This window comes from Haliotis rubra, unplaced genomic scaffold (genome assembly GCF_003918875.1).
Source record: "Haliotis rubra isolate DU_JTF1 unplaced genomic scaffold, ASM391887v1 Scf13, whole genome shotgun sequence".
Classification (NCBI taxonomy): domain Eukaryota; kingdom Metazoa; phylum Mollusca; class Gastropoda; order Lepetellida; family Haliotidae; genus Haliotis; species Haliotis rubra.
Genome location: NW_025765225.1, coordinates 1,371,357 through 1,633,367, shown reverse-complemented (window position 1 = coordinate 1,633,367; position 262,011 = coordinate 1,371,357). Strand labels below are relative to the sequence as shown.

The 262,011-nt window shown below is 38.9% G+C and overlaps 2 protein-coding genes and 2 long non-coding RNA genes across 15 annotated transcripts; 3 read left to right on the top strand and 1 right to left on the bottom strand.

Annotated features, from left to right (window-relative positions):
• The first annotated feature begins 28,031 nt into the window (after positions 1-28,031).
• On the top strand, positions 28,032-62,485 carry LOC124267240. Its single transcript, XR_006895984.1, has 2 exons — positions 28,032-28,392; positions 61,389-62,485. It is a non-coding gene; the product is annotated as an uncharacterized LOC124267240 (long non-coding RNA).
• A 23,927-nt stretch (positions 62,486-86,412) lies between these two features.
• On the top strand, positions 86,413-121,416 carry LOC124267103 (FERM domain-containing protein 8-like). Of its 11 annotated transcripts, none has more exons than XM_046701948.1 (14): positions 86,413-86,854; positions 88,703-88,802; positions 91,654-91,713; positions 99,634-99,654; positions 103,415-103,582; positions 104,331-104,432; positions 107,048-107,106; positions 107,934-108,100; positions 112,334-112,546; positions 113,144-113,276; positions 114,220-114,378; positions 116,055-116,163; positions 116,941-117,009; positions 117,808-121,416. In XM_046701948.1, exons 1-14 carry the CDS (start codon positions 86,813-86,815, stop codon positions 117,822-117,824), a joined length of 1,419 nt encoding a protein of 472 aa, XP_046557904.1. In that variant the 5' UTR covers positions 86,413-86,812; the 3' UTR covers positions 117,825-121,416. The 11 variants fall into 11 exon arrangements, with proteins under 11 accessions (XP_046557904.1, XP_046557907.1, XP_046557906.1 ...); XM_046701953.1 differs by lacking the exon at positions 86,413-86,854 and adding an exon at positions 87,006-87,344; XM_046701951.1 differs by lacking the exon at positions 91,654-91,713 and having other exon boundaries at positions 86,415-86,854.
• A 12,240-nt stretch (positions 121,417-133,656) lies between these two features.
• On the bottom strand, positions 133,657-243,869 carry LOC124267101 (sprouty-related, EVH1 domain-containing protein 2-like). Of its 2 annotated transcripts, none has more exons than XM_046701945.1 (5): positions 243,771-243,869; positions 150,328-150,514; positions 138,525-138,693; positions 137,578-137,630; positions 133,657-136,937 (listed from the first exon to the last, which is right to left on the bottom strand). In XM_046701945.1, the coding sequence occupies exons 1-5, from the start codon at positions 243,833-243,835 to the stop codon at positions 136,005-136,007; spliced, it is 1,407 nt and encodes a 468-aa protein (XP_046557901.1). In that variant the 5' UTR covers positions 243,836-243,869; the 3' UTR covers positions 133,657-136,004. The 2 variants fall into 2 exon arrangements, with proteins under 2 accessions (XP_046557901.1, XP_046557902.1); XM_046701946.1 differs by lacking the exon at positions 243,771-243,869 and adding an exon at positions 168,128-168,257.
• Positions 174,528-257,132, top strand: LOC124267102. The gene is made up of 2 exons (XR_006895949.1): positions 174,528-174,936; positions 256,957-257,132. It is a non-coding gene; the product is annotated as an uncharacterized LOC124267102 (long non-coding RNA).
• Positions 257,133-262,011: the final 4,879 nt, after the last annotated feature.

Below are 262,011 nucleotides of genomic sequence, written 5' to 3'. Positions count from 1 at the left end.
TGAGGTGGTTTTGAGGCATTTCAGAGTTTCTCTCCCCTAACCATATATGACTTGTAGAATACCAAGAACTGGTACCAAGCTCCCCGGCCACGCTGCTCCATCTTGATAGTATAGTAGTTTTCCCCTTACCTAAGCTATGAGTCACCTCACCTTGCCCCCATCAGCTCCAACGACCTACTTTCATGTTTATTACCTCCGCTACTGACTTCCTACCTTACAACATTATTAATCACTTCATATCTTAAATATATTATTAAATCCTATCATAATTTGTATCTTATTACCTCTTAATCACCTGTTATTAATAATGTCAATTGTATATCTATTATTGTAGCAATTATTGTAATCTCATGCCTATAACACATCAATCAACTTCAAAATGCAACGGATTCGTTCAGACATCCACAAACACGCAATGAAGCTCTTTCCAGTTGATACTCTCCGATACATGGGGATCTTATGTAATTGACAGTATGTTGCTGAACAATGATTTTTGCATAAAACACTTTTGGAAATTGTTTATATTTTTGCGGTGGATAAAATTCCGTCTGTGTTCACTCTATGATTTTCAGTATATCAAAGGCACTTGTATAAAACAAATCTTTTGGAAAATGTTGATACTTGTGCGGTGGATTAAAATCCATCTTTGTTTACTCTATGATTTTCAGCATATTAAAGACACTTGTATAAAAAATGGACAATTTTTCTGGATGAAAATCTGTTACTATTTACTCTATGATTTTCAGCAAGTTAAAGACACTTGTATAACAAAATGGGAAAATGTTTACATCTGTGCGGTGGATAACAGTCTGTCTTTGTTTACTCTATCATTTTCAGCATATTAAAGGCACTTGGATAAATAAATCGGAATATATTATATCTGTGCGGTGGATGAAAATCCGTCTTTGTTTACTCTATGATTAACACATTAATGACACCTGTATATTCCTGCAGTTTTGGCTGTATCTGTGCATGTTCACAGCAATTTAATTACATTGAATCCTATAGCAATGTCTGATGACCATAGTGCTTGCGCCTGCACAATACTGGATCATACACATATTTGTACGTTTAGTTTGACCTCTGTTAATAATAACCTGTACATTGTTTACCGGACTGTCTGTGATAAACTTAATCCCCGTTACAGGCAACACATTGTCTTATTCATATCGTATGTATGTATATACATGTGAGTTATTGTTTTGTTAAATGAAAGCAAAATTATACTTCTTTTATTATAATTTTACTTATGACTAACGACTTAAACTAATTGTTGAATATGAACTGTTTTAGACATACATTTTGTGAAATTCACCCGCGATATATTTCTATGGCGAGTTTCAAACAAACCTTTCAGTCATGTTTTCCGATATTTCAGCTTATGAAAATGTCTACAGATATGTCTTTAAAGACCGTTGCAGACATCCATTTTATATAGCAGGAGTCAAACGTGGCGGTATACACACAAAGAATCTGCAGGAAAGCACACGTCGTATTCTTCAGAAGACTTATGAATCTGCGAAAAGGAGCACTTACAAGTGCCGTTTGCCGCAATGTTATAACCTATGTATAAACTATTTAGTAGATGTTTAACATTCTGGTGTGGGCATATTCGTGTGCGTTACCTCAACACTTGTCATGAAACAGTAATATCCCATCATGTGATTCGGGATTTAGATTGTGTTCCACATGTCAAACAGGTTTAGATTAGTTCTGGATGACACAATATTTTGGAAACACTAACGGTTTCATAGCAATGTTTAACCAGAGATGTGTAGATGATGATATATAGATGGATTACAGTACACTACCAGCTCAGTTTTCCTGTCATATTATATTTTGTAGGAGCTGTATGTAAAATGTAGTTTTGATTAGAGTGTATATTTTTGCTTATTGGCATTTTTCTCCCTCATGATTAAAAATACAAAAATATGAGTCAAAACAATGCGAAAGCTGATGTTGACTATTTCGATCAAGTAGTTTTTCAGGGGTAACATTTTGGTACTTGTCTCTTTTTGTCTGTTTTCTTGAGCAAAGTAGAAATATGTTCATCACACAAACATCCTTCTGGCCAGACGTTCATTAAAATAACCTCCTTCAAATCACTTTCAATAATCTTATTTCTTACTTTGCATCCAAAGGGGAATGTTGGTAAATTGAATTAAAATTGTATTACGTATTATGTATTACATTAAATATCTTTGAATGAGTGTACATCGATAGGGCGAGATCCACAAACGCAACGATGCATACAGCTATTGCGCTCTAGACCATGGAACACCTATTCCATAATAGAGACTCTGGAATCTTGAACACAGCATTTTCCTTTTACAGCGGTGTCCAACTGAGCATATTTATTGGAGAGAGTAGACATTGCGTATTGTACATGTTTCATGCACGTATGTCATTATAACTTACTACAACACTATGTTTGAAAACTTGCTAACAGGAAATACCTTGTTTTTGTTATTTTTTCAATACACAATTAGACTCTCTCACAACAACACACACATGTGCACATTTCCTGATCTACCAGAGTGCTACTTACAGTCCAGGGTACACTTATTACAATTGTGCCCTGATTACAATTGTTTGACCAATTCCAATTCCAATTCCAATTTCTACTGCAGGTGGTCGATTGTTTGCAGACAGCGTCGCACAGCTGTAATACTGCTGAATGCAGCGTCAAACCAACACGTATTCATGTTAAAGTCACCATTTTGCAAAAGACTCTGCTGTTAGCAGAGATTTGTTAAGAAAGTGGAAAGGTTTTTGTCGTTTCTATTTATCAATCCAATAATGATCCTATTGATGTTTTAATAGTTTGTAAACATTATTCATCTCGAGGTCATCTCTAAATACATGATAATTAATAGCTTTTCCATTTTCTAAAATTATACTTACATACTTATACTTATATAACTTTTTGTTAGCGTACGATGCTGATTATAAGTAAACATTTGATTTAGTTATCCAATAAAACTGAGAAATCATACTGATCTTGTTTGTGTTGAAAAGGCTGCTAGGTGACTGCATAATGGAACGTTGACATTTTACACATTCACTGTCATTGTTGTCTAGAAATAGACAAGGTCTGGTGTCAGGAATAGACGCAAACTGTGTTGAGTATTGGTTTACTCACTGCCAGTTCGTGTTTAAAAGGAGGGAGACGTCGCTAAAATGAACGCTTTTCAACTGTTCCTTTAAAGATTGTGAACAATGAGTCTTAACATGATATACATTACAATGTATGTATCAGGCTAAAACAGTTCACATCTAAGAACTACAACTACCACAAAAATAACGAGACCGTTTAATGCTATTAATATTAATGTTGACCAAGACATATTTGGGCTTTGAACACCAAGAATTTCTCCCCTTACTGACGATGTTTAGTATGCAGACCTAGATTTTCGAAGCTCTCTTTGAGCTAAGATAGTCGTAAGTTAATGTTAATGTATGGGACTTACGACTATCTTAACACTAGAAGAGCTTCGAAAATCTAGGTCCTGATTTCTAAACTATAGAGCAATAGAAACTATACTTGTATACACAGTGTCATGTAGAAAGTAGTTAGTTGTAGCATATGTTATATATGAGCTTACACTGAGACTCTGAGAGTGTGGGTTAGAACCCCGAATGGGACTCAACCTACAAAAATAGTACTTACTGTCTGTACTTTACTACGAAAGTGTAATCCGGAACATGACAAATGTTACAAAATATACATTTGAAAATGTGATTACATGATATCAAAACGTTACTCGGCGGAGAAAAGTCACCAAAACAACTGCAAGCTAAAAGCCGAAAACACAACCATGATGACCGAATAACATTCATTCAGCATAGGAAACTATTTCATGTTTGTATTATTTCCAACAAGAATAGAACATCGGTGTGTACTTTCGTTTGCCTGGTAAACTGCAAAAAAATAGTAAATTGTGTGCCCTTATCAAATGTACAAAGACTCTCTGTTGAAGACGGTATAATGGGATAACTGCATCATATTTGCAGTGAAGGTAAAATCCAACAATACAACCAATTGCAACAACGTATCAGCAGAATCATATTTAGCGGTAATGTGACTTCGATCAGGGGGCGTTGGTGTGACCTTTTACAGACGCTTCAAGTTTGAGATGAACTGAGGTTGGGCGTCGCGTTCAAGATTGTTTTGCTGATACCTGTGCCAGTTTTATGTTACTAGCTAATGTGGATACTTCACACAGACAATTTGTACGTGCTTCAAGTTGATCTGTTCTTGTTTCATCTCACTAATACAGATCGCGTTCTTAAAATTCTGTTGCTATGGCGCATATTGTATGGGCGGCTTCCCACTCTCCTAGCAGAGATGATCAAGAAAGGTTTTATTGTCAGTTTTTTTTTTGCTTGTTATTTAACGCCACAACTCAGCAATATTCCAGCTATACACTCAGTAATATTCCAGCTATATACTCAGCAATATTCCAGCTATACACTCAGTAATATTCCAGCTATATACTCAGCAATATTCCAGCTATACACTCAGTAATATTCAAGCTATACACTCAGTAATATTCCAGCTATACACTCAGCAATATTCCAGCTATACACTCAGCAATATTCCAGCTATACACTCAGCAATATTCCAGCTATACACTCAGCAATATTCCAGCTATGCACTCAGTAATATTCCAGCTATACACTCAGTAATATTCCAGCTATACACTCAGTAATATTCCAGTTATACACTCAGTAATATTCCAGCTATACACTATACACGGCGGTCTGTGAAATAATCGAATCTGGACCAGACAATCCAGTGATCAACAGCGTGATTAGCAATCTAGGCTATTGGGATACGATGACATGTGACCACCAGATCCCGTTAGATCCTTGGAACAAGCATGGGTTGCTGAAGACCAATTCTAACCCGGATCTTCACTGTCAGACAAAAGTAATTATATTTTAATTCGGGCTCAGTGATTGCGCAAATGATATAAAAAACGGTAAAGTAACAGACTATCAGACCTATATGTCATCATATAACCTTAGAGCTCCTTGAAATTCATGAAAGATAATTAAGGATAGCGTTAGAATCTAATTTGACTTTCCCCTAACTCCAAAATCGCCTGTATTCAAGATCGGCCCCTTTTTCCTGAAGGAACAAAAGGCAAACAAATAAGATAAAAACACAGTTTTATTATTAACTCACCTAAAGTCAGTGCTCATTTGGTGATTGTACCTATACAATAAGAATTGATACCAAATAGTGACGATACTGTGATAGGTGGGGGTTTCCGCCCCACCAGTAACACCCGTCACAGTAACATACAAAGGCTCGTCCATTGTTCACCTGAAAATAGCTTGAACAGATGGTAACGGAATGGTCGGTGTTTCGGGCGATTAAGGTCTAGGCTAAGAGAGTCCTGTAAGGTGAGCTAAGGTTGTCTTGTAAGACAATATGGCAGATCACTAAGTTGTCGGTAAAACAAAATGTCAGACTATGAGAGATGTCTGTTTATACAATTCAATATAATTGAAAATAAAATATCGATTTAGACAGACCAGTGAAGATGTCTGTTCAGACAAACTCGTTGAAATTCTGATTGATATCTGAATGTAAAGTCGCGAAAAAGTATGTTGGAGCTATGATATAGTTCTATATTGTCCAACAAAGGTGAGATGTCAGCAGACAAATTATGGGACTAATGAGATGTCGTTTTACAGTCCTATATGGTGGTGATGCTGGGATGTTCTTGGCGTATATACTAAATTCTCATCTGGGAAATATATAAGTTGTGCCTAAAGTCAATACTGCCCTTAGAACAGTACGTATTTTAAAGATGTGACCCCGTCTCTAAAAGGATAACGCAGTTACGATTCATTACATACATCTTGATTGCAAGAAAATAGTGAGTGAGTTTGGTTTTACGCCGATTTTAGCAATATTCAAGCAATATTCCACCACCGGGAACACCAGAAATGGACTTCACACATTGAACCCAGGTGGGGAATCGAACCCGGGTCTTCGGCGTGACGAGCGAACGTTTTAATCACTAGACTACCCCTGCGAGAAAATAAGTCTTCATCGCTGATGCATCGTTTCATATATGAAGTATAATAAATGAACTTCGGAACACACTGCTCTTTTCTGTTTCCGTTTATGTTGTCATGAGCGAGTGCGTCACGCCAATGCACACCGAATCTTAAGAAAATGTAAACTTTGTCATTCAAAAAAGCGTTGAAACTGTCATCAATTGTGTGTCCAGCGTATGTACAATTAAGACAACTATACATCACACGTTACGTTTTATCTGCATATCTACAGCCCAGCGTCCATACATATGATATTTTGATGTTATCTCCAAATTCTAACATTTTTACTATTATTGCACACAGTTGTACTACCTTTCTGCAGGTACATCAGGTTTGTACATAAAGGTCTGGGCCCAAACGTACTGAACATTACGCTTTATTAAAGTGAACACATTAGCCTACTTTATGGATATCACTGTTTATCATGTTGTTGTTTTTTCTCACAATTCTTTCTAAATTTTGTTTATAATACAGTCATCAATCCAGACAAAACCGCAATACAGTAGAAATCAGTCCACTGCTAGAACTAGTTTTATGCAGGAAGTCGTTCGTATTATAATTCATATATGGCTAAAAATGTATCCCAAATGGTATGTGCCCTTTTTATCACGCCCAACCACCGGTTCTATCCATTACAATTAGGAAGCCCATTCTTGCTGACTCGCAGGTAATTTGTTTTGCTTAAAGCGTCGTTCTGGATCCCCATAAACTCACTTCCAAACATGGGCAACCGGCGACAGTTCATGGTTCTCTGCTCCCATACGTACTTACCTCGCAGACTTCCTATTATCTAGCATCCACTGAGAACCACCAGGGCACTGGGCCAATGGAAGGGAAGTGTTAGAATATTTATAGGTTCTCCTTTACTAATTACTTCCTTCTTAAGAGTCTCATGCAATAAAGGGAAGTGGACACCGCTTGATCATGTTGTGTTTACTTATTAATGCTCGTAGAAAAATAGCCTGAATATGTGAACTCGTTGGTGAACAGTCCATGTGTGACTCAAGTCTTTATGAACCTAGATTTGAGTTTGAGTCATCCGTGGATGCTTGAGTGACGTATTTAGATGACTTTGATTTGAAGGCCTAGGAGTTGCACTCAGTGGGTTGGAGAGCTGGTAAATGACAACCAAGTACAGGCACAGTGCAAAGAAAATGAAATAAAAGATACACAACCTTTTCCACAAGAAATCTATTTTACGATTCTTAAACTTGTGGTTACAACCCGTGAAAATCGCTTGCACCTTTTCTATAAAATATTTGTTGTCATAGTTTAGTAACGAATAAATATGCAGTTCATTGGCTGTCTCAGCTCAATGGTGAGTATGCAACTCAAGAATGATTGCATTCACATGTTCGTCCTACCAGGTACCCCATTCGCTGCCGTGTGAATAGAGTAAACACACACTATAGAATGAGGACTTCTGTCGAATTGGGTTTGTTTCGAAATCAGTTGACTTGCATAACGAGTTCACAATGATATTCGCATATCCTAGCTAAGTGGATTATACACGTTCACTGAATTGTTTAAAGTTACATCGCACATTCAAACTGTCAACATTGGCGATGGGGAATGCCCATGATACACGAAGCTGTTCAAATATATTCTTAAAATACATTTGAAGCTGCTTACTAATATACTGCAAGGAAAAAGAAAGTGTACACCCATGTTTGATGGAATCTTGGTAGAATGGCGTAAAGCCCAACTCACTCACTCACTCACTCACTCACTCACTCACTCACTCACTCACTCACTCACTCACTCACTCACTCACTCACTCACTCACTCACTCACTCACTCACTCACTCACTCACTCACAACACGTGGACTGACAATTGCCATACCAAAAAGTTTACAAGAGTAGTGTTAAATATTTTCGGATTGCCATACCAAAAGCCACGCACATGAATGCTCTTGGATGGTACTTATTTATTTTAAGAACTTATTTGCAAAAAATATACAACCGTCTCTAACGTTGCCTTTAAAACCCAGGGCCAATAAACGTGTCAGTAACCTCCTCACAGCATTTCATCTGAGCTACAAAACTTTGCTTCTGTTACTGTCTTTCACTTTAAATGTGGACCGATATGCAAGAAAACCTCTGAAACTGTCTGACAGACAATACAAGTCAGCTTGTGATGAGACAAGCAGACGGAGGAATACATGGTTGATGTAATTGTACATACTGCTTGGATAAAAAAGTAATTTGGAAAGATACAGTTAGACACACAGGGCCTAGATTTTCGAAGTTCTCTTAGCGCTAAGATAATCGTAAGTACCATACATTAATATTAACTTACGGCTATCTTAGCGCTAAGAGAGCTTCGAAAATGAAGGCCCAGGCATTTAGAAAGAGGTACATGTAGTTCATAATGGGTGAACATATATTTAATCTAGTAACCAAAACAACTTTAGATATCACTCTATAACCGATTAAAGTTAGTGAAGCAAAACTGCGAAGGCTACTATTCTCTGCTCTCTACATCAAATATAATGACAATGAATTTTTTTTTTAAAGTTTTTAAATAAGAATGTTATTTGTTAAATGAACGGACGTACAGAACAAAGGGGATTATTATAAAAAACATAACACGATGTTAATATTTTAAAACATTGTGTACGTGTTGCCAAAACACCAGATGCAAATGTTGCCAGCGTCTTATGGTCTTTGTCCAACGTAGACGATTCACTCAAACTTTGGTTTTCTTTCTAAATACTCCCAAAGCACCATATGTGTACTTTCTTTTGTATATTTAACAATAACTTTGGGAATCACATAGTTCAGTATGAAATATCTAAGACAAAAGGCTAAACAATATGAAATGCTCTTCTTTAATGCAATAATATTTCACGTTACTATGTTATATTTATGTCAAAACTACTGTGTCAATGATGCATTTATATGTGTTCAGAGCTCCAAGCTAACTTTGGAACAAACAAGGAAAGACTTCATGTGTATTGTTTTAGCAATGCCGTCAGTCTTAGAAGAGAACAAAATTAAAAGAAATGACGTTATATTTAACGCTTGACGACAATAACGTTACTAATGGGTGACGTTTTGGCCTTCAACTGTGATTGCTTGGTAACTTCGTCCAATTTATGAATTGGACTGTTTTAAAATAGGCTATAAATTAAACATTCTCAAATGTAGAATCACTTCTGACGGATGTAAAAAGTTGAACTCAAGTTTGGCTTAGATCCATCGCTAAGAACGAGTAAATAACTCCACCAAAACGTCGTGTTCCCCATATTACAGAAGTTGACATCGATGAATGCCCTCCTTTTATGTTTAATACTTCTAAATGTCATTGAAAGACTTTATACTTTGGTTTCCATCCCGCCAGATAAGGTTTCATTGGTTTCTTTTATTTCTAGTTTGGTGAGAAATTAATCCCAAAGGCCATGGCTATGTGACCGTTACTGACTTGTTATATCATCGATTTTAAAGTGAAATATGTGGGCAAAATACCTTGTTTATCTTTTGCCAATCCCAGCAGAAATCCGATTTATTTACATAAAGAAGGTTGACGTCATCCCTTTTGTCACACAGTCATCTAAATAGCAATAACACATCATTTACATGACACCGACTCTCGCATGAATGCCTCCACATTGACATTGCTCTCTGTTGTTTACATACACACGTACAAAAAACGGCTTCAAATTAATACCGAGGTTTAACGTCAGCGTGTCAACTACAGTGGGTGAACAGCTGGCATTAATACAGATCGCATACTTTAACCGCTTCAGTTAAACCCATTCCATTCGTATGGTCTCCAGTCACAGTCAGAGCAAATCGGGGATTATAACCAACGATCACATAACTATGCATGTCCTAATCCACTAGGCCACCTGTGTCTCCTGCATCGAACCATCAGCAATTGCCTATCTGAACTACGCCCAACGTGGGAACAAAGGGTACAGTAAACACTACCTGAGATTGAATAGATAAATGCTAAGTAGACAGTTGTGGATGGATCACTAGGTAGATGACAGTCAAAGGAAAACGTCCTTGGTCACATCTGCTATTTCACAATAACAAACTTCTAAAGTTTGTCGTCAAGCACCATACATACATAGCTGGTTATGTTGCGCAATAATTTCACAATGTTTCAAGCTGTCTTTAATGCAGTTCAAAACAGCGTATTAATTCACTTCTTACAAATATCGGAATATATAATGTCTATCATAAAGAAACTCGCCTTTGTGCTGGCCATTGAGTTACCATGGTAAAATCGTTCTCTCTCGAACAACAGATGCGTCTCCTGTGATTTAAAGACCAATTCCACTTACCATAATGTCCAGCAAAGATCTCTGAAACGTTTCAACATGTATAAAGATGCAGAATAAATGACTATTCGGAACCTTCTTCATCCATTAGATTTTGCTTTTGACATCGTAAATCGAATAACGGATATCTAATCGAGGCTAATACCAGATAGTATGGTCTTAACCATTTGTTATTCTGCAATATGTAATTTCTTATTAAGATCATGTTTCAACCATGTAAAACTTATAAGAACCATGGAACAATTCTCTTGGAGGAGTTATGTGAAGCAATTATACTTAACTATTAACTAGATTTAGATTTCAAAATGCATAATCGACACTGCCTGCACCAAAAGTAACATTATTTGAATATTTAATTATCATAGTCGACTTTCCTTATTGAAACATGTGTTAGAATTATGGAAGAACCCCTCCATATGATGCAGATATGAGACGGCAGAAACAAATTATCTTTTTTTTATACGCAGTGTGAATGGAGATATGTGATTTCCGATTGGTAGGTGTGGTTGAACAGTCGTTAATATTTGAAACCTCCGACTTAATTCGTGTGCTCGAAATGAAATCTCCTTGCACTGTAAATACCCATACATCTCTATCTCCTAAAGGATCTCCGATTAATGTTCTCCCACGTGAAATGTACGTCAAAGTTGCAACATCTAACTTATTCTTGTCTGAGTAAACATATGCATAACTGGTGACTCATGATTAATTCATATGGTAGTCTTTTACATTCGGGCATATGGCTTAACAATGGAACTGAAGCAATATCTGGAAAGTTTTGAAATTACGAAAAACACTGCAGGACGTCCAATGTTGTAACTTTCTGAAGAATCATTATCATCAGTATTTTCCCCAAAACTGTAGTTATACGTATGTATATTTCATATAATTAAATAGACGCTCATTGGAGATGTGTGAAAAACGTAATCCGAATAGAGAACGTCCAGTACATAATAAACTGATTATTTGATCAACAATATTGTAGTCAGGAACCCAGAAATTGTAGTCAGGAACAAGTCTGGATCACACACTTTTATTTGATGAAAACTGGTCGCAGAAATATCCGGACAAATAACAGTATCCGCTTTGATTTGTTCCCGAAATGGTCAGATCTTGGTGTACACTGCAATGTGCTAGTATTCTTCAGCGATGTCTTTGTAAACAACAGCTTCCGTTGATATGTTTTAAGGAATGGACGCAAAGGTATTCTGTGCATTCTTTGGAGAGAATAATATTGGGCATTGAGAAACTATTACATACATGTATGTTTGTGCTAAAACGAGTACAGCAGACTGTATTGAATGACTAATATTGAATGATGTCCCCTTTTCTCCAAGGCGTTATGCTTATATGCTCGCATTTTGTAAATAAATGCGACAAAACCCTTTCCATAAAAACAAGTAATATCTTACAATATACATAGTGCGATTTCGATTACAGCATTTGCATGTGACTCACGAAAATGTGATCGTATCCCAACCCATCGGTGTCGCCCATCATAAACACGGGCAAACATTCTGGCAGCAATCACGGGAATATATGGTAAGTCAAAATTGGGAATTTGATCAGACGAGTCAGTAGTGGTAATCTCAAAGCATCTTCGTGTGAACAAACCCGGCAACAGCTTGAAAATAATATTTGCAAACGTTTAGTGCTGGTTAGGCTAAAGGTAATCTCAGAACTTTTGCCCTGGAAAGTGACTGGTACTGCGCAACAAACAGAATGCCTTCTGGTTCACTTTTCAGACCATCAGACTTCATCCAAGTAAATGAATCGAGGCAGCGGGCGTTCAGAGAGCCCTCCCTTGAAAACCAAGGCAGTGCGGATTTAATATGGCACTTCGCTTTGTGAATACTCATTCTGTACCGTTCAGGAATTCAGAACCATCAACAGCTTTGAAACTGATATCTTGCCCTACATCATTGGGGGCGGTGGGGTAGCCTAGTGGTTAAAGCGTTCGCTCGTCACGCCGAAGACCAGGGTTCGATTCCTCACACGGGTACAATGTGTCCCCGCCGTGATATTGCTGAATATCGCTAAAAGCGACGTAAAATCATACTCAATCAATACATCTTTGCCTTATTGAAGAATACAGTGGAATGACTTGTTTTCATTGTGAGCCTTGACGAGTTTCAGAAGAGAATCATCTGACAAATAAATGTGTCAAACTGCAGAATAACATTCCCATTATAACTGATATACATGTGAGCAACTGAGAGATGGTGGTTGGATCTACTGCCTGCCATGATTCTCCTATGTAAACACGAGGACAACATAACTATTTGTGGTTTGGACCTTATCGCGAGCGTTTAGCTCTGAACTTCAGATTAACTGAAGTCTTCAGCCCAAAGTCTGACCTTAAAATGGACATTCTATAGTTTGTCTCCAACCTGCATCCCACAGAAAGTATAGAAACTTCGAATTGCCAAGATGTCTGAATTGCGTCCCTAATGTGATCCGGAATTTGAAGATTAACCTGGATTAGTCATGAGCGTTTGGTTTTCAGTCGCAAACGCAAAATGGTACACATCTACAATCTACATCACTTCGGACTTTCTCTGAAAGTAAAAGGCAATGCTGTGTCTGAAAGTATGCTCAAAGAGTTACTAAACACTATTAATTCATTGTCTCTCAACATCACAGTCAACTTCTCTCGCTCTCGTTGAAGAACAAAACTGCTAGTAAATCCAGCTCTGCCTGAACGTTTTCTTTTTGAAGCCCACTATATTTTAGATTCGGTGGTCTGATACTTCGTTTCTGACAATGTTCATTGTCATGTACAGGTAAGCCCTTCCGTTAGCCCAGACTCGATTATTTACAGACCGCCGCCATATAGCTGGAATATTGCCGAGTGCGGTGTAAAACTAAACTCGCTCACTCACTCACATTCCGTTAGCTTACTTCAAATTGCGAATAACCTCTGATATAATTTTTAACCATCAGGCTTGTTATATGAAGACAACCCTTCAACAGTTCCCGCGTTGTTCAACTTGCTGCTGAAACCATCCTTGCTCCATGTGTTCATCACTATTAAAGAACACATTGCGTTTTGACGTAACGATTTCCAAAGTGCAATTACTTATGGAAGAATGAACCATGTATCATACATAGAAAGGCGCGTGTGTAAACATTGATTCCTTCTGAAGTAGCGTAGGAACAATTTAAGCCTAATTTGAAAGAGGTCAGTATTGCAATATATAACAGTTACTAGGTAATTCATTTAAATAATTTCACCACTGTTTGCCGTTTACGACCAATGGTAGCTGTTTCGGGAGGATAATCAAAACTGGCCATTTTTAGTCGTTGCATCTTCTATCACAAACTGTGTTATAAAGAGTACCGTGGTCAAAGTGGCGACAACCGAACGGTCTTGCCACAACGGACATGAGTCGCCTCGTTAAACCATAAACAAAATGTTCAAAGTAATCATAGATCGGATAATATATTATCCCAAAGGTGAAACACATAGGCGTTTTGTATTTTTAAAAATCTATTAATTACCTATTGTGTTCAAAGAATCGTCAAAATATGTAACAAAAGTGTTGATAACATGAGTGAAAAATCGGCTTTACCTAAAAATGTTGATTTAGATGAGATTTCTTACAAGGATTAAAAAGGCATCAAATCACCTTCCACTTGAAATTGAGCAGCAAAGAGCATGCACTGTCTGGCTTTAAACTTCCAGATTACTTTCGGAAATCGGCATTCGTATTGAAGGAGTTTCAAGGTGAGATCACGACGCCACGTCTTGACGTTGCGACACGAAACATCGCCATTGAAAGAATGCACACTGGAGATTATCAACTTTCTGTTGGCAGGCGTCTGAATGTTAGCCTGAAAAACGGTACACTATAGTATTCCGAAACTGGCGATCCTACTCTGCCAGCGTACACATCATAGTAGAAGGATGAGGCAACGGAATTGTTGGCCTTGTATGCAGAATATAACTCTCCCTGAAAGGATCATGATTGATTGAAAGTGTTCTCAGTGATATAACAAGGTGTGTTAAACAACCTTCATGTGTACGAAAAATAGTAAATCCTATAAAATAATATTGGAATAGCATAAATCCATTTGTCACTGTCTATCGATTTCGAAAAGGGCAAAGACTCCATCATCGCCTTCGATAACAACACATTATCAGCACAAAAAACGAATTAGTTATGTTCTTGAGGTACACAAACCATCTTAAAGCTATACTTTGACAACTCAATTAGTCATGTGTCAGATGTCACCAGTGGCAGATCACTACACACTGAAGACGCAAGTCATTACCAGAGTGAAGAACCTATTCATGTGTAAAGATTTTATCTTCTATTAGAGAATCAAAATAATTATCCAGATGTGAATAAATCAGGTGAGACAACCTGACAGTTTAATAAACCTTGCTTATTGTCAGGTTGTTGATAAACAACGCTATAACTAGAAGTGATCTCAACAAAAACAAGTCTCACACTATACACCAGACAAAAATGCAAATACCAAAGTGCAACACGAACTATCAGCCCAGAATATCCTTAGCGATGGTCAACAAGACTCCTGCAAAACACATGTATACACGCACGCGCGCGCACAGAAACACACACACGCACGCACACACACACACACACACACACACACACACACACACACACACACACACACACACTGGACTTCAACCTATCATCCAGCTTTATCCTGTATTGAGAATGCCTACGGTGTCTGAGAGACGAGATTGAAATATGACCTAAAGTGTTTTAAAAAATACAGCGATACAACTGAACGACTGACATTTCCCTTCCATTCCACAAATAACGCCCTACCCTTTTAAGCGTGAAAATTCATCCATTCTGTAGACTGTAATACGATAGTAATCACCGTAGATTTAGAAATTAAACGTTTCTTCAGCTAGTTCTGCATCTTTAAACGCATCTTGAACGTGGTTGATAATGTCCACTGTTACAACTACGAGTTATGCAACGACAACGCCGTAGTTACTAATGTGGATGTCGCCAGTAAAATTCAATCAATTCCAACTTGGGTGTAATTAGTGTCAGCATATTTTACACATAAACATTTTAGTTTCGTGTTTACTCAATTAGGACCTGACAAGAATAATTGCAAGTGACATAATTAACAATTTTATGTCAAATAATTCCAATAACATCCAACGAGCTGCGGAATTCAAAAGCATCTAAAAACATCTACTAGAGGCAACTTGCTCGAGGTCATCACTTCTGTGGAGCGTCGGTGTTTATTTCTTGTTCCCGTGTTCGTGAAATTAGCAGTTTAACTTAATTAAAGGCTTCACAGCTAGACGAGGGTCTGGGTCTATTTACCACTAATAAAGGGTATATTGCACGCTGCTATGACTAAGTAAGTGAACGTAAGTACCCTGTCAGATGCTTGATGGGCATTTATGAGGTGGTAGGTAACATAACAACGTATGGTATGGATTTACAACTTTATTATTTTCAACGCTACGTTACTGGGCTGCGTCTTGCCCCTTCATCAGGTGAAGGACAGAATATGATTTACAAGCAAAATATATAGTACGTAAGGAGGCCAGTGAGATGGACTCTCTGTGTTGAGAGTCGGAGAGTAGCTTGGACATGTCTGTTACTTTAGTCCACCTTCCAATGCTAGTATCGAGGTTATAGACTGTGCGGTGTTGTTACTGTAATGCACCTTTCATTACTGGGAGTAAGATTAAGATTGCACAGCGCCGATCCTGCAGTGCACCTTTTAGTGCTGAGGGTCACATGTTGATGGCACAGTGTTGATAACAATGTGTGGTGCACCTTTCATTACTGGGAGTAAGGTTTAGATTGCACAGAGCCGATTCTACAGTGCACGTTTTAGTGATAACAGTCGAAATGTAGATTGCACAGTGATGAAACTTAAGTACAGATCACCTGTCACTACTATGAGTGACGATGTAGCATGTGGCCTAGAAACTGTTCCCTTATAACTTGTCCCAGCAAGCCGTCCCAGATTACTAGCCCCTGAGAACGTGCCCCCCAAAAAGTGGCACTTGAAAACTACCAAACGCAGGTGCTCGCGGATAAGTGACAGAAACTGTCATAGATAACTAGCCCCAGAAAACTGTCATAGATAACTAGCCCCAGAAAACTGTCATAGATAACTAGCCCCAGAAAACTGTCATAGATAACTAGCCCCAGAAAACTGTCATACATAACTAGCCCAAAAAAACTGTCATACATAACTAGCCCCAGAAAACTGTCATACATAACTAGCCCCAGAAAACTGTCATAGATAACTAGCCCCAGAAAACTGTCATAGATAACTAGCCCCAGAAAACTGTCATAGATAACTAGCCCCAGAAAACTGTCATAGATAACTAGCCCCAGAAAACTGTCATACATAACTAGCCCCAGAAAACTGTCATAGATAACTAGCCCCAGAAAACTGTCATACATAACTAGCCCCAGAAAACTGTCATACATAACTAGCCCCAGAAAACTGTCATAGATAACTAGCCCCAGAAAACTGTCATAGATAACTAGCCCCAGAAAACTGTCATACATAACTAGCCCCAGAAAACTGTCATACATAACTAGAAACTGTCCCACTAGCCCCTGAAAACTGTACATAACTAGCCCCAGAAACTGTCATACATAACCCCAGAAAACTGTCATACATAACTAGCCCCAGAAAACTGTCATACATAACTAGCCCCAGAAAAACTCATCATAGATAACTAGCCCCAGAAAACTGTCATACATAACTAGCCCCAGAAAACTGTCATACATAACTAGCCCCAGAAAACTGTCATAGATAACTAGCCCCAGAAAACTGTAGCCCCAGAAAACTGTCATAGATAACTAGCCCCAGAAAACTGTCATAGATAACTAGCCCCAGAAAACTGTCATACATAACTAGCCCCAGAAAACTGTCATACATAACTAGCCCCAGAAAACTGTCATACATAACTAGCCCCAGAAAACTGTCATATAGAAAACTGTCATAGATAACTAGCCCCAGAAAACTGTCATAGATAACTAGCCCCAGAAAACTGTCATAGATAACTAGCCCCAGAAAACTGTCATAGATAACTAGCCCCAGAAAACTGTCATAGATAACTAGCCCCAGAAAACTGTCATACATAACTAGCCCCAGAAAACTGTCATAGCCCCAAACTGTCATAGATAACTAGCCCCAGAAAACTGTCATACATAACTAGCCCCAGAAAACTGTCATACATAACTAGCCCCAGAAAACTGTCATAGATAACTAGCCCCAGAAAACTGTCATAGATAACTAGCCCCAGAAAACTGTCATACATAACTAGCCCCAGAAAACTGTCATAGATAACTAGCCCCAGAAAACTGTCATAGATAACTAGCCCCAGAAAACTGTCATAAATAACTGTCTTGAAAACTGTCATAACTAGCCCCAGAAAACTGTCATACATAACTAGCCCCAGAAAACTGTCATAGATAACTAGCCCCAGAAAACTGTCATAGATAACTAGCCCCACAAAACTGTCATAGATAACTAGCCCCAGAAAACTGCCCCCAGAAAACAGGCTCCGGAAACCGCCACGAAATTTAGGGATATAGACAAATAACAGTTGAAACATTGAAAAAACATGTTCAAAACCTTCCCCTGGTAACATGGTGTTTTGGGGTGGCGGGGATAGTGCGGGTGGTCTGTTCTTAAATACAAAAAACATGAAAACAAGTATGTGACATGACATTGTAATATTTGTCCGAGGGAATGTGAAAGGGGAGGTAATTAACCGGGGCAGTTGAAAGAGAGCTCCTTTTCACATATATATGTACCATCCGTGCAGGGACAAAAATAGACGGTATACGTAATCGCTACCGCCAAACTTGCATCATATATATTAATCAGTGCGTGACTCTGTGAAAAACTACACCATAATTACTGTAGTAATGATTTCCCATCAGACGTAATTACATGCGGAAGGATGTGGAGAAGTCACATCCTTGCAGGTCTTTGAAGACCTCCGTCTGACAGGTTAAGTGTGCCATCACTTAGGTCTCGCTCATGTAATACTCTCTGAACACATTACACAAGCTCCAGGTATTGACACACACTGAGGTCACATGCAGCGGCTACTGTGAGACAAACGCGCTGTGTGAATAACAACAGCGAAGAGGGGATTGCTTTTCTGTGTTAACAGCTGAACTACAATCATCTCCGGGTAAAACATTGGTCAAGGGGTAATTGTATCCACTTCGGTATATGCGAGGGCCGGAGTTATTTTGATTAGTTTGTTACTCTTCAAACCAAGACCAGGGATTCATGTAGAACGCTTCATACATATTCTAATAATTGCAAATGGTTGTGAGAATAATGAACACGATACAATGTATCGATACTGTTTGACGTCAGTTCCGATGAAAATGTTACTCATCATATGCAGCTGGCATCCACCAATTAGTTATATTAAGATATTGCTTGTGTCAATCTTCCTCTTACCGAACTGTTTGGTTGGCATCAAAGACGTTAAGGAGTAAATATGAAAAAACTAAATCACGTTATAACGATTGATTGATTTAAGGTTATTGTTTGTTTTTTGTTGTTTATGTTTTGTTTTGTTTTTTGTTTGTTGACTTTATTGTTTTGTTTGATTTTTGTTTTGTTTTGTTTTGTTTTTGTTTTTTTGTGTGTTTTTTTTCTTGTTCTATTCTCCTTGTTTGGTTTGTTTGTTGTTTTTTGGGGGAGGGGGGAGGATTGGGCGGCCACTTGCTGTATATTCAAAATGCTTATAACGAACTTCAGATATTTAGTACTACAGTTATAGTCTGTTTGCAGTGAAAACGTACCGATGAATTTCGCTTTAAACAAAAAAGTAAATCAAATAAAGTGAAATTAAGATTGCGAATCCTCTTAATTTTACCTTGCCAATTGAACATTTAAATCTCAGAATTTTATTCATCTTTTCACTGCAAACAGACTATAGTGGTGCCTCTGAGTTTGTTATAACCGTAGTTATTCGTAATGGATAACAACTTCTGTATCAATCCAGATTCTGACACCGTTTTCACCCTCGCTCCCGCTTCATAACAGCGTGAGAATCTCCATCGAGTACGTTGCTAAGTGCAAGAAAGCCGAATGTGTGATCCATAAAGTTGTATGTTTTCGCATTCTCGACCTGAATTGATTGAATAAACTACTCAGTCGTCCACAGTCGATCCCTTTACCTGTCGTCCATCATCTGTAGACACCATTTACCAATACTTACATTCATATAATTCACCACTATTTTGCCTTGTGTGCCAAATGTAATCTGCTTCGAAGATAATCGAGGCCGATTTATCTCAATGCTGACGTTTGATATTTATCCATTATCCGACACCTGTAGACGGCACTGTCAGTTGTATGTGGAAGTGTCCAACAAGCCGTTCCCATTGCTCCCAACATTTATCATGTGTGGACGAATTTGGCCAATGATTTGTCACTTGTAAACTGAACTCACTGATCAGCAGTCCCACGGTGATAACTTTCTCCTATCATTCGTCATATTTGCCAATCATTTGTCACCTGTGGATAGTATGAAAATAAACGTTTATTGCACGTTGCTAGTACTTGTTCGTACGCACCTGTTGGCATCACTGGATCTTCAAGAGCATTGAAGAGAGGTGTGGTAGTCTCGTGGTTAAGGCGATCGCTTGGCACGGCAAAGGCACCTGTTCGATTCCCACATAGGTGGCGAAGCTCATTTCTGGTGTTCCCCCTCGTAAGTTTGCGGGAATATTCAATTTGATAAAAGCGGGGTAAAATCCGACTCATTCAGTATTAAACTGGACTCCGTCCGTCTGCCCGTGCAAATTCCTCTTTTCCGGACAATAACATAATAAACGTTTATTATTTCTTCACCAGACTTGGCACGTACAAAGGTCTGGTGGTGAACTGGTGCCTTTTAGTAGTTTTGGATTTCCGAATAAAATTCTTTTTGCGTTTCCATGGCAACAAGTTTGACTTCGACTGAAATTGGTGTTGGTGCTCTTTTTCGGTGCAGAACTTTAAACCCGTTCAATGTTTCTTCACCAAACTTGGCACATAGATAGGTTTTGTGGTGAACTGTTTTTTTGATGGTTTGGGATTTCTATATACATGCCAAAACATTTGACATGATAATAACAAGTTGACATGAAGAGTATTTTGCCATTGCGGGGGATGTTGATGACTTTGTCTTCTTGTTCATTCAAGGACGTTGACGTAGCATAGTACTATAGTGTTGACATAGTTTCTCGTCACGCCGAAAGATCGTGTTCCATTTAGCATATAGGGTACTATGTGTGAAATCCATTTTGTTAATTGGAGTATTTGTACATTTGCGTGAGCAAAAACGACAAAATCATATCTATGATAATGAAACCTTGAGTCTATTTTAAGATTCCGACAAACCAGCTTTTAAGAAGGGGTTGTTATCGCCGTTTGAGAGGATTGAAGAGTTTCTCAGTGATTGATGCAGATTTTTACGAGAGAAAGATGCTCATATGTTTCGCCGAGCACATACTTCTGTCTCTCAGCTTGATTTTGACCTGACCACGAACATCAAAACTGTTTGTACGACCAAAACATTCGGAATCTTTCGTACTGAAAACTCCCTTATTAAAGGAAGCATTGTACGTGTGAAAGAGTATGTAGGAAATGTGAGTAAGTGAGTATGGTTTTATGTCTCTTTTAGCAATATTCCAGCAACATCACGACCAAAAATGGGATTCATTCATTGTACCCATGTTGGGAATAGAACCCGGGTCTTCGGCGTAACGAGCGAACTCTTTAACCTCGAGACTACCCCAACGCCCCTATAAGAAATGTGAGTGTAATCATTGCATGTGTGGATGTGCAAATGATTTGACTTTGAAGTCTAATTTCACTTCTTAGACAATAATCTATTTATTGTAACAACGCATACACTGTTAATAAAGTGAATGCGAAAGTTCCTACTAACCAAATAATTACATGCCACTATCCTAAATTGATGTCATCAGATTCAAGAGTATTCTCAACAAGCACAAAAATGCAAACACAGAAAACGTGGCAAGATCAATATAAGTCCCATTACTGGAACTGTAACCATGGTGATACAGCTTACACACGTATTCCATGTTGACCGATGTTTTAGTCATGATGTAGATATATTATCTGACATTTGGAACGAGACGTTTGCAAGATATTTTGTAGTTTCTTCAAATGAAAGAAACTTTAACTGAAGGGCAAAATATACGAAACAATTGGAATGAAACAAGAAATGAGACGAACAGCAGTTCTGTTGCTGACAATATCTGTGCCACGAAAAGGGCACAACTTGTTTAAGGATGGACAGTAAATGAATCCAAGGGACAGTGGGGTAGCCTGGTGGGTAAAGCGTTCGCTCGTCACGCAGAAGGCCTGGGTTCGATTCCCCACATGAGTACAATGTGTGAAGCCCATTTCTGGTGTCCCCCGCCATCATATTGCTGGAATATTGCTAACAGCAGCGTAGAACCAAACTAACTCACTCACTGAATGAATCCCAATCAGTAGTAAATGTTTTTGCCTGTTCCCGAACCAACGACAATACGTAATAGCGTTGCATTCCAAATTACTGAATAAGATCGGCTGTTATAAGCTGAAGTGTGTGTTATTTTGTTAAAATGTCAGTAGAGAATATCAGGATGGATTTGTATGTCATGAATGTGTGTGTTGTCGCACACAATCAAAGCTTTCATGTTCTACTTTGTATTTTCAAGTATGCTTACAAATAGTCATCTACCGTTTTTTTGCATTACACATGGTTGCACCAAACATTTGTTTGAAGTCAGTCCATATACTGGCCCAAATCAGATTAATATGCTGATGGTGACAGGCTCTAGGTCAGTGACAGAACTCTACTAGTCTCAGACTAGTTGAGCGAAGGAATCATATTAAACAAAATACCTCAAACTATTATTTAGAAACTACTATGTTTTAAATAAGATTCATACACTTTTTCGCCTATTGAAACTGTGTACTTTTAAATATGAGGAAATAAATCGACGTGGTCGTTGGTATCATGCTAGAAATTGTTTATGTACTTCACTGTTTGTGTTTAATCTAATTCTCTGACATGATCTTCCTGTCATGCAGATAGTCATGATCAGCGCACATATATCCTTCATCACGGCCCTTGTCAAAGGCAGAGGTCGCGATATTATATTACGGATTTTTCAGTTTAAAAATTGTAACTCATTTATATATTCGATGAAGGATAGGCATGTGTTGCAAAATGTGTAAAAAGTAAATATTGCAGGATATTTCATCACATCAAAAATTGAAAGCAGCACCAATACCACAGGGATTTGCATAGTTATCAGACAAGAACAATATCATAGAGTGTAGTTCCAGGAGGAACAAGGCAAAGTTTGACGAAGAACTCTGCTGTCTCGACATTGTCTGTGAGGAATGGTGATTGCCTCAGATTCAGAACAATAGGTTTTTGAGTGAGTGAGTGAGTGATTTCAGTTTAACACCGCTTTTAGCAATATTCCAGCAATATCACAGCGGGGACACAAGAAATTGGCTTCACACATTGCACCCATGTGGGGAATCGAACCCGGGTCTTCGTCGTGACGAGCAAACGCTTTAACCACTAGACTACCCCACGCCCCAATATCCTGTTTTAACACATATTTTGTCGAGAAGTCTTGATAGTTGTCACTGTACAGTGACTGCAGTCATGCTCAGCTCAAATGATACATGATCATACCTGCAGAAGTCTGCTGCTATGCTCAGCTCAACCTGGACCCAACCGCAACAGATTTATTACATGAATTATCTAAGCTTATGTTAAGTCCATGTACATCAGCAGAATTACCACTGCAACTTACGATCATGATCAATGAAAAGGTAGGAATTAAAAACGCTTTACAAAGACAAGTTGACAACTAAATATATCAAATATCAGGGATACTTCTCGACAGATATGTCGCAAATGTATATGATTCTAAGATCTCAAGTCTCGGCTGATGTCTCTGAATGTCTCAGACTGTTCGGAAAGTCAGAAATCATAACAATCAATTAATGTCAATGAACATTTCCATAATGATATTCTACTAGCAGAGTCCATAATGCATGTACGAGACGTTTTATGAGCATCTGTTAATGAATCAGTTTCTCGTGATGATACCAGCTGTTCGCGAGATGGTTTCTATGTTATGATGTTGCTAAACCGAGCAGAAACTCTTACTCTTTTGGATAAAACCAGACAAACAAGGAAGAGTTTACAGCTGGTGCCCAGGGGATGCCCGCTTATTCCCTGCCTAAATGTCTTATCACTAGTCATATACAATCTGTATATAGATGTTGTCTATTGGGAAGGCCAACCATTGACGCATTGTTTTCTTCTTTGACTTCAGATGGCATTTACGTCTACATTTCTCAATTCAATACCTTGAATGTATTTAGGGTTATGGTTAATCTTGAAGACAGGGATTTGGTGGAATATTTGCTGGAAGAATCAATATTCTCCCTGTGTACCGAAAACAAGACGGGATGGTCTACACCAGGCATTGCATCGGGAATTTAGTCTCTATCATAATTGAAAATGTCCTTTACTCTCTCACTCCATCGCTAGATGTTCAGTTCGCATTTGCCTATAAGCATAAACTAGCTCTTGATTCAGAGGTGGTTGATAATGTTCCACTTCCATTCCTTCAAGGAATTTTTGTGTCAATTATGTTTTTCTTTCACTATTTTTATACCTAACGTCGTGCTGCGTAAGAGTCAAGAGGCTTTTCAGTTAAACATCTACAGTAACTCAACCTGTTCATTTCATGACAACACGTGTTCTCTTTGACTGTCAGGAAAACCATTCCTTCAGTCACAAACTATTGAGAAAACCAATACAACGTGGCCCTCCTGATCTTGGTGCCAGTAGACATCTGTACAGTGAGATTGATTAATTTGTGAATAAGTACATGTGTTTAGCTGGTGGCATTAGCTTTACTATCGGACATTTGATCATCTTTGTGTTAATTTGACGGGGTATATTTGTTATCCATAATGGTCTTTGATAATGTTCCAACAACACATTCGTAGGATTAATATAGGATGTCAGCGCCAGGCAATGATCGGTCATTATACGACAGACCCGTGAAGAACCGGGTTAGAATTGGTCTACAGTAACCCATGCTTGTCGTAAGAGGCGCCTAATTGCGTAGATCGATGCTCATGCTGTTGATCACTGGATTCCATTATTAACAGATCGCCGTCATATAGCTGGAATATTGTTGAGTGCGGTGTTAAACAACAAACCAACTAACCAACCTGTATCCTACAGATTCCATCGGGCGTAAATGGTAAAATAGAGGTTAAAAGTACATGAATGGATCAGTGAAAAAAGGATAAGCACCGCCAGCACCCGCCACTCACATAATGTACATAAAATGTGTGTGTTCGTTCCCTAGCACTACACAGCAGCACCGTCGTGCCTTGCGACGGCGGCAACTTATTCAGTCCAGCTTAAATGTCATGTCTGATTTCAAATGTTTTGAGTTGTTTGATTATGAGACTAAGAATACCTCATCTCTGGCTGGAATGAATATTATTCTAATGTCAAAGTAATAAAATACAACATGGCGTGGCATTAAAACTTAATGGATGCAGTTTATCCCCCAAAAAATACTTTTCGTGCACCTGCGTATATTTTAATTACTATTAAATTGTGTTTTTCCTCATAACTGTGTCAGTGCAGATGCATCACAACGAACGTATAACACAGTTATTTCAACATCTGAAAAGCCCGTTCTTACAATCTCAAAAGACTTGTTTAAAACAACATCGAATAAGATATAGTTCTACCTAAGCAGGGACGATAGCAACATCTCCAAATCCTCTGTTTTCAAAGGCACAAACTGTATTGCTTATAGAGATAAAGAAACTGAGAGATAGAATGACAGGAATGGTCCACGTATCAGAAAGACGGTTATATACGTATGGAAAATGTATTCCTGCACCCCAGATTTTTCCAAAGTATCAATATGTTACCATTTACCATTGCAAATGAACGTGTCCAAACCTCGATTTAATTTACAATCTGGTTAACTGATCCTCAAGGATAAATTAAATGGCAAATATCAACGCAAATTGAACGAAAACTGTATTATATGCATAGAAGAAAACATGGCAAACATTAAAATTGTAGTGCTGTTAATTATGGACGTATGACGTTAACAAGTGCGGCCATTTTGGTATACAATCCTTTGAAATCAAGTATCCAGAACAGTTTCAATATCCGGTGTAACCAATGACATCCTTGACCTTCCTCCACATTGACAATGACCACTATTTAGCTAGAATATTGCTGAGTGTGGCGTAAAATTCAACTCACTCACATATTGACAATGAATTGCGTTCCATTCTAATTGAAGGGCTTGTTCCAATGCATCAAGATATTGTTCTGGGAGATCTCTCTGGCGTATACTGTGGCCCATAATGTCCCAAACATGCTCGATGGGATATGGATACTTGGCGGGCGAAGGTAGAGATACTACCTCGTCTTGACGTAAGAAATCACCAACGAACGGCACGTGCACGATGTGGTCCAGCATTGTCGTCAATGAAGACTGGCTTTGTGTTCACAGGACGGTCATCGAAATGTGGTACAACAACCCTGTCTGTGATGTCAGTGATTTACCGTTACCCATTCAAATTTGTCTGCACGTCACAAGGCCAGGTTTACAGTCATGTGAGAGGCGCCCCTACACCAAACAGTATGTGCAGTATATTCCGTTGTGCATCTGTGGCGCCAAACACCAGCTCGGCCATCAGTCATGAACAAAATAAATCGAAATTCCTCCGTCCAATGGACCCTTCTCCATCATACCTTTCCAGTGTCGTCGATCTTGACACCAGGCCAGTTGTGCTGCTTAGTGTTGTGCGGATAACAACCGGCGTCAGATACATTGTCTGGTTCCATACACGACAATATATCAGACAAACCAAGATGTCTGTGGCTTTGGAACATCAGTCTTGTTTTTTTTCGTTTTCTACCTGAACGCTGACGGCCCGCGATAACATTAATTAGCTGATGTTGAACGGTTAGTTGGCTGATAGCCGATGGATGACAACCGACATCTTATGCAAGGGTCCTCAGCATCTCTTGCAAGCAGCTGTCAGCTGAGGAGGCCTATTATATCAACACTGAAATCAATTGATTTTCGATGTTACAAAGCTGTAAGAACAGTTTATTGAAACTAGATATTTGCTTACTGACGGGTACACGTATTGCACGCGATGCTCGCCTTTGATCACAACTCTTGCCTATCTAAAATCAATGTGTGGTACGCATGAAGGGTGATCATAATGATCAAAATCATAATTGTTGCAATACTTTTTTCCATATGTATATCACTATTTACCGAAAGTCGGTCATATAAAACAGTGCAGCAAGGGTGTGAATGACAAAGACACTGTCATTATAATATGAAGATTCCATGTACAGAGAGAGAGAAGAGAGAGAGAGAGAGAGAGAGAGAGAGAGAGAGAGAGAGAGAGTCAAATATATTATTACATAATGGGGACAATTCAAAGAGAAAGGACTCTTAATCAATTATGCATTTGACGGAATGAGTGCCATAGACATAACTACATTAAGGACGCGCCTGACAGAAAGACGGTCATCAATAACGCTACACCAAGATCAAAGGGCTAAAAGAGTCACATCATAGTATACCATTACACACATATAACATGATTCAAGGGTCTACATGGCAGAAAGGCGGTCACATATACCACTACTACAAGGCTGAAATGTTGTCAGTAAGATGAATAAATGTTAACAGATAGACTGAAATATATACCGCTACGTGAACGGCTCATGCCAATGGTGAAAGACTACATCAATCCTGACAGAAAGACGGTCATATATAACATTAGATCAAGGGTGTAAATAATTCTAAATCAAATGGTACGTGGCGGGGTTTTTTTTAAAGAATTACGTGAATGTTGACAGAAAGATGGTCACATTTTATAATCCGTTGATCGTGATCAATACTTGCACTCCAGACATTTTAAAGAATTCTTTATCAATTATCAAGAGTGCGACAATGTATCCTGTTCTCTGTACATAAAATTGGGTATTTTCAGGGATTCTGTTCCACCGTCATGATCACATAATCATGAGTGAGTGAGTTAAATTTAACATCACCTCGGCAATATTTCAGCCATATAGTGACGAGAAAGGCTTTGCATACACAATAAATATAAGTTGTTAAATAATCAGTCATCGAGGGACTGTAAAAAACTAGACTATCACAGATGGTCCACATCAGCATGACCATCTTGACCAGATAACGACAACTTCTTTCTCTAACGACAGCTGCCCACTACCCTTACTGCCACATGCTCACACCTCCTCTCTCTCTCACATACACACACACACTTCTCCACCCTGTTCCGTGGTTGGCGAGGATGTACATAGTGCACTCATAATACTTTGTATCGACCAACAGTGAAAACATTTGTGTCTGGCAACACGGGGCTTACGACATTATTAGATGAACTGAAAGGCCTTCCCACTCAACACTACTCATTAGCAGCATGGACAGCTTTGCATATCCGTAATTTATCCCGGTCTGAGCTATTAGCATTTCACCACTTCCCTTCCCCCACAACCAATCCCTCGTAAATAGTTAAACTTTAATCTCGCTATATATATTGACGTTCTTAATAGCAGTTGTAACACTCGACAGAGGCTTCAATACAACCATCCATTACCATTGTGCAGTGTGAAGGTAGAATCGCCAAGCTTGTAGCAGAGCTTACTATTCTGACTAGACCAATCACAGAGCTCTAAGGGCCCTTGGTATTCAACACCCAGTTGTTCATCTCTCTCGCTGACTGGCTGGAACCATTAGCACCACCACGGCCGGGGCGATCTCAAACAGCGTGGGCCTAATGTCAATTTAATGGACGCTTAGTAATTTTGAGTTGTAAACCTACATTAACGAAAGCCTTTGCTTCAAGGACCAGTATACACAGAGGCTACAGCTGGGAACCGTGCAGATAAATCCACTCCGAAGTCTTCAGGTAAGGTAATTTATACATGATTTATTTTTCGTTCTTTAAAGGCACATATATAATATTATAGATCTAAACCGGATTTGTTTTTGTTTTTCATTCTTATACTTTTCAACCTTATATTGCATTGTAAACTGTTATGGCAAATATTAATAAGAAATTACCATTCTGGCAGGGTCCCTCCATATATGCATGAAAATACAATATATTCATGTTTTACATAATAAAAGGAATGAAAAAAACAACTCTTCAATACTGGAGACACTTTCCCCTTCTGTTTTTATATATAGAATCAGTTTCGACAATTTTTCTGATTTTCGCTGGTGTTCACGTTTTATGTTCATGTTTATTTTCCATTACATTGTTTTCGGTTTTATCCTTATGTTAAAATCTGTTCAAGCAATATCTTTCCCGGTGGCAGCTACGTTTGTGGCGTGACTGGTCTTATAACATGAATCATGTCACTCGGACAGCCTTAACACAAAAAACTACATTTTTTCCTTCTGTCATGAAACCTACGTTCCTTTTTTCTCAAATGTAATCAAAAGGTAATAAAAATGTTTTTCATATTGAATCCCTACTTAGATATTTAAGATTTAACCGGTTTGAAAAGAAAGTTCTTTGAATGCCTGAATCCTTACATTCTGTGTTATGTTTTTCCTCGGAATGTAACGTATGACGAAATGACGTAACGTCATTATTTGTATGTAAAAACTAATGCCCTCGTGAATGTAACATATATCATATTTGTGATTACACTTTCTTAACAAAGTACAGATTCTTGTACTTTTGTTGGGTTGAGTCCAATCAAAAACATTTGACCACTTTCTAAATGGCATTGTGTAATCATAGCAGTCGTGAATGTTACGTTTCCCGCTAGTCCCCTTCACTAACAGCTATGCTCTTCTCGGTTTTACCCAAATGCCAATGACAGTCTTTGGGTTTGATTCCAAGAACAGCAATAAAACTCTTTCAATAATCATGGCGAATATTCATTCTCAAACCTGTTAACGACCCATTTCCCAAATCCATATCCTCACAACCTTTCCAGAACCCTCACCTCTTTCTGACACCAATACTCTCATCCATGTCCTCCACCTTCATACCAGCCACATCTACAAACCTAAACTACACTTTCTGTAACTAAGAGAAACGCATGCGTATTTCTTGTATCGGCTACTTTCTCATTGGCTATGTCACCAACAGAAGAAAACAGAATATCCTAACGCATCTTTGGTTCCCTCAAAATTTAAACACTGGTTTTAATTTGAACCATAAATTCTTTGATATCTCAGGCTTCTTCAAAAACATTAGTTTAAAGTAACATTTATTTAGACCGAGATGGAGACATCCTTCTGTGCTAATTCGTGAGGGATTATTGAGACTGTAAAACAGAGGGAAGTTGAGCTGTTAGCTGGAAACCCATGACAGTTTGCTGACTCAGCTTCAAAAGAAAGATAGAAGTATTTCATTCGTAATTAAAGGCATATTTCACACATAACCTCTTTCAAAAGGGTATTTCTATAACAGGAATAATAGCTAAACTTGATGTTCGATCGATTATAATTTTGTGATGAAGGTATGTAGGTTTGGCTTAATTTGGTTTAGATATGGAAGGACCTATGTGGTAGTGATCATTTTGTAGATGATGTCCATGTCAGTGCATTGTAGATGATGATTTGATAACGTGTTGTTCTGTTGTTCTTTTTTGTTGTGGAGTGATTATGCAGTTGATATTCATGGGAGTATGTGGTAGATGTTGACGTGATTATGATGCTGAAGGTGACGGAATTATGTGGTAGATGGCAAAGTGATTATGTTGGTGCAGGTAATATGATGACGGGATTATGTAGTAGATGTTCATGGGAGTATGTAGTAGAGGGTGAAGTGATTATGTTGGTGAAGGTGACGGGATTATGTAGTTGATGGTCATGGGAGTATGTGGTAGATGGTGAAGTGATTATGTTGGTTAAGGTGACGGGATTATGTAGTTGATGGTCATGGGAGTATGTAGGAGGGTGAATGATTATGTTAGTGAAGAGGGATTATGAAGTGGGATTATGTTGGTGAAGGTGACGGGATTATGTAGTTGATGGTCATGGGAGTATGTGGTAGATGGTGAAGTGATTATGTTGGTGAAGGTGACGGGATTATGTAGTTGATGGTCATGGGAGTATGTAGTAGAGGGTGAAGTGATTATGTTGGTGAAGGTGACGGGATTATGTAGTTGATGGTCATGGGAGTATGTAGTAGAGGGTGAAGGGATTATGTTGGTTAAGGTGACGGGATTATGTAGTTGATGGTCATGGGAGTATGTGGTAGATGGTGAAGTGTTTATGTTGGTGAAGAGTGACGGGATTATGTAGTTGATGGTCATGGGAGTATGTAGTAGAGGGTGAAGTGATTATGTTGGTGAAGATGACGGGATTATGTAGTTGATGGTCATGGGAGTATGTGGTAGATGGTGAAGTGATTATGTTGGTTAAGGTGACGGGATTATGTAGTTGATGGTCATGGGAGTATGTAGTAGAGGGTGAAGTGATTATGTTGGTGAAGGTGACGGGATTATGTAGTTGATGGTCATGGGAGTATGTGGTAGATGGTGAAGTGATTATGTTGGTCAAGCTTTAAGGTGACGTGATGATGGGATTATGTAGTTGATGGTCATGGGAGTATGTGGTAGAGGGTGACATGATGACGGGATGATACGGAAGATGATGATGCCCTTGGTACGTGGTAACATTACGACTTGATGCTATCGCATTACTACTTTGCGTGTTGTTCACGTGCTAACGGGATCATCTGGTAAGTGACAATCGCCGTGATTAGGTGACAGATGGTGACTGTTTAATATAATGACGTGATGGCGGATTTGCGTGCTGCATGTGAAATCACTGCGGCACTATACAGCAGATGATTACTTGATGACGTTATAAAAGGGCAAATAGATGTGTGGTAGATAGTGAGGCGAAAAAGTTGATTATATGATGGATTATAACGTGAAAAAGCGATTATTAGCTCGTTAAAGTGAGTGAGTGAGTTTAGTTTTACGCCGCGCTCAGCAATATTCCAGCTATATGGCGCTGGTCTGTTAATAATCGAGTCTAGACAAGACAATCCAGTGATCAACAGCATGAGCATCGACCTACACAATTGGGATACGATAACATGTGTCAACCAAGTCAGCGAACCTGACCGATCCAGTTAGTCTCCTTTAACGACAACCATGGGTTACTGAAGATCAATTCTAACCCGGATCTTCACGGGTCTGTTCTGATAAAGTGATTGTGTGAGACATGTAAACCCCATAAAATAGGGAATACGGAAACACTAGTTTCATTGAAGACATATGACTTAAAACCAGCAACATGAAAACCGAAACCCATGTGACATGAGGAATAGGGGAAGTAATCCTGTTGCCCTTCACTGCTGTATAAAACAAGGCGGAAAACGATGGTATTTCGTTACGTGTTACAGAACCACGGAAAGATTTCCGCCAAACAATATCAGACGTTGTGAGCAAGAAGAAAATATTAAATTTGGTACAGGTTATCGTCGTGATCAGTTAGAGTTCCGGCTTTACAAAATACAGGGTGGTTAATTTACCATCTAAAAGCTTGTTCTTCTTCCTTTATACCACTGAGATAAGTGATACACGTAGGATGAAAGCACTTCCTACGAGGAAACCGTGTTAACAAACGAATATTTAGCGTCATCTCCTTCTACCTGTCACGTCTCCCAGTGTGTTACGATAGTTTGTCGACACAGGCTTCTTTGCAGAAGGGATCATTATTATCAAATGTGATTATAGATTTTATAATACTGTATATACATGCATTTATGCAATGTCCAGACACTGTTTCGTTTTTTTTAAGTTAAATTAATTCGTAAAATACATTTTATTTTGTTTATTGATTGTTGCCGAGGCTTATTTTCTAAGGGGAAGAAATTACTCATTTTAATTTCTTGGCGGTTCTCGCCTACATAGTTCTTACACTTTGTACTTCTGGGCAGCATGCATGTGTCCAGCGTTAAAGGTTGTGGGGTAGCATTGTGGTTAAAGCGTTCGCTCGTCACGCTGAAGACCCGGGTTCGATTCCCCTACATGGGTACAATGTGAGAAGCCCATTTCTTGTGTCCCCTGCTGTGATATTACTGGAATGTTGCTAAAAGCGGCGTAAAGCCATACTCACTCACTCACTGTTACAGTTTTACCGAAATGACAAGAGATAATTCAATAATGGACACAATCTGTTTAGAATATACATATTTAGCACGGTACACTCTTAGTGTAAACAAACTAAATCCTTAACTACACGGCGTGATCGATGGTTAATAGCAAAGGGAACAGTTTGCAGATAGTCTTGTGAATGTGTCAGTGAGAACTATGACAGGTTCAGGGCAAAATAGAAGATATATTCAACATCAAACGAACAATGTCTAGTTCGATTTCTCACATTTGATGCCGAGTGAAATAATCTGAACTATCTTGAGACATTGCCAGATGACACAACTACGATATCGCTAACTCGAAATAAACTGCTTTATAAATTATATCTTTCTCATATCCTCAAACTACAGAACGTATAGATCTTCGTCACCAAGCTGGTTCATTGGTAAATAATGTACAAGATTTCCAATACTAATGTCCTTAATCTTCAGTCTACAAACACAGTGTGCGAAAAATGTTCTCAGACAACTCCCAACCATCGGGAATTCTTTTGAATGTTGTTCTTTTTTCTTCAAATGGCAGGTTTGCCCTGAGGGACAAGGAAAGACAATTTGGACAAGTTGGTTGTATTCAATCATTCATCATTCAAAACTGGCTTTAACGGGAGATCGCTTATTTGATATCAGGCGATAATCCCAAAGTGATATCGCTGCAATAAATTCCAATGTTTAATTTCCAGACCATTGTGACATAATCGGTTGCCTTGGCGTCGCAATCAAATAGCAACACAAGGTTACTCTGGAACAGCCTCCCTATCACTATAGGAGAAATCAACTGTTTAGACTCTTTCAAAAAAAACTAAAACCCCATCTGTTTACAGCATACCTCTCATAGTCTTTCTTCTTCAGCGCCGTTGAGCAAATACTTTTTGGAAACAGGCGCTATATAAATTCATTATCATTATCATCATTATCCTTTATCTTTCCATCACTGAAACTGCTTTGTTGTACTTCACTCAAGGTAACTATATTCAGACTGAATGTGTGAAAGAATGAACCTCACGCTCGTGTCAAACATACCAACACGCGTCGATAAAACCCTCAACAATCTTGAGATATTGATCTGATATAAGAATAGACAAAGATAGAAATTATATATAACTAATAACAAAAACATATTCAGCATAACTTGTTTCATATATAATGTTGTTCAAGTTGCCTAATGATTCATGTTGATATTTGTGTGTTTGTTTATTCACATTTCATACCAGGCAAGTTCTTTTCAAAACTTTTGAGCAAATATTGGAAACAGGTTAAAGACAATCATGAACAAAATGATAGTTCCGTGTTCTTCTTTTGTTAACTACAAGAGTGGAATGGCGCCATTACCATCTCCATGGGGGACGCTGAGGTAGCCTAGTGGTTAAACCGTTCGCTCGTCACGCAGCAGCCCCGGGTTCGATTCCCCACATGGGTACAATGTGTGAAACCCATTTCTGGTGTCCCCCACCGTGATGTTGCTGGAATATTGCTAAATGTGGCGTAAAACCATACTCACTCGTCTCCATGAGCCAGTGAAACTGTTTGAATCTCACTGCAACATCTTTATCTTCAAAAACATTGAGAGAAAAAAACGTTAAAACCGTTAAATTAAATACCTTTGTAGCCTACAATCTTCCAAGAAAAAGAAATCTGAATTGTGTACTTTAAAACAACCTCAATTCAATAAAATGCTCACAAGGAAAGTTATATATGATTTTCAGTATATTTTGTCTTTTTCAATCAAGTGAGAGTTGTTTGAATGATCATACTTTTTTGGGAAGTGACATAAATGTTGAAACTCACGAGCAGCAAATACTAGTTTGTTAATTTGATGGCATGCGTTATGTGGCTAGTTTGTGGTTGCGTTTAACATATCATACGACAATCCCCACTGCTGAAGGCTGTTTCTGTCTTCAACGAAGGTAAATGCATACTGATGATGAAACCCCAGTATTAGTAGTCACCAGTCAATTATTTACTTCAGTCTACCTGCAGTTTAATCAAGATTTTTAATCATGTCAGTGAAGCTTCAGAGCACGCTTGTATATTGATCATGATTTTGATGTATTCAATTTCGCGGCGAACACCTGATGTATTAGATAGTGATTGTTAACCACATGCTTAAGCATTAGGAATGGATTCTGCTTTCAGCAGAGATTTCTTGCTGTCTTGTTGTCTTGGATACGTATGTTCGTCTTAATAACTTGCTACTGACATTGCTGCTAACGATGTCTACATATCGCTATGGCTAAAACCTACTGACCATGTATAGACATTGCTATGGATCAGCCCTGCTGACAATATCTCCATAGCAATGGTTCAATGCTACCGACGATTTATTGTTCACAGTGGCTAATTCAAATAGTGATGATACAAGCTCTCGTAAAAAGGTTAGCGTATCCTGCTACACCGATGACAATAGTCTGAAATACATGCACAGACAAGTCATTTGTTCATGGTTACAATATTATAGTACAAGCAAAATACCATTATGTTTGTCACGAATGCATAAATTTGAAAATGTCATCCACACAGTTACTATGATGAAGTATGTCATATGGGTATTTACTATGATGAAGTATGTAATATGGGTATTTACTATGATGAAGTATGTAATATGGGTATTTACTATGATGAAGTATGTCATATGGGCATTTACTATGATGAAGTATGTCATATGGGTATTTACTATGATGAAGTATGTCATATGGGTATTTACTATGATGAAGTATGTCATATGGGTATTTACTATGATGAAGTATGTCATATGGGCATTTACTATGATGAAGTATGTCATATGGGTATTTACTATAATGAAGTATATCATATGGGTATTTACTATAATGAAGTATGTCATATGGGTATTTACTATAATGAAGTATGTCATATGGGTATTTACTATGATGAAGTATGTCATATGGGCATTTACTATGATGAAGTATGTCATATGGGTATTTACTATAATGAAGTATATCATATGGGTATTTACTATAATGAAGTATGTCATATGGGTATTTACTATGATGAGGTATGTCATATGGGTATTTACTATGATGAAGTATGTCATATGGCCATTTACTATGATGAGAAATGTCATTGGATTGGCCGGTTATCCTTGGTCTTCAGCAAACCATGCTTGTCGTAAGAAGTGACTAACGGGATCGGGTGGTCAGACTCGCTGACTCGCTCATGCTGTTGATCACTGGATTGTCTGGTCCAGACTCGATTATTTACCGACGACCGCCATATAGCTGGAATATTGCCGAGTGCGGCTTAAAACTAAACTCACTCAGTTCCGCACTAAACGGCTAACAAACGTTTATCACATGTCCAGTTCATTTTTTTATAAAAACATAGAAAAGTGGCATTATCAAAGTGTAAACTTCTCCTTTTAACGTTTATCCGATTCTTCACTGGAACTACATTTCACGTCTGACAATAAATTAACTTTTCTTTTTCAAACAAGGTTTCATTACAACACATATTTACACATTGGCATTACATGAAATAGTTATACTGAACGATATACATGTATAAAAAATAAACTAACCTTCTGAGACCGTTTCTAGTTCAAACTATACTAAAACGTCTAGTGACTTAAAGCCTTTTCTGATGTTGCATTACAAATTAACACTCGTTGATAAATAATGAGTTGTGTATGTTTATGGAATGGAAACAACGTAAGAAGTGGAACTCGCCTAAGCGTGTAGAACATACTCGCCAATGTCAGTGGTAAAGTTAATCGTTTGGAATGTGCGTCACAGTCAAATTGGTGTCTCTTAAACTTGAAAATACGTATTTAAAGGAAGTAAATTTCACATCGTTCGACAGGGTGAACTTTATTTTTAAATGAACCGCTTAATATTGAATATAATTTTGTTTCGGTATAGTTCTGACAGTTATTAGATCAGAAAGTGGATATATCAACAGCAGAGTGAGTGAGTTTTAGTTTTACGCCGCTTTTATAATATTACAGCAATATCGCGGTGGGGGACACCAGAAATGGGCTTCACACATTGTACAAATGTGGTCAGTCGAACCTGGGTCTTAGGCGTGACGAGCAAACGCTTTAACCACAAGGTTACTCGACCGCCCTTCCGTAACAGAATTCCAAGGGATGTGTTGAGGTTATGAAGAACAATCTACGGCCTATCCGTGAATAGTGTTGTGTCCCTGCAAGGTAAACTTTTTTGCCTTTCAAATAAGGGCTTACATGAGTACCTGAAACGTTACATTAACTGAAATTAAAGTAAAAGTTTAATTCAAAACTTTGAAGCTCAAACAAAGAAAAGCATGATAAATATAATAGGGTTTAATTAGGCCATCTATAAAATATGTGAAAATCCACACGGTACATTAACGAAATTATCAATTTATTTATAATGTCAACAGGGTTCCTGAAATATTTCAAAATTCTTCCAAGTAGCAAGTTCCAGGCAGTACATTGTTCTGTGTGCGCAGTATATGATAAAGTCAAATCAATCCTGTAGCAATACCATAGACAGGAACATCAATAAAGGTACTTGGTAAGCTGTACACAATCATACACACCCTCTTATAGTAGCTCAGTGCATTTATACACTGCATCATTCAATGGGTACGGAAAGTATATGCCCCTTGAATGACCCCACCTTTAGGGTGTGATGAGTGTAGTGAATCCCTCCAACGTATTAGATTAATAGCAATAGATTACCGTAGGTCATCACGCCATGCTAATTAACTGTTGGAGTGTAGTGCATGTCGTTGAACTTCAGTTCTGGCTTGATGAAGTCAACCAATGTCCCTTTGTTGTTCGTGAGCTGTAATGGTTTCTCCAATCTCATGGGACTTTAGTGTTTTGTACAACGTATCAAAGATAACTTGAACGGATTAATTGTTCAAAAGTGGCAATATTACTTAATCTAATTTCTTGTCGAAAACAGAATATAAAGTAACAAGTATAGCTTCCCTCCAATCTGAAAATAAATATACTTTATTACCAATTAAGAGATAACGGCGAGGTTTCGTAACACACTGTGATGTTTGTATTTGCTGAATATTTTATTCCAATGCAGATAAATATATACTCTCCCAAAAAAGAAACGCATCACGAAAATAGCAATGTCATGTAGCAATGAAATAAAACGTGATTCATTTTACAAAAGGTTTTGCTCTGTTTATGAGTCCTATGGTGTTTATGTTTTGAAACAAAACGCACCATCCGTAAAATACCCGTATTTAACAACATGATTTTCACTTTCGGCGTGTAGTGTCACAGAACACACAATTCACATGCAATGCACGTGAAAGTTGGGGATCAGATAGTCTCAATGATGGGTATAAAAGGTTGATCGCTGTCTGTCGATTATTCACTATATTTGGAATATTGTTGACGAACGCAAAATGCCACGTCTAAGGGAAGCCAACCGACATATCGCCATTGGTTTGCTTGAAGCTGGCCAGTCTCAACGTGCACTTGCCGGACGCATGAATGCTACGGCGACCAGTACCGCTCGACAAATACCCGGATTAAGGAGGCTGTCTGCACAGACCGTCAGGAAAAGGTTGAGAGAGGCTGGTTAACGTGCCAGAAGACCTTATTTTGGCCCTGTGCTTCGACAACGACATCGTCGACATCGAGTTCAATGGTGCACCAACGTTCAGGCCTGGAACCTACCGAATTGGCGTAGAATCTGGTTCAGTGATGAATCACGATTTCTACTGGAACGACGCGATGGAAGAATGCGGGTGTACAGACGTCGACGTGAACATTTCGCCGACGCTTGCGTTCCCCAGGTGGACAGATTCGGCTGGGGCAGTGTTATGATGTGGGGAGCGATCACCTGCGGTAGGAGAAGTGATTTGGTGATGATCCAGGGCAACCTGATAGCTCAACGGTACTGTGACGAAATCCTACGCCCACACCTCCGTCCAATCATTGATCGCCAGAGGGAGTTGTTTCAACAGGACAATGCCAGGCCCCACACAGCACGTCACACTAGAGACTTCCTCCAGAACCACAACATCAATGTGCTCCCCTGGCCCTCAAGATCACCGGACTTAAACCCGATCGAACATCTGTTGGATGCCCTGGACAGACGGGTGCGACGCCGTAACCCTCAGCCCCAGACACTTCAGCAACTCGCACAGGCACTACAGGCAGAGTGGGCTGCGATTGGGCAACACGAGATTCTGAGACTTATTCGTTCGATGCCAAGGCGATGCCATGCAGTTCTGGATGCCCACGGTGGTCACACGAGGTATTGACTTCAGCGCCACCACACGTCTCCATGTGACACTCAAACTGACTTTCATCGGTCGAGTTGATATAGCGAAATTGCATTCCCAGTGTGCAATTTCGCTATATTTCATTGATTCATAAAGCCTACAAGATGTTTCAAAATAATCATAAAAATACACTTGAAATTCCTATATGTGTTTCCTTTTTGGGAGAGTATATTTCCTTATGTGATCTTACCTTACTACTTTCAGATTGTAGCTGATCTCGCGTTGGTACATGTGTGTGTAGACTCCAGTGTATATTTATAGCTGACACATACTAAACTGGTTGAGTAGGCATATTAAATATGCACTGCAGTGGTTAAAGCGTTCACTCGTCACACCGAAGATCCGGGTTCGATTCCCCACATGGGTACAATGTGTGAAGCTGGTGTCCCCCGTCGTGATATTGCTGGAATATTGCTAAAAGTGGCGTAAAACTCAACTCACCTAATCACAGATGTCTCTTCTTGACTTTGGACCATGTACATCTTTTCAGACTGACATCACGTTTTGATTATTACCAAACCGTGGAATATCGGAAAGATTTTAGTACATATATCTTCCTAATATTAACCTTTGTACCAATATCTTAGTGGGTCATATGTTTCTGATATAATTTGGGACGTTGGGATAGCCTAATTGTTAAAGCGCCCGCTCGACACGCTGAAGACCCGGGTTCGATTCCCAACATGCTTAGAACTTAGAATGTGTGAAACCCACCTAGTGTTCATCACTATGATATTGCTGGGATATTGCTCAAAAGTGGCATAAAACCATACTCACTCATCCACTCTCTGATATATTTCACTGTAACTAAAGGTTATTAATTTGTGATCAAACAGTAGAAGTCTGTTCCTTATTTTTATATGTATGTGGTGATTTGAGTGTCATATAGGCCATTTGACCGGGCAGTATATTTTATTACAGAATATTTTAACTGTAACTATGCCAAGAGTAGACCGTGATTCGTGAAAAGGAAGATCAGCGTTTTGGGAAAATCCTATATTAAAAGAAATTATGTTTACTACCGCATGGACCTGTGAAGATCCCTGTTAAAAATTATCCTCAGCAGCCCGTGTTTGTTGTAAGAGCCGACTAACGGGATCGGTTCAAAACACTTGGTAACGCCTTATCCACCCATTCACTCTAGGGTTTGGGGGAACACGACCAGTCGATTATTTTTACAACGCGCTTGTAGGCTATTCCAGTACCTATGAACATATGAGAGTTCTCAATCAGTCCGTATATTCCAATATTCCTCGTATGTTACCAGTTACAATGTCAAAACTAAAATATTAATTATACACATCCATATAAAATGACACACCTTATAAAATTAAGAATATCAAAACGGTAATGTTGACATTTTCAACAATATGAAGTTTTGTGTGACATTTAGTGACTCCACTTAACAGGTGGGTACCATATACCTAACTGAGACTTAAAAGCCATGGTCAAGGGTGATGGACATACAACATATGTCTCACATTTGATGACATTTAATGACTGCACTTAAAAGGTGGGTAACCTTTTCTTATACATATACCTAACTGAGACTTAAAGGTCATGGTCACGGGTGATGGACATACAATATATGTCTCACATCGTGCTGATGCTGCCACAGTAAAACCTACTTGGTACTAATTCATCAGACAGTTTTCAGATATGTATATAAAACCTTAACAGTTCTAGCGTTACTTTTAATCCCCGCGTTTAGCTACTGTTCATCAACAACGCAATCAAACTCACTGTAAGCTACAAGTAATGCACAATGTTCATCCGTTATCACATTTGCGACCACTGAGGAGGTCACATGTGTGTTTCATACTTTAATGACGGACATGTTCTTGACAAAGGTGCTTTATTAACAATAGTATGCTGTTTCCAGTGAACGACTAATGGCCAATTATGTATCACTGATGTTGGATGGTGGTGTTTGGGAAAAATATTTCAGGTGAAGTGAGGACGAATGCTCTTGAGACTCGAGGGTGACCAGTATGTGATGGGAATCGTGATTTGATTACGTTAAGTCTCTCAGCTTACCGGATTCACAAATAAGTCAATAAAACTTGACTATATATCAAACAAGGTCGTTTCTCCAGATTTTTCTATACATCTACAATGGGTTTAATAGTTTCCGCAATGCAGGATGTATGGGAAATCGAGGTATACTATGAAATAACCTTTTAGCGTCGAAGTTTTGACAAGTCTAGTTTTGTTTTCCAGGGGTTCAGTGATCTCCCAGCAGAGTCTTTGTTTATACACTGTTCCAATGTTGGGAACCGTCCAACTGAATATTGTAAATCACGACTCTATTGCAATTGAGACAGACACTTATGGCGACTTCATCGCTACCAGATTGTGCGGTCCGGTAGTCATAATAACACTCGAAGGTCCAGCTGATTTACAGACTGCCGTCATATGGCTGGAACATTGCTGAGAGTGGTTTTAAACAAGAAATAGATATGGCAGTAGGATAATATACATCACTCGACGTTCCTTTGTTATTTGAGGGAACTCAACGATTCTATAATTTGTCGCTTTCATTTACATTTTTCGATAGGAGGGATACGGAAACAAACCGAGAAATATGCAAACAGTAAACGTCAGCACCATAGAACAACCAGACTCTATCTTCTTTCAAACAGGACACTTGGAAACAGCTTCCTTGGTCATAAACGGCAAATTAGTGGTGAAAATTGTATGAATGGATTACTAAAAATCAATGACAGTCTCTTGTTTGAAAATTCTGCTTAAACACAAATATTTCTAATAACCATTATTAGAATATGTTCTGTTATTTTGGACGATTTGATTTTGAACTTCACCTGCTAGAGTTTAGTACAAGCATTTGAATTCAGGAAATAGTTCTTAAGATAACTAGATTCTCAAAGTGCCTAATGCCTCGCGAGCAAAGTGGCAGGTGTAACTAGAACAAACGATGTTAGAAAGTGGTTGGAAGAGGTCACAAATACCATTGGCACATTGAAAGTCACTAAGCAGGTCACAGATCGTCAGATGTGTCTGAGGCTGAGTCAATATCCGTGGGAGTGTGGGTCTAATCACGATAAATATAAATATACACACTGAGAAGGAAAATAAGTTTTAGAATGTAAATTTAGAAGATTTAAAATATTGACTCCAGTCCGTTGGCGTAAAGGTTAGAGCATATTTAAGTATCTATTTAAGTATCTAGTGCTGTTTTGACCTTGCTGTATTCAATCAAATGTAAAATGTAAGAATCTGCTAGGATGGTACGGTACAAATTTAAATTGAAACAATTTCCATTTCCTCTTAAGTATGAAGACATTAACGAATTTTCATAGCAATTAAATTCAGGAGTGTTGTCAATATGCTAAGATCGTGTTTACTTTAGTTTTCGTGGATCTTCATCCTTCTTTCATTCCCTGTGCAATATGTTTCAGAAATACTGCATTATGACACATTTGCATAGACTCACTCACTCATTCACTCCACTCCATCTACGTCATCCACCTGCTGGAGCTATCGTGTTGACCATCGTTTCCTGTCTCGTTCCCTCATCCTCTTGATGAAGTTGATAAAGTGTAATTACCGAGTGATCAAAGAGTGATTACATTCCTGCTGTCCCAACATACAACACTACGCCACCGGCAACACAGATCTATTCCTGTGCTATACAACAGGACCAGCATGGTAAACATGTGCCTTATACCGTTGTACATATGACTGCTGTGCCTGTTTGTAGTAGTAAAGGATTAGCTGAAAATGTATGTCCTATTGAATAATATTCAGCAATTAGACAATTTTAATCAAATGGAAACGAAGTTTGAACACATGACACACATTTGTATGGATAACAACTTCTTTTATTCTTTATACGACGTTTCAGAGCTAATTCTTGTTTCTTCATCAACTGAATGATCAGAAGGAGCAAGAATTAGCTTTGGAACGTCGTATAAAGAATAAAAATAAGTTGTTATCCATACAAATGTGTCATGTATTCATGTTTGTCCAGGACGGTGGGGTAGAATAGTGGTTAAAGCGTTTGCTCATCACGCAGATTCCCCACATGGGTACAATGTGTGAAGCCCATTTCTGGTGTCCCCCGCCGTGATATTGCTGGATTATTGCTTAAAGCGGCGTAAAACTAAGACTCACTCACTGTTACATGTTTACAAGACAAACTCACTCACTCACTCAACTTATAAATGCCTTTCAAGAACTTGGAAACGAAGTAGCAAAAATGTCAGATGCCAACTAGGTATGCTGGGGAATACTATTAGTATGATAGTTTCAGTTCCTACCTTCAGAAGACATGAACCGAATATTCTTAGTTTTGCCAAAGTACAAAAGCTGTCTCCCACTCACAGTATGCGGCTTTTTGCTTGCACTCAACAATAGCGCAACTGTGACTCCGGCCTATTTATAATCGAGTCTGGGTCAGACAACTCTGTGCTTGACAGTATCAGCAAAACATATGTCACCAAGCCAGACCACGTATGTTGGTCAGTAACGTATGTTGGTCATTATCATACGACCAACATACGTTACTGGTGGGAGATGAGTTCCATGGTGTTCAATTATATTTATTCAGGATCCGCTTGTATGAGCATATATAAAGAAATATTACAATGCACTGAATAATCATTATCTAGAGATGACTCTGTTGGTTTTTGTGTGAAACGAGTGTTTTTCTCCAAAATAGAAACAAAAATCATACCATGGTTTTCATTATGCTGCTTAAGACACAAAACATGCAGAATATTTGAGTTCAAAACATGAATTTATGACTTTGCTCATAGGAAAAAACAAGTAATATCAATATACACCAGATAGTTTTCGAGTATTTTCTTTCGCGACTGCACTCAAGGGACAGGAAACTGCATAACAGTAATTAAAATATCAGATATTCAAGAGAAGAGGTATTACAGTCAGAAATATTAAACGTCAAGGCCAGAAATAATCAGTACCGAGCATCTCCCGAAACAGATTCAATGTAAATTGTAAATAGATCACTGAAAATAATTGAGCTTGGCAAAAAGGATAAGCATGTCCTACTCTACAGCTGTCAACACAATTTACATGAAAAGGTAGCCGCGGTGGCGGAGCAGGTTAGGCGGCTGACTCTGTGTGCTGGCGATTAGGTGCCTGACTCTGAGGGTGTAGGGTCGAATCCCGGATGAGACTCAAACCAACAAAAGTACTAGAATCTGTACTTTACTGAGAAAGTGTAATCTCAAATATAACATATGTTACAACTGACCACTTTCTAAATGGCATTGTGTATTCATAGGTAAATGGTTGTCTCGCATTACCTTCAACCGATAAAGCTAAAAAGGCTAAGAAATATGACATATGCCGTGACTTCAGTTAAACCTTCCAGGGACAAGGACTGATTAAAGGCTAAATTGATGTTTACATACTCTTAAAGTCACTTTGTTAGGTATATACTAATACGTGAATGTATGTGAATTTGAGAACCTATTATTCCTCAGTTACTTTTTTCACGATACCGGAACGATGAGGTGTTTTCTCTAGGCGTACTTTTTAATGGAAGCTATTTAAGTATTCCTTCTAAAATACTTTATTGCGAAACACACTCAGCAATCATCATAAATTTGGTCTTTTCCTCCTCTGTGGTTCGATGTAGACATTAACGATTTATAGAATTGAATTTCTCGCTCTGAAACCAATCTGCGTTAGATTTTTATTCCTGCAACATATACATTCTATTACGTGTCATTGCACAATCCCGACATCTCGAGATTAATACTCCTTACTGAAACAATATTTTGTATCCCAAATGGCAGTTATGTTGGCCATTAGCCAGTTTTATATGCTCTATTCGTATATATTAGGAAGATTCTCATGTTCTAATCAACGAGCATTGCAACAAGACCAATGTGGTTTCTTTCATTTTTGCAAAAACAAGTATGGATTTTAATCAACAGTATTTACTAAAAAGATAGAATTGGTTTGTATCTTCCATGAAGCAAAGGGCTAGAGTAGCATGACTTAGTTATATTCCCATCTAGACGTCTTCTTATTTTGAGGAGTCTTGATTAAATATGTTCACCAACTTGACATTTTATGTGTTATGTACGTGCACTTGACGGGAGTATACTGTCACAACAAATGTCGTCATTAATATCGTTCCTTATCCTAAAGCATTAAGACTAAGAACGTGCAGGCATGTATGTTTGTATGTATGTATGTCCGCACGCATGAACGCCTGCACACATGCATACATACCTACGTGAAGATATGGGTTAGAATTGGTCTTCAGCAACCCACATGCTCTTTGTAGGACTAAAGGGATCGGGTGGTGAGGCTCGCTTACTTGGTTGACACATGTCATCGTATCCTAATTGAGCAGAACGATACTCGTGATGTTGATCACTGGATCGTCTGATCGAGACTCGATTATGTACAACCGCCGCCATGTAGCTAAATGTTAAGTGCGGCGTTAAACAACGAACAAAACATACATACATACATACATACATACATACATACATACATACATACATACATACATACATACATACATACATACATACATACATACATACATACATACATACATACATACATACATACATACATACATACATACATACATACATACATACATACATACATACATGTATAATAGACATAACAATAACAAAAGCAGTAAAATCAGTCTCTCCTAACCTCATACGTACATACATGCATACATACATGAGGTTAAGAGACATTGATTTTATTGCTTTCGTTATTGTGATGTCGATTATTGAAAGGATCTTGTCATGCGTAGGTTATTAACGACAATTATTAACCATCAACAAATCTTTAAGGCAACTTTCCTCAGCCCATCCAGCAAACACATTCATAATATCTGATGACCAGTTTCCTGTCTCTATATTGATCTTTCGGGTCTATTTTCATAGACTCAAGAAAAGATACCCTCTTGCCCACATCCCATCATACCGGTGTATGTTTGGCTTAACAAGATAACGTGATAATGTAAGTTCTAAACCGACTCTGATTTCCCCTGTAGAACAAACCTGATTCACCGACATGTATCCCACGATCAACATGTGATCACGTCCTGAAAGCGACTTAGCGTTTGACCTAACGAACACTAAAAGGTTTTAAGTACTCTTTTGTGCCTAAAGTTAGGACAGCGTGTGATTAAAGATCAATACCTCTCCACAGGGCAGCTCTATGTTGACTGCTTTGTAATTCAATCTGGGTAATGATATTACCACGCAAATGATTCAAACCGATGCTCAGGGACCAATATAATGGTCTGGCATGGGTATAAATAAACTTTGATCACCTAGCCTTGTTTGTGTAGTATTAGCGGTTTAGGGTTATCCTGTACCGTAGATAAAACACAGTGAAGCATTACAAAATATTCTCAGCACGAATGCATTACCATCGCCCGTGATAATTGCATCAACCTTATCCTTAAGACATTCATGTTATAATACGCTTTTTAAGAATTTGATTCCTGGCTGTAATTAACAGATACTTTCTAAGTTGATGTGAAACAAAGCATTCCTAATATTAATGATTTGCATGACAGGGTCCACTTGCCCAAAGCGGCCTTAGCACTACGACAATCGTAAGCCTTTGGTAACGGATGGGAGTTGCGATAGTCGCAGTGCTAGGATCCACTTCGTGCAAGTGGACACAGAACGTTAATTATACACTGTTTTCGTGTTCAATATATTTAGTTTTGTCTCTTTATATTTCAGAATATTTAGGATACATGTGACACGACAAAACATACCGAAATACTCAAATGATTGAGTTATATTGAAATCAATCATAATGCTGCAAATAAAACTTCGTGTTACAAAGCGTCGTAAACAGTTTTTCACATTTTAATTTACCTACGGTCAGGCAGCAATTATATCGTTTGTTTTAGACAAGTGCAACACAACAAACATCCATCAATGAAGATTTTAGGTCTTTAGAGTCATATCCCATGTAAACGACCAAGATCAAAGTTTCTCTTGTTTGAAACCAAACACTTTTTAAAGATTAAGTATTGTTTTCTGCCATAAATTAAAATTAACTGGTACATCTTGTTGTGTTTATTTATTTGATGAAATGTTGGAACAGGTGCAAGAGTAGATCCAGCCTCTATTTTCTTTCCAGTCCCTTTGTCAATTCATGTACATTCTCTGACACTAATTATTAGTACTTCATACTCAGTCAGAGAGAACAGCTCACGAACAAGCCATTGATTTATAACCCGTGTGGGTAAAACTAATAATTCACCACGAATCATAACTCCACAGCAAGGAATAATAACGCCATACCGGTGACATTTGTGTCACGTATAAGTGAACATTTACGTTAAACAGATTAGGATTTTAACATCTGTTCTCACAAAGTAGAGTATTTTAGTTTCAAGTATAATTCATGTAATTGAAATCGTTTTTAAAATTTCATTCAAAGCTTTCTAAATCTTGCAAATAAAGCAATACAGATTTTCAAGTTAACGATATAAGGATACAAGTGGAGTCAAAATATTTGAAATATTTTCCACCTGAACGATCCATTAAGCGCTTTACCACAGAAGATGTTGGTATGGTTACGGTTGATCAACGACTCACCACATGTCACATAGCCACGAGAGTGGTTTCTGACTCCTGATCAGCACCGCTTCAGCTTCTTTATCTCTCGTGAGAATTCACGTCATTTTTATGTGGATACAAGTTATGTTGTTGAATGGTTTGCAATCATGAAAAGGTCTTTGCTTCACCGCCAACAGCCAGAGATTAAACAGCAGCTTTTGAAAATCGTCTCCGAAGAAGAAAAAAAAGTCTGTTCAATTAACTTCGGTTTTCTGGGATTCCAAATTAAACCCTGTTGTTGGCAGGGCCCAGGTCAGACCATCAATGACTGTTATCGTACTAATTTGCCTAGAAAACTACGTAAGAATTGCAACGTAGTGAACACTTATTGAAGCAATTTTGTTCCACAAGTATAATTCACCAGTGCCTGAGTCATCGTGCCCTGATAGGATACATCGATGCTCGTGATATCAGTCACCGGACGTATCTGTCAAACTTTTTGCAAATGATGACAACGTCATTCCTGATGTGGAGGGGGCGGTCGGGTAGCGTAGTGGTTAAAGCGTTTGCTCGTCACGCCGAAGACCCTGGTTTGATTCCCCACATGGGTACAAAGTGTGAAACCCATTTCTGGTATCCCCCGCCGTGATATTGCTGGAAAATTGCTAAAAGCGGCGTAAAAATACATTCACTCTCTCCTGGTGTGGAGGACGTTTACATCAGTAGAAGGAAGCCTTCTACACCAGAATGATCCAGCACTAGGTCACAGTTGTGGGGATTCTATGTGTCTGAGGGAATGTTGTTGAAGAATATTTATCAGCCATCTCCATCAACACTGTCTAGTATAATTTGGCTCAGAGTGTTTCAGCCACCCATAATATGTCAGGTAATTACTTTACGTCTCTGTCTGGTCAGCTCATATTAATCTCAAGTGAACTTCGAACTCCAATTTCCATAACTGGCTGAGAGCTGATTAAGTGATAATCTTGATAATATTCTTGAAAGTGTAGTCAATCCTTACCTGTGTAATTACTCTTCTAAACTTGTGTTAGCAGGGTATAGTTCATGCATCGGTAGTCACGATATATACTCAAGGTAACGGTGCTCATGACTGGACGATCGTGAGTATATGGACTTAGATATCGATCACTCTGTGTATAACAGACCAGTTCGAACACAGAATTGGGGAGCTTGGCGTCGTTGGTCCGCGTATTGGTACAAAGCAGGTGGCTAAACTAAATTGGCGTTGTATCATAATCGGTGGCAAGGCAAAACAAAAGGGACTTAGAAATGATTCATTATCGATTCATTACGAGTCTATCTTTTGAGGCACACATGATCCACCATAACCACTCAGCAACAGTTACCTTTAAATCTAAAAGGAAAAGGAGGAGTCATAGCACATATACATCTTGTTACTGGAAGATAACAGATTCCCTACAACCCATTTTGATCTTCATCAGTACATTGTAGCTAAACATGTTGGTCTTAACCGGTAAACTACAGACAACTGATGAACATTTGCGCTGGAACATCACCTACAATCAGTATAGATCTGCAGCGGTACATCACCTACAACCCATATAGACCGACAATGCATGTAGACCTGAAGCGGTGTATTACCTACAACCCATGTAGATCTGAAGCGGTACATTACCCACAATCCATGTAGATCTACAGCGGTACATTACCCACAATCCATGTAGACCTACAGCGGTACATTACCCACAATCCATGTAGACCTGAAGCGGTACATAACCTACAATCCATGTAGACCTGAAGCGGTACATTACCTACAATCAGAATAGATCTGAAGCGGTACATTACCCACAATCCATGTAGATCTACAGCGGTACATTACCGACAACCCATGTAGATCTCCAGCGGTACATTGCCTACAATCCATGTAGATCTCCAGCGGTACATTACACACAATCCATGTAGATCTCCAGCGGTACATTACCTACAACCCATTTAGATCTCCAGCGGTACATTGCCTACAATCCATGTAGATCTCCAGCGGTACATTACCTACAATCCATGTAGATCTACAGCGGTACATTACCCACAATCGTTGTAGCTATACAGCGGTACATTACATACAACCCATTTAGATCTCCAGCGGTACATTTCCTATGATCCGTGTAGATCTGCGGAGCTGTGATGATAACCGAGATCACCTGAACTGACCTTTATTTCACTCGTGGTTACATGATATAACATGTTGAGAGTTAACAGAGGTCAACATATACTCATGCATGGCTGTGTTGTGTTCAACAGTCACTTAAAAACATTTACAGAAAATCAACCACTCCTCCTGGTAAATATATCTCAAACAGTTCAGACGCCCTTGTACAATAAAAAAGATATATTTGGAGCAACAGGTAACACACTATTCACAAATTTAGATATAATGATACTTCATACGACCATCCCCTCCAGAAGCATCAAAGGGTTGTCACGAACGTAATGTAACAGGTGCTTGCAATGACTGACTGATGACTGCTGATGGATCTATTGTCGGATATTCATTGTTCGATGAGCATTTAATACGTTATCACTTAGCGTCGACTTTGATCACAGGCATCTATGGCAGTACGGCTGCACATATTTACTACGGTAATGCCACAGACCATGACTCTTTCTGGTTATACAGTAGGATTTCTCATGTTTCGCTTTCCCGTATGTGTAATATGTGTGAATAGAAGCAACAAAGGCCTTTCCATACTCATAAGAAATCCATTAGAGTCTTTTGTACGTTTCCGAATCACATGATCATGTGTTTATGAACCACTTTCACCAAACTATTGGTACCAGGTCAGTGCATCCTTGCCCATCGATGGTAAACGTCACAAACACATGCACAGGCAAGTCGATTATTTACTCAAAGAAACACGGACACTTTCAGGTACGTGTCATATTTGGTTTTCTCCTGCATTGAGATAATGCTACAAAGCAGCAATCCAAATTCAGACACACATATCTATATTGTATATACATTCACTTGCATTGCATATACATCGTCATTTACTGTTCTTTGTGAGGGTGTATTTAGTTATAGCATAATGAAATAATATGTAAATATAATATAGACTGTATATGCCTGCAGATGTTTGTTGCCTGCTTTATGGTGTCAGAACGGCCGATATGTTAAAGTGTTCAATCGTCAAATGGTTTAGGTTTAGTTCGATTCCAAAGGTTTTATGTTTGCGTCCTTGTTGAAGATATTATTGGAATAGGGTTTATAACTGATAACTCTACCGATTTACAGAAGCAGCGTCTTCGAAATAAGTAGACATATTGCTAATAAGTATCGTATTTCATGTCTAATATAACATATTCATAAAAACTTTTATTTGAGGTGACTTTACATTTGATTGCTTTTAACTGAAAATTTAATGTTGATCAAACGAATTTCTGTTGTCTTCGCAAAATCTTTTCTTTTCTGATGTCTCCTAGATCCAGATCGACAATAAATCCTCCAACTCTTTATACATAACAGCAATTAAGGATGTTAGGAATGAGATTATCTTAATTTTGGACGACCTTTCTTGCTCAAAGCATTACCTAAAAACAAAGTTATGAAATGCCAAACGTCACTGTCAGAGAATAATCAGTCACGATTATGATCCGAAACCGATTCCATTGGACGTAAAAAGCAAATTACTGAAAATCTGTTTTATAGAAAACGATAAATAGTCATTCATTTAGATGAGAGAACTGTAAATCAAAACTGAACAGATTCTAGTATTCAGATTAAGATTCTGTTTGTCCATTGAGACACACATTTACTAACACACTGAACTGTACAGATACCGTATTATATGTAGTTCGTACAAGTTTCATGCCGTGATACACATTGAATATATTCACAGTACACGAATGTGTGTGTCATTAAAAAATAATGGCATTTTATACATTATGCTGATGAGTTGTCTCTATTTTGTTTACTTTGGTTCTTATTTACAACAAAGTCACTGATTGCATTATGGTATCCATGGACTGTCTGGTCCATCATATGATTGGTCAAGACCAGATTGGTTGCAGGGCAACACACAGTCGTATGACAGACGTATTGTTGTCAGGGCTCCGGTAAACACCTACATTTTGTGTGGGCGGCTTTCTAACCATTTTCGGGAACACCCTCACAATCATTTTCAGTTATCCGTTTATATACATGTCATCTTCTCACGCCCTTGGAATTTGCCTCTTGCACGCCACTGGATATGTTTCAGGAGGGAAACACCAAATAAATGTATTATTCTCTTATACATCTAAGAAACATAATATAACAACATGGATTAATAAATTTACTGAAACTAAAATAAATGTAAACATCTCACAAAGAAAATATGTCTAACCTCTTCCTCAAAGGCCCATTATTCATCTGTAAGTAGTTTGTAACCAACGAGAGAGGAACAAACGTTTGTACAACCCAATCATTAGAGTATGGCTGTGGGTTGTGTAAACGAGTGTGGCGAGCACAGTTAATGGCGGAGCACGCTCTGGACTAAGTGGCCGGGCACAAAGTGGTCATTGGAGATTCTAACTAATGGGACTACTTCAGTACTAACTGCACTTGACGACTGTCGAAGTTGCATTGATATGGTATGATCAACGATTACTTAACAGCTGCAATGTGTAGGAAGTCCAACTCTTCCCACCAGCTATACTTGTTCACGATTTGATTGGATTTCTATCATATATATGTGCTTTCAATGGGTTTGTATATTTGCGTTCAGCGTCAGAAGCTATTTACTAATGTCAGGAATGCAAACAATAGCAGGTGTTGTTGTTTATCATGGACAAAATGACTGTTTTGAATGTCAACAGTGTTGTGTGTTTCTATTTAGAAATACACAACTGTACCAAGATACGTGTCACATGCGTGGAATATAGGGCTGGGACGGGTAACCCGGATACCCGGGACGGGTGGGTAATGAGTTAGACTCGGGTACCCGTCTCAATACCCGGACCCGATTTGATCATGTGACTAATAGATTAAACAAATGTAATATGTTATTCTTTCATGATTAAAATGTTGTGTGTCGTCTGAAGATTTAGACAGACAGTTCTTTCTGTTCTTTTGAATATAATACATAGTTAAGGTATTGAACAACACGAAATATTAGCCTCCGAGCTCAAGGATATATTGCCATTTCTTGCAAATTTAATGTCAGGAATTAGCATAACGGATATCCGGGTAGGGTAAGGTAGGGTAATTGGGCGTTGGATACCCGAGTAAAAAATTTGGCCCCGTGCCAGCCCTTGTGTAATAAACACAACGTTGTGTTGAATACACTGTTACCTTTAGAAAGTGGTCAAATGCAACTTGGGATTATACTTTCTCAGTAAGGTACGGATTCGCAAATTCGTTTTAGGTTGAGTCTCGTTCGGGATTCGAACCATAAGTCTCCGAGTAAGGTACCTCATTCGCCAGCTAAACCCAAAACAAGCACTAGAATCTGTACTTTCCTGAGGAAGTGTAATCCAAAATATAGCATGTAACAGTGCAGAAAAAAAATGTACTGTTGAAGTACATCTCCTCAGCAGGATGAAGGAACAGCTGGTAATTAGACAACACTGAACCCAAATCTGAAACTTCAAACGACAAAGTCTGACATTCATACAGCAACACAGAATTACTACGCATGTCCTTTTACTGCTATAAAGGTATGAGCATAAGCATGCCTTCGGCGATGATCCTTTGTTTCATCTATCACTTAGTGGTACGTACATGCTGCAACATCTAATTTGTGTGTTATTCTATCAGTAATGGCGACGAGATCAAAGCGAAAGACCATCAACTAATATGCGACTCGTAGTACCGCCTTTTGTCTACGTTCAACGCGCAAAGGCTATGCGGCAAATGAAAGCGGAAATATTCTAGTTAGTGTGAAATCTTAATGACAGTAGCAGTATTTACCAGTTCATCAAAGATGACAACATTTTTCGCCAGTCCCTTTCTTTGAAGAAAATGCCAAAATGTGTGTAATTCTTATTCTGAACGTTGCCGTGAATTTAGTAGCGTCAGATTAATATATTGTTCGTGCAATAGGTACATACAACTTACACCTCCATACTCTAGAAAATTCTACATCCGGGCGATCTTGCTGGGAATCTTTTGATACAAAGCCACATCATTATAATAAACAGTGACAATCCCGTTTTCTATAAATCATAAATAGGAAGCGTCAATGCGTCTTGATTACCTCACGAGATTCCATTCGGTGTAAAAGGATTTGATTGGTTGTTGGAAAATCAAGTTCTATGGACAGTCAACATCTTAATTGCAATGAGTGCGACGTTTCGGTGTAGGTACTAACACCGTTATTAAGCAAGTGATACAAAATGGTGTAACAAGGACAATACATACATAGCTGCGCAGTGAGTATATACAACTGACAAGGTTGATATACACTGGGTGCTAATTAATGATTTGGGCAGAATAGTAGTGATTAAAACAATATGCAGAATGAGTTTATACAATAGATGAGTTGATGTACACTGAGATTGTAATCGTGAGTTGAAGAGAGTAGGTTGATGTACACATTGATTGGTTGTGATTACAATGCACAAAAGGGAGCATGGAAGCCAATTGGACAAGGTATGGGTGGATTACTGGTGATCTTTAATTAGGTGGTGATAGGCCGAGGAGATAAAATAACCTTGATCACGGTTCATGGTGGGGTTGAGGGGTTGAAATTTTATGGCTTCAAGAAGTTTCCTAATCTTGTAGTCTGCTCGGTTGGTTTCCAGGATGTGGATGTTGTCCCAAAGGATGGCATGGTCAGGGTTGGCTTGGGTGTGGTGCTGTGGCGGATTTGGAGTCTTTTTTTCTGGACTGAAGTTTTGTTGCTCTTAATTCGTAGTGGGAGATGGCGAGACGTTTCACCTGTATAAGAGTCTCCACATTTGCAATGGATCTGATAGACTACTCCTGTGGAGTCTTCTTTTGTTGTTGATGGGGGTTTGTCTGTGGCTTGGAGGGGGTTTTGGATGTACTTGCCTTTCTGGAACAGAAAGTCTATACCTGCTTGCTGCTGAGGGAGTCGTCTTATCTGGTGGACCGCCTCCGTGGTGTAGTGGTTAGAGCGTCCGCCCGGAGAGCGGAAGGTCACGGGTTCGATCACCGACCCCGTCATACCAAAAGACGTTAAAATATGGTACTTGTTGGTCCCTGCCTGGCGCTCGGCATTAATGGGTACAGCAAGGACTGGTCGGCTCGGAGTCAGTATAATGTGTCTGAGTGGGGTATTCATGCTTCACTGCGGCATGGTATCTCAGTGGGCTAGCACTATAAAACCAGCTTAAGTCTGGGCTAGTACAAGCAGCCGCACATACACATACACATACACACGCATGCACGTCGTCATATGAGGAAATATTCTCAAGCACGACGTAAAACCCAATTTCACCTCACCTCATCTTATCTGGTGGCTGACTGCTTGGACATACGGGATACGTAATACGAAGGGTGCTGATTGCCGACGGGGAGATTTATCTCTTGGGTTGAGGGTTGTTGTTTAACGCCGCACTCAACAATATTCCAGCTATAAGGCGGCGATCTGTAAATAATCAAGTCTGGACCAGACAGGTGTAAAAAGAAAAGAGTGGTGAAACATTTGTGAATTATAAACCGAAACTCAGGGTATTCGCGTAATCTCTGCTAAAAGCGTACAGTTTCGACTTCATTTGATCTAGACAATCCAGTGATCAACAGAGGATCGATCTACGCAATTGGAATACGAGGACACGTTTCAACCAAGTCAGCGAGCCTGACCACCCGATTCCATTTGTCGCCTCTTACGACAAGCATGGGCCACTGAAGATCAATTCTAACCCGGATCTTCTCGGGTCCACTTCTTCAGACCAGTAACAAGTGATAACTGTGTTCTGGTAGTTGAGGTCACGGTACAAAGCACGTACGGTGTTGGAGTTACGTATACCCACGGAAGGATATTGAGTGACAAGTACCTCATCCCGTATAGCTGTGAATAATATCTCTTCACACTGGATGAATCACCAGAATGTGTTAATCCATATGATGTATGAAAAGCGACAACATGTAATTGTGAGGACAAGTACAAACATTTCTTGAATACGAGGATGTGCAGGTCTCATTTTCCAACGTCATCGTTACAGGAGAAGATTGCTTGCTACATCTAAAGGCTCGTACATCCTGTAATTCATGTGGGTTTCGACTATGCTTGTCGTAAGAGGCGACTAACGGGATCGGGTGGTCAGGCTCGCTGACTTGGTTGACACAAGTCATCGGTTCCCTATTGTGCAGATCGATGTTCATGCTGTTGATCACTGGATTGTCTGGTCCAGACTCGATTATTTGCAGACCGCCGCCATATAGCTGGAATATTGTTGAGTGCGGCTGAAAACTAAACTCACTCACTCACTCTGACAGACAGTAGTATATTTACGTCTCACTTCTGTACGTTCAATTGATATTTACAAACATTCAAAAGAGTAAAATGTACAGAAAAATTCAAAAGAGAATTATGAGACAAAAATCATTCTAAAAACATAAAACATATCAGAACATTATTAAGCATAAAAAAGTGGTTTCCTTCTGTTGAGGATTAAAACTCAAATTTTGGCTAAAACATAACAAAGATTAGGATTGTTGAATATAATACATAATTTATCGATATCAGGTTTATCTAAACAATCTGGACATACATTAACACAATCATTTAAAAGTAACACCCTGATATCGTCACATAATACACAGTGAAACAATACATGTGCTTCATCTTCAATATCATTAAGACATTTAAAACATATCCTATTTTCTGAAACAATATTTTCATAACGACCAGTTTCAATTCTAAAGGGGGCTACACCACATTTTACTTGATCCGGGTTAGAGTGGGTCTTCAGTAACCCATGTTTGTCGTAAGATCAGGGATCGGGTGGTCAGGCTCGCTGACTTGGTTGATCGTGTCATCATATCCCAATTGCGCAGATTAGATGCTCACATTGCTGATCACTGGATTGTCTGGTCCAGACTCGATTATTTACAGACCGCCGCCATATAGCTGGAGTATTGCTGAATGAAACCGGCGTAAAACTAAACTCGCTCACTCATTCACTCACTCAATTTTGCTACTGCAGATATGTAGAGTCTTGGCAAATGCATTAAAATATAACTTATGCTTCAGATGTGTGTAGCACGTTCGAACCTCGACTTGAATAAAGTCTATCAAAAACTTTAACGTGCTCGCCTTAAATACGGGAGAGGTAAATTACTGTTCTTGTCTGAAGAGCCCACTTCAAACAATTAAGAATAGTTTATTCCAAAGACACATTACCTTGAGCAAGACGCAAAGTGGGTAGAAACAGTGTTGTGGGAGAAACTGAACAGTAAAAACACATAAAAATATACCAACGAAAGAAAAATCGCCTGTAAAAGGATTTGGTTTTCGGTTAAGTATTTAATGGTAACAAGACCAATTCCTCTGGCATCTGCATCTAAAGCAAATGGAATTGAGCCTAGGATGTAACATTCCCTTTTGCCCAACACGGCAGTTCTGAATAAGAGCGCGATAACCCAATGTCATCGTGGGAGGGCCATGTTCATAAGAACCTATAGTGATAGAGCTAACGTAAGAAGGCTATTGCCTGACACGTATTTCAGCCAGAGAACTGTGAGGGCGTATTAGTTTGTCATAAGGCAGTGCTTCTACAAGTCCGGCTTCAGTCACGTCCACATATCCCACTGTTAGGACCGTTGTGACTTATTGTCCGCTTCAAGGTAAGGTTATCTATTTTTGTGAGATGACCATGAGATATATTTAAATGTTCGGGTTGCTGTATAGCTTACATATTTACAAAAGGTTATCATCTTAAGTTAGCTTATTGCTTCCATGTTGTTTCCATTTTTTTTAAATTACAATTTTTCATATTCTACTATTGATCAGTAACGCCTAATATCATTGTTTAAATCATTAAACAAGTTTCATGTATATTTAGCTGACAATCTCTTCAGCATGGAATCATTAAATATATAGTTCTTCTGTTATGTTCGACTAAGATTGCACCAGAGCAGGGTGGATGTCGAATAGATTTGTTGCCTAGCGGTACTCAGTTCATATTGTTTCGAAACATATGTGTTATAAATTATTCTTTTCTGCTGGCGTTGGGGCTAGCTATGCTATTGTGAGTTGGAACATTTTGTTTCTTAGTTTAACGCTGCACTCAGGAACATTGCAGCTGTATGACGATGGTCTGTACATAATCGAGTCTGGACCAGACAATCCAGTGATTGTTTATCCTTATGTAACTGCACTTGTTGAGTCCATCATATACAGTCATGCAGCTGGAGGGGCGGTGGGGTAACCTAGTGGTCAAAGGATCCGCTCGTAATGCCCGAAAACCCGGGTTTGATTCCCCACATGAGGTACAATGAGTGAAGCCCATTTCTTGTCCCCCCCCCCCCCCTTCCCCGACGTTATATTGCTGGAATATTCCTAAAAGCGGTGTTAAACCATACTCACTCTCTCATAAAGCTGGTATATTGCTCAGTGTAGTGTTAAGCAACAACACAAACTTATAATAAGAATCAATAACAACCTGCTTGAAGGGGCTATACAGTAAAAATATGAAATGATATCATTTATAAGAATATGAAAACGTATCGTAAAATAGATTTTTTCTATAGTCAGACCTGTAGGCAAAACCGTTAAAAAAACGTCGGAAACTAACGTCATAGTTGAGACTTGACTTGCGGTCGGTCGCTGCTGAGGATAGTGTTTAGTAGCTAACTAGCTTTCGCCATAGCATCATTGGACAATAGTAAGTGAGTATGGTTTTACGCTGCTCTAGCAATATTCCAGCAATATCACGGCGGGGAAGACCAGAAATGGGCTTCACACATTGTACCAGTGGGGAATCGAACCCGGGTCTTTAGCGTGACGAGCGAACGTTTTAACCACTAGGCTACCCCACCGCCCTCATCGAACAATAACACCGATGTTGAATTTTCGCTCAGTGACCTTAAACATATTCGTTCGTATCAAAATCAGCACGTGGTTAGTCTACATATTATTGAGTGAGTGAGTGAGTGAGTTTAGGTTTACGCCGCTTTTAGCAATATTCCACCAATATCACGACGGGGGACACCAAATATGGGCTTTACACATTGTATCCATGAGGGGAACCGAACCCGGGCTTTCGGTGTGACGAGCGAACGCTTTAACGACTAGGCTACCCCCACCGCCCCTAAATAGTCTTAACAGCAGAATGGTAGATCTACGGAGTGAAGACGATTAATCAGATGTCAGTACGGAAAGAGCTTTATGCGTGTCTGTGAGGTGTCTGTACCTATGCCTGCATAGACAGTAACTAATGCTGCCAGGAAACACAACCAATAGAGCATATGTTTATATATAAAAATACACCCACATACCGATAAATAGTAGATCAAGGAAAGCATAAAACGCTACCCTCGCGTTTCTAAATATTATGACTACATATCTAGTATGCCTGTGATGTTCTTACGCCAAACAATTAGCTTAGACCTAAATTTCTTTTTTTTCTATGTTAATTAATGTTATGTAGTAATTGTGTGTTGTTTGGGGTGTCTTTTTATATATAAATCAATGTTATGTAGTAATTGTGTATTGGTTGGTGTGTCTAGTTATTGTTGGTTTAATTGTTACTGCCGTTTCAACAGTAATCATAGTGGTTGGCATTTAGCTTATAATAAGCCCTCTATTAGTCTCGACCCAAACAATCATTATATAATGGACTACAATATGTTAGAGAGAAACACATAAATACTGGTGCGATCTGACCGATCCGGGTTGTTTTAAGCTGTTCGCTGTGGAGAGTATGGGTCGTGAGTCTGAATATAAGATGCTTCCTGTTCCTTATAAATCTGTTAGCACTTACTCGTGTAAAAACACGTAAGACTTGCAAAACGTCGTTAAATCTCACTCACTCACTCACTTACTCACTCACTCACGCACTCACGCACTCACGCACTCCCAGTTGTATGTGTTTTGGTATGGTATATTATCCCCAAAAGGAGCAGTTGAAGGTGAGCCTAAGTCTGTCTTAAAGGAAAAGTGAATTCAGTTTTCTTTTTTATGGACCTCAGATTAAATCATTGAATACGATGGAAACTAATTGAAAACAGATTCGAATAATATACGAGCCATGATAGGTAACACTACGTCTTGGAAAACAAGACTTAATATAATTGATAGGATTTTAACTGCTCCTAACTCTACCATTACATCAAGAAAAGTACATGTTTGCTAATGGCTAGCCAGCTGATGACTACCATAAAATGCCCGCGTCCCACAGATGGATCAGTTGGGCAGGCATTGACTCAGTTGTGTACCAGATTATATACATTCCACGTACATATTGAAAATAGGTATATGTACCTCCAATCACCATCGTTAGGTAGCAAGTGAATGCCAAAACAATACCCGTAATCAAGTTCTCGATGTGACGCCTATGAAATGATGACATTCTGTGTCAGACGAGCATGTAGAACACACGAAGGTGCAGATATAAAAATCTTTGAACGTCTCCGATTGCAGTCAACAATTGCATAGACCGGAGGAAAATCGATAATCCGTTTTCTTAAGGAGGGATCGTGATTCAAAGCGGAACGATGTTGACAGTGAGAGAGTATTATAATCATGAGACTTCACAGCCATCAGTTTGTATTGAATTAACCTAGTAATGTGACACTGGGCGCCCTTAGCCAATACTCTGTACATGACAACACTAATGTCTGGACGAGGGAATTATCAAACCTTCTTTAGTAAGTTAACTGCACTAAACAAAATATGGGATAATCTTGAACATTTATGTAGTGAAGAATGAACGCTTAATTTCATAGAAGTATGCCAATAGATATCCCAGTTTATATAGTCAGAACCTTTAGACGTTTTGGGCATACCTTTAGCATTAGCGTATGATTAACAGTTGTATTACAAAACAATATTTCAGCATTATCACAGCGGGGGACACCAGAAATGGGCTTCACACATTGTACCCATGTGGGGAATCTCACCCTAGTTTGTGGCATTACGCTTTAACCAATAGGCTACCCCACCCAATTACTAAACAAGATGAAAAAGTGAAATCTGTTTTCTTATATGGACCTGAGAATATATCAATGAATACGAGGGAAACTAATTGAAATTAGATTATATGATACGAGCCATGATGGGTAACACAACGTCTTAGAAAACAAGACTTAAGATAATTAATAGGGATTTAATCGCTGCTAACTGTACCATTATATCAGGAAAAGTACATCTTTGCTGATGGCTAGCCAGCTGATGACTACCATAAAAGGTACCCAATAAAAAGCCCGTGTCCCACAGATGTTAATTACTAAACAAGATGCATCGTTTATTCAGATGACCTAACACGTATGTACTGTATGGCTGAAATATTTGCGTAATAAGTGTTCCTAAGGGTTGAGATGCAGTCACGCGGTCTTGCATTGCCATACGTGTAACACATTTGATTAAAAAAAAATGTAGTTCCGCTGATCGTGATTCCGCAAACTAGTGTTACAGATGGGTTGTTTGATCTGATTACATTTACTCGGACTTAATAAAGAAGATAATCACGGGTCAGATTCCGTGATGGTTTGTTGTTGGGGACTCTACAATTGCACATTAGTGCAAGTAAATGGACGTAAAAGCAAGTATTCTGATAGAAATGGGTCTTAATGTCATCGATGCCACCACTTTCAGTCCCCGGATTCTTCAGTAATGTACCCGATGTGCCTGATGTATAAAACATTAAGAAAATGACAGTGATTTGTTGATGTTTTTTTAAAAAAAGATTAACCTAGAAACAAGGACTCACAATGCAATGACCTTACAAAGTTCAAGTCAACCACTTTAAACGTCAGTACATCTCTAGACGTCTACAGAATTGTCTGTTCGATTAAGATATATTTTACATATACTTTAAAATTTGATGTTTCAGATATGAAACCGATACTTTCCGTCGCACTACTTTTCCTCATTCCCTTGCTGGTGAAAGGATTCACGCTGTACGACGGCTGTTTGTTTGAGTGTGTCAATTGCGTGGAGTCATGGGGAAAGAAAATGTATGACGGCAAGGCCTGTGCCCAAGCCTGCATAGATTCAAAAGGGAGGACCATCGACCCTGAATGTACAAGAGGAAGCGCACCGTCAAACAAACGTACAGAATTTCGGGTAACGTCAGAAGATTGTGAAGAACGTTGCGAAAAGTGTGTACATGACGAAAGTGGGCTACAATTGAATCGTCTTTCGTGCATATTCACGTGCCTTGTGAAGAAGGAGTTGCCCAAGAATTGTTGAAAAAGGACACTTTGAGACTGTAGTATGTGAATATTATTTATACCTCCAAACGTATTTATTTTGTAAGCATTCATCCCCTTTTCCCAAGCGTATTTATTTCATTCAATTTTGACATTCTGTTATATTGGGGGTGTTTGAAATAATGGGCGTTATTTTTCTTAATTGTCCGTTTAAGATGGCCTCGAAAATAGTCAATGTCCACTTGTCCTTTCACATGGCACAACTATACGTGGACGCGAAAAAACCTGAACAGTTTGTCATTGCCCAATCTGGATCGTAAGTTACTGTACAAATGTCGGAATATTGAAATCAATAATGTGAGGTAGAGAAATCTTATTTACCATCGGGAATGATTGAATATCTCGATAAATGGAAAGAACATGTTGGGGTGTTGTCCACTCTGATGGATGCCGATGAAAGTGTGTGTTAAAAGAAAGTTTGATTATCTTGGATTACCCCTGTACACTGGGATGTTTAATTGTTTAGAAGATAGAACCTTCTAGTATCGGCACAAGCTTATGTCAACAATCGGATCATTCACGGCATGCTTATATACATAACAAAGCGCGATCAGGTTCAGTGTTTACTCTGTTTACGACGATTATTTTCATATCATCTGCAATGATACATTTCTTTATATGTCACATGTGATGTTAGTACATTCCATAAATTATTTATTTATTTATTTCAAACAAAAAATATTTCCAACAGTTGGAATAAAGAGTTCGTGCTTTGGAATATCATGTTGGTGTTTTATTGGCTGGTTTCACGGCATTGCTTGTCTGCCTAGATACGGAATTTAGGTTTGCTTTTTACACACTGGACACATTAAGTAGATGAATGGGGGAGGCATATACAAACAATTTTCCGTTTTTGTCAATAAAGGGTCTTTAAAAGGGCCATGGTCTGCTGAGGCCGGATATCTCACGGTCAGGTTGACCGGTTATCTCGTGGCCCTGTCGATTGGCCACTACATTGTCATATGGGGCAGACATCACATGGTCGTATTGGTCGGACATTACAATACCATGTGATCCTGTTAGCCGGATATGACGTCACGCTGTCTGTCAGATACCTCGTCATGGTCATATTCAACCGGATACCTAGTGTTCCGACGGACCTGCCATCTCGTGACCCTGTGGATCGGTCATCACCTAGCCACGAAGGCCGGACATGAAACGGGTTTTTATGTTCTAATTCTCTTCGATCAAACGAACATAAATTATTTATTTATGTACAACATAACACTTCGCATGGGTAATGCCTACCGCAGCTCGAAATTAAAAGATAGGTCAAAGAAACGATAATCATTTATTACAGCCCAGGAAACGTACAAGCCTAACATACAAGTGACACCCAACAACTCTTTTATGTCATCTTTAACATATCCGTCTTTTCCCGTGTCGGAAACCCGGCGGCCATGTCTCTTAAACAACGGATCGGGTACACCTGCACTCGCAGCGGCTGTTGCTCCCCCAGAACGAAAGCTATGCAAACCAAAACTGTTCACATCTATTCCTATTTCATTACATTTTTCCCTGAAAATTTCTCTTGTTCTCGTGTAAGACATTGGCTTATTGCCTCTGAGAACATACTTCTTTTGTTTTCTACAATAATTCACTTGTCTGAACAAGAACTCATGGGAGTCTTCTTTGATATTTGCTAATAACATATAACGGCGAAGCATATTCACTGGGCAGAGTTGGGAATCAGACGCCGCAATCACAACAAATCTGCCGTCTCTATACACGTCTGTCTTACTCTTTTCTATGAAATTACGAACATATCCTTCATGAAAAGAAATATCAGAACGCCTAATTACGGAAACTTCAGAAAATCTGAAAAAGCCAGCATATGAAAAAATGGACATTGTCAGAAGTCTTAAATCTATAAGAGAAGAATTCTCTTTGCCAAATCTATCAACTAACCGTTCCAAAATACCAACATCTACACGGTCTTTCTTCTTGACAGGGTCACTGTGACATCTCCTAGCTGCCTCTTTAATGTTCTTAATTAGGTCATGTTGACATGGATCTGGTAGACCCGCCACTCTGTGCGCCCATCTTATACCGTACACAGATTCCATAATAACAGGAGACCTTTTACCCGACTGAATCAATGACGTAAGGTATAATGTTTTCCAACATGTAAGAGCTCTTCTATATTTTATAACTGTAGTATCTGCTTTAGATTTTAAAACTATATCAGGCATTTTCGTAGATAAGTCAACTAAATCTTGGTGCACCAGAGCCTCTTTCTCTCTCCATATACCAACGGAAAACATACCTGACAAGATATATAATCAACTGTCAAATCTGAGAGCTAACACGAACCCCTTGAAATTATTGAATATAGACTGCTTGCTCCCACCTGAGACAAGGTCTTGCTTTGTGACCTTCCAGGAACAACAAAGGCCAGTATGGAGCGGATGGCCACATAGGCACCACTAAAGTAGTTGGAGCAGTGCACGCTAAGATAAAATGTACAGTTTTGAACACCAAATGTACAGGAGGAACTGCCCAGTTGTTTTCCCCATGCCACTGCTGTGTAAATGCATCAACTGCCTTCGTATCCGGTACCCACGATCTGGAATTAAACCTTTCTAACTTGGTATTCAAATTGTTACAACCTTATGTTGTACTGATTGGCTATCACAAAGATGGAGGTGGCAACTTGTTGTAGATGCTGTTTAGAACTACCACATGAAGCTACACGACAACATGGCTTACTATCTGTAAACCACTTTACAGTTTTGCCACTTAGAACCCTGGTAAACGGAATGAGAACTAATTCTATGGCCTTCACTTCTCTCCACGTCGAACTACCACGTTTCTCTTGAAAGTCCCACACATTTGGAAACACATGATAAGAATCTGCAACATAACCTCCACAACCTATGTCACTTGCATCTGTGAACACAGACAGCATAGGTTGAATAACAGTAGACAACACTCTTGGTTTTAGACTACGCAGGCTGTCTCTCCAAAACAGCAATTCATACACACAATGACAATTTTCTAACCTAAGACATCTATCCCAGGAAGAAGCCTTATATACCTCCGAATACATATGCCTTGTGAAAAGTCTACAAACATCGCCAAAAACTGGAGTAAGAGCTATAACCTTTTTAGAAAAAGATGGAGGAGGACTATCAACGAATGGAATGACATAACCATCAGTAATAGTATCGATTACAAACTGAGGAGCTCCAATATTTACCCAAAAGGAAACACGCTTCTTTTAACTGCCTTTCACGATGCACGAAGTGTTGGATTCAAACTCGTAAAACCTTAGTTGGATGAATTCAGAATCTAACTCAGTATCTCCTAAACATGCAGAATTATCAATGTCAAAATCTGAAGCACAGGTAGCATCCCTCTGTCGTATCTTGGTTTTATGGACTGCTGGCACCGGAACATCGGAACTGCAGAAACTCGACCTAAAACAATTTTAAAGAATACTCTCAGGAAAGATACACACTGTTCAATTGACTAAAGGAACAACTTCAGATATTACAGAAACACAATTACCTGAAGTGAATTATCTACTTCTTGACAACTTGGTTGGACTGTATTGAATCGGAGCTGGCTGACTGGGCTGCACGTAGTGAAGCTGCCGCAGGACAGGAGATCCTCCAGTGGCCGAAACCTCCACAGACGTAGCACTGCTCGTTGGGAGATGGACCTCGTTTGACCATGGGACGAAAAGGCTGGTTCTGACCGGCTGTAGATTCCCTAGAAGCATCAACCATGCTAGCAGAAGACACAGTAGCGCTTGGTGAAACATAGCTAGGTTTTCCTCTGGAACGGAACGAGGACGCACGTCGTTTACGCAGGGCTTTATTCTCAGCTTCTCGAATCTACGTTCTTCCTCGGACCCAGAAGCAATATCGTCTCCCTCTAGTTCAGCTACAACGGCCCATCCAGATGGTGAACAATCCGCTAAGCGGATATACTTGTTCCTCCTCGAGATTTCTGAAGAGAGATCTTCAATGGGTCCCTTCTGCTTATTCTTGTTAGGTGTATCAGAATCCACCGAATGGTGTGAAGGGGAAACCGAATGCCGACTCATAGCAGAATGAAACTGAAAAAAGCTGCTCGCTGTGTAGTGCGAAGACCTCGAATGGCTAAACTCATATTCAATCTCACCACGTCACCTTCGTCACGTGGCTTCTGCACAACTCGCACGTGCAAAACACGCTCACTTCAGTAGGCAAGCTCTACCGTGTTTAACCCAAAATAAATTCATTTGTTTCTGGATTAACATATTGGTATTTTTGAATGACGGAACAGAATATGTAATTTTAGAAGGAGATATATCTAGTGTGTTGAAAAACTTTGTTGTTCCACTCCAGGTTAAATACCGTTATCTATACATCTGAAACCTCATGTTAAAGTGCTCGGTTCAAAATGTAATGTACTTGAGTGTGAGACTTCATTTAATTTCAGAACACAGTAGTTCATCTCCATTCCACCCTGACGACAAGAAAAATTGTGAAACGATGTTGTACGCACTATGACAACTTGGTACAAAAGCCTGTTGTCTCAGAACATTCGAAAAATGGGTCACAGATAGTCAGAATTGAAATATATCACTTAACCTCAAGATTACAATACTCGCAGGCTTGACTGGTTACAAATAACGGTTCACAACACATAGTGTTGCCAAACAAAGTTATCAAACAACTTTCCAAAGATATTTGTTCTCATCTAACCGCAGCCTATTGCATATTTGCTCTTCGAGGGGCGTCCCAAAAGTAGTCGGCCTCACCTAGAAAATTATACAAATGCAGCTGTTTTTATGTTTTATTTTTCTACAAATTATCTGTCAAGCTCAAGCAAATTGCTTTTGCCATGTTCCAGCCTCACAATCCCCATTTTGGTTGACCTTTTATCTTGGTACCCTCAAAAAACGCAAAATCTGCAATAAATGCATCACAAACTTCAGGAAACAAAATATGCAAGACACATTTTGTGTGTTTGAGATAGTCAGAAGTACTCTAGAATCAAACGTAGATATTAAAGTGCATAAAAATGCAATTTCAAACTACAATCGCTTGTTAAGGTGACTCCCCCATGATGTTTACTGAAAGAGCTTGTTTTGGAAACACTACCCAACCCCTTTCAGATGATGTAATCATCAGGACATAATATATTCTAATATTTTCACTTATTCATACATGACGCCAAGGGTTCAAACTAAAGACTGAATGGTCACACAAGTGTCAGCACTCAATATATTGTAAACAGTGTCAGCTTGAATATCTGGACATAATGTGTTTGAAAGATTAAAATGGGAGTGTCCTTTAAAAACAGCCCCGTCTAAATATAAATCAAGCAATTCAAATCTTTGAATGTTGATTATGGCGGAAAGTCATCCAATACTATACTGAACATATTTTGCATGATATTACCTGAGGGCATACCATTATCCAAGAGGTATAAAATGACAGATCGTTTTTCACTTTCTGCAATCTTTAAATAAATATTATACCCCAATGTGTTGTGGTGAATCTCGTTAACCACGTTACCCACATATGTGAAATTTTTTATATTGTTTTGCTAACGATTCCTTCAAAATAAAATGGAAGCTTTTCTAACATTGGACATCGAGAATATAGTTAGGAGGACTCCTTTTGGGACGCCCCTTGTATTTGGACCAAGCCTTTTCTTGAAAGTCAACGCGACAAGTCATTTTGGGGCAAATCAAGATACATTCTCACTTTGTATGGATGGCAGGTTGCAGAAATATCCGGATTTCTTAGTTATTTCGAGTGACTGGGTGACTGAGTGGTATATGTTACATTACCAATGATCATTGTATCAATTTAACCCAAAGGATGAAGAAACAATGATGAAAAGATGAAGTGTCAGCCCGACAAGAAATGCAAAACTAGCATCTCTGTAGTTCACCTGTTGCTTTGACGACTCTGTCAACACCATAAACAATAGGATGGCGTAATGGTATCAGTTTTCTCCCGGTTTGATGAAGAATCGAACTACAGAGGAATCTGACATAAGGGATGCAACTTTCTATTGCATAATTACCTATAACAAGACGGCCATCCATTATCTATCAACTATTAAACAGATACGTGTATACATACATGAGCTATACCCGGCAATATTATACATTTAATGCTAAATGAAACTGGGATATATCAAGGTTGGCTCGATGCAATACGCATTAATAAACTACCCATCAAACGTTTAGACGCACTAGTGTAAATGTAGCCACTTACTTCAGTCAACCTGTTCTAAACTAGATTTTGCAAAATGTTCCATATTGTTTGAAGGTACTGTTTACACACGAACTGATGTATTGTAAAACAAATTCGTAATGTTGAAAAGATTGTTGTCATGAGTTGAAACTCAATGAAAATTGGCGAATTCTTAACAAAACAATACAGAAAGTCGGAGCTGTGCATATGCACGATATTTTCACATGCTTTCTAGCAATTTGATGCATGATCCTCGTGCAATTCATCTGCATAAGGTTAGCAGTTTGTGCCGTCGAGTTAGTGAAGACATTCAACATCGATGTAACATGTATATATATATATATAATATATATATATATATATATAAGAAGAAGTTTCTGAAATAATCACACAACACGGATCTTCTCCAACATGTTTCACTTTTATCTTCAGGGAGAAGTGATTACAGTTAAACTGATTATGTTATGACGTCAATTTGTCATGACGTCACAATGCAACTGTATACAAATGTTGTGACGCGGCGTTGCCATGACGTCACATTGGCGGCTTTATATTGACAGTGCTAGTAGCACAATGAAAACAAGTATAATTCAGACACATTGCGTTACCTATTTAACGATGGACACAATTCTTTGATGAAAAAGTTTTCTTTAGCTTTACGCTGCATGGCGTCAGCAGTATTCATTTTATAGAAAGGGAATATTTTAAATTTTATTTCCTTTCCTGCTGCGCATTTGTCAATGTGAGCGCTTAAGGGGATGCACCTTGTTTTGGGGTCCTTAATCTGTTGTTTATGGACGCGCATTCTGTCCCTCAAGCACTCCTTTTGTCCAATGTATTCTTCATGACACCCTTGGCATATAATAACATAAATAATATGTTTTGCGGAGCAGTCCATGTTAGAGCGTACATGAAATAATTGTTTCCTGTTTTTGAACTTTATACATGAAGTTTCAAGTATATATTCACAAGTTCCACAATTTCCCCGTTTACATTTTGAGACACTGAATTCTGTAGGTTTAATACATGAGTCGAATGTGGCACGTGTCAATATGTGTTTTAAGTTACGGCTTTGGCGTTTACTCTTTATCATTGTTACATTAGCCATAATTCGATTCATTTTCATATCAGCATTTAAAATTGGAACATTTTGTCTTATGATATGAAAAAGTTCCGGATTCTTGGGGTTGTGCGTTGAAACATAGGCCAGATTGACAGTGTTATACACACTCATAACGTACTAGTGCTAGTGAGTGCTTTAAACCTCTCATGGTTAGTATGTAACATGCAAACTCAAACATGAAATACAACAGAGGCTTAACATTCTTAAATTTTGATTGACTTGATTCATTTCTTGATAATATTCGTCCATTTGGCATGCCAGATCGCGGATTAGAAACCCGGTTTATTTCTTTATTTGGACCATTCCGTGTTTTACCAAAGTGTTAAATGTCTGAGAACTGCATTACCTTCGGCTCTTCTCCCACATTAAGCCGACTCGTCCTGATATGTCTGGAATATAGTTCAAAGCGGCGCTAAACCTAACTCACTTACTTACTCAATCAGACTTCATAATATCACCGACACTAAAACACTTTGTGACACACTGTTATAATAATGTCTATGAAAAAATGGCAACAAAGCCCTATCTATTTTTATCAGTAATCCCTGCCAAAAGGCCTTCTTGCTAGTTTCGCGTTTTAGAGAAAAAGTGAGCGTATCCAGCCCTACAGGTGGCACCCATCAGAAACACACGCAAAACCTTGTCAAGTTTTCAAATGAACAAACACGGAAACATAATTTATCAAAAGTGAAAATAGGATAACATACAACTTTTCTTATCCAGGAGGAAATCCTTTTTGCATCAAAACGGTCTCAAAATGAATATAAACACAATTTACGAAAAATATACACAATGATTACATGCACATTATGAATGCTGTAGCTGGTTATACACATATACACAATGAAACTGACGTGATTCAATACAAGTAACCACATAGGTAAAGAGGCAGAATAATTTTAGTGGTTATCACATGATGATGATTCAAAACATGTGTTGCATTCACGAATATTGGTTGGTATGAAAGACTGTCGAGCTCTGTTTGTTTTGAGGGAAGGTAATCGAAAGCGGCGTCCAGAAGTAAGTAGTTCAAAATGGTGAGATAAAATATGGGAACTATCAATTCTAAGTTTGCCTTTTTGACAATCTGGCGCTCATAGATAAAGAGAATATACTCGAACGACACTCCAGCAATTTTGCTGGCAGTATTAACAATTTTGAAAGGTTTGTTTTTTGTAACGAGCAGACAGACCCCCATACCAACAAAGAAAACTGTAGGTCAAGACACTTTGAATAATGGTTTGATAAAAAACGGTCATTATGGTTTTGTCAATAGAAAAGTTTCTTAAGCGGCGAAGAAAATAAGTTGGCCTTTATTTATAAATGTGATCGATAAATAAGGGGTTATGTGGTATATAACCTTCACGTGTACACTATTAAATGTTTTTGACATCTTTAAATATCAAGTTTTGTTTTAAGATAAATGTCACGTACTAATTTATGACATTATCACACAATATCAGTCTGGTATTGTTGTTTACGAGGGCAGTAAGGTGTGACAAGAATAGGAAATGATGATCCGCTGACAAGATACCAATGTAGAATCTTCCGATTGCAACAGGAGTGTCATGTTTTGAATGTCTCTCCGATGAAAGATCCAGATGTCATCTAAAGAACGCGCTTCTGTGAAATATATATCTTTCAGTTACAGGCCGTATTCCTCGAAAGTTGCGCCCAAACGTAGCAAAAAAGGATCAATGCAATAAACCGCTGACAAGATACCAATGTAGAAGCTTCAGACTACAACACTAGTGTCATATTTTGAATGTCTCCCCGATGAAGGATGCAGATGTCATCTAAAGAACTCGCATATGATAACGGTACCTGTGAAATATATACCTTTCAGTTCCAGGCCGTATTCCTCGAAAGTTGACCACAAATGTAACAAAAAAGAATCAATGCAATAAATGGATGGTGTGTGGATGTGTTTCAGTAATTGCTACACTGGAGTGTTTTTCTAATATGAGCGGTTCTAGGAGGAAATTGGAGTAAATTGAGTCCCCCTACACACACAGAAGGGGTCAGTGAAATAATGGGAAACACAAATACTAATTACCATCTGAAACATCTGTCTCCACAACGCTGTGGGCAAACCTACACAACAAGAGCTGTCGTTATAACGGGGCACCAAGTACACACGAACATGAAAGCCTGCATAACAATGGAGCCCAGGAGATTATTAGAGGATAGAGTGAATGGCAATATTTACTTACGTGATAAATATTTGCTCGAATATCAGATCGGTGGTAAATGGGCTGTGATGTTACTCTAGGAAGGAAGGTGTGGGATATACAGATGTAATCAAATGTTCAGGTTTTCAGTTTGCTACTCTTGAACAGAACGTTGATTTGTTCAAGAAGGGGATTACCATTACGGGTTAAAGCAATTAAAGAATTCAGCTGTGTCATGGTTTGCCAGTCCCTGGTTTGCCAGACCGTATGATGAAGTCATGATGATTTATTGTGACGTCAATTGCATGTTTGTTACAATTTATTAAAATCGATTCGGTGGCGATCGCACATGTTGCGACTCATGTTGGTATATTCCACCCAAACAAAATCTTCGTAGTTTGTGGATGTTTAGTTACAAGTTACTTTTCAAGGTATACGTTAATGTACATTTCCTGTTACGCTGTAAAGAACTTGAACAGAGATCAAATGGAGACGGTCAAGATGTCTTTGCAATAACGGCGGGTTCATTTTATGCCAGCAGTGCAACGTTGAATCAATGAAATTTGTCAAAACGTCCAAAACCAAAACAATTCAAGCATTTTAGACATAACTTGTAATAACTGCTTATAACAGGTCTACAAATGAAAACATCAAAGACAAATTCTAAAAGATTGACATGTGTGTATAGTTTATCGACTTATCAGTTATTTCCCTCTCAATAACTGTTGTCGTGGTCCGTTATAGGAGGACCAAGAATAAATGTTTTTCCGTAAAAGAACGGGCTAGGTTGTCGTTTTGGCTGGTTGATTTGCACAGTGGTTTAAACATATTAATTTCATGAAAAAACAACAAAATTCATGAACTGGATCGGTCAACAAGCTCAAAAGAACTTGCATACTAACGTTCCTACACGTTGATAAATATATCTCTTTAAGGGCACTGCGTAAACCCATTGCAATACACTTTAAACATTTCTGGGGCGGTGGGGTAGCCTAGTGGTTAAAACGTCTGCTCGTCACGCCGAAGACCAGGGTTCGATTCCCCACATGGGTACATGTGAAAGGCGACTATGCTCCACTTTCTGCTTGCCAAATGTTACACTAGAATTCTTTCCATATAACATTGATGCTCAAGGGCAGACTGTTTATCCACTACAGCAGGGAGACGGTAAGTCACATGCAACTATACATGATACCGTGTACGTTAACGGACAATTTCAGAGTAGAGATTAATGGTATGAAAAGCTATATACCCACATGGAGACATGACTGGACAGTGTCGGTGCTCCTTAAACAATGTAAACCAACATAATCAGAAAGAGATTTTCCCATGAAAAATGTTATGGAGTTTACTCGAAGACGATACATTTAGCCTTCTACTAAATCCATTTACAATTCACTGGAATGACAAAGAAGGCTCCAGGGTTTTGCGAGACAGATGGAATGTCCCATGCAATTATCTTCGACCGAAGCCACTATTTCCATATAAGCTGTGATAACAGTCACATTAGCGTATACAGTTCATTTTCTTGTTATTCATTTATCTAAATGATGTTTTTAAGGCCATATGATAAACGACATTTTATACAAGTTGTGAACAGTCAGAATCGCTTGTAAACCAGAGTTCCTCTGTAGCATTGTTTATCCTTTAGATTATGTGATACCACCACGTACTTTGGGAAAAGATAAATTACATTTAAAAAAAGAGAAAATACATCTTAAACATTTGTTAAGTTTAATGGTTTATAAACTACAATCCGGTGTCCATGCTTGACTTGAGAATTAGGCACCCATTCAATATGACATTGTCCACGCACATTTCGAGTACCACAAACTTCAAGGTTCATGTTCACTTTAAATCTGAGGTTAAAGACAAACGAAAACCGGGTTTTGAATAATTTGCATCAATATACCGGGGCTGAACCACGTCTCCCTATATAGAACCCGTGAAGATCCGGGTTAGAATTGGTGTTCAGTAACCCATGCTTGTCGTAAGAGGCAACTAACGGGATCGGGTTGTCAGGCTCGCAGACTTGGTTGACACATGTCATCGTGTCCCAATTGCTTATATTGATGCTCATGCTGCAGATCTCTTTATTGGCTGGTCCAGATTGACTACTCACAGACGCAGCGTTAAGCAACAAACCAACCAACCCTATAAAAAACTCAAACCTTTTTCACATCGGTTGTTTTTGTGTGTGTGTGTCCTTCGGTGATGGTAGTTTTCATATAGGCTAGAACATTCAGTTTCCCTTGCTATCCCCATTAAAAACTCCAGAGAGACTGCACGCAAAAACTGTCCATTACAAGGAAATACTTTATACAATTGCGTCTACATACAACAAGATTATGCGGTGAAATTGTCATCGCTTTGAAGATTAAAAGACGGGATAAAAAGTAGCTTGTTTTATCATCTTTTGGTATTGATCAGTCTTCTGCTCTCTGGACAGACGCGCCTTCCACTAGAGCATCGAGACTGCTGATTGTATCCAGAGTTAATGACATTGTTCATTCATTGGCACATTTAAAGTAAAGGCTTATGGTGAGTAAACGAAACGTCTTCGTATAAGAACCTGAAACTTAATCAGCGGTCTTACGATCAAGATCTCCTTACTTTCGCTATATCGGTGGCAAGACGTAAAGAGCCAGCCCGATTTGTGTTTTATTGAAGAAATACACCACCGTAGATGTTTTAACGACCATTGATCTCCTATTACATAGCTAATCAGTGTCAGAACGCTTCTTAATTACATTAATTCACGTACTATTGGCTATTAGAATACGACGGAATAAAAAAAAATTTCAAGTTATCTTCTTCCCTATTAACGCTACGCAAAGAAACACACACGCACACAAAACACACACACACATATATAAATATTATATATATATATATGTATACAACACACTAACTAACACAAGGACACACAGACCGCCACACCACACCACACCACACACACCTCACCACACACCACACACCACACACCACACACCACACACCACACCCTCCTCCCCTATCCAATCCCTCCTTAATCCAGCCGTTGCCGTTCCCACAAAAACAATCCGAAATAACAAACATTCAAATTATCAAATCGCGTTTATGTATTAATTTTGTCGGGACAGAATAAATTAGACTTCGATTCATGATACATGAAGTGTTAACACTTTACCCCCATTTGCAGCAGTTTATTGGGCCATCCGTACCTTTTCACATTTTCTTATCTCAAACCTCAACAAGTGAAAGAGCGGCGAGCGAATGACATATTGAAAAGACAAACCTGAATACCAGTTTGCACTAATTCACTTATGCTATAACATTTTTAAAGTTAGATCACATGGTAAAAGTCAGAAATGAATTTACGATGTAGATCGAGTAGCTTTGCTTCAGAAGAAACAAATTCAATAAACGTAGACGAAAAGAGATCAAATTGACCTGGATTTTTATGGATTTGAAAGATTAAGATAATGTTTTTATCAGGTTATGACATTTCCAGAGCGGCGGGGGGGAAATGAAAATAGGAAAACTTTTTTATTATTTTGCTTCGAAATGAAAATTCACCGCGGGTGGGAGATCAGAAACACAGATTACGACAGAATACTTAATGTTCTTCTTCTTGAAAGCGTCTTGTACTTGTGTTGCCTAGAATTGTGTCTGAGCATAGAGACTCCAAGCTCTTATATTTAATCAGCAATAGTTCGTCAGTCCGTAAGAAGACCCCAATAATGTCAATTTGGAAAAGAAACCCGTGAAACAAAATTCCGAACTGTCGTTGAAAATGACAAAAAAATGTACTGGTGCTACTTTAACATCTAAACCAAAGACAACATGATATAGTATTACAGCAACAATATTCTGTAGCTCACTTAAAACTATCAATGTATTGTAATTGTCCACGCTCTGATCGGAATGGTAAGTGTAACCTTATAGCGGATATCGACTGACTGACTGAGTTTGGTTTTACGCCGCTTTTAGCAATATTCCAGCAACATCACGGCGGGGGACACCAGAAATGGGCATCACACATTGTACCCATGTGGGGATTCGAACCCGGGTCTTCGGCGTGACGAGCCGACGCTTTAACCACTAGGCTACCCCACCGCCCCTAGCGGATATCGAAGCTTAATAGACTATTCAAAGGTTGAATGCACTTCATACGGAAAAAAACACATGATGACATCCAACCTCTTATAAATACGTTTCCATTTATTTTTTTACATATACAGTTTATATTTAATTTATTTTATATTAGATAAAAGTCAGATCTACTGTTATCAGATTCCGTTTGTATCTACAGACAGTAGTCTACAACATTAATTAGTTTTGGAATAATGTACCACCTTTAAAACCCTACAACATTTCAGTTTATAGTTGTATAATTTGAGATTTCCAACGTTCGATGATTAAATATTGAATCCAAAAAGCGTCATGATGTCTGGACTGAGTGAACATCAAGGTTCTAACTTTACCATCGCACTGTTACTGCAATACTGTCTTAACTTAATTAATGTTTCAACATTTTTTGCCACACTATGTTTGTTTGTTTGTTAATACTAGCACTCCCGCTGCAATGTTCCCGCAATATGACGGCGGTCTGTAAATGATCTTGACCATAAAACCCACTGTTTAACATCATGAGCATCGATCTACGCGACTGAACCAAGCCAGCCAGCCTGACCACCCCATCCCTTAAACGCTTCTTACAAGGATGGGTTGCTGCAGTTCTACCCCGGATCTTCATGGGTATTTAGCCGTAGCATCAATACCACGCCTTTGTTAGTTGATCCTACAAAAGAAAATCGTGAAACATTAGTCACTCACTACAAAAGAGCTACGTTAAGTTTCCTTTTAACTTTACCTGTGATATTGAACACACAGCTTCCTATGTGGTCCTCTGATTCCAATAGTGTAATGTGTTTAGGCACACCAGTCACTTTCTGTATACCTCATTACCTCCAATTCTACGCCACATCTTACACTTTTGTGACTGAACAACGCTGAGTGATCATCAGAGGAAATATATCAACCAAACGAAATCCAACAATAATGAATGTTGACGAAGGGCACACACTTCGCAAGGTGAGCTTGAATCAGAATTCACAGAAGGTATCAAATACGTGGGTTAAATGAGCATGTGCAGATCTGACATTTTGATTCAATTCAAGTTCAACATACTCAACCAAATTAAAACTTGACACGTGTTAAATTCAATCTCACAGTGGAAGAAGTGTGATTATGAAAATAGATGCGTAGTACTTTGCTATCATCCAGGTAACAATACAGACGAATAAGAGTGATTTGCGGCCTCATTTTATTGCTAAAATAATGCATGACGTGCCATGGTCCCCTTAATGCTGGGAAGCGGTGTGGTAGTCTAGTGGTTAAAGCATTCGTTCGTCACGTTGAAGACCCGGGTTCGATACCCCACATGGGTACAATGTGCGAAGCCCATTTCTGTTGTCCGCCGATATTGCTGGAATATTGCTAAAAGTGGCGTAAAACTAAACTAACACACTCACTCTTCTAAACGCGAACTTCATACTGATAAAACTTGAGGAAGAGAAGAAGTCAATGACGTCTGTGATATCCTAGGACGACAAGATGTCTCCTTGTGGACAATAGCACCTGCCGGAACTCGCTAACAAGTTCTTGCAAGGTCAGAGGTTGATTCATCTGCTACCGCAACCGTCTTCCAAGATCATCCCAAATGTGTTCGATCGGGTTCAAGTCTTGGGAACAGGAAGGTCAGTCAATGACAGTAGCGGTACCTAATACGTACCATATACGAACTGCAGTATGGGGCTTGATGTTGTCATGTTGAAAGTTCAATCCAGGACCATGTAGCTGCATGAATGATAGAAGGACTTGGGGTCAAAACCTGGTTCTGATAAGTTGGGCAGTCAAATTCCTCTCTACGACAATCAACTGAGATCCACCTCTTGCACAAAATCCCCCCCCCCTCTCCGGACCATTACGCTGGCCCCTCCAAATTGATCAACCAAGACGTCCACACCCTGCCATCGGCAAAGCGCATTTTGAAGCGGGCCTCGCCACTGAAGACAGCGCTGTCCCACTACCTCTGTTTGAATCTGGCATATCTGTGTAAACTTTGAAGGTAGGTCAAGCAAAGTTATATGCGGTAAAATGTCTATTCCAGGTGGGTCTGCTCACACTCTACCTCTGAAGAACCTTTCTTGAGGTTACAATCACAAGTTTCCTGTGAAGGTGACGTAACCTGACATGTACGTCACGAGGCGTAACCGGTCCCCGTCTGTTATATGCGGATCTGCAGACTGTGTATCATCTGACGCCTGTACAAGCATTCGTGCAACTACTGAAACGAATGGTCCAGTGTTAAACCTACCCATGGTACGCTCATGATGCTGGCTTGTTGAGTTGCGACATACTGGCTTCTGTATTTTATTGCTGCGTTTTCCTGTTTAGTGATGTCTGTTTGCTTACATTCCAATGTATGTGCGATCGCGAAGGTTATCACGTGAAATGTTGCACGTTGCGGACCGTGTTCAAACAGCCGTTATGTCATTGCCGTGTGTGTGGCACAACGAAAAACTGAATAGAATAGTCAGTGAGTGAGTTGGGTTTTACGCCGCTTTTAACAATATTCCAGCAATATCACTGCGGGGGACACCAGAAATGGGCATCACACATTGTACCTATGTGGGGAATCAACCCAGGGTGTTCGGCGTGACGAGCGAACGTTTCAACCAATGGGCTTTCCTACCGCCCCTGAAAAGAATAACCAATAATATTGGTGTCAAATTTCTGATTTTGTTGCACAAACTTCACAATAATTTTATGTAATCTTATGTTACGTGATCTTATGTTCAAAAATATTCTCGAAATTTAGATTTAAGTTTCCTCAAGTAACCCACTGACCCTGTGTGGAGCAAACATAACGAATGCCAATTTAATTACACGCTAAATGTAGTGATGCCTAGTTAACATATTATAACTATGTTATCTGAGGCCTTGTCAGTTGGAACAATTACAAACTGATTAGGTAGGCATTCTGAGTGATTTTGCGATGTTGGAATTACGCTTATGTACATGTCCGATATCAGCAATTAAGACAATAATTGGGATTTACATGCCATGATCTGGAAATCATTCTTAAACCAGACATCATGACCTACAAGTTCAGACCATGGACTTCGAGAAGTCGGATCTTGTGCAGGTATCTACTGCTCCTTCTTAAAGTCGCGGCAAAGGTAATACTTGGGTAAATACTGTTGGTGTATACAGAGGTTTCGAAACATATTGCCTTGATCAGATTTGTTCGAAAATGTGTTATTCACCTTAAATGATTGAGCACACGGGTCCACACCTTCCAATAGATTTACCATTATACATCTACAATTGATGTTCTAAATGACATTATATTATGGAGAAACCAGAAATCCCAGATCTTGGCAAAACGTATTTACTATACGGTATTAACAAAGGTCATTGCATCGGAGGGCAAGCAAGCTATTCAGTTTCGTTTACGTCGAGATCGCAATATCCCTAAATTACCCGAAGACATCCATGTACTTGATTGCTACGGAAATTCAGTCTCGAATTATTGTTATTCCCCGCGTTTCTGCAGTCTGCAATATCCGTATAAGATATGAAATTTCTCAAAGACTCAGAGCAGTAATCGTTATCTGTGGCGATGTCGATGGAACAGTAATGCTTGTTAGTTTTCGGCGCTGTATCAGTTTTGTAGCGAAGCTTATTAGTAAACAATTGCAGTTAATACTCCCTGCCCGAAGACATCGTGATGAAACGACATATATGTATATAATGACACTTCTGTTTAAAATGACCCGCAAATGGACTCTATAGTGCCTTCATTATGATAGTTTCTTGAACAAAGAATGAAATAGGTTTTGGCGTTCGTGACAGGTGTAATTTGGTCAAATTGGCAGGTTTTTCTGTTTGAAAACCTCATTTTGTTTAGTTATATATTAGATAGAATTTGGTGGAAAACAAATAACAGGTACATTATTAAGATATTTTTAGATTGTGTTTCAACAATATGTGTATTCCTTACAATGATCAGTCTTCAGTGCCGCTGATGATTTCATCAGCTTAGTTACCAAGTTTTCCATCTTTCAATCTTATGTATATTTGTACCTTTTCTCCCAGTCTACCGGTCATATAGTATAAACAGGTTCCATCCATATAGCCCATTTGATGCAATGATTGGAATGTATTGTAACTGACATCATTTATTTCATGAACAATATATTTTAACTACGTGTTATTTTAGTTAAATATTTTACTGTATATATTTAGAATAACGAAAACCATAAGTGTATACTTTAGGTACAACTAATCGCTATTTCTTCGTATTGAACAGTCATATTTGTCACTGTTAAGATTTCCCGAAGCCTTGTTATGCCTATCGCGAAACCATTATGTCGGCATATGATTGTAAGGAAAAGATAAATGTGTCAAAGTATAGCATGTCTGATATAAGCCAGGGAGGGACAACTTCGGAATGGCCAGCAGTGAGAACTTGACCACACAGTCAAGAACAAACGTTATATCATTTGAAAGCTCTCGCAATATTCCAGCAATATCATGGCGGGGGACACCAGAAATGGGCTTCACACGTTGTACCCATATTGGGAAACCCGGGTCTTCGGCGTGACGAGCGAACGCTTTGACCACTAGGCTTCCACCCCTCAGGTGTGTCAGGCTGAGCTCCGCCACGACTCGGAATATGTGAAATGTCGGACCAAGTATCACATGAAATAAGGGGAATATGTCAAACTGATATCTCCTGGAAATAGGGAATGTCAAAGTAGGCGAGGAATATAGGGAATATCAGTATTTTTTTTAAAGCGGGAATGTCAGACTGAGTGTACTGGAATAAGGGAAATGTCACAGTATTCTTGGAATAAAGGGAAGTATTGCATAGAATAAGTAATGCTGAATACGATAATATAAGCAGGCAACATAACCTTTACCCGGCTAAAATGCCACTAGAGCCGTTTATATAAGCATTCAAAAACCCAGTAGGATTCCCTCTTTCTTTCATTCAGTGGTGATATTCCGAATGATAAGTTTGCATATCCTCACGTGTTGTTGATGGCCGAGTACGTTTTGGAGATCCATTGTTCACTCGCTCTGTTTTACCTTATAAAAAGGCTCTGTGATTATGGAGTGTCGTGTCAAATTGCTTAGCACATCCTACACTGCACTTTCGTTGCCACCATGCATGTGATCCAATTTGGCATCGCTGGCTACACACACCACGTGACCTACACATACAGCAGACGATATCCGGTAAAAGGTGCAATCCACAACTCAGCCAATTTCGAATCGACTCTGACTAAATTAAACCCAGGAAACAAATGTTAGTCGGTGACAGAAAAACGATCAATCTCAACCGTCGTTCTCTGAAAAATTAACCAAATTTAGAACTGGCACGCATGAAATCGGCATGCGGGCTTCATGCCAAACACGAAAAATGATTCAGACTGATATCACTTTAACCTTCAAGTTGTCGTGCAAGAACTGTACTGTATCATGACAGATGGTCGTTACCTTTTGAATAGGGTAATTCATTAGGATTGAAATAGCTTACTACTTACCAGACCTGACAGTGTTGGGGTCATTTGTCTAGTCTGCTCCATCACCTGATCGTCTGGTTTGTTTACTTGCCGCTATCGCGGCACAGGAGTGCACCGTGTGGTGTTGGTAAATAAACACACAGATTTTCACGCATACTATCAATGTGTGTAGCGGGTGCTATTGTGTCGGTTGGACATAGTTACCCTTTGAAACATTATATACACTCTTTAAAAAAGAACGCATAGGCGTTTTCAGCAGTTCATTTTGATATATTTTGACAACAATCGCCGTACAGACAATTCCTATGTTTGAATCCCGTTAATCATGTCGTGGTTGTTGTGTTTTGCACGCACGCATTCCAAAATGTGTTTGTAAACGTTTGTCATAAAAAAAGAAACTGAAGCATGAAAACTGTATACAGAAAGGGTTTTCCACGTAATGCACGTTTAAGGCAGTCTTACAGCAATCGCTACATCGACCAAATCCTGCGACTTCACCTCCTCCCACTTTTTAACCGCCAGAGGGAGCTGTTTAAACACGACAAAGCTCGACCCACATAGCTCGTGTAACAGGTGCCTATCTCGCCAATGCAAAAGTCAATGGCCTTCCAAATCGTCTGATCTGAACCCGATCGAGCATCTATGGGACGAACTTGATCGACGCGTTCGTAAACGTCACCATCCTCCAACGCGTTGCAGGGGGAATGGCGATGGATCCCCCAAGTAAAGATCCGATGCAATCCCTTCCAAGGCGGTGTCGAGCAGTGACGGCTGAAAGGGGTGGTGTCACCACGTGACCTGAACGCCCTCTTGTGTCCAGACATGTGCAGTGAGTGAACTGAATCAATGCTGACACTGACAACAATACATAAGTTCATCCGTGTGTCGAATTTCATTCGTCTGTGTTCAAGCTTAATCGACTTATGTACACTTAAATAAGTCTTAATATATTTCGTTATTTTTGGCTCATGCGTTTCCTTTTTTTTGTGAAGAGTGTGTGTATGTATGTACACATGATTATGAATAGCACCATATAAAACATTATGCTTTAATTTAGGAATTGTATTACTGTCAGTTTTCTTAAGTTTCTTCGCTGATGCAGACAAACAATGGCTTAAACATTTATTTAAAGAATGGCATCAGATGACAAAATGGTTATTTAGCTCGTAAAATGTCATACATTAACTAAATTAAACATGTTTTATTATGTTTCATCGTTGTCAAAGACTCCCTTTTTTAATTTAGGCCAGCCAATTTTATTTCTTGTTTTACGGATCCGCCTGTCATATTTTTTCAAGAATAAGAAAAAAAATAAAAGTTAATTTTCCCCGCTCTAAAAATATAATCCTAATGTTTTGGGGGTTTTATTGGTCAAAAATGTAAATTTACAAGAAAAGTTTTTTTAGATTGTGTTTTGTCCCATATACACTTTATAAATTGCCAAAAGTAAAATACTTTTAACATTTATTTATGTTTATTTTTATTTTTTTCCCTCCTGCCTTTAGGTTTTTTGAGTACAAAAATCCGTAAAACAAGAAATAAAGTTGGTCTGGCCTTGTGTAAGATGAAAACATATTCGAATAATAATCTTTATTGGTAGACCGAGGTCCATAATTGGGGTGAATCTTGGGTTCGAATCCAAAGTCACTTGATTCTGGGGAACTTAGTAACCGGGGAACTCAGTTTTCACATCTAATACCACTTGACAATCCATCACCCCGACATCTTAGAAGTAACTGTCGTCGAGCAAGATCGTGTCTACATTCCACAACATTAGTGAAAAACGGCCTCCTACACGGCGAACGTATCACTTCAAGCGTGCTGTAATGCTATTCTCAGCTATATTCATACACACAAGCTATGATAATGATCTATGATTGACATAAAAAGGAATAAATCTGAGATTTATTTTGTGTTAAAGAGTATTTTGCGTTCAACGCATGAGATAGCACGGAGAATCTGGTGTCATGTCTCAGTTTAATACAGATGAAAACATGAAAGTGAAGTGATACATGAGAACACCAACAAACACGGGTAGGGCGCAACCACACCAAGGATCATATACTAGTATTGGAAACCAACCAACGGTAGACAGACAAACGTACGATCACATGGGAAATTTCTCACCATATGTATTGTGCAGACAAACCAAGGACCATATGGGAAACCCACCAACAGTAGACAAACTAAGAGTCGTATATGGGAAACCCACAAACACGGGTCTGATACAGACAAAGCAAGGATCACATAGGAAACCCACAAACACGGGTATGGTGCAGACAAACTAAGGATCATATGGGAAACCAACAGACGCGGGTAGTGTGTGGACAAAGCAAGATTCATATGGGAAACCCACAAACACGGGTATGATGCAGAAAAACCAAAGATCACATATGGGAAACCAGAAACGCGGGAGGGGTGCAGACAAACCAAGGATCACATATGAGAAACCCACAGACACGGGTATGATGCAGACAAACCAAGGATCATATAAGAAACCCACAGACACGGGTATGATACAGACAAACCAAGGATCATATGGGAAACCCGCAAACACGGGTATGATGTAGACAAACCAAGGATCACATATGGGAAACCCACAAGCACAGGTATTGTGTGAACAAACCAAGGATCAAATGGGAAACCCACAAACGCGGGTCTGGTGCAGATAAACCAAGGATCACATGGGAAACCCACAAACACGGGTATTGTGTAGACAAAGCAAGGATCACATGGGAAACCCACAAACACCGGTATTGTGTAGACAAAACAAGGATCATATCTGAAACCCGCAAACACGGGTCTGGTGCAGATAAACCAAGGATCACATGGGAAACCCACAAACACGGGTATTGTGTAGACAAAGCAAGGATCACATGGGAAACCCACAAACACGGGTCTGGTGCAGACAAACCAAGGATCACATATGGGAAACCCACAAGCACCGGTATTGTGCAGACAAACCAAGGATCATATGGGAAACCCACAAACACCGGTCTGGTGCAGATACATCAAGGATCGTATGGGAAACTCACCAACGGTAGACAAACTAAGAATTACAGTCGTCGATTCGAACCACAACGATTGTTGGTGAAAAGAAAGTCATTTCATACCAAAGGCGTCACCATCACCAATCACCATTGCGAAATGAACTTGGCATCTTCTTTTTTGTTTCTTTTTATTCATGATTTTCTCCAAATATGCAGATAGCTTTAATCAAAGGTAATGTCGTGTATCTATAATTAATTTAATCCCAAATGCAATTTCAAAACATCTCTCATGCACATAAAATAACTATAAACTTCGAACTCGGACCAGTTGCTTCGCCATGGTGGCCAGTTGCAGTTCCCACTGGACCACCTCGGCATTCACACCTACATGTCAGAACTGATATTTAGCAGTCAGTGCCTGTCATAAGAGGCGGCTATTGGGATCGTGTTGGCAGACTGGCTTACATGGTCGACACTCATGCCGACAACCACAGTATTGCCTGATCCAGATTCGATTGTAGAGACCGCCTTCATACAACTGGAATATTGATGAGTGGGGCGTTAAACAGCTGAGAAGCAAACAAATCTCGTCACTATTAAACAGCAGGGGCGGTGGGGCGGCCAAGTGATTAAAGCGTTCACTTCCCCAACATGGGTGCAAAGTGTGAAGCCCATTTCTGATGTTCTCGCCTTGATATTCCTGGAATATTGCTAAAAGGGCGTAAACCCAAACTCACTCACTTAAACAGTAAGGACAGAAACAAATCTCGGCACTCTCTCTTGTGTGGTGACATTTCGTTGTTATTATCTATATGATACAGATTACCATTTTTGTTTTGCCAGTGTGTTATGTTTCCATCACGAGGGAGAATCAATCTCTTTCATGCCAGACGGCGATCATTTTTTTCACTTCATCCCTCTGCAATCTGACGAGCCTCCAAATTCGTCAACTTCAATATATTTTACATGCGCTTCATAAAATCAACCTCGGCGTTAAATACATGCTCTTCGGGTTGTGTCTTTGTTGCTACATTCGTGGTACCTTTGAATGAATGCTTAAATTTCAAATATTACATAGCAAACTAGAACACAACATACGTTTTTCATATCAAATGCCATTCCGATACTTACGAAAATGGCTGAGTAACAGACAAACATGGTATCATAGTTTTATATGACTGCCATACTCGCCGCCAGTAAGGGCGGCTGTAACTAATCTTGCTGGGCCCAGATTAACCAGTGGTTAATATTATGAGCAAGGACCTAAGGGGGTCAATGACGCACATTCAACCAAATCAGCGTGCTTTCTACCTGCTGATCCATTTACCCGCTTTTCACAATAAAGACACATTAATCGGGACGAATTCGAACCCCGAAATCCACGCGGATCCGCCAGCGTTATCGTATATAGATCGGTTTGTCCTTTAGGATATTCGGGCCTGGAATCTGGTTGATAACGCAAGCATGTACCAGCAGATGACGTGCATTCATGATACTGCAGGGCGATGGGGTAGCCTTGTGGGTGAAGTGTTCGAATCCCCACATGGGTACAATGTTCGAAGCCTATGTCAGGTATCCCCCGACGTGAAATTGCTGGAATTGTCCTCACAGCGACTTAAACAATACTCACTTACACATAACGATCAAGGACTGGCATGTATGTCCGATATAAAGTTGTCCAAACGAAGCCAATCAAATTACTAATCACTGACATAATGAAAACCTGGGTCAAGATTTTCGAAGCTCTCTTAGCGCTAAGATAGTCGTAAGTGTCATACATTAACATTAGCTTACGACTATCTTAGAGCTAAGAGAGCTTCGAAACTCTAGGCCCAGGTATATCTAAACTTGAGGGTCCACACTCATTATATTTGAATTTATGGCAGAACATCGGTGACCTTGCCCTTGTTTAATTGGCACGTGACGCATGGGGGCACACACATGTGAGCAAGACACGTATCTATCAAGTGGAATACCGATGTCATTAGTATGTCATTGTTAACTTAATTAGTTTGCAATTTGTTCGAGGGGTACACAACCCTCATAAGAAGGTGTGGTCAAGCAGATATAGCAATACGAACCTGTTAATTATCGGACATGTATTTTTGTAAAAGAAAAAGTAAACGAGTAAATACGTGAAGTGAAACAGTAATGTACTGTTACTAAATGAAATTGTGAGATACCATTGACAATAAAAATCATTGCCTCTGCTGAAAGTGGATGAGCTGGATTTAACGTGGCACTGACGCCGTGTCAACTTGACGTATGAAGAAAGTCCGAAGTGATACACTTTTTTACGTTTAGCGTTTTGATGGAACCTATTTTTGCTTAATAACTGACAAACGCAATCTCTAGAAAAATGTATTTTTAGCAGCAATGATGATTTCGGGAATGTTTTGAAAAACATGGTAGATAATTGAGAGTTAATTAAGATAGCTGTAAAGTTAGCTAAGATACATAGCCTTCACTGACATGTCAGTGAACGCTATGTATCATAGCTACTATAAAGTGTACTGCACTGAATCGTGAACACAAACTCTATCACGAATATGGGTATGAGCTCGAGTGTGTGTGTGTGTGCGCGCGCAAATGTCATACCGATCACATGAAGGTGGTCGAATCGAAATGGATCCGGTGATATGTGTAAACTGTCTGTGTGCAGTCCGTTCTGAAAACAATAGCTGCGGCTGAAGTTGGATACTTAGGTTCTTAGCAGTCACGACATTTCATCGACCCCCCACTAGTCACGTCATGCAAGGGAGGTAACTCCGTCTCGCCGTATATGTTTGTTTTGATCATTGGTTCGTTGACTGGCAACTAGTCCGTTGGAAGAAGATCCACGCAATGTGGGCTGATTGCCTTGAATAATTCACATCACAGCTTCGACTTTAATCATCCAACAGCATATATTGGCCTATCTGCCCTTGAAATACATCGAATAACCTTAGCTGTATGGCGTTTGGAAAAAAGAACCTGATTCAAGATGGCCACACCCCCACATCATGCAGACCTACCTTTGGAACCGGTGAGACTAGATTATTCTGACCCAGCTTCATGAATGATTGATGAAGCGTAGCTAACAACTCGAAATTGTATTTATCGTGAATAATTTAGTAAGTTTTGAAGATATGAAATCTTAGAGGAGGTGACGCATTCTGAATCACTGGTGACAGCAAGAAACAGCCGTGAACACATGTAAGCCAGTAGAAAGCCGTCCGTCTTAGCTCGTCAACTTCGTATATTGTTTTCCTAGCAAATAAGAACGGCGGGTGTGTGTGACGACAGGCTTTGTTCATTTGTTGTGATAGACGAACAACCAGGCAGTCCAGATCACGGCGACCTGTTTGCGTTCCATATTCTATTTTTGATGGTGACAGGAAAAATTAAATCGATAAAGGAAGTAGCAACAGAACTGGGTTTTCCTGCATACAGGTGCCCGGTTTGGGGTTTGCTTTGTTACATCACAGCCTACCTTTGTCAGAAATAACTGATATCGTGGTAGTACAATAAGTGAGGTAAGTTATTATCTGCAGACTAGTCATATATCTGCTACTGTCATGCACTTAAAGATATATTGTAATGGGCAAATAATATTGGTATTATTTGCAGTACTATTATGTAACAATCCATGCACAAGATGGTTGCTATGTTCGCAGTAAAACTATGTGTTTGTTGTAAATGTTTGTTAAACACCAAGTTATCATTCAGCTACACATGATCTAGCAGTGTCATCGCATCAAAATGTATATAGCATGGGCATTGTGAATAGTTATCTAATGTATAATTATGTAGTAAATGTTTGCTCCAGAAGGGATGGGGCTGCTGACATTATAGTTATTTATCATCATTATGTAAGGTTATTTTATCTGTCATCAAATATATATTTTACATTGTATTTGATTTCCATTGGTGTTTACGTTGAGACATGTTAAAAATCATGATAATAGTGGAACAGTTTAGATACTTTATATTTGTATTTACTGGCAAGTAGAGAGTCAGGAGGTATAATAGCTGTGTACATTTTCTGGTGTTCAAAGAGTTATTAATTTTGTTGATAATATTTTGTAACATGATCCATATGGCTGGCTGTTGATCTAGATCATAGAGATCTATAATCTTTAACTAAATATTGATCGATTATTGATGAATATTGGAGAAGTAACTTTGAGTAAATTAACACACTATTCTATCACAATAGTTTCTTTACAATATTATTGATGTCACAGTTTTCATATCGATAATCATAAATAAATGTTTACATGAACAATATTTCCGATTATCAATCTTTAGTGATAAGTCAGTCAGCATTAGCACTCTCTGATTAGTGTTTGTTGTGTTTAAGCATTCTCACAGTTGTATACCTATACAAGCATATGATGAGATGTTAAAGAGGGACTATAGGCTTGATCATTTCCAATCCCAGGTAGTTTGACTGCAAATGTTCAAATGTTCATATGTTCAATAAATCTGTTTTATGTTTATCAGTTATGCAGGGATGTACCTAGGATTCCAAACCAAGTGTTCCTGGCACTACCCGTGAAGATCCGGGCTAGCACTGATCTTCAGTAACCCATGCTTGTCGTAAGAGACCACTAACGGGACTGACTTGGTTGACACATGTCATCATATCCCAATTGCGTAGATCGATGCTCATGATGTTGATCACTGGATGGTCCAGACTCGATTATTTACAGATCGTTGTCATATAGTTGAAATATTGCCGAGGGCTGCATTAAACAACAAACAAAAAAGCCCTTGGCCGGCAAATTTTGAAAAATGTCTTCACTTACAGTGGGATTTTCTTGAGTTAACATGCTGGAATTTTGTCATGATTTAATGTATTGGATTAACAAGATTATTTTACATGTTACAGGGCACTCACAGACTCAGTGCCAAGTACATTGGTTCAGAGGATCAAGAGGAGAGCAAGCACTTGTTAGAAGAACCTAACGGGGTAGCTGTCATGGATGAACGTAAGCATCACAACCTCGTCATCTAGCATATATCATGATCACTTCATTGAGCTTTCCTGAAAACACATTTAATTTTGTATTTGCATGGTTCATTTGTGGCCACCACTATAATTGTGTAGGTAGTTTATTTCTTGTAAGTTCACTAGTTCCAATGTTAAAGTTATGTTCTTAGCAAAAAGAAGTAGATGTGTCGATGTAGGTGATCTGTTTTGTCAGCTAATTGCATTGATTTTGATTCATATATGTAATATTTACAAATTTGTGACTTTCAACCGTATATTTCTGTCTTTGCACACATTTCCTGATGGGGTGATTGGGTTGGCTAGTGGAAGATGAATTTTATTATCGTGCACAGATATAGGTGGTACAGGGGATGATTGATATATTCTGAGCCTCATACAGAAAGATTTGACCAAAAGACATTAAAAGTATATACGGGCAGTGGGGTAGCCTCGTGGTTTAAAGTGTTTACTCGTCATGCCGAAGGCCCGGGTTGGATTCCCCACATAGGTACAATGTTTGGAGTCCATTTCTGTTGTCCCCCGCTGTGATATTGCTTGAATATTGCTAAAGGTGGCGTGACAATACTCACTCAGGGATATATGTTAGCACATTGTTCGAGTCAAAATTGGTTTCAGCTAGATCTTTTTTCATAACAAAGCCAAATCACGATACAGTGGCCACAGTTATGACTGATTTGTGCACTAATGCATTGTCCTGCTGGAAGAGCACAACTTTCTTAGTTTCAATATCTGTTAGTCTCAATTTTGCCCCGTAATTACATTGAGAATGCGGCATAATATGCTTTGTTGATTTTGTGACATTTTGGAAGATCCACCATGATGATGCTCTTGGCATCCTAGAGAATGTTTGGTTAAACCAGATGTCATAGTCAACAGATCATTTCAAGAATCTCTCTGGGTCAGCTTCAAACAGAGAAAGATTTTTGTCAGTTATCAGAAGCTTTTGAACCCATTGCTGTTGTGTGAGACCTTCAGGCATTATTTTCATGTTGGTCCATATCATGCTTGAGCTTGAATTTCATTCGAAAACAGCATCCTTTCCTACTGTTGTGTTCAAGGATGGCTTTCGTTAATAAGCCCATTTTCTTCAAGTGCTTGATCACTGCACCTTCGCCTGGTTTGTCCATTTTCCAAATTATCAGCAGAAGATTCCACTATCATGGAATTCCTCCAATGTGTGGCTCAGTTATCAATCAATCCTTGTAAATACCACTAATTTCATGTTCCATAATAATAGGGATTGTGAGTTTCTAGCAACACAAAATCAAATGAAAAGGTACTGGTAGTCATAATCATCCTCATAATTTTCTGCAACACATTTCACAGCTTTTTAGAGTAATTTCATTAACTGCACATTACGTCAGAAATTTCCTGCCATCAACAGTGGTGTAACCATGAGGCCCATTTCTGGTATCCTGCACTATGATTTTCCCAGATTATTGCTAAACCTGTGTTTTTACTAACTCTAACACATAGGTCAAACTTAAATAAGACTGAGCTGAAAAAGTTTCTTGCCTGAATGAATTGATACCACATGGTAACAGATAGCTGCTTACAGCAGTTTTAAAATTGACTTCCAGTGCCTTTGTTTCAGAACAGTAAGGATTTTAGACTGGTGATTTCTGTTCACAATAACACAGTTGATGTGAACAATCCCAAGGAGAGAAAGCTATTGTAGATTTGTACTGTTAAGCTATCATAATACCTGTATGATTTTCACAGTAGTTGCTGTGGGCTGCTCATGACAGAAAGGCACAGTGACATTGAATGGGTCAACTTTATTCACACTCATGCACAAGAACTTAAGTAGTATGAGTGCAGTTCAGGAAATGATAGCAATGTTTGGTACAGCTATAAGATCATAGCTCCTGCTGTCTGATACAAAGACAGTGAATCTTTTGTAACTTTCTGCTAAATTACAACACTGATTTAGCTCCAGAATTCACAAGATCCACCAGAATACAGATTGCAGAACATTTGTTTAATATTTAATGCCCTACCCCTTCCAAAACCATTTACATTTGAATAGAAAACAAACATACTTTACCAATGGAAAGTAATGAGTATACGAACACAAAAGATGTCAAGTTGACATTCTTGGTTGCTGTTAGTAGTTTTAGACAAGATGGTTACCTGATTCTGTTTATTTGCTCACAACATATGCGGATGTAACATTTTCAGTCAAAGTACTTAAGGACGAATGGTTTGAGGTATTGAAAAGGACATCAATCCAAGTATTTGGAAGATGATGACATGCATCAAATATGTTGGGGAGTGTGGGCATTTGATTCAGTTAGTCAGGTCTTATGACTACATGAAGACCAATTTGTCTTCTTGGGTGGAGCTTGTGAAGTCTGGTACAAAATCAGTAGACTTTAGAAGAACAGTATGACCAATTATAGAGGGATACATTGTTGGAACCAGTGTTTGTGTCCAGTAAATGTTGGAAAGTGAAAGTGGTCCAGTAAATGATTCCATTGTACAGAACAACCTTAGCACTAAGACTGTTGTAAATCTATGTTATGGAATGGGACTTACACCATCACCTTAGCACAAAGATTGCTTTGTGCAACTGCTTCCTTCCAGCCAGACCTTTCTACAATGCTAACACCCTAAATGAAGCAATGTAGATTTCCTCAGGTTCAGGCATCATCATATCCCACCCCAGTGGGGCTCCTTTTCAATTTAAATGGAATCATTTGTTTTATAAAAATAACATGTATTCAGAGACTGTTAGCGTTAGTATAAAGTATAAACTTCACTAATGCTGTCATTTGGCAGCTATGTTGGTTAGAAACCTGCCTGTAATGATATCATCATCTGCATAGGCTTCCTGCTAGAAGGGTCATCCACGACAGTCAATACTATCCCCGATGCAGAGAAAGAAGGTACACACTGGTGGCAGGGTTGTTGACTATTGCTTGCTTCTCTTCTGTGGTTGCATTCTTCCTACCGCAGTTGCCTCCCTTTAAAGTGTAGTCGCTTCCTGCTTGCTGTAACTGCATTTGCCATGTTCTTTTACATCTATTCATTGTTGATGTTTTTGTGTTTGGGATGAAATGGTCACCTGGATGTGAAACACTATTTGTATATGAAAAAGAATGGATTAGCTTTCACAAATATCTCTGCAGTCCTTGACTTTAGGTGCAATTTCATACCAAGTCATTCTTTCAATCAAGAATGTTCATCTAACATTACTGTATATTTAAAATGGAAACTAGCTCTGTAAGTAGGTTTGATTGAAGTTCTTGACGCATACTTTGTAAGTATGTTAACTGAATTGTTTTAATTAATTAATGACTACAAATTACAAAAAGGTAACATCGAAATATGACATACCTCAGTGCAACCAAAAAATCAGGTTTCAAGCTATACCTCAGCATTGTTTACTTACCATATTTTTTTATTTTGAGGAATAATTAAATCATTTTTGTGTTGTTCAAATAAAGTTGTAATGTATTTGTGAATTTGCCAAATCAACAATAAATTTGTGCAAGTTTCTCTCACTATATTCTCAGTGGTATTTATTTGATTTAAAAGATAATGCTTAAGATGTTAATCAATTGTGTAGTTATTGGCAATTAAACATTTTTCTTTTTGAAATATTTTAAAATTTATCCTAGACTTTAATCTTGGACCATACTGAATTCTGAAGCTTCTTACTACTGCTTATGGGTATAAATCCTTCATATGAATTTCAGTGGACTCTAATTTGGTATATATGTAAATACAGCAAATGTGTCAAATCAGGAAATGTGTAAATTTCCTGGAATATTTAGGAAATGTGTACATTTACTGAGTGAATCAGGAAATGTACACATTTCCTAAATATTCCAGGAAATTAACACGTTTCCTGATTTGACACATTTACTGTAACATATACCAATGATAGATCTTAACCCATTTCCATTTTAATAGATATTCTAAATGTTGACCTGCTCTTAATCCACATTTAGGGTTACAGCAAACTTTATTTCATAAGTCGCCCCTGACATCTGTTTTTGTTTGCAATTTTATCTCTTGAGCTACAGTGCCTACCTAGATGCTGTTGTTACGAATCATGCAGTGAAACATTTTGATGTGACATTGACCAACTGCAAAGAGTCACTTTATTCAGTGCATGTGAAAAGTCACTGTTTAGCAACTATTTTAGAGTACTCCAGTACTGAGATCCCTTTCCATTTCATCCCTGGCAAGCATGAGAGATAGCTATATGTTGTATCTATGTGTCTAATATAGTACTACTCTGTTACTAACAAGCTTGTCATGCTCTTATCCTGTATGTCTAGTGTTTATTTGCTCAACGAAATGATTTCAACGCATATCCATGTGACTGAGTAAAGTTGCCTGAGACAGCATTATTCATCAGGGAGAGAAATGAGTTGCCAGACTTGAATGCTGTGCTGGTGGTATTCATAATTCAGACTTTGATCATGGATAAAAATGTGATTACAATGTTTTTTGTTACTCTTTCTGGATTTTAGGATCAGTCCAACCATAATTTTACAAATAAGAAATAAAAATATATTTGTAATCTTTGTTGTCTTGCTATCTAGAAGATTAGGCTGAATTGAAAATATTTTCAAATTTGTTAAATAGTGAAGTGAAAGTAAGCCTGTGATTTGTCATTCCAATTGGCTAAAATTTTATTTCCTTTTTCTATTGCCCCCACTCTCATACACACTGATAAAATGTCGTTATCACAAGGTTATATTTTTCCCCCAGTGGGGAAAATAGTGTGTAGAATAAGTAATGAAGAGAATTTCCGTTTTATCATCATGATTATATGATGGAAATTTTCTGAAAATTGTTTCTCAACATGTGATAGTTAACCTGAAACATGTCCTATCACATGGCTGACAGTGAAATAATATAGAGGAATTAAGCAAATGAAAGGTTTGTATGTCAAGGCAAAACAGTTAATAATTGTCTTTGAGAGGATTAAAGTGATCAAACACTAAGTGAGCTAGATTAAGGAAGCAGAGTTGTGTTATGTGTTGATTGTGAAAACAGTGGGATGGGTGGACGTGCATTCTGGAGGGGAACCTACTGGCCACTCTTCCTTCAAGCAGTTGTAGTGATTAGACATGATGTAGCGGAGAGTTGTACCTGTCAGTTAGGCCAGACCAATTATATTTCTTGTTTTACGGATTTTTGTCCTCAGAAAACCTGAAGGCAGGAGGAAAAAAAAATTAAAATAAAATCACCAGTCAATGAAATATTCCTTCTAAATATTAAAAGTATTTTACTTTTGGCAATTTATGAAGTGTATATGGGGCAAAAAAACAATCAAAAAAACATTTTCTTGTAAGTTTACATTTTTGGCCAATAAAAACATTAGGATTTTATTTTTTGAGCGGGGAAATTTAATTTGGAATTTTTTTCGTATTCTTGAAAAAATAAGACCGGCGGATCCATAAAACAAGAAATAAAATTAGTGTGGCCTTATGAATGAATACCAGTATGCTAGCCTGACCTCTAATACATCCCACATAGTTTTCATATCTGTCCCAGCAACCAGTTGTGTCCCACTGTCCTGTCAAATCTCTTTGTTGTGTTGGTTTGTTGTTTAATGCTGCACTCAGCAATATTCCAGCTACATGGCGGCTGTCTGTAAATAATCGGGTCTGGACCAGATAATCCAGTGATCAACAGCATGAGCATCAATCTACATAATTTGGATATGATGACATGTGTGAACAAAGTCAGTGAGCCTGACCACACGATCCTGTTAGTCGCCTTATACAAAAAGCAGTTCTATCCTTCTTCATTAGGGTTCTTGGTTGGGAGTTTTCATCTAACATCCAAACTGATTTTTATCCTTGGTCTCTCTGCACCATGCATATGGTTGTTTTAAGACAAGTGATCAACATCTACAAGCTTTAGCTTATACACATTCCTTTGTTTGAATCTGAATCTGGGAAGATTAATTGTGAAATTCCCTATTCAACTGATAGATATGTTTTGGGGATATCATGAATCTACCCACTGAGTAAGGACAATATGTCATGCTACTTGATGAAGTTAAAATAAGAAAGAGTTTTTATGACCATTTGCTTTTACTCACCTATTGACACAGAACTGCACTGATGTTCAGGAAAAGGGAAAACAATTCAAATTTTAAGAATATTCTTTCACTGAGCACGTTTTATATATCAAACTTTAACAGGTGAGGCCAGACCAATTTTACTTTATATTTTACGGATTTTTGTCCTCAGAAAACCTAAAGGAAACAATAACAATAACCATTTACTACACTACATCTATATTAAATTCCAAATCTCTATTACTTTTTACTTATTTCATATTTATACCTTTTTAACTCGGCCTCACATTCAAATTTCCCTTAATACTCAGTTGTTGTTTTTTGTTGCTTTTTTTTGGGTAGTAACACCACTCTTTCAAAATTTCTATTTTTTGTTCCCCCTCATTTCTTGATAAGTGTACTACCCCGTCACCAAAATACCTTAGTTGTGCATGCGACGTTAAATAAAGCAAATAACAACAACAACTTATTGAAGCTGGGCTAAACTAGTTCTACATGGATCAGATTGAACACTGAGGATGAAAGTGACACTATATTATCACACTAAATATATAAGCCTATCTACAGATGAACTATCTATAAACCTATATATAAAACTCCAGACTTTATCTTCACAAAATCTTTCGCTGTTCAACGGCTCTTCATGTGTACAATGAAAACTAAGTGTCATCATAGGCGACGCAAAACGGTAGCTATGTTGTCATCATGCATATGATGTGACAGTTAGTGACAATAGGTAATATGTAATAGATATATAAGACATATCTTCTTAGGTTTGTTGAAAATGCTGTTCATAAAGCCTTAAAAGTCCCAAGAGAGACACTTATGAAAACAAGAAACAAATACAGAGATGGACATTCTTCCATTTGTTTATACCTACAGTCCTAATAACTGTACAATTATACCCATTATAAAAGCAAATCTTCCAATTTTGTATAAAAGTGATACTATGAAAAAAGGTTTATCAGTCAGTGTAACAAAATGTCAAACACCTCGATGTGGAACGTGTTCAATCATAACTAAAGACTGCAAATTTACATTTTGTGAAGGCAAACTATATACTATCGAAACCCAAATGAACTGCCGCAGCTAAAAGGTTATATATGTTTTATTTGTTTTGTGTTGGGCAAATCCATTAAGCAGATGCAGGTGAAAGCATGTAGTTAATCTGTGCACTGGACCATAACGTGTTGTTTTATGCTGTAGTTCTTATGGGAGGACACCACCTGTATCAGGTTGTCAGCTTCTGCCACCTCTTGGTTGCATCATAGTAATACCCAACAACACAAGACATTGCTGATGGCATCTACCACAGTTTTTCCTGCCACAAGCTGTTTGACTGTTGTTTAATGCCATAATCGAGTCTGGACCAGACAATCCAGTGATCAACAACATGAGCAACTGGTATACAATGACATCTGTCAACCAAGTCAACGAGCCTGACTACCCGATCCTGTTAGTTGCCCCTGCATGGTTTGCTGAAGACCAGTTCTAACCCAGATCATCACAGGTTGGCACAAACTAAAATATTTCCAGGCTGCCATGTCCAGGAATAGTTCGTCCTAAGAAAACAAATTTGATTAAAAATGCCTGTTCAGCTTCATATTAATGTGAGTGTGTTTATTTGTAAGTATTATCGAGTTACAATGTTAATGAATTGTTAATATTAAAATCACTTCAATGTGGAGTGTAACCTATCTATCCTTGATTGTAATAAACCTTGAAAACATTACAATAGTTGGGGGGGGGTTTGTAGGGTAGCCAGGTAGTTCAAGTGTTGGCTTTTCATGACAAAGGACTGGGTTCAGTTCCCCACATGGGTACAATGTGTGAAGCCCTATTGTGCCCCCAACCATATGAGTTAATGATTGCTAAAAGCAGTGTGCTCATGTTCACTCACCCACTTACAGTTGGCTCACATGAGTCCTTGCTTCAAACCAAATTCAGGAGCAAAGGTCTTCCTTCCACCCTATACTAATAGGCTTTTTGTGACATTGTAAAATGTGTTTCTAGGTCAGCCATAAGAAAGTGTCAGCCTATGTCAGGTCATACATTGCCATACTTCATGACCTGATAACAGGAAGCAAACTGTGTCATCATGCATGGCTGAGCTTCATTAATTTGACGCATGCCTTGCACTCATAATCTGTAGGAGAGTGTACCCGCTCACACTAATTATTTCCCATCCCTGGGACCCCCATGACGTTGTCAGTACTTTCAGCATGACAGGCTTTGATCTTTTACCGTGCCCAGCAATAAACGTTTATCAGCTGATGAGTGGTCGTGCCATTGTTTATTTTCTGATATAAGCAAGAGCAGATTGAATAACTATATTGAGGCTGTTGGGTACACAGTTGCCTGAACTAAGCTGTCTGGGTGCTGGCTTAGATTGGTCATACTGATAGATATACATGTATTCAAGAACAGGTAATATGATCAATATTTTGTATTTTCTGAAAAAAGAGAGTATGTTATGATTGAAGGTTATTTTTCTGTTAAGCCTTACATACAGCAGTAGCTATGAGTAATACATTGCGATATGGGTCCCACAATACATCAATTTACTGCTCCTGTATCGCAATATGTCCGATTCATTTAATTTCATTGATGTAAAAATGTAAGGCCAAATAAAAAAAATGTTGTGGTTCCAATTACACCTCATTAAAATTTAGGGTAGGTAGGTAGGAATTTTTTTTTCTTTTTCTTTTTTCAGAAGTGAAGTTTGAACTAATAACACATTTATCAATGTATAATTGTTTATTCAGTCAAGCTTGCGGCCATCATGTCGACTTTCACTATCAGAATGACTGATGTCCATTGGTGCCGAGCAAAAAATGGTATCTGAAAGCTTATTTTATTCATTCCTCTTAAAAAACTAGGGTCAGCACCACAATTCAAGGGTCGGTCGGGTAATAACATTTTTATTTAGGCCTAAAGGATAAGTACAGAAACTGTTGTAGAACCACTTTATGCAGATTCTTTATGCACAATGCCCCTAAGCATGTATGTCTCACCTACAATATCCAATCTTTGCTGTCTGAGCTTTGAAAACAAATGATTGAGGCTTGTCATTCTCCTGCTGAAAGTAGAGAATATGAACTCATGAAATAAAAGTACCGGATAAGGATATAAATCATATCACACCCATATTTATTGGGATACGTATCATATCGCAGCCTCATCGTATCATGACAACTCTAATACGTAATCACGTATGGGAGCTGAAGTGATTTGCCAACATGAACCGTCTTCTCTTTTTTTGTAGCCTGAACCATGTCAAACATGTTGAGGTATATCAGATTTTGATGTGAAAAGAGATGAGTATCTTTTTACCAAACCCCACCTGAGTAGGATGTACAGTGTAGAAACACGTCATACAAGACCATCATAGGGACTGATAAAATCTCTTTCTCTTTTTTCCTGTATCATGAATATTGTCAACAAGCTGAACAAGTACAACAAAATGGTTGGCAAAAGCTTCATGCAAGTGGTGTCTATATTGTTTACCGTTTGTTTAGTTAGAGGTCATCTATGGTCACGATGACATGGAAAATGGATTAAATGGATGAACCGATTGCCCTGTTATAGAGTTCAAACAGGATATCTGTCATCAGTGTGGCCATCTTTTTTGGCGAGTCATTTATCTGTGGTATGTCAAGGCCTCCTGCCTGAACACAGGGCTCCAGATCATTTTTCAACATCAGGAGTACTTATTTAGGAGATAATCCTATTGTGTTTACATTTTGGAAGTGATTATAGTTGGTTGAACGCTGCTAAATGTTTCATTTAGCAGCGTTCAACCAACTATAATCACTTCCAAAATGTAGTTGGTTGTACAATGTCATCTGTTTAATATTATTCTTGCTGTTTGTTTAACGCTGCAATTTTCCAGCTCTATGATGGCGTCTTTGAGTGGAATTTTAGAAGTTGTGACTTTCAATATTAAACAAACTATATGTTTAACAACTTCTTTGTCTTTATGCGACGTTTCGATACAGATTCTTGTACCATTGAGACATTCCTGCCTGACAACGGCAGAAGAATCTGTAGCTAAATGTCACACTCACGAAATAAAACAAGTTGTTATCCATAAAGTTGTTCAATATTTTATCTGATGGTGGTCTGTATATAATCAGGTCTGGACCAGACAATCCAGTGATTGACATCATGAACATTGATCTAAATAACTGAAGTATGATGACATGTATCTACCAATCAGTGAGTCAGTCTAACAGTAAATACAGGTGCTGAAGGCCAGTTCTAAGCTGGATGTTCACGGGTTGTCTGTGTAATGCATGGACACTGTACAGCAGGAAAGACGTGAACTTTGTTGTACCCTCCTGTTTCCTGTGTTGGTTGTTATGAGTGTGTTGTGTGGGAATTATTGTAATAATTTAACTTTAGACTCAAATGTCACTCTACAGCCAGGAGCATGGGCTTTCAGTGTTAATGATAGCCTGTCTCACAGTCCCTGAACCACTTTATTTTCCCTACTGCCTTGCCCTCCCTGCAATGCTAAAGCCTTTAATGAAGCAAGTCTAGATTTCCCAACTCACTGGGGCTCCTTTTCAATTTAAATGGGTTTGTTTGTTGCTATCAAAATTATATATAGGGATGAAGCATTAGTCTATGTTAATGACTGAAGCAGTTTTGTGTATATACCTGCATGTGTATTTTAGCATGGCCTGTTGATTCGCTGGTAATTACTTGCTATGTTACTTTATAATTTGAGTAATATGAGTTGACATTCCCTTACAAGCAGCAGAGGAGAGTCCGAAGAGAGGTAATGTGTCAGTGTAGCTATTTATGGTGAAAGCTGTACATAGTGTACTTAGTTGCATGTGTATGGTATGTGATAGATGAACTTTTTGTTTACATTTCATTCTGGTATTGGTTTGTTGCATGCTGTAGGGTTAGATATAAACAATGTAATAATAATGATAATATTTGTCAGGATGAGCTGTTGTGAGGACACATTCTTCATCAGTGTTATTGAAATAGATGAAACTTATTAAAATAATATGAATGAAATAACTTTTTTGTTTGTGAATTCAATTCAGCTAGAATAGAATTTTCCATGTGAAAACTTCTTTTATTGAAATACTTTTTTTGTCGAAATATGACAATAGGAGAATGTATTGTATTGTTTTTAAATCTTTGAAAGAGCCATTTTAGTGCATAGACATATAAAATGAATTTATCACTAAACAATGATGCATTTTAGGTAGAAGTCGAAATGAATATCTCGTTAAGACCTTCACAATATTTTCAGTGTTTATTCACCAGTTGTTTTGTGTGTGTTATCTTATGTTGATTACAGTATAATGTACATATCTCGTAACATCTGTAGGGGCGATGGGGTAGCCTAGTGGTTAAGCTTTCACTCGTCATACCGAAGACCCGGGTTTGATTCTCCACATGGGTACAATGTTTCTGGTGTCCCCTCACCGTGATGTTGCTGGAACATTGCTAACAGCTACATAAAACCAAACTCACCATCCAGAGTAACATCTGTATATGATACAGGGCTGGTTTGCACATGATAATGTTTAATAATATCTGACTAATTCCATTGATTGCTTTCTCAGTAGCCTGTGAGAAAGTTTTCAAGAGACAGGAAATTCCTGTGTGTACAGCACATGCTATTTTCCTACAGCCAGGGTCAGTGAGACAAGTGGGACTCAACAGTGTCAAGGCCCATTTCCGTTTTCCCTTCTGTGCTCTTATAGTGTAATTAGATCTACTTGGCCAGGCAGGGGAGTATTGTTACATACAAACGTACACCGATCCAGTGTGATAGGGTGCTTTTAGAAGTGAAATTTGCTCCCAGCCATTACGCTTTATGTGTAGATGTTCAACAGTGTATTATATGTATTGATCTAAGAGTTATGAGATATTTTTTTTAGATTTAATTCATTGGATGAAGGAGTCGACTAAAAATTTAGACTTTGACATAAAACCACTTACAGATCGTATTATATTTATACTGGTACTCAGTCAGTCAGTGTAAAATGTACAATTTGTTTAGAAAAATTGTTCAGACATGAAAATATCTATAAATTTCTTTTAAACCTCAAGGCTATACACATCATATATAAAAATTCATTTCAGCTGAGTTAGATGTAAGCAGATGGAATATCATCTTTCTATTTTCTTGAAACATTACTCAACATAAATATGTGTTCACTGTTGCTTTGGCACTTTATTTTAAGACTTTCCTCAACTCCATGGGGCGGTTGGGTAGCCTAGTGGTTACAGCTTTCGCTTGTCACGCCGAAAACCCGGGTTCCATACCCACTTTGGTACAATGTGTAAAACCCATTTCTGGTGTCCCCACAATGATATTGCTGGAATATTGCTAAAAGCGGTGTAAAACTAAACTCACTCACTCACTCAACTCTATGTGCCGGGTCCAGCCTAAACAGGACCAAAACACTTAAAATATTGATATAATGTTAGGACCACAGACATTAAGAAAACGTCAGAGTATGGAGAAAAACTCAAATTAATATTCAACTGAAAAGGTTCAAGAGATTTTTATACCATTGATGTTCTTAGGGAAATTAAGGAAATATATAAAACTGTTACAATGGGAAACATAATTCTTCTTAATTTTATAAATGTGCATCAGTGGTGGAATGTAATCCAAACAAGTTAGTTAACATCATTTCTAATCCTGGCTGTGACATATTTATCACAAAATTGGAAAATCAGTGACTCAAAGACAATAAATGCTCAGCTGACGCCAAATTATACAATAATGAAATCAAATTGTCACTTTCAGAGTAAACAGGTGACTAGCACAACAAGCAGTTCAAGTTTCATGACATAAATATACTGTGATTTAATTCTGAAAGGGAATAAACTGACATTTGAACCAGCACTGAATGTCATGTGAAACACCTGTTGTGCACTTCACGTTTATATCAAACAAATCCAAGGCCATGTGTATGCTGGTATATCTGAGGTGTTTACTCACGAAGAAGGTGAGTGTTCAGGAACAGCTGACAACGATCAAGCGTAACCGTCCTCCCACGCCATTACTCACTAGGTATAGAATTTGTCATATATAACGCCTAAGTCCAAGCATTGACATGTATTGAAATATGCAGAACTCTCTTGTCATACCGCTGAAAGATCGTAGCTCATGTTTTTGTGTGCATACAATGTGTCAGTGTTGACTCAAGGCCTGCTAGCAAGTTTTTTGAGGCTCTGTTTTCCTTGAGGCAGGCACTGTTTATATTGAGCTGTGTCGAATGAGAGGTAGTGGTTTAGTCAGTGGAGAGTCGTGACAGAAGTAAGTCCTCCGAGCTTGTGATCAACAGCACACTGCTGCTGCTTTTACTGCAGACAATGCGTGGTAGTATTTCATTTTGCTTTTGTTGAACTCTCATTGTCATATCTATGTTTTCTATGCTTTAATTTATGTATCATAAACTAATCTCTCCATTTCGTAATTTCTCTTCTTGATTGTCCCTAATGTAAAGTGTCTCTTGCTATTGACATGTAAGTGTTCGAGATGACTTTTATGCTAAGTTCCTATGATTTGATAAATTACTTTAGCCCTGAAAACCTTTTTTGCTTCTGACATGTTGAAGGTTATGTGTCATAATTCTGTTAATGATATGAATCTGACTTATGCTTTAAATATGAAATCAATCAAACACTGATGTTGATTAATGTTTTAATCATGATATGATGTAACGTTTAAGCTTTTTGGACTGAAATAATTCTTGCATAGATCTTGATTAAAAACATGTAAACAGACATTTTGATATAATTTCTAAACATTTAATCAGCTCATAAATTGCTTACAAATATCAATGTTAGGATAATCCTAAGCATATAAACTGCAGATTAATAACACATTAATAAGACATTTATGATGTAAACAGCTTGAAATTAGTGTAACTGATATCAGTTTCAAGTGTGTTATTAGAGTGACTTACCAAATATCACTTTGTGCTTCATGCAGTGATGGCCGATTTCATAGTCTCTCCTTTCATGTTGTTTGTATGCTGTTGTGCTCAAGCATAAGCTTTAAGAATAATGTGTTGTGTGTATTTTTATAGTTACGCTGCAGGGTGTGTAAAATATAAAAGCTTTCTGAACGATGTGTGCTCCCCACAGGAGACATGAGACTGCAGTTTGTAAAGTCATTAGTGCATTACCAAGGACGATATGCAGATAGCTGGGTGTTGAATCATGCATTGGAACACTTCAAATTACTCCATTCATCAATGTCCAAGTCATCATTAATCTCCTAGATTTATGTATTTCTGTTCATTTGGCAAAGCTTATCAGATTGCACGTATGGTAGTTTGATCATGAGAGGTAAGATTTTCATTAAGTTTATACTGTTCCTTTGGAGATTTTATTGCCAGTATTTTCTGTATTTTTTGTTTTTATTTCAAGTAGATTACTCTTAGATCCTGTCTTGTTCTATGAACATGATCACTGAATCAATGCTCATAGGAATGTTGCAGTTAAAGTTTCATTGGTTGTTGTTTCTCTGATGTTTAGTATTTGATGTATATTTTCAGTGGTAGACATGATTGTGTACTTGAGGGACCGTAATGGCATCTTCTACAGCATAGAAGATGGCCATCTTGCCCAGGCCGAGGAGTTGCTGGATATGACAATCCAGGAACAGGGTTTGAGTCCCATCGCACGGGAAGTATTCGCAGTATGGCTTGTCTCAGGCCTTCTGGGTAGGTAGATACAAAGGGAAACTTTAAAACATTTGGAAATGTGACACAATATGAGTTAATAACCTGTTTAAGTGGATTTGAGGCCCTGATACATGTAGTGAGGTCTGTACAGGTAGTTATTTAATACAATTTGTGAAACTTTAAAGTTTGTCTGCAGTGTGATTGGTTGAACACTTTATTTTGGGATTTCAACCACGGAGATATTCAGGAAATTGTAGAAAAGGTCACAAGAATCGGTGTCTATGAATTGTGAAGGTGATCCAAAACAAATACAACCATGAACAACCTCAGTGATATGCTCTTGGTCAGGAATGTTATATATGTACAGCAGTGATGACATTGAGTGAATACACAATGTGATTCAGAAGCTGGTCAAAAGAAACATATGTTATATTGGGGATTACTTTCTCAGTAAAGTACAGATTCTAGTACCATCCAGGATTTCAACCCACACTCTCAGAGTCAGACACACAAAGTCAACTGTGGCTTCCACAACCAAACAAACGTAATAGAGTCCGTACCTTGCTAAGAAAGTGTAATTCCAAATATAACGTATGTTACTATTGTTGTAGTTTAAGTGTAAATCAAATGTATATACATAGCAGCAGTAAATCATAGAAACTGGAGAAAATCACATGGGCCATGGAAGCAAACTTGATTATGTATCCTTAATGAGTGACAATGTCAGTCGTTAAGTACTTGCATAAAACGTTTACAGAGTTTGAAATATGTGATTTATTTTTTACAGAGATCAGATTAAAAAAAAATCATCAACCGCATCAAGTTGTGCAAAAGTGGGATGAGTTATGTGTTCTGTATACCGATGTAAAGCTGTCTGACATTGAAAAAAGTGAGTACCATAGGGCAGGGATGTTAAGAGTTCTATGTGAGCTGTGTGTGTGTTGTGTATAAGCTCCATCTAAGCACTGTGTGAGTAGTGTATAAGTTTGTGTATAAGCTGCATCTGAGCACTGTGAGTAGTGTATACGTTTGTGTATAAGCTCCATCTGAGCACTGTGTGAGTAGTGTATAAGTTTGTGTATAAGCTGCATCTGAACACTGTGTGAGTAGTGTATAAGTTTGTGTATAAGCTCCATCTGAGCACTGTGTGAGTAGTGTATAAGTTTGTGTATAAGCTCCATCTGAGCACTGTGTGAGTAGTGTATAAGTTTGTGTATAAGCTGCATCTGAACACTGTGTGAGTAGTGTATAAGTTTGTGTATAAGCTACATCTGAGCACTGTGTGAGTAGTGTATAAGTTTGTGTATAAGCTGCATCTGAGCACTGTGTGAGTAGTGTATAAGTTTGTGTATAAGCTGCATCTGAGCACTGTGTGAGTAGTGTATAAGTTTGTGTATAAGCTGCATCTGAACACTGTGTGAGTAGTGTATAACTTTGTGTATAAGTTGCATCTGAGCACCATGTGAGTTGAATCAAAGCTGTGTTTGGTTACCATATATGACTGTAGTTAAGCTGATCTCATATGCAAGCAAAGGTCTTAACTTGATCCTTCAAGTCCATATCAAAATACAATATCGGGTACATAAGCCGGACTGACATGCTTCGTCTCATCGTGATCAATCATCAGAAACATAATATTAACAAATCTGTATTGAAGTTAGCAAAGTAATCCAGTTGTTACACTATCTCATAATAAAATATATTCCTTGCATATGTGAACTTATGTTTGTAATTTAATTTATTAATTTTATTCAAAATGTCATTCAATAATGTTTATATTAATTGCTGTGAAATCATGTGCCATTAATCACACCTTAAACAAACTGTAGTTGAAAAAGATGTACATGAATATTTTGTAATGTTATAATCATATTTGGTGTAGCTGAACATCACATTTCAGCAAAATGTTTTTGCAATGCAAATAGGTTGTCCGCACAAAACCACAGCGGTAAGCAGGTCAAATTGTTCCATACTTAAAAAGTATCTGATAATCCACCAAGCTGCTGCCACATAACCTTAGTTATGGTTATAATTATTTTAAATTAATAGAGTAAAGCTTGCAATTAAAATAGCACAATACTGGAATATGCACACCTCATTGCTATTTCCGTCTCACTTTAGAGACAAATACGCACAGTAATCTTAATCCCTGCATATGATACAATGCCTAGCAAAAGGAAATTACCTATGAAAAGTTAAATTGTCATGTCTAGGGATGTGTGTGTGCAAGTTTGACATCTCCACTAACAAAGATGTTTTGTGTTGTTTGTTCCCATGAAGTGATGTGATGCTGTCTAACCTTTAAACAAGCTGACCACTTTCTACAGAAAGCTTTTTTGTGGTCCTTAAAATTTGGCTTAGCTACTGTCATATATGGTAAGGTGTGTCTTAACTGTGTGTTACCTGCCCATACTGAACTGTGTGTAAGCTGCATCTCAACTGTGTCTGAACTGTGTGTAAGCTGCATCTCAACTGTGTCTGAGCTGTGTGTAAGCTGCATCACAACTGTGTCTGAGCTGTTTGTAAGTGTCGTGTATTTTTGATGTTAGGGGTGGATGGTCCTGGATTCCAACAAGACAACATAAGTCTGCCATGCGTTTTTAATCCACCATGATCTTATTACATCATCACACGCCTTGATGACGTCACTTGCCTGCGTCATCATATATGGGGATGTACTATTTACTTAACAAATATCACAGTAAGCTACACCTCTAAGGTGTCTGAGCTGTTTGTAAGCTGCACCTCAACTGTGTCTGGACTGTGTGTAAGCAGCATCTCAACTGAGTCTGACCTGTGTGTAAGCTGCATCTCAACTGTGTCTGAGCTGTGTGTAAGCTGCACCTCAACTGTCTGAGCTGTGTTACCTGAATTTCAACTTTGTCTGAGCTGTGTGTAAGCTGCATCTCAACTGTCTGAGCTGTGTGTAAGCTTCATCTCAACTGTGTCTGAGCTGTGTGTTAGCTGCATCTCAACTGTGTCTGAGCTGTTTGTAAGCTACATCTCAACTGTGTCCGAGCTCTTACCTGCATCGCAACTGTGTCTGAACTCTGTGTAAGCTGCATCTGAGCTGTGTGTGTTTTTTCTGACCTGTTTATGTTGTATATCCTATATATCTAACAATTACCTGTATATTATGCATACAATTGAATATAAGATGGTTTAAATTCATGTGAAGCACCTTACTGCATTGATAGAGTCACTCCAACCTAGATGTCATGTAATAACAACAGATGAGACAACCGTTGACACAGCTTATCAGCAAGATAGTCAGTGCAATACCTGTTTTTGCTACAACTCTCCTGTTGTGAGAGCAATAAGGAAATTTAACATAAGTGAATCCTACTGAATACTTGCGGATGTGACCATACATTTTTAAACTTAGCCTATCTCACATTATGCACTTTCGCTTGTTGTTTCCACTCTCTGAAAAATATTGTTTGCTTGTACAACCATTTTGGTTGTCAGCTATCTTCAGTCACTGAGTATGTTCTGTTTTTGTAGGTGAGCCAGTTCTGATGGTGCAGAGAGACGTCTTCTTTCCCATACAAAAAGAAAAAACGGTGAGCCACACCTATCTCTACTGAAATCATATTTGTAGAACTTATTGTAGTTTAACATATTTGTAGATCTTCCTTCAGTTAGATGAATAGCTGATTAATGAGTAATTACATGACTACTGACTAAGTATGGACACTGACAGAAGGCCGCTGCCATATAGCTGGAGTAAGGCTGAGTGAGGCATTAAACAACAAACCAACCAACACTAACAGAACTATTCCACATAGGAAGTTATCCTGGTTATGAGGCGGTGGGGTGGACTAGAGGTTAAGGTGTTCGCTCATCACGCTTAAGACCCAGGTTCGATTCCCCACATGGATACAATTTATGAAGCCCATTTCTGGAATATTGCTTAAAGGGGCGTAAAACTGAACTCACTCACTATCCTATGTTCCTACCAGACACTGAATCACATGGATCTCCTCTCTACAAGTTGATAACAAATGTTATATGACTTGTCTTACATCTTACAATTGTTGAAATTACAGATATAGACTCTGAACCTGAAAATTGGAATAATCTTAAGGATAATAACAGGTACAATAATCAAGGACTGTGATAGTGATAGGACCAGGTAAACCAGTGAACTGCAGGAAGACACAGGTTATCTGTTAAAATGAGAGTTACATCAAATGTGTATAATGCCAACTCATGTTCGAGACCATATGGCAATGAGTATAAGTTTTTAACAAAATAAAGATATGCTACATATGAAAGATGGCCTGGGATCTATTGATTACAAATATGTAGAAAACTAGTTCTTGTACGTGTCCTGTGGCAGCATGGCTATGTTTGTTACTTGTGGATTCTCATCATCTCAATGCTGCAGATCACGAATGAGGAGATTCTCTGTTTGCTGTACCATGAGGCCAAGTTCAATGTGATCGAGGGCAGGTACCCCCTTCACTCAGAGGATTACCACACCTTGGCCGGCTTACAGGCCCTCATACACCTTGGCAAATACAATCCTAGGGAGCATGTGCAGGCAGAATACAGGTGTGTACCTTCGGGAGTTGTGTACTTCATGTACAGGTGTGTACAGTCAGAGAGTAGTGTACTTCATTTACAGGTGTGCACCGTCGGGAGTTGTGTACTTCATGTACAGGTGTGTACAATCAGAAAGTAGTGTATTTCATGTACAGGTGTGTACAATCAGAGAGTAGTGTTCTTCATGTACAGGTGTGTACCATCAGAGAGTAATGTTCTTCATGTACAGGTGTGTACCGGGAGAGAGTAGTGTACTTCATGTACAGGTGTGTACAGTCAGAGGGTAGTGTACTTCATGTACAGGTGTGAACAGTCAGGGAATAGTGTACTTCATGTACAGGTGTGTACAGTCTGAGAGTTGTGTACTTCATGTACAGGTGTGTACAGTCTAAGAGTAGTGTACTTCATGTACAGGTGTGTACAGGCAGAGTAGTGTACTTTATGTAGTGGTGTGTACCATCAGAGAGTAGTGTACTTCATGTACAGATGTGTACAGTCTGAGAGTAGTGTACTTCATGTACAGGTGTGTACAGTCAGGGAATAGTGTACTTCATGTACAGGTGTGTACAGTCAGAGTAGTGTACTTCATGTACAGTTGTGTACAGTCAGAGAGTAGTGTACTTCATGTACAGGTGTGTACAGTCTGAGAGTAGTGCACTTCATGTACAGGCGTGAACCATCAGAGAGTCGTGTACTTCATGTACAGGTGTGTACAGTCAGAGAGTAGTGTACTTCATGTACAGGTGTGTACAGTCAGAGAGTAGTGTACTTCATGTACAGGTGTGTACCATCAGAGAGTAGTGTACTTCATGTACAGGTGTGTACAGTCTGAAAGTAGTGTACTTCATGTACAGGTGTGTACAGTCAGAGAGTAGCGTACTTCATGTACAGGTGTGTACAGTTAGAGAGTAGTGTATTTCATGTACAGGTGTGTACAGTCTGAGAGTAGTGTACTTCATGTGTACACTGAGGAGTAGTGTGTACAGGTGTGTACAGTCAGGGAATAGGGTACTTCATGTACAGGTGTGTACAGTCAGAGAGTAGTGTACTTCATGTACAGGTGTGTACCAGTCAGAGAATCGTGGACTTCATGTACAAGTGTGTACAGTCAGAGAGTAGTGTACTTTATGTACTGGTGTGTACCGTCAGAAGAGTAGTGTACTTCATGTACAGGTGTGTACAGTCTGAGAGTAGTGTACTTCATGTACAGGTGTGTACAGTCTGAGAGTAGTGTACTTCATGTACAGGTGTGTACAGTCTGAGAGTAGTGTACTTCATGTACAGGTGTGTACCATCAGAGAGTAGTGTACTTCATGTACAGGTGTGTACAGTCTGAGATTAGTGTACTTTATGTACTGGTGTGTACCGTCAGAGAGTCGTGTACTTCATGTACAGGTGTGTACAGTCAGGGAATAGAGTACTTCATGTACAGGTGTGTACAGTCTGAGAGTAGTGTACTTCATGTACAGGTGTGTACAGTCTGAGAGTAGTGTACTTCATGTACAGGTGTGTACAGTCTGAGAGTAGTGCACTTCATGTACAGGTGTGTACAGTCAGAGAGTAGTGTACTTCATGTACAGGCGTGTACCATCAGAGAGTCGTGTACTTCATGTACAGGTGTTTACAGTCAGAGAGTAGTGTACTTCATGTACAGGTGTGTACCATCAGAGAGTAGTGTACTTCATGTACAGGTGTGTACAGTCTGAAAGTAGTGTACTTCATGTACAGGTGTGTACAGTCAGAGAGTAGCGTACTTCATGTACAGGTGTGTACAGTTAGAGAGTAGTGTATTTCATGTACAGGTGTGTACAGTCTGAGAGTAGTGTACTTCATGTACAGGTGTACAATCTGAGAGTAGTGTACTTCATGTACAGGTGTGTACAGTCAGGGAATAGAGTACTTCATGTACAGGTGTGTACAGTCAGAGAGTAGTGTACTTCATGTACAGGTGTGTACAGTCAGAGAGTAGTGTACTTCATGTACAGGTGTGTACCATCAGAGAATCGTGGACTTCATGTACAAGTGTGTACAGTCAGAGAGTAGTGTACTTCATGTACAGGTGTGTACAGTCAGAGAGTAGTGTACTTCATGTACAGGTGTGTACCATCAGAGAGTAGTGTACTTCATGTACAGGTGTGTACAGTTAGAGAGTAGTGTATTTCATGTACAGGTGTGTACAGTCTGAGAGTAGTGTACTTCATGTACAGGTGTGTACAGTCTGAGAGTAGTGTACTTCATGTACAGGTGTGTACAGTCTGAGAGTAGTGCACTTCATGTACAGGTGTGTACAGTCAGAGAGTAGTGTACTTCATGTACAGGTGTGTACCATCAGAGAGTAGTGTACTTCATGTACAGGTGTTTACAGTCAGAGAGTAGTGTACTTCATGTACAGGTGTGTACCATCAGAGAGTAGTGTACTTCATGTACAGGTGTGTACAGTCTGAAAGTAGTGTACTTCATGTACAGGTGTGTACAGTCAGAGAGTAGCGCACTTCATGTACAGGTGTGTACAGTTAGAGAGTAGTGTATTTCATGTACAGGTGTGTACAGTCTGAGAGTAGTGTACTTCATGTACAGGTGTGTACAATCTGAGAGTAGTGTACTTCATGTACAGGTGTGTACAGTCAGGGAATAGAGTACTTCATGTACAGGTGTGTACAGTCAGAGAGTAGTGTACTTCATGTACAGGTGTGTACCATCAGAGAATCGTGGACTTCATGTACAAGTGTGTACAGTCAGAGAGTAGTGTACTTTATGTACTGGTGTGTACCGTCAGAAGAGTAGTGTACTTCATGTACAGGTGTGTACAGTCTGAGAGTAGTGTACTTCATGTACAGGTGTGTACAGTCTGAGAGTAGTGTACTTCATGTACAGGTGTGTACAGTCTGAGAGTAGTGTACTTCATGTACAGGTGTGTACCATCAGAGAGTAGTGTACTTCATGTACAGGTGTGTACAGTCAGAGAGTAGTGTTCTTTATGTACTGGTGTGTACCATCAGAGAGTAGTGTACTTCATGTACAGGTGTGTACAGTTAGAGAGTAGTGTATTTCATGTACAGGTGTGTACAGTCTGAGAGTAGTGTACTTCATGTACAGGTGTGTACAGTCAGGGAATAGAGTACTTCATGTACAGGTGTGTACAGTCTGAGAGTAGTGTACTTCATGTACAGGTGTGTACCATCAGAGAGTCGTGGACTTCATGTACAGGTGTGTACAGTCTGAGATTAGTGTACTTTATGTACTGGTGTGTACCGTCAGAGAGTCGTGTACTTCATGTACAGGTGTGTACAGTCAGGGAATAGAGTACTTCATGTACAGGTGTGTACAGTCAGAGAGTAGTGTACTTCATGTACAGGTGTGTACCATCAGAGAGTCGTGTACTTCATGTACAGGTGTTTACAGTCTGAGAGTAGTGTACTTCATGTACAGGTGTGTACAGTCAGGGAATAGAGTACTTCATGTACAGGTAGGTGTGTACAGTAAGAGAGTAGTGTACTTCATGTACAGGTGTGTACCATCAGAAAGTCGTGTACTTCATGTACAGGTGTTTACAGTCTGAGAGTAGTGTACTTCATGTACAGGTGTGTACCATCAGAGAGTCGTGTAATTCATGTACAGGTGTTTACAGTCTGAGAGTAGTGTACTTCATGTACAGGTGTGTACCATCAGAGAGTCGTGTACTTCATGTACAGGTGTTTACAGTCTGAGAGTAGTGTACTTCATGTACAGGTGTGTACCATCAAAGAGTAGTGTACTTCATTTATAGACAAATTGTATGTGTGTACAGTGTGGTTTATTTCCTTGTCTTGACATCGACCTACCCCACTTAAGGTCAAGGTTAGTGAGTCAGGGACATACTACATACCCTGGGACAGGTCAAGCACTGGTGAATAGCTTTAAGATAACATCTGGTATCATTTACATGGCAGTATATCCTGAAACAAAACAAAATGACTGCATCACTTGTTTCCTAACCCAGGAAGCTGACATATTATGATATAACTGAAATCAGACCAAATGTGTCTTTTAAAGATATGAACATTGTGTGAGTTACAGATCAGTTGCAGCAAGGTTCTGAATAGCAAGAACTAATTGCTCCTCACAAAATTTCATATAATCCCTCTGAAAGATGGTATTGTGTGAACAATCAGAAGACATGTTCTTACAGTCGAAACAAACACATTAAGATTACATCCTGTCATACACAACGACTCCAAATGAAAGACCATGCTATTGTTTCAGGGCAAACCTGATCAAGTTCTACCCAGACCACATGTTCCAGAAGGAGAAGTTCCTGTTCTTCACGAGGAAAGATGAGAGTGCCAAGTGTGAGGAACAGTTCATGTCGGCTCACATCCGCTTGTCTAAACAGTATGAAGAACTGGATGTGCAAACACAATTAGGCAAACTCTACCGGGAATACCTGGATATATGCTGGTCCTACCCATTCTATGGGTAAGATATGCTGACAGTATTTGTGATGTACCTGTGATGTTTGTTGCGGTACTTTCCTTAAAGGGAGACCACTCTCAATGGTCTAGTGCCCATTTCCTGGATGCGGCTAAATATTTTGATATGAATGGGTTTTGACTGACTTCAGTACAACTTCCTAGGATTGCTCTGTGTTTCAGTGGTGTGGAACATCAATGCCCATCTTGTGAGATCATGAGACAAACAAAACTCAGCTTTGTATATATATATGCGATTTAGTTTGAATTTTGTTTTTTAAATGAAGGGTCTTTGCTCTTTTGACAAACAGAAGTCAATGTACATCTTTATGAGTAATATATACAAGTGTTTGCTGAAGACATAGATCAGTGCCCCTTTAAGTTCATCTTTTAAATACTAGTACCAAAATCACATTGTTTGTACTGAGAATTAGAAAACTGTCGATGACTGGCTGATAAGATAACTCACCTTACATGACCTCTAATGGAGGTGTTCATCAGATCTTGATGATGAGAAGTATTGCATGTGATTTTCAGTGAATTTAGCATGTTGTGCCACTGATAATATACATGAATCCAAGCAAGTATTTCTTTACCCCCACAGGAGTGCCTTCTTCAGTGGACAGGTGGAGACGCCTACACACAAGTTCATGAAGATGATCAAGAGTGCACCAGACACCAAGGTGCTTGTGGCCATCAACACAGAGGGAGTCAGTATCATAGACAAAGAAAAGGAGGTGAGTACAGCTCCATCTATGTCAGATGTTCAACGGTCTCTTTTGACCTTTGTCAGTTTAGTTAACGTCACATATAATCTTATGTGCTGTGATAATATTGCTATTTCTGATGGTGTGTCCTTTAAAAAATAACTTATTCACCTGTTTTGAAAATTTAAAGTTTTGTAGCATTTTTCAACATCACTCAACACACATGATGCATAGTTGTGTATCTGTGTTATATTGATGGCTGAACCCTGAACTGGTGTTGCTGTCAATGACGACAAAGGTGAAGATGCACATGTTACTTACGTTGAGAATCAACCATGGGTCTTTGCGATCTGAAAAACAAGTGTGATATGCACTATTCTCTCCTTCTGTTCATGGAAATTATCTCCCTTTGACTGTACCTGCCCCGTTGATGCTTTGTAAGGGTTTACAAGGGGGATAGTTCTTTGGATATACAACTTCTACAATATATGCAATGTTTTGGTGTAGATACTGACACCGTTATCAGGCACATGATTTACAGTACTGTAGGTAAAGCATTTATGTACATTAGTAAAGTTATGGTTATACAGTTGATGTACAGGCTTATAATAATGATAATGTTTACTCTGTTGATGTACAAAGTGTGATGGTTGTTTACACATTCAGACATGCACTGATTAAGTGCAGCCCCACTTTCTTCAGTTGCTAATGTCACTGTTAAAAGAAAGAACACGAAAAGTGTGAACTAGAGTCTAGATTTGAGTGTGCTCCCCCCTTATACCAAACATTTGTACATTTGGATGTTTTGAGATGATTATGTGTTCACAAAAACAATAAGTAGTACTTGGTACCAGTTCAAGACATGTAGTGTAACACTGAATATATGTGTGAGACAGTTATGAAGGATTTTAATCCAGTCTCTATCTCTGCACAGTGTAGAGAGATGTCATACTCCTGACTGCAATTGTTGTAGACCCTGCTGCTCTATGCACCGTTTGACAAGTTGCTGTGGGAGTATCGGGAGGCTGAGTTTGATGGTGATGATGACATCATGCCGTCCCTGTTCCTGCAGTTCCTTGTCAGGGGAGAAGAGCAGGAAGTCACAAAGCTGCTACAAATCTATTCAAGAGAGGTACTGTTTTTTTCTGATATGCAGTTGTTGATTTTTATCCTCCACGTTGTCAAATCTTCTCAGGTTTTCTTTGTTTGTTGTTTAATGCCGCACACAGCAATATTCCAGCTTTATGGCAACGGCCTTTAAATAATCTAGTCTGGACCAGACAATACAGTGATCAACAGCATAAGCACCAATCTATGCACTTGGCATATGATGACATGTGTCAACCAAGTCAGCAAGCCTGACCACCCGATCCCGTTCGTCACCTCTTACAAACAGCATGGGTTCCAACCTGGATCTTCATGTGTTCTCAGGTTTTGTAACCATGCCTGAGGTAATAGTCGCATGTGTTCCTATGGAGTTGATGCAATTAGGTCTCTTGGACTGACTGACTGACTGAGTTTAGTTTTACGCCGCTTTTAGCAATATTCCAGCAATATCACGGCGGGGGACACCAGAAATGGGCTTAACACATTGTACCTATGTGGGGAATCGAACCCGGGTCTTCGGCATGAGGTCTCTTGGAGGATAAGTGGGAACCATTCATGAATGTCATACCAACACCACATTGCAGTTGCAGGGCTATGGCACATGTTTGCATGGGAAATATTGTTTGAGTATTGAGAGCACCTGCTAGTTTCCCTCACAGAAGATCCTGACAATGGCGTGTTGAAATGAGGCTATTCGGAAGCACAATGGGGACCACTCATGAATTTTATGCAAACACCACCATTACCTTATACTGAATGTTTAGAGCAGATAGTTGCAGGGCTATGGCACATGTTGCACAAGTAATATTACCAGTTGTGTGAGTATTGAGGGCACCTGCTAGTTTCCCTCTCAGAAGGTCCTGAGCACAGCTGTATTTTGTAAGGATTGTCTTGGATCATCACATTTGACCTACTAGTAGATATATATATATACCAGTGGTTCTTGTTGGTCATTCATGATTGGCTATGTATGTGTTGTTTGGGATGTTCTATGTTTTGTGTCCGTTGCTCTTGTATCCTGATGTGCTGCTACCCGTGAAGATCCGGGTTAGAATATTGATCTTCAGTAAGCCATGCTTGTCGTAAGAGGTGACTAACGGGATTAGGTGATCAGGCTCGCTGACTTGGTTGACACATATCATCGGTTCCCAATTGCGCAGATCGATGCTCATGCTGTTGATCACTGGATTGTCTGGTCCAGACTCGATTATTCACAGACCGCCGCCATACAGCTGGAATATTGCTGAGTGCGGCGCGTAAAACTAAACTCACTCACTCACCTGATCTGCTGCATTGTGCATCTGTGGGTCATTATGTGCTACGCTAAGTTTTGCTCATGATTTGCTGTCCGTCTCTTCAGTATGAGCTATGTCATATGTGTTGCTCATAATTTGCTATGTTGTTCGATTTTCATGATGTGCGATGTTAATAATGTACAGTATTGCTCATGATGGTCCATGATGTGTGTCTTCTGTCCATGAAGTGCTGCAGCATGGCTGTTCATTGATGTTCATGATGTGTTATGGTGTTCAAGCTGTGGTGGTGATTGTGGTGTGTAATGTTTTCATGATGTGCATGTTCTTGAGGTGTTAATTTGTTCATGGTCTGTTACATTGTGTGTGTAGCTACACGTTATGTCTGTTATTCATTATGTGCTATGTTGTTTGTCTGTTGTTCAGGATGTGCCATTCTGTATTGCAGGCTAAGCTCATGAATGCATTGATCAACACTTGTGTCATGAAGAAGAAGTTAAGCAGGAAGGAAGATGGTGTCGACTTTGTCGACGCAGGACTTTTCCCTAGTAGGAATGGTGAGTGCTATACATGACAGTAGGCTTTATAGAAGATGCTGTAGACTTTGTTAGTAGACGATGCTGTAGACATTGTAGAAGATGGGATGAAGTTAATAGAAGATGCTGTAGACTTTGTTGAAGATGGGATGGAGTTTGTAGAAGATGCTGTAGACATTGTAGAAGATGGGATGAAGTTAATAGAAGATGCTGTAGACTTTGTTGAAGATGGGATGGAGTTAGTAGACGATGCTGTAGACTTTGTTGAAGATGGGATGGAGTTAGTAGACGATGCTGTAGACATTGTAGAAGATGGGATGAAGTTAATAGAAGATGCTGTAGACTTTGTTGAAGATGGGATGGAGTTAGTAGACGATGCTGAAGAGTTTGTTGAAGATGGGATGGAGTTTGTAGAAGATGCTGTAGACATTGTTGAAATGGATGGGTTAGTGAATGCTTAGATAGAAGAGTGCGCTGTAGACATTGTAGAAGATGGGATGAAGTTAATAGAAGATGCTGCAGACATTGTAGAAGATGGGATGAAGTTAGTAGATGATGCTCTCTGCAATATTCCAGCTATATGGCGACAGTCTGTAAAATGATCATGCAGATTTTGTAGACAATATGGAAGAATTTTATAGAAGATGGTGGACTTGTGAGTGCTATGGAGCACAGATATAACATGGAGTACACTTTACTATTCCAGTTTTGGCTGGAGTGCATTTCAGTTTACAGTTGTGTACCTTTGCAGCATGTGTAGTGTCCTATTTGATAGTGTACATATCCCTCTTGTTGCAGATGCATCACATGCCTCTAAGGTCTGCAATAAGCTAGACAAGCTCTGTTTGACAACCTACACAAAGAAAGGTGAGTTCCCTGTATCTATTTTCTATATCAGATTTGACAACTATGACTTAGTCATTCTGTAGTTGCATTATGTTAATATCATGGATAAGTAATCATAAGGCACTACAAAATATAAATTGTGGAAGATTAAGAATGTTTGGATTATGCAGTTGTAAAAAGAAAAGGAAAATGACTGCTTGTTTTCAAATGATCTGCAATCGGATAACAAACAGTTTAGTCTTCAATAGGAGTTATCTTTTCTTTACAGTTTAGTTGTGTTCATGTTCTTGAAATGTATTTTGAGAATATTCTTTGTTGGAGTCACTCACTGTTATTTTGGTGTTTTTGATTGTCATCTTTCATTTGCTTTTTGAAACAAAACCATGAACACAAAATGTGATTATGAAAAGAAGAAAATTTGTTAAAACTATTTTGGTTCCATCTAAAGGTGGTGTCTGTTTCAGTCTTTGTAAAACATCTTCTATGGTATATTTGTTTATATGTGTACAATTCGCTCGTCACGCTTAAGACACGGGTTCGTTTCCTCACATGGGTACAATGTGTGAAGCCCATTTCTGGTGTCCCCACCATGATAGTGCTGGAATATTGCTAAAAGCGGGGTAAAACCAAACTCTCTCACTCATACGTGTACAACCTTTAGCTTAAGCCTGAGAATTTAGAATATATTCAGTCTAGAACAGGAGTCACTTAAGATTGTATTGAATTAATAATAAAACAAAATATCCAGTTATTCAAACATAAGTTTCCTGACAAGCTATTGGTGTTTTCTATGAGTGACGCCCTGTTCCTTGTTCCCAGGTGAATGCATAGACTGAGTCATCAACACCATTTGCACAGAACGTCTCAGGGGAGGTAATCTCAAGTGCTACGCCTAGTGACTGCAGCAGAGCAACCACAAGATCAACTGGTACACACTCTGGAGAATAACTTTAACAGACCCACAGTCCTCGGGTCTGCATAAATTTAGCTTGTGTCAGTCAACCCACATGCATATTCAGTGTGGGTCACTCCCTGTCCATAGATCAGGTCATGTTGACCAGAAAGATCTCCGGTTCAGTCTACAGGGCAGGCCCTGTTTACATGAACAGCTCCAGAAACTACAAGCAGTCCAGTGCGGGACTAACAGCCATGACATGAGGACTGAATGAGCTACTCTCCTCTATTCCGTGAGGACAAGTCACACAAGGTTATTCTTGAATCTGTCTACCACTGATACATTTGATAATCAATTGCTGAGATGCACATCATTCACAGTGAAATATTTTGATGGACTAACAGTGACATTCTTGGAACATGCTGTGAATTGAAAGCAAAACAGGACCTGCAAATAAGACATTAGGGAGCATTACTAAATATTACATATCATGTCACTAGGTCAGTGATTTTGTGTTTCTTATGAAAAAGGGCTGTGTTTCCTCTAATGCCACATCCCTGTACTTTCACATTGCCAGTGTTTGTCAGCTTATTTCTGTGTTTCTGTTGAGCAGTGTTATATTTCCTCACAGATTTTTATAGACAATAAGGTTAATGTTCATGTACTGGAGTAACGTCACCCTTGACTGTCCTGTGTATTACATCCCCATCTTGTTATGGTAAATGGGTGCATTCACTATCACCGGTTTGAGCCCTGTTCAAGTAATGCAGCAGAAATAATAGTGATCCAGTAATATCCAACAGGATCGAGTCATGGGTTAAATACATTTTGTTAATTTAGTAATAAGAGAGACTGACATGATGACATCGCTTTAGAAGTGAAGCTTTTGAATGGTTTCAGGGTACTTCTACCCTTGATAATCGAAGATGGGACAATGTATGCTTCATTGTGAAATACACAGAGTTCATACAAGCTGGGAGTTTGCAATGGAGAGACTGTTGTCTGCTGTTAGGTGTAGATGCAAAGCTAAGTGATAATCATTAATTCTTAATCAAGTTCTGGAATATAGTAATAGTTGATGTAATTCATTGTAAGCTGTGATCATGATCAGTATGGTTATATTAATATGATTTCATATAAACAAAGATCATACACCGACAGCTGTACATGAACAGATCCTCAGTCTTGTCTCTTGATCCATGCTAGTATTATCATTGACATACATATCAGTTTATTCATTTTTTCAATACTTGCACTGTCATTTTGGTGATTATTATCAGTCCCCCATGACATTACATTTTAGACAGACATGTTGTTTGTTCTGTATGGTTTCATTTGCTGATGTTGATTATCTCAACAGTAAGAGACTCAGTATAACTGATATATGTATTCCTTAAGACTTATTGCAGTGTTGTTTTTGTGACATTATTTTATGTATGAATAGATATAACAAAATGTCAAATCAGTACAGTCGTGTAATTATTTTACCCATGAGTAAATGTTCAATCCTCATCAAATCGTTTCATGTGACAAGTTACCATGTTTACCAGATTAACAGATTTGTTGGAAAACAATTTCTAGAGAATCATTGCTAGGGTTATATGTGGTCCCACTTATTTTCTATAATTGATATTTCTATTTTTCTGCTATTTTTGTTCACCTCAAAAGTTATTTTTACTTTTAAACATTCAGTTTGATTCAGTGGTGCATTCCAGTATATTTTATTTTTTATTTGATTTGTTTCAGTTCATTTGTAATCAGAGTCATTTCATCACCATTAATGTAACACAGATGTTAGTTATTTGTTCTTATCTTATGTTAATATATATTTTCGGTCATACATGAATATTCAGTTGATGTAGCCACAAGACAGCTGAGATTAAACCGACCAGAAAGTGCAATGTGAACTTGCAATCCCACAATATGATTGGAATTAGTCACAAGACATTAGACATTAGACACAAAGCAGTATGTGAATAGCAAAAATAGCAGTTTTTATATTTAGTTTTCATAACCATCCTTGAATGCAGTAACTGTTCACACTTATTTGATGGACAAACTTCCATTTTGAATATAGGCAGAAAGTCTGATATGCAGATCTCTGTTCCAGAAAGTGATCCTTATGTTGCTTTGAATAAATCTCCTATACAGCAACATAAACTTGATGACAATTGTAACTATAATGTGGTATAACAGACTTCATGATAACTACAGCACCAGGCATCCTCGATAATCTCCAGGGTACATGTTCCTATAAATCTCCACCAATACCCTGGATGCACCTACGACTCGGCCCAACAGTTTTATTACCTCCCTTTGCTGGCTCAGCCTTCTCACGGTAGCCAATCAGATAAGCCATCACAACCAAGTTTGCCAGTGTCAACAAAGATGGTGGCTGCAACCGCGAAGGTTTGCTCGCTGTGTGACTCAAATTTAGGAAAAAAATCATAAAGACAAATTGACAGGTCTGAAACCTTCAACAAATATATGCAATAATTCCTTCTACCTTTTTCAGGGTACCTCTGCAACAATTGTGTTGCCAAGTTTAATCAGTTAGATAAAAGAAGCGGAAGTGAGTTATGATAGAAGATTGGTTCCCAGCATAGACACCTGATTGGATAAAAAGCCAGCAATGGGGGGTAATAAAATTATCGGGCCGAGCCTTAGATGCATCCAGGGTACTAGTGGAGATTTATCGGAACGTATACCCTGAGATTATTGAGGATGATCACCAGGATGGTTTGACGGAACTTGGACCCAAAAATTAAAACTTGTAAATGTAACAGTGTATCTCTGAGTTGAATGTCACAGTGTGTTGCTATGACAACCATAACTCCCTTACATCAACATAGACGCAGGACAATTGTAGCGTTTGGATTGCTCTGATAAGTATAACAACTTGTGAAACGATACATTCAGATTAAAGGTCATATCATTGAGTTGAAGTGCATCATTGCATCAGTTAAAGATGACTGCCTTGGCTCAGCAATGTTCGTGTGTCAGTCATCAGTGTCAGGTATTTAAAATACCCGATAACTTTCAGACAGACAGGCATGTCTCACAAATTCCTATTCTGGTAAGAACATCAAGAACAATACCAAGAGATGAGAATATTTTATGCTCATTGTTGAAGTTATTAGTGCATATGCTTTTTTTTTATTAATCAAATCCACAACAAGACCAGCCAGACTGTTGGATATGCCTGTTTTAAGACTTGACTGTCAAAGACATAACAGCCCGTCTATCATCCAGCCCCATCCCTAATGTTATGTAGAGATGTTGGTCATAACGACATATCTTGCCTGAATGCTTCTATGCAACATGATGTATCCTGATCTCTCCCCTATGCTCACATGTGCATCCTGCAATATTTACCCTCGTTTTGATTGGCTTTACTTACCATGTGTGTCATGTAAATATTACTTCTTATTTATGTTTTGTATATAACCTCCATGTGAGAAAAACACTGTTATTGTAATTATATTTGTATATATGTAAATCTCATAGACATCAATAAACTATTAGGACAGTTATCATTTTCATCTTCCTTTGTGAAACAGCTGATGTGTTATGAAATGTGTTCATATTTGTAGTTAAATGTGAGACACCATGATACAGTTAGTGTTTAGTATCTTATGCATGTTGACTGGACTAAAATGATTACTTACCACTGTTGCTTTTGACATCCACTTTGTGACTCACTGACAATTTGGAGAATTTCATGGTACAGCTAAACATTTTCTAACCAATGGATAAAACCCAATATATTCTCTCCCCACTTGGCTTGACATTGTGATAGGCTGTAGATTAAACTATACCTAAAGGATAAAACACAATATATTCTCTCCCCACTTGGCTTGACATTGTGATAGGCTGTAGATTAAACTATACCTAAAGGATAAAACACAATATATTCTCTCCTCACTTGGCTTGACATTGTGATAGGCTGTAGATTAAACTATACCTAAAGGATAAAACACAATATATTCTCTCCTCACTTGGCTTGACATCGTGATAGGCTGTAGATTAAACTATACCTAAAGGATAAAACACAATATATTCTCTCCTCAGTTGGCTTGACATCGTGATAGGCTGTAGATTAAACTATACCTAAAGGATAAAACACAATATATTCTCTCCTCACGTGATTGTAGATTAAACTATACCTAAAGGATATCGTGATAGGCTGTAGATTAAACTATACCTAAAGGATAAAACACAATATATTCGCTCCCCACTTGGCTTGACATCATTATAGGCTGTAGATTAAACTATACCTAAAGGATAAACCACAATCCATTCTCTCAGCAATTTGTTGAACATGATGATATAGCTGCAGTTGAACCAATAACCAAACGATAAAACCCCAATACATTCTCTCATCACATTGCCCCACATCACAAAAAGGCTGTAGCTCAAATATTAGCTAAAGGAATAAATCCAATACATTCTCTCATCACATTGCCCCACATCACAAAAGGCTGTAGCTCAAATATTATCTAAAGGAATAAATCCAATACATTCTCTCATCACATTGCCCCACATCACAAAAGGCTGTAGCTCAAATATTATCAAATATTATCTAAAGGAATAAATCCAATACATTCTCTCATCACATTGCCCCACATCACAAAAAGGCTGTAGCTCAAATATTATCTAAAGGAATAAATCCAATACATTCTCTCATCACATTGCCCCACATCACAAAAAGGCTGTAGCTCAAATATTATCTAAAGGAATAAATCCAATACATTCTCTCATCACATTGCCCCACATCACAAAAAGGCTGTAGCTCAAATATTATCTAAAGGCAATACATTCTCTCATCACATTGCCCCACATCACAAAAGGCTGTAGCTCAAATATTAGCTAAAGGAATAAATCAAACATTCTATTATTCATAAAGGCTGGCTCAAATAAATCCAATACATCTCTCATCTCATCACAAAAGGCTGTAGCTCAAATATTATCTAAAGGAATAAATCCAATACATTCTCTCATCACATTGCCCCACATCACAAAAGGCTGTAGCTCAAATATTATCTAAAGGAATAAATCCAATACATTCTCTCATCACATTGCCCCACATCACAAAAAGGCTGTAGCTCAAATATTATCTAAAGGAATAAATCCAATACATTCTCTCATCACATTGCCCCACATCACAAAAGGCTGTAGCTCAAATATTATCTAAAGGAATAAATCCAATACATTCTCTCATCACATTGCCCCACATCACAAAAGGCTGTAGCTCAAATATTATCTAAAGGAATAAATCCAATACATTCTCTCATCACATTGCCCCACATCACAAAAGGCTGTAGCTCAAATATTATCTAAAGGAATAAATCCAATACATTCTCTCATCACATTGCCCCACAAAACATCACAAAAGGCTGTAGCTCAAGGCTGTATATTATCTAAAGGATTAAATCCAATACATTCTCTCATCACATTGCCCCACATCACAAAAGGCTGTAGCTCAAATATTATCTAAAGGAATAAATCCAATACATTCTCTCATCACATTGCCCATCATTACAAAGGCTGTAGCTCAAATATTATCTAAAGGAATAAATCCAATACATTCTCTCATCACATTGCCCCACATTACAAAAGGCTGTAGCTCAAATATTAGCTAAAGGAATAAATCCAATACATTCTCTCATCACATTGCCCCACATCACAAAAGGCTGTAGCTCAAATATTATCTAAAGGAATAAATCCAATACATTCTCTCATCACATTGCCCAACATTACAAAGGCTGTAGCTCAAATATTATCTAAAGGATTAAATCCAATACATTCTCTCATCACATACATTCTCATTGCCCCACATTACAAAAGGCTGTAGCTCAAATATTAGCTGAAGGATTAAATCCAATACATTCTCTTATCACATTGCTCCACATTACAAAAGGCTGTAGCCCAAATATTAGCTAAAGGAATAAATCCAATACATTCTCTCATCATATGTCTTTATCATATTTAATGGGTTTTGCTGAGACAGTTGATCTGTTTTTCAAAGGAAAGTTACAGGCATCGAATATTCAAAACCCAAAATCTCCTAAACATGCTGGCACATGCACTAGTGATTATATATAATCCATGAAGATATTGGGAGAGTACTTGTAGTTAGATGTTTGTTTTGTTTGTTGTTTAACTGCTCGCATAGCGATATTCCAGCTATATGATGACAGTGTGCAAAAAGTCTCTGTCTGGACAAGACAATCCACTGATTCAAATCATGAGCATAGATCCATGTTATTGAGACATAATAACAAGAAACCAACCATGTTCTTTCTTTTCTGTTTAATCACCTGTTATAACAAGTACCGAATATTATCGTAGACAAGATAAGCCGAGGTCCTATCTCATAGGCGGATCCAGAGTGGGGGTGCGCACACACACGCACACACGCACACACACAACCCCCACCCCCCGCGAAGTTTATTAAATGACCATTGAGACTGGTGAAAATGAAGTGTGCACCCCTCCTTTTCTCAATAGTGTGCAAACCCACCCCACCCCACCCCCTCCCCTTTTCTCCAAAAGCTGTATCCGCCCCTGTATCTTGACCCTTAAAATCAGTATCAAAATGGTATGTCCCGTAGATAAGCCAACTCATCAATCTTCGCTCGTCTTTTCATCATGATCAGTCATCGGAAATGGAGTACAGGTTGTTGAGGGCCTATAATCATATCCTGTATCCGGACAAGCGACTTAAAGCCAAACTTGTGGGGCATGGTGTTTAAGCTGTCTAAGGCGCCAGGCTAGTGATCTGGCAAGTTTACGGGGCCAGGATCGAGCCCACCTGTGACATTGTGTAAAAACCTTGGAGTCAACAAAGACGAATATACGTCCTTGGAGTCAACTTTGTGTGCAGACGACATTCAGTGTTGTCACAACCCTTAGTGTGCAGTACACAACCCTGTGCACTTAAAAGAACCCACTAATCCATTGGTAAATGACCTGATGGTGGCCACATGAATGTGTGCAAACACCTAGTTGCAGGTAAAGCAACGTGCAGTAAAACTTGGACAAAGTACTATAACTATGTGTCTTAGTCCACCCAGCTGTGAATGGGTACCTCGTAAGGACAGGAAAGCCACAGTATTTTAGTGCACCTCGTGGTTGCACCAGTTCTATAGCTCCCCAGGGAGTTGAGATTGAATATGTGATGTGCCGATGAGATTGACATCCAATGATTGAGGGAAGCAAAGCGCTTTGAGCATGCATATAGATGGGATGGACTATAGCGCTATATAATAATAATATACCTGGTATGGTCAGGATAAGTCTCCTGACCATGGAACGAACTGATCATAATAACATTAAAACTAACTAAAATATCTGTGTACTGTGGATCGCAGTGCTACTTGAATTTGTATTAAGAAACATAAAATTGAGTTGAATGTTACAGTATAAACTTTACAAAATATATAACTTGTGATAACTGATTGTAATACCTATATTTAGTACATATTCAAACAACAAGCACTCTTGTCTTACACTTGAATACCAACTTCTATATGCCTCTCAAGAAACTCAACAAGCATTCTGCTATCTGTCAGGAATATATGCCATATAGTACATAATGTATGTGAGAGAATTCATCGTTGATGGAATAAATACAGGTAAATTTTGAAATTGATGCTATCATTTTCTGAACATAAACTTTCTTACTCTGCTTTGAAGCAAATACAACAATGCAGCAATGTGACAAGCAGGGAATACATATAGCAATGCCTCCAGTTGTTTCAGACATTTCAATAGGGAAATGCTTAGAATAAATATATTTCAGTGACTGTTTCTTTTACAACAAGAATGAATAAGGATTATCATAATGGTATTATAATATATGAACTGGAACTTACATTTCCCACCAAGTTTAAACTTGATCAATGTTAAGACATGTATGAGTTATCTCCCTTCCACTGTGCAGCACAGTTTCTTCTTGTATTCTGGCAGGCCCCAGGAAAATGGGTATTACAGTGAATAGACAGTACTGTGTCTACATTATGTACACCAACTTTTCTAGTTTACTTAGAGAGGCTAGGTTTTCAACAGTATACACTGCTTTAGAGGCATTTTGAATTTTACAAAATCATATTTTCACCTTGGGATACGTAGAACCTGGGACGTCAAAATGATATAGCTATGATCAGTATATCTGGAGTTTATATCTCAGTGCTAACAGATGGATGGTGGACAAGGAGAAGGTGATTATATTTGTTTCATAGGTGTAAAAAATGTCCCAAACTTTGATGGATGAACAAACATAAAACCAATATACCAATTTCAACTTTCACTTAGGAATAGTTCAACGTGGTAGTCTTCATTGTATTTTTAGTTATGTATTTATGTATTGATTGATCATTTGCATTTCTTCCAGGAAGGAACAGTTCTAGATGAAGCTCTAGATGTCTGGTCCATGTTATTTTAAACCTTGTAAATATGTAAACTGCATATTCATCTGTTATAGATTTGTCCGAGTAATAATTATCATAAAAGGATTGTATGTTTTGTGGCTTCAATGTGCGAGTTGGAAAGGTGCTACAGTAAGAAGCATCCCCAAAGAGCACAATGACTGTACTTATGGAACATGATACAGTATGATCTTTACCATCAAGACATATTTTATGTATCCTTGAATCATATCTATGCATCAATGACCTTCACCATCCAGACATATCATGTTACTTCCTTGAACTTCACCATTCAGACAGCATCATGTACCCTTGAACTTAACCATCCACACATATATGATGCATCCTTGTATTTCACCATCCTTACTTGTTTGATGCATCCTGAGCTTTACCATCATGACACTGAATGATGCATCCTTAAACTTCACTATCCAGGCTTATCCCTTGATGCATCGTTGAACTTAGGCACCCAGGCTTATCCATATATGAATCCTTGAACTTCACCATCCAGACTTATAACCTGAAGCATCTTTGAATGTAAACATCCAAACTCATCGTTTAAGGCATCCTTGAACTTCACCGTCAAGACTTGTCTGCTGACCTTCATAATCCAGACTTACTCCGTCATGTATCCTTGACCTATGCTTGACAGGTCAAAACACACATCACAACAGCCAACAATGATCAGGAACGGTAGCATCATACTTCCCATGTAACATACATATGTCACAATATGGAGCATATTTTCTCGCACCCGAAGTATTTCTTGTGTGGTACTATTCAGCAGGTATTGATATAACAGGTCAGTGTGCTAAATAGTTGGGTGATATAAGCCTTGACAATTGGTATTTCCTGCACCTGTCATAGCAGGAGCTTTGTCCTCTGTACCCCATGCCAATTCCTAGAGATTATAGGGAGAAAACTATCTACAGGTACCATACTTGTCTTCCTTTGTATTTCCAGGGAAAATAGGTTGCCATGCATATATATACAGTGACAATTACCGGCCATGATTGGTCCCCATTGTCCTCTTGTGGTCTCCTTGGGCAGTCAGTTCCCCAGCAAACAGTGCTGGTTGCATCAGAGTAAGCTGTGTGACCTAGTTGAACTTTGTCACCTTTGCCTGAAACTTGAATGTTTACCAGCCATCATGATACAGCTGGAATAAACATGGACTGTGGCATAAAATAACTTTCATTCAATCTTGTACAGCTGTAGTCCTCATACTAGGTGTAGTCAAAGGCTGTTTTTTACATTTGTTGGGTGTGTTAATTGTGTGTGAAATATTCTCTTCTCTGATGGAACATCATTCTGTAACATTGGGACAGTATACTGCAAAAAAATGTCACTATATTTGATTTTCTAATCTCTGAAGGGAGATAACTCCATAACACTGCGCCATTAAGTTAGAATGACCCGTCACCATGTTTTTTGGTAACGAAATGGTCCTGGAACAGGATCTACTTCTGGGCCTGAAGGAGGGAAATCCCACAGATTTGTTTTTTCTTGATGGTTAGAGCAGTATTCTGCAGTATTCCGGCTATACATAATGTCAGCCTGTGAACAATGATATCTAGACCAGACGAGCCAGTGATTGATGTTACCATCCATGCTGTCCATAAACAGATTAAGTCGGCACATATGTGGTCTGCAGGAGGCCAATCATAATGCATATCAGATGAAAAGAATTGTTTGAAAAGAACAAAACAACAAACACCAGACACTGGGACAGAACATTTTATGTGGATCCATGGATTTGCTGTTGGACAGTTTCTCATAGAAATATTCATATACATGTACACAGTGTACACACACAACCGCCCAAGGTGAGGGTCAAATCTGTTCAAAATCAAGTCTGGTCAAGGTCAATTGGTGGAAAACACTAAATCTAATTGTTGAGATTTAATCTCTGAAAGTAGCTTTGTTTCATCTTTCCACTTAACTACTGGAATCTGCAGATAGAAAACCACTCAATTTGTAATATTTGTAACTAATCTCAGATTGCAATGACCTTGACCCTTGACCTCTGAACAAATTTCCATCACAGTTGGACGGTATTGCATGCCGGCAAAACTTGCATCAGAGTTACTTTCAACTCATAGACGATGGATACAACTGATGAAATTCTATTTAATGTGACCCCACAATTCCTGTCCCTCACAGCCATGCTGTCTCTTCCTACCTCCTTTTTATCACGCTAGAGAGTAGAAAAGGGAGACAACTTGGCTAGAAAGAAATATTTTCAGTTGAACGCCATGCTGCAAGACATTAGGAAATTTACAACAATTATAAAAATATATAAACCTTTGTATTTTATCACTCTTACTATTCTGTGAAAAAATCAACAACCAACTCTACAAGCAGACCTCAGGATAAGTCTCTTAATCTTGAGGCTCAAATCAAAGAGCTTTGAAAGAAACTTGTAAACAATTTTCATGAAGTAAACCTGATACTCTAGTACAACAATCACTCCAGGTGCATCTCTTCATGTACCTACCCTGTTTTCTCGAACAGGCTTAGTATTTTATCATACAAAACATTCATACAACTCCTTAACAATGAAGTGAATAGGTTTACCCATATAATCATACAACTTGTATATAGACAATTACTGAGCTGTGTGCATCCTACCCCACAAGATGATGTCGCATAAAATGAAAACACTTTTAAAAACCTCTCTTTTGGCCAAGATTAAATGTATTATATCATTGAAAGTAAAACCATTGAAATAGTTAAAATGTATAATGAAAGGGTGAGATTTGTTCAAGTGATATTCATAAACAATATTGGGCAGAGATATATAATGACATACGTAATTCTGAATATTTTGTTTTATGATTCTGTACTAGTAATATTCATATCAGAATAATTGCCCTTCTTATATATTTCTTATCTGGTGAATATTCAAGAAGTTCTGTTATATTTGTGTTAAACATTTCACTAACATTAGTTTCTGTGGTATAGTGTAATACTTACTGATTGTATACTCCATATTGAAATACACATTTGATTCAGCATTCTTGACCTATTTGCTAACATCCCTTTCCCTTGTAGTAAGCATTAAAGGGGGACTAGGCTGAAGAAAATTGTCAAGTTTTGATTCAAGTGGCTCAAACACTTTGTTAGTTTTATGATATATATTGATATTATTTCAATTAATAACTATAGACTGAGTCAGTGTTTCAGTTTTGCAAACATTTCGCAAAGGCACCAACCTTGAAAATTCAGGAAGGCGAGGATTATCGAAGGAACCAGAATATTTTCCCAACAGACTTCAAAACAAGTCAAGACAAAGAATTTGTTTTAGAGTGCATGTTATTTTCAGAACACGATACCCACTAAATGATTTGGTTTGTGTATAACTTGAGAATTGAATTGTTTTGCCACCTCTCAACCATGAATATAGTAAGGTTGTTTCTTAAAAACTTCCAGATCAGAAATGAAAATGGCAACAGCCAATGAAGCATAGTCCCCCAATAACTGTTTCACATGAATTTAAAAAGCAATTACCTTCCATGAGTTGTTTGTCACTTTAAAATCTGTTGTTTACTCAAAAACACTGACCGCATTTCTCAATCTGTAGCTTCAGGACAAGAAACTGACAAAGTCGTACAAATCTTATAAAAACTACAGGTACAAAGATCTACGTTAACTACGTTTGGACGGCTACGATGTCAATTGTAGTTTGTCGAAAACACTGTGTACTTTGAACCCTTTAAGTAATATGTACAGGGCCAGTCTTCTATATATACAAACGAAAGGTGAAGGGTTTGGCACTGGTTACTACAAGCTCGCATCCCTTTGTAGTTTCATCATTATCTCCTCACAGTTGCATGCTGGGTACCAGAATTGCTCGTACATTTCAGCAATGCTTCCTGAACACATAAATTCTCAACTGAACTACCTCAACATTTGTTTTGAGTGTGTAATTCTCATTTACAAGCCCAAATTCTGAGGGAATGTTACCATCAAAACCTCTCTCCTGGTGCCACGTTATCTCTACTGTCATTATACTTACAGCAACAATGAACCAAGGAATTGGTCAACAGAGATCTTAGAGCCAAGATGACTGTAATCTACAAGTTGAACATACAGTCTTCTTGTTACGATCAGTTCGTGGCACCAGGTGAAGGGTTGAAGATGTACTTCTTACAATACACATTGTGCAAGTTCCTTTGAGTCTGATATAATCAGAGTTGACTGTTTTTGAGAGCAAATACCTTCCATTAAGTGTGAAATATGTTTTATACTTACTGTAAATACAACTTATGTATGTACAGTATGCATATATATATATTCTACTGAATGTCAATCTTAGCTGATGCTAATGACCCTTGGCTTAATACCAGAGGCAAAACAATTAACTTACACATAACAAGTTCCGCTAAAATACATCCAATACCTGTTAATTTGGAGCTTGTCTCTTTCCCAGAACCTTATTCTAAAACAATACCCTTGACAACTGCCAGAGATTTAAAACATAGTATTACCAGATCAAACCTGAAAGCCTATGCTGAAACAAGCTCTCATAAAACCCCTTACTTATAGCTAAGTGAATACAAATATTTCACTGCAGAAACCAGTGATTCTGAATTGTGTCTTCAGGAGGGTACACGGAAGATTTGTACCAGCATCTCACACAATACAGAGTTAAATGTACGAATACTGATCAGGCGAGATGATATGCTCCAGTGGCTAGTATACCCGACACAAGAGTTCCTGCGAGTATTAGGGCCATGGGGAAGGGGTGTAAATGCTGACACTCAGAGGGAGTGACAATGGTTTAATGTTGCAAGCAGGCTGCTCATAATTGTATTTTGTGTTCAAAAAGAAGTATCAAATGACTTAATGAACGGTGCTGTACGAACTGACATTCCACAGATTATTACACTGTAAGCATTCACAAATAAGAAATTTTATCATATTGTTTATTCTGGGAAAATATGAACCTTTTTAAAGAAATAATCATTTAAAAAACATATAATGTCCATTACATTAACATCTTCAATGCCCAAGCACAAATCATTATCAAGACTCTCATTGCACGTATTTCACAATGTGGTGCCTTCCAGTTACACAGTGAGTAGCACATACCCCAGTAATCTTATCGCACACAATCTTCCAAACATCACAGCAGTGAAACACAGTCTACTTTCATAGTGCATAGGTCGTGGACTATTATATGAAATACAGCCATATTGTGAACTACACATATAAGTCTGGCATTTGATTGTGAAACCATTCTAAATAAAAAGATGTTGAGTTTTGATTTTTTAACCACACTCACTCTTTTTCTGAACATAACAAATAAAAACAAAATTGAACAAAAGAAAACATTCTTAACCAAAAGGAAACAAGTTTCAAGAATCAGATCGGCAACCAATTTGATTTTCTATCATATCAATTGCCATTTTGCATTATTTTAGGTAGCTTCCTGTAGTATTTCTGATTGCAAAATAATTATATGAGATAATTAACAGAATCAGCTTACTCAGCAAAAACTGGAGATTACCAATAAACTAACAACTTTCTCCTTTAAAAAATATTTCAGATGGCACAAGATTTACATGAATCACCATGGTAACAAGAATTTCTAACATTTGTATCCAATAACAATCGGGTGTTTTTTCACAGATTCAACAATGTAAAAGTTAAAAGTTGTCCTTTTACTCACAATGGCTTCACACCTTCAACAAGACTCTCTGATGTCAATGTTCTAATTTGTTCACACAACAAGCAACAGTAGAAACAAAATAACAGTTTCAGTTCTTCACTGGGAGCCCTTTGATGGCGTTCAACTGAAAACTTGGGACTGAAGATGTCCTCTTTACATTTGTTTAAGACACAGCACCTTTCTGCCACATGGGAGTGATCTAAGAATGAATTCAATAAAAAATCTGATTAAAGTGATTTCTTAAAAATCTATATTTAGCACTGATAAGTTCATCACTTTAAAAACCCAACAGCCTTTTCAATATACACATCTTTACACACAGCATCATAGAGCTGGAACGATGATGCTTGTCACGATACCCGATTCACAATCCAATAAGTTCCTATTGCAATATATAAGAATATTCACATATATATCTCTGAAACTTTCCATTCATGTCTGTGAATGTTGCATAACAATGTGTCAGTCAAATTCCAGCCATAACAAGGTAGCCTGTTAATATTACATTTTGGACCAGCAAAAAGAAGTGATAAATATCATCCCCATTACCTGGGTACTTTGACACAACAGTGATCCAAGACCCAGAGACAGAATGCCAAATATTTTCAAACTCTCAAATGAAGTTGATTCACTATACATGTAGGAAAACATTAACTCATGTTTAGGAAGTCTTCAATTAGTCGACCATACAACTACATTCAAAAATTTTGTTCAGGGTTTATTAAATGGTCCTGTGGTGGGTATAATGGTAAGAATTGTGCTTGTACATATTACGTGTACGCATCATATCGTGACATTCTGCATCGTTGCAGCTCTACAGTGCAGTGACCACAGTCAAGTCGATACTTCCCTTTAATTGAGTGAGGGTATTTTGATTCAGCGTCTTGTCAACAGATACTCCAGTTGCCACATATACATACAGCTATCACACTGGATAAAACTAACATGTTTATTTACATTCTTATAGAAATAGCTATACAAATTAACAATGTTTATATGAATCAACTCAGAGCTCATCTTTATTCCATTAAATACCATTTCTCCTGTTTATGCTCGTTTAATCTCATAGGCTTGTTTACATTCCACATTTACATCAATCATCTATCGTTTACCATTTTTGTTGTTAATCACCGATGTTTTCCTTTATAGCTAACAGTTTTTACTTGTCACAACTATTTAATGACCACATTTACCATTCCATTTAATGATCCTTCCAAATGACAAATATTCATTTTATCACTAGCTTCTATCGTTTACACCCAAAGTTCCTTATTTAGGACTAATATTCCTCTTTTATCTGTATTCTACTTGCACTTAAATATATATTGCAAATAATTCTATCCATAGTAATAGTAAGTTTCCTGTGCTTCCAAAAACCATAAAGAAATTACATCACACCCACTAAATAGTGCCCTGATTAATTGACAATACAGAGGGCGGTGCTTGTGTTCTATCATTACATTGAACAATGTTCCACAGTATGCACACCAGAGCTACAGACGACTTTTGGGTCATTGAGTTATGTACTCGCTTGAGTTCATTTCAGTTGGGTATCCTAATTTTCCTTTGAGTAACCAAACATATTGTACCCACCTTACTTGAACTCAATTGGGTATTTTGCCATTTTCCATTAACTGTTAAAACATAATAAAGTTTAAATGTTGGTTTACGTGTTTGTTATTTATATTTGATATGTAATATGAGAAACGATAAGAAAGACTGCAAGTTGCCAAGTTCATATGTTGAAATAGAACCTCACAATATACGTCAGTTATTTCATCTAACCACCGATACACAAGCTAAGATTTGGCATCTTTGTGTGTACACTTGTAAGATCAAATTTATTGAGTATTTACAAAAATTCTAGCATACTTGTACACACAAGACTTCATAGGAATTGAGTTTTCACATAAATATTTGTGTAAATTACGCAGATACGCAGCTAATCTGTACCTCTGGCACACGTTTTTACATTTATGATTAAAAAAATGAAGCCAATTCTCAACTGTATTGTTCACATCTTGAAAGTGTTCTGTTACCTTGTTTTACAAGTGTCCCCAGTAGAAGAAGTGAAGGAACTGTCAACAAGATGTTACACATCATGTTAAACATTTGTCTATTTCCTACAGCGTCTGCTCCTGATGTTATTGGAACTATATTCCTTTTTACATCTATGTCAAGTGTTTATCATTGCTTCTGTTAATAAATGCAAAACACTTGGGTTTTTTCAGATTTAATGCAAGCAGTTTTATATCCAAGGATATATTTTATACATCATACATAATGTATTAATATATAAAAGGCTTTAAAAGCTGTTTATGTTTAAGCAAAATAAAGGTGCATATTTTTGGCTGATCACTGAAACAAACCATTAAAATATGCAATTATTTTTACAGGTTTTAAAATAAACAATGACTTCAAATCACTAATTTTGATTTTTCAAATATTACGTTCATAATTTTATTAAAAGTATTAAAAGTATTAATTGCATGCCATTTGGTAAAAGCCTGTTATGAGTAAGCAGGCAGTAAAACAACTGGCACGCACGAAGTCAACAAAATATTAAGTAATTAACAAATAACAAAAACAAGCATCAAACTGACAAATGTCCAGTATCCATCACTGTATCCTAGCAACTTATTGGACATCATATTTAATGAATGCCTTTCTTAACTACTTTTTAAAGCTACATTCATGACTTGGAATTCACAGCTTGCTAACTTCAAGAACACTTTCAGCAGTGTCAATGATTAGTGTGGAGGTTTGAAGCTTATTGTGATATTATTTCATGGACCCTTCAGGCCTCTTTCTCAAACCTTTTAAATCCTATAAAGTAACTCTTCTGTGTTTAATGCTGACTTACAATGACTGAAAGTCTATGAGAAGTTTTAAGAAAAAGCGCAGTGACAGATCAAGAACAAAGGCCTATTCACAGAACTTTCTTAACACAATGACAGCCACACAAATCAGACTTGTTGGACTGGCCCAACTAACACACTAATATTGGGAAGTATCGACTAAATCGTGATCACGTGATCTCCTACTGTTGAACATTAGTGATGACTGGTGACACAAATGAAGCACAAATGATTTGGCACTCAATGACTGCACACACAATCGTGTTGTCTTTCTTACCACCAACATAACAAATACACCTAGTTTCGCTACATAAAGCACCACCTCAGTAGCCCAAGCCTACAGTTCTGATTCTTTCTCTATATAAATTTGGGTGAAAACTTGGGCTAATGAGCTGATGGCACAATCGGCAAACTTAACAGATTATCAAAATCAGTAAAAAGATTGCCTGCTTAGAAACCAGCTCAGCCAACATGATATGCTTCTGTGGTACAAAGGTATGCTTTTATCATCTTTTAAAAAAAAATATAAAAAAAATACCACTATGCTTAAACTTCTAACATGCTGTTATAGGATTGGTAACGTATAAAACTTGCCATTTTTAACACAGGTACAAGGGATCATGTTTTCCCTTTTGAATGACTATACAAGTTGTCATGGCAGAGTTACCCCCCTTGCCTTGCCAGCGAGTCACATTGGAAACAAGGTGCCCTTTCCCAGGGTCCATCATTTCTTTCTCTGACTTCCTGTTCACTGGTATCTTTCACCATAACCAAATGGATTGCATGTGTGTTTCTGGAAATGGTTGCTAACCTAAAATCAAGAATTGTACATGTATGTTCAAAGATGAAAGGTGAAAACTAGTATTGCTATACAAATGTAAATGGAACTACAATGACATGATCCCAAGGACATATTGCTGATTCCAATCCTCTCATGTGACTAAATGGCAAGTAAGGGCAAGTAACTCCTCCAGTTTGGTCATCCCTTCCTGCACACCAACTCAGTTCTCTGGGTATGCACGCACCACATGAATATCCATCCGTTCACTGTATGTGTTAGCTAGATCTAGAAACCCATGCGTGTCAGATATATCTACAAGTTATGATGAAAAGGCGAACAAGGGGGAGATAATCCTGTGCATATAAATTTGCGGGCGTGGTCATACCGCCTTGTGCCGGCCACCGCAGCAACGACAGTAGATGCCACATCTATGACAGGCAGTCAAGGGCCAGTAGCACCATAAACAGGGCACAAACAATGATAAAATTGTCAGTGCGGTCCATTTTTTGCAGTTGGAATCATCGCGAGGATCACACTCACAAGGGTGTCTGTATTCGCCATCAGCATCCGACATACAGTGGTATATCAAACATTTGGAACACGCTACACAAGTCACGCACTCAATAAACTTTTCGACACCATCTGGGGCGTCTTCACAACTGCCCCGTTGGTTATCGTCCAGAGAGAACACCTCATGGCAGTGTTTGCACCGTGATCGGTTGGTCAGCAACCTTCCTGATGTCCCGCCAGGCTTGTGGCGAGTCTTGTGCTTCTTTTTGAGTGGTAGAGGGGGATGCTGAATAATCAAAGGCTGTGTCTTCATGCTAGTGGTCGACTCCCGTTTTGTAGGTGGTTTCGGCATTGGTTCTAAGTTAGGGTAGCTGTATTCATGAGGTGCCCCTGGCTTGCTTTTAGAAAATGTCACATAGGAGTCCTCTTTGCTCATTTCTACATTTGGGTCCGTGTCTAACAACAGTGTGTCGGACTTGCCGCTTAATGACGTAGGGTCGTCGGAACGAATCCAAACGTCATCCTGCCCACTAGAACTCTCGAAACTGTCTGATTTATGTGAACTTTTATCACTGGGCGGTGAGGACGCGTTTTTATTGGTCCGATTTGGACCAGACATGTAGTGGACCAGATGGAGATGATGATGGTTGGCATGAGGGTGGGGGAACGGGAAGGCATCGGGGAGCCCCGATATCGGACTGCTAACGGGGGAACGAGGAGCTGGACTTGAGGTGGTGGTTGACGTTGTTGATGCTGACTGGGACGAGCTGTCCTTGCCCCCAGAGAGAGGCAGCTCCACGATCTGCAACATAAAACACGTCATCAGAACAGGTGACACTATTTAAGTTCCACAGTCCACATTATCAGTAGAGGACACTCCCAGTTTCACAGTCTACACTTTAAAACACATCAGTAGAGGACACTCCCGTTTCACAGTCTACACTTTAAAACACATCAGTAGAGGACACTCCCGTTTCACAGTCTACACTTTAAAACACATCAGTAGAGGACACTCCCGTTTCACAGTCTACACTCTAAAACACATCAGTAGAGGACCCTCCCGTTTCACAGTCTACACTTTAAAACACATCAGTAGAGGACACTCCCAGTTTCACAGTCTATGCTCTAAAATACATCAGTAGAGGACGCTCCCAGTTTCTACACTATAAAACATGTCATCCATAATAGGGACATCATCAAAGCTTCACAAAGAGATGGCAAGTTGATTTGCCTGAAAGAACACTGTGACAACAGTAAAATCAAACTGTGAAAACTGAATGTCAAATTAAATGTCAGTGACTGAATCACCCAACTAAAGCGGAAAAGAAAACTGCTGACAAAAACTGTTGATGACGGCAATCTGCCCCCATCATTGACACCCCCAATATTTGACACTGTCTACACACCCACATCAACATGACGACACCGGGTCAATACAGTACCTGAAATACTTCCTCTTCTCCCGTCATGGAATTTCCCATGCTGCCGGTTGAGCCTGAAATACATACAAAGAAATGAAGTCTATTGCTGTCAGATTTTTCATGATAGCATAGATGCATACGACTAATGTGAAAGCTTTTAGTATGCATCATGATAACAAGTGAAGGAATATAATCAGAGCAAATCTAAGCCCAAACCTACAACCATAGAACATAGATGCCTCTGAGGATGTAACTCTGTTTATTCATTCATTACGTCTGCTGCTCATTGTTCAATGCCACACAGCAATATTCAAGTTAGATAACAACTGTTTTTTAAAAACTGAGTCGCATGACATAATGGCATAACATTCAATCAAACAAGTCATCATGCCTTTCTACGAGATCCTTTCAGCTGCCAGGCAGTGGGGTAGCATAGTGGTAAAAGAATTCGCTCGTCAAAATGAAAATCCTGGTTTGATTCTCAACATGGGTACAATGTGTGAAGCTGATTTTCGCGATAGTGCTGGAATACTACTAGATGCAGCATAAAACCATATTCACTCAACCACTAAATTTCAACTTATGATGTGCATTGGTTGCTTGGGATCAATGAGTGAGTGTATGGTTTTATACCTCCTTACCACTATTCCAACAATATCACAGCAGGGACACAAGAAAAGGGCTGTACATATAACCATATGAGGAAGAGAACACAGACTTCTGGCATGAAACGCAAACACTTCCAAAACTGGGTTATCCAAACCTCCCTATTGAGAATGAAATCCAGTAAGGGCAGGGTGACATACAGTCACACTGTAATGTATTTTTCATGAAACAACAATGACCATTTCTCAATAATCAACCTTTTTGTGATAATCAACAGTTTGAGCAAGGTAGAATGTGATCAAGGATGTGAACAAAACCCCTCCCACATGAAACTAACACAAGTTTGTCACAATAGATCCTACCTTCCGTGAGCTCTGCAACCGCCCTCTTGATACCACGGTCAAACTTTTTGGCATCATCATACCTCTCAAACGTTAAACCAAACCTTTGTTCATCAGTCTTCCAATGATGAAATTTGGGATTTGCCTTTGTGTATTGAATGTCCTTCTTCAATACACAATCCAATACAACCTGCAAACAGAACAAGACAATCATTACACACTTCACAATCCACGCCTGTAAAATCAGGTGTTGGTAGCATGAGCGTCACTGAACCTTGCATCTGTGATTACGACACATATATCAAGATATGCAAGCACACAGGTGACACAGGTGACCCGTCTTTGTGCCATCACCTTAATGCTAAGCACTAGGCAAGGCAACAAAAAGTACCATCTTTCAAAAATCGTTTGGTATGACACAGCATTGGACTAAGGCCAGGCCAGATGTCCACTACAAAAGGAAAGACATCTTACTGTCTTAGAGGGATTCTGATTTACATTCACCATTAATGAACTTTAAGTTGGATTCAAATATGTTCATGTTGGAATAAAAACTACATTGTTTCATTTTTTCAACTTCATATAAACTTGTACTTCTATCTTCACAAATTTAATTACCTATAGTCTATGCCTGAACCTTTCCTCAACTTTTTCTATTCCGAGAATCCAAATCTATATACCATATGAGATTTCATTACTAAAATTAAAATTAAAATTACAAACAGACGGTAAGCTTTTGAAGTTATGCTTTGAAATTATTATTTGGATTAAAACACATTTTTTGCTTCTCTAACACAATCATAAACTGCAAACTAGACAAAATACACCTTGCCTATGTTTGTGATTCTAAACTCTCGAGAAGAGAATTGTGAGCAGCAGGGTGGGAAAACAAGGATCGAAGCTTATTTCATGACTATTTTTAACTTAATCATTTTAAGGAACTTATCTCTCATTAGTACAACATCCAAGAAAAGACATACATCAGGAATTTTAAAATACCTCTGCAGCAAACCCCGAGAACACGATTCAGTGGCGAGAAACTATTTGTGGAGACATGCATTGGTGTATTTTCCTTCAGGCATGTAATAATTATTTTAGCCTGCAAGAATGTTGCAAAAATAGCTGATATCGTTCATCTTAAAGATAATTCTGCTTGTAGTCATGTGCGTCATATCTGAAATCATTGACAGTGATATCAAACCTACTACATCCTAACATTCTGGAGGACTAACAGTTGAACACATTCAACACCATCTGGTTCGCATGGTAGACTAACAGTTGAACACATTCAACACCATCTGGTTCGCATGGTAGACTAACAGTTGAACACATTCAACACCATCTGGTTCACATGGTAGACTAACAGTTGAACACATTCAACACCATCTGGTTCGCATGGTAGACTAACAGTTGAACACATTCAACACCACCTGGTTCACATGGTAGACTAACAGTTGAACACATTCAACACCATCTGGTTCGCATGGTAGACTAAAAGTTGAACACATTCAACACCACCTGGTTCACATGGTAGACTAACAGTTGAACACATTCAACACCATCTGGTTCGCATGGTAGACTAAAAGTTGAACACATTCAACACCACCTGGTTCACATGGTAGACTAACAGTTGAACACATTCAACACCATCTGGTTCGCATGGTAGACTAAAAGTTGAACACATTCAACACCACCTGGTTCACATGGTAGACTAACAGTTGAACACATTCAACAGCATCTGGTTTACATGGTAGACTAACAGTTGAACACATTCAACACCATCTGGTTCACATGGCAGAGTAACAGTTGAACACATTCAACAGCATCTGGTTCACATGGCAGACTAACAGTTGAACACATTCAACACCATGTTCACATGGTAGACTAACAGTTGAACACATTCAACACCATCTTCCTCACATGGTAGACAAACAGTTGAACACATTCAACACCATCTTCCTCACATGGTAGACTAACAGTTGAACACATTCAACACCATCTGGTTCGCATGGTAGACTAACAGTTGAACACAACAGTGTCGGGTTCATATGTTAAATGAATCATTTAACAACTTTCAAATGTTCCCTAAAAGTAACTTAGCTCTTAAATAATCTTGCAAGTGTGGGTGTGTAGACAAGGCACTAAGCTTTTATATAGACAAGGCTCTTGTGAGAACTAAACTTTTATATAGACAAGGCTCTTCTTTAAACAGTACTTTTGTGAAAACTAAATGCTCATAGACCTGACTCTTGTAAGATCTAAGCTCTATAGCAGACGAGCTCTGGTGAGAACAAAGCACATATGTAGATCTGTGCTCTCACAGGTGCAAGAGACCATGTCTCTCATGGAGTGATCTCTAAATGCATGAACAACGAAGCACTGATGCAGCTTATGAAGGTGTTGTATAATTGTCTGATGAAACCAACAGAATCCCTTTCAATGAGCAGACAGCTGGTCACAACCACCGAGACTTCCTTCATCAGGACTAGGACAACTGATTAATCCATTGATTTCTCCCAGCCCAGCTGGACACAGCTACCTGTCATTGCAGTTGGTTCATCTTCACTACAGCATGCAATTGATGCTAGCTAGTGTGGTCACATGACCTTCAGGGGATCATGTGACCTGCAAGCATGGCAAATGTGAGAGCCTGGCTTCTCAAGCTACACATATTATGGTCAGTTTCAGAAAAGAGTACAGGACAAGCTGTTAATGGATTAAGAGCCCGGGAATATGTTATGGGGCCATCAGATTTTAATGCATTGACAAAATAACATGGGAGGAGGGAAAATTGACATATATCCTCCTGGTATGTCCTCATGTTGGATATTTGTTATAGAAGTGCATGACATAACACAGCATACTAGTGGTGGTCCGATTAATTGAAATAACCGAAGATTGGTCGCAGTGACTAAACGACCAAGCAATCGATCATGTTTTCTCATAATCAAAACACAAACAATTCTGGAACACTTTTTGCATTAACAATATTTTTCACAAGGTTGGTTTTTGTCTGTTACATTTCATGAGCACTACAAGCTCGGTCCAAGTCATGATTGAATTTAAAGACCCCAAGAGTTCCTAACATACTAGTCGTCCTTTAAAGATGTGCAATTTCGGAAAAAAAACCCCAAAGAAATACATGTTTTTTTCTTCATGTTTTGTGCAAACAGGAAAATTTCATAAATGACACTAACCAATTATTTTCACTGATTTATCAGTTGTAATGAACCAATCATCAATTATGAGATTTTAAACAATTCCCACCACTACAGCATACACATGGTACATTCAGTAGTGAATGAGTGAGTTTAGTTTTACGCCGCACTCAGCAATATTCCAGCTATATGGCGGCGGTCTGTAAATATTCCAGTCTGGACCAGACAATCCAGTGATCAACAGCATGAGCATCAAACTGTGATATTGGGAACCGATGACATGTGTCAACCAAGTCAGCGGGCCTGACCACCCGATCCTGTTAGTCGCCTCTTACGACAAGCATAGTCGCTGTACATTCAGTAGATGTAACAGAACACACCTAGCTTACCCACATTGTACATCAGAACTGTGGTAGAACACGTCTGACACACACCATAGACATGGTACATTCAGTGGATATGACAGAACACGTCTGACACACACCATAGACATGGTACATTCAGTGGATATGACAGAACACGTCTGACACACACCATAGACATGGTACATTCAGTGAATGTGACAGAACACGTCTGACACACACCATAGACATGGTACATTCAGTGAATATGACAGAACACATTCTGATGACAGAACACACCATAGACATGGTACATTCAGTGAATGTGACAGAACACGTCTGACACACACCATAGACATGGTACATTCAGTGAATGTGACAGAGCACATCTGACACACACCATAGACATGGTACATTCAGTGAATGTGACAGAACACGTCTGACACACACCATAGACAAGGTATATTCAGTGAATAAAACAGAACACGTCTGACACACACCATAGACATGGTACATTCAGTGAATGTGACAGAACACGTCTGACACACACCATAGACATGGTACATTCAGTGAATGTGACAGAACACGTCTGACACACACCATAGACATGGTACATTCAGTAGATGTGACAGTGAAAATTGAGAACCATTTTCATAATTACTGGAATTTATATTTTCTGCATTTTGTTTTCAAATTAAGTGAATACATTTTAACCACAAGGAGAAAACAATTATTTCAATCTTCAAATTTGATAGGTTTGATAACAGATGTTCACTGGATGCACAGGTCATCGAACTGTTTTCTTATCTACATACAAAATACATCCACCATTATAACGCTGGCCTGACTTTATGATCTCTAACAATCAATACAGATGTACATACAGCTAAACAACTGTGGGCCTTTTTTCAGCAACGTGCCATCAAAATAGCGATATAACATTTCCCTGCAGCTGTCAGCATTGTATAGCTGAATGAACAATGATCATAGCCAATCAAATGACAAATCTACACATAACATTTCCTTTACTTCCTGGTTGAAAGTAGAACACAGGTTGTCATTTCCATAGTGTAAATCCATTGATGCTGCAGCTGACAGGTAGGCAAATGTATTCAAGTAACCATGGTAACATTTATTCATGAAAATATAAAGTTTGCCCATTCAGTTGGAAATAAAGCATGAAAATCAACGGTTTTAACTCTAACCACAAGATTTGGAAGGTCTGCACCCATGTTAAAAACATTCTTGAATAAAAAATCAACTTAAAAACTCTAGGGCCATACCCTACCTGGCTTTACTGATATGGCAACTGTCGATAGGGTTTTCTCTCTTTTCGGCAAAATATTCAAGTGGGAAAATATCAACCTTGCATGATTGAACTTTCATAGCAACATGCACTCACTTTGTGTAGTTGCTTCCAGTAGTCCTTACTAGAGCTGGTTAATAGTGTTGGCCCACTAAGATGCCATACCACAAGCTTAACATGCACACCCCAATCAGATTATACAAAGCTTCTTTTTTTTTCTTTTTTCTTTCTCAATGCTGCACTCGGCAATATTTCAGTTATATGGTGGTGGTCTGCAAATAATCGATCTGGACTAGGCAATCCAGTGATCAACATCAAGAGCATAGTTCTATGCAATTGGGATATGAAGATGACCAGTCTGTGTTCTATCACATTATGGCAGGCTGGGTAATATCTAGTACCATATTATGTCTGACCAGGGGTTAAACCATTGAATTTCAGCTTCCTCGGCAGACACTCTATCCACAATACCTCGGAGAGGGTCGGAAATCATAAGTATTCATTTACATGATACTCGTAATTCATAAAGAATGTAACTCAGTTATCAAAGACAAGTCCTTGCAATCATCAACTATACACATCACATTACTATCATGCAAATCATAGTGTAAACCATATGCATGGAGCTTGGTTCATTTAATTAATGGCCGTTACATGCATTCATCTAATGGCATTGCATTACAAAAGTCGACTACACTTAATATCGGCCCTGTGTAGTCACAGGTGAAACAGGACTCTATGCATCCTGAATCCCATCCTTACCCTTGTGTAACCCCATTCTAACCATCCTGAATCCCATCCTTACCCTTGTGTAACCCCATTCTAACCATCCTGAATCCCATCCTTACCCTTGTGTAACCCCATTCTAACCATCCTGAATCCCATCCTTACCCTTGTGTAACCCCATTCTAACCATCCTGAATCCCATCCTTACCCTTGTGTAACCCCATTCTAACCATCCTGAATCCCATCCTTACCCTTGTGTAACCCCATTCTAACCATCCTGAATCCCATCCTTACCCTTGTGTAACCCCATTCTAACCATCCTGAATCCCATCCTTACCCTTGTGTACCTTCACTCTAACCATACTGAATCCCATCCTTACCCTTGTGTAACCCCATTCTAACCATCCTGAATCCCATCCTTACCCTTGTGTAACCCCACTCTAACCATCCTGAATCCCATCCTCACCCTACTGAATCCCATCCTTACCCTTCTATACCTCCATCCAAACCATCTTGAATCCCATTCTTACCCTTGTGTAACCCCATTCTAACCATCCTGAATCCCTTCCTTACTGTTATGGAACCCCATCCTTGCCCTCCCATATCACCTACTCATTCTTCTATATCCCAATCTTAACCCTTTGTGTGATCCCATCCTAACCCTTGTATATCCCATCTTAACCTTCCTGTATCCATCTCAACCTTCCTGTATCACCATCCTAACCCATCTTTATTCCTACCCTCCAGCATCTGAATCCCGTTCTCCTGTGTCACATCCCAACATGTTTACTGCAACAATTCACAGGTCTCTGACATAGAAGGCTTTGCTTTTAACTATGGTACATCCACTGACAGTACTCCCTACAGGCAACTGAGCCATTCACCTACAGCTAGTCTGGTGACTCACTACTTTATAATTAGATGGCCTCACCATAGGTATCAACAGCCATTCATATGCTGCATACATTACCAATAGTCTACCAATAGGCAGCAAGTATTTAACTTCTCCATAATTGAAGACTCAATTATATAGTCATTGATGGGCATTGAGGAGCATCAGTTTAGCTCTATTGTCTAGAATAGAGTCTACCTTGTTTGTTATCTAAACAAAACAGGTTTTAAGTACTGGTTGCAGATTGGACATGAGTGTGTATGGTCTTACATCCCTTTCAGCAATATCCTAGCAACATCACTTTACAAGCTTAACACATTGTACCCCAGTCTGTCTCACGGTCCCTGAACTATATTATTTTCCCTACAGCCTAGCCTTCCCTGCAATGCTAAAGCCTTAAATGAAGCAAGTCTAGATTTCCTCTGAATGAATCTCTGGTCTCCTTGGGGCTCCTTTTCAGTTTAAATGGCTTTATTTGTTACAATCAAAATAATATATATTCAGAGATTAAGTTTCAGTCTAATTGTACCCACATTGGCTGACAAACCTTTTCCCTCAGTGTGACAAGGGCTAACTGTATGATTATTCACTTACTTACAGGTTAGCTCAAAATGTGTCTTCTCTACTCAAAACATAAAACTCTCCTCAAAGGCTTTTTCTTTAGCAAGGCCTATGTATTATCTGTGTAGACTGTATGGAAAGGAATACTACATGGGGCTCTTCCAGTATTGCATATTACCAATGAGCTTAATACATGTAAATACCTATCCCCTCTGCGTAACCTTTTCAACTCCGACCAGATTTATAGTGCATGGAGATAAGTGCACTTCTATTATATTATAATTAATATCTCCGGCAACGTAGAAGCATTCGTATATCAGACTGTCCGAGTATTCATAAATTAGACTTCATAGCTTAATTACTTCATTCGTATATCAGACTGTCCGAGTATTCATAAATTAGACTTCATAGCTTCATTACTTTTCTTGACTAAATGGACATGTTTTGGATTTTAGAAACTTTTTTTCGGCAATTACATAATAAAACAATTATAGACTGGCGAATTCGGTCAATACCTGTCAATATTGCTTTTCGCGGGTCCTTAAAAACAGGTATTGACCTCATCACAAGTCTATAATTGTATATTATTGCAACAAACACCAGCACTAGTACAGTACTAGATCTCAACTGTTTGTCCTCATGAAACTATATTTTTCTTATCGAGACAATACTGAGTCTGTTACAAGACCAGATTTTGACATTGTTGTGCTATAAAACTGAATCGGGAACAATACCTCACCTATGAGGTATACCATGTAATAAACACTTGGTGTCAAGGCTTCATGTTAATGTAAAGGTCATAATAATACCTTCAGCTAATTCATTTGTTCCTTCCACAAACAGGTCAAAGCCTGCCATTTGAAGCCTTCACTGTTTACCAAATCAATAGTGGACCACAAATGCTGAAACTGACCATAGCTGACCACTGGCCAGTCGGACTAATTAGGTCTGGTCTCAATGGTGTGTGGGAGTATGGAGATTAGCCGAGGTCGTAGACCATAATAGGCTAAGGTCAATCAGCACAGCAAGGTGAAGGCTAGTCTAGGGGAGAAGGTAAAGGTCAGCTGTGGTAAGGTTATGGGCAGGACAGCCTGTGACTGAATGAATGTGAGCTTGGGAGGCTGGTTACAATGGAGAGGGCTGGCTTTGAGATTTACTGTGGTTTTCTGCTGACATCATGAAGGGATGGGAGTTAGCAGGGGAGAAGACTGTAAAGGAAATCTTCGCAATCATTGGTTTCAGATTTTATGCAGAAATAAGTTGAATAAAAAATAAATTAGATTCTTTTACTGCAGATTAACAAATTACCTGTATTGTGTATATTGTGTAGTTCATCTGGCATATGTTGTTGACATTTCATTTCAACAAATTATACATGTTATATTCACATAAAACTGCAGTTGGTGGATCATAAAGAGTAAAGTGCTTTTCATTCACCAGTTCCCAAAGGTTAAATCATGGGGAATGCATAAGTAGCAAGGAGATGATGACATATGGTCTAAGGTCACTTAACACAAGTAGGCTGCTGCACCACTGTCCTCTGACACAGTAGACTGTCACTGTCTCCAGCACCAAAATGCAGTAGGCTGCCGTCACATACTGTTACCAGTCAGAAGAATACAGTAGGCTAATGCCACACACTGTCTTCAGATCACTCAGACACAGTAGGCTGCCATCACATACTGTTACAAGTCAAAAGAATACAGTAGGCTAATGCCACACACTGTCTTCAGATCACTCAGACACAGTAGGCTGCCGCCACATACTGTTACCAGTCAGCAGAATACAGTAGGCTAATGCCACACACTGTCTTCAGATCACTCAGACACAGTAGGCTGTCGTCACATACTGTTACCAGTCAGCAGAATACAGTAGGCTAATGCCACACACTGTCTTCAGATCGCTGAAACACAGTAGGCTGCCGTCACATACTGTTACCAGTCAGCAGAATACAGTAGGCTAATGCCACACACTGTCTTCAGATCGCTGAAACACAGTAGGCTGCCGCCACATACTGTTACCAGTCAGCAGAATACAGTAGGCTAATGCCACACACTGTCTTCAGATCACTGAGACATAGTAGGCTGCCGCCACATTCTGTCACCAGTCAGCAGAATACAGTAAGCTAATGCCACACACTGTCTTCAGATCACTCAGACACAGTAGGCTACCGTCACATACTGTTACCAGTCAGCAGAATACAGTAGGCTAATGCCACACACTGTCTTCAGATCACTGAGACATAGTAGGCTACCCCTTCATACAAATCACTTGAAACACAGCCAGCTACACTCCCATACCATCCCACACTAGTGTGATACAGTAAACTCCTGCTCAACATCCTCCTCAGATCACCAAAGTGTCTCTACACACTGTCCATAAATCACCACAGTACACCACGCTGCCTCTGTATGCGGTCCACATATCACCACAGTACACCAAGCTGCCTCTGTATGCGGTCCACATATCACCACAGTACACCAAGCTGCCTCTGTATGCGGTCTACATATCACCACAGTACACCAAGCTGCCTCTGTATGCTGTCCACAGATCACCAAAGTACACCAAGCTGCCTCTGTATGCGGTCCACAGATCACCACAGTACACCAAGCTGCCTCTGTATGCTGTCCACAGATCACCACAGTACACCAAGCTGCCTCTGTATGCGGTCCACAGATCACCAAAGTACACCAAGCTGCATATGTATGCTGTCCACAGATCACAGTACACCAGGCTGTCGCTGTATGCGGTCCACAGATCACCACAGTACACCAAGCTGCCTCTGTATGCTGCCACAGATCACCAAAGTACACCCAGCTGCCTCTGTATGCGGTCCACAGATCACCACAGTACACCAAGCTGCCTCTGTATGCTGTCCACAGATCACCAAAGTACACCAAGCTGCCTCTGTATGCGGTCCACAGATCACCACAGTACACCAAGCTGCCTCTGTATGCTGTCCACAGATCACCACAGTACACCAAGCTGCCTCTGTATGCTGTCCACAAATCACCACAGTACACCAAGCTACCTCTGTATGCTGTCCACAGATCACCACAGTACACCAAGCTGCCTTAACACACTGTTCTAAGATTGCCAGAATATAACAGGTTGCATTTCCATACCATCCTCAAATCACTATGACACAGTAGGCGCCTGCTCGACATCCTCCTCAGATTATCATGGTACAGCAAGTTGCCACCAGACACTGTCCCCAGATTGCCAGAATACAGCAGTTTGCTGCAACATACTGTCCTCAGATCACCACGGCAAAGTAAGGTGCCGTAACACACTGTCTTTAGATCACCACAGAACAGCAACTGGTTGAGTCACACTGCCTCAGATCACCAAAATACAGTAAACAGACAATACACATACTCCGTAGATCTCCACAATGCAGTAGGCCAGCCAAATACTGTCCACAGATCTCCACAATACAGTAGGCTGCTTGCCCAAACCGTTCTCAGCTCATTGGGATAGAACATGCTGCTGCCCTCACCCCTTGAGGAAATGCCATCATTCCATCCGATCAAATCATTTCCCTAACCTGTTCCCCAATAAAGATCTCCACACACCTTAGTACACCAGTTTCATCATTAACTGGTTCAGCCATCAACTTAATCTGTACTTATTTTTATAATTACTTAATCATAAACACCATGACCTTGCTCATGCTAAAGATTAATTCCCAAAAGGAGATGTGTAGCTCTCTTGGTCAGTATTTGTGTACAAACATAGATATGCTCATTACCTGTATTCATCACTATTATGCTAGTTATCAAAATACTGGACACCTTGGTTAGCACTTCCATCAGAAGACAATGGGGCTGGGGAAGTTATTATTTTGATACTGAAACGTGCACATGGGAAGCAGTACCTATTTCCAATATGAATACAACTAAAACACATCACTGGTTGCAGTTTGTCACATGCATACAAATTCACTTGAATATGCATCGACAAATTATGGCAAATCCACTAACGTGTTAAATCATCTTCCTTGCAGTTTTAATATATTAAACAGACTCCACAAACAAACTGGCCAAAGTTTGCACTTAAATTTGTTTATTTTGCACAAATTTGTGTAAAAACATCTGTGATAGAACCAGATGACATCATCATCACTTCAGGGCCTATTCCATATAGTGAACTCAGTGCAAAGATGATCCAGGACATTTGACAATAACTTAAGACATTCTTAGCTTATTTGTTTAAGTGGAACAAGACGAAACATAACAGAACGTTCTGGAAATTACAAATGTAACAGTCTGAAGACTTACAATGGCAACCAGATGGTACAACTTTCAACTGGAACCAGATGGAGTGAAATACAACTGGAACCAGATGGGACCACTTGCAACTGGAACCATATAGAACCACTTGCAACTGGAACTATGCAAAATGATTTACATCTGGAACCATTTGGAACCACTTGCAACTTGAACCATACAGAATGAATTACAACCAGAACCAGATCGAACTACTTGCAGCTGGATCCAGATAGAACCACTTGCAACTTGAACCATACAGAATGAATTACTAATAGAACCAGATGGAACCACTTGCAACTGGATCCAGATAGAACCACACTTGCAAATGGAACCATACAGAATGAATTACACCTGGAACCAGATGGAACCAACTACAACTGGAACCAGCCAGATGTGCCACAACAACTTGCCTTGCTTCATTCATTATGCCACAGTTAGCATTATTTAAGCTTTATCTTGGCAGAGTTCACAACAGGAACCTTAAGAAATCATTTTTGTGCTCTGATAGATGCATGTAGACACATCAACTACAATCATTTTACATGCTATGAAGAAGTAGGTATACTTACTGTGTTGTCAGCTATCCTTTCACCATATATGACATATTCATTCTTACTATCTCCTCCTCCATTGAATTTATACTCCAGCTTTCGCAGTCCCACATTGCTAAGACCCCCACCCCCCATGGGCACCCAGCCACCGGTCGAGTCATCACGGGTCATAACCTGTGCTTGTACATGCACAAGGTAGTCGCCACTGAAACAAAGGAAATACATTTTTATTACACATATGCATGCATCAAAATCATCAGGTCAGTGACCTCTGACCAATGGACACAGTTATTTTTACTAAAACTCGAAATTACAAATATTGCATGTGTGTGTGAACACTTAAACACTCCAGGTGTATTTTACCATTTCATTCTGTTCAAGTTATGTTTTGTTTTGTTTGTGTGCTGGTGTTTGACACTGCATTCAGCAATCTTCCAGCTATATGGCAGTGATCTGTAACTAATTGAGTCTTGACCAGACAATCGAATGATCAACATCATGAGCATCGATCAACACAATTGGGATCAAGTTTGTTATGAATGAGCTTATTGGTTTATACAAATATGGTTTAAACATATTTTTATTCTCAAAGAATCTTGTTCGGTAAACAAGCAAAACTTGCTTTTATAAATACCTCACCAGTACATATATCATAATATATCATCATTTATATAAATGTACTACCATGCACTGAATAACTTACGACACAAAACAATATCACAAAATATGCTTTCACAGCATTTGCTTTATTTAGAATTAAATATGGAATTGATTTATAGACACAATATCTTATGACTCCCAAATTTATAAAGGGACTCACAAAAACATTTACTGTGAGGCACAATGACTCCCACTTTTCAAAGTGTATGTAAACGTTATATGCGTGATGCAGTTTACTTTCATTTCATAAGCTGATATTGCTTCAAAAGGTGAATAACAATAAAGAATCACTCACTTTTAAATTTCACAGGGAAATCATAGTGCCAGGCATAGGATAGGCAGTGTGAATGCTATGCTATTAATGGCCACTTGGGAAATCCTAGAGGATCTGTGTAAACTGGGTGTGTTTATTTCTGTTATTATTCACATGTTTATTCACCTCAGTACTTGTAATGTTATACATCTATGTATTTTGATGCAGGCACTGTCAAAAGATTTATGATATTGTGGGCCTCAAATGGTAAAACTGTGTGGCTAGACACATCTAGGAACAACTAGATGCTAGACAATTTCAGCCAGTTGAGAATCAACAATTTGTTCGACACCTCCAGCCTATCTGGGAACAAAAGATTGCTAGACAATTTCAGCCAGTCAGGAAACAACAATTCGCTAGGCATGTCTAGTTTATCTGGGAACAACAGATTGCTAGACAATCTACCAGGAAACAACAGAATGAGGTAGAGAGTTGGCAAGCAACTCAGTGTTTAGGTGATAGCCATTCACTACAGTCCATGATGACTCACACCACTAACATGAGATATCTCCACATACTCCATCAACAGCCATTCATATCCTGCATACATTAACCCCCTGACTGAAGGGGGGGATTTCTAATTACTTAAATAGGAACAGATGCTGAGGTAGACAATCTTTGACTCTTTCATTCTGACCCATTATGAGGACGTATTTGCATGATTGGATAAATGATGGACATATCTATGATAAGATGGCTGCGAATCAGAAATAACCGACTCGTTAGCTGAGCAGGAAAGATATTAGTCACTCGCCCACTCGTCTGAAATAACCTCCCCAATGTTAATCTGTCAATAGGTGTCACTTTAGGCAAGCGGAACATCTTTGCTTCAGCAGTCGGACTGCATGGTATATATGATCATGTAGGGAAGTGTTGGTGCGGGCGGGCGACGGACGGGCGGACGGACGGACAGACAGACGGATTTGATGTTACTTTAAACAATGACCACCTAATGTGTGAAGAAAGCCTGAAGCTATGCAGATCACGGATTATAAGCCCTTAGGCAATCCGTACACAAGTTACCCATACACGGAAGCCATTGTGGCCACCTTAAAGCTTTCTTGTAGACATCAGGTATTTGTGGCCTTGCATGCCCCAGAATCTAACAATAGTGGTATATCAACATCCCATGCTCATGACAAGAGGGTAGATTCTGCCAGTCAGCAAAAATAAACACATCATGAATTTGTAAAAGGCATGTACACAAGTTGGATGAGTGAAACATAACCATCTCTAGGATGGTCCTGATGGCAATACAAGCATCTATAAATGTAGAAAGCCATTTAACAGGTATTTTGAAGAAAAAATATTCTACACATGAACAATGACAGTACTTAAAAGAAAAACATTAAAAAAACTGTCATAATTGTCATAATACCATTATCAAAGCACCGCGTTATTTTAAAGAATGGTAATGATGCTTGGCTCTCATCTCCCCCAACACTTTCTCCTACCACCCAACAACATTATTCACTGACTACCTTGGACAGTCGATAAAAGTACATCTATGGTATTCCTACCAAGTCAAATGGAAATGTAGAACTTATCCCTGACAGTGGTGTAGAATATTTAATACTACCACCGTCCCAGCAGGCCACCACATGTGTAGACAATACTATGCACTGAACTAGTTCTCAGGATACATGCATATGGCCATTACAGTACAATGGCCAAGGCATGTGTTCAATAATTCATTCATAACCTGATATCCTACTCCTAAAAATCCAAGGGTCAGGATGCCTGTGAACAATAGTGGAGACGGTGAATGGTGGATAGGTATGGGGAAGGCCAGGGGAATACCATGCTATTTAACAAGAAGCCAGGCACCAAGGTTTGTGAATAGGCCTCCCTCAGCTGCCAACCAAGGAAGTGTTCCTCTCTGGGAGACCTATATTTAGATCCCTGCTCCTTGTATCACAGCCAGCTTACTAGTGCAGCTTGGAGGAAATTTTACTTTAGTGAATGGGCAGGATGGGTTTCAACATCCATCGCCAACATGATCACTATCTGACATTGCTGCATCACCTGGCAGAAAGATGGCTGTTCAAACTTTCGTAAGATTTTGGCATGCTAACCGTGTCTTAAAATTATGCCTTGGTATTAGAAAGCAGCTCTCGTGTTTACTATTTATATCCCTCAAACATAGGTTTTCAAAAAAATAATTCTGAAACGTCTACAAAGACAGAATGGGTAAGGCAAGTAGGTGTACCCTTCATAGATATATTTCTCTGGGTGTACAGGCTGGGGCGTTGGGATAGTAGATCTTTCTCAAGCTGGTATTGGGGTACAGGAAATGTGGGTTTGAGGTGGGGAAAAAACACATCACTTGAGCAAGTGAGTGGGGTGGGTGTAGTTTTATGTTGCTTTTACTTTTAGCAATATTCCAACAAAGGGACACCAGAAAAGGACTTTGCATATTGTACCCATGTGAGGATGTGAATGCTTTCACTGCTAGGCTACCCAACCATTCTTCATGACTCTTGAAATATTTTTGTTTAATCTGCAAGCAGTCAACAAAATGATCATTCTCCCTCCATGTATTTCCTCTTTTTGCGCCCCTCTCTTCCAAATATTTATTAATAGATATCATACCCTTTCAGAAATGCACATTTGCAACGTTAGTAGTTTTCTCCAAAATCACAAACAGTGAATAAACAAAATAGTTTTTCTCCCTCAGTCTCCCCCCAAGAAAACAAAAACAGAAAACACAGTATTTTTCATTGTGAAGGGCACTTCTCTCTATCTATTGTCAATGACAAGTGCAATACACATGCCCTGCAAATGCAAACTGTAGCACCAGGTAGCTCAGTCTTCAACAGGTGATAATGTATATTTTACCTCTGAACCTAAACTTGATTTCCAAACATATTATCAAATGGTGTGTGACATTCATGCTAGAATAATATCGATTGACATACAGTCAGAGACGAACTAAAAACATCTTGAAAGCAGCTACCTCTCAAATCTTGTCAGTAAAGACACAAATTCAACACAATATCAATGATAGTACTTTTAAGATGGTACCCAGCACCCACACCAATCACAATATGTCGGAATTAATGACGAAGCGATGTTACACTTTTTGTCACACTCACTTCATCAAAACCCACACAGCTCAAACATCGTGCAGCACCATCAGTCAGTCATGTTACCATCAAATCTCAATTAATCATTGGTGGAGACCAAGATTAATTGCAGCAATGTTAATCATCAGAGGGCAGAATATCTTACATAGCTGAGCAATATACACATCAAAACATCTGCTTCCATGAGAACACATCGCAAATATACTTATTCAGTGCTCATGGTGGCGACGGCATATGTGGTGTATAATGGATAACAATATAGCAGTTTACTGTAGTCATCCTGTCAATTTAGAATGTAGCAGTGTACTGTAGTAATCCTGTCAATTTAGAATACAGCACTTTACTGCAGCAATCCTGTCAATTTAGCATGTAGCATTTTACTGTAGTAATCCTGTCAATTTAGAATACAGCACTTACTGCAGCAATGCTGCCAATGTAGCATGTAGCATTTTACTGTAGTAATCCCGTCAATTTAGAATACAGCACTTTACTGTGGGAATCCTGTTAATTTAGAATGTAGCAGTGTACTGTAGTAATCCTGTCACTTTAGCATGTAGCGCTTTACTACAGCAATCCTGTCAATTTAGCATGTAGCATTTTACTGTAGTAATCTCGTAAATTTAGTTTGTAATTTTGAACTGTTTGAAGTACGGGTGACGATTCATAGTATGGAGTACAAGACAAGAAAAACAAATTTAGAGTTATCTCCCTTCCATCGATTTGCATTCGCAAAACATCAGTAATTTCCGTACATCATACGTGATTCAATGTTATTTGAGATAAAGAATTACTACCACGAAGTACCAAATGAGTTCGGCATTCCCTGCGTGGTACATAGAAAATGTTACTCGTTTGTAAGCGGGGTACATTGAAAATAATAGAAGAGCGCTCAGCCAATCAGAAAACGACAATTATGTGTGAGGCAAGATAAATGTATCTATTCCTCATAGGTTCTGACCATCATTATGTTCCTTACCAGTTCACAGTGAGATTAGGACAGTGTACTTCTCAGTATCAAATAAATACAAAACAAATGAAAACAGAAAATTATTTTAAAATATCTACATTCTACTAAATTCTAGGTAAATATTTCTAACTATCTGATTGAAGGTTTGTTCTGGCAAGGGGCAGGCAGACACTGGTCCCTGTATGTGTCTTGATCTAGGCGAAGATGACTGACTGAGTTTGGTTTTACGCCGCTTTTAGCAATATTCCAGCAACATCACGGCGGGGGACACCAGAAATGGGCTTCACATATTGTGCCCATGTGGGGATTCGAACCCGGGTCTCCGGCGTGACGAGCCAACGCTTTAACCATTAGGCTACCCCACCAGGCGAAGATGAAGATGAAGGTGATTTGGAGATTTAACATGCACTTTCCAACATAAAGTGTATTTCGCACACGGGCCCGCCAGGCCATTTAGTGTTTGATCCAGGGATGGTAAGCCCTCACATGACAACCTAGCACCCAACCACTGTGGGCAGGGGCAGCAAGCACATGGCAGGCAAGCAGGCAGGACAGGCAGTTTCTGACAGTGAGAGGGGCATGACAGCCTGTAAACAAACTGCACAGTGGCATGTAAACCTGGTGGGGGGAACAAGGGCAGATCCTGGCAGAGAAACCTGAGTCCACACTTCCCCTAACCTTGCCTTGTAACATCATGCTTTCTAAATAACACTCACAGGGTTTTTCAAAAACCAAGAATGTTCACACTGGTTGTGAAAGTTGGTGTCTGCATGGCTAGTTGTGTCGAGATAGATTGACAGGAGGTATGACTCTTTTACATTGTTACTAGCCGAATTCTGCTTGAGCTGCTGAACATGCTGAAAACCGTATTTATATCCTGACACAAGATTTACTAGGTAGGTGGTTTCTTGTTTTATACCAGTCAGCAAGATTTCTGCTATGACATGACAGATATCCACCCATGTGGATAGACTTGTTCCTGGAGTGCTCAGACACCCAACAGTGCCATCACATTGTGCTCAGGCCCCCAATAGTGCCATCACATTGTGCTCAGTTCTAATGTGCCTGTCTACTGAGTGCCCCAAACCTTACCCATAAACTGAGTGCCCTCCAAGTATGCTGATCACCCCCCACCCCAACCCCCGACACTGTCCATAAACTGAGTGCCCCCAATGCTGCTGGAAGTATGCTGATCATCCCCGACCTTGTCCATAAACTGAGTGCCCCCAATGCTGAACCAGGTATGCTGAGTATAGCATAATCTATCCCCCTGGCTTTTACTGTGTTGTGTTGAATCACATAATCTAGTCCCCTGGCCTTCACCCTGTGTCGTGTTGAATCAAATAATCTGGTCCCTTGACCTTCACCCTGTGTTGTGTTGAATCAAATAATCTGGTCCCCCATGGCCTTCACCCTGTGTTGTGTTGAATCAAATAATCTAGTCCCTTGACCTTCACCCTGTGTTGTGTTGAATCAAATAATCTAGTCCCCTGGCCTTCACCCTGTGTCGTGTTGAATCAAATAATCTAGTCCCTTGACCTTCACCCTGTGTTGTGTTGAATCAAATAATCTAGTCCCCTGGCCTTCACCCTGTGTCGTGTTGAATCAAATAATCTAGTCCCTTGACCTTCACCCTGTGTTGTGTTGAATCACATAATCTGGTCCCCTGGCCTTCACCCTGTGTTGTGTTGAATCAAATAATCTGGTCCCCCATGGCCTTCACCCTGTGCTTTAGCCCACAAAACTGACTTCACCTTATGTTCCATGCCCAGCTACAGATGGCATCCGGTCCTCAATCCCCCTACACTGGGATGTAGAGGGTTCCTTTCCTCTAAACATAGCCATGGTAGTGAGAGATTATAACTGATCTTTCAGAAATCGGTAGGTATTTTCTATTTGTATTCCAGTGTCCTGTGAAGAGCGTTGGTGGATGATGCATCCTCAAACTAACATCCACCATGTCTACTTAGGGTGGTACAAACAGATACAACTTGTATCCTGAGTAATCCTCAGTTATCATGGAGGTAAATTCTGTGATGAATATTTCCTACCCTGAAATGTTGCTGCCTTGTAAGATTATAAACAACAGTGATGTGCCCCTCCAACTTCATAAGACACTTGTTCCGTTTATCTGGCATACTGAGAAAAATCTGACCTTTCTATTACTGGCTAGTACAGGAAGTATTTTATCATCATATTGACAAAAATAGATATTTATTGCCAAAACATTTCACTTGCTTTGTTTCCTACCTAAAGCAATACCAAATATCTAAAAACAACGTTGGTTCAACTGATCCACAACTCACACCTAAGCCTATGTTCACATCTTCAGAAAAGACATATTTGGTCTGATTTCAGTTACATCATAGGATGACAGTTTCCGTGTGTGAGGATACCCAAAGCGATGACGCTATATCGTTAAAACATTCAGGATACATTGGCATTCAAAATATATACAACCAGACAGTTCACACATCAAGATTGCCCCAAGGTACACTCTTACAACAAGCATAGGTTGGCCCAATAACCCAATGTCTCATTTCAGTATCTATAACCTAAACTTTTATCTTCAGTATCTTGCCTTATTTCTTTATGCCAGCAACCATTTCCATTTCTTCAAATTGTTCATACATTAGCTAGTGAAAATTCTGTATTAACAATCTGATGCAACATGTAAATTGAGAACTACCTAATTCTGGGAACCTGAATGACACCAGTCAGGCCATGAGTGGTTAAACCAGCTGAGTTGAAATAAATGGGACAGGCTGGCATTTGATAGTATTCCAAAGGGCAAATTATACAGGATGCAGTCCCACATAATCACTGTATCAAAATGAAACCATGTCACAGATTTTGTTACACCTATTCCCAGATTTGACAAGAATATCATTCAGCAGTTGAATCCTTTAACAATCAGGTTGACATTTCTCGCCCTAAATAAGAAGCATGGAAGGATAATGGGAGAGGTGAAATGGTGTTATATCATTTCACTGGTAAAGTGATGTGCCTGCACGTGTCTGCTTGTGCTCGTTCACTTGTTTGTCTTAATATGCTAGCCCATTGAGACACTAGAGGTGTGACGATACAGAAATTTCGCGATACGATACGAATTGCAATAGCTTGGAACGATACGATTCGATTCGATGCATATCACGATATGCTATCTTTAGTTATTTCCTTAAAAATAGGAAGTATATTTTGATAGCAAGTAACAGTGTAAATTTTGACATACTTGTCAATTTCTAGTGAAAAACAGTAACTCTAACGTCAACAATACATATCACGATACAAAAAAAGTATCGATATATTTATCGTTGGATAAAGTATCGCGATTATTGATTCTACGATATATCGTCACAGCTCTATGAGATACTATACCAAATTTAACAATTGAGATACCATACCCTGGTTTAACATGGATACCCCTCCAGACACACATGCTGATCGGTACAAATCAGTCCTTGTTTTATCCCTGTGACACTGAGCAAGAGGCAGGGCAACAACAAGTACCATCTTTTAACATCTGTGTAATGAGGTCAGGGGATTGAGTGAGTTTATTTTTACACTATATTTAGCAATATTCCAGCAATATCACAGTATGGGACACCAGAAATGGGCTTCCCATATTGTACCCATGTGTGGAATGGAACCCGGGTGGTCTTTGGCCAGGGATGGGGTCTTGTATTTGAGGGTCCCTGGGACTCATACTCTTAATATTCAGGGGTCCTGGACTACAAAATTGGGGTCTCAGACACTTAAATATTATTATTAATACTGTTATTGTATTGATCATCACATTGTTACAGTAATTAAATTGCAAATAATACCCTAACCCAGCTAGTAACAAACTCAGTGATAACTTATTGTCACTTGATTGGAATTTTTACAAAAAGTATTTGGACTTTTTCTGAGTCCCTGTGGACGCGTTAATAAATTTGGTTGCATCCATTGTCAATTTTTATGAGTATAGGACGCAGGAATTTGCCTCCTGTAAATCTCTGTTTGGCATGACGAACACTTTAACCACTAGGCTACCCCACCGCCCCATCAGGGTATTGAACCATTGACTTTCAACACTCCAGGCAGATGTTCTATCAACTGCTCAACAGGTGGGCAGGAGAGGGTGGAAGTTACAAAGTACTGAGTTATATTAAGGTGTATAAACATTAATGTTAGAGACAACCTAAAGTAATGCAAATTTTACATGAGGGCCGGATACTGATATTGATAATAGAGACAGAAAAAATCATGGAAAAAATATTGATCGATTATCAATAAATATCAGAGAAGAAACTTCAATATATTTCACATCACAGGTGATGGGGACACATTTATGCAAGGATTACTAACAGTGAGATGAAAAAAATTTGGAAGTGGCTCATGAATAGAGACTTACGTATGTGTGTGTAAAGTGAAACTATATTTCTTCATAACAGATCATGAAGGCTATTATCAATGACACAATTTTCATTTTGCCATATCGATAATCATTAATAATTCTTCCCATCAACATTTTTCCGATTACCAATCCTTCGAGCCAGCCCTATCTTATACGTTTACAAATGCTGTGAAATCTATAAACACAGGTGTTGCTAAAAAAAAATAAGAATTAAAATCATAAAATCTGGCATGTAGATCATGAACAAAGGAGGCAACATTGAACAGCGGATGGCAGTGACAACTAGGCCACATATTTGGAGAATAATACTATGAAACCGAAACCAACTCCTAGTCTAAACACAAGAGGTATGAAATTAACCTCCAGCTTTAAAACCTCCAGCATACCTGCAAAGTATTACCTTATACGGCATCTCCTGACAGTGCATCATTTCCAACATACATTTTATTCCAAATCAATACCTCTGAAAATTCTATTTTGACTAACTTCCTGTTCTTTGATGAAGCTGACTGGTAATCATTTGTAGAGACATTTGCCAGACAGGTGAGAATATGTCTCCCAGACAGATGAGAATATGTCTCCCAGACAGGTGAGGCAGCCAAATCGGCTATGATGCAGACATACAAATAATGGACATTTTTTCTCTGTCATATCTCATTTATAAACATACAAGCCCATTGTGAATGGTTCATTCACGTACATGCATCTCATGATAAATAAAGTTAACATGTCTGATTCAATGATCACATAGATGAACTAAGTTACTTTCAGTCTCAAAACATCATATACTACCCATCAAAAGTTTAGACTCACTAAAACCACTAGCTATATGTTATGTATATATATATATGGTTACATCAAAGATGAATTTCTCCACTAACTTGGGGAACCAACTGCAAACCTTATGCAGATGAATGGCCTTCGGGCTCAGGGAACATAAACAAACATCAAGGGTACATCAACCTTCGGGCTCAGGGAACATAAACAAACATCGAGGGTACATCAACCCATGCCCCCCTCGTGACCAGTGAACAACTTATATTGTACCTTGTAGGGTTGCAAACTTGTATAGGTCCTAATATTCAGTCAGTCATGGATATAGTCCTGTGTTGCTTCAGAAAATATACAATAAGTACAATGACTTGTCAGTTTTAGGTCTCACTTGAATAGTTTGATGTCATCACATCATGCCAAAAATATCAGATACTGTGCACTCAGATGGTTCAATAAGCATAAAGAATGATTGAATGTTTTGCTCTAACAGCAATAAACAGTATTTCAAATGCATCATGGCACTGAAGTTTAGCAGGAGTGAGTGAGAGGTGTTTTAAGCCGCTTTTAGTAATATTCCATGAATATCAAGACAGTAAGCAGAAGGAAAGGTACAAAGGACACAGGTGAGGAAATTATACCCCACAGTCTACTGTTTCAGAGGGGTGGTTGGGTAGTCTAGTGGTGCCCGCCATGCTGAAGACATGGGTTCGATTCCCCACATGGATACAATGTCCCCACCGTGAGTGAGTTTAGTTTTACGACGCTTTTAGCAATATTCCAGCAATATCACGGCAGGGACACCATAAATGGGCTTCACACATTGTACCCATGTGGGGAATCAAACCCGGGTCTTCAGCGGGAGGAGTGAACACTTTAACCACTAAGCTAAAAGGCAGCGTAAAAGCATACTCACTCACTCACAGTTTCAGAACTTGTCTTTTAACTTCGTTTTTTTGCAAATTTTAATGTTATTCAAGGTATCTTGCTTATGGATTGCAATATTTCTGGAAATCGCAGATTCAAACCCAGTCCAGACTTAAGTCTGTACAGTGAGTTGTAGCATAATCAATCCACTGCACCCAATTTCTGATTTCTAAAGGTTGTCATCTGAATCTAGGACCAAACATCTTATGACTATCAGAGAAAAAATACATAGAATACCTACCATACCATTTTAATAGAATTCACTTTGTTAATGAAAAAAATGGAACACTAGCATTTTTGGCAACTATTTCATGCTCCCATTAAGAAAATGTTTCTCTGACATATAGCTACAGTTTGCAATGCATGTGTCCAAATATCTAATGGTCATTCAAACTCACATCAAAGTCCATATAACAACGCCAAATTGTACTTGAAAAAAAAGCTAAGAAAACAGTTCAGTCAACTGAACAAAGGATTTTGATAGAAATCAAATAGAACAATTGTAATCAACAAAAGCTATGGATTGCAATAGTGAACTACCAACCTAATCACCTAATGCTTCGGACTGTTTGATGATGTTTCCGAGAAGCTAATGTAGAGTTAAGCTGTACACGTAAGGCAATATAAACTAGTGATATGAATGAACCACCTCCACCTACATCGTCATTCAGAGTGTTGTGTTCCTGCATGATGTTACAGCATTATGAAGATCAGCTGTTCAGCCTGTTACAACCTGTACACTTCTCCCATTTCGCTAACTAAATGACTAAATCATATCATTCACATCTTGTGTGATGAGGAAATATTTTGCAGGACAAAAAGGTTTGACAATAAGTATAATTATATGTTGCTGATTAGGGATATCATGTGGACTATTAGTGTTAGTTTGCGTTGGTGTCTTGATCAACACCATACTCAGCAATATTCCAACTCTATGATAACGACCTCTTCAAAACAGAAATCAAGTCTGGGTGAGACAATCCAGTGATCAATATTATGATCACCAGTTAGGAGAATATTGATTCCCTGCCAGTGGATCAGTATGGTGCTCTAGTGGGTAAAGTATTCACTTGTCTTGCAGAAGGCCCGGGTTCAACTCTCCACATGTATTCAGCTCATTTCTTTATGCCTCCTGCCATGACATTACTGGGGTACTGGTACAAGGGGTGTAAACCATACTGACTGTACCATCAGGGGTGGAAAAAACCCATTGCCCCGACGTCCGAGGCCAGTGTTTTTTCTGTCGGGCAAGTAAATTTGTATATCACACTGTACCGGTGTCCAGTTGACTTTCCAATGTTAGTTATGTTGTTTATTTAAAAAATCAGCAAGAAAACGGTCGGTATAGTGGAAAAATTATCAGGGCAAGTGACATTACATGTACCACTGTACCGGAGTACACTATCAATTTTAAAGTTATTTCCACCCCTGACCATCATCATGAAACAAGATACAAGGAATCAAACACTAATGTATTGTGACATACTGAACCATGAGCCCATTTTAGTTCTTAAAAGTATCCCAATCATCATTTTCACTGTGAATTGTTTTCCTTAATACATTAGGCTGTGGGATTTGATTTGATATGTACTTATGGAGGTCCCAGGCAACAAATTCGACAAATGGTAATAGATTAAATTTCAACTATTCTCTCTCTCTCTCTCTCACACACACACCGCAATCATTCTGGCAGTACAACTTAATGGCTGACAAAGAAACATATTGGAACAAATTAAATTGCATGTTCAATGACTACCTATGATACATATAAATATTAGGTTTGATCTAATTAGTCAAAATACCTAATCATGCTGTTGATCAATAAACCTGGGATCTAAGGTTTCAAACTGATATGATTCCGAATTCAAACAAATATACTATTCCAAAAGCTACTACCATTGCAACGTACAATATGTATCGTATTTTCAGAAGAATTTTTATACCTTTAAGAGTGCAGAAATTAACAAAGACAGCTCAAAAAGTCAAACGAACACTATTCTGAATAGGTCCCATTGAGATTTGGGTTAAAGAATGGTGTTACATGCGTGCCTCTGATACAGTACACCATAAAACGATGTGATATGTTGTATCAGGTATTTGTGTGATGTAAACACACCTGTAAGGGAATGGCAGATGTAGGTGTTCAAGATGAGCAAATATTAAAGTTTCATCCCAGCAGTTCATGAGATAACTGACTCTGGACCAGACAAACCAATGATTGAGATTTCAGATTCTATTTCTATATTCTTCATGTGACCATTTGCAGTGTAGGCAACATAGTGCAGGTATTGTAGATCGCATGTAGGAACTGTTCTACGCATGTATTGTAGTGTAGGCAACATAGTGCAGGTATTGTAGAGAGTGTGTAGGAACTGTTCTACACATATATTGTAATGTAGGCAACATAGTGCAGGTATTGTAGAGAGTGTGTAGGAACTGTTATACGCATGTATTGTAGTGTAGGCAACATAGTGCAGGTATTGTAGAGTGTGTGTAGGAACTGTTCTACTCATATATTGTAGTGTAGGCAACATAGTGCAGGTATTGTAAAGTGTGTGTAGGAACTGTCATACGCATATATTGTAGTGTAGGCAACAAAGTGCAGGTATTGTAGAGTGTGTGTAGGAATTGTTCTAAGAATGTATTGTAGTGTAGGCAACATAGTGCAGGTATAGTAGAGTGTGTGTAGGAACTGTTATACGCATATATTGTAGTGTAGGCAACAAAGTGCAGGTATTGTAGAGTGTGTGTGGGAACTGTTCTACGAATGTATTGTAGTGTAGGCAACATAGTTCAGGTATTGTAGAGTGTGTGTGTAGGAACTGTTATACGCATATATTGTAGTGTAGGCAACATAGTGCAGGTATTGTAGAGTGTGTGTAGGAACTGTTATACGCATATGTTGTAGTGTAGGCAACATAGTGCAGGTATTGTAGAGTGTGTGTAGGAACTGTTCTACGAATGAATTGTAGTGTAGGCATCATAGTGCAGGTATTGTAGAGTGTGTGTAGGAACTGTTCTACGAATGTATTGTAGTGTAGGCATCATAGTGCAGGTATTGTAGAGTGTGTGTAGGAATTGTTCTAAGAATGTATTGTAGTGTAGGCAACATAGTGCAGGTATAGTAGAGTGTGTGTAGGAACTGTTCTACGAATGAATTGTAGTGTAGGCATCATAGTGCAGGTATTGTAGAGTGTGTGTAGGAACTGTTCTACGAATGAATTGTAGTGTAGGCAACATAGTTCAGGTATTGTAGAGTGTGTGTAGGAACTGTTCTACGAATGAATTGTAGTGTAGGCATCATAGTGCAGGTATTGTAGAGTGTGTGTAGGAACTGTTCTACGAATGTATTGTAGTGTAGGCAACATAGTTCAGGTATTGTAGAGTGTGTGTAGGAACTGTTATATGCATATATTGTAGTGTAGGCAACAAAGTGCAGGTATTGTAGAGTGTGTGTAGGAACTGTTCTACGTATATATTGTAATGTAGGCAACATAGTGCAGGTATTGTAGAGAGTGTGTAGGTACTGTTCTCATGTATTGTAGTGTAGGCAACATATTGTAGATATCGCAGTGTAGGTACTGTAGTGGAGGTAGACAGGTATTGTAGATCGCATGTAGGAACTGTTTTGTGTACGTATTGTAGTACAGGCAACTTAGTGTAGGTACATTGTGTAGGCACCATAGTGTAGGTATTGTAAGGGATGTGTAGGCACTGTTCTGCATACGTACTATAGTGTAGGCAACTTAGTGTAGGTACTGTAGTGTGGGAAACATACTGTAGATTACGTACAGAATCCTTTTTTGAACAATGCTGAACAGATATATTTTAGAGGGTAACACACATAGATTTGGCAGAAATGTCTTTCCAGGTTTTCCTTGTCCTGGCTTGTGCAAATGCAAAAGATGATCAAAACATCAATTCACTAGATGAAATTACATTAATCTTGTAACTGAGGGGTCCTTGAAGTTGCAACTAAGTAATGTGCTGTATCATTTGAACCTACTGTGTGATATACCAGACTTTAACCATAGTCGGAAGCCCTAGCAAAATTTCGTTTGGTCTAGTATCCTCAGCTTTTTTACATTCCATACCGTAAACCTTAAATCAACTGAAAAAGACACTCAAAGCCTGGTTTGGTCTAGAAAAGGTTTTGGGCAAAGTGAGTGAGTGAGTTTAATTTTACACCGCACTCAGCAATATTCCAGCTATATGGCGGCGGTCTGTAAATAATCGAGTCTGGACCAGACAATCCAGTGATCTGCGCAATTGGGAACCGATGACATGTGTCAACCAAGTCAGCGAGCCTGACCACCCGATCCCAATAGTCGCCTCTTACAACAAGCATGGGTTACTGAAGATCAATATTCTAACCCGGACTTCACAGGTCATTTGGCAAAGACAGGGATAAAATTAGTAATGTGAGCGTAGTGACAAGAATCCCTTGAAGCCAAGAAACTCTTAATTTCAAATACTAAATATTCATTTCATACATGGGACATTTTCTGTGTAAATTCATCCTTTAGCTGGCTTCTCACACAACTACCAACAACAAACTGCTAGTTCATTTTAACACTTAAGGGACAATGCCATGTTCATGTTATGGGAGTTGTTGTTCAGCTCATATACTAAAACAATGTTGCTCTGACTATATTTAAATCTAATGGCAGTGACAGTGAAGTGGATAAATAATATCTTCTGGGTTATCACACTCACCTACAGAAAACAGATTTACTTAAATTTATAAATCTCATATGATTCTGCTGAAAATAGAAAGTATGATGTTAGTTGCAGAAAGAAAGCTAATGTATTATTACTATTAATGTTCAAAAAGAGTTTTGGTATGAATCTGTTTTTACACAGAGCAGAATATAACAAATTAATATTGAAATTATATTTAAACATTTCGCTCAAGTTATCAAAAATTAACAGTTGTTACTGTGTCTCACATACAAATCTGTATGTTCACTTCTACATACCGGTAAGTCACATAAGCTTACTATATTGCACATCCTGTGCAAAAAAAAAATGAAATCAATATTTGCCCGAATTTTCAAAATAACATGGACATCTAAGTGAAATACTGCAATATTTTGAAGTCCATATTCCCTTGCAGACAAGTAATGGTTTATAACAAAACTGTAATATACATCCAAATCTTTTACAGTTTGCCTTTGACTGAACATTGTACATTGAAAGCTTAACAATGTTGCATAAAAAAACAATGGTATTTAAAGTTTACAGTGTGTTCAACATAATATGACTAAACAAATGAACACAAATAGACTTGACAGTTAAATTCATAATGTTATACTTAGTGAAAATGTTCCTATTTTAACCTGGAGATAACAAGCAATATTACAATGACCCAATTCAACATCTCCATAAACGTTGTTATTATTCATCATCACGTGAACATAATGGTGATAATGTTACCTTCATATTGCTTGAATTTCTACACAATTGTTATACAGAATAAATATCTAGGGTTAGCCTCTGTATACTAAATTGACAATGCACAAAATATTTTTTCTGTTCTGCTGTACTCCTGTACTCCATCATAAAATTATGTCTGTAAGATAATTGTAAGTGAGACTGTTTGAAGTTTATTAGTTAACCTGACAATCACTGTATGATCTGATAAAAATGCATAATGTATATATATTTCATTCAGGTAAAGTAAGAGATATTTATTGTTTATCATTTTGTATCATTAACACACATATTTGCGAATTACAGAGCACTGAAAATGCTATATATAAGCTATCTATATTTGATAAATAACTGCTCTAAGGCATATTAAATTTCATTACAAAGAAATATCCCTGTAAATTAAACCTATTGGTGAACAATTCTAAATAAATTAGGATTAATTTTTCAATATAAATAATACTTGGTCATATAATATTTGCTTCAAAGAAACAATTATATCATAGCAAAATTCATGAGTATCACAAGGAATATTCTATTCGCAAGGAACCACACAACTTCCTGTTTGTCGGTTCATGAATGAAATAACCGTATGTCTAGATATGAAATCCTGGTTCAGTATATATATCAAACATCGACACGGGAAGTGTTCAGACAAGCCCATAGATAGCGTCCAACCAAGTTCATTCATGATTCATATAGGGATGAGTGAAAACAAGACAACACGATCACAAATTGCATCCACGTACCATTGTCTTCCCCAGTGTCAAATTATTAAAATGTACATAATTACAACATCGACCGTTCAATAAAAAGAACAATTAGGAACGGGGGTGATTTAATGAATTCCCTATGCCGCTAACAAGGACTGACGGACAACATCAGTCTCATCCGCCCAGCCCTGGCCCGTACCGTCATTCACAGTCTTTTATGAATGAATTGCTAAGGCTAAACACAGGTCTCGGATTCGTGCAACCATCCCGTGTCAACTCGCCTCACAATCAGACGTCTCGGATTAACTAGCACATTGTGAAAACGTTCACTGTATACCTAAACTATTAAATACAAAGTTTCTACTGTCCGTATGTCGTGGAAATAGAGTTTTGACTGTATTTACATGGGTCTACCCTCATCAATGCCGCTTGGCTTGGCGTGCTAGGTAGGAGGCATCCATGTTGAACCACAAATTCTTTCACCCTGGCCAGTTTACTCAGCCCATAGGACAAAGCGAGGCAGCACATCAAACTTAAATATATGTCACTTACTTTTTTAGTTGTTCTTCTGTCATCTTCTCCAGGTCATTTTTCTGTTAAATTCTTCGATTATGTATACAGAATACAGTATAAACTAGAAATTTTCTCTCTCGACGATTTTTCCACAAGACAGGAAATGGGACGAAGCACTACTTTCTATCATCCGCGCAAGGAAAATGTAGTTCCGTTAGGTTTCTGTATTGAGCATGCCTCCATGGCCAGTTGTGTCACTGCACATTATTGCAAGTCTTTGGTTATGATGTTAGTCGTCATTACACACTATATTTTGCACAGAATATAGTTTTTAGTAAATGTCGCAAACAGGCGCATTGATACAAAAGTATAGGCCATCACTGGGACTCAATTCAAATATGGAACACTCCATTATGCAAAGATTTCCCCCAGCCCTGCCCAGCGGAAATGCAAAGTCTTTTTATTGTCATTATACTTCTTAATATCAGACTTTTGCAGGATAATAAGAAACGACGGTCCAAACAACTTTCCAGTGGGTCTGCACACGTCCGCCGAATGCACTGTGCACATTACATTGATATTTCTCATGTAAATTATCCCTCTCCAAATACAGCCAATGGGGTGGCAGATTACCACACGACTGTCAATCATAACAGTAGTGAATTACATGTCAGTTTCCTTCCGGAAAGCAGCCCCTTTGCGCTGTCACTCAGCGAAGTATAAATCGCCAATTACACTGAACAACGCTGTATATTTGACCTTGTTTTGAGAGGATCTCTGTTCATGCTAGTTATGTTTTTCGAACACTTTGCAAGTGTGCCAAGCAAATGTGACGTCAGTCTAGGTTTCACGCGTGAATTGGCCACGCCCATTCGTTGCCGTGCTGTTGTTTAGACATTGCAATGGGTATGACCGTTGTTTACATTGAGAATAATATGTGGGTCGAGGTTGGTAGTATTGATTAGCTCTGTATGCCGTTTCATTCAGTGTTCTTTTCATTCAGCTTCGATAGGATCAAAGGCTCAAATATTCATATGCGCGACGCGTGCGCCAGGTGAAGAAATACTCGACACTAGTGCAAAATGGAGATAGAAAATTCGAAGGAAATATATTTCCAAGTTGTAACAGTGAACATGCTAGTTTCAGTCAAAAAGTGATAGGACATGGGCATATTGCCCAGCGGAAGACAGAACACCTTTGACAATCACTATAGGCTTGTTTCATTCAAGCTATGACTAACCTGAGATGTTATTAATTTATGAATTGTCAACGACTGCCATTCAGGCTGGGGAAACGATGTTCGGGTCAATTGGCTGCTGAATGGTTGGTTCGATGTCAGGTTATTTTTTGTCGCTTTCAATTATAAAACCTCGCTGTTCAGTCAAGCTTATCGGGGCTTTCGGTTAATTAGACGACACGGTTAATTAAGCGTCGATTAGCGTAAAGGCAGACCCTGTATATTATTAGTGTCGTATTAGTCCTTTGGTTCGCTAAACCTGATCACGAGACTTCATACGCGGGGTATTAGTTATTGTACGCGAAAACAGGGATCTATATTTATATCCACTGTTGCAAACCAAGAGATTTCATATATGTGCGGTGTTATCATATATGAATACAAGGATATATACATGTTTGTATGTATTTAGATGTGGTGATACATATTGTAGGGCATTTCCACATGGTTTGCTGTCTTGATTTGCATGGATAATAATTAATTGAATATTATACAATTTCAATGGTATTGCACAAGCACCTGTTTCAAAGAAATATTTATATAGTATGCAGTGACACAATGCGCATGTTCAGCTGTTTTATGTGTAATAGATGTATTCGTAACAGCTTGTTAGACCTACATCTGAGGATGTTTCATCAATTTATATTATATAGCACCATTTGTGTACGATTTAGGATTATTAATAACATGAAATTTTAATGATTTTTTTATCGATACATGTGAATGTATTTTTAAAACTAGGTTGCCACGTGTACAAACGTTATTAATAAATATTAGAAATAATGTATGATCGTGTATTGTAAAAATGTTTTCATGAATGTATTAAACAGTGGGCCGTCTTGCTGAAAACTGGATTTGATTCAACATGAAAATATAATGTATTCATTATATAAATTTTTATTTAGGTAGCTCCCTATGACATAGTCGTTAGAGAGTCAGATGTCACAAAAACCCATCTCGTCTAAAAATATATTGTTACAATGAAAGAAGAAACCCAAATCCTCACTTTCGATTTATCTAATAAATATTCATATATCAGCTGAAAATTTTTCTTAACGATATACCAGGTCATTACAAGAATAAAACGTAATAAATCCAACTATTCAATACATTCAGCGCAATCAATTTTGACACAACATAGGTCTGTGGTTAATGTCCACCCTTATATTTTACATATATTCTTCCGGAACTTTATAAAGCTTTTCCTTAAAATGAAGAATTTTCGAAAAATAGACTGTTTCTTTGGAAATTGAAGTTCCTCCTCATTTCCCTACACCCACGCTCGCACCGTAGTGTCTAAGTGGAATCGCACGGAAAGTGACGTGACTCACCGAAATAGTTTTGATGGTTTCCGTCAATCAACAACGCATAGACAGTTTATAATACGTGAACTCGAACATACATGTCCAGTATGTTTACGCACTGGTTCCCGATCCACAAAACGTTCGTAACGTTACGACCTGTCTCATTCTATAGTTCATCACAGGCTTACCAATGTCGTAGCGTACCTTGTCTCACAGGTTACAATCAAAATTATATATATTCAGAGACTAAGTGTTAATCTAGTCGTAGCGCTACGAACGTTTAGTGGATTGGGACCTTGGTCATAATCATTGTTTTCGAATAGAATCTTAAGCCATTTTCGTAGCGTATAAAACGACACGGAAACAGAGCAGTCGCTAATGGCAATTTAAAATGTTTTGAGATAATTTCGGTGTGTTTTAAGAGATGTTTTAATGACTTTCCTTCCCTACATGACTCAGCTATTACCTATGGGACGTAGCATGTAATTCACTCACTCACTCGCCTGTATTGACGCAGAGCGGGTTGGATAACATTTATCTTCATGTTTAAACATTTCAAACCGTGTTCTGCTAAGTCTTGGATTAAGGACCTAATGACAATGGTTTATAGGCCGACATTTCGAGAGTAATGTGACAGTGTCCTTATTTGTGCATAAAATGATAACAGTCCCCGATGAAGAAACTTTGCATTCATATTTGGTGCTGCGAATATCCCTTTCCTTTCATTGAGAAGGCAGAAATTTATTCACAGCGAACACAATGGGCGCACGACCTGCATGGCGGTAATACGGTGAAAGGCATTTTCAGGCAGCTAAAATCGATCGCAGAATGAATCAGCAGGGCCCGACCTACACGCGCACACAAGATCGACATAGGGCAGTCTGGCCAGCGCCGATCACTCCACGCTGCAGGACGGCTGGAACGTAGACACATCGGCCCCGCGACCACGTCGTTGCCAGCGCCGCCAAATACAACTCATTTGACTCATTTTTACCGCTAGACATCGCACCGCAGACAGAACTCTCCCGTCAGTGTTGCATGCAACTCGCTGACACATTGTGGCACATGCAATCGGGAGGACACAGTTTATCAAGTACCTATACTGTGACACATAATTTAAACACACCATAGCTGTGCTGCAGAATACACACCAGGGCCCCGTTCCTCAATGCGATCGTAGCGCTACGCCAGTCGTAAGTCTATGTTAAAGTATGGGAGTTACGATCATCTCAGCGCTACGATCGCTTTGAGGAACGGGACCCAGGGGCTCCTGTCACGAAGCAACCTTTATTGAGGTTAACCTTAACTCCCATTCTTTCACATTGTATACTAAGGTTACCTTAGTGACTTACGATAACCTTAGTGCTTCGTGAAAGGAGACCGCGACCTATAACACTAGGTGCGTTGTGTTGTGGCAATGGCAATGGAGGGTCGAGGACGTCGTTGGAGTTGAAGTTCGATAATTAATCCACGCTGTTGTCCAGGATACGATGGCGTTTACACTGTCAACGATTCCAACCTGAATTCAACGAATTTCAAAATATCCACAACGTCGTCCACAATACCCAGGTTGGCGTTCCGAATATCCAGTTTACGTTCATAGGTTCTGATTTGGCGTTCTAAGGAGAAAGGACTGAGAGAGAAAAGAGGTCATCCCAACGAATCCTGTCGTGCTGCACACTGGCGTCCTGGGCCTAGATTTTCGAAGCTCTCTTAGCGCTAAGATAGTCGTAAATTAATGTTAATGTATGGCACTTACGACATTCTTAGCGCTAAGAGAGCTTCGAAAATCTAGGCCCTGTATATACGTCATGGCGAGATAACCTGAGATGGCGTTCAGAATACCACCATTTCATGTAGAGCATACTCACGTTACACGTTAGCGTGCACAATGTCCCCGCTGACGTCGAGAATGACAACGACGGTTTTCAGTGCATCAACGATGCTGCGATAACCTTGACTGGAAGTCATATTTACGTCCAGAATACCCACGACGGCGAGGAAACCCAGGTTGTCGTTCACAATGTCGATGATTCTTAAAAATGTACTCACGTTGGGGACATGAATACTCATGGTGACGTCAGGAATGACCACTTTGGCGTCTTGGGTACCAATGATACCGTCAAAGCCCAGGTTGGCGTTTAGAATATAAACGATTCCTGTAGAAAATGTTAACGTCCCAAATATTGGCGTGGAAACCTACACTGTCATTCAGAAGATCAACATTTCCCGAAGAAAACCGCCGACGTCGAAAATGGACAAGATGGTGTCCAAAATGCTGAGAAAATCCATGTTACAGTAAAATACGCCTACACTGTTTTACAGAATACCAATTAACGCTGGCGCTTAAAGCACACAGTGGCGTCCAGAACAACCATAATAACGTCCAGGGCCCCGTTTCACAAAGCGTCCTAAGAGAATAGCATTCGTTCCTCCCTGTAACATAGGAGGTACGACCGAGAACCCGGGGCCCTAATCTAACAACGTCCACCCCGTATTGCACTCAGCGGAATATCAACAACCTGAAAACTTTCTGTTCAATGCATTGTACATCCCCTACCCTAACCCCCTTCATTCATCCCCCATCACCCACCACCACGGATTTGGTGAAGAATATCCACGGACACGAGATGATGAAATCAGAGGTTAACGAAACAAGCTACCGAAAAGCAACCAATGGTGTAGTAAAGGCAGCCAGCACTGAATTAAAACCTAGCTAGCAAACAATCACCCTTGCACTGACAAATGAAACAACTGCACTGCCCAAATAACCCACACTGTAGTGAGTATGCAATATTCCCTTCTCACACATTGTGACCTTTTTTTAGATTCGAACCCGCTCCTCTGACCCGATGAACGAACGCTTCAGCCACTAGGCTATCCCTCCACCCAGCAATATTGACCTGACAATTACCCAGCGCTGTACCGGAATACAATCAAATTGACAACAGCCAATACTGTATGGTAGGACAAGCAGTAATTAAGCATCGAAGAAAGGGTATGTTAACATTTGTATGTTGCAATCATTTCTCATTTAATCGTTGTTACGGAAGGCGACAAATATAGACGATGTGTTTAGCAATTCCTATGTCAGAACAACTAACTCCAAAACGTAAATTAGTTTTGAATTAAAACATGTTCGGGTTAAAATTATTCCAAAGGTACTTAAAACTTCAGGTTTCACACCTATATTTACACGCATAATAACAGAAACAGATATGGCAGACCTTTATAAGATAATTTCAACTCACCTAAAATGTCACTATCACACATTAAGGATTTAAGCAACTTATCTTTCATTTGTTTCAGATTTCCTATTAAAAGCTGTCGTCATGTATTTGAGGACATCTATTAGTTATCATGCGCTGTTATCTAAAAAAGAAACCGAATAAAAGGTAAATGACACATTTCTGGAAAAGGTGTGCGAAAAACCATACAGATGGTTGCAGATATGCCTAAAATACAGCAAATCATTTCACGAAATAGTTCATCAATGTCTGACGCAGGAACTATATCCATAGAATAATCAACTCATCGGCATTTCCCCCAACGAGCCCATCCTGAATTCTCTTCAGTGACACCATCAAAGATGTCCTATGTATTTTACTATTATATAGGAGCTAGTCATGTACGCAGCCCTCTCTATTTCTAGTGATTACGTCGGCAGGGCCTCTGGGCCCAGCTAGCGCAATGCTGCTTTGACGTCACAGACGCATAATGGTCACACCAAAATACTTCGACTTTTTCGCAGTCGGAAAAAGCAGCTCGCATATTTTATGAAATTAAATAAATAGGTATAAAAGTCGGTTAAGTGAATTAAGGAAATGGCGGATGGATTTTTAGCGGTTCGATATTTGTCATACTCCGGCGACTACCAATGAAGAAAGATAGATGGGTTAGCTAAAAGCCTTTACCAGAAATAGAATTTGGTCGATCACTCACGAAGAAGACTGCTTTATATAGGATCTGCGTTGCCCTGAGATGTTAAAAATAGCTAGCATGGAACTAGAGGTATGGAACAGAGTGTTGTAAGCGCAGTGTGTGTATACCAGGCCGGGGGAGATGTGGGTATGGGGCAGAGGTAGCTGCTCCGGATGACAAGCATTGACAATCAGCAGTCTCGTGAACGCTATGACGTCAAATGACGACACAACAGGCATCAGTTGGGACTCCGTTGCCACTAGCAACGATTTGCGTAGGTGTGCTTGAGTAATCGATGAAGAAGATACTTGTGGTTCTCTATATGTAGTCGGAATTGTGTTGTCGTATTAAACGATGTTACGATGCACACCCGATTCCTCTGACATGTAAGTAACGCAGTTATTCTTTATTATTCCATACCTATAGTGTTTTGTCTTTAATTTTTGCACCGCATGCACGGTGCTCGGTGCATGTTAGACGTACATGAATTGCTCCAACTTCAGGTGTGAACATCCTTTACGCTTTTGTTATTGCAGTGTTTTCATATTGCGTACACACACAATGATGTCTATTTCTCTCCTCACCGTCCAAATCTGGACATTGCATTTTATATACCAAAGCTTCGAGCTGAAACGCGATGGTGCTTTGAGCATAGCCTTCCCACTGGCACCAATGGTATTTATAGACACAGGAGAGATATTTTGGTAAACTTGTCGAGCTGAGGGCATGTTTATGCTATTTGGGGGGTTGCGACCACTCTCTCAGTACGCACCACAATGATAATGTTGTTGACATGGAGTATTCATTATAATTTGCATTGTCATTTATATATCCTCTTCCAGAACCATATGCATTTATAACCAACTTTTTCATTGCATTTAATCCAGGATATGTTGTTATTCAACCACGAATTGTCTTAACTTGCCAAGTAACGTCTCAGACAGGCGGTGAGTAAGCAGACAGATGGAGATTGGTTTATACGGCAAACACCTCGACCCCACAATCTAAATATATCCCCTAATTCTCTATTTTCGATCGGTGGTATTTTTAGAAATTGTTGACATAGTGAAAATAGACTGGTAATATGGCTCCGTCTTGCACGGCTGCTTTGTGCCTCTGTGGTCCCACTGTCTCTTGGGTAATTGTACGTCATTGAAACCAGTTACAGATATTTTTTGAAAAATGCAATTGCATTTTCGCCATATATGAGAATATATTGGCCTGCAGGCCCATCGAGATTGATTGCTCAGTCCGATCGATCTCGGATAGAGTGTTGTGACGTCAGAGCACTATATTGTTGAAAGCTATTACGCATGCAGCAAGCCAGAGCGCCCGGCCTGGGGGACCACAGGGCACAATTACGCTATGGGTCTGGTGTGAGTCGACACGACTGTCTGTTAGCCACTGATGTCTGAGGCGAGCTGCACGCAGAGCGCGGTCGCAATGGCCTCGCGTTCGGGGTTCGATTCCCGCATTGCGCCAGACGCTGAACGTTTCGTTCTAATGGATACGTTTTTGCTATTACAGACCTCATCGGAGGTTGCTAATGTATGTAATTGTGTTATTTTGTTTATAAAAAGCTAACAGTAAATTGTTTTTAATAAGTGAGATTCAAATATCGGATGGGATTTAAGCCCCCAAAGTACTAGAATTTGTACTTTACTAAGAAAGTGTAAATTCCAAATATAATATATGTTACATCTGACCATTTTCTGAAAGGTATTTTCTATTCATTGTAGACCGTTATTTGTTAACCAGACATTACGAAATAGAATACTCAGAATATGTGAACACGTCTCTAGTTTGATAGATATGTCTCTTAGATTGGGAAACACACCAAAACGTTCTAAAGTCATAATGTATTAGGATAAAAGAGTGATTGTTTTTGTAACTCTTGGCAATGAAAAGATCTAATAAATTCCCCTTCCAAGGACAAGTGTGCCAGAGGCTACCGCTGATCTTCAATGCATCGAAGAAGATTTTATCGAAGGCTTGAATCGTGCAAAACATTACATATGTTCTCTGGAGTGTAATGTCACCCTTAATAACATGCTACCTTTAGGCATATATAGCTTTAGGGGATGCGTTTGGCCGAGAAGGCTTGTGTGTGTCGTCTTTGTACTATCGTTTTTCGATTCATGGAGATATGGTTTACCTATACTCGAACATCGATTGAATGTTTTTTGCTCTTAGTTACGCAAACCGCAATGTTGTTTGAGGATGCAAAGTCTGTGTAAGGTCTGCACTTCATTAACGACAGTAAGAGACCGGATAACCGGTAACGTTTAACCTTCAGAATCATCACTCCCTGGTGGTTATGTAAACCATGAGCGTAACAGGAAAACTGCTCAGAGATAAGATTATACAGGTCGTATTACGACCTTAATCTCACGATATAATACGTATTTAGACCTTAATCTCACGATACAATACGTATTACGACTTTCATCTTATGATACAATACGTATTTAGATCTTCATCTCACGATACAATACGTTTTACGACCTTCATTTCACCATACAATGTCTATTTAGGCCTTCATCACACGATACGAAACGAACTTAGACCTTCATCTCACGATACAATACGTATTTAGACCATCTCACGATTCAATACGTATTGCGACCTTCATCTCACGAAACAAATATACGCATCACGACCATCATCTAAATACAACACACATTACGGCATTCATCTCACGATACAATACGTATTTAGACCTCCACCTCACGTAACATACGTATTTAGACATTCTTTTCACGATGCAATACGTATTACTCATTACGCGACTTTAACGGTTAACCTCGGGTACAATAAATATTATTTATGCCATACGTATAACATTACGTATATCGACCTTCACCTAACGCAGCGTGTCATACGTATTACTGTATTAAACCCATTTTACGATACGTATCATGACCTTTTTTCTCACGACACATCCCATACGTATCACGGTATGATTCTGACGATATGGTGCACATTACATCAACATTGTGATATTACGTACGTATTACGATATTACCGATATATGATACGTATAACGACCGTTACATTACGGTGCTAAACATTTCGCAATAGTCACGTGACGACAGACACCATGCGTTCTGCTAAATTCTCTTCATGTCATGATACGTATTACAATGCGTAACTTGATATTATCCACAAAGTGATTTATACCACAAAATCATTTCATGTTACGCTACGCATCAATGATATGTATCTCATGTTACGTAAACTACCATCGCATGACGTGATTCATTTACACAATATGCATTTCATGATATAAAAATCTGTGACATGAATTACTAGATTCAGTAAACCCCTCTGTCTATTGTCTTACATACAGCTCTACGAAAGGTGGTTTAAACGACATAGAAATGTCATCGTAAACAGCTCGGCAAAAGCAAGCACGTGTTTGAAAGTTGGATACAACGTTATTCAAACGTTACATGGATGAAAACATACACTGATACACTACACACGTTGTGTCCAAAACACAACAACGATCAAATACTTCAATACTGAATACCTAGTAAAGTCTTCACCAAGTATGGTGTACGGTCGGTTGCCGGTAGTTTAGTCGGAATCATCAGAAAGTGTGACTACGTTATCTCGTATTTGTCCCCAAATCGATCTGTATCGATTTTGACTCGGCATCCACAAACTTGCGGACTGTATACGAGGTGTGAACTCCCGTACATCGTCAACGACCGCCTCCGTGGTGTAGTGGTTAGAGCGTCCACCCGGAGTGCGGAAGGTCGTGGGTTCGATCCCCGACCGCGTCATACCAAAAGACGTTAAAATATGGTACTTGTTGGTCCCTGCCTGGCGCTCGGCATAAATGGGTACAACAAGGACTGGTCGGCTCGGAGTCAGTATAATGTGTCTGAGTAGGGTATTCATGCTTCGCTGCGGCATGGTATCTCAGTGGGCTAGCACTATAAAACCAGCTTCAGTCTGTGCTAGTACAAGCAGCCGCACATACACATACACACGCATGCACGTCGTCATATGAGCGAAATATTCTCAAACACGACGTTAAACCCAATTCCACCACCACCACCCGTACATCGTCCCGTGAGTGACCATGGGTATCCTGAGACCATTTTGAAATCCTTACACGTTCTATATTGGGAAATCCTACTCATTTGGCATAGCTCATTACCTCTGAATTACGTACCCTGTGCGGACATACAGACGAAATATGTAAACTACTAACGGCCCATGCGTAGATCAATGCTCATGGTATTAATCACTGGATTGTCTGGATGAGACTGGATTATTTGAAGACCGCCGTTACACAGCTGAAATTTGATTGTTAAACAACAAAACAAACAAACACTGAAGGTCCCATGCTAGAAAAGGGTGGCTCTTTGAAACTTCTAACATTGCCGATATTTCATTTCAATACAAAACAATTCAACCAAAATTTCAAAGATGATGTGACGTTTGTTAGGCTTATTGATACATTGCCTTAACACTGTCTCTCTTCATGGTTGGTCCTCTTATACTCTTAGTTTGCTCTTGCAGGAGCGCAATGACCGTTTCGTGTCTCTACAACCCCCAGAGGGTTCGGGGTAAAAATAAGTTGCCGATATTGCTCATAAGACTAATGACGTTTAGGTGGTTTTAACGTTGACCTGGGCCCACCTGTACAAAGCAATCTTACCGCTACGGCTATCGTAAATCTGTGGGGGCGGTGGGTAGCCTAGTGGTTAAAGCGTTGGCCCGTCACGCCGAAGACCCGGGTTCGAATCCCCACATGGGTACAATGTGTGAAGCCCATTTCTGGTGTCCCCCGCCGTGATGTTGCTGGAATATTGCTAACAGCGGCGTAAACCAAAACTCAGTCAGTCAGTCAGTCGTAAATCTGTGACTTAAAAAGGAATTGGAGTGACGACCATTGTATAGAGCTAACATCACTTTGCGCAGGGAACGAAGGACGCCATTGCACCTTGGCGGCGTTGATGTAGCGTGTGACTAGAGGACACGTGACACAAAGCGATCTTAGCGCTACGACCAGTGTAAGCCTATGTTAAGTTATGGGAGTTATAATCACCTTAAGATTGCCTACAATTGCTTTGTACAACGGCACCCTTGTCTGCGTGACCTCGACTGCTATTATTCTCAACCCACTTTGTCTGCAAACTCATACCCACTAAAAAGCTGGGAACGTTCAAGTATTTTCTATGGATGGGTATGAAGACTATTTGAAACGAATAGTTTGTTCAAAAGTACGCCCACAGTTGATAGCTTGGTGGCACTGTTGTAGCAAAGAATAATATATATCTTGTGCAAAATATTCAAACGTCAAAATCAGTGTGTTAATTGTAATATTGAAAGAAAAACGATGGTTATACATAACACGCTTACAACGAACTATGTTTCCTTTTGCTCTCCTAAAATACCAACGAAGCGAATTTCAGGTGCAAAAAACTCTTCTTAATTTTTATCACCCGATGTCCCGATGAATGAATGTTTCGTCATGACGAATATTTAAAAAATCAACCCCAAAGAAAGATTAATATTACGTGTATTTCTCTCAAATCATTTTTTAAAAGATTCCTGACCCATTGTGTCATAATACGTGATCCACGCTCCTAAGGAAAGAAATTAGTTTCTAAATTCGACGTATTACCTTTTATCTCAAATGAGTTAATTATGTTGTAAATGTGTACAAAATGATTAGTTTCAAGACTTCAAAATAATTCCACTCGTACCTGTACCTGCACAGTGATAAACTGCTCTCGACATGAAATACATCACGCCCACGACTTGAACGTATCCATATAAATAAACCAAAGCGGCACTCACCCTTGTAAAATGATGTGTTTATTTAATAAGAGATTATTTGCTGTTGGCATTGAATGTTTGATGTACATTATAACTACATGAAGCAGTTTTTGTCACACACCGTGCACGTCAGCTTGCATCAACGCGGGATGAAGGTAGACTATATATATCAAGTCTTTAGATGACAAATTTAAACCGTTGTGTTTATTGATCAGATCAGGTAGAAAAACGGAATTATTTAGAGCGTCAAAGGCTTTATTTTACAGGTTTATTTATGGTTTGAGCTTTCGATAACCGATCAGGATGGATTCCCAACACGGTGTAGAACAATGACGCGCGATAGGAATATCGTGGTTTGATGTTTTGTGAGGGAGTGAGTATGGTTTTACGCCGCTTTTTGCAATATTCCAGCAATATCACGGCGGGGGACACCAGAAATGGGCTTCACACATTGTGCCCATGTGGGGAATCGAACCCGGGTCTGCGGCGTGACGAGCCAACGCTTTAACCATTAGGCTACCCCACCCTGATGTTTTGTGAAGTCTATTGGTTAACGCATTCTCACATTAAGCTGGGCCCGACTCCCACACTGGAGCCAATATATGATAATCAAATACCATAAATTTTCCTGTCCTGCGTGGGTAGCCTAATGGTTAAAGTGTTCGCTCGTCACGGTTTTTGTTCGATTCCCAACGATTCCAAGTCCATCAACCCGCGCACATGCTCTTCATCGCTTACATGTGTATAATACACAACGTTACATATGTTATATTTGGGACTACACTTTCTTAGTAAAGTACAAATTCTAATACTTTTGTTGGGTTGAGTCCCATCCGGGATTCGAACCCACACCCTCAGAGTCAGGCACCTAATCGCCGGATGGGACTCAACACAACAAAAGTTCTAGAATTTGCAGTTTACTAAGAAAGTGTAATCCCAAATATAACATATGTTACATTTGACCACTTTATAAATGGCAAAGTAATAAACATACATTTTTGTCATGCAGTAGAAGCAAAAATATCTTCATATAATGCATTGATACTTACACTAGTGATATTGCTTTTGTGGTGGTGGTGGTGTGTGGTGTGTGTGTGTGTGTGTGTGTGTGTGCGTGCGTGTGTGCGTGCGTGCGTGTGTGAGAGAGAGAGAGAGAGAGAGAGAGATATGTGGGGGTGCTATGGCGGAGTGTTCACCCGACGTTTACGCTACGGTTGATAAAGCAGCACATAAATAAACGAATCATTGCAAATATTGAAGCTGCAGTGCTGAAGTTATGCTTCTTATTTTAATTCTACCAATCCGAAGAAAAAGAAGGGATCTAACAAAAGTGGTGATATCGACTTCTGTCTGAATATCCTATCCACAAATTTCACATTGAAGAGAAGTAGGCCCGACAAAGAGTCTGTGTTCTGAAGATGGAGATCAGAAACATCTCTTAGTCTTGCTTTCTCTTGTCATAACTCTTCATCTACACCCACGCCCTGTATTCTTGTCATTCAATTAGCGTAACCATCAGGGCTATAGCTGCTGTTATCGTCAAATGAAATTTACATTCATTACTAATGGATTGTAGTCAGCCCGATCCTCGCTAAAACATTGAGACGAATAATGGATCATGGCTAATATTATAACATGTGATAGATGTATCCAGCCTCTACACCTGTAGCTTAGAGCAAAAACACCTAAATCCTTATCATGCCCCAGATTTCATCATCAGAAGCGGAAGTTACTTATTTCATCGGTAACGGCATCCGTTTAACTTGTCACGTACGTCTAAATCACAGAGATCTCGTACCAAGTGGGCGAAGATTGTACGCCAGGCCTCGTAACACTGTCGTAGTCAAACACATCATTTGCAAACTAATTCTAGCCGCACAGAATGCTTAACTCCCACATCGTCACATCAACGTCTGGAAGATGTGGTTTCATCGTAACGTTTCATTTCGTAACGGAAATACTGATTCAGCCGCCATCTAATTGTTCACTCGTGGAACCACCTTCTTACGCCATGTCCCTTTGACCAATATACAAACCTGACTGTTTATGAATTACATGTCTGTTTATAGATCAAATCTCCATTTGTCAAATACTGTTTTGATAAACTGCCGTCGCGTAACATGAGCAGTGTACTGGCAACAAACGCTGATTTATGCAAACTGTGTGAGTGGTGAGTACGACTGGACATGGACTAGACATCCTCTTTGCGAACACCTGGTGTCATGACATTTTGTTTATAGATTTATTCACGTAATTCTCACCGCTATGTTACTACGTATTAGCCCGGTTATTCTCTTGTGTTGCTGTTGGTCTCTGCCTGGCGCTCGGCATTAATGGGTACAACAAGGACTGGTCGGCTCGGAGTCAGTATAATGTGTCTGAGTGGGGTATTCATGCTTCACTGCGGCTTGGTATCTCAGTGGGCTAGCACTATAAAACCAGCTTCAGTCTGTGCTAGTACAAGCAGCCGCACCTACACATACACACGCATGCACGTCGCATGCACGAGCGAGACATTCTCCAGCGCGACGTTAAACCCAATTTCACCTCACCTCACCTCTTGTGTTGCACTTTACACGTATACACAACATTGCCATACAGCCATAACCTCCATACACCATGGGGGCGTTGGGGTAGCCTAGTGATTAAAGCGTTCTCTCGTCACGCTGAAGACCCGGGTTCGATTCCCTACATGGGTACAATTTGTGAAGCCCATTTCTGGTGTCCCCCGCCGCGATATTGCTGGAATATTGCTAAAAGCGGCGTAAACTAAACTCACTCACCAAATATTGAACATATTCTTATTCTCCGTTGGTACCCTCACAAACACACGCAAAGACAAGTCAACTGTTACTCTTACATCATATATTAAAGATAACAATTCAAAACCCCAAGAACAGTGTTACATGCATTCACTGCGGTCAAATTGGAATATTGCAAAAAGCGGTGTAAAACTAAAATCACTCACTCACATAATAATGTACGAAAAGAACATTTTTCTCGGTTGGAGAAAACCTACCTTTCCTCGGCCAGGCTAAGTTAATCATGCCAACACAAACACGAGAAGTTATCTAAATTTGAATACCAAAAGAACTTCAAAACCGTAGCATGTCATGCAGAGCCTTAGGATATGCTGATGATAGTCAGGTAATTGGACTGGTTCACCGCGGAACAGCTTAAGTATGTTCGGCCCAATCGGAAGTATATATCAAACGAGCGCAAAGGTCACGGTCACTATTCCAACGCCACAGCGTCCAGTGTTGGTAATGTAAAGATTATCATGTACACAACCGCGATATTTACTCACAAAGATTTCCCCGAATGATGGAGTATATCATAGGATGCCATAGGATGTTCTATGTTTACTTGACTAACTCTGTACATATGTCTCAAATGTGCACGTATATAGCAAACAAGCGTATTTTTCATTACGACATTGACATCATAGCTGTTAACCACGCTTTTTTATGAATAGACAACTTCTTTATTGCAAAGGATGCGTCGTTTCGGTGTAGATCCTAACACCGTTGTCAAACAAATGATGCATAGCCGAATCCTTTCACCGTAGACGGATGCCCAAGTCCGTATTTCGCTTAATGAACGCGTTGTGTATTTTGAAGCTAACCCTTTATTCTCTTACATGTTTGTTATCCATGAATGGTTCCGTATCTGATTTCCCAGTGTTAGTTGTCAGCATGTCAACAACACTTTAATTTGCATGAGATGCATGTTTCTTACAGAGAAAGTACTATATTTATGCCTATATTACCTAAATTGATAACTTCACATGTACCGGTTTGTGTTGTTTGTTACATATACCAAACCTGTTCAGTAGATATTCCCCAGGTGTGGTTTACGGTTATGTTTCCAAATAAGTCTAAATTATTGCTGTCTCTAATAACTCTTTCTTTCAGTGTTCAGTGCCTCTTGAGATGCTTATCGTTTTGGTAACTTTAAGCTATGACCTCTACTCACCCGAAACTGTTCCTGACTTATTGCATCATTCTTTTACACTCTTCATTTCAATATGCAACAAGATATTCTAACAGATGTCTATGAATGAATAAATACATATGACCGCCAAAATAAAATTTCGGTAGTTATTACCTCTTTCCATGGGTAATATTCATACACCCTGGTAGGGCGTATAACCATTGAGTGAGTACGGTTTTACGCCTCTTTTAGCAAAAATTGAACAATTCCAAGGCGGGGACAATCAGGAAAAGGCATAACACAAAGTACCCATGCGGGGAATCAAACCCGTGTTGAGCGAATGCTTTAACTGCTCCGGTAGAGTGTATACATTCATTATGCATATGTACGTTTGTATGTTATGGGCTGTCAAACAGGACGATTTGCTTAACAGTCCAGAAATGTCCACATTGATACGTTATCGATACTTAAAATGCACGAAGATAGTCGTAATGAGAACCCCGAGCACCTATGTTGACGAGACATGTTTCAAAGACTCACCCGCAAACATTCACCATATCTGCTCCCAACTCATTTCGTTCTTGTATATTTTGTTTCCAATTGACATACCGCTAACGCTTTATATAAGGAACAGTACATAGTGCTTCACAATTGTTATCGCACTTATATCCCAAGTGACCAGCCCAACCTTTATAACATAAAGTCGGTCACTTAAACCGACTTAGGTTCTTATAGCTCTCCTAAGAGCGCACTGTTTAGAGCTTGTCTTGTCAATGCGAGCACTGGTTCTGGCTAATTCACTGCTTGAACCTTCTTCCTCCACCCACAACCCTCTTCAGAACAAGCTCCTCACACTGTCGTCTTAACTGATAGGTCGTAGCATACGTAGATTTGTTTTTGAAAACCAGGGGCAAAGACTCTTTTTGACGTTATCAGGATCGTCACGGTGACGTTGGGCATGACGTAAATGACCCTCGACACTTACAGGAAGGAAATAGTAATGATATTAGCAGTAGTGTTGTTTTGACATATTTGACTTACTTTCAAGACGTCTGAAGTGGCAAGGAACCTTGGTATTTCAAAGGGCATTTGCAGCAATTTGTTGTTTACGCTACCGTGCTGTAAACTTCTGTAAAATTAGTTTAAACATTGTGTAAGATTTTACAGATCAGGTTGAGCTTAAGGTGATATTAAATGGCAGCAACCCTGACCTTTACCAACGTCAACTCTAAATTGTATCAAGCTTCTTCTAGTTAATTCCACAAAAGAAATAAATCACTACCATCAGGAGCTGTCAAAACAAAATATTTACATTCAGCATATTGATCTTGTTATAATGACGTGTGAATTTCACCAGTAAAGCTTCTACAACGACTGAATCATGTCAGTCACGTTTATTGCTTGACGACATTAAATGGATTCTCATTGTCTTATAATTCCGGAGTACTTTTGAAATTTAAAAGACAATTCCACTTCAGCAGTCGGAACGTACTAGGGTGGTTATATTTGACTTTATTAATATTGCCATTATATATTTTTTTTTCTGTGTACTCTCTGTTACAAACATGATGGTATAATTTGTTTCAAATCATCTAAGTGGAGTTTAGCAAGGCTCGCTCCATTGTGTGGGACATCATCATTAGATTAATACCATCTGACTGAAAAAGCTGGTTTGATTTACATATGCAATAGCTGAGTTTAACATAGAATTATTTGACCTGAAGGCAATAAAATGGTATATTTTTCAACATACATTTTGCCAACGGTTTTATCCCAGGTTCGAAGAATTACTTCTTTTGGTTCTGATGGGTTCCGGCTAGAGCTTTCTTCACGTTTGGGAACAGCGTAAAGCCCCACAGAGTCAGATCAGGAGAAGGAGTTGGCTGCTGAAGGAGTTGATTGTCGCCTTGGCATTGACTGATCTGTGCACTGGCGCATTGTCCTGATGGAAGAGCATAACCTTTCTCAGATTTCAAAACTATCATTCTTAATTTTGCCCTGAAAGTGCCTTGCAAGTGCAGCTTCATCCAAGTCGTTTTCATCCATGTTCAAAACTCGAAACTAGAACCTTTCTGGATTATGACAAGACATGTGTCTGTTCCGATTTCGGGAGCTTTGGAATGCAAAGAGCTGAAACCTTGGTCACTTCTAAAGCTTCTGTGGTAATGGCATGTACTCTGTTCTTGGAAATTCCTACTGAACTAGCACTATAACGCTCATACATGACGTTCATCAGTGAACTGTCTGTATCATTTGTGGTGTTCCTGACGATGAGTCCTTCCTTCACAGTGTGGTCATCGTCAAGCTTCTACCTGCAAAGCCTGAGTTTTGCAGCCCTCTTCTTTAGGGCTTATTATGTTAAATATCCATCATTTTGCAGGTATGTGATTTAACACTTTGTCTATATTCCAAGGTGACAGATACCTACACGTTTTACTGACGCAGCGAAACAAATTTCTGAATTGACTCAAGTTTTTGGTGGATATGCCTCTATATATCCACAGCTCATTGTTTGATCGGCATTCTAGAAGTTGGTGAGTCAACAAATGAAACATACAACTTTATGGATGACAACTTCTGGTTTATTTGCGTTGAGCGACGTGTCGATGTAGATTCTTACATCGTTATCAAGCTAAAAGCTTGATAACGATGACAACTTTTAGCTTTATAACGATGTTAGAACCTACATCGAAACGTCGCTCAACGCAAATAAACCAGAAGTTGTCATCCATAAAGTTGTATGTTTCATTTATATCCACAACAAAAGATTTCACTGTGACACAGTTCGCTTCGTTCCATGTGAGGCACACAATTTCTCAATTACTCTCCTGAATGAATGACATTTATATTAACTGAAAGGTCACTGATGGACCGGCTTCACGATAATTCCGAAACACAACGGCTGTCACAGCTCACATACTTAATCACAGACTTACGGTAGATGCTATACAGCGGTCAGTGTGTAAAACGGCTTTCAAAATACAAAATGTAGACTAACGCTTAGTCTCTGAATATATATCACTTTGATAGAAAACACTTCCTTTAAATTGATAAGGAGCATAAGTGAGACGAGAGAGCCTGAATAAATGTAGACTTGCTTCAATTAGGGTTTCAGCATTGCAGAAAAGGCTTTGTAGAAGGGAAAATAATTTGGTTCTGGGATTATGAGACGGATTATACAAAGTGGTGATATTTGGGTTCATTGCTTTATTTAGGGTTTCAGCATTGCAGAAAGCTCTTGACAGAAGGGGCAATAATTTGGTTCAGGGACTGTAAGACTGACTATACAAGATGGTGCCATTTGGTCTCATACGTGCATGATTGACGATGTAAGGTATGTCGATATGTTGTACACAAAACACAAAATGGAAAGTTTCGTATCTTTTTGACTCAGCCAGCTTTCTAGTATTCTGATTAAACTATCGATCTACCTGGACACATGATACGACAACATAACTGAAGTTGTAGTTCAATGTACAAGACTGATTTGCGATTATCATATCGTTTATGTCCATCATGCAAGGACATTTTCTCTTGAGAACAAAACGTTACCTATTGTTTTTTGTCATTGTACGACCTACTCAAAACCTCCGAGCTAAATGAGGGCCCACACAAACCGGTGACTGATATCATGAGCAACAGTGAGCAATATCCTGGACATGACAATCAAGTCACGAGTCTCAATCCACAATGTCACCTCTTGTTGCACGCATTGGTTGATGAGGATCAGTTCTGAACCTGAATCCCTAGTTTACCTTAGCTGCTCTAGAAAGAATGTTGTGTAACTTTGAAAAATATGAGTGCATAGCTGGTCAACGACTTGTTATTTACACCAATGCTTGAACTGCTTCACTATTACAGTTCCTGGTCCATGAATTCTTACAAGGATTATTGTTCCCTAATTGGCATCGGGCGGACGTGTGTCATAATTGGAGAACAGCCTCTATGGTGTCACCACGTGCATAACCGTTGTCGATGTTTGTTCGATAAACGGTCTTACATCTTCCATCGGTATAATCTCACCTCCGTTGCAGTATATCTAAACGAATGATCCATTTGTTAAGTACATGCGAAATACGTATTTCCAAGCATCTGATGTGACGTACGCGCGTGCTGCACGGGCAACATCTGTATCGATGAGAATTAACTTCCGCGTCTCAAAGGTGTGTAATGACTGGAGAAAACCGCAAAGATGTTTTCATAAGATTGCGTTGCTCAAGCTTTGTACGTCACATGGTTGATAAGGAGGGGGTGTGTTGGGAGGGGAGAGGTTGACAACGCAGGGAGGAGGGACGGAGAGGGTATTGTAATGGAGCTGACGACCATGGAGCTGTAGTAAACATATTGACATTTGCTTGCCTTATAAACCTACAGTGTTTTCATGTGTGTATCAGAAACCTGGCTAAATGTTATCGATTCTGTTTACATACCGTTGGGACTTTTAACGCTTGACGTCGTTGAAGCTATTACCTGCGTCTGTTCGTGTGTATGGCGACAAAGGTTGATCATCACAACGTACCTAGTGGCCGCGGCTTAAAGGATTAGTGTTTAAGTATATAAGGTTGCACTAACGGACTTGGATTCTCAGTTGTGGTTCCGCTCAATACGACGAAAGGTAGGAATTCACTTAAACCTTTTAAATCATATTTCTTGTTTCTCTGTTTGTTCAAATACATATCGATTTAGATTGTTTCTTCTTGTACTTTAGACAAGATTCCACTTCTTGAAAAACTTATGTTATACAATGACTTTGTCGTGACTGAGGTAAGCATCTTCTGAAATGAAATATATCGCTCATATTTTATGCATAGCTTCGAATTCGTGTACATACATAATGCCATTGCTTGCATCATATTTCGCATTACATGGGAATCTTTTTCACAGACACATCGCAAGGAAAAGAGGGAACGGTCTATACATTCTCGAATTGTATTTACAGTGTTTTGTTTCAGATGGTTGGTCTGATTATTTATATGTCTGGATCGATGTTTTATTTGTTGTTGTTTTATATTCAACTGGCGTTTTCAACAGTCAGTGGCGGTTGGCAGTAACCTAACCTCACTGTGAAAGCTGTATTGATTAACATTGGTCTTATGACATTATTAATCATTCATTTACGTTTGTTGCATATTTATATTTTATATCTTTGGCTGTAATGATGAATTCTAATCATATGGAATGAATGGTACTTTCATATGAACCAAGTAAGAGGTAGACAATGCAGTTTTATTCACTTAACTTATTAATATCATAATTTAATACTTACTGGGTTTTTGAATAGTACATTGTTGCATTGTAGGATGCAGCACAGGAGTTTTGTGATACGGTACAGAAACCTTTTTGGAAATTACATTTTTACAAGATAAATATTCCGAGATACCTTCGTCCTAAACATGAATTGGATGTGGATGTAATTGCTATGGTTACCTGTTGGAGTCGAAACCTGGTCATTCAGCTCTAAACGCCCTGTTGTTCAAGGTCACACTTAATAATAATAATGACAATAATTATAACGAGCCTTTTCCTGGCTAGATATCCTGCTCAATGCGCACAATCTGATCATTATTACCCGGATAACCCAAGCTACCTGTTAGGCGCTAGAATGTTAATGGTCTCACAACTAATTTCACCGGGTACCCATTTTCTGCTGGGAGAACAGAGGCAATTTTGATACAGTACAACCAGAAATTATTGAGAATTTAAAGATTGTAATTTAAAAACCAAAAATCACTCATTACTCACGTATTAAATGTGAATATTAGCAGAACATAACTCCAGATTCAAAGACAGGTAAACAGTTAGTATTTTGTCGTCACCATGGGCAGCAATGCAGGCTTCAATGCGGCGGGGCATACTACTGATCAAAGAAGTTAGAAAATCGTGGTCCATGCTGTTCCAATATCGGACCACCTCTTCTTTCATTTCAGCAATATTTGTCAGATTTTTCGTATTGACACTTTCCTTCATAAGTCGCCAAACAATTTCTATTGGATTTAGGTCAGGGCTATAGCTTGGCCAATCTAATAATGATATATTTTGGGTCCGAAACCAGGCCTGTGAATGCTTTGAACGATGTTTTGGGTCGTTGTCCTGTTGGAAAATCAAACAATTTCCATAGAGCACGTGAGCAGATGGAAGTAAATGTCCCTCGAGAATATCTGTGTACCGCTCACTGTTCATATTCCCTTCAAATACACAGATTGGCGTTGCCCCTAACACAGATATGCCACCCCACACGTTAAATTTCGGACTGTACTTTGGGCGCTGATACAATGATTTTTCAGTTTGTTTGGTCCAGAAGTTCAGTGTATTCGGAAACAGCCAAACAGAACTCTCATCTGAGAAAATCACATTGTCCCAGTTAAAGTTTTTATGCTGTAAGCACCAGTTCAACCTTCGCTCCGTTTGTTCAAGTTTCATGATCGGTGATGGAATTCCTCGACTTTTCTGCCAACCCATTGCATGCAGCTCAGTTCTAATTGTCTCCTTACAGACAGCCACAGTTCCTCTATCAATTATATCCAGTCTTAAGTTTTCTTAACTCCTTCGTTTGTTTTTAGAAACAAGAATACCAAGCCGCCTCCTGTCACCGACAGACAATTTTCTGGGCCTACCTGCGCCTCCCTGGTGCTCAATGCCATAACCATTTGCAATATTTTTCAAAACACGATAAACAGTGGACAAAGGGATGCCTGTTCTACTTGAAATCACTTTAGCTGATCTGATGTCCTTGTTATAATACTCTAAAATCAACTTCCTCTTCTCTAAATCATCCATACTGAGGATCACTGAAAATGTCGTCTGCTAGCAAGTAAACAAAGGGGGATAACTCTTCACAAACTAATGAAAAAGGATTAACGGAGTTGTCTCTCTTGAATGAAACCAAACACTTGATAGTTGGTCAAGGTTGTTTATACTAGATATCCAATTAAACATATTCCTAAAATTCTCAATAATTTCTGGTCATACTATAACACGTCCAATACATAGCTACAAATGTACGTCAAAATGAAATTCATCCCTGTGTAATTGTTTTTTGCGGGGTCAAGATGTTCCTTGTCTTACATAAAATTCCATGATAGACATATTAGGACAGGACGAGGTTTAGACATTGTGACGAGAACGTAGCTCTTCGTACTCAATAATCATTAACAGAGGACGTAAATGAGCGAGGTGGGGGCGGCTGTAATCGACTAGTGATGTTATTTAGATTTAATCAACAGTCTGGTAAGATATTTTTGTTCTTGTTATTTCCAGTATTAGTTGATACCAGAGAACTGAATGAAACGTCCTTCGTGTTTCGTTTAGCGAGGGCATTATCATTGTAACTAACACTGTAAATTCTAAAGGAAAAACTGTGAGACTGTGAGAATGATAGCAGATTGTTGGCATTACCTATAGTAGATCTTACGTAGACATGACGTGTCCTGTCCTTTATGTGACGTTCGTATAAAACGCATATGACGTCACGGGCCGCGTGTTGCGTCATGTTGTATTATGCGTAACAGTGGAGCGTTACGACGTCATGCCACTGTAGACTGTTTCATAACCATCAGAACAATCGAACAATAGTCATGGGTTGGCTAATCAGCGTAAAGGACCAGAGATATTTCATATTGATTTTCCAATGTCGGCGCCCATATTTATCAATAAGAAACGTTTTATCGTATTCACCAATGATAAGAAGACTGTTGCTGACGTTTATGACCTCCGTGCATTTATAACAGATGCGAAATGTATCACACATCTTTATTCTTCTTATTATAATTATTTGCAAATTAACATAAATGAATGTAGCAAAAAGGGTCCTGGTGATCCTGGTGATTTGGACGCAAACCCTGTTACTCTCCCAATGTCAGTCAAGAGTTTGGGAGGTACCAAACCTAAGGCTCAGAGAACAATGTGGAGTCGGACAACTTGGTAATTGGGACGCAAGTTTGCCATTTCGTAAGCGAGGTCCTCATAATTGCAATGTATTTCTTGAATTTTGTCATTTTCTGATTTGTCATTTTCTGATTGTCATTTTCCATGACGCCATGACATATTCTGGGTCGTAAAATGAATGGACCTCTAAGTGAAAAGGCCCGGCAAATGCGGTACTAAAAGGAAGAAACCACGACATCACTAGGTCTGTACCAACGCTGAGCATCAAACTGACACACATTGACACATTGACGGTTACGCGGCGGACGTGACTGATCCTGAGCCGCAAACAGAAAGCCCTCTGTTTCACTTTTCAGGCCAGCCAACTTCATCCACTCAGACTCAGCAGGGTTGATCTTCGCATCCAAAGACTACGCATAACATCGGTGCAACGGTCGTTCAGAGAACCTTCCTTAAAAAGCTGAGACTGTACTGATTTAATTCAGCTATTCGCTTCGTTGACACTCATTGCTGTATCGTCGAGCATCAACACCAACATCGCCACGCCCTCCCATTGTAACTGATAAATATAATCGGTTGAGGGAAGAGCGAGGATGGAGGGATCTGTTGTCGGACATGATTCTTCGTGTGGGAATGTCGATACTCCGAATTTCTTGTTAAGTCCAAACAACAATGCCTAGAGTAAGAAAGGTTGGGCACAGCGGAAGTATTTGCAGCTGTGACTTCATTGAGAATTCAGCTCTGAACTCCTGATTTCCTAAAGTTATTTACATTCAAGTACATTTACATTTTGCAATAAGAATATAATTATTGCTATCATTTACTGGGTATCTGGTTAAAAATGTTCATGCGTGTATATTCACGTCCATATTAAACGATGACGATATTCAACGTTCAGCCTTTGTGACATATCTCAGGACTCTCACTGCCTTAAAGTGAGTGAGTGAGTGTATGGCTTACGTCGTCTTATTCTAGCTATGGTATGGAGGAGAAAGCAAATAAAAGCTTTAGACGCTGTACTCAAGCGTTGACTCAAACCCAGGTCTTCCGTTTAACAGCAGGGAGAAAGATTATTTTCAAGTTACGAATAATCACCGTGCGTGTACGGGTACGAAACCGTATGTACGTTCACCTGGGGTTGCAAATATCCGTGCATGGCCGCACATACGTATGCCAAATGCATGTTGACGAATCCATCGAGTGAGTTTTACAGACATATTCCCTTACCATTTCTATCAGCGATGTTATATCTTGACCGAGAGGCGCACAGACAACCGTGCATCTCGTTAGTATTGATTGTACATCGCCAAGCTTTGGCATTACTTAGGTCAGAACTGCACAGAACATCACCACAATCACACCAGTAAAGGTCAGTTCAGTTTACAAACAGGCAGCAGCATGAACTGTATATAAACACGGTCAAGTGTTCCTGCTCGCCCAGACCGTCCCAGCTATAGCTATCTGTCAAGCATTTAGACTTAGTATATCAATTTCCGTTACATATCATGCCATATCGTATGTTGATCTTATCGTTTAATGCCTGTTTAGAGAATAAGTATTGAGACATGGCATTATGGGTTAGCTCTCCTGTGTGCTCTTCTCAAATACCCCCGAAGTTATTCATCCTTCTGATGACGTGACTGTTTTACGTTTTGACGTCATGAGCACTTAAAGACGTCACGTACTGTTCTTACGTCATATTGCTCCTACTTCCAATCAGCTGCAAGTCTCTGATTTCTAGTGTTCAAATATTGGAAATTATTTTTGGATTGATCTATGGTTATCATCCACACGTTTCAATAATAACTAGCCATAAATAGCTAATAAATAGCCATGCGAACCATGAGGAGTAATGATTATTTCAAATTGTTGACGTAATGCAATTACCTCTGTTGAATAATTACATACTTTGAGAATAGCATACACCCAACAACGAATTAAGAGTTATCTGTCGCTTTTCCCAAACCTGGTCTTTTTTATAAGAAAACGGGGGCGGTGGGGTAGCCTAGTGGTTAAAGCGTTGGCTCGTCACGCCGAAGACCCGGGTTCGATTCCCCACATGGGCACAATGTGTTAAGCCCATTTCTGGTGTCCCCCGCCGTGATATTGCTGGAATATTGCTAAAAGCGGCGTAAAACTAAACTCAGTTAGTCAGTCAGTATAAGAAAACGTAAGAAATGTAGGTTTTCTGATCTCATGAGAAACATCTCCTAGGAGACACCAACTCAGGTTGTCTGTTGTTGGAACAACGTCATACGACTACAACAACCAGCTGTATCGCGGAATAAAAAAAGCGTTCTTCAAAACGAGATGATGCAAGCAATATGCCCAAATGCCCATCATTAACCTTGTATTTCGATTACAAGAAACAGATTTGAATAAAGTCAATAATTGATGAGAACGTCTCATAAGAGCTACCTCAGTAAGTCAGTGACAGCGACAGCGCGTCGTAATATATTTACTTCACGTGAACGTGGCCGATACGATCCACGTGACGGGGGACGATTTTTCAATGCAATGGTGGTGATTCAGTGTTAGTCATCGTTGCTTGGTTTTGTGAACATGGATGGGTTTTAGCAAGGATCATCGACCAGGAACATGCAAATCATTTTCCATTGTTTTAAAAACTCAAAACATTAAAGATTGTAGTGTCGAAAGATCAAAGACAATGGTTCCGAATGCGCCCATGCCAGGGAATGCGATTGCTTCAGCTAGGAAATCAGTACTCCGTGGTACGTCATTTACAAAATTAGTCTCGCGGAAAGACGGATACACGTGAAAACATGTCGCTCAAACATTTCGTTTTAATGTGGGAATAGTAGTATATGGTATACACTTCACATCAAAATATCATTTAAGATACAGTTTCCCGACGCAGTTTTCAAAATGGAAAGTACCCGCTACAGCCTATAACGAAGTGTTCACAATGAAGAAACCGCTTTATTCCGGTCTGTAAGGGTGTCCAGATCTGTCTTATACAGACACTGGTATTTTACGAAATGCGAAAACGTTTTTTCATCCGTTTCGTGAAAGCAGTACGACACAGACATGCATATAATGATATCTGTACAATATCATTCTATCCTGGGCGATACGATCCGTAGATCAGTTGTAGCGTAACATCACTCCGAATCATTTCAGCCATTTTGACCTGACGTACATCAGCGCATGGCTATTGATGAAAACAAATTTAATTGTCACATCACAGCATGTCTTTTATTTATGTATTTATTTTTTGTTGCTGTTTTTTATTGCTGCATTCCAGCTATATGACCGTGAGTTACTAATATCCCACTTTGAACCAGACAATCCGGTGAATCTTACTGTGGGCAACGATCAACGCTGTCAGGCGAAATGACACGCCATAAAATGTATTCCAGGCCTGGATTTCAAACCAAGGACATGATGATCCTGGGTCAAGACACGTTGTCCACGTGACCAACGAGAATATTTCTGTGAGCAAGCTGACAAGGTAAGGGTTACATCTGCCATATTGACCACATTAATTACGTCACCTTTTACTACCAGCATAGGTTGCCGTGCACCTATTCTAACAAGGAATCCCCTGTGGCCTTTTGAAAGATATTAAATGTGCCAGGGAGAAGTTAGTGACTCGAGTGCGAAACCATTACGCAGAGGACCACTGTGCGCATGTCTGAAGGAGCTCCCTCTTAATATGCAACACAAAAATATAACTTGCTCAGTCAAGTGCAAGACCGGTCTGTGTCTCCTTTATGTGGATACACGTATATCGTGTACATATTATTGTGAAAGGTAATATTTTGTTTTCGGCATTTAAAATTATGTGAACAAAATTCTGCGTTTGCACCTTTCCGTTTTGCTTCTTACATTACGTTAGCTGTACGATGTTTGTCAGTTTTTGTTAATACTTAGGGAATTTGGAAGATGAAGCAGAAGTAGAATGATAAAGCTCGTATGATACCCATGCCTGTCGTGGTAATCCTTCAGATACACGTACGTTTTCCAAAACCCGTGACAGTTCCGGGGAAAATATGCGTCCACATTAACTTTACCTGTCGTACCACATGGATCGCGTGGTCAGGCTCGGTGACTTGTTTGATACATGTCATCTTACCCCATATAGATCGATGCTCATGATATCAATCACTGGATTGTCTGTTCCAGGCCCCGTTATTAACATGCTGCTAGCATATAGTTGGAATAGTCTACAGACCGGAGCAAAGCAACAAACAAACAAGCCGGTGTTGGTGTTGCATTTAATGACTAATGACAACGACCGTGTATTGACACTATTGTCTTATTAATCACTAATCATCACAAACATTACGCTACAGTTGGAGGTTAGAAAGTAGCTCAGGAAGGATTCGAATCAAATAGGCTCCGCTTTTTTTTTTAAATTTTTGAGACAGCGTATTGTCTTATTAATCATCACAAACATTATGCTACAGTTAGAGTTTAGAAAGTAGCTCATGAAGGATTCGCTCCGCAACTAATTTTCCCGAGCGTTTTCTCATTTTAAAGCATACGATTAACAATTAATGAGACAGAGCATTACCAGATTTATCTTTTCCCTAATCCTGCATCACAGGCTGTGAGGCGACATCTAAATGTCACCAAGCATCTACTGGCAATGCCAGCCGGCGCTGTTAACATGTATACCTAGGTCGCAGCCTCGTCTGCACAATGCAAACTTACGCTCCCGCGAACAGCCCATCAGCTGAAACGTTCGCACTGAATCAGTGAATGTCTACAGCGTTAGGGCTGCTGTCTGTCTTGTGCTAGGCTACTACGGGTCTACTACATGCACGGTACACACCACAGCTGCAACCATTGAGCTAGGTCGGCAATATAATTCCTCCACAGCTCTCAGCGCTAGACCGTCTCGGTTCATACAAAGCTGGTCAAGAATGACCTTTCACCTTCCTTCGCATGTCGGAACTACTTTATTTCATTGATCTCGCCGTGTCACGTGGTCAGTTCATAACATGCATTATGAGGTTGGGCGATTTGTGGTGTGGTAAAACATGTGTAGAAGATGCATAAATTACTTGCTTTGTTTTCAGTCGTGACTGATTCGTATCCTGGTCTGACAATACGTACGATTGGTTTGCCTAAATGCGTTGACATAGCAATACACACAATAAACACTACTTCGGTAACGCTGCTGTCGCCGCCTCAGATTCCTTTGCCATTATAAACTATGCTACTTGTATGTATCGATCTGGGGATATATAGGTCAGCGTTTGCACCATTCATAGATAGGAACCGATTATCACCAGCTTAGACTGACCGTCAGCAACAGACGATACGTTTACAACTGTCGTCTGCGCCCGGGAACACAATACAAATCGGTGTCATATTGCAAACGATACATCGAGCAGGTCGTACTGAAACTTGACACCTTAGCAACGTACAATTTATGAACAGATAATATCACCATTCACGAAAACGACTGTTAATTAAATGATAACTGTTGTTGAAACCTAATACCATTGTCTTTCCGGTCCATGCAGCCTGTAGCTCCAAGCAAACATCAACAGCTCTGCGCATGTGCGTGTTCCAACTTGGCTCCTCGTGCTTGACACGGTGGCTCGCGCATCATTCATGTGTGCATTCATTCATTCTTCCCTTCATTCATCCGTTCGTCATTCACACATGCATTCTGCTGTCATTGATACGCAGCCTGTGCATATCGACCGGCTAAAGCCGGCGTTCGAAAACTGCTAAACGCACATTAATCAATAGGGTATTCATATTGAAATCTAGATCACATGTGCGGGATAAGTTTGATTGATCCGTGTGCAAGATGTCGGCCAGATGGTGGCTACAACAACCCGTTCACCCTTAGGTGATGAGTGAACTCGCCCGGTTTGACATTTACCGTCCGGCCGTTTTGTGAATTATGCGAGATGATAGTGTGAATGACTGACCGCCATGATGCCACCTCATTGTATGAATGGAGGTCTGGGACAAAGGATGAATGAAAGTGACTCAACATATAGTATCTCATCACAAGTTGAATGAATGGCCTGCACTTCATAAATTAGAAGGACTCAATGATTGCAGTACAATCCCATTTTGAATGATTCATCGTGTAATTTCCCATCCCATAACGGATTTCGATTGTTATGTAAATATATAGATTATGCATTATATAAAATTTGATATATTGCAAAACAAGAAAATATATCATAAAAATGAAACACGTTGTTAACGAAATTGGTTCAGGTTAGGTATTCGGCTTGGATAATAATCGATATATGTCATTAAATAGGCAGAGGCAAATAACCATTTCCAATAGTTTTTCCAATATGTGTCACCGTTAATGTTAAATGGGAATATCATTGTTGACTAATAACGCTGGGAATGCTATTTAACACCAGTATGTCACGATTGACCGATATCATTTGTCCAAGCTATGAAATGGTGAGTATCGACTATAGAGCTCTGCATGGCGTTGCAATAACAGAAAGGGACTTGTCCCTTATATGGCGCCGATGTGCTCCATTACATCGTCAATATCGTGACATTTTGTAATGAAAGATCTGGTACGATAAACCATTGATACATTAATTTGCCTGTATGCATCTCTCTAACACACCAAAATTCATACATATGTAGCATGTGTAATCTCGAAGACCTTTCCGCCATGAAATATTACGGAATGGATTGGTCTTTACTCACTTAATAAGTCACACAATTGTTAAGGTGTTAAGGTCGAGAAGCCAGGAGACACTGTTACCATATGCTTGTGTAAATGGGTTTTGCGCAGCATTTAGCATCATTCCCGCGATGTGACTAATTATACCCCTTTTGGGGACGCCTGATGCCGAGAAATCTGTTGTAGATGTCATAAAATGTGTTTCTGGTACGCGGATGGCAGTATTCCAATGTTGAAATTCATTTTGTCCTGTTTTCCTGTGACACGAGTCACACGTCAATAGATTATTAGCACTGAACGTATGAACGAGCATGGTCATACATTCTATGTGAAATTCCCAGTCCAATTTACCTGTACCAGCTGTGTACACTGTTATCACTCAAGAAGTCTTAAACAGGTTACCAAGACACAAGACAGTGGATTTCATGCATTACATTCATATTAGGAATAGTACCCGAATCCTCAGAGTGGGCATTTCTGGTGTCCCCCGCCGTGATGTTGCTGGAATATTGCTAAAAGCGGCGTAAAACCAAACTCAGTCAGTCAGTCAGTCAGAGTGGGCAGAACCCTCTTTAATCTCTTGACTACTTAACCGCCTTGGGTAATTAGCTTAAGCACTGATCGATACAAAAGACAAGAGTGAGTGAGTCTAGTTTTACGACGCACTCAGCAATATTCCAGCTATATGGCGGCGGTCTGTACATAATCGAGTCTGGACCAGACAATACAGTGATCAACAACATAAGCATCCATCTGCCAAACTGGGAACCAACGACATGTGTCAACCAAGTCAATGAGTCTGACGACAAGCATGGGTTACTGAAGGCCAATATTCTAATCCGGACCTTCACTGGTCACAAAAGACAAGAAAGACTGAGAGCAGATAAATGCTGTTAAAGGGACCTGATTAAAGATTTCCAGGGTTATATTCTTGCAAGAACAAAGTCGCAGTTACACATTTCTTCAGGAGATTCATAATACTCTACGATGCCAGAAACATTACTCTGTCTCACAGTCCCTGAACCACATTATTTCCCCAACTTCCTTGCGATGCCAAAGCCCTAAATGAAGCAAGTCTTGACCTGGGGCCTCTTAAATTTTCAGTTTAAATCGGTTTATTTGGTACTATCAAAATTATATAGATTCAGAGACTAAGTATTAGTCTACAAGGACATAAACTTCTCTCGCCTGCTTCTCTGTATCGATGTTAAATAGGAATGGACAGGAATGTACAGCCAGACATCTGGATTGTGGGTTCGAATCCCGATTCGCTTGATTATGTGTTAGGTTTGTCAGTACCATACCCATGGGTTTCATTACAGTGATGAATGTCTCAGACCTGTATCACGCCCACGACCTTCCAGTGTAAGCTGGCACGGTGTATCGGGGATCCTGTTAGAAGCGGCCTTAAACCGAACTCACTCCTTATTCTTTGTAAGGAAAATGATTGTTAAAGTGGTTTGTTTATGGCCAATAGCATAGTCTTAGTGGCGTAGTGACTTAGTGACATAGAATATTTTAGTCCTTATGAAAGATGGCCAAATGGCAGTAAAATGAACGGGGTACTATGCCAACCGAGGCTCTAGACAGAAAATACAGGACACGAAGCAGTTTACCTTTGAAACTAATGAAATATACCTGATTTATCGCCATTGCTAAGCAAACGAATACAAGCCGCTATCAAATGGAAAACTTTCCTTTGTCCTTGTAGATTTAAACAGTCTCTATCTCCTGTTTGTTAATTATTCAAATAGGGCCTCATGGGACAGACTGTTGACCATCACATGGTCATCATATCATCATATCATCATTAATTTGAATAAAAAAATAACTGCACTAAGCTGTCACTAAGGAGTAATTCATGGATCTCTGCATAGAGAATAGTACACGTGTATCTACCATGTCGACAAAGGCACCAACTAAGTGTACACGCATGGGGATAGACTAACTCTTAGTCTCTGAATATATATAATTTTGATTGTAACAAATAAACCCATTTAAATTGAAAAGGAGCCTCAGTGAGTTGGGAGAATCAGGGCCTGGGGAAATCTAGACTTGCTTCATTTAGGCCTTTATCATTGCAGGTAGGGCTGGGCAGTGTGGAAAATAATACGGTTCAGGGACTGTGAGACAGACTACCATGGGGGTATCTAATCACAAATTAGCTTATATAACATATAATTAGCTTATCTGGGACATTTACTTGTCTGAATCCAACCAGCTTCTATATTTATAACAAGATCGTCGTAGATTGTGTTTACAGCTTCATCTCCTTATGTATTTACTACAATTATATCGCTTAAGACGATATTTACTTTATTTTACGGTAGAATCCTTATCGACAGTTACGATTCATACATTTCCTCTTGTCTCGAACTAAGAATAACTCACTATATATGAACAAAGCATCAGCGTTTCATCAGCCCTGTTGCCTTTAGGACAGGCGATGGCGTATGGTGACCTCGAGAACATCGCTTACTCATTAAACGTCCTTATAATGACGCATAGTGCATGGACGGGCATGTGGTCTCAGGGACAGCAATTTGTCGGGAAGAGTTGCGTCCGTTACCCGTCCCAGGAACCGCTGATCGATACAACCGGTTACTATTAATCCTCTTTAACGTGTCGGTTAAAGCATCTACAGATATATACTAGTCATCACAAGTGTTTTCTGATTTAACTCTGCTAATGCTAAACAGTAAAAGGCAAATATTATGGATGACAACTTCTTCTATATTGTAGAAGTTGTTATCCATAATATTTGCCTTTTACTTGAATACCAACTCCTATAGAAGAACCTAATGCTAAACAGACTATTCATTCTGCTTAATTGTTTTCTGTCTCACTGACCGCTGATGATCTCTACTGACATGCATTCCTCGTCAATGAAATACTGTCTGACTGTCCACTGCTTTCCTGCTGACCTACATTCCTCCTCATTTTACACTGACCCACATTCCCCATCCTTGAGATGCTGTCTACCTGACCACTGCTAATCTACTGACTCACATTCCGCGCCAACAAGATAGCTGCCACACAACCAGGTTAATACTGTCCTCTGACATATTACCATGTCACCTGAAATAGGAATCAGGTTGACGTAAATTCACCTGGCGTCTACCAGGGTAATGTACATCATCAGGCAAAATATTCATAGCTTCTATGGATTCTCTGATGATTTCCTTTGAGGTATCGGGCAACATAGATTGACGCCGGTTTGATTTATACGTGTTATTCAATATGACTGATTTCTGTCCAATTTGACCGCAGTGAATGCATGTAACACTGTTCTTGGGGTTTTGAATTGTTATCTTTAATATATGATGTAAGAGTAACAGTTGACTTGTCTTTGCGTGTGTTTGTGAGGGTACCAACGGAGAATAAGAATATGTTCGACATTTGGTGAGTGAGTTTAGTTTACGCCGCTTTTAGCAATATTCCAGCAATATCACGGCGGGGGTCACCGGAAATGGGCGTCACACGTTGTCTTCAGCGTGACGAGCGAACGCTTTAACCACAAGGCTACCCAACCGCCCCTTCAATATTTGGCTAAACGACGGTACCACCACTATTTTATAGTAATTCATAAGCACAAGCTTGTAATACAGTCGGAATCGTAAAATGGACTCTCATATTAGCAGAGAACTGTTATGATTATAGAATGGGCTACGTTTACCTACGTCGGGTGTATGGATAATGTGCCTTTTTATTAAACATAAAATCCCGCATTTACCAAGCACATAGTCGCGTAAGCCTTGCTCCAAGGCTGTACTGAATGCCGAGCCCATGGATGTATAGTAAGTCTATCCTTCGAAGAGGCAAGTCTCGATAAAAGACCCCAGTCTGTTATTTATTATTTTTCAGAAATTATCATTTAAACTATTAATTTTACCTTAGAGACTTATAGTCGCGTGCACTAACAAAACAACAAATGCGGATATCCAGCATTATCATTTTACCAAAGCTTACTTTTGAAACACATTGTATATTTCAAACAAACTAATAATACTAACATACTGTCATATACAAAAAATGTTCAATAGTAAACACTTAATATGCAATTTATAATTACGACAAAACCCTAAGATACACACGGCTCACAAGGGTTTCTCTTTTCGTAGGTAATGCCTCTGTCAGTTCTGTGATTGACCAAAATCTACTGTTTTGCATGTCATGTTGAATATTCGGTCAGCTTTGAAAGTGCCCTATCTTTGGGAATACTCTCTATATTCTTTACTCTCTCTATTATCTATGTTTGCTTTATCGCTGTATACGACAAATCGTGTTCCAGGAATGCAACCAGTTTCCCTCTACTGTTATTTGCTCAGTATAACGGTTGACGAAAGACGATAACATGGCGTTTTTAACCGATATCTGTCGCACTAGGGTCACGTTTCACAAGGCTGTTTCAGCGCGTCGATCGTCTGATGCACCAGTTACGCAAGCACTGCAACTATGACACCGCTTGACAGATTCGCTTAAATTCACCCAGATGCCCGCAAGTGTAGATATTTATTTTAGCTATATTTACTTCGTCTGTTGCATCTCCCTTGACCATTGTAATTGTATCACTCACTCTTGACGTAGACGTAGGACGCCATGTATGTATGTATGTATGTTTGTATGTATACATGGATGGATGGATGGGTGGGTGGGTAAGTGGATGGATGGGTGGGTGAATGGATGGATTGCTGAATGGATAGTTGTACTATTCCTCACATCTCCCTTGTACCGTTGTATGTATGTATGTATGTATGTATGTCAAAACGGCATAAAACAACTATAACTCCACCACTATTGCCCCAATCGCTTCCATGTATGTATGTATGTATGTATGTATGTATGTATGTATGTATGTATGTATGTATGTATGTATGTATGTATGTATGTATGTATGTATGTAATTGTATCACTCTTGACGTAGACGTAGGACGCCATGTATGTATGTATGTATGTTTGTATGTATACATGGATGGATGGATGGGTGGGTGGGTAAGTGGATGGATGGGTGGGTGAATGGATGGACGGATGGATTGCTGAATGGATAGTTGTACTATTCCTCACATTGTATCACCGTTGTATGTATGTATGTATGTATGTATACATGGGTGGATGGATGGCTGGGTAAGTGGATGGATGGGTGGGTGAATGGATGGACGGATGGATTGCTGAATGGATAGTTGTACTATTCCTCATATTGTATCACCGTTGTATGTATGTATGTATGTATGTATGTATGTATGTATGTATACATGGGTGGATGGATGGATGGATGGCTGGGTAAGTGGATGGATGGGTGGGTGAATGGATGGACGGATGGATTGCTGAATGGATAGTTGTACTATTCCTCACATTGTATCACCGTTGTATGTATGTATGTATACATGGGTGGATGGATGGCTGGGTAAGTGGGTGGATGGATGGGTGGGTGAATGGAAGGTTGAATTGATGGATGGACGGATGGATTGCTGAATGGATAGTTGTACTATTCCTCACATTGTATCACCGTTGTATGTATGTATGTATGTATACATGGGTGGATGGATGGCTGGGTAAGTGGATGGATGGGTGGGTGAATGGATGGACGGATGGATTGCTGAATGGATAGTTGTACTATTCCTCACATTGTATCACCGTTGTATGTATGTATGTATGTATGTATGTATGTATACATGGGTGGATGGATGGATGGGTAAGTGGATGGATGGGTGGGTGAATGGAAGGTTGAATGGATGGATGGACGGATGGATTGTTGAATGGATAGATGTACTGTTCCTCACATTGTGTCAACCCTGACTTTCGTCATCATTGTATCACAGCTGATAATGTCTTCCACGTTCTATCAAAGCTGATCATTGTCCACACTGCATCACGGCTGACTATTCCTTACATCGTTTCAGTTGATCACTGTCTACACCGTTTTATTTTTTCAGCTAATAAATATTTTACATGGTATCAAAGTTGGCTATTGCTTGCTATTTATCATGGCTGACCATTCTCTACGTCGTGTTAAAGTCAATCATTGCCTGACAGTGTTGCAATGCTCTGTTGTAGCTTGTACACATACGTTATGCCGTGCATAATTAAGCTCTGCTTATGTTGTAACAACCATCCTTCAATTAACCGTTGGTCACACCTTTTGACGATTTTCTGTACACTTTGTATAGAAATTTTAAAATGATCATTTGAATTTGTTTGAATGAAATGTTATGCTGTTCAGATCTTGCAACAATGTCATGTTGAAAAAAAAGTAGTCGATCAAACATTGAAATGTTTTGTTCAGTGCATGTAGGAATGATATGTCATGTCTTGATCAGATGAAAAGAACTTCGGCGCATTTAACCACACGGTGCACCGCCGTCCATTTTGTAAGAATGACACGTGACACCTGTTCTGCAACATGCTGACAACCCCGTTGCATGTAAGTCGCCGTGTCCGCACTTGTCGATGTGAGTTCGAAGTAGCGTTGTGTTGTGAAGGGAGAGGGGGAGAGTCGCGTACAACTACAGGGTTGTAATCAGCGCATCAATCACACAGCTCGCCACCAACCTCTGGATGTTTCCACAATCTAAACTTTCAGACATATGGTATATTTCAACCTGATCAGCTTCCATTCTCTTAATCCGACATCGGTTATGCCCCTTTACTACGCAAACAAAGAATACAATGCCAGGGAAACCAGCCTCATACAAGCTGCATTAAATGATATTTCCGCTTTAGGAATGCTACACATCACGGAGACGGTTTGATCCATTCTCACACGTAGAACCTTTAGTTTCCGGTATGTGGCGACCCCCTACCCCTCCGGTCCTCTCCCTCCCCCGTTACCCCACTTCCCCCTCAGATTCCATGTTAAGGAGACGGGATGGACAACGGGAGACACGAGGTCCGCCCAACACACATTTCATTGACGGAGACGGGGGACGGGATTGGACGGTTGATGGTGTGTGAGCGATATGTGTATAAGTGTGGGGTTGGGTGTGGTGGGGTGGTGGTAGTGGTGAGGATTCGTTGGTCGTAAATAAAACAACTTCGTCTGTATGTTTTAGTATACGGTTATTAGAATATTTAAATATATCATATAGTCCATCGTGACCTTTGTGATATTCGTGCTTATACTGAAAATAAATGTGTTGAAACAAAGTTATTCAGGTATCACCACTAACTGACAATGAGTCGCAAACACGTGTTTATGTAGAAAGGTCTTGTGATCATGGAAATGTGTTTCATACCTTTATATTTAGAATTATATTGTGAGAAAGGGAATGCGCTAATGAATGAAAAATGTCAATTTTAAATTCAAAGGGTATACGTAAATACAACATATCAATGGTCGCTTAAGTTACATCATATGTGTTTATCATATATGGAATCACATTGAATTTAAGAGGCTTTGAACTGCATCAACACGCCCTCAGCTTTAACTATGTATGCCGAGTTACTATAGGTCTGTCTCAGTGACTGATTCTGGAAGCCATTGTTAGACTTATATCTAGTCTCTGAAATGAACATATTTTACAGAAAAATAATGTTCATACAAAATAATTACAAAATATAATGAAAAGGAGACCAGAGACTTTTCAGAAACTGTGGAAATCTAGACTTGCATGGGCTTTCGTGGATTTATTTGTTTCAGGGTCTGTATGACAGACTAGGCCATTGTCTGAGGGGAACATTTAATTCCACGGACTAATTACCAAGTTCCTGTGACATAGACATGTATATGTCTCCATCACTTAATGCGCATTATTTATATGATATATAATCCTGTAGTTATTTCTCATTGCATTGTATATTGACTGCATGTCAGTGAGCCAGCAACTATGTCACAAATGAATTACTGTGCTTATATGTGAGTGAATGAATAAGTTTAGTTTTACGCCGCACTTAGCAATATTCCAGCTATATGGCGACGGTCTGTAAATAATCGCGTCTGGACCAGACAATCCAGTGATCAACGGCATGAGCATGGATCTACGGAATTGGAATACGATGACATGTGTCAGCGAGCCTGACCACCCGATCCAGTTAAACGCCCATTATGACAAACATAGGTTACTGAAGACCAATTCTAACCAGGATCTTCACGGGTGTGTTTATATGAATGACCTATACCATCCCCGGTGACCTTGGCCACATAAACCTTGGTCTAGAGACGATAACGAAGGGGGTCAGAGCTCAAAGCACTCTGGGTAAGGCGAGGTGCTCAGGGGCACAAACACAAAAACGACTACCACTATGACTGACCTGGCACGTAGCCTATATACAGCATATATACCGCAAAACATCGACTCATGTTGTCACTTGCTACCAAGGTCCGTACACCAAACCCTTGCATACAAAATATGCAAATAATCACATTCAACGTGACATGTGCATCTACTTACCATGAGTTTTAATGGGCGTGGATCCAAACACTGATGCAAAAGCTGAAAGTTTGGTTAGGCGACTTCAAGTGAGGGTAAATAATTCATGCAAAGACTGACCAATTGTAACTTTATTTGTCCGACTATTCTAGTCAATCAAATGAACACATCGTTTAAGGCATTTTAACTAATCATGGTTCCGATACTCGAAATCATGATAACTCGATATTCTTCAAAATACATATTTACATCGTAGTTTACCGTTGTTGTTCAAATCAAAGTTCATATTTTCAAAGCGAACCAACGGTTCCAAACTCGCTTACGTGATTTCATTTGTTTACATTGCTTTATTGACGTTTTCATATATCATATATGCGTCCGGTCATATGGTCCATTAATGCTTCCCCAATGCATGATCATATATCGATGTCATAACTGTCAACAAACGTCACCATCTACTTGTCTTACACTGCTTATGTTCATGTTAGTACCCACGAGTCGTGCCAGAAGCTGCAATGACGTAATTTCATGGGACTGTTTGCATGAACTGGGCCACGGCAATATTATCAATATCAGAGCAAGTGTTTGTTTTACCTCGGCATCACAGCCTCCCTTATATGCCGTGTTGTTCATTCATGTAAGTAAATATCAATACTAGTAATAACGTATTATCAATACGTGTGGTGGCAGCGGCTTGGTGTTGGTCGCCAGGCAGGGAATGGGTGGGTCGATGAATCGTGTTCACTGACATGCAGTCACCGTATGCCCTATATACTTATGAGTCATGCATTACATATGTGTTGTTTCTGTGTGAGTTTATCGTGATATAACATCATCATCATCAGCAGCAGCAGCAGCATCATCATCACCATCATCATCATCACTATCACCATCGTCATCATCACTATCATCGTATTCGTCGTCACCAACATCATCATCACCATCGTCATCAGCTTTAGCATCAAATTCGTCGACAACAACACCATCATCGTCGTCGTCGTCGCCATCACCAATATCATCATCATTAACATTAGCATCATCACCAACAACATCATCGTCGTCCACAACCCTAACGTCGTCGTAATCATCGTTATCTTCATCGTATTCGTTATAGCCGTCTTAACATCTTGACCGTTCTCACCGCTGTGTGATTCTGATGGTCAAAAGCCCGATATCTAACTACCATCGGTACAAATTGCTTAGTCACCGTCATCAATATAATAAACTGGAATATAGTCACTGTGATGTAAGGACCAGTCAATACCTTACTGAGTCAGTGTGGGTAAAGCCACGTACTTGTCAATGATGACAACACTGACAGATTGATTGACATGCCATTCATTTCAGGGAAACATATTGAGCCGACTCTCGACGCAATAGCTTTCAAACCATCGATATAAAACCAGAGATATTTTTCAGGTTGAGCCACGAAACACGTTAAACCAATTTGACTCAAAACTAGTTCACGGCCAGTGATCATGTCCAGTGCAGTGAATGTCAGTGCGCAGGGTTCACTTGACATAATTAGTAGACACCCGATTCAAGTAAAACTAACCTCAAATACTACAACTGAACGATTCAAAAGTCTATTTCGGCGCAGTTGTTCTAAGTGAATAATTCATCAGTTCTTCCTATGTATTGGATAGACTTATTACACCGTATGCTGGCTCCACCGTAAAAGCGGTCAAAGGCAGAAAACAGCTCTTTGATCTATAACGGGACTTTTTCGGCACATATTCCTCCGCGTGCACCTGGCCCAAGTGTGAAAGCGGGGGCGTCGAAGCGGGGGCCGGGAGAGCAAATTGCCCGATATTCGCGACCTAGTGCCAATATGGCCGGGATTATCCCTGGCTAATACTAAAGCGATATTGATTCACTAAGACGTGGAAGTCGTTCAATGAGATGCTTCAGTGGGACCTTTCTTGTGCTGTTATTGTGGACAATGGATAGTTCACAATACCTCCCAGTCACATGCAGGCACGATATTTACATCACGATCTGCTGAGATTTTACCACATCACGCTGTGTGAATAGGCCACATACTGGCGTACACGTTACATACTGTACTTCTTCTTATTAGTTGGACGTGCACTAGTCTCAGAACATATGAAGACACACGTCTCAAACATATACACCCCTTGTCCGCGGTACCAAGTTACATGGACATTCAGTAGTAAAGTACCGACAAACCCATTTAATCTAGAAAACGTTAATATGGAAACCTGCCATTCCGGATGATAATTCCAGGAAACTTTACTAAACGAACTAAGTGACATTATTCGTGACATATTCCGTACTACGATTTCGCAGGGTTTAACAAATACAATGGATGGATGAATGAATGAATGAATGAATGGATGGATGGATGGATGTGCGAATGAATGGGTGGATGGATGAACGGATGAATGGATGGATGGATGGTATACATGTACTGAATGATCAACACGAACACTTTACATACTTATACTCGTTTATATTTATATGATGTTACCACCAACTCTTCAGGAAATGAGTGAAACTATATTGTATTATGGTTGCCAGCTTAACTGTTAAAGTGCTCATGTCCCATTCAGAAACTTTTGGTTTTCTCGATTACTCGAGTTCGATTTGAATTGGCCATGGATAAGAGGCAGTGAGACATGTTACTCTTTGGTCTAGTTGTTTACAACTATCTTAAGATGTTTCCTCAACGTCGTGTGGGGCTCAAAGGTACTTTATAGAATGGAAACTACATAAGGACACCTTACATTTTCTAAGTTGTTCAAACTTCGATCACCTGATTGAACCAGTAGTCAACTCGTTGTGTACATTCCCTTTGTAAACTAGTATTCGACTGTATCTAGTTTTTCGCCGTAAACAACATACCTACATAAATATATATGAATACAGATATTTATTGATTCAGAAGGTACGAAAGAAAGTTATTGTGAAATTTAATTCCTTTTGACAGTTCCGTATCGCCAGTGATAATTCAGTGGACAAAGGAAACTATTTTCTAGAAATTGCAAATCATTTTATAAATACGACCTTCACCGTGATCAACTTTGTCGAAATCGATGACACCTAAGTATACACTATTGTCTATTTTCAAAAGTGTGATAGAAACATGAGAAGTGGATTTAATACAACTGATTCAAAATAGACCTCACATCAACATCCTAGCGTTTACAGGCTCCAGAGCCTTGCTGTCACCGGAAACACCAACTACACGTTTCCGGAGAGACAGGAATTCAGGGTCAAAGGTCACGAATGCTTACAGCCAATCAAATAGGTGTGTTAAGCGGGCCATCAAAGTGAAAGCACGCGCCATGTTAGTTTAACCATACCTTATGATGATTAATACTGTATTTATTTTGACTGACAGGTCGTTATACAGCCTTCAGCTTTGACATGTGTCATTGTTCTATGGATTTTATGTTACGATAAGAATGAACTTACAATGAAGATACACATTCGTAAATTATTTCCTGAAAGTATTCTACAGGATATCGGACATTACATCATAAATAACGGGGAAAAGCATGATTTGCATATTATTTGTTAATCTGTTCAGTAACTAGTGTATAATAATAGTAACACAGTTGCAATACCATAGCATTATAGTTGCAATACGGTAACATAACAGTAGTAACACAGTTGCAATACCATAGCATTATAGTTGCAATACTGTGACATAACAGTAGTAACACAGTTGCAATACCATAGCATTATAGTTGCAATACGGTAACATAACAGTAGTAACACAGTTGCAATACCATAGCATTATAGTTGAAATACGGTAACATAACAGTAGTAACACAGTTGCAATACCATAGCATTATAGTTACAATACTGTGACATAACAGTAGTAACACAGTTGCAATACCATAGCATTATAGTTGCAATACTGTGACATAACAGTAGTAACACAGTTGCAATACCATAGCATTATAGTTGCAATACTGTGACATAACAGTAGTAACACAGTTGCAATACCATAGCATTATAGTTGCAATACTGTGACATAACAGTAGTAACACAGTTGCAATACGGTAACAATAACAGGCATTATAGTTGGAATGCCACAGCATTATAGTTGCTATAGATAGTATTGTACCAGCAACATATTTCCAATACGGTAACACGGCAGTAGTAACACAGTTGCAATATCACAGCATTATAGTTCCAATAGATAGTATTATAGTAGCAACGCAGTTGGAAACAAGTGGCAACATACTAGCAACACAGCGCCATACCAATTTTCATCTATATCTGCAGGGTCATGACGTTCTTACAACCATTGTGCAATGAATATAGTAGTTTATTTATGTTATTTGCATTCCATATGATTAATGCAGTGACTCGGAAGCCGGAAGTATATATTATTAATCATAGCAGCTGTCACATTTGCGGAATAGGATTACAGTTACACTTCTGTCATCAGTGTCAAGACCAAAAAAAAAGTAAACGGTAGTGACAAGTGGGTAGACACCTGGGTTCTGGGTATGGAAGAAAGGGGATGAGAAGAAGTAGGTACCTCATGTTTGGGTGTGGATATAAAGAGGCAAAAGGAGGTAGATACTAGTGTCTGGGTGTTGATATCTCGTGTTGGTGTGGATACAAAGCGGATGGGAAACGAAGGTACGGGCCTGGTTTCTGTGTGTGAGTAAAAGGAGGATAAGAAGAAGAAGGGAAATGGCTTCTGAGAGTAGAACAAGCCGATGAGAAGAACGTAGATACCTGGTCAGAGATGGGAGAGAAAGGGAAGGAGACTAAGTTAGAGCCTGTTTTTGGATGGGGATCAAAAGAGATTGAGGCAGATTAATACACAGGAGGAAGGCACCTGGAGAATGGGAAAATATCGCAAATATCGGGAGCCTGGGTGTGGGTATAAAGGGTGTGAGAAGGAATTACATTCCCGATATCAGGGTGTGTGGGCAAATAGGGGTTGTGGCGAAGTGAGAGACCTGGGCATTGGATGTGAATATACGAGGATTAAGTAGGTAGATACCTGGATCAAATATAGATGCGAAACATGTAGATACTAGTACCTGGTTATATAGGTTATAAGAAAAAGGTACCTTGGTGTAGATAACATTGCAATAGAAGAAGGTAAAAAACCTGGTACCTGGGTGAAGATTACATGGCAATAGGAAGAGGGTAAGGACCTGGTACCTGGGTGTAGATAACATGGCAATGGGAAGAAGGAAAAGTCCTGATACCTGGGTTTAGATAACATGGCAGTGGGAAGAACAAGGTATAAAGTCCTGGTACCTGGGTGTAGATTTCATGGCAATGGGAAGAAGAAGGTAAAGCCCTGGTACCTGGGTGTAGACAACATGGCAGTAGGAAGAAGGTAAGGACCTGGTACCTTGGTGTAGATAACAAGGCAATGGGGAGAAGGTAAGGACCTGGGACCTGGGTGTATATTACATGGCAGTATGAAGAAGGTAAGGACCAGGTTCCTGGGTGTAGATAACACAGCAATAGAAGAAAGTAAAGTCCTGGTACCTGGGTTTAGATAACACAGCAATAGAAGAAGGTAAAGTCCTGGCACCTGGGTGTAGATAACATGGCAGTGGGAAGAAGGTAAAGATCTGGTACCTGGGTTTAGATAACACAGCAATAGAAGAAGGTAAAGAAAGTTCTGGTGCCTGGGTGTGGATAACATTGCAGTGGGAAGAAGGTAAAAACCTGATACCTCGGTGTAGATAACATGTCAGTGGGAAGAAGGTAAAGATCGACCTGGTCCCTGGGTGTAGATTACATGGCAGTGGGAAGAAGGTAAAGTCCTGGTACCTGAGTTTAGATAACATGGCAATGGGAAGAAGGTAAGGACCTTGTACCTGGGTGTAGATAAAATGGCAAAGGGAAGAAGGTAAAGACCTGGTCCTTGGGTGTAGATGACATAGCAATAGAAGAAGGTAAACTCTTTGTACCTGGGTGTAGATAACAAGGCAATGTGAAGAAGGTAAAATCGTGGTACCTGGGTGTAGATTACATGGCAGTGGGAAGAACAAGGTATAAAGTCCTGGTACCTGGGTGTAGATAACATGGCAATGGGAAGAAAGGTAAGTCCTGGTACCTGGGTGTAGATTAGATGGCATTGGGAAGAAGAAGGTAAAGCCCTGGAACCTGGGTGTGGATAACAGGGCAATGGGGAGAAGGTAAGGACCTGGTACCTGGGTGTAGATTACATGGCAGTGGGAAGAAGGTGAAGTCCTGGTACCTGGGTGTGGATAACAAGGCAACGGGAAGAAGGTAAAGTCCTGGTACCTGGGTGTAGACAACGCAGCAATAGAAGAAGGTAAAGTCATGGTACCTGGGTTTAGATAACATGGCTGTGGGAATAAGGTAAAGTCCTGGTACCTGGGTGTATATTACATGGCAGTGGGAAGAAGAAGGTAAAGCCCTGGAACCTGGGTGTGGATAACAGGGCAATGGGAAGAAGGTAAGGACCTGGTACCTGGGTGTAGATTACATGGCAGTAGGAAGAAGGTAAAGCCCTGGTACCTGGGTGTGGTTAACAAGGCAACGGGGAGAAGGTAAGGACCTGGTACCTGGGTGTGGATAACAAGGCAATGGGGAGAAGGTAAGGACCTGGTACCTGGGTGTAGATTGCATGGCAGTAGGAAGAAGGTAAGGACCCGATACCTGGGTGTAGATTACATGGCAGTAGGAAGAAGGTAAGGACCTGGTACCTGGGTGTAGATTACACGGCAGTAGGAAGAAGGTAAAGCCCTTGTACCTGGGTGTGGATAACAACGCAGTGGGGAGAAGGTAAGGACCTGGTACCTGGGTGTAGAATACATGGCAGTAGGAAGAAGGTAATGTCCTTGTACCTGGGTGTGGATAACAAGGCAATGGGGAGAAGGTAAGGACCTGGTACCTGGGTGTAGATTACATGGCAGTAGGAAGAAGGTAAAGACCTGGTACCTGGGTGTAGACAACGCAGCAATAGAAGAAGGTAAAGTCCTGGTACCTAGGTTTAGAGACAATGGCAATGGGAAGAAGGTAAGGACCTGGTACCTGGGTGTAGATTACATGGCAGTGGGAAGAAGGTGAAGTCCTGGCCCCTGGGTGTAGATTACATGGCAGTAGGAAGAAGGTAAAGTCCTGGTACCTGGATGTGGATAACAAGGCAATGGGGAAGAAGGTAAAGACCTGGTACCTGGGTGTAGACAACGCAGCAATAGAAGAAGGTAAAGTCCTGGTACCTGGGTGTAGATAAGATAGGGAAGAAAGTCCTGGGATTATATGGCAGTGGGAAGAAGGTAAAGACCTGGTACCTTCATTACATAGTGTTGGGAATTGGTTAAAATCTCATAATTGATGATTGGTTCATTGCAACCGATCAATCATCGAAAAAATAATTGGTTAGCGTCATTTATCAAATGTTCCTGGGTACCTGGGTGTAGATTACATGGCAGTGGGAAGAAGGTAAAGACCTGGTACCTGGGTGTAGACAACGCAGCAATAGAAGAAGGTAAAGTCCTGGTACCTAGGTTTACAGACAATGGCAATGGGAAGAAGGTAAGGACCTGGTACCTGGGTGTAGATTATATGGCAGTGGGAAGAAGGTGAAGTCCTGCCCCTGGGTGTAGATAACAAGGCAATGGGAAGAAGGTAAAGTCCTGGTACCTAGGTGTGGATAACAAGGCAATAGGAAAGGAAGGTAAAGACCTGGTACCTGGGTGTAGATAAGATGGCAGTAGGAAGAAGGTAAAGTCCTGGTACCTGGGTGTAGATAACAAGGCAATGGGAAGAAGGTAAAGTCCTGGTACCTGGGTGTAGATAACGCAGCAATAGAAGAAGGTAAAGTCCTGGTACCTGGGTTTAGATAACATGGCAGTGGGAATAAGGTAAAGTCCTGGTACCTGGGTGTAGATTACATGGCAGTGGGAAGAAGAATAATTGGTTAGCGTCATTTATCAAATGTTCCTGGGTACCTGGGTGTAGATTACATGGCAGTGGGAAGAAGGTAAAGACCTGGTACCTGGGTGTAGACAACGCAGCAATAGAAGAAGGTAAAGTCCTGGTACCTGGGTTTAGATAACATGGCAATGGGAAGAAGGTAAAGTCCTGGTACCTGGGTGTAGATTACATGGCAGTGGGAAGAAGAATAAGTCCTGGCCCCTTGGTTAGCGTCATTTATCAAATGTTCCTGGGTACCTGGGTGTAGATTACATGGCAGTGGAAGAAGGTAAAGTCCTGGTACCTAGGTTTAGAGACAATGGCAATGGGAAGAAGGTAAGGACCTGGTACCTGGGTGTAGATTATATGGCAGTGGGAAGAAGGTGAAGTCCTGCCCCTGGGTGTAGATAACAAGGCAATGGGAAGAAGGTAAAGTCCTGGTACCTGGGTGTAGATAACGCAGCAATAGAAGAAAGTAAAGTCATGGTACCTGGGTTTAGATAACATGGCATTGGGAATAAGGTAAAGTCCTGGTACCTGGGTGTAGATTACATGGCAGTGGGAAGAAGAAGGTAAAGCCCTGGAACCTGGGTTGGATAACAGGGCAATGGGAAGAAGGTAAAGCCCTGGTACCTGGGTGTGGTTAACAAGGCAACGGGGAGAAGGTAAGGACCTGGTACCTGGGTGTAGATGGCATAGGAAGAAGGTAAGGACCTGGTAGTGGGTGTAGACATGGCAGTAGGAAAGGACCTGGTACCTGGGTGTAGATTACATGGCAGTAGGAAGAAGGTAAGATAACAACCTGAGTACCTGGGTGTAGATTACATGGCAGTAGGAAGAAGGTAAACCTGGTACCTGGGTGGTACATGGCAGTAGGGTGACCTGGTACCTGGGTGTGGATAACAAGGCAATGGGGAGAAGGTAAGGACCTGGTACCTGGGTGTAGATAAGATGGCAATGGGAAGAAGGTAAAGACCTGGTACCTGGGTGTAGACAACGCAGCAATGGGAAGAAGGTAAAGTCCTGGTACCTGGGTGTAGATTACATGGCAATGGGAAGAAGGTAAAGACCTGGTACCTGGTTGTAGATAACACAGCAATAGAAGAAGGCAAAGTCCTTGTACCTGGGTGTAGATTACATGGCAATGGGAAGAAGGTAAAGACCTGGTACCTGGGTTTAGATAACATAGCAATAGAAGAAGGTAACTCCTGGTACCTGGGTTTAGATATCATGGCAATGGGAAGAAGGTAAAGTCTTGAACATGGTATGAGAAGAATTTAGATACCTGGTCTCTGGGTGTTGAAAAGTAGACGAGGGGAAGGTAGATAACTGGTTTCTGCGTGTTGAAAAAAGGGATGAGAAGCATGCATTTACATGGTGACAGGCTGTAGAAAAACACACCAGAATAAGGCATAGTCCTTGCGTTAAGGTGTGGATACAGAGGGAATGACACATGATGCCTAAATGCATATATATTTTATCTATCTATATGTATGCATATGTGTGTGTGTATATATCAGTGTTGGGAATTGGTTAAAATCTCATAACTGATGATTGGTTCATTGCAACCGATCAAAGAAGGTCCTAGCACAGTCAGGCAGGTTAGACTCTTTATCAGTTCAGGGCCCTCCCACTACATGTAGCCCAGACATCTAATGGGACTTCTCCCAGGGTGCACTACCTAGTCGAACCCACAAAGACCTTTCCAGAGAATGTGGAGACTCCGCAACACTGCAGCCTTTTTCATTACAGAGGGTGTCAGTGGGTTGTGTTCCTGACACCAGGTTACCCTCCCAATGTCAGTCAGGAGAATAGGGTGTACCAAGCATAAGTTAGGCACCAAGAGCAAAGGGGAATCGCACTACTCGATTATTAGAATGCAAGCGTGGCATTTCGTCAGCGAAATATTAAGCAAGATTCTCCCGAACCTTGTCAATCACATTAGTGTCACAAGGGACAGAGAATTCAATGGTTTAAATGATTCTGTTAGATTTATAAAAGAAGGAAAGGTCAAAGCCTGTTCCAGAGAATGTTATTATGATCACTTTCCATGACTCCCACTTCATAACGTATTCTGGGTCACACCATGGATTGTCATCTAAGTCAAAACCACAAGCATGACGAAGACGGCGGTAAAGAAACCAGCCACGTCATCATGTCACCATCCATTGACAAGGCGTTCGACAGCCGAACTAGATTTATTGCACAATCTGCATTTTATGTGTATATTTTGATGCAAAATTACACTTATGCGGTTTCATTTTCAAAGTGACTAGTCCTGGGCAGCAAACAGAAAGCCTTCTGTTTCACTTTTCAGGCAAGCCAACTCCATCCAAGCAAAGGACTCAGCAAGGTTGTTCTTTTTCTCAACACATATCACATAAGCTCGGTGCAGCGGTCGCCCAGAGCGCCTTCCCTTGAAAAAGAGAGCCTGTGATTTGATATGATATGACAGTTCACTTGGTTGACACTCATTTTTGTACCGACCAGCAGTACAAGCACCATGAAAACACTGACATTGAGACTGTGTCAACCACCCTTGACCCTTTTGGAAAAGCAATAACGCCTTGTTTCCATCACGAGCCTTGACATGCTTCACGAGAGGATCATCAGACATGTAAATGTCTGCAAGCGGGCACAACAAAATTCTGTCATCAAGAGTCTCCACGTTAAATCAAACCAATCCGTCCCATGATAATTGATAGATATAAACAGTTGAGGGAAGAGCAAGGGTGTGGGGATCTATTGTCGCACATGATTCATCGGGGCTCAGTACTCAGAATTTCATGTTTCGTTCAGTCATCATTACAAAATGACGGACAGAATTTATTTTTGTTGTTGTTATCAATATAATTATTTGCAATATCGGAATAGCTTTCTGAATATAGTGGATCATTATCATCTGAATATAGTGGTTCATTATCATCATCGTCGTCCTCGTTGTGGTCGTTTTTTTATTTCACTGTATTTCTAAATGTAAAAGTTACCACATACAGATATTTATTCAATCATTCATTCAGCAAAGTCATTTTCAGAAACAGGTCCTTTTGGCCCTTTTCTAGATTTTTTTATAGATTGTAATTTCTTCTTACCGTTCTTGTTACAAGTTAAAAGCTATTCGCGTATGCTATAATAAGGATCATCTAATTCTCAGCGAAACAATAATGTATGTAATGTTTATGAAAGCTGACATCAAAGACTGAGTGGAGTTTATACCCTCACAAAGTCGCATTAAGACATATGGTATCAAATCACAAACATATATTGATATAACAATATATTAAAATTTATACATAGTTAATGATACTTATATGGTTCAGTAATAAATATAATGTCTCATCGATCCAACAGACTGATGTTCACTCCTAATCTATGTTATTGAACTCGTACGAACCAATAAAAATACACCATTGAAGCGTACATAAAATGGCTTTCCGTTAATCAGTATAGAAAATCAATATGAAAAATCGTTTGTTCACGTTTCAAGAATATATCTCGCTCTAAGTTGCTCAGACAAGTGGGCGTGTGACTTTATGCACACGTGTCACGTGACACAAGTCGGAACTGACAAGCCACAAATCCGGTGTTGACTTGTCATTTATAATATGTTCTTGTTGCCTGGACTACTTTCGTTCACCGTCCTGACACAGACAGAACGACTTCTTCGCTGTTGTCAACGAGTGTAGTATGTATTCTGTATGCATAAATGATATGACATGGTGCTGAAAACATCTGTGTTCTTATCGTGAATAATTACATATGCAGCCAATCATATGCTACAAACTTTTGACATGTATGGCAATTAAAGAGATAATGGTTTAAATGCCAAACAAAGTTGATTATATTTACCAACTATACAACAGAAATATGGGGTTTTTTATCATCAGACAAAACGGAAGAGTGACTAGCCTGTATAATTCATTTACATTCACATCTATTATGTAGATTCCTCCTATTGTAATACGTCGTCTCCCACAAAAACAGAAGGATGTATCATGATAAATTTGAAGCCGCCCTAGTCCTTATGAATAACGAATGTCTTTCTGTACAACAGAAAGGGCTATACAATATGCTTAAGTTTTTTTCAGCAGCCAAATATAAAGATACAGTTTACAGAATATTAAGTTCTTATTACATATTTTGCTATGACACGCAATGCCATTTTTCCTGCTGACGGAAGCTAAAATACTAACACAGTAACGATAATTTCTCATTTCGGAAAACATGGACATTTAATTCATATTAAGTCACGTCAAAACATTTAACTTGGATATTAAGTCCATACCGTCTTCAATGCCCGCTAAGAAAATAGAAGTATTTGTCAACATGACGAGTTGATTATCATAAAACTACGTTGACTACTATTGTTTTTTTTACTAAAGGCTTATTATTTCATTTTTAGATTCCCGGAATCTGTATTAAAGAAAATATCAAATATGGACATTCCACAATACTAGTATATTCATTATTATGGTGTCAAAAAAAAACAGAATAAAAGAAACGCCACTATTTGCATAATTTCGACGATCTTTTCAAACTTTTGGCTCCGAGATACAAGTGGTATATACTCATATCGTTTAGTTAGCAATCTACTTTACGTTCACAACATGACATTAACTGTTCCACAACTTTCTTTTCATATGAATGCAAAGGGTAAAAAGACATTACAATTTTGGCAATGGCAATATCGATATGATTTCATTTGGAAATATTGGGTTCGTTGATTTTTCGACATGTCAAAAGATTTTCTTTATTCACCTTGGCCGCCAATGTTTGAAAACCAAGAACAACGTACGGTAGATTGTCACGTTAGTTACATGCAAGAAACTACCTTGTACTTCATCAAGCGTGGCGGAAGTAATTCATCTGGAATAGGCGAAACTCTTTTGTATATGTCTACTGTCTCGTGTACTGTAGATATTTCATTCACGAGTGCGATGTATAATGGGTACATTTTGAGTACATGACTGTATATATACTGAATATACTATTTCCATGTGGAACAAACTATTATAACTTACCGCTAGACGCTCCCCAAACTGTTATTATCTTGCGTAAATCAGTACACGTGGATGATGTTCATTGTCGAAGGTAAAATCACAATTTTGCGAATTTATGTCAAAAGACAATTAATATTTCTGTAACAAAGATATCGGTGACATCAGATATTTACCTTAAAATATAGTGATTGTTTGATTATTTTTTGTACCTTTCATATATATAATATTTACACTTCAAACATATTTTTATATTAAAATAATCTTTGCTATAATAAGTTAAATTATGCAACGTTGAAATATATTATGTAAGATTGCTGGAAATCTATTTTTGGTCAAAAATATATAAAGCATGCTTTTTTCTCTATTTCGAACGAAAACGTTAAGAAGTTCTAAAAAGAAGACATAACAGTAGTCAACATAACCATGGAGCATTATAGTATTTCCCCATGACCGTATAAGTATGGTATTACGCCGCAAACAGCAATATTCCATCCGAATCACGGTTGGGAGCACAAAAAGGCTATATACAGTGTACCCATGGAACAAACGAACCCGGATTTCTAGCGTGACATGCGAACGCTTCTACCACTTGGCTACCCTACCCCACTTATGTCACTTCAGCGGATGCACAAACGTTTGAACGCAGATAAGTGTTTCCGATGTGAATATTTAACAACTTGTCACACAGCCAAAGAAAGGGAAATGCAACGGGAGTTACCTTCCTTACAGAGAGTTATCATTACGTCAAACTTACATTTCATTTCCAAGTGAAAGAATAATATGTTTTGCTGTTTTCAATGTTTTCTTTCGGAACATGTTAGTGTGGCGGACGTGTCGCAAACTAAGAGGGAAGACTGACGGAATTACATGTTGTCAATTCATGACGCTATAGATAATTCATGGCCTGGTGTATTTGGTGCATGAACTGAAGTATCATTCATTAAGGAATTGTGTTCAGGTTTCCTCAATATTATTGGTAACGTTGCGCCAGTGAAGGAATTACATGAAGCGCACACTACGATGCATGAGATATAAGAATGATATTTTCTACTTAAGAATTATATCGTCGTTGTCAATTGATGTTACTGGGTTATAAGTTTTTCGATTCTGAAAAATAGACGTGAGATTCATACATCTGACATTTTGTTTCTAATGATTGGTTGGTTGGTTTGTTGTTTAACGCCGCACTCAGCAATATTCCAGCTATATGGCGGCGGTCTGTAAATAATTGAGTCTGGACCAGACATTCCAGTGCATGAGCATCGATCTACGCAATTGGGATACGATGACATGTGTCAACCAAGTAAGCGAGCCTGGCCACCCGATCCCGTTACTAGCCTCTTACGACAAGCATGGGTTACTGAAGAACCATTCTAACCCGGATCTTCCCGGGTCTGTTTCTAATGAGGTAGGCCAAACTAAGTATGAAAGACTAGAAATGATTTTTTTTATATGTCTGATGTGTAAATGGGGACCGGGGGAGGAAATTTATGGTTTTGTTGTAAGAAACCCAATATTCAATTTACAGATACTTCCAATCACATTTTCAAATTTATTATAATTTATTAAAGAAACTATTGTCGTGTCAGCAAGTCCATTGGTTGTGGTAGGTGATGGACTGAAACTATTTGTTATACAACTGATTGAAAGGTATGATGACCATGAATACCTAAATTATTGCGAAAGGTCATATTTCGTTATTATTCATTTTAACGACCAATCTTCGAACGTAGCATCTAACGCATAAATCGTCATTGTATTGAAAAATTGAAATAAATGAGACAACACTGGTTCAATAATCACGAAAGATTTCCGACTGTATCATAAGTTATGTCTTTATGTATCACTAGTGACGGCGCTGTGATAACGAACTGAACCGGACATACGTTTTGGCCCTACTGTTTTCAATATGTAAATGCCGTACACATGTCTACCATGAAACGTTGGCAGAATCTGATAATAGTATGTTCTAAGTTATTATTATTTATATCAGCACCATACACCGTGCTATTGGGTTTTACAGGCACTTGGTGTCACCACTGACTAGCAGTCATCCATTTGTATAATTTGCCTGTACACAGAATGTAATCTGTATACTGCACTTCACAAACATATTGAACTTTATTGGAACGCATGTATATGTATAAAACAACATATCCAGTCCATTTTGGAAAGATTTTTGGGTTATCAGAAGGACGTTTACATTTGTAACTCGTTTGAACACTCCAATCCTGTTGAGTCAGCCTATACCAATCCAAAATTCAATGTGTCATTTTTGTCTAAGCATAAACAGTGCTATTAAATTCTTCTTTTATCTTTCTAAAACAAGATGAATGTGCTAACTGTACGTTTATTAAATGTAGAATTCGTTTAAAGCGATGTGACAGATCCCTCGTGAAACCCATGACAGCTATATTTGAATCTGAAAGAAAGCTAGGCCTGAGGCTTCCTTATATTCGAGAAATCCTCGAGGATATTATTTGCCAAGACTAGCGATTTGTGTATGTCTAGTAGCCAACAACTACATCCGCGTGACAGAATAACATATGAAGGTACATTATGTACCTCATTTGTCCAACACACTGTATTATTCACGTTGACAGATTTTATTCACTGCTAGTTTTGTAATAAAGAAGAGAAGAAACAACTTCAGCACAGAATTAGACAACTTGCGCACAAGAGGCGTGATGGCAGACATCCGTAGAACATTTCTATTGTGACAAAAATAAGTCTAAAGCGATTCCTTACTTTGACCTATACCATATGTTCCCATATTTTCCATATTTACACTTGACCTGTCTTTGCATGTGTTTGTGACGGGTCCCATCGGTGAGACAGGATATGCTCACCTTTTCGCACACATCTTGTACCATTACTATTTATTCCATCAATGTTTGATAATGCGATTGGGGCATACAGAAATGAGTTGATTAGTTAATACAACTTAGCTGTCAAAACGACCAGTTTCAATCTCCATGACAATTATATTCGAGTTAATCCAAGGATATTTCACTTTTTCAACCCCACTCATGTTAATTCGACCCTGGATTAATTATATGGTTCAAGTATCGAAGACAACAAATATTTGTTTAACGGAATTACCTGTTGTTGTTTTTTGTTTTTTTCGTTTCTGTTGTGTTTTTATCAGCGCTACCCAAACACAGAACGATGCATGACAATGTATAGATACCTTTGTATACGACATTCATTTAGGCGGAATTCTATCAACAAAACTTTGTTATATGAGGTTAAAGGTCAACGAATATTCCACATGGCCACTGTAGGAAGTGATATCTACGGTGCTGTTAAGCTGCAAAAGATATATGAACATACGTGTATTCATAAAGAAAAAAACTATTATTCACTTTCTTTAAAAATGAAACTGTGTCGTTGTTGATGTGTCCTCCGGCATTATACATGTGATGTAGATAGAGAGATGCTCTAGATTGTCATCCACTGAAGTAGCACATAGGCAATAAAGTGAACATAGTCGTAACTGTAAAACATTATTACACGTGTTTTGGAGCAATATGGCGTTTATCCCTATAATATGTGTCATTCATAACATTAAAGGAAATAGCTCCTGTACATGAAAACAGTGAAACTGTTACTATATATAGTACTTACTGTAAGCAAATGTGTATTATAAATGTTAACAATGAAACAAATGCAATACGCGCAGAACCTCAGAAACAAATCATATGCGGATGAACGACTATAAGAATATAGCAACAAATTGCAGCAGGTATTAATCTTTGAATTTCTTTGAATTTAGCATCGCCAATGTATAAAAAACAAACATACATCACAGTTTAAAACTGGACATGGCCTTGTCCCTTTGACACAAACGAAAATTACACAAAAAACAAAGCACAATTTTAATACATTTCGTATTAACTGTACTCTTGCCACATGTTCTTGCGACATACTAATAGTCACGGGCACTGGACGACGTTTTAACGCTGGTATGTAAATCTTATTCAATATTGGTATTTTACGAATGTGTCTCACGATACCTTAGCCAACATTATCATCATTTTGATACTGAAAACAGAGGACTTTTGTCGTAAATCTGTATTTCAAGGACAAAGATACTTTAGTGTAAATGCACATGTTGCTTATACAACAGTTTCCTGTCTACAAAACCGACCTGTATTCTTGATTTCCAGAACCAAATCTGTGTTCATCGATGTTACCAAAGTGGTGTAAATTTCATTACGTTGTCCCTTCTTTCCACATTAAGCTTATTTTACCTTAAAATTACCATGAACTAAACACTACAAAATAATCATAAGAAATCTTTGCTTGTTACACTGTACAATGTGTGCTATAGGATACCGATTATATTTTAAACACACGCTAAGGCAAGACAATTCTTAACCTGCGAAACACGAAAACAAATGGTACAATCCATTTAAGAGTGTTGCATTCAACACCATGTTGCCAGTGATTCGTGAACTTTAGAAATATCCTACACATGTCTACCACAAGAGAGTTTGAAAAAGTGTTTGAATGTTATAACTCAGATAAAACAACTTTAGTGCAGGATTCATATGCCCTCCATGAAATCTTCGTAGAAATGTACCTCAAAAGTTATGAAATATAGACACTAAAGGATGGACCTGACGGAATATTGTTCGGCCTAAAGGAACGTGGTCTATTGGAGTCGACCTTCTTGTTATACTTTCTTGAGGAGTGATTTGCCACTTTGCATATTTATGCATAGATGTAATATCAAACAATTAAGGCGCTGTCATTGTTTGGGTTGTTTTGGGGTTTTTTTGTTTTTGTTTTTGTTTTTTTTGCAATTCGATTTCTGGGTAAAAGAAACTCACCATTCGACCGCCATTGGATTACATCACCTATAACTACCTTTCTGTGTTTTGATTTTGCGAATACAAAGAATAATTCTTATTTATATCCATAGATAATACTTATTTGCAGGTTTCGAATGCATTTGGTGCCGTAGGGATGCCTACTTAATGTCCAAGGAGACTTACTCACTCACTCGCCCCAATGTACAAAGACACTCAAGAACATTTGCATTTCAAGCAAGAACCTTAAATGTCAATGATAACCATTTCTTCTAATAGCACCCCGGTACTAATCAATTGCTATCGTTCTCACAAATCGGGCCAAACGGGAAGCCACACCTGAACAGGGCTTCCCCTGACAAAGTATATTGTACAGTGTATTACAAAACACTTTGGCCAACATGATACCGGAGTACAGCTGTAAAGTGCCACGCCGCTGGGTGGACTGATAACTTCATTACGCCGTCTATGTGATGCCATACAACGCTGTCAAGAACCCAGTGTCAGCAAAAAATCCCAGCCCTTTTACTTTACATCGTCAGCATGGATAACGACAACATATTTCACATGTGCTGCGAATATAATCAAGAAATGTTATGAATGTTAACAGAAAAATACATAGGTTCGTTCGGAATGGGGGCGGTGGGGTAGCCTAGTGGTTAAACTGTTGACTCGTAACGCCGAAGACCCGGGTGCGATTTCACACATGGGTACAATGTGTGAAGCCCATATTTGGTGTCCCCGGCCGTGATATTGCTGGAATATTGCTAAATGCGGCGTAGAACCAAACTCACTCACTCACTCGTTCGGAGAAGCAATAAACTGGTATGAACATTTATCTAAGTAAAATTAGCATTTACTATTTCATAATGACCTTTATAATGCCATTTAAAGAATTAATATTTTGGTGCGATATTTTACGTCACATAGAGTACTAAATTTCAATTTCTGGCCTTTTTCTCTGTAATCGAAAGAGAATATAATCCAATGGACTTAATATTATCTACATGTCGATATGTTCCGCAGATAATTTACAGGTCACGAAGTACACATTGAGTGGGTGTAAAGGCTGTAAGCAGATTATTACCTAATAAATCAATATGTCTGTGTGTTATAATGCAGGTGTTGATATGAAGCTCCCTGCTGCATGCATATCCGATAACATGTGTGATCATATATCGCCATGTCTCAACCGAGTGCGTAACCACTATGCCACCACATGCCTCCTTGCTCTGGTAATATGCACGCTGTTCCTAGTCACATGTACTGTGGAAGATAGTCTCCAGTACTTAACCAAGAACGTTCGAACCGAATAATTCTCACCAGCTGCTGGACATATAAGGCGGAACAGTTCTCTTGTTCATGTGAGGTTTGTTTAAGGTTTCAATATTTTGTCATTACATTTATCGTAAGAAATCAAAGTTTAAAAGCTGTTAACAGTGAAAGCTAAAGAAGGGATTGCCAAAGATACTTTCAGAATTCTTTAAACCATTTTGATCCGCAGCAGGTTTGGTTAAGGCACTCTCGACGTCGACCATTGCAGACAAAAGTTCCAAAACCGACCTCAGATATTCACTGTGTGGAATTTGTTGGAGGTGTTATTGCATTTTCGTGAGCAAAAACTTCATGTTTTGTTTGCTGTGCCCACCAACGTCACTTTGATAAACAATGATAGACTGCCGTATTGAAATTCTTTATGCATATTTTGTTCACATTGTTTTTACGTTTCGTTATTTGTGCAAAATATGGAGAAACTTATATCAGGGAGTGTAAGTTAAATGTTTGAGGAAATCCCAGGCGGATTTAGTTCTTTGACGTTGACCACTCTCGATTCTTGCGAAACCAACGAGCACAAGTATGTTGCTAACAAAGCAAGGATCGTGATACGGGCTAATCTTGGCATCAACCAACAAAAGTAGGATTCTGACACGCCACTGCGTAGAGAATGTGCACCATGATCAGCGTTCCTTACAAACATCTTATAGGTGGGTCGAATCCGATATTGGGTCCGATTATGTTTCTCGTTTGGTCATCATGGTAAGAGTTCGTGGGTTTCACCGAAGTAGTGAACTCCTTATATCCTCTCTCACCCAGTTGACTCAACGTGATATAACACAATGTATACTGCAAACTGCAACATTTCACTCAAGCTTGTAGGCTGAGCAAGGACAGTCATCTATCCACTTGTTATAGGCCAGTTACAATAGATCCGTACCTCAGGTGCATAGAAAGTCAACTGATAATCAGTTTTTATACAGCGGGGATCCATATTTATAAGGTACTTGTTTTCTTTTCTCCTATGTAGGTTTCATACATATTATCTGTGACCACGTTTAAGTGTTCAAACGGTTGACAATCGGCTATAATATAAAGAGGAAGCGATGACAAGATATTGAAATGAATAGCATGGTCATCTCTTTCAATAGCAATGGCGTGACATCCAAACAGCTGGCAACGACTCTTACTAAGATAGAGGAAGCATCGACTAAACGTTGATCTTGGGTGAAATACAAACGTGCCAGATGTTGAAAATGTCAGCATGTAATATTTAAGGAAAGAAGAAAGAATGGCAAGATTTCGACAGTTAACAATCCCAATCTCGCTGAAGTGCACCAATGACTACATATTCAAGTTACTTCCATCGTTTAACAACGGCAAGACGTTGAAACGTCCGGCAATGTCAACTGTTTTAAAGAAATAGCGATAGCTTGCTGTGAAAACGGCTAACAACAAAGATACCACCAAAGAATAAGCAAAAGCTCGATGTTTAATTAGGTAGAAATGCAAATATTGTCAAAATATGAGGTAGCAATTGCTAGATGGTCAAACGGTTAGCAACGACTACACAATTACGGGAAGACGTAGGAATGGCTAACTTGCCACAGATAACAATTCCTATTCCTTTAAAACAATGAACTGATATTCAAACGAGTGCCAACTTTTTTTAGGTAAAAAAATGAACTACCATTTCATATGTATTCAAACATTAAGAACATATGTTCCGACAATGAAAGCGACAATAAAAGTAAAGCTAGACACACCAGCGGGTAGCAACGACTGTCCCTCCATACAAGAAATAACTTTGCTAAGATATTCAAAAGGGTAACATCACCTATTCTGTCAAAGAAAGATGTAACAATGATCGGATGTTGAAATAGGTTGCAACACCATAATTTTGGTATCTTTGGATAGATATTCAAACGACTAGAAACTACGCCGCTGAAATATGTACCAACGGTTAACCATCCAAACAAGTAGCACTGTCTATACCATTACAAATCACCGAGAACCCTTCCTTGACCATCACTATTCTCAACTACAATCTGGGTCAAGTGTACGGTTTCGACTATATGATAGGACTGTGTTTTGGCATCACAATAATGATGATACAAGGTGTTTGCGAAGAGAACAACTAAGATAATATGGTAGAAATGTTCACATATTCTTTTTATCATGATGGGTTAAATTTTTAAATGTTTGCACATGAAAGTCTTGAATAATGCAGCCCTGACCAAGCAGCTTTCGAGTTTCGTGACGCTCGTTCAAAGAACATATCTGATTGTACCTAAAAAGCTGCTGTTTTTTATATGAAAGAAAACTTTACGATTTGAAAGTGTAAGATTTGTGCATATGTCATAATATTCAACATACCTAAACTGTCCATAACGTATTTGCGTGCACGTGACATCCAACAATTTCCTGCACGCCATTTGGAGGCGTCAGTGGTGTTGTCAACATCAGCACTTCGATAGTCGCCGTTTGTCTGAAGTCAAGGTTTCCTGAAGAATCGAGGTTCTCTCTCGAGTTCTATGGCCGAAGGAATCGGGCTCGGAGACGCTCTAATGAACTTTTCATGAACGTTTACGTTTTACTGTATGATAGTTTTATTTATAGGTCCATAGTGGTCGTACCACAATAACTGTCCAAACTGCGATCCATGTTGTCAATTTAAGAGTCAAAGGTACATAGTAGGGGAAAGTATCGTTGCACCACTAATTAATTAAAATGCCATGTCATGCCATTGGTCAATACTGAGTGACCCTCCCCCATTGGACACGTCTGGGGCGTCATAAGTTGAGCCAACGTCAGAATCAACCCACCACTCTTAATAAACTGGTTGATGCTCTTACTGATGGCAGAGAAACTCTCCAAGTCAATTCTATGGGGACAACATCACTGCAGCACTCATGATGCCATTTTCACAAAGTGTTAGGCAATGTTTCATCTTTCAAGCTGTTAATGCACGTGCTCAGTTTACCATGATAGTGGACCCAATACCTCCAACAGCAAAACATTCAAGACATGCGATGGTTGATACTCAGGCCTGGCGTTTCCCCTACTGAACCAACTGAACACACCTTGGACATCATTGTCAGACGTGTACATCAACGTCCAATCCACCCACTACTCTCAACGAACTCAGTGGTGCTGTCACTGATGAATGGATCAATCTGAGCCAAGATGACATTTGTCGAAGCATTGTGCATGTCAGACCAGCAGATGGTTTATGCGCTGTTAGTGATGTTGACTGATAAAGGCAAATTTCAGATTTAACCCCCGATCCCTATAACGCGCCACCTACCCATTACATATCCCTTCAGAACCCATTACGTCTTATCGTCAATTCACACGCAGATCATTTGTAACTGCCAGCATCATATGTATCCGGACATATGTCTTGATGATTTCCTCTGCTCCCAACCTTTGGGGCATAGTATGATTTGAGCGACAAATGCTTGTATATATTAGTATCAAATACCTTGGTTGGCGTTGAAGGCATCAGGTCTCACCGTGCACAGTAGTGACAACACTTGTAAAGGGTAGTCAGGTGTTCAGGTGAACAAAGCCATAGTGAAAAGGGACAATTGCATTGACCATGATACAATGCATTATGTGTGGAAATGTCCTCCGAATGACGTTTTGGAAGCTTCACAAATGCCTAGAATGCTACAATCCTTATAAAACAACGTTTGAGTAACCAATTTCACAACGCCAACGTTCTGACTAATCTTTACTGTGTTGGAGTTCTTTCCCTTGACGTCCAGAGCGCCGTCGATCATCGACATTTATTGGTATCAGGAACATACACGCAGACTGAGAAACATGGAGCTTTTGGACAAGCATTTTCCGACGTTTGCCCACATGGATCATGTCCCATGATCAGGACTGTTACATCCTTAGTGAACAAATGTGTTTAACAAAGTGTCTATGAGCGTTTGGTTGACAAGTGAGAATGACGAGTCTGAATGACATATATGGAACACAACCCCCGCACGCCCTGTCTGAGATCGCGTGCTTTATGATGCGTGCGTCGCCATGATGTGTTTCGGAGCTTGATTTCTTCGAAAATTTCCTTGGCACATACGTCTCTCATTTCAATGTCAGGTATTTGTTTATATTCCTGTAGTTTAACTTAAATATATATCTCCTACCTTTTGCATAGTATTTTATGATTACGGAAAGGATGTTAGTTTTATTCATTATTATAACCTGAAAGTTGTGATATTTGTACAAATCGCGTTTATTATACCATATTCTACTGTTGCACGTATGCTCAACACAAATTGAATTCGGTTTTCCTGCTGTAACTGTGGATAATACATGAAGCATTTTACTACATGAAGCAGGCGGGGATATATCACTGTATTTAATTTCTTGAATGTTATCACTCATTGAAACAGTAGGGATGCACGTATATCATTGACATTTACCTAGTTAACTAGATTCAGTCGAAAATAAATAATCCATTGACTCTTACTTCCTAACTTCTCTGCACCATTAAAACGGTCGGGAAATCAAAGCTCGTGACCTTTCAGCTACGACTGGGCAATAACTCTCCATGGCATTTGAGAAATCGTTCATTCTTTGCTGAATCAGTTGCAGCAAATATGTACAGGGTTTATTTAAGCAGTAAACAAAACTGCAATTATTCCGTAAAGTCTTATATGCAATTTTGCATTGCCCTATAGTGAGCATATTATTATTGTTTGCAATATAGACACTATTTGTTTCTGAAAAATACAGAGCACTGTCGGATACAGTATTTATATAGATATAAATGTCTTATATGTATGAAGTTGATACTTTTTCAGTTTGGTATACCATGGAATAATAGAATTATTACCTTCTGAAGTTAGGAGTATTCCTTATAATGTACTTGAAAAACAAGTTCTACATATATCTGTTCTTAAATAATTTCTCTTGAGAAATATACCGTTCTTTACTGGTTTCACATTAAGCAGATGATCTGAAAAACCATATGGTTTTTCAGTCGCCTACTTTCACAATTGTCACTCTTTGGTTTTACGAAAGTGGCAACACCCCAGTTATCATATCAGTCTTACATATCATTAAATACTGTTTAACTCACACTCAAAACTGCTTTACATATATCTCACCGCCATGAACTATATACATTTGTTATTTCTTTTTACTCACTCATTTCAAATATAAACCAAAACTGACCACATTTTTATTGTATCCACGTATTGTCGTTATTTGGGGGGTGTTTTGACATGTAAACAAAGGACAAGAGTTAGTTGGTTTGAACTGAATATAAGTTGTATCACTGAGTGGCGAATAAATATAACAAGAAAGAAGGAAGTGATGCATGCCTCAGACATTTTACAATTAAAACGAAACCCACATGTTTGGTTATGACAAACAAGAGATCCTAATCAAGGTGAATATGGCGTAGAATCTGGTATGCCAATCGTGCGCAACTTTAAAGTGTGAAGAGGGACGCATACTTTGATTTAACCGTAACATATACTCCAGTACAAGGGAACTGGGTTGTTTTCTTCTATAACCCTTATTACGAGAAATTGATGAGAAGATGCATGATCTATTATGACAGACAATTATATACGTTTATTTTATAAATTTAAAGTACAAATGAACAATGATCCGCCATGACACTCTTCCAGACCGTGCCATTTACCCGTTTTCAGTACCCCGCACACATGAGGATTCTTCACTTACATTCACCTACAATATCAGAACTTCAATGTGCACATTTCGGGAGGTTTTCTGCGTTACGTTCCACGGCATGGTTGACTTTTGACACACGTTTCTGTTCGTTAAGTGATAATTGGTAGCATATAGAATACATTGTAACTACCTACACGAAGATATTCATTCACTGAGAACAATTCCTTTATTGCCCCCTTATCGTCGACCATTTCATGACAAAATCTTAACAAACAGTCATTCTTACAACACAATTCTCAACAACCTGCTTCGTCATTCTTTACTTGGACTATTTTGTAACTGACTTGTATGATGTTCAGTACTCAGACGACGCTAAGTGTCTTCACCATGGACCATGGTTATGTGTCAGTTTTGAAGGAAAGGGTCTTCCCTGTTGCTTCACCACATGTACATCCGGGTTGTTGAACCCAGGGTACCACCTGAAGGGTGATATCACTTATAATCGTTAAGGAATTGTATTTACAGGCTCTGCAGCTCGTTTTGCATAATATACTAAGATAGGGAAGCAACAAGCAGAATTCAACCTCCGAAACTGTGTCTTTTGACTCCGTATCTTCGTTGAAGTAATAGTGACACATCTGACTGAAAACGATTAAAAATTATAGGCACATATTCCAATGCATTTTCCACTGAGATGGAAGGTACTGAGGCTCAGTTAAGCCGTGGGATACCACAATAGTACAGGTCCTCGGTACCCAGTGCTTGTCATCGTAAGAGTTGACTAATGATGACGTGGTTGATATCCACTCTGTTGTGTATAACCACTCTGTCAGTGTATGTATATGAACAAAACACGTTATGTCCATAACCAGCTAGTGGAATGAGCGTCTGCACGTACAGTGGAAGGTCGGTGATGCGATCCCACTGACTCATTCGAGCAGATGTTACCCCTATATCAGATTGATTGCATAACACAAGGACTGGTCGTATCAGAGTTTGGATACGATGCCTGAGATGGCTGTCCATGTAAATTGCGGCATGGTCTGTCATTGGGCTGGCACTATAAACAGGCATTATAAGCGCTCACGCACGCACGCACGCACACACACACACACACACACACACACACACACACACACACTCTCACTCACACACACACACACACACACACACTTTCTTTCACACACACACATACACAAAGATATGTTAAATCTCATATCTTATCACGTCACCAACGCCTGATTCAGTATTGCCATGGACTGTACACAAAACGTTCAGACGTTTGAATGTAATACCTACTTAATCAATATGTACACATTTCGTTTATACGTCACCCTACCGACTTCATCATATAGTCAGCTTGAGATCTAGACAGTGTCCACCACGCCAAAGTCCTAACACTTTCATGTTTAATGTTAATATATACTACGCTAGGCACACACAAGCAGGACAACTTAAGCAAAATGAAGTTTTAATGACAATTTTTAGAAACATACTGTTTTATGTTCCTTTTGTACTATGTAAGTGATAATGTTGGGCATAGAATATAGTTTCCCATAAATATCTCCATTAGAAGCACAATAGAAGCGATTCTCAAACAGTCAAACAGACATAACATTATTGTCCTTTGCTTAGTCTTGAAAATTGTATATTCACTTCGCAATGGCGTAATATCATTGTGTTATGTCATAGCACTGTATGACGTAAATAATAAAAGGTAAAGGCACTTTTAAAGTTCATTGAAAAAAGTAAATGTGTCTGTCTATCGGTTACGTAAAACCTGCACTATATTAACCAATAGAAAATGTTCTTTAATTAAATGCCTTCTCCTTTTGTGGTGATATCAATTTCCAAAGTTAAAAGTTGAATGCTAATAATTGCACATTTATGTAAAACCGGAAACTCAGTGAGTGATTTCCCTTTAGGTCTCTGCTGTAAAGTGTATTGGACGGGATATATCACACGCTCGTTTAGCGATTTATAGAATACAATCAACAGAAAAGTTGCCCATCTTGCAAAAAATATTTTCAGATCCATGGACATTGTTTTAAAACAATAACCAACACAACTCTCACCCAAACCGGTTCTATCCCTCCCGGATTGGTACCCCTAACACCGACATTTTGGGCATTGTCAAAGAAATTCCTGAACAATGATGACCGTCTGTCCCAGTTCTTTTGTGTGATTGAGAAAGAATTGGGCATGCACTGTTATTCATAAATATGTTGGTAGACCTTGACACTGTCTCCACCCTGTCATAGATGTTTACAAAAACACCTCCGCTTAGTTATATTGGCCGTTACAAGGTAAATGCCATTAACATTAGCGAGGGATACGCCTTCCACTATTTCCAGACGGTGACATTAAGGGAAGGTCCAACGCGATGATGCAAGGGCATATTTTCAAGAAGGTCAGTGGAATGATTTTGCGCCACTTTCTTTAATCAATGCTTAGACCTATTACAGGGTTAACATGTAGCTCATCACTACTATATACCATACACTTCCTAAATAATCAAGTTATTGTATTCTTTGAACGTAGGTTTTATGATATATAAACATGTTATATGAACATTGCGGGAACTCACATACTGCACACGTTTCCTTGGTATTCAGATTTATGAAAGGCAATATAGATCGTGTACAGTGTATTAACATCAAAATATATAGTATCCTGCTTCTGTACACTAGTGATATATATATATATATATATATATATATATATATATATATATATATATATATTTGTGAGTGTGTGTTTGTAAGTGTGGGTGTGTATTGCAGTCAGATTTGTGGAAGGCACAATATAGAATGTCTACAGTGTATTAACATCATCAGAGGTACATCACATTCGGTAATGACGTGGTAAAAAATATAAATATATAAAATTCTATCATTTTAATAGGACCATTGAATTGAGATGATTTGGACATATTTATGCAGATATTACACTATGATGTCGGCAATATTGTCAAATAATATACTGATCTCACCCATAGGCTTATATGCATGATAGGCACAGTAGTCATGATGGTTGCCGATCATGCTCAGAAAAAGACATTTACCATGTTGGTGGAACCTTAGGCACGGGTATCGTACTGACAAAGCTAGAAACATAACCCTGTCTAGCCGTGATTCGAGCCAACAGTCATACATCCGGGCGTACCCACGGGGCGTAACTCTGCACAACGAACAGGGACGCCTTACAGGACAAGGCCCCCTGAGATCCCATGTTGCTATAATAGTTACATAGCACCACGACGGTTATGTAAAATCATACTGATGTTCAGAATAACTACACGAATGTTGCACAACTTTAGCACTGTAACGAAGGGTTACCATTGTCATCAGTGTATTATAACAGTATAACGGTTCTTACGGTTATGTAGCCTGGCAATTATGCTGGAAACATTACTTACATATAGTAGCTCTGCCCTGTCATTTAGCGTCGCTGTTCCACTGTAGCTGCACTGGTTGCCTACAGCATCACGGTAATGTACGAAATGTTGTTTGTAATGTAGAAGCATCACAATGTTGCTGTAGCATCACATTAACATTTCAGCAGAACGATGGTGGTTAAACAACACCGAGTTTATGTAGCATTACTACAATATATTAACATCAAAACGTCGCTGCAACGCCATGATGGTGTTGTTGTTATGTCACGATAATGTTGCAGAATTACGATCAGTTTGTAGCATCACGTTGGAGATATAATATCATGCCAATGTTTAGTTACACCCCAGGTAACAATTTCACGTTATGCTTTTGTTGTTACAACGTTATTCTGTTCACTCATATTTACGTTGTCACAACGCTGTGGCCTGACGTTGTGATACGTCATTTTTACAAGGTAAAGTTATTTGATGTTAACGTATATTACGTTGTCTTAACGTTATATTTAACGTTAAGAGTTGAATAGATTTCCCAGTAGTGAACAGTACATAAGAAACAAAGCAGAAATTCACTTCAATGTTTATTCGTCAATTTGCACGTTGTTGTGTTTTCTAAAGCTGTGGCTGAATAGTGAAGAGAGAATCTCAAAAGTTTTACAGAAAACTCTGTCGTGACACTAAATTATAAGAAACGTTGTTATTATAACGTTGTGAGGAGCCCAAAGCATAACGTTTCCTTAACGTAAATTTGCTACGTTTTCTTACGTTGTGACATGACGTTATAAAATGACGTAATACTAACGTTGTGACAATGTTGTGTCATGACGTTACCAATCTCCAACCTTCCCATAACGTTACGAAAACGTTTTGTGTTAGCTGGGACACGGCCCATGTCTAGGATACTAGAGTCATTGGCGGGTTATGCGTGCCGTAAAAGACAACTAAATGGATCGGGTGGTCAGGCACGGTGACAGGAATGATTTCTTACAATCGCACCCTTTCGAAGTGGGATGTCTTTTACAATTTCACTTCTTTGTTTGGGCCATACCAAGGGGAAATCTGAAACCAGAAGCCACGTTCATAAACGTCTGACACGCCAAAGGCGCACAACTCTGGAAACCGCAATACTGTAAAACCTTCTGTGGTTTGTGGACGAGTGTACCGTAGTTGTGAACGAAATATTCTAGATTGATGAGAGAGGAGTCGCTGCCTTGACGTATTGCTGTCATGGTTGAAGAAAATCCGAGGTGATGCAGGTCGTGGTGGAGACCACGTTGGTGGAGCCCACGAGCACGACTAGGGAAAGGCTAGAGCATGACAACTGAAGATTCATACTCAGGGAGAATCTGTCATTAGCTGCTGCTAAGGCCCTGCTATTCGACCACAACGCATTCCCCAGTAACTTAATGAAATTGTCTAGCTTCTGGTCCTTTTTTACAACTTTTGAACTTTAAAGAAAGGGAGACAGGGTACACTTGCACAGAGTGTTACTAACAGCGTAGTTTGACTTACATTTGTAATAACCGTAGTGCAAGAAGACCATGGTTGATACTGCCGATTTGAAAAGAACAACCTGAATAGTCGTACCAAGTAAATATATAATGTTACAGGGATAATACTGGAAGGGACGAAACACTGTAAAAGATCCGAAATGCACCAAAAAGACAAGCGTGGTACCTCAAACATCTTCTCACTGGTGTCACCGTCTATTAGATCCAGATCACAAACGTTTGCTATGTTACGTCTTCAGCAACCCTTCAAACAATGATCATGTCAGGATATATCATTCACATAATTTACAAAATTAGGGAAAATAGCATTCAGCTTATGATAAATAATAAGCGGCGAGTAAACGAGACTAACCATTATATATTTGGATACAACCTCATTCGAGCAACGTACCTTTAATAGTTGACGATTTGAAATCTACCGTGAATGGCAATCAATCATATCGAGACCTCTTACATCTGTAAAGTAAAGACTGATGATGTTCGTATATCTTTCAATCATAAATGTATCTTGACCCTTGAATATACGATGAATGTACTGTCTTGAAGTTATTACACATCCATGCATATAAACCGATGCACAAAAGAAACTTGACACCCTAAAGATAGTAATATTTTGTCAATATTCTGAGCTATCACTAAAATTAACCTGAACTCGGACTACTTCGATTTTGGTGAAAATCATGAAAACGGCATTGTTCGTTATTTGCACGTTATGTGCATGATTACCACAACACCCGATTGGTCGAGCTGAGTAGCATTATTAGAGCGGAAGGACCACTAAAATGCCGAAATTATCCTCACCTCAACCAGAGAGAGCCATTGGTATGTCACAAACAGTGATATTGGTATGGGGGCAACAAACCGGCGTATCGCTCGGACACCTCGGTTGTTTTTTTAAGATTAGCCATCGTCAGTCCGTTTCCAAATGATCTGACATCTGACCGTTCCCAACGTGGAAGGCCAACAGTCACAACCCCTCTGGAAACCAGTACATCTGGACACTTCACCTACGTAATAGGTTCCTCACGGCGACGTCATCATCAGCGTAAGGTCATCGCATTATCGCATCACAGGATCACAGTGATGAGACGGTTACTTTCTGCTGGAATCAGAGCCTACCGACCATTCCGCGTCATGGCATCGACACAGCAAGGTCGTATCAATCGACAATGTTGGGTTGTTTAGCAACGAGAGTCCCTTGTTTTCGGTCATGCCTCCTGTGTAACACCTATGGGAGCATAGCCCTGGTCTGATGAGTGAAGGGCGATGCCTGGTGACGTCATCCGCCGGCTTACATTGTCTAGGTGACAACGGGTACTGGCCTGAATAACTGGAAGTAGCGGTCATACAAGATATTAAATATATTACAACCTTTCTTGCGACGAAAACTCAATATCATTTGATATACCGCATGTCGTTGTGTAAAAGCAAAAATAGTGCATGCTGACAACTCTGTATCTAAACGAACCATAACGATGACGTCCCGGTGTTACATGAATTTGTACCGGAAAATGCATCAGAATATTTACTTATCACATAAACCATGTGAATACATCCAACCAAATATTTCCTTTGTGGAATTGTCATAATTTGTGTTCATCTATAATGTGGAAGTGCCAGGGGAGTATATGTCAAGAAGTGTAGCCAAACAGTTAGGCCAATCATGCATTCTGACTATTATTTAATGCATATAAACAGCCAGGCAAAAGAAAGTATTTATTAGAAATTGGACCACAAATTACAAACGTTATCAAAACGTTGTGAACACACATTTCCATTTAGAAAATGGTCAAATTTAGCCTATACTACTATTTGGGATTACAAAACGTTACCTGGCTAAACGGTTGTCCCAAACACTGAAAACGTAAGGTCCAGATCTCAACTATGACACCCGTATAAAATACGTCATAATCGAATAACAATTTCTTATTGGCGTTAATTTTTAGTCGACATCAAACATGGTTATATACTTTCCTCTGCCTGGTGGCCTATATTATTATCCGGTGTAATTAGTATGTCTCACTCATCTGCCGTATGTGCCATATATTTTAAGCCAGTTTACTTAATGTTCTAAACATGTTTATCTCACTCGATAATCTAAATACTTTATAATATGTAATTTCACAATGAAATACTGTGCTCAATAAAATTACATATAGTAGTGATACTTAGAATGCTTATGAAGTACTCCTTGTTCCGAGGTGATAATCATCACTTAAGCCTTTTGGGACTGATGCATATATCTGAACGTACATAGAATTATGTTTTTGTGCCATTTACCAGTTGACATTACGAAATAAGACCACGATCAAAACTATCAAATAGTAATTCAGTATGAAATGAATGGAATCAAATCTACGATAACCTCAAAATGCACACAAATGTCTCCTCTTATTAGATAATACTACCACTTCATTTCTGGCGAATGATCATATTTCATGTCAAATCTGCGATGAATGAATTGAAGACCTCCTGCAAACACAGTGTTAACATCCCCGCCATAGTGTGGTAAGGTATGATACTGGTGAAATCTGTGTATTGAGGAGCAGAGGCATACCTAAATTAATGTCGAGTGGTTCTTTAACCCCCTATGTATGACAATGATCTCCATGTGTGTAAAATGCATGCTCCAGTGACTTTATTAAGGTGTCATGTTCGTTTCAACAAGGTAATAAAATCGAAATATCTTCATATTATCTTTATGCATTGGCATATTGTCAACTGACATGTTACCAAAATGACATGCTTTTAGGTCTGACAGATGCATGCCAGAAACCTGAATACCATCTAAAAAGCCTTCAAAACCACTCACAGCTCGCATATCTTCTTTCAGCATTGTGTATACCTTACACGTAAGCGCGAATACATGTTGCAAAAATCCACTTTTTGTGCAACAAGAGTTTTCCCACATTCTCGCCCCTCCCTTATCAACTGCATGGTTATACACAGACTGCCTCACGGTTCCCTGATCTAGTCACAAGAAATGACACCATCACTATGTGCAATACTTACTTACATGCATATCATTCTATATTATGGCTCATTTGCCGCCTTAAACAATTGTACTTCTATTAGTAATTCCCTTGTGACAATGACATGAATGCATCCAGTAACTGTAATTTAGTTTCGAAGCCTCAAATGTACCATCTAGCAGAAGGTCCCTCAAGAAACTTACATTCGGTAAATACTGAGACAATACCGCATCATGATATCAAAATGCCACTCTGTTCACTTAGACAAGTATACATAAAATATTGTTACTGACAAAAATATATCCTATCTTCTTAAACTTTGGCTAAGAATGCATTTGACTATACGAAGTACAGTTGCTTCTGGACGTCCCAAAATCATTCTGGCATTTTACCCTCCACATGAGCTATTTTTGTTAGCAGTACTGAGTTAACGGAATTTATGCATGTTAGATCAGTCCTAGTAAGAATAGAGATCAAATTTACACCCGCGATGATTAACTTCCTTGTTGTGTTTATCATGCGCCAATATACCTTTCTGCAAAAGTTCAGCAAACCTAACGGTCCGCATACACCCTTTGAACTATATTCCCGGCTGGGACATACAGGGTGTTCCATTTCATTAATGTATTGCAGCGTGTCATCGGAATGTATAACTGGTACGGGTCATCGGCAAACGTCAATGAAACATGATAGCTATGACAAATATATCTAAGCTTTTGGTCATTGCAATGGAGTACTTAACTCGAAATGTTTAATTTCGGTTCATTCATAAGTAATTGCAAATGAAGCTATAAATGCACACCTCAACTATGAGGTGACCTATGTTCTATTGTAAAGGACTGATGGTTAGATCAATAGAAAATGTCAAGAAGGCAAAAGCATATAATGTAAGGTTTAAGGAAGTATTTAAAAATAGTTTGCATATATTCTAGTTTCAGTGTGTACCCGTGACAATAGCTAACATGTGATTTGATCTTCTGTCATTGATAAACTGCATTTCAAAATAAGTATCTAAATGCCTCGATATCATCGAATCACAGAAAACGAATGCCTTATATGGTCATTTGGTATGATGCACACAGATTTACAGGAATATCTGCAGGCGATTGGAGGCTGTTGGAGGCACCGCTTAAGCTACGATAGTCTGATATGCGATTATTTTCAGAACAACAATGACGATAATGAGGAACTGCAGAATCTAAATAGAAAAATCTAAATTATATTCCTTTGGAGGAATTTCTATTGTTTTGGAAGGTTAGCACAAATAGAAGTGGTTGGCCCTACCTGATATTGAAACATTACTTTCCTTGATGCAGTTATAATGATAACCTCTGAGTATATAATAGGACCAGATACAGTAATAGACACACCCAAAAGTAAAATCATATCGTAACCAGATATCATCAAATCACGTTTCTATTACCTGAAATCAGTTACCAGCAGTATGGTAACGAATTGTGTTTCTAGTATTTGGGATATTTTAACAAAATTAATGTGTCACGTTTTTCGTTTATCCTTGTGATTAGCTATTAACAAATTCATGTTCCGATATGTCCCAGGTGCAGTACATCTCAAAACAACCCAGCTATGCCTGTAACATGTGTAATAAAACCATCAATGCGCGAATATCATCTTCATGGTAGTTTGTTCTTGTAATCTGACTATCCCAAATTGGTAATAAAACGCAATCTCAAAATGCATATTTCACGCTAGGAGTGTGTCCTTGCAATTATTCAAGTCATGCAGCGTTGCTATTGATTGTCGGATACTCCAAATATAATCATATGTTTGCTATGTACTATGGAAAACAAACACCGTCCACGGCGTTGGGCTAAAATCACCTTGCATTTATATCACTGGATCTTAAAATATGGATCAGTGCAGATATTGTGAACTCTCGTGTGAGAGAATTCATGTGTTATATTTTATGGTGCAAAATATATTATGAAAAGCTATTAACACGAGATCTTGAACACAACACTTCCCATCGTATATCATTTCTGGTGGTAAGCAATATTTCATGAACAAATAACATCAAATGTGTATAATGTTTATTCAAATTTCTGTTGCCATGTTTGCATTGGTTCATACCAATACTTTTGCATAATATAACAAGATAAGTAGAGTTCATTTAAACTGTGTTGCGGGTAGTTAAATTCTTGCTCCCAATATGTCCCCGGTGCACCTTAATTGTTGATCTTGAAGGTAACTGTAAAACATTCGTGTTCATGTTCACTTTGTTTATTTCACACAATCCGCTTCTTCAGAATCTGATATTGTCATTAAAAATGTTATTCTTTATGACAGACAGCAATTCCCATTAGTCAGTCTGTGTCTCCGATTAACGTGGTATGAGATAAGGTCTATTATATCTTGGCCTGTTTATTTTAGTCTAATGATTTAGTTTAGAATTAGTGGTTATGCATCGTAACACCAAGACCAGATCTGTATACATATCAGTATAAATAATTCCCGAAACATCTACCTTAAAGTAACTTAGCTAAGGTTTGGTTAATAGCTAAATGAGATAATGTCCTTTATTGCATGTAAATCTGTAGTCCATGTTCATGAGGATGTAAATAGCGATAAATGTAAAACTGCTTTACTCAGCAAATATCATGGTGGTACGGACATATTTCACATGTCAATATTAGATCAATACTGTGACTATTGAGGAGCTGTATTATGTGTAATGTTATATATTTCAGTTAATTGTTAACTCCTTACAAACCATTGAAATAATATTCAATAGCCTGCTCTTTCAAAATGAATTTAGGCAATGTGTAGATTTTACGTAACACCTTAGCCTTTTAAACGTTATGCATAGAGTGCAATGTTTGGCTGACATTCTGTCCTTGCACATATATATACACAGTGGGTACAATACTGCAAGGGCAGATGTCACAATTCTGTAAGTCTGTTTAAAAGGTAATCATCCGATACCAGTACAAGGAATCATTCAACAGATTTGAAACTAACAAATGAAATATGCTTGTATCACTCCATATTAAAATAGTATTCTATTGAAAACGTGTTTAATAATTTACCACAATTGCTTTTTATATTGTTCTAGATATTCTGTGTATATTTGGTATCATTAGTTTAAGGCATTCATTTGCATTCGGGATGCTTATGTGTTTTTCAGTTACTGTCCCAGTTTCCTTTAACGTATAATGCTTTATATCTTGGGCTGCATGTAATATATTTAATTATGATTACATTTCAGTTAGTTTCATTATATTTTTACATATTTACAATAAGTATATATGATGTTTATACAGCAAATAACACCATTTTGTATGTATATTTTTAGCATGTTTTCCCATGCTATATCTTCATGTAATTATACTTTGATTCCATGAACAAATTATTGTATTAGAATTTATGAAACATAAATTTGCTAAAGATGATTTTAGTTTCATTATTACACAGACATTGAGTTAAAAATAACGCGTCAAGGTTGTGTAATGATCACCGTCTATAGTTTCCTTCCAATGACTATGTGACTGTCGCACAGGTTCAGGGCATGCTTAATTAGCAACCACTTTGTTGTTGTTTCAGGCTTGAGGAATCAGAAAAAAACATGTCCTTTACATGTTATTGTCACATGTGCACGGTAGACCGCAGGAATATCACGTTATAAAGTGTTACATTTTAATGAGTATTTATCCATTATATGAATGGCTGGGCAAATGTCAACATGACCACAGGCGCGGTTTCAAGAGTCGTTCTCCATAGCTATCATGGGGGTGTCATGTGTCATTACAAGCATCTGTTGTGTGTTTGTGTCCAGGATGACACATGTAAACACACAGGATACATGGGAACTGACAAGGGAGGTCCAAGGACATCACCAGAGGCGTGTCACTCGCCAACATGGGAAAGACACTTTCACTTGCGCCGGCACAAAAACACAACTGAAAGAAATGTTTGCTGGAAATATACAAACCCGACAATTCACAAGCTTCGTTTAGTTAAAATATCCAGAGGAAAGCGTCATTGATCTTATTTTAGCGAGTAGCGTGCGATAGAAGGACTAAGCGGGCAAAACTGAAAGCGAAGCAGAAGTGAATGTGGTACCAACCGGGCTGGCATGTTTGCTGCCGAATCTCCTCCCTCCATGCTCGGCAACGGGGCGGTAACGCTCATACCGATTCCCAAAGCAAATTGGGTCTTGTTCCCACTGTCAGACTCTGTGTGGGAAGCCAAAGGACTATTTGGGCTTTGTCTGTCGTTTCTACCAATAACGTCTCTTGTGTGCATGACACAAAACCGCCAAACACCTATATTCTTCCTATAATTAATTTTGCGCTCCGGTTAGTCACGTGGTCTGCTCGCGCGGCGTATCTGCTGCTTATTGTGGAGGCTAGCTACGGTGGAGAAGATATTTCACTCACCTCCACGAAGGATTCGTGACAGATAGTCCATTATTAGTCTTCTCTGCCCGCTTGTTACCATGTCCTCGTTTAATCTGTTAGGTATTTGTTGCGAATTACTCGTGCCGTTACGGGACTGTTTCTTGTACCACGTGACTTTCATTGTCAAAATGAAGTTGATTCATGACATGTCTCTCCCTGCAAACCTGTTGCGTTGGAACAGTTGTGATACCCAACACCTACTCTGCATGAGACAATATATACCCTTTTATGAATCCATATATTCTTTACTCACGAATTCATGTATTCAATGTGTATCACGTCTATATGAGAAAAGCAAACAATTTCGCATAATCAGCTTATTCTTATTCAATATCTATTACATATATATCTATGCTTTGGTGTGTAAAAGTTTCTGAAAGTACTTTGTACTCTTATCAATACATAAGCTTTGTATTTCTGGGTGAACATGTACACAAAAATATTTCTGTTTGGTAAACATGTATACACAGATGTGAACATGCAATTCTTATTATTTTGTAGTTTATTCACAAGTCTGATCTAACGCTTACTGATAGTTAAACGTCATCAGTTGTGTCGAACAGACCATTATCTGTGACACCTTAAACAGGTACAAATCATTTAGTTCAAATGTCAGAGAAAACCCTTTATACATTTTTTGTCAAAATGATTATTTATGCCATGATTCACATTAATGAAATTAGTTGCAAGATATCAATTTCTTTTTAAGATAAGAAATTATTTTAACAGCTAGAAGAAAATATAGAATAACCTATCAATCTACTTGCAGGTAAAACTGGTACATGTACACTTTCACATACTTCGTTACATTTTACCTTAAATAAATGAAGAATGAATTCACCAAGCAATACACTCAGTACTGTTGTACTAATGTGTCATACAACTAGTACATGTACCACTTTAACCCTTTCTGACATAGCTGATGCAGTAAATCAAAAGTGAAAGATGAAAGTGTCAAAGAGATGACATCAAACAGCACGTGTATATGACAACGATGAACGTACTAAAGTAATGAAACAAAAATAGAATTATTCTATTGTGTTGGGGTGTCCATGATATATATTTCTTTTGAACTGAAAATAATTACACTCCCTCCTTTGAGTATTTCACATTTTCATAGTGCGATAGAATTTCTTTGAATTTGTCACTTGTGCTATAATCATTTGTATATTTCAATATTATTCTCTCCAGTTTCCTACTTCTGAACTTAAACACAAAATATGGAAATAAACATTGCCTTGATGTTTTTTCGCCTGTAGTGTTGGTGATATCTATTCATTTGAATAAAATAATTCTTTTCAAACGTTAACCCTTTAACAAAGGGAGATAACAATATGAACGTCTGTTCTACTTTCACTTTATTATTGTCAAAGACACAAACCAATATGTTTTAACTTACCTTGTTAATAGTTGTTATTACTATTGTTCTAAAGGTTTAATTGAAGTCCTATTGTTCAAAAGGTATGCATGCCGTTAATGTTTTTATAACAAAAAAAACCCTCTGCTAGTTTTTGAATAACCTTAGATTAAGCTTACGCTCAAGAGGGCACTGAAACAACCTTCATAAGCAGCAGAAATCTATGTCATTAATTTATATCCTTAAGTGTTCGTTGAATTGAATTTGAATTATTTTAATGGTAATAAGCAAACCCATTTTATTTACTATGACATTTGACCTAGACAATGAAAAAAAACCCAAGCTATATTTTACAAGCCTCTAAATTTCACATATGCCCAAAACAATTGTTTCACAATTAATCTTATTGTAAAACGAATATTTATGACACACAGACAATAGTGAGTATTAAACCATTGTATCTATAAACACGAACTTGATTAACACTGGTGCACCATTATCAAATGGAATGTAATTTGTTGAACTTTTCATTCAGACACCAATGCAATTAAAATATTTAAATATTGGGTCATTTACTGAAGTGGCCTTTTTCATCTGGGTGTTTTCAAAGCAGGAAACAACGAAATGAATAAAGGCACCTGTTGGGTAGGCTTGTGGTGAAAGTTATTTAATGAAAAAAATCAGAAAGTTTTGTCACTATGGGTTTATTAATTCATGCTTACTATATCAGGAGCGATTTTGGAGATTTCGTTGTTTTCTTGCGTGTTTATATGATCATAAATGTTGCAGTGTTTAATATAGTTTTTAATACCAAACGACTCACACAATACAACAAAAGACAGTGAAATATGTTAGTCATTTATAGCAACACGCTCCATAGAACTGAAGTGATTTATACATCACGATTTCTTCTATATTCATCATACTTTATGGTGTGGTACACACGTGAAGATATTGTTTTCATAATCACAAAACATACTTCAACACTAGTTGATTAAGCAGATGACGATAATCATTTCTTAGAAAAACGTATTTTAGTTACTTCAACTGGCTTTCATGTTATTACAACCTTGAACTCCATATTGAAGCAAGGACATTAGTAACTTTACTGTATTTCCTAAATGAGTAGAATGCTAACCAATATTTAAGATATTTATGGTCCTAATGTTATTATCTCAGCTTTATGTATATATATATGTATTAGTTTACATAAACCACGCTATAGGTTATTTTAAAAACTGTATTTCCCTATGTTAGATACATGAACAACGAAACATATTCTTGTAGGCTTGGATGATCAAACGAACGAGAATATGTTTTGCAATATAAAAAGATACTGCATAACCAACGCATAATTATCTGTTTTCAGATCTGTAATTTTGAACGTAGTATGTATTTACTTAGACATGTTATGTCCACATTCACCCAAAATTGTTCTCATTTCATGTTGTAAATCTCACAATTACACAGATTGGAATGATGTTCTTCTCAAACCGCTAAGAACAGAGTATACAATGTCAACTGAAAACAACAGAGAAACACGTGTATCACTAAATTTTTAATAATAATCATTCTTTCAGTTGAATCTAATTATTATTTCATAACGTCCGGACAAGCCATTGGTTAATATGAGGAGATAAGGGCTTATACATTCTTTTAAGAATTATTTTTACTCACAAATTTTTTTTCTTTGTCACAATACCTACATGCCAAGATACTTCATTAAGACCAGTAGCTGTCTGGATTGAGACTTAAGACAGTGAAACCTAAAATTTTATTGCGTAAGATTTATTTAATTTAGAACGTATACATGGGAGGTAATGCTAATAATGATACTGAAAATGATGATGAAGATAATAATTATAATAACAAATGAGAAAAGCAACACGTCCGTTTCCATAGTCTTAAGCAATCTGTGCTAAAAGTAATGATATATTAATTAGAAAGAAACAGAAACAAATACAAAATATATTTGCAAGCTTTTTTCCCTGTATATATACTTGAAACAGTAGATATTAATTAATATTACACGGGATATATCAACACGAGTCCACAAAGAAGTACACCTTCGAGCATTGCCATCGTTGCTCTCTTTATTATTGAGCAGCGTTGCTATATTTGATATAAAAAGACACGAGGGGGAGATTTGATGCATTATCCAATGCCATTCCAAAGCATAATTGCTCTGAGAATGTTATAATAAAATATATATTTAATTTAACAGGGCGCAACACAGTGCAAGGAAATATCGACGTTAATATTTTGGTTGTGTTGTCCAGAAACTGTGCCAGTGTTCTTATATGACTTAAAAATATAAAATGACATAAAAAGATATAAAAGATATAAGATCCGTGCTTAAAGATCAGGATGACAAAAGCCATCCTCAGGATTGTATAACAAGAGGGATGACTCCAGTTTTCTTGCTGTCAACTTTCTCTTTATGTCCAGCAATGTTTCAGAACCTACAGCTTTTGCTGTCGACAATGCAAAACTTTTGAGATTCAATCGACCATGTATGTACTTTTTGTAAAGATTTCATAGAGCTCCATCCCATCCCTGCTCAAAAGTTATTTGATTCCGATTATCCGATTACAGAATTCATGGTGCTTGTAAACGTTTTATCATGGACATGTGTAGGACATTTGACCATCAGTGACAACAATTATGCCTGCCGCCATTCATTAGTTTGATTTGAACAGTATGTTCCGGTGGTTAATATTATTTTAAGATTTTGAAAAGGCTTTTGTCGCTGCTTATATTATTATCATAGCAAAATATCTAGACAACGAAAATTATGACATAGCACAACATTTTCTGCCCTCAAAATGTTTTCCATAATAATTGTTAGTCATTTAATTTTTATGTAAAAGGAAAATATGTAACTAACATGCAATAATGAGTACCACGTCATTGTATGTATAAACACAAAGATGTATTACTGTAGTACGTCGATACATATATATATACAATGTCGTGAATTATTCATTCAGATACACATATTCGTTGGAAATTGTTCAGGTATTGGTTTATTTGTTTATATCAACTTTTTCATTTAAATTGAGTGGCGCTTTTAAAAGCAGTAAGGAAACAAGAAAACATGTGGTTGGCGGATTTAAAGTCATATTACTGAGAGAAAAGTTTGTTACTATTAATATATTTTCACAACGCTTGATAGGTCTACTATGAGTGTAGAGCTTTCGCTGTGTTCTTTCGTGTTTGTTTCTTCAAATATATTTCACCTGTTTCTTTTTTTCGTTTTGTTATATGCACACTTATACAGCGTTAAATACAACAGGGTCGGCAATCATATAATGATATTGAAATGATAAGATTTACCATCATTAATTTGTGATACCATGTTCAGTGGAATCCGAATTATTTCAAACAATACAATTACTTTTATGTCCATCATGCATTTCATTTTGGGGAATTAACAGTGACTTGATGCTATGAAGGTATGGTATGGCAACTACCGCTACTAAGATGTTGTTTTCATACTTACAATAAAAGCTTCAAAACCTTTTCCACAATCATAAGAAATCTCTACAGAAAGCAATAAAAATGACAGGCCATAATGTAAATTATGCAAACATTTTGTAAATGATCATATAAGTCACCTGTTATAAGTTGTTTAGAACACGTGGTTGTGGTAACCTATTTTAAAACTGTAATTTTTTTACGTTAAACACATTAACAAAAGCTCTTTTTGTACTCTTGGAAAATCATGGTGCAGTGGCATACAGCATATGAATACATGATACTTAACTCGAATAATGTTTTCAATATGTACAGAGGTTACATTAATTAAGTGTTTTGGGATTGTGGTTAACAGACAGGTTTGATTGATAATCATTTGTGTATATGTGCAATTTCACGTGCATGTGTCCATATTCCATGTTCATGTTTCATATTTTAAATGTCACAGTAGCTACTTTATACTAGTTGAAAAAAATATTTTCTCATAAAGCTAAAGACATTCTAATCTAAACGGAAACTAGCAGAGAAACACGTGGATCACTAGATTTTTTACATTGTCATTTTTCTTTGAACTAAACGTTATCGTTATTCGATATTGTGTGGGAATGACTAGTTATTAGTGAATATTGCACGATAATAACTCATTTTTAGAGGATGGAGTCTTGTTAAAACATTTAAGAACTGTTAATATATAACTTTAAATGTGTTTACTTTGTATCATAACATTCCATATGCATGACTAGAAACTTCATTAATACCTGTAGCTGTCATGATTAAGCGTTCAAAATTGAAATGCACAAAATCTTTTTGCATATATTCTGTCTTATGCCTTTACAGTTCAGACAGTGGCAAAATACCGCGCGAGTAGGTGCATAATCATTAGTGTTGAAAAAAACATTAGGAAAGTAATCCGCGGTTGTTTGACAAAGTATCCATGTGAACAGTAATCATTAAGAGGTTTATGTGTGGAGTCTATATAATTCACAACATATTCCAATATTCTCAGGGTATTTTAATATTAGATATATCTGCAAAGAGCAGAGTAATAATTTTTTTTAAATTAACATTATCTTGCTCTCAAAGTTTAAAATATAGACAAGTATCTTTTTGTGCATTTAATTTATTAGATCAAGCTATTTTATCAAGATACAGAGGACTAGGTATCATATTTATCAAGACAAGTCAATAAAAATACACCAATCGTATCCATGAAATGTTTTTACTATTCTATGGACGATATTGATATATGCGAAAAGCGTTTGCGGGGAAGATTTTATCTATTATCAAATGTTCACCTGGAACATTATTAATGTAACATTGTAATTGTTTTGTTTTTTTATTATAAGAGGGCCTTTTTTATTTCAACTGGGTGCAACACATCGGAAGAAAAGCGACTGCAACTCTTGTTTGTACTGACAGCACCTGCAGTTTGCTGTTGTGTTGCTCAAAGAGAAGAAACGTTCTTTAATAACGTAAAACAACCAAAATGATGTCCAGTTGTAGCATAACATCTGTGTATTAAAAGCGAAAGTACCTGCAAGACTATCTAACAAGAGCCTGACTTAATAATAATAATAATAATAATAGTGCCTATTTATAGTGCGCACAAATCCACGCTCGTAAGCATGCTCATGGCGCTACAATTAAAACAATATGTACAGTAAGAGTGAGCTGTTTATGAGTCATAGAACTGAATGAAAACGTCCGTTTTGAGATGGCTTTTAAAGGAGTCCAGAGTTGGTGCGAGCTTCAGGTCAAAGGGTAAAGAGTTCCACAAGACCACGGCAGTGTGTGTGACCGAAGGTCTTAAGCTTGTAGGGAGGTACTGTCAGGAGATTCTGCTGTTGTCACCGCCGTTCACGGCCTGGAACATACGGAGTTATGAGTTCAGATATGTGAGGAGGAGACTGACCATGAAGTGATTTATAAGTGAGACAAAGTATTTTGAACTGTATTCTGGCCCTCACTGGTAACCAGTGCAGTTGTTTAAGCACCGGCGTGATGTGAGTCTGTTTAGAAGAACGGTTTATTATCCGTGCGGCAGTATTTTGGACCTTCTGTAGCCTGTCCAGTAGAAAATCACTAAAGCCAAAGTAGAGACTGTTGAAGTAGTCCAGTCTACTGAGACTAAGGGATCGGACAAGTGAGTGGGCAGCCTCGGTGGTGATGAGAGGACGGATAATACCAATGCTATAATAAACAACTTTCTCTTAATGTCGAGTAGTGTTCCAGAAGCTCCAGCCTATGATCACATCTCAACTTTTGAGGTACAATCCACTATGAACTTTCTACGAAGATTTCCTACAGTCATAGATCGTCACAAAGCTCTTGTTTCAATGGTCTGCAACATCCAACGTGTCAGTAAAGTTTTCAAAAAGTTTTATGACATAGACGCAGTGGCCCTTTCCGAAATGGCGACTCAGTGACAAAAGTGATTTCTGATGTTATTCCGTATTTTGATTTGTACCATATGTACTGACCAACTGAATTTCCTTTGCGGGTGTGTGTGGCCGCTGTCATTGTTTAAGGGAAGGATCCATTCACCTTCTGACAAACACCTGGTATTACTACTGTTTGATAGTGATTCAGAAGTACGTGCTTTTCATATAGTCCAAACGCTACAGTGGATGTAGACATGTCTTATAATTATGGAAAAGGTTTTGTTTTTCTATCAATCAATCTCTATGTTGTGACGCCGCCTCCATCAAAAGTTCAGTTGGTCATGACTCATACCTTGTTAAAGCATTGTCTAAACAACATAATTTCAAGGGTTATATTTTCTCTTAAATTCACGTTTTTAGATATATTGTGAATGCAGAGATTTCACGAAATCAAACGTTTTTCACTTATGTTATTAACGTTTCCTTTGAATTAAATATCATATTGTCACTATTCCTAGTGTAAGGTAACCTAGCATTTCGATAGTATTTGTATTTAACTGCCGGATTATCATCTGGCTAAGTAAGAGACTTCAACGCCAGATGGCGAAACGGATTGCATTTTCAAAGGCATGGTGAATCTTTTCACGAACACCCGGTGTCATCACCACATTACGTTCAGATATTTCTATAACGTTCACCGCTATTTTCCTTCTTACGCCCAATGGTATATGTTTTGTCGAGACTGGGTATTCTCCGGCGTTGACGTTTCATATCATTTGAACGGATCACTGAAAACCATGTCTCGTTATCTCATATGAATCAATAGAAATCTCAAATATGGGTCGGTGTTATATCATACGAGAAAGATCGACGTGTTTTGTACTCTATAAAATCATTCACCATAGCAACGCTGGCGACCTTACGCCATCACTTAAGCCACCTTTTCACAGTGGCAAGAAAATAGATGAAGTGCATCGGCTTTAAAGTCAACCATTCTTATGGTGGGGGTTCTGTTATCCCGCAAAAACGACCGCTATCTTAAGTTTGAATATTGAAGGATAACCCTAAACCTAAGAACTTAAAATTAAAGTTTGATGTGACATTGAATTTGACATCAACTAAAGTCATTTGGTAATTACACACACTGTAACTAATGTTGAAGGGAACACCTGTATATCATTTGGTACTTACACAAAAGTATAGTTTCTGTTTGAGGTCACACCTGCATCTCTTCTCCTGTATAAATAACACACACCATGACCTCAAACTATGCATGGTCTGACACTTTGGTATTAGCATATCATCTGTTGACCGTAAACAACGTCATCGACTCGGATATTGCCTCATTAAACCAAATGTTTAACTTTTTAAATAATAATAGTAACAGAGATTAAGTACGATGAACAGTATCAAAAGATTCCCCTTAAGTATATTCCGAAAGTCAAAGGGTTTTATGTTATGGTGCGTTTTCCGTTGTTTGTTGTCTTACGAACCGATGAAAGGTGTGAACATGAACAGTGAAAATCATGATGTTTTGGGTGGCAAGGTGGAGAGGGAATTAGTCAAAACACATTTAAAATATCTTTATTATTAACGAAGTTCTAGAATGCTGAAATCTGATTTTGCTATATTACCAACCGTTTTAGAAAATGCCACTTTGATGTCGTCCCTTTAGAAACTAAAGTCTTTGAATTAGATAATTAACACAACCTGAATGAGATGTCTTCATAAAATAAGATAGGAAACTTCAAAGTTAACGTATTGTTTTTCCTTTCAACAAAGTCAGAAAAGTATATATGACATCACTTTTCCAGAATCTCTTTCACTGGATTGTCTGGTCACGGTTTCATAGTGTACAGGCCCCCAGAAGTTTTGAACTGAGGCTTTTGGCAACAAGCACTTTCTCTTTATACACATTGCGTTGCGGTGGGTGCTACCAGTAGGACATAGCATGCTTACTTTACGAACACCTGGTGTCTTAGCTGATTTGCAATAGTCATTACGTATGATTTTCACCATTATTTTGAATTATACGCCCAATGAAATTTTTTTCGGGACTGATTATTCACTGATGTATTATATATGCTTAATTGTGAAACAAAGAAACTGTGGAAATAGTCTTCTGTATTGGTAAACATGGGTCCTTCTCATGCCTCAAAAGTCCAGAGATTTGAAGCTATTGGTGACAGTAATTTTGTTTACGAGTTTGTTAATATTATTACCTTGTCATAAAGTAACAGACCAGGGTGACAATAATTTTGTAGGATTTGTCACAGCAGAGTAATTCATATTTATTCACTCCATTTGGCTTGTATTTCTTTATATCCTTGAAACATATATATGAATCAATAAAAAAAACTATCTGTGGAAGTGAAACTTTGTGAAGAGATCAAAAGAAGTTTTAAGTGTTGGTGGTATCATTTCTACTGTCAATGTTGAGAAAACATCTTACATTTGATATAACCGATGTACTAAATAATTTCCCACAGATGTGTTACAAAGTATAGAGGCTATTGCCTTACTGTGTTATGAGATACAATGACACAATTTGGCCCCTAATAATAGACTCATAACCTCTCGTGATTCTGAACACTTAACATATGCCTGGTGAACTACAGTGCCTAGGCGCGGTTTCTTTGGAATGATACAGTACCACATGGATACGCGAGAGCATACACAAACATTCAGACATGTGTATATGTATAAAACCATACTGATTTAGACGTACTCATGGTAGTACTATTGTTTAAAGATATCTTTCTGTGACAAAAGCGTGTAATGGGTTCATCATGATGCAGACGAAGGTTAAAAAGCAGAATTGTCTGCAGAACAAAGGAATGGAAGTACTCATGTGTTAGTATTGGCCGGTTGAGGTTAACATTAAACTCGATAGGGCGTAAATGTTTTGTAGCAAGGATACTGCTTTTGTTACTTTTGTGACATTGTTAGCAAAGCCCCTTCGTTGTCCAGGATAGTGTAAAATAGAATTCCCTAATTTGTCTTCCCCCTCTAACACAATTCCTACTTTCTGCCTGCCTCCCTAGTCATAGACCTTGGCATAAAAGGAATGGGTAAAGGTTGTATAAATTCTTAGTATCATTCTAAATTTTCATTCATTGGTACATATGATTCATTACCACGGCGGGATAGGAAATGTTCTCTTGCTATGCACAAGGTTAAGGTCATAAGGTTGAGGTGATTTCATGTATTTAATTAGCATACCTTCTGCTCACGACAGTTACACAGAACTCTAGGCCCGAATGGATTACAAAAAGACAAGATATTTTTCTTATCAGTCTTGCTTCATTAAAAGAGCTCACACTTGTTGTAAAAGTAAGTCAGGTCATAATTCATACACTATATCGTATTGCTTGCTCTAGAAATAATATTTCAGTTCTGGTGGGTGAAGGGTTTTATTTGTAATGTGTAATATTGAAAATAGTAAATGTAATCATATAGAATAATGGGCTCAAGTTCTTACACATTCTGTGAACCAAAGTCATATCTGATTTCATAATGCTCATCCATTTGTGCATCTGTTTTCTATGATAAGCAAAACATGTCTAGTGAAAACCCACAGTTTAAATAGTTTCCACTTGAAACACACTGACACATTTGATTGACTCTTTCAAGAAATATTTATCAGCCCCTTTCATTTTGTGTTGTAATTAGTTTGAAACATAACGTATTAAATCCAAGATTTTGCCTTTGAAACTGAATCAAGGAATCTGTTTGCATGAAGCAGTAACTATATTTTAAATAATCCTGTTTATGTTTACACCATCCATCCATATTTCAGTAATGAGACTATTACTCTTTAGTTTCCACATACGCAACAATATGCACCAAGCAAAAGCCTCTCAGTGTGTGTGTGTACACGCTGTCGGGAAACTACAGAACGTAACTTTCTATCGTGATTAGAGTGCTAAATATAGGATATCGATTTGCTGGCAAAGAAACCTACACTAAACTAATGTCTTCTCGCTATTGGCTTGACCGCATTGGTTTGGGTGGTTTACCTTTGTCTATTGAGGATTGCGATTTGACGCTTTTTTCTGCTATTTGTTTTTTCTTGTAGAGTCGCTGTTAGGTGTACATTCATTTGCATGATAATGCGTAGCATATCCGGTAGTATAGACTAGTTAATTATTATCAGATGTTACACCAAGACTGTTCACCTTTTGCATTTGTTCCTCCTTTCATGTTGTTTTCTGAAACACAGTGTTTGGATAGGTACTTCAAGGTTATGTAAGATTACAATTATGACATACATATATTGAAATATGCTTATAAATGTGAGTGTTTAAAAGTATTTATAAGCACAACAAAATGTATACGAGCAGTGCACATAAAATGACCCACAAATGTGGAGAATATATGAAGCTCTATATAGATGTTTGATAAAGTATGGAATTAGGTATGTAATAGTGATTGGAACTAAAATGCCAAAGAGAAGTACACGGAACTATGTTTTTCTGAAAGGACTCCATCCATTTTAGTGAAAATCAATTAATACAATCTACCACACTAGATATATCAGTCTGGACGAATTCATTGAAGCACATCTTGGACTATATGGTTTTTCACTATTCTATATACCTTCTGTTCTCCTTAAGGCTACATGGGTTGGAGTATTTACCAGTTACCACATTGGTTTGGTTGGTAAAAGGCAAGAGAAATGAATACATGCCAATACATTGTTAACTCATTTTGCATTTGTTTGTGGCTTGGTGTCCGAAAAGTAAGCTGCTGACTGACGAGATCTTTGTCAAATATAAAATAAGAACATTTGGACAAGTCGTATATATAACAACTATACACCTTTTCAATCCGATCTGTTTCTCGTTATTTACAAAATCGGACTTTTAGGCCAAAGTCAAGAGTTTTAGAAAATCTCCTCGCCCAAACTACATCAGCATTTTCAGCTTTCTCTATACACTGGAGTTGGAAATCGGAGAAACAAATAATTAATCCTATTCTTATTAGGACTGTGCATAGAAATAAAAAATATGGCATCTTCCGTCCCAAGCTGTACAAATGATTTCATACTTCCAATTGTAAACTTCCCGGTCATGTGGAGCCCTATACCTTAGCTCCAGCTAATGGCTTCTACATCTCACAAAGTTTAGTTACTCTGATAAATGTCAATTTTATTCAGATTCCCACACATTTTGCTTACAAGCTTTTTTCAATCCCGGTGTCACTAGAAAAGGTCTGGTTAGGTGATTGTTGTAACCATTCAGAGGAATTATGTAGATATGGCAAGCGTTTGTGAACATGGCGTTACCATTGAGTTTCCAGACACCCTTACCAATTGGCACTTATTTTTTTAATGAACACAGTATCAGTAGTGGGTACCAGCAGTTGTGTAGAATATGCGAACACCTTGAATCATCTCTGATTTTTAGTGATCCATTAATATAACTTTAACTATATCACTACTATGCCTTTTACGCCTTATGGAATCTGTTTCTCTGTCGTTTATCCTTTAAATTTGCAAAGACTGCAATTGTGTCATAAAAATACATCTGGCATTCTCAAACTCAGATCTAATACATGCATTTTTTATTGTGTTATTTTTATTGTGTTATTGTTGTTTTTTTACATGTATTATTTTCTTCTTGTTTGTGTTTTCAGATCCTGCCAGCAAGACATACTACCATACCACACGATAGATGTCCTCGACGATGCTTGCAGCAAAAAAAGAAGCAACAGCTTTCCAAAGTTATGGCCTTGTTGTCACAATCAATGTTGAATATATTTTCAATTGAAGATCTATAACTATTTTTATTGTATGAAGTGCTTCAGTTTAACTGGTTTGTGTTCTCTTTGTGTTGGCATATTGCATCGCTTATTTTACTGTGTTCAGTAGAGAAGAAAACGATTTGAAAATGTATGTATTTATATTATTATTGTGAAAGCGGAATTATTTCTAGGAATAGTAATAACGCATTCTTGCAAATCTTATGATAACTGGGGCTTACATCGTCTTACACACTCCGTATTACCAGATTATAAATTGTAATCAACAGGTTCTGTTATTTAAATGAAAGGATATAATAATGATGTGTTTTGATTAACATGAATTTTTTAAAAATCACACAATAAAAAACAATGCGTTTCTATTAAGTTGATGAGAATTCCTTCTTTTCCTTCATCATACCTCGTTTCCACAGCAAGTGAAAAGTGGTATTAGGAAAATACAATCAAGTGTTAGACACATTAGATATATGTCTAATTCTTTACTATATTTTTTTTTAAAATTATTACAAGACAAGAATAATTAAACTAATGTAACTCTTCTTAAACTGGGTATTTTTAGATACTACATACTTTTCAACAAAGCACTAGTAGTACTCATCAAAGCAGCACATGAAGATAAATATATAAATTAATTATAAATTTAAATCATTGATAATATTCATCATCATATTAACGTAAATTCCTCACTTGATTAACCTCATACAATTTTTCTTATGTTTTACTTAACTTTATCGACTTTGGAATTAAGTTGTACCAACATCTGAGATATTTTAACTTCGACCAGATCTACGGAGAAGGCATTGGCCATGTCGTGGTCAGGCACATACATTTTTGGGATGCAGGCTAGAGATAAACTCCAAAATGAATATAAGGGACAAATTTCGGCCACAATACAAATATAGACTTTAAAATTTTGAGAGTTCTGACGTGAATGCACGCAACAAACTCAAAGCCACCAATACTTATGTTGTGCCCGTTCTCTCTTATTTTATGTGTTGTTGATTGGACCACAACTGAAATTCAGAGTATTGACACCCTCACACGAAGAATCATGACAGACAATAAATGCCACCACTCTTGATATTTCCTCAATAGTTTATATTTATCAATTTTAATGGGAGGGCGTGGTTTGATAAACGTAGAGATGCTTCATGCACTTTTGCACACATATAATTGTCAGATGATCCTCTTGTGAGGCATGTCAAAACGGGGCATTCCAAAGTTTTCAAGGAAGCAGGACACAATCCCAGTGCCCATGTTGATTTTGATGATGGTTCAATATTGCTTGATGGTACAGAAATGAATGTCAACCAAGCGAAGTTCCATATCGAATCGGCACAGACTCATTTCTTAGAAGGAAGGCTCCCTTAACAACTACTGAACCACATTTAGGTGCATTATATTGAGAAAGCAGGCTTTGGGAGTCCTTGAATCAAGTAGGCTGAAAAGTGAAACAAAGGCTTTCTGTTTACTCTTCAGAAACAGCCACTTCCCACTCGTAACAGCTAATGTGTACGTTTATATCAATATGTGACAAAAAACGAGAAATGTAGATTATGTTATGAATTTAATGAGACTGTCCAACGCTTCACAGTATATTAAGTGCATGACTTCGCCATGTTTGTGTTTTTAATTCCATCCATTGAGGTCCATAAATGGTACGATCCTGAACATATGCAGGGAGCGTCATGGAAAATTATTTATAGCAATGAAGTGTGTGTCCCTTCTGACAGTAATGTGATGTACAGGTTTCAGAAGGAACATGGCAAATGTGTGGACCTCGAAATGTCACGCTTGTATTCCCAGGTACCAGATCGTTGTAAATGCGCCCCCCACCCCACCCGGTGTTTTTGGTATTTTTGTTTATTCCTCAAGTTTGGTACATCCAGATGTCCAGATCACTTGACTGACATTTGGACCGCACCCGGTTTTATTTTCATTTGTTGTTACATTTCTGTAAGTGTAAAATGCGAACCGATTGAAATGTTAAACCGAAGATAGCAATATACGAACCTCATATATTTTATGTGTAACAGTATGCGAGAGGGAATTACACGATGGTAAGATCTTTTACACGAAATGTTATTTGGAATTCATATGGTGCCAAGTATGTTGCAGCTTTGTTTGTTTGTTTGCTGAGCTATCACTCAACATTAGGCATCAATTTTCCGAAAGGGTAGGCGTTCATTGATTAATGGAGTCTATTAAAAGTAGTCCTGGTGACCTTCTTTGCATATTCATTCTGAGCGTGAAACCAATTTAATAGATTGGTTTATTGCTTTATATGATGATATTTTAACATTAGATAAATCAGTCACGATATATGCTCATAAGTTAAGACCATACAATTTTGTGTCCCCGCTATATAGTTGCAACGAACAAACAAACTATACTCTTCAAAAAACAAACCTCACATAGGAAACATTTGAATTTTAGGAAAATATTTGACACAAACCAATCCATGCTGAATCCCGACAAGTGGGGGAATGGTTGCCGACGACAAAACGTTTGAAAAAAGAAACGTTGAACAAAAACGTAAAGTTACACTAACGTCTGTAGTGAATCGCTAAAACGCACCCTACATGAAACGCACGTGCATCATGAATTTGTGTATCCCCCTGAGCTGAAGCCTTTAAAAAGCCACATCAACTGTACTCCACATGCATTGCTTTAAGCCACTTTAGACGACAAGAGAAAGAAAAAACTGACAGAAGCTCAACGACACAACGCCATCGGCCGTTTACAAGGACTGGCATTGCAGCATGAGGTTGCAAGGCACTTCAGCGTGTCCAGACAGACCATCTCAAACCTATGGACCCGATACTACAATACTGGGAGTGTTAATGACAGACCCAGGTCAGGTCGACCTAGAGTTAAAACCGCCGCCCAGGATCGCTACATCCGGTTGAGACATCTTCATTCAATCACCACGGCTGCATCATCCACAACAATCCAAATCCCTAAATCTCCGACCAGACATTGCGCAATTGGCTATGGGAAGCCAGACTTTTTGCCAGAAGACCAGTTCAACGTCACGTCGTTCCCTTCATCAACATCAACGGTTGATGCTCGACTTCAAGTTGCACGTGTTTTGAGAGGACTTCCTCCAGCAAAACAATGTTCAGGTGTTACCTTGGCCTTCTCGATCACCCGATTTGTCCCCCATTGAACATCTATGGGATACTCTTCATCGACGCTTGCGCCAGCGTATTCCGCCACCTCAGACACTACAAGAACTGCACACAGCACTTCAGCAAGAGTATCAAAACATCCCTCAAGACAGCATTCGGCATCTCCTTTCTTCTATGGGTCACCGCTGCCAAGCTGTTATCGATGCTCATGGTGGTCACACCAGATACTGACATTTTACTCTGACCAATTGGCTTTAATAGCCCTCTGTAGTTTTACCAAAGACTTTCTGGATGATAGTGGAGCGGCTAAGCAGATAAAATGTGCATTTAATGATAAAAGCATGAAACTTTGCACATGTATAGACTGATGCATAGTGAACATATGAGGATATGGAGGCACTCAAAATAATTTCATTTTGCGCATGCGCAGTAGATAGATAATATTTTGCCTTTTCTGGCTACTGTTATAGCTTTGGGACTGCCATCAATACTCTACTGGGACGACATGTTTTAAAAATACTAGCCCTTGCACCAGTGTACGTTAGGACCACAGCCCTTGCACCAGTGTAAGTTAGGACTGTTTGCACTTGCATCGGTTGTTACACCCTTTTGTACAGACAAGATACCAAATACTGACAAGATTTTGATGCTTTGTGTAGTGTCGTCCAGTAGGGAACATACTGTCCACTTTCCTACTTTTGCTGTGACATCTCGGGATGAAGAGTAGTCTTAACTTCTGACGTCTGGTGCTCGTTCTACGTAGATAGATGCGTAGGACTCTGACCAGACACAGTGATAAGTCTTCCTTATCTTCATTGCCAATTAATGAAGTTTGATAATGGTGGGATGTGAAACTGTCGGCCTGGCTGATTTTTGGCAATAAAATCCAAATGGAGACCAAGATGGACTGATGCATTGAGACCTTTATCAAATCTGGTGAGGCTGAGGTCTATAGAATGAATGTCTGACATTCTGAGTGAATTTGGAGTCTTCACCATGGTGATGACAGAGCTGATGGGTGCTAAGATTGAGCCCAGTGTTGAGATTCTTTGAGGTTCTGAGGTTGTATATCTGCTGGAATCCCCTTTGTCAAGACTCTTCCACTTATCATCATACAGACTTCTGGTACATCTTCATATAGACATTGAGACTGCTGCTCTGCTGGAATAGCCGCGCCTGGTCAAGTTCTTCTTGATCTGCTCCATGCGTGCTTCATGTGAGGATAAGTGAGAAGGTTTGACCAATCTGGAGGTTTTAGAACCGGATTGCCTGCCAGCTGGATGAGTTGGCTGTCCTGGTCATCAGTGACTGATTCGACAGTCGAGGGTCCCAGTGGTTAATGGCTCGGATAACTGCCCAACCTCGGTGATTGATGTGAAGTAGCTTCTCTTCTGGAGACCACAGCCCTGAGGTTACATCTGTGTCGTGGTGTGCTCCCAAACCCTATAGAGACGCATCTACATATAGATGCAGGTTGAAGATTGGCTCGTCAGACCTTCGATTTCATCGTCCACCATTGGAGATACTGTAGTAGTGATCTGGTAGTTGTGGCCTGAAGTCCTGCTGGTCCAGGAGTGAAGTTAGAAACCTCTGGATGGGTGGTAATTGCAGTCTGCCCCTCTTCATGAGTGATTAGGCTGACGATGGGCAGCAATCGTAGGGTGAAATTCAACTGATATTTGAGTTTAACGGCTTGTTGAAGTGCTTTAATCCCGTTGTCTAGGTGGAAGGTGCATCTAATTACCCTGTTGTGCAGGAAGCTCACGATGGGCTTGGTTACCCGTGTGAATAACCACGG

Coding starts and splice junctions, on each gene's coding strand:
- LOC124267103 (XM_046701948.1), top strand. CDS start 86,813: ATGGCCACACCCCCACATCATGCAGACCTACCTTTGGAACCG. Junction 91,714..99,633: donor CCCCGATGCAGAGAAAGAAG/GTACACACTGGT, acceptor CCTTACAAGCAG/CAGAGGAGAGTCCGAAGAGA. Junction 116,164..116,940: donor ACTTTTCCCTAGTAGGAATG/GTGAGTGCTATA, acceptor CTCTTGTTGCAG/ATGCATCACATGCCTCTAAG.
- LOC124267101 (XM_046701945.1), bottom strand. CDS start 243,835: ATGAGCGTTACCGCCCCGTTGCCGAGCATGGAGGGAGGAGATTCGGCA. Junction 138,694..150,327: donor AAAGGATAGCTGACAACACA/GTAAGTATACCT, acceptor TTCTGTTTGCAG/GTTGTATTGGATTGTGTATT. Junction 136,938..137,577: donor GAGAAGAGGAAGTATTTCAG/GTACTGTATTGA, acceptor TTTATGTTGCAG/ATCGTGGAGCTGCCTCTCTC.